This window comes from Enoplosus armatus, chromosome 2, assembly GCF_043641665.1.
Source record: "Enoplosus armatus isolate fEnoArm2 chromosome 2, fEnoArm2.hap1, whole genome shotgun sequence".
NCBI classification, from domain to species: Eukaryota; Metazoa; Chordata; class Actinopteri; order Centrarchiformes; family Enoplosidae; genus Enoplosus; species Enoplosus armatus.
The window spans coordinates 11,439,774-11,703,198 of NC_092181.1; the positions used below are offsets into that span (position 1 = coordinate 11,439,774).

General features: G+C 40.7%; 14 protein-coding genes and 1 long non-coding RNA gene across 16 annotated transcripts; 10 read left to right on the forward strand and 5 right to left on the reverse strand.

Moving 5' to 3' along the window:
* Positions 1–874: 874 nt before the first annotated feature.
* On the forward strand, positions 875–25,279 carry LOC139297515 (asialoglycoprotein receptor 1-like). Its single transcript, XM_070920224.1, has 4 exons — positions 875–944; positions 1,604–1,767; positions 1,864–1,970; positions 25,212–25,279. Exons 1-4 carry the CDS (start codon positions 878–880, stop codon positions 25,237–25,239), a joined length of 366 nt encoding a protein of 121 aa, XP_070776325.1. The 5' UTR covers positions 875–877; the 3' UTR covers positions 25,240–25,279.
* Positions 6,677–24,480, reverse strand: LOC139302376 (CD209 antigen-like). Its single transcript, XM_070926059.1, has 10 exons — positions 24,336–24,480; positions 23,473–23,574; positions 23,208–23,386; positions 13,333–13,450; positions 12,377–12,466; positions 11,858–11,926; positions 11,030–11,212; positions 9,890–10,032; positions 9,615–9,715; positions 6,677–6,830 (listed from the first exon to the last, which is right to left on the reverse strand). The coding sequence occupies exons 1-10, from the start codon at positions 24,478–24,480 to the stop codon at positions 6,677–6,679; spliced, it is 1,284 nt and encodes a 427-aa protein (XP_070782160.1).
* Positions 25,280–25,302: 23 nt separating the features above from the next.
* LOC139290206 (asialoglycoprotein receptor 1-like) lies at positions 25,303–28,656 on the forward strand. Its single transcript, XM_070911907.1, has 6 exons — positions 25,303–25,407; positions 25,843–25,927; positions 26,033–26,263; positions 26,883–27,025; positions 27,806–27,906; positions 28,385–28,656. Exons 1-6 carry the CDS (start codon positions 25,303–25,305, stop codon positions 28,434–28,436), a joined length of 717 nt encoding a protein of 238 aa, XP_070768008.1. The 3' UTR covers positions 28,437–28,656.
* Positions 28,657–31,774: 3,118 nt separating this feature from the next.
* Positions 31,775–33,791, forward strand: LOC139290399 (uncharacterized). Its single transcript, XR_011597535.1, has 4 exons — positions 31,775–31,888; positions 32,031–32,174; positions 32,814–32,914; positions 33,627–33,791. It is a non-coding gene; the product is annotated as an uncharacterized lncRNA (long non-coding RNA).
* Positions 33,792–35,309: 1,518 nt separating this feature from the next.
* Positions 35,310–43,610, forward strand: LOC139294177 (probable ATP-dependent RNA helicase DDX5). Its single transcript, XM_070916003.1, has 13 exons — positions 35,310–35,474; positions 36,946–37,132; positions 37,324–37,420; positions 37,520–37,653; positions 38,179–38,244; positions 38,665–38,806; positions 38,974–39,134; positions 39,489–39,661; positions 39,884–39,994; positions 40,112–40,173; positions 40,278–40,337; positions 41,793–42,014; positions 42,785–43,610. The coding sequence occupies exons 1-13, from the start codon at positions 35,434–35,436 to the stop codon at positions 43,240–43,242; spliced, it is 1,914 nt and encodes a 637-aa protein (XP_070772104.1). The 5' UTR covers positions 35,310–35,433; the 3' UTR covers positions 43,243–43,610.
* Positions 43,611–46,461: 2,851 nt separating this feature from the next.
* On the forward strand, positions 46,462–51,110 carry polg2 (polymerase (DNA directed), gamma 2, accessory subunit). Its single transcript, XM_070923310.1, has 8 exons — positions 46,462–46,960; positions 47,503–47,608; positions 47,939–48,044; positions 48,311–48,496; positions 49,607–49,744; positions 49,903–49,983; positions 50,170–50,261; positions 50,359–51,110. The coding sequence occupies exons 1-8, from the start codon at positions 46,462–46,464 to the stop codon at positions 50,522–50,524; spliced, it is 1,374 nt and encodes a 457-aa protein (XP_070779411.1). The 3' UTR covers positions 50,525–51,110.
* A 316-nt stretch (positions 51,111–51,426) lies between these two features.
* srp68 (signal recognition particle 68) lies at positions 51,427–62,233 on the forward strand. Its single transcript, XM_070918608.1, has 16 exons — positions 51,427–51,547; positions 52,014–52,080; positions 52,983–53,096; positions 53,480–53,675; positions 53,965–54,047; positions 54,171–54,280; positions 54,453–54,532; positions 54,784–54,924; positions 57,349–57,447; positions 57,633–57,697; positions 58,342–58,495; positions 58,813–58,907; positions 59,197–59,326; positions 59,555–59,630; positions 59,753–59,805; positions 60,252–62,233. Exons 1-16 carry the CDS (start codon positions 51,460–51,462, stop codon positions 60,477–60,479), a joined length of 1,779 nt encoding a protein of 592 aa, XP_070774709.1. The 5' UTR covers positions 51,427–51,459; the 3' UTR covers positions 60,480–62,233.
* A 3,453-nt stretch (positions 62,234–65,686) lies between these two features.
* On the forward strand, positions 65,687–81,492 carry evpla (envoplakin a). The gene is made up of 22 exons (XM_070914494.1): positions 65,687–65,842; positions 70,089–70,188; positions 70,586–70,740; positions 71,301–71,424; positions 72,078–72,209; positions 72,361–72,402; positions 72,844–73,005; positions 73,115–73,222; positions 73,367–73,462; positions 73,651–73,761; positions 74,161–74,307; positions 74,436–74,590; positions 74,685–74,782; positions 74,868–75,040; positions 75,196–75,371; positions 75,607–75,745; positions 75,868–76,061; positions 76,513–76,663; positions 76,856–76,939; positions 77,208–77,315; positions 77,417–77,509; positions 77,662–81,492. Exons 1-22 carry the CDS (start codon positions 65,793–65,795, stop codon positions 81,052–81,054), a joined length of 5,991 nt encoding a protein of 1,996 aa, XP_070770595.1. The 5' UTR covers positions 65,687–65,792; the 3' UTR covers positions 81,055–81,492.
* Positions 81,493–81,720: 228 nt separating this feature from the next.
* ten1 (TEN1 subunit of CST complex) lies at positions 81,721–83,939 on the reverse strand. The gene is made up of 3 exons (XM_070925744.1): positions 83,851–83,939; positions 82,584–82,741; positions 81,721–81,959 (listed from the first exon to the last, which is right to left on the reverse strand). The coding sequence occupies exons 1-3, from the start codon at positions 83,937–83,939 to the stop codon at positions 81,808–81,810; spliced, it is 399 nt and encodes a 132-aa protein (XP_070781845.1). The 3' UTR covers positions 81,721–81,807.
* A 208-nt stretch (positions 83,940–84,147) lies between these two features.
* acox1 (acyl-CoA oxidase 1, palmitoyl) lies at positions 84,148–97,776 on the forward strand. 2 transcript variants are annotated; one of them, XM_070915399.1, is made up of 15 exons: positions 84,148–84,291; positions 85,767–85,926; positions 88,841–88,858; positions 89,922–90,064; positions 91,289–91,396; positions 91,524–91,643; positions 91,793–91,908; positions 92,463–92,632; positions 93,168–93,330; positions 93,677–93,867; positions 94,761–94,940; positions 95,666–95,771; positions 96,315–96,458; positions 96,881–97,087; positions 97,363–97,776. In XM_070915399.1, exons 1-15 carry the CDS (start codon positions 84,183–84,185, stop codon positions 97,411–97,413), a joined length of 1,986 nt encoding a protein of 661 aa, XP_070771500.1. In that variant the 5' UTR covers positions 84,148–84,182; the 3' UTR covers positions 97,414–97,776. The 2 variants fall into 2 exon arrangements, with proteins under 2 accessions (XP_070771500.1, XP_070771499.1); XM_070915398.1 differs by lacking the exon at positions 88,841–88,858 and having other exon boundaries at positions 89,904–90,064.
* Positions 97,777–101,295: 3,519 nt separating this feature from the next.
* Positions 101,296–130,580, forward strand: LOC139294896 (inactive rhomboid protein 2-like). The gene is made up of 18 exons (XM_070916886.1): positions 101,296–101,399; positions 112,729–112,878; positions 115,429–115,580; positions 116,182–116,365; positions 117,126–117,347; positions 117,852–117,980; positions 118,624–118,733; positions 119,176–119,394; positions 119,597–119,708; positions 119,968–120,042; positions 120,734–120,895; positions 121,513–121,598; positions 121,778–121,841; positions 121,984–122,078; positions 122,248–122,323; positions 122,523–122,623; positions 123,404–123,557; positions 130,149–130,580. The coding sequence occupies exons 2-18, from the start codon at positions 112,741–112,743 to the stop codon at positions 130,578–130,580; spliced, it is 2,511 nt and encodes an 836-aa protein (XP_070772987.1). The 5' UTR covers positions 101,296–101,399; positions 112,729–112,740.
* A 3,647-nt stretch (positions 130,581–134,227) lies between these two features.
* Positions 134,228–137,112, reverse strand: aanat1 (arylalkylamine N-acetyltransferase 1). Its single transcript, XM_070917320.1, has 3 exons — positions 136,965–137,112; positions 136,327–136,481; positions 134,228–134,533 (listed from the first exon to the last, which is right to left on the reverse strand). The coding sequence occupies exons 1-3, from the start codon at positions 137,110–137,112 to the stop codon at positions 134,228–134,230; spliced, it is 609 nt and encodes a 202-aa protein (XP_070773421.1).
* A 2,688-nt stretch (positions 137,113–139,800) lies between these two features.
* ube2o (ubiquitin-conjugating enzyme E2O) lies at positions 139,801–170,353 on the forward strand. Its single transcript, XM_070923362.1, has 23 exons — positions 139,801–140,262; positions 153,329–153,388; positions 153,854–153,964; positions 154,703–154,800; positions 154,921–154,984; positions 155,477–155,620; positions 156,088–156,197; positions 156,520–156,670; positions 156,980–157,037; positions 158,571–158,736; positions 160,537–160,692; positions 161,313–161,467; positions 161,761–161,873; positions 163,693–163,821; positions 164,506–164,595; positions 164,686–165,010; positions 165,842–166,206; positions 166,349–166,529; positions 167,104–167,240; positions 168,110–168,313; positions 168,647–168,704; positions 169,117–169,939; positions 170,326–170,353. The coding sequence occupies exons 1-23, from the start codon at positions 139,801–139,803 to the stop codon at positions 170,351–170,353; spliced, it is 4,188 nt and encodes a 1,395-aa protein (XP_070779463.1).
* A 9,158-nt stretch (positions 170,354–179,511) lies between these two features.
* On the reverse strand, positions 179,512–217,481 carry LOC139298998 (sphingosine kinase 1-like). The gene is made up of 6 exons (XM_070921839.1): positions 217,349–217,481; positions 200,623–200,772; positions 189,103–189,197; positions 186,741–186,856; positions 180,090–180,370; positions 179,512–179,963 (listed from the first exon to the last, which is right to left on the reverse strand). Exons 2-6 carry the CDS (start codon positions 200,762–200,764, stop codon positions 179,512–179,514), a joined length of 1,086 nt encoding a protein of 361 aa, XP_070777940.1. The 5' UTR covers positions 200,765–200,772; positions 217,349–217,481.
* A 25,361-nt stretch (positions 217,482–242,842) lies between these two features.
* cygb2 (cytoglobin 2) lies at positions 242,843–255,193 on the reverse strand. Its single transcript, XM_070923549.1, has 3 exons — positions 254,994–255,193; positions 245,335–245,566; positions 242,843–243,007 (listed from the first exon to the last, which is right to left on the reverse strand). The coding sequence occupies exons 1-3, from the start codon at positions 255,191–255,193 to the stop codon at positions 242,843–242,845; spliced, it is 597 nt and encodes a 198-aa protein (XP_070779650.1).
* Positions 255,194–263,425: the final 8,232 nt, after the last annotated feature.

Here is a 263,425-nt window from a genome sequence, read left to right on the forward strand (position 1 = left end):
TGGGTTTGGGAGTTAACCTGAGATTACTTTGCTAAACAAAATGTTTGTCCACATCCTCAAAACCGTTTCTCATGTAAAAGTGAAACACTCAGTGCACACTCAGTTTTCTTGTGCAAAAAGTGAATCTTTCTGGATATTATCGGCGCGGCTTTTTAATTTTTTTTTTTGTTTTTTTACAAGCTATTAGCTTGTTTACAACCTGTCTGATTGTGTTGGACATCATTGTTTCAATGTCAGCAATTCATTTGGCAATTAATACTGTAACTGACGAAGGCCAAAGCTACAAAAAATAATACCCAAGTTGTAACAAAATGTAACTATCCATTAAGGTAACCATTAGCATGCTAACGGTTGCTGGTTAGTTTGGTTAACTCACTTGATAAAATTTATAAACTAAAAGTTAAAGTAAAAAGAATAGATCTAGTCTCTTTATTCATGGTACGTCAACAATCTATTACAGCCTCATGTGGCTACCACTGTGGTTACAGACTTCTATTGTTGTCTTTGTGTGTTGATTATGCTGTGTATTATACAAGCCACTCTCAATGTTTCTCTACGCCTTACTCTCAAGTTTAAGTTGGCATTGTGAAACTTAAAATCTTTTTTGCTAAGACACTTACATAGACAACACCACAATATTGCAAATACACATGCTATGAGGAGTAATTTGACAAGTCGCTGTCAGACTTTTTTCACAAAAACCTGATAAATATTTTTGAAAAATGTTTAATTTTAAAAATTATTCAAAATGTAACTTTTTGTTTCTGTACTGTCAGTGTACAAAGAATCAACCCACTCGGACTGCGACGCAGACAGGCTCAACGTCTTGACCAGAGACAAAAAACAGCTTGAAAAGCGAAACGCTGAACTCAACAACATGATAAAGGTGGTGGAGGAGGAGAGGGACAGGCTGAAAATGAAGTTGAGCGGTGAGAAAAAATCAGGTCAGTCTGACCATAACTTTAGTTCCTCCTCATTTCTTCATTCTCTCTTTCATTATGATGTCTGTAGTCTACCCACTATGAGACAAATACCTGTACATTTATTGAGCATTTTTACAATATCTTAGTAGCACGGCCATTGTGCTGGCATTTTGCTGTGATGTCTTCATTTATTTCTGTCAGTTTGGTTCTGGTGACGTCTCGCGTTTAACCCTAAAACGCACCAACTCTTGTTCAGTAACGCTTTTTTAAAATAACCTATGCTACTTGGAATGGCAAATATGAAAGCTTTCAATGTATTGGCATTAGCGACACACAGGGACAGTTATTGTGGGGACAGTGTCTTTTCTGATACTAGCGCCAGGCGTCATGACAGTCAGGGTTTTTTATCTAAGAAATTACAAGTTATGTTTATAGTTATCATTCTAGATATGAATATGTGTTTGTAATTGATGACTGTGCAGTTGTAGTTATATGTTTAGAGTATGTTATGCAGGCGCTAATAACAATTACTGTTATGGTCACTGATACACAATACAATTTATATTTATTGTCTTTAAACTAAATTAGTCAATGTTGGAGTTATATTTGTACTATAGATCCACATCTAAATGCCTCAGAGTCTAATCTGTGATGTGTCGTTTGTTTATTTCATCCTCCAGAGATGAGTGGTTGTGCGTCCTCTCAGCAGTGTCCTGCAGGTTGGAGGGAGATCAACTCCAGATGTTACTTCCTCTCCACTGAGCAGAAAACGTGGGAGGACAGCAGAAAATACTGTCAGAGAAAAGATGCTGACCTGGTGGTGATCGACAGCGAACAGGAACAGGTACAGTGCAGTAAATCTGTGTTTGTGTCCGTATGCATGTGTGTATGTCATTCTCAGTGAAGTCATAATTACATTCTCCATAATCTCAATCAACAGAGGGCTCTGTACCGTCTGGATGGGAATATTGAACTTGTGTTCTGGATTGGTCTGCATGACACAGCTGGGACCTTCAAATGGGTGGATGGATCTGCGCTGACCAGACCGTAAGAAACGCCGTTAGAATGACCCTGAATGTTTCTGCTAGACAGGTTGAGTCAAATAAGATCTCGGTATCACAGAAAGAAATGCTGCGTACGCACTGCTAATTTCTAGAGATCTTCACAGGTCCAAAATTTTGGACTGGATTTGAAACCAGTTAAAAACCAACCTAAACCTAATGTGCATAAATACAGTTTTTTAAGACCTGATTCAAATGCTTTTCCCTAACTAAAACGGATCAAACAAAGAAATAGTGAAAAGTGTTGTCTTGCTCTCAACTCTTACCGGGAATTCTGACAAAGAAATCCATCTTCTTGGCAAAACTTTTACATGGAGGTTGTGTGTCTAATTCAAAAAAGAAAAATCCCCTTTCTTGCACCTTTTTACAAAAACTACTGACAGTGCTTTGCATTTAGCTTCGCAGGTATATGCTGCTTTGTGAAATGCACCTCTTCACTTTGTTTTCTGTGGTGTGATTTTATTTTAATGTGGCAAGGGAAATTCATGTCAGAATGAAAAACAATTCATTTAGTTATTAAAGACAAAAAGCTAAATAATTGTTCTTTTAACCCAGTAAATACAAACATAAACATATATACATATGTGTAACTATGTGTATTGTATTTCACTTTATTTCTTTGTTTGATTTGCTTTAATTTAGGCAGTTCAAATCTTCCATGACAGGGATCTGAATACAGTCAGCCCCATTGCACATTATCTTTTTGTCAGTGTTTTAGAAAAAGTGATAGAGACACAAGACCTGTGGCAATACAGCGGGACCTTACCCAGCCCAATCAGACTGAAGACAATTTGGACCCAGCCAGACTTGTGTCCAGGGACCGATCTTGGTTATTAAGAACTGAGTGGATCCATAAGGACTTCTGCTCGGCTCACACGAAATTATTAGGCTGCAGGTTTTATCCTTTGATTAGCAAAACACCTATTTCAGTTTTGGAAGGAGAAATATACACTATATTGCCAAAAGTATTCACTCACCCATCCAAATAATTGAAATCAGGTGTTCCAATCACTTCCATGGCCACAGGCGTATAAAATCATGCACCAAGGCATGCAGACTGTTTCTACAAACATTTGTGAAAGAATGGGTCGCTCTCAGGAGCTCAGTTAATTCCAGCGTGGTACTGTGATAGGATGCCACCTGTGCAACAAGTCCAGTCGTGAAATTTCCTTGCTCCTAAATATTCCACAGTCAACTGTCAGTGGTATTATAACAAAGTGGAAGCGATGGGGAATGACAGCAACTCAGCCACGAAGTGGTAGGCCACGTAAAATGACGGAGCGAGGTCAGCGGATGCTGAGGCGCATAGTGCGGAGAGGTCGCTAACTTTCTGCAGAGTCAATCGCTACAGACCTCCAAACTTAATGTGGCCTTCAGATTAGCTCAAGAACAGTGCGTAGAGAGCTTCATGGAATGGGTTTCCATGGCCGAGCAGCTGCATCCAAGCCATACATCACCAAGTGCAATGCAAAGCGTCGGATGCAGTGGTGTAAAGCACGCCACCACTGGACTCTAGAGCAGTGGAGACACGTTCTCTGGAGTGACGAATCGCGCTTCACCGTCTGGCGATCTGATGAACGAGTCTGAGTTTGGCGGTTGCCAGGAGAACGGTACTTGTCTGACTGCATTGTGCCAAGTGTAAAGTTTGGTGGAGGGGGGATTATGGTGTGGGGTTGTTTTCCAGGAGCTGGGCTTGGCCCCTTAGTTCCAGTGAAAAGAACTCTGAATGCTTCAGCATACCAAGAGATTTTGGACAATTCCATGCTCCCAACTTTGTGGGAACAGTTTGGGGATAGCTCCTTCCTGTTCCAACATGACTGTGCACCAGTGCACAAAGCAGGGTCCATAAAGACACGGATGAGAGAGTTTGGTGTGGATGAACTTGACTGGCCTGCACAGAGTCCTAACCTCAACCCGATAAAACACCTTTGGGATGAATTAGAGCGGAGACTGAGAGCCAGGCCTTCTCGTCCAACATCAGTGTGTCACCTCACAAATGCGCTTCTGGAAGAATGATCAAAAATTCCCATAAACACACTCCTAAACCTTGTGGAAAGCCTTCCCAGAAGAGTTGAAGCTGTTATAGCTGCAAAGGGTGGACCGACGTCATATTAAACCCTATGGATTAAGAATGGGATGTCACTTAAATTCATATGCGAGTCAAGGCAGTTGCCAATACTTTTGGCAATATAGTGTATGTGTATATTAAACTGCGTCCCTCTGGTCTCCATCACTGTACTGTACCTTAGATTTTGGCAGTCTGACCAGCCGGATCGTGGTGGTCCCAACAACATAGACAATTCATTTGATGTAATATGATCACGTTTTCAGCTACTTTGTGCAAGTATATGATACACATTTTGGCATACTTTGTGTTTTTGTTCAACTCAATTGTTGGAATTCCTAATGTTGTGGCCTTTATGTGTCAAAATGTAGTCTTAACAGCTAAGTGTATATTTCTAAATAGAATTTTGTTTTAGCAGTAAACATTTTCCCAGAGGCCCTCAACAGGTTAATCTGACCATGACTGCATGTGCTTTATGCAGATCTTATGAAGAAGACGAGGTCTATCTGTAAACTGTATATCTTAGAGAATGAAGTGGACATTCAGCCCAAGTCTTTACTTGTATTAAATACTTTTCAGTCAAGTCAAGGAAGGTCACTTTCCCTTCATCAATTACAGTCCCTATTTGGAGAAGCTGTACTCCAGCAGCAGTCCTCCATAACCTGAGCAAAACATGTCAGGGAGTTGAATAAAGAAAGTAAGTGGAGTAAAAAGTGGAGATGATCATGGATCTCCGTGAGAGAAGATGGATTATTTTAGTGGAAGAACCCTTTAATGATTTTTATATCTGCAGACCTGATGGCTCATTGTAAAGTGAGAGACTCAGGACTTTCTAATGAGCCAAAGGCCTTTTTCACAGCAGACATTTTGACTTGTTATAGTAGGAAAAAGCAGAGGTGTTACTCATAACATGAACGATGTCTCTGTTGTATTTCAGTGTCTCAGTAAGTCATGACAGTGTGACAGTGAGCCATCATTCATTTTAGTATTTACGCATTAACAGATGTTGTTCGTTATGCTCTGCAGCTCTTTTTCAGCATGTAAGTGGTTGAACTGTAGGGATCTGGGACAAAGTCTAGCATGAAGGAAATTGATAATGAAGTGATTGGATATGGAACAATTGTGTATTTGATCATATGCAATACTTTCTTGAGCAGAGTAATGGAAAGAATAGCATTTATTTAGCACTGAATTACGATATGAATAGCTGATGTACAAAAAAATCAACAGAAGAGAGTCCACATGCTCATATGTTTCCAATAGAACATAAAAATCAAAACATCTCTATGAAACAAAACTATGGTTATCTGTTAGCATAATGGAAATAAAAGGGACTGGAAGCAGTTAATCAATCAATCAAAAATATTTAACAAAATGTACATTTAAAATCTAAGTTTAGGAAACAATGTAACTCCAACTGGATGCACTTTAAATTAATTGATATACAGAAATAATCAAAATAGTAAACACTGCAATTCTGCAAACAGCAGTATATTCATTCTATCCTACTTTACATATAAATGTAACAAAAAAGCATTACGCAGTTGTTTCCTCAGCAGTTTTCAGTAGAACATGTATACATGAACTCATACGATATGTCCTATGAGCCAAATGTCTTTGAAAAGATGTTACTTCATCTCTTAGTACATCACTGGACTCACTCTTATCGCCAAATATGGACAAGTTTCTCTTTCTTAAACAATATTTATGGCTGCTTCATATTCATTTGCTTGTGGACAACATATTCCTTATAAATATTATGCCGTTCATACTGAGTTCAGACATCAGCTCTCCAGTCTATAGCAGACTTGTACATAGTAGAGGGACTTCTCACCTTCATTCTCACCTTTTAATGCAACATGTTATTGTTTCTTTTTGCTAGACTTTGGAGAAAGAAGTGCCTATTGCCTCCTCTGCCCACAACCTGCTAAACATTGTGCTGAAACACCTAGATTAAGTTCAGTTTTTAATGTTCAATGCCAATATGTTTTAAACTTGTTTATTTCTACAATATCCTCACATGGCAACTGCAGTATAGTTCAGTGCAGGTCAAAGTTAGGGAAAGAGGGTGGTTATAGCAAATAAGATGCACAGAGTTAATATTAGGAAACGAGGTTGGTGATACAGTTTGAAGTGAACATTGATTGAGGGCCTGTGATGGGACGTGACTCTGGTCACTGGCATGCCGGCCACACCCTCACTTTACACCTTGCTACATATATGGCCCGCTACTTTCTCCATTGGCACTAGATATTGCCATTGGATGTCAATTGTGAACTGCAGAATGGTCCAATATGAATGTAACCTCAGGGATGATGGACTGTGCATCCAAATATTCCTTTAATGCAGACGCAGCATGAGGTCTGTATGGTGCTTTGTAGGGCAGCTCATAGACTTGTGATGCAAAGGTTGTAGTGATGGTGAGGTCACAGGGTCAAATTTAGGTGAGTCTAAGGAAGTCCACAACTATGATGCATATCAATCTAAACATTCAAAGCAGTGATATGTATGTTAATGAGCCACTTCCCTTATACAGTAGCTTGCTTAGCATTATGTTAGTGCTTTCCTTGCAATTTTAGCTGAAACTGTGAAATGCAACATACAGTATCTCCTTGCCTTTTAAAGAGTCAGGATTTGGATGCTGATGTCTTCTCACAGATCCAGAATTTTTGGACGTAACACAATTCATCATTCCAGCTGTTTTTCAAATTAAAGGCCTTTATTTCTGCACAGTCTTCATCTCTTCTTGGAGCACCATTTGGCTCAGAAGGAGCCCAGTACCTGAAACCCCAAAACAAAAAAATAACTTTCTTTTTTGAACAACAGACACCAAGAAGCATTTTATAAACAGCAACACTCAGGCCATGGCCAAATTAAATTTCAACCCAACATCAACTCCTTAGAACAAGTGTTTTATTAAGTTACACCAGTTGATTTATTAATCTACATTGAAAATCTAAGGTCTAATCAGGTGTATTATCTGACTGAAAGCTAAAGTGAAACTAGTGAAACTATATAATCAAATGTTATTATAGCAGGATTAACCCCTTGAGCTGTATCATCCCATTTTCAATGTTCAGAGAGGTTGGTGGGTTAATAATACACAAACATTTAACTATTTTTATTAAAACACCATAATTATGGAATTATGGAAGGATAAATCACCACTAATTCCATCATAATGACATATGTAAATGCAAGAAATATGAAATAAACATTTCCCTTAAGAGAATTATTGTTGTGATTAAAAGAAAAAAAAAAATAATTTTCAAGGTTTAAAACATCAAGATATCATGTTGTAGCAAGATTGCTGAGCAGTACAGTTTTGCTGTATTAAGCTGGAAATGAGCCGTGGACATAACATGCACACATGGGCCGTTGACCTGCACTGTGTCTTGCGAGTCCTCCACATGTATGGAAGTGCAATACTAAATCACTAAAGAGTCAGAACTAAAAGTAAATTTTTTTCCCAACCTATTTGAACTCCTGGTGTAAAATTGAATGAAATGTCTTGGTGGTCCAGTACTGTGCTGAACTGGCTTTCATCTGTGCTTCACAAATATGCATAAATAGCATTAAAATCCCTGCAATAGTGACAACAGGACTGACTGTATCAGCACTAATGATTAGAACTATATGGTAAATATTCCCTGTCTGTGTATCTCATACATGTGTTTGTAGGATTGTGAACTATCACAGTCAATCACATCTGTCCAGTCAATAAAAACTTTAGGTTTCTTGCATAACCCTGGTTCTCAGAGTAGCATGAGTGAGGTGTCGCACTATGGGATGCGCCTCCCTGCGTATTCCTCAGAAGCATTTATCACATTTTGCCGATCATGAGTGGCTGGTGATCATGATGTCTGCGTCAGGTAGATACACCTACCCTTAAATAGCTTGCACTACAACGCAGCCCCATTCAAAATAAGCACTTCTTCTCGTTTCGCCCAAGCAAGAAGGGCTGTCTGGTGAGACATCTCACTCATGCTACTCTGAGACCAGGGTTATGCTAGTAACCTAAAGTTCTCATTCATAGCATTCATTTTGATGTTTCCCTATGGGATATGGAGACTCCCGTATAGCCAGACAAGCTTATCTCGAGCAACCACCAGCACTCAATCAGTGGCACTCTGTCCTAGCGGGGGTTAGCGGGATTTGTATAAACTAGAGCAATCGGCCCCACAATGCAGTGGGAGAGCCGTTGCTTTGTAATAGACTTGCCCATATGGGGATTAGCCCAGGATACAAAAAACTGGTCACTTTTCCGGAACACCTCATCCATATAGACGCACGGGGCGTGAAGTGGACACAGCATGTGCAACCACTGTTCTTCAGAGGAAGAACAAGGCGGTGAAGAGAATGCCATAAGGTCAATGGGAGAGCAACAGCCAACCACCTTGGGCACAAAGGTGGGATTAGGCCTCAGTGATGCAAACTGAGTGCATGAAGGATGCACAGAGAGCATGTGAATGTCACTGACTCATTTAGCAGGTGCCAAAGCCAGCAACAACACTGTCTTCAGAGACAGATGTTTCAAAAAGTTGACTTCCTCCAGTGGCTCAAATGGAGGACCAGAGAGCCCATCCAAAACTATTGCCAAGTCCCATGGGGGTGCCAGGAAACCGCGAGGAGCATGCGTGCCCCTTTCATAAAACGGCAGATCAAAGGATGTTGGCCAGCTGCTTTACCTTCAAACCCCACATGACATGCAGCAATAGCATTGGAGAAGGCTTTTTGTTTGTCAATCAAGTCCTGCAGGAATGACAAAATCACACCTACCGGACATTGAAAAGAGACGAGTCCCTCTTTGTGACACCACTCTTCAAACACCCTCCATTTACAGTCATAAAGGGACCAGGTGGACGATGCTCTAGTGCTCTGAATAGTGTTCAGTATACACATACCTACATACATCAGTATATACCACTATACATATTGCTCTCTTTTCTATCAGTGAGGGAATTTCTTCTTGTAGAACGTGAGCTGTATCGGGCTTTTGCTGCTGAAGGGCTTGGCAGCCTGAGTGGAGGGGATGAACATTTTGTCCTAATCCTCGTCTTCCTCTGACATGGAAGAGTTCCGAGGTGTCTTCATCGTCATTCTCCTCAAAACTCCAGTACATCTTCCATAAGCGGGGCCACCGCTGCTAGGTCCAGCTGTGAGCCCCAGCTAGCGCTAGCACATGGCCTGGCATCCGCATTAGCCCCCACCTGTCTCTGATGTTTCCGGCAGACAAGTAAGGGTCCTTTCCCCGACAAGCTAGCTTAGTATGCTAGCCGACTCTTCATGGTGAAGCAGGCACAGTGCCTGCATGAACCAGGGGCTTCAACCAGCCGGGCATGCTCCAGCCCGAGGCGAGGAAACTCTTTGTACTGTACTTTACCTCCCACTGAAGCAATTGACATGACAATTAAATATAATTGTCTAAATTGATGAGGTCGAGAGATCCTGACTCTTCATAAATGCTGGATCATAATACTCCCGTAATGCAGCTGATTAGAGTGAGTGACCAGAATTGTTAAGTGGCTATAGCATGACAATAGAAAAGTTAAGTAATGTGTGAACCTCGTGGTCAGCGGAGTCCCATCCACCCATTTCCATGTCCCCTCTGTCTCTCTGTCAGTCAGTCCGATCCACACGAGCCTCTGGAAACGTTTTGTGAATTCCTTGTTGACAGAGAAACAGTCGTCAACATCACTACAATATAAACATCTTCATGCGGTCCTCCACTTCTGTGACATTGTGTTCATTCACTTTTTCACTCTGTCTCTCACTACATTTCTCACACATAGATTCACATTCATACACACACACACACACACACAAATTCAGACACATACCTGTTCTTCTTCGCTGTCAATAATAATCAGGTCTGCACCCCTTTGCAGACAGTCATCTCTACTTTCTTGCCAGGATTTCATGATAGAAGAAATATAATAGGAACTACTGCTGAAATACACCCATTCCTGTTGGTCATTCTGATCTGTGTCAAATTGAAAAAACAAACAAAACCTTAATATCTCAGTAATTAAAAGTGAAGTTTGGACAAAACCTTGAAAAAATAATTGCTTTTGGTTGGTTTAGATTGAAACTCTGAACATTAGTGAATGTGAACTTAATGAATTACCAAATTAATTTCCATTAGGAGAACAAAGGGCAGAGATAATATAGAGGGCACCCGACAGGGTTTAAGTGTGTTATGGCAGAATCTACAATAGAGTTGCCCTGGAGCCGCTGGTTCCAGACTGTGGCATAATTAAATGAAGAACATATTTCAAAAGGACAACTATTTAGCTTTCTGTCTTTAATGGGTAACTCCACTAATTTCACACAACAAAGTCTGTTTACAGGTCTTTATGAAAATGTGAAAAAAGTTGTAGAAAGCATTTTGTGTTAAATTAAAAGGTGATGTGACTTGAGTCAGTGTTGGTTGAGGCTGTTAAATTAAAAGGTTAAATTGTTGCTTGTTTTTATTGTTAGGGTTGTTTTTGTATGGACCCCAGGAAGACTAGTGACCACTTTGTGGAAGCTAATGTTGATCCAAATAAATAATATAGAATAAAATGGCTTAAAGCCCCACTACTAACTGTTACACTATGTCTTTTTAAAGTATTTCATTACATCAGTCCTTTTGGCACTGACAAGGTTGGGAGCGTTCAGTGATATACTGTATATAGCATTCATAATTGTTCAACATTGCACTTGCGTCCTTCAGATCCAAGGAATTTTGCAATGAAGCCGAATTCAGACAGTCTCTAATCACAGAAACAGATTAGGTATCGCACAAAACCTCAAAGATTGAGGTGAGAAGACGGACTGAACCTTACATTTTAAATGAACATAGTTCCCCCCACCCAAAATTTAAATGGAGGAGCATTCGCTGTATGTTTCACCGAGATGTACAAAATTGGTGGAGCCCATGTAACATCCCAAGACCTAAAAAAATATAACTAAGCCAGGATTAAGAAACAAATAATTACCCCGAAGCTTTCTCTGAAGATCACTTCTCTCTTTTGTCAAGTTTTTAACTCTTCTTCTAAGCTGGTTTTTCTCTGTGGCCAGTTCATTGTAACAGGTCTGATACTGGTCTTTCTGTCTTGTCAGGTTGTTCTCCAACTGGTGTCTCTCACTGATGATATTGTTGTAACTGGTCTGTAACTGGTCTAGTAAACAAACAAATGCTGTTAACCAGTATCACATTACAGAACTGGGAGAGGCTGCTAATAGAAGAATGAAAAAAGGTAGGAAATATTTGTTTCCATATTTAAAATGCACTGACAAGATTTGCATGTATTCAACACTCAAATTTGCCCAATATTGCACTTATGGATCATTGATTATTGGAAGGAATAGTTTCATCCTCGTACAAAACAAAAGGCCAAGGAGGCATATGAAGTCTACGTAAATCATGTGACAACTCTGTCTCTACATGGCTCTACATGGTGGTAGCCCACTCTGGCAATAATTATTGCTGGTTGACGTAAAATGCATCACTACTGGTGCACCAGCGAGGTAATGTCGCCACAGACACAAGATTTAAAAACACTGTATACTGTGAAATATAGAGAGATTTACTTGTCGGTGATAGGTTTAATCAGCATTGTGTGTGTAGTCTTTTGGTAACGGCTTTAATGTAACAGACCTTTATATATATTTATATGTAAAAATCCTTTATGTACTTTATTATTGATTTCATCATCATACTTACCATAACATCATTTTTATTATAAAAAAAACCCATCCAAGCTGGAAAACCAATCTAGCACACATTGTCTACAATACTAAACAATCATCACCATCATACTTACCAAAGTTATTCAGCTTCCTCTTCAAGTCATCTCTCTCCTCAGTCAGGTTTTTGCAGCTGGCTTCAGTATCTGCAACAGAACACTTATAACATAATTATTCACTTAAAAAACAAACAAACATCCAAGCTGACTTTCTGGAAAATCAATCTAGTACACATTATCTGCAATACTAAACAGGAAAGAGTATCATAAACCGCTTTGTAAGGATATTACTGCTTCTGAAATAAACTAGAGGCTGAGAATGTAAATACAGAATTTCAATCCAGCATAGTTATGTTAACCACAAAAAGTGACCCACTCGGTAGGGCTGGGCAGTAAATTCAACATTGAGCAAAACTGACATTATGAATCTCTCACAACACAATTTAAGTCACATATTGAATATGTGGGGTCGAGCGATAGACTATCCACCCAGAGAACCTGGTTTACACATGTAACCTTCTGTTACCACTTGTACATTCCAGTGTTACAGAAATTAGGTCCTAATTAGTAACAGGGACACAAATTAAGATGACTCACCAAGAGCAAGACGCAGGGAAATGTTGAGAGTAGCCTGTAAGATACATAGGAGTCCAAAGCTCACAACAACCAGTCTGTACAGTTTTATTCCTGTGTGGAACCCACAGAAACACACACGCACACAATCAGATCAAACTTGTCAAGTCAAGTTACGTTGACTTACATTAATTCCCTGGAGATGTGCCATAACCATAACCTTACTCTAAGAATCACCCATTTACTTCTAGATCAATGCAGACCACGTTACTAATGTTGCTGCTATATTAGTATTACTTCAAGTCTCTAAACATCTGATTAACATAGCATGCATTAATGTGTGAAATTATGAGCAAACTGACACACACACATATATTGGGAAATGTATTTTGTTTTCCTCTACCACAGAAAGAAAAATTAAAACCATTAAAATGTACAAAGTTTTGCACAGGTCTGGTGATACATACTTGGATATGAAGAAACCTGACCAAAAAGTGGCACCGAAGAAGGGTTTTTTAAAGACTTAAAAAAAACGTAGTGGTTTGAACTGCAAGTCTAAAAGTTGCTGAGGATGTAGGCAAGCCATAGGTACATGTATACTATTGAAAATGAGCCACCTTTGTTGACTTTAACAAGGGGTTGGAAGTAAACAGCACACTCATATGACAATAAAGTAAAACAAATAAAACAAGAAGGGAGCACAAGATGCAAGAATGCTTGACTGGTCAATGCAAAAGACAAGATTTTTGAATAAAATGACATAAAAAATATTTGTACACCTGCACTTAACATTAAGAAGTTGATTTTTTGCTTTGCTTTCTTTGAATTTCATTCTCATGTTCAAATGTATACTTGGCATGGCCTTAAAGTTTACAATTTAATTAATTTAATATGAAATTAATCTTATCTTAATATTGTTATCCATGTTATTTTCTAAAACCAAACCTCAAAATTGTTCAATTGTTGGATTTCTGTCTCACCAGGCACTGCCGCAGTCAGTTTACTGTCTTCACCAGAGCAGCTCTGTAATGCAACATTCCTGGCATGGAAGTTTTCATATGCCATTGAGACCTCAGAGTCCTCCTCATGGAAAACCATCTCCATATTTTAGCCACTGGAGAGTGACAAAGGTGTTGGTCAATGTGTTTTCTTGAAATGGCACTGTTCTATGATCTTATTCTTCTTTTATGCTTTTCTCTGCATACACAGTAACTCTCTCCCTCTCTCTCTCTATCTTCTTCCTCATTCTATCGTTGAATAATCTTGTACAGTTTTGTGTCACGACGGCTGCCTCAGTTATTTTTATTTTGCCCATTCTGCCTCTCTGTCTCTCCCTTCAGCCACATTCCCACTTTTGCCATTCTCCATCCATCCACCAGCTACCCTCAGACTATCCTGCCTGTCCCAGTCACTCCAATCATTCAGCATTCTGTATATCAACCAATAATTGGCCTTTTCTTAAAATCTTCATTCAAATACAGTACTACAGTATAATGTCATGTTGTGTTACTTATTTGTGCATCAAAATTAACAAATGTGGGTGTGGTATTTATGCTGTACCATGTCGCCACTTCCTTCAGCAGTGTGTAATCTGATTTCTAAAGATAAGTGTCAAGAGCTTCCTCTAATCCTCTTCCTCTTTATCAAATTGTAATGCTTGGTTTCAAACCTTGGCACCTCCCCGACTTTCTCGGTCGACTATAACAGCCTGTGGACTGATTTCTATGTAAAGGACTCGGGACGGTTTTCCAAAGGAGGTGACGTTATGCGCGCTCCCATGTGCTTAGCCTCTCTTCAGCTCCATGTTCAGCTCAGTCCGCTACCGTCATCAAACTACCGGCACCCACCAAAACACAGAGCCCAACACAAAGTTCACCTAACTTGCTTGCTAAGGGGGACAAGTTGCTAGCTAGCTAATGTAGCAAAATGCTGTCTTGAGTGGATAGCAGCTAATTCATCCAGACTCCCAGGGCTAATCTGGTTTATAACTTGGCTCGATTGCCGTTTGCAAATCACTTCATCAGTAGTATCATTGGCAGCTACTGGATGGATTGCCATGACATTTTGCAGACATTCATGGTCCCCAGAGGATGAATTATAATAATTTTGGTGATCTCCTGAATTTTCATCTAGTGCCATCATGAGGTCAAAGTTTCAGTTTGTCTAAGACTTACGTATGTGTTCTGTACACACGACAGCTATTGCAAGTCTGTCCGTCCTTGAGTAAAATTTGTGATTTGTTATATTGGGCTATATGAATAAAATTGACTTGATTTGACATCAACATGCTGAAGCACTTTGAGATGCTTTCTCCTATTCCATGTTAGTCATTTAGAAAACAAGATTCATATAAAAATAAAATGGCTAAAAGTGTAAAACCCCAAGTGTTAGACACCATGAACAACATACTAATGATGTTGTTTTTAAGGTGTTTTTAATTATTGTGGCTAATTAGGACTCTGCTGAGGCAGATGTTGATCTGAGTTGAGCTTTCTGGGAATTACGTGATGTCACCAAACTCTATGTACTAATAAGAATGATAAAGAAAATGTTTTCTTGAAAACTTGTCAAAAAAGACTAATACCAGACAGGTCCATTCACCATATTCTCACATCATTTCCACCATTGTCGATTGAATTCTATAATTCTTGTTTGTATAATTATTCCCTGTCTTGTTTTGTATATTTGCCTTGTTCTAAATTTAAAATGTATATTCACATCATGTTGTACTGCTGTGCTCCAGGTTGAAAGTCATATAATTCTAGGGAATCATTAGCATTTCACTGCTTTCCCACTGATCAGCAACTGAAAAGAAAACGGATAGTGAAACTTCGGAGGGACATTGGGCCATATTTCAAGGTAAAACAACATATTTGATAACCCATTAGCTACTATTTGACAACATCCAAAGTTAGCATTCAACCACTTCCTAGCTAACGTTAACATTACCATTTGATTCCCTGCATTTACACGATATACATACACATATATTTTTTGGCCTGATGGTGGTGCTAAAGGGGAAGTTGGGAGGAAGTGTTTTCACCAGCAACATTATGATTTGTCCTCTGGGGACCACGAGTAGTACATTTGATAAATATATGTTCCAAACTACTTGGTAATGCACCAAATAGTTGGTCACGCTGAAGTTTGGACCTGATGATGGTGCTAGATGGAAGACCAAAGGGTCATCAAAATCTTAGATCAAAATAAAGAATTATTCTCTGAGCACCATGAATATGAAACGTCATGGCAGTCTGGTTGTTGAGAAACGTTTCCCATATACAACTGTGATATCAGCTGGGCTTACACAGTGCTTAAGTGTTTAATTAACATCAGGGGTGAACATTTAAATCCTAGTCAACTCAAGATTTGAAGCTTTCTCTGAAAATCATTTCTCTCTTTGGGTATGTCTTCATCCAGGTTGTTATAACTGGTCTGTAAATGGTCTAGTTCTTTTGTCTGCTTGTTGTAACTGTTGTTACAACAAGAAGATCCAAGATGGCGCCGCGGATGGCTGCCTCGGTCTGTTGGAGCGCATTGTTTTGCCTTGTTTTAGTGTTTTTTGTTTTGGTTCACGGAGCTCTTTCACCAGAGAAGAGCTCATGAACATCAGGGGAACATCTCCAGTGGATTTGTTTCCCGAATTTCTGGCACCTTTAACTGTTTTATGGGACATTCTGGTCAAAGGTGCTCTCACCTTTGCAGCTCAACGCCGACGTAGAGGGAAACGTGCCGGTGCGCTCGTGCGTCTTCGCCGGCGAGGACAACGCACACCGCTGCCCGGAATATTTCTCTCTAACGTGCGCTCACTGGGGAATAAGATGGACGAACTCCAGCTGCTGATGAGGAGAAACAAGGACTTTTATTCATCTGCTGTTTTGTGCTTCACGGAGACATGGCTGGGGGAAAGAACTCCCGACGCGGCGCTGCAGCTGGACGGATTCCAGCTACTCCGAGCGGACCGCGACGCGCACCTCTCCGGCAAAACAAAGGGTGGAGGTATTTGTTTCTACATCAACAGCAGCTGGTGTAACGACGTGACAGTGATCCGACGGCATTGCTCTCCTTCCCTGGAAACCTTTTTCATAAACTGTAAACCTTACTACTCCCCCCGTGAGTTCGCTTCATTCATTCTGGTCGGTGTTTACATTCCACCGGAGGCCAACGTGCAGGACGCACAGCGCGCACTCGCCGACCAGATACTGGAAACGGAGCAGACCAACCCGGACTCCTTAGTTATTGTCCTCGGTGACTTTAACAAAGGTAATCTCAGACACGAACTCCCAAAATACAAACAGTTTATTAAATGCCCCACCAGGGAGGGGAACACTCTGGATCACTGTTACACCACAGTCAGTAACGCTTTTCACGCCGTCACCCGCGCTGCACTGGGACACTCTGACCACGACATGGTCCACCTGATTCCCACATACAGGCAGAAATTAAAACTTTCTAAGCCTGTTGTGAGAACTTCGAAGAAGTGGACTAGTGAAGCTGCAGAGGACCTGAAGGCGTGTTTGGACTGTACTGACTGGGATGTTTTCAGGACTGCTACCAACAGTCTGGATGAGTACACAGAGGCTGTGACTTCATATATCAGCTTCTGTGAGGACTGCTGCGTACCAACTCGGACCAGGGTGAGTTATAACAACGACAAACCCTGGTTCACAGCAAGACTGCGACAGCTGAGGTTGGAAAAGGAAGAGGCGTTTAAGAGTGGCAACAGAGCGGAGTTTAAGGAAGCCAAGTACAAGTTTAGCAAGGCGGTGAGGGAAGCTAAACGACTGTACTCAGAGAGACTACAAAACCAGTTCTCCTCCAACGACTCTGCTTCTGTGTGGAGGGGGCTCAGGCAGATCACCAACTACAAGCCAAGAGCCCCCAACTCTGCTAACGACCGACGCCTCGCCAACAGCCTCAACGACTTCTACTGTCGCTTTGAAAGACAATGGGACAGTCCTAACACCATCCCCCACACCATCACCCACCAGCTCCAGCCCAACAGCCCCAACCCCCTCATCACACCTGGGGCTGAACTCTCACACCTCCTACCACCACAGCTGCCCCCCACAGCGCCCCCCACTCCTCCAGCATCAACACCTCTGTTTGTCCTTGAAAGAGATGTGAACAGGCTCTTCAAGAGACAAAACCCGCGTAAAGCTGCTGGACCAGACTCCATCTCCCCATCCTGCCTGAAGCGCTGCGCCGATCAGCTGTCTCCGGTGTTCACGGACATCTTCAACACCTCACTGGAGACATGCCACGTGCCAGCCTGCTTCAAGGCCTCCACCATCATCCCCGTCCCCAAAAAACCAGGGCCCACTGGATTAAATGACTACAGACCCGTCGCCCTGACCTCTGTGGTCATGAAATCATTTGAACGCCTGGTTTTGTCCCACCTCAAATCCATCACAGACTCTCTGCTGGACCCCCTGCAGTTCGCCTACAGAGCCAACAGGTCTGTAGACGACGCCGTCAACCTGGCTCTACACTACATCCTCCAGCACCTGGACTCCGCAGGATCCTATGCCAGGATCCTGTTTGTGGACTTCAGCTCTGCCTTCAACACGATCGTCCCGGCTCTTCTTCAGGACAAGCTCTCCCAGCTCAACGTGCCTGACCCCACCTGCAGGTGGATCACAGATTTCCTGTCTGACAGGAAGCAGCACGTGAAGCTGGGGAAACACGTCTCTGACTCGCGGACGATCAGCACCGGCTCCCCTCAAGGCTGCGTTCTTTCTCCTCTACTCTTCTCCCTCTACACCAACAGCTGCACCTCCAGTCACCAGTCTGTCAAGCTCCTGAAGTTCGCGGACGACACCACCCTCATCGGACTCATCTCTGGAGAGGATGAGTCTGCCTACAGGTGGGAGATTGACCATCTGGTGACCTGGTGCAACAGCAACAACCTGGAGCTTAACGCTTCAAAGACAGTGGAGATGGTTGTTGACTTCAGGAAGAGCGCAGCCCCACCCGCCCCCATCACCCTGTGTGACTCTGCAGTGGACACTGTGGAGTCCTTCCGTTTCCTGGGCTCCATCATCAGCCAGGACCTCCGGTGGGAGCTGAACATCAGCTCCGTCATCAAGAAAGCCCAACAGAGGATGTACTTCCTGAGGCAGCTGAGGAAGTTTAACCTGCCACAAACAATGCTGGTTCACTTCTACACTGCCATCATAGAGTCCATCCTCACCTCCTCCATCACCGTCTGGTACGCTGCTGCCTCCACCAAGGACAGACGCAGACTGCAGCGTATCATCCGCTCTGCAGAGAGGGTGATCGGCTGCAACCTTCCATCTCTTCAGGACCTGTACTCCTCCAGGACCCTGAGGAGAGCAGGGAAGATCGCTGCCGACCCCTCCCACCCCGGACACCATCTGTTCGACCCCCTCCCCTCTGGCAGGAGGCTGCGGTCCATCAGGACCAAAACCTCCCGCCACAAAAACAGTTTCTTCCCCTCTGCAGTCAACCTGACAAACTCTCACTGACCCCCCCCCAGAACACAAACACAAGCTATACGTTATATTAACGTACATCACCCCTGTCCCCACTGCGTTACATTAACGCACCCACCCCCTACTGGACACTTTATCTGGACACTTTACTTTATTCTGGTCACTGCACTGTTGTTATTTATCTTATCTTATTTTTTTTTTATTTTTATTTTTATTCTTATTCTTATTTTAGCTTTTATATTCTACTTATTTGTTATCAAAACAATAGCACCTTCAGACCACAGCAAATTCCTTGTAATGTATGTTACTTGGCAATAAACAGTTTCTGATTCTGATTCTGATTCTGTGTAACAGGACTATCTCCGTTTTCCACTCAAAGTTTCCTTTGGTGATATGCCTGTACATTGAAAGAGCTGCACAGAGTAAAAACTATTACTTGTCTTGCCATTTGTAAAGGAGGCAACAACATCTAGACCCAATTTAATGACCAGGTGTGTGACTGTGGTTGTGAGTTGACTGAAATCAACTGAGCACAGTTCATTAAAGAACTTGACACATACTGTAACTAACATGTAATGGCTGTGCTGACATTTATTCAGGCAATGTGGGTTTCTTCTGGTTTCTTAAGATAAACCATCAATGACAGGAAACCAGACTCTAACCCCACTTGTTTCTTCCTCTTTCTTGTGTTTGTGTGTGCCTGTGTGTAAAGAATATTCACATATTTGCCTGCAGTCCTATTACAGTTTTGTGTACACCTTTTTGCATGTGTTCATTACCTGAGAGTGCAGGTCCAGTTGTTTTTGATTTGGTTGATTGTGGATCTCGTGTTTATTTGCATAAATATTTACAAAAACTTTAAACCATGCTTTTCCTCTTGCTGTGATCACATTCCTCTTTATTGGAATAGATATCAGACAGTTGATCCATTACGTTTATCAGTAGTTCAGTCAGGTCTTGTGATGCCCAATGTCTTCAGAGTGTGTTCCTTAAAATGATTAATTATTGTTCTGAACTGAGCTCAAACTAAGTAACAAACATAGTCAAACAGATGGCAGCACACTATGGTGGAAACTGAGGGCTGGTGGGATGAATGATTTTAGGTGACCACTGTTTGGTCTAAACTGCAGCTGCATGTTGGTGCACTTAAACCATAATTTCTCAGAATGAGTAAACAAGAACAGATATACCGATGGTGGTAAGATAGATAGAAATCAGTAAAAAGTTTAAAACAAAGCTTATATTATTATGAAACAGCTTGTGTTTTCAGTTATGGATTGGGAAACATGCAAAATTTACATTGACATTTCTTCTAATTCAACCCCCAGTACAGTATGAATGTTAATATACAGTATCCCAAATGTATGTGGTCCAAAAAAGTATGGATTGAGCCTTTAAACATGATATTGTGGCCAAATAGTCAAGAGTGGTTCACAGTGTCTTTCGCAAAGCTGATCCTCATGAACTGAACACTTTGTATAAAGAGAATAATAAACACACCCACAAATGTCTGAGTCACATACAGCCACATACAGTACAGTACAAGCAATCAATGCCAAGGAGGTTATGTATTTGGTTCTGTTTGTTTGTCTGTTGTTTACCAGGATATCTGGAAAAACTACTAAACAGACTTCAATGACATTTAGTGGAAAGTAGTTTTTATACATACAAGTACTATATATGTGTGTGGACCCTTTTTTTTATGACCTACTTACACTTTGTTATAAGCCAAAGGCCTTTTTGCAGGTGTTACTAATAACGATAATGAACGATAATGAAATATGCTCTTGCAGGTGACGTGTGTCCCAGAATATCATAGGCAGCACAAGAGCACAGAAAACCCCTTCACAGATATTAGCATTAACATAATGAAATCCCTGCTGTTTGCCGGCAAACAACGCCCAAACGGGTTTTCTGCCATTTTAAATGTGTAAAATTATGTGAATATGTGATCTTTGAAATCATTCTAATGGCATAAGTTTTTGTTGGTCAACATTGTTGCACTCTGTGTTGCTTTAAGCCTAGTCCATGTTAGTTGACCAACGGCAGGCTGAATTTGGGAAACTAAGTGTAACTATCACAAAAAATTAATTTATATTCTTAAAATATAGCTTTAAAATCTAATAAAAATTTGGAAAACTAATAATACATATCAGTCTAAACATTCAAAGCAGTGACCCAAGCTGGATATTTACATCTACGTATGTTGATGAGACACTTTCCTTATACAGCAGCTTGCTTAGCATTATGTTAGTGCTGTCTTGGCAATTTTAGCTGAAACTGCGAAATGCAACATACAGTATCTCCTTATCTTTTAAATCACTGTCCTGTGGGTTTGGATGCTGAATTATAAAGCTTCTGTCTTCTCACAGATCCAGAATCTTTGAAGGTAACACGATTCATCATTCCAGCTGTTTCCCAAATTATGGGTCTTTATTTCTGCAGTCTTCATCTCTTTTTGGAACACCATTTGGCTCAAAAGGGGCCCAGAAGCTGAAACCCCAAAACAAACAATTAACACACACCAAGAAGCATTTCATAGACAGCAACACAAATTATGTTTCAACCCAACATCAATTCAAAGTGATTCAAACTATCACAGTCAGTAACAACTGTCCAGTCAATAAAAACACAGAAGCTGCAGGACAGAGAAAACTCCTTGTACTCTTTGCACTGTACTCATGCTTTGCCTCCCACTGAGGCTCCACACAGCGTCCACCAAATGTTGCTGAGTGAGGAAGCAATTGGCTTGACAATTAAATATTTATTTTTTAAATATTTCAGTTGTCTAAATTGATGAGGCCGAGGTATCCTGACTCCTAGTCTCTACTATAGGTCAAGCTTCATAAGATCATAATTCTCCCATAATGCATCACAGTTGGAAAGTGGCTGGTCATAGTGCACCATGGTGAGAGAAAAGTTAAGTAATGTGTGAACCTTGTGGTCAGCGGAGTCCCGTCCACCCATTTCCATGTTCCCTCTGTCTCTCTGTCAGTCAGTCCGATCCACACGAGCCTCTGGAAACGGTTTGTGAATTCCTTGTTGACAGAGAAACAGTTGTCAACATCACTACAATATAAACATTGTGTTCATTCACTTTTTCACTGCTTCTCTCACTTCATCTCTCACACATAGATTTACATGCAGGCGGCATGGTGGCACAGTGGTTAGCACTGTCGCACGGGAGGTGAAGCTGGTTAGAGCGGGCTGGGGGTTCAATCCCCGGCTGCCCCCGCCATGTCGAAGTGTCCTTGAGCAAGACACTGAACCCTAAGTTGCTCCCGATGGAGACCAGCACCTTGCACCTTGCTCAGTCGCCATTGGTGTGTGAATGTGTGAATGTGTGAGTGAATGGGTGAATGAGACTTAGTTGTAAAGCACTTTGGGAACCGTGAAGGTTGAAAGGCGCTATATAAGTGAGATCATTTACCATTTACATGCATGCATACACACACACACATATAGACACATACCTGTTCTTCTTTGCTGTTAATAATCACCAGGTCTGCACCTCTTTGCAGACAGTCGTCTCTACTTTCTTGCCAGGACTTCTCCCGTGAAGAAATGTAATAGAAACTACCACTGAAATACACCCATACTCGTTGGTCATTCTGATCTGTGCCAAATGTGAAATTGTAAAATAGATTAAAATAATCTTAACATTTCAGTAATTAAGTTTGGTTGGTTTGAATTTATACTCTAGTCTACTACCAGTAATCTACCACCAGCCACAGCCACCACTGCCATGGAGCAAATTCAAAATGCTTCATTATTGAATTTGTGAACACTGTAATCTTTAGCTTTTTAATTTAATCCTAAACTCAATGATTGGATGTTTCTTGCTGAAATACACCTTGTTTTTGTGTGGACCGCACAAGACCAGGGACCACTTTGTGGAAGCTAATGGAGAGCTTAAAGCCCCACCTCTAACTGTTATGTTACGTCTTTTTTTAAAGTATATCACTACATCAGTCCTTTTGGCACTGACATGGTCAGTCAGTTCATGTGATATACTGTATATAGCATTCATAATTGTCCAACATTGCACTTCGGATCCAAGGAATTTTGTAATGAAGCCGAATTCACACTGTCGTCAAGCACAGAAACACTCAAAGGTTAGGGACCGTACGAAAGTTATTGGGATGAGAAGACGAACTAAACCTAACAGCGAGGCCCTCCCCAGAGTTGTTAATATTCTCTTCAGACCCACACCTTGAATGAGAAAACAACTTAAACACCCTCTTCCTAATACAGTATCTCATAATTGTAGTGCTGAGTGTGAAGTGTTGAATTTAAATATAACTTTGAATGATTACGTTTGGCCAGCCAGAATTAAGAAATACATAATTACCTTGAAGCTTTCTCTGCAGATCATTTCTCTCTTTGGTCATGTCCTAAACTCCTTTTTTGAACTGGTCTCGTTCTTCAGCCAGATTGTTGGAACTGGTCTGCAAATGGTCTCTTTCTTTACTCAGGCTGTTGTAACTGGTCTGTAAATGGTCTAATTCTTTGGTCAGGTTGTTGTAACTGTTGTGGAACAGGATCTTCTCCATTTTCCACTCAGAGTAGCGTTTGGTGTCTGTTTGGCACATAAACAAACAAACAAATACTGTTAACCAGCATCACCTGCTTAGTGCTCTGTGAGCATGCTAACAAAGTACTCACACAGAAAAACCAGAGTTATGAGTCCAGTCAGAAGGAGGAGACACAGCAGACCCAGAAACACTGCTGCAGCTCTGCAGGAACTCTTGTTTACATCTCCAGCACCTGAAGGTAGAAGTCAGTGTTTGTCATGTGTTTGTTCCTCAATGTGAAATCAAGTCAGATCTTCACTCATTTTTTATTAATGTTTTAGCCACACTAGAGGCTTTAGGGACAGTAGCATTGGTCTTTCCCCCAGATGATTCCAACAATAGCTCAACAATAACGGCTGTTTGATGGATTGCCATAACATTTACTACATTTTACATTTATTACAGACAGTCAATCCTAATTACTTTTTTGATTCACTGACCAGTGCCACCATCAGGTCAAGCCAAGTTTGTCTGGTACTTTTGGTTGATGAACAAACCTGCAAAATGAATGACATCCCCGTCAGCCTCAGCTGTACTTTGTGTTTAATGCTAATTAGGACGGGAATAGTTTACTGGGACACTTAATGGAATTGAGCCATTGTTAATGTTATTAGTTCCACCTGTGCTTTTCCAGCTCTGACAAGTCAAAATGTCTGCTGTGAAAAAGGTATATAGTGACTATATTTTGTTCTTCATGGTGGTTTTTGTTGATGTGTAATCCCTCAAGTTTAACAAGCGTTATTTAATGGGGTAAATGGAGGGGTAGATTAACAAGTTAACATCTTGTTTATCAGTACCAAGCAGTCTTCCCCTTTACTCTCTACATTATTGTTCTTGATATAAGTCTTTGTTTTAGAAAATAAAGTCTTTCCTGTGTTTGTGTGGGCCTGTGTTTAAATAATGTAGTCAAGATTGTATCACAGTTATGTGTACCTGTTTGCATGTGTTCATTACCTGAGAGTGCAGGTCCAGTGCTGTTTGGCTCCAGAGTGTCGATCTTGTCATAAATACTTTCTGTACTTTTTATCTCTCTTGTCCACTTGCTGTGATTACCAGGTGGCCCCTCTACATTGACATAGATATCCATCAGTTGATCCATGATGTTCAGCCGTATACTGCCCGTACAGTTTGGTCACAATGTGTTCAGAGTGAAATGACAAATTATCGTCCTGAACTGAGCTCCAATGAAGTAGCAAACATAGTCAAACAGGTGGCAGCACACACATGTAACTCTCTATTCGACAGGAAACTGAGGGCTGGTGGGATGAATTATTTTAGGTGACCACTTTTACCTGTTTGACCTAAACGTTGCAGCTGCATGAAGGTGCTTTCCATTTTGTTAAGAGCTGTGTGGTAAAATCTCACACGTAAACCATCACTGCTCAGAATGAGTAAAGCAGTACACAAATACCTGTGGTGATGGTGGTAGAATAACAAGGCTAGATAGATAGATAGATAGATAGACACATTTAATTTGAGGAAGTCGAGTATTGTCTTCTAAAAGAGTATGACCGCATATCTGTTTCTGTTGTACCAGTACTGCACAGATTATTTTTAGATGTATTTCAGATGTACTGAAAGACAAGAGAAAAGTATGGATGGTTGTATTACTCATGGACAGATGGTGACTTTAAAAATCCACTACCACAAGTTTAAGTGTTTGGATTTAGAGTAAATAAGAGGATAAATCTGGTGAATCTGGTGGATTTTAGTTAATAGATGAAAGAAAGAGATTGATGATGGGGCGTTATGGTGGCTCAGTGCTTTGCATTGTCATCTCTTCCAGGTTTACTGCAGTTGGTGACCTATAATTACTTCCCTATTTCTTAGGGCTGCAGTATGGGGATATAAATGCTAACATAGCATGGGACCGGTCCAAGCAGAACAGAGAACAGCGGAGTTGAATTAAGTTGAAAACAGTATGGCTGAGGATCTCCCTGCAAAGCCAGACCTCACGAAGAAAGTTAGATTTCAGACAGGTGAGAAGGAGGATGTAAACCCAGACGTCTGTGAGAACATCAACAATGTGATGATTTATGACAACTACTGGGCAGAGCGGAGTACGCCGCCAAAATCACAGGACAACACTGCGGACCATCTATCTGTCTATCTGTCTGTCTGTCACATACATGGGTTGCTGTATTTAAGATTATTTATTGATTTGTAATATTTGGGGAAACATTACATTATTTTATTTCATGTTATTTTGTTTTTCAGTAATGAGTTACTAAAAAAATTGTCATTGCCATATTTGTTACAAAAAATCTGTGAATGTACAATCACAGACTGCTTGAAATCAACATAAAAAGTACTCAAAGGATTTACTTTTAATAATGCCGAACTTAGCTAACATAGCTGTTAATTTGCAAAAGAAAAAAGTCAGTTAACTGATTACTTTACATCAACTCTCATCAGCAGTGCTTATTTGTGCCCTCAGCCACTTCAGTCCTTGTCTTGACAGAGGAGTCTTCTCAGAGCTGCTGCAGTGTTTCTGAGGCTGCTGTGTCTTCTCCTTCTGGCTGCAGTCATTGCCCTGGTGGTCCTGTGTAAGTTTTCCAAATTCATTCAAACCAATGGTGATGATACATTACCCCTATATATGATGTAAATGATCTTTGAGCCTTCCACATGTTGGACCCTTGCTGTGCCAGTGATTCAAGATGAAAGCAACAGGAACATGGAGAGAAATCAAAATCAACTGCGGATGGACTATGCCAACCTGACCAGCAAGAGAGACAAACTACAGAGAAGTTACTGTGAAATGGAAAGCCTCAATCACCACCTGACCCGAAAGGCAAGGCAGTTAGAGAACGAGAAAGACCTTTTGAAGGCCGTTAACAACAACCTTACCGAAGAGAGAGACGCATTACAAGCACAAATTGGTGAGTGAAAAGATGAAAAATGATTTTGATTAAAGGAATAGACATTTTGGAAAGTACTCTTGCCAAGAATTAGGTGAGAGGATTGATACCACTCTCACGTATGTACGGTAGAGTCAGCAGCCAGTTAGCTTAGCACAAAGACAGGAAACGGGGACATCTGCCCACCAGTAAAACTAAAGCTCACTAATTAAAATGCTACATCGCATTTGTTTGATCTGTACAAAAATCTAAGCGTAAAATCGAGGTGTTATGTAGGTAACAGACTATTTCTTGACTGAGAGCAATTGCCAGGCAACCAGCAGAGACCTGGCCAAGAAATAACCATAACTTAACATAATTGTCAGCAGTAATGAGATTGGTATCAATCCTCTCACCTAACGCTCAGAATTAAAGTGAATTGGCGTATTTCCCAAATTGTCAAACTATTGCTTCAGCAAGGTTTTCATTTTAAGCCACTGTTTCGACAATGAGACAGAAGGGCAGATGGGCAACATACATAAAAGCTGTGTTAGTGGTGTTTCTGCTTGATGCTCTGTGTTGTGTTTTGTCTTTTATCTTGTCATGGGGTTTCATGCAGTATTGTGACTGAAGACATATCATTTTGTGTTGTGTCAAACAGAGACATGCTGCCCTGACAACTGGATAAAGTTTGGCAATAGTTGTTATTTAATTTACACTTCAAAGAAAAACTGGAATGACGGCAGAAAGGTCTGTGAAAGTCATGATGCACAGCTGGTGATCATATCTAGCATTGAGGAACAGGTGAGTGGACTAAAAAAATGTTCTGTCTCTTGAACCTATTGTTGTTGACTGAGTAATCTTATTTTATTAATAGCAAACTATATACTCCTGCTTTTAAAGGGTTGTAAATTCTCTCAAAATACAAGACCTGCTTCCATTCTCAAATTCATCATTTTGACATTAGCACTTAAAGTTGCCAGTGTTATTAATGTTGTAATGCTGTTAAAGGTTTGCATCAGAAAGATTTGTAAACACAGAAGTCAAACAAACTTAAAAAACTGACTTTGAATGTGGTGGAAGAAAAATAGACATTTGGCCTTTTAAAAGATGGAACAGTGTGGCAAAGCAGGTTCGGTCCTCCTGGAATGTATGAAAAACAGAAGAGAAGTCCATAACGACTTCTGCAGAAGTGAATACACAATATGAATTTGTGAATGTTGTGATAGAGGAAGCTCATTCTGTTTTATACTCATGTTCTGTTTTATATTGCATGTTGACTTGCCATAGTAGGAAACACAGGTGTTATTAATAAGACAACAATGGCTCTATTGTATTCAAGTATCTCAGTAAGCCATGGCAGTGTGACAGTGAGGAGCACGCACAATGTCAGGACCTGAAACTGAAGCAGCTGAATGGAATCCAGCCATCATTGATTTTATTATTTACACCTGTGCTTTTCCTACTGTGACACAGGTGGGCTCTTTGGTAGGTATACCTAATCTCTTTGGAAGGACAGTAAAGAAAAGATGAGAAATAACTGACTATAACTGATAGCCACCCGAATGTGTCTTTGAAATGTAGGAATTTATCAGCTCATTTGAACTGCCAATCTGGATTGGTCTAACTGATGAAGAGACCGAAACAGTCTGGAAATGGGTAAATGGAACAGAAGTCACTACAACGTAAGACATTTAGACATTTTTGTTTATTGACTGTCACTGTGCTACATTCAAAATGTATGTCAGAACAGGGAGACAAACACTGCCTTCTTATTTCATTGATCAATTTGCAAGCCCAGGGCTCTCAGCTGTCTTAACGTGGCTCTGGAGACAATGTCTAAAGGTCTTGAATTAAGAGATTAAAGAACACATATGATGAAGAGATTAGCTCTGCTGTGCTACATATAATGACATTAAAGAACTGGTGTGCATTCAAGTTCTGCCTACAGTGAAATTGTGTGATACTGAGCATCCAGGATCTGACTCCCAAATGAAACACCTGAACTTTCTGTGACTGTTTATATTCAATGTTCTGTTAAAATCATGTGATGTGGCGCCTCATAATAACATGCTCTGGAAGTACGATTCACAGGTGTTAAAAGTTTTGATTTCTAATATTTTAGTAATGGTTTAAAAAAATGCAGTTTTTGTTCATCCCTAGGTACTGGAGAAAAGGACAGCCGGATAATGAAGGAAATCTAATACTTCTATAAAATCATATTATTATGGTATATTCTTGGGCTGATTCCACGTCTGTTTTGCTCTCACACATGTAAAATAACAATAACAACTGCACCTTCCCCTCCTCTGAAAGCAACGGAGTGCATCTATGTATTTTTTACGTATAAATAAACTTCTGAGCTCAAATATTTCAGTAATGTTATATTCATTAATTATGTGTTGTGATTGTGAAACCACTAAATAAATACATTTATCTCTGATGACCTTATTAATTGTATGACTGAGTGATTATGCACATATCATAACATATTATCGCTATCAAGATTGACCAAATGATACGAGAGTAACAGGACTTGAAGCATATCATTTATAATTTGAAAACATGGATTCATCCAGATAAGTTACATTTTTAGTCAAAGAATATGAATCAATATGATATTCATTTCAGTTTTGCAATAGTTCATATCAGCAGTTGAGTTTATGTAACCGAGGGACATTAGTTTGCTTATTTCCAATCACAAAAGTGGTTGCAATTAACAAATCAGACTCTTGGGTACACATTTTGTTTCATGAACTAAAATCTGTAACAATTTAGACCAGACAAGTTGAATGTCTGGGTGTTAACATTTTAGTCAAAATACACGATCTTGATTTGGGTCAGACGACTGTAAAAAAAGGAAATATCCATTTGTTGGTGAGCAATAAAACAAGTTATTTTCTTTTCACCTGGCAAAGTAAGCGGAGCATTAGGATGTTTATGGACCTTTATGGTGTAAACATTTTGTAAATACCAATGAAACACTTAACTCTTTTAAAGTCATAGCTGTAAAACATAGCCTGATATTTTGTTGATGTTAATATTTTGATAGTAATGATAATGAATAATACTCCATATAAAGGAACATTATAATGTAATTTCCCAGAGTAAATTTTATTTGTAAGTTAATCATTATTAGTTGAATTTCCATTTCTCCACCGTTGTATGTAAAGCATTTAAAGAGGGTTGAGGAGATGATTATTTCAGCTGGATGTCGCTATGCATCTTTTTAATTGCTAATTTAGCTGTACATCAATACCAAAGTCATGGGGGCAGTTGCTCTGTCATTAGCTTAGCTGCAGTCTCAGGTTTAGGAACGGTGTAAACCTGTCAATGTGACACATTGCTGTGTCCTCAGAAGCTGCTGTTTGAACTGCACCTGTGGTTCAGTCTGAACCAGGCTGCTGTGTCCGGTAGAAATCACATAAACTCCTGTAGAGGTCACTGTTTCTGAGGTTGAACTTAAACCTGGTGCAGACCTGGCTTATCTGAGGTTTACGGTCATACAGTTCATTATAAGGACAGATTTATACAGTTCATATACAGCACATAACAACCAGCTGTTAATTAATGCAAGTCCAGCGCCTGCAGGGGGGACATGTGGTCAGTTTGCCAGTAATGTAGAACTCACAGACACAAATAATCACAAGTATTGTCAGACCCACCAGAGTTTTAGTTTAAGATAGTACTTCATATTTGACACATCATTGATACCGCAGTAGATAGAGAGGAGACACAGGAGCAAATGGTCTACAATATGATGTACATTATATAGAAATATTTAGAACATTATAACTTAGTGGTAGTCAGTTATTCCAATACCAATAGTATGCTAGTAGACTATAATGAATAATAAAACATATTCTGTAAAGATAAGGTTCTCAGAGAGGGTCAAATAGACAGTTTCTCACTTATTGTGATGCATTGGTGGAACCACAGTTGTTATCAGTGTTACATCGAATCATCAGGTTGGTGTCAAGGGTTAGAATCTCAACAATTGTGCTCACAACATCACTCAAAGTGTAAATACGTTCACTTGTAATGACTAATTGTAAAATAATGTGGGAACATCAGAACGCAATGCAGATCACGATAACACCTGAGCAAGTGACTGAGCAACAGCCCCATGTAGTTTAACCCACAGATATTAAAGGCTTCGCTCACCCACACAGGTGTTTTCAATTACTTTGGCTGATTAGTCCTCTGGTCAGGTGTGTGGGAATTACATAATGTCACCAAACTCTCTGTGCTAATAAGGACACAGGGGAGAGGTCTAGTTAGCAACACAAGTGAAAACACCTGTGCAGGGGCTTTAATGCTGGAGGAGTGTATGGTCCTGTTCCGACCTGGTATCAACATGTGTCCTGGGTATCCGATCACACGTGGACAGCTCTTATACCAGGTGTGAATGCACCCAAGACGCATTGAGATCCGACCCCTCAGACCACATTCGGAGGTGGTCTGGGCCGCTTGTGTCCACATTCTTTTAGCAGTGTATCCTGGGCCACATTGAAGGACCGCCTACGCAAATGACATCCTTTGTGTAAGCGGACTTACACACTCACTCGCTCATTAAAGTGAGAAACAACAATAACAACAACAACAACAATGAGGGGGAATGTACTGCAATACATGTCAACAAAGTCACCACATATGACTTTGGAAGAGAAACCTTCAGACATATTTTTCAGTGTGAAAAGGTAGAGGTTTATAAAGGACTGTTCATTTCCTTTAATGTAAACTGTGGACCTGCATCAAATTTTAAATCTATATTCAACATGTCCTTTGTTTCAGTTTCCCTACAATCACAGAGGGCCCACAGAAGGTTTCTTGTCTCTGTTTTGGTTCATTTACTGTATGTTGGCTTTTCAGTTAACAATAAGTGGTCACTGAATCTTGGTCATTATGTGGTTATTGACCACAAATCAAACGTCTGATGATCAGGTGAATTTTGAAGGAACAAGCAGATGCCCGAACAGTAAGTACTCATAATTTCCTGTTTTTCTGCTCTTCCCCTTTTTATATGCTGTCATCAGTGTGGATGTCCAGCCTCTTCCAGAAAACAGACACAGCAGGGTATGACAGTGAAAGCAATTGTTAAGTTTGGTTCACTGATGTATGATAAGAAAAGTAATGTCGGAGGACCTGTATGCTGAGCCTGGCACCGTCAAGAGGGAGTGCGACAAGGAGAGTATAGTGGACATCTATGTGAGTGCAGAAAGCCTGAGAGTGTATGACAACCCCTGGGTGGAGGGAATGTCACCAAATATACCAGGACATGCAGGGGCTCAGCACCCAGGTATGGACATGACAAGCATGAGGGTTCCTTTATTCTCTATGTTTAAATTTCAATGTATGTTTAGATTTGTATGTGGTTTGGTTTGGTAGTGTGGTGCAGAATTGAGATTTTGTTGCCTCTGAACAGGAGTTTAAATTAGATTTTCTTGTATTTTATGAATTGCAGCTTACAGCACAATAGAGCTTAAAGATGGCAGTATCCTATAAGTTTTGAGGCGATGTTGATTTATATATGTATTTGTTAAGTGTCTGTGGTCAGTGAAAACTCAGGGAGGAAGAAACATGTCAGAAATTCTCCAGTCTGTCTGGGTACCGTGTGTCTTCTCCTCCTGGCTGCCATCATGGCCCTCATTTGTCTTGGGGTCCAAAGTGAGTTTTTCCTTAAATCGGTTTGGTGTTAGTCATAAAGAAATTAGCTCTTCATATGTTGTTGATTAAATAATGACTGCAACACTCTGATAACGTATGGGGATATTCAGTCGCTGTTTTGTTGTTTGCCTCACTACAATAGTGAAAAAAGACAAAGCCAACTGGAGAAAAGAGAGAAACCAGTTATCGGTAGAAAACGCCAATCTCAGGAAAATAAGAGACCAGTTAACAGCCAAACATGCTGAAGTCACCAAAGAAAGAGATCACTTGTGGAGGGAGCTTTGTGGTAAGTAAAATATTACCACTTATGTTGTGTCATCTTTGTTCACTGGTATGTGGTAGATTTTTGTTTATTGTATGTGAAAATGCAGCAAACTAAAAAATCAACACTGTAGATAAAATAGTTATGCTGTGTCAACAATCTGTTAATATACAAGATCCTCCATGTTTCTGTCATACTTGGAGTTTTTTTTTTACATGTCATTTACATTAATCCAATACAAGACAGCACACTCTGATGAGCTGAGGTAGTGTGACAGCTGTGATTTTAAATGCCACATTGTGACATGTGGTGGCCCTGAGATGGAAAGCACAACAACGTTTAGGATCACAGAATGAACAAAACAGAAAACACAACATTTCAGACACAGCACTATTTAAACTCTTTGTATCATTCTTAATCGTAAATGGATCATGTCTGATATTACTAGTCAAAGTAGGAAGTAGGAAGTAGGCCGAGGTGCCATTGCTCCTCTGTGTCAGTTAGGCTCTTTGCATTAAGAGTTAAGAGTTTGGGACATTGAAACTCTCTTGTGAAAAGTGAACCAAAGCAATCATAAAATATTGTAATGATTAGAGAGAATTAACAGAGTAAATACTGCTTTCTATTAGGGCTGATTCAAATGTCTCTCCCTTTGAAACACAGCACAGAAGCCAAAGAAATGTAAGAGCCGGGACTGGCCTGAATATCCCTGATAAAGAAAGGAACTGGGAATGGGTGGATGGGACACCGCTGACCACAGAGCAGTATGTGTTGGAAGTGTCATTCGAGGACATTTTATAATGAATTATTTTACTGGATTGTATTACGTCAGAGCAGGCATCCTGGATGAAGCAGTTTCCATGACATTTGACTGTAAACCAGCATGTGCTGCCTGACGCCTGCAGATCACAGCGACACAAGTGGAAAAGTTACTTTTAAGAAACTATTTATGGAGATTGTAAACAAAAACATCAATTCCTGCATTATAAAGTACACAAAAGATCAAAATAGGCAGTTCTCAAGGGTCTTAAGTTAACTAAATGCTGCGAAAGTAACCATTAATGACTGTGAATACAATATAAATTATGAATATGAATTACTAATTAATATATAATAACCGTGATTCAACTTATTTTTACATTTCCTGTTCTAAATGCGTGGTATTGTCGGGTTTCTCTATCAGGTGCACAGGAGGTGTATTGTTATGTATTGTATTAAATTCTGCATGGCTTACTGTATAATTGTGCTCCCTCAGTGTCCTCATTTTAGTCATGGTGTTTTTGTGGTATTACACAAGAAAAGTACCATTTTCAAAATAGAGGAGGACTGGATTAATGACCTTACATCTCCTTTTGTAAAATAAATGGATTTTGTCTTTAAGTGAAATATGATTATATTATTTCATTTAATCTTTTTAATCTTTTTTTTATCATTGTAATTGAGTGAAATGAAATGAGCTTTTTTCTGTCTCTGCAGATACTTCTCATCTTTTACATCAACCAAACGAAGACTGTGTTGTGACAGAAAAGCCACAAGATGAAGATGGAGATCTTGATATGTTAAAACATTCTGTGCCGGAAGAATTGACTGAACACAACCAGTTTTCACCCTCTGCTACTGTTCTAATTAATTGTGTTACATTAGCGCATTTCTCTTTCAAATAAATGTTCACAGATTATTGTTATACTGGAGAGTTTGTCTGACTGCTCACCCAACTGGATTGTTGTAGTGATGTTGCTTTGTTCCCTCATCTCAGCAATTGTGAGTAATCACAGCGCAACTCTATCCCCTACAAAATATGTTTTTAACTGCAGATTGGCTTTGTCAAACATCAAGTTAACTGAGGTTTAAGATTAAGTTAACTGGCAATGTTGTCAGTGGATGGTTAGACATACAAAGCATAGAGACCACAGACTATATGACTGGGGTTTGCCTCCTGCATCCCACATGTTGTTAGGTTTAGGCTATTATGCAGCTACTGTATATTCAGGATGAATATGATGCTTTATGATAACCAAGCAAATGCCCCTGGTTATATAAATGCACCTGCAAAGACAAACTGTAGTGTAGTACTTTAATAAACGTCCTCTTTCTCTCAAAACACCACAGGATGAATCATCATCATATTCCAGTATTTTAGGGCCAATCCTGTCCCTCAATTATCACTGCATTATCTTGATATCAATAATGTTATGATGGTTTTCAGAGTCAGACAATTAAAAAGTTAATCCCACTCAGCGTCAGTGCAACAGCAATAAGTGTGTTCAGGAAGACAGTGTTAAAAGGAACATTGAGTGGAGGAAAAACTACAAAAAGTAATACGTAAGTATACGATTTCACTGTTAATCTGAGAATGTAATTGTTTAAGCCCGGGTTTTTTAAAGTGGTCAACTGAATTTGTGCAAAGGCTTAGTGAGTTGTAGCCCCCAGGTTTTGGCATGGTATAGCAGTGACTACATAAACAAAAATCCACATTCAGTAGATGCTCCTTCCCCCACTAATTTTTAGAAAGGACTTTTTAAACATATTTGGTACGTGTACAAGGATGAATTCTACAAAGTTTAGACACTCATGGCCACTGAGTTATGACCATCTAAATTGACTATGTTCCCACATATAGACAGCGTATCATAACTTTTTGCAAGATTTCACAGTGGTGATCTTAATGTGATTGTCTAGGGGAATTTTGCAACTAATTACAGGAACACAGTATGGGATATCAAATACTAAACCTCACAGAAAACTGTTCTGTAGTTGTAGAGAAATTGTGGTACCTGACAGAAAAACAAGTGAACAGACAGAAAAATGGGAGCAAACTATAAAAGAGATGACTTGAAGAGCATCCATTTCTATAAGTGCTGACAATACCAATACCACAGAAAAAAAGACTTTCTCTATCACATATTACTCTCAGGATTTAATACAAAAGCCTAATTTCCAGTTTTTTTTGTTTTTTTTTTATCTTCCTCTTGACCTGTTCATAATGTGGTATTCATTATTCTCTTTATATAACTTAAACAGTCGTTTAACTGGCTGTCAACATCACTTTCTCCTACTAAATACCGTGTGCGGAAATAAAATAGTACCACGGGGCTGCGCATTGATACAATGTTATCCGCCTCGTCTAACCTCACATCCGTCTCTCCAAACAGACTTTTGTCTGCCGGCATTTTCTTTTTGTTTTCACTGTACCGACTTTAGCCCTTGGACTAATCTTCAGTTTTGTTGACCGGCTGAGGGTATTTAGACGAAGTCCGGTTGTACCACAGTAGTCTGCTGCACAATGCCTGGGTTTTCAGACAGAGATCGTGGCAGAGATAGAGGGTAAGTCAAGTGTCAGCTCTGGGTTTCTTAACGTTAGCCAAGATGAACAGTTTAGCATACAGTTGCTAGCGGCAGAGCTGTCATGGTTGTATTCACCAAAACAATACAGCTGTACCTCATGTCGCCACCAGTTATTCAGCTACATTTACATACATACATTACATTGTGAAAAGCAGGTTTTATACTCTCAAGCGTCCCTGCATTGACGTATGTGTAATTTTCTCCGTTTCCCTGCCTATTAGAGGTAAAATGGCAGCTAGCGACGGCTCTGTGTTGGTGGCGGCTGACCAGTTTGCACTACAGCCTACTATTTGGTCACGTGACGCAGTGGTGTCTACTCTTGCGGACGCACATCCGAGACGAAGATCTTTGTCGCAGTGGCCCAATTTATCTGTAAAGAGTCGTTTTCCATTAGTAGTATCACCTAGAATGTGTCTTTTCTCGTGCATATGCAGATCACGTCAATCTCAACTCAGTAATCTGACAGTTTAATGTTGCTTTGTAACCTTACAGACTATCTGTGTATGAATACATAATATCCAAGTGCTAGAAATTTAAATTTGGCACTGTCTAAGCAGTGTTGGATTTGGCTACATTAAAAATTTCTAGCAAACTATTGACAGTGAGAGTTTTTATGGAGAAACGCCAGAGATGCCTAATGTTTGTATAGCAAATAGTTAAAGTCCACAAAGCTCGATTCACTTCCAAGTTTTGCCTTTTAGGTAATGAACTTTCTCTGTTTGGAAGATTGTGTCCTCCCTCACAAATGTTGATTAAACCGTTTTGTCTTTTAAAGCTGTTTAAGAAATGTGAAGCCCCTTTCCTTGTTGTGTAATGTATTTATATGGTGTTAGTAAAACACAGAAGAGAGTTCATTTAGTCCAGAAAAGTAGTTTGCAAGGCAGTGTTAAAGGGACACTCAAGGTATCAAGGTTCATTTATTTGTTATTTTACAACACAGGGTTGCAGAGTGAAATGTAAGTTGTAGCCCCTTCATGCTACACTCACATAGAACATGTAAACAAATATTTAAATTAGAATAAAGTAAAGCAATATATAGTTACTTATATACATAGAGTTAAATACATATATACCTTTACACATATACACCCAGAAAGTATGTACAGGGTGTGCAATGTGGGTGTACAGTTCCATGTCATTTAATGATGGATGACCAGTGATTTATTATTGCATGTCCATAAAGTTGGGGGACTGACAAGAGACAGACAATATGACCCTACACTTGCCATTATGCAAGCAATAGGATCTTTCATCTTTCAAAACACACCAAGGCCAACCAAGGACGACCCTGATGACATCACTGTGCGTCATCAGGGGTATTTTTTGACTTGAACTTGAGAGCAGTTTTCACATGCTGAATAATACTAACCACGACTAGTTCATTGATCTTTTATGTGAGAAACATAATCTGGTCGTGCTTTATGTTATGTGTGCCTCTCTTTTACATAAGGTATGGTGGAGGACCCCCTCGTTTTGGTGGTGGTGGTGGTGGAGGAGGCAATAGAGGCGGACCTCCTCCAGGAAAGTTTGGCAACCCTGGTGAGAGGTTGCGAAAGAAGCACTGGAACCTCGACGAGCTTCCAAAGTTTCAGAAGAACTTCTACCAGGAACATCCAGATGCCACTCGCAGACCACTTGTAAGAGCTGCTTCTGTTTCTCTTTTTTAAAATGGATTTAACTTTTTTCTTTTTCTCTAATCCTCCATTAAGTAAAACAAAACAAAATGTTGAATTCCTAAAACAAACATTCCAACTCACACAATCAATGGTTTTGAGCTTGTGTGTCTTGACAGTGGTCATTTTTAAAAAATGTTCTCTTCCAATTACAGCAAGAGATTGAACAGTACCGAAGAAGCAAAGAAGTTACTGTCAAAGGCAGAGATTGCCCCAAACCAATTGTAAAGTTCCATGAAGCCGCATTTCCAAGTGAGTAGAAATTCATGCTCCACCACATACATAAGTTAGATATTTGTTAGATATTTGAGCATTCTGTGTCAATTTAACGTGCATATCTTACTTCCTCAGGCTACGTCATGGATGTTATTAGCAAACAGAACTGGACTGAACCAACTCCGATTCAGTCTCAGGGGTGGCCTGTTGCCCTGAGTGGCAAAGACATGGTTGGCATTGCTCAAACTGGGTCTGGGAAAACCCTTGCAGTAAGTGATTTTTCAGACCCTTTCTACCCAGCACCCATATGAGATAAATATGTTATCACCCTTGCTTTAAGAGTTTTCAGCACGTTTTACAGTAACTACCTAATGGAGAAAAGGAACCTGCTAGATACTGTAGATGGCAATTCTGGCAATGTGCTGTACTCTCAGGTGTGTTTAGCCAATTTATTTATTCTATATTGTTTATCCAGTTATTTGTTGTACCAATTTAGTTTCAGGATCCTGCCAGAAGTAATCGTCTGAACCTCTCTGTTGGCAGACTACGTTCATTACACTGTTGCCCAGAGTGATTGGCTCTAGATTGAACAGAATAATGTGAAAATATAAATAGCCATTTAAGATGAGCAACTTGAAACAGACTTGACAGCTGAGAGAAGAAATCCTGCTGAGGTTGTGGAAGTTAATGATTACCAAGCAGCTGGTGCGGATTGGAAAACTGATGTAGTCTGTGCACTGTGAGTTAAAATGTATATTTAGAGCTCAGTCCTTTTTTCATTTTTCTGTTTTTAGTACCTTTTGCCTGCAATTGTGCACATCCAACATCAGCCATTCTTGGAGCATGGAGATGGACCTATCGTAAGTACTCTATATATTAATATATTATTGTACTGTGTGATTCTGTTGTCTTTATTAGCAGTGAGGCTGTTATCTTTTGTGTGTTCAAATTTGTGTTTGTCTTGTGTTTCACTGGTGGCAAGAAGAATTTTCTCTTTGGTAACAAAGTTGTCCAAACAATAACACAATATTATGGTGTCAGCAGGGTTACAGCTACATGCTATACTGACCCAATTTAAGTGGGGTAGTAGTGGGGGTAGTGGGGTCCTGGTCTACAGGGATCATGTCTCTGTCTAAAGATTGTCCTACATGAATAGATAAACACAGAAGTTGTTCTAAATGACTAATATGTATGTGTGTGGTACATATTTGATCTATTTATTTGATGTGACGGATGCAGTACACAAATGATTTTTAAAAACTGTATCCATCTTTCTTTAGTGCTTGGTGCTGGCGCCAACCCGTGAGCTGGCTCAGCAGGTGCAACAAGTGGCTGCTGAATACGGCAGGGCCTCCCGTCTCAAGAGCACCTGCATCTACGGTGGTGCACCTAAAGGACCCCAAATCAGGGACCTTGAGAGGGGTATGCTTACTTGTCTACTCTCACTATGTAAATATTACTCACTTAATTCGACTCTTTTCGCTGTTAGGCATTTGTTTTATGATTAAGGTTTGATTGGTTTTAAGTTTAAATATGTTATGTTGTGTTTTTCCTGTTATTTTTTTTTATTTATTTATTTATTTTTAAAGGTGTTGAGATTTGCATCGCTACCCCAGGTCGTCTCATTGACTTCCTGGAGTGTGGTAAGACTAATTTGCGTCGTTGCACCTACCTGGTTCTGGATGAAGCTGACCGCATGCTGGACATGGGATTTGAACCTCAGATCCGCAAGATAGTGGAACAAATTCGGGTAAGTTGTGTTGTTTTCTCTCACTTGGCAGACAATTCATATTATTATTGAAACAATGTCAGAGTAAAGTATATTGTCACACCATAAACATGATTAATACTAGGCTGCTTTGTTGATGAGAAATCTGTTGCCCTACATCCAAATGAAATAAAGACCTACGAAGATTCAAACATGTTGACCATACAAACGTCACCCAATACTCATCCTTCAGAACTCACCCAGATTAGCTGCTACTGATACTAGATATCCGGCTGGTGCGTTCTTTAATTAATAAATAAACAGTCAAATGTGAGTGTTAAATTTACGTTGAAGCTGCGAAATAGTATTGAAGTCCTCCTTTTTTGTCTTTACCAGCCAGACCGTCAGACCCTGATGTGGAGTGCTACCTGGCCTAAGGAAGTTCGCCAGCTGGCTGAGGATTTCCTGAAGGACTACGTCCAGATCAATATTGGAGCTCTGCAGCTCAGTGCCAACCACAACATCCTGCAGATAGTTGATGTTTGCAATGACATGGAGAAGGAGGACAAGTGAGTAGATGATTCCTACCTCTTTATTAGCATCAATCAGTCAAAAACAATGTATCAGTCCTTGGCCACAGGGCTCCAGTTATCCCTCCTCTCAGAAACTTGTTTAAATAGCCAAAGAGCAAATTGTTTATTAAATCTTAAATTAGTCTATAACTGTACTTAAATGAGTAGAAAACATGTCTGTTGTAGTGACGGACTACATTTTTTTGTTTCTTCTGTCAGACTGATCCGTTTGCTAGAGGAGATAATGAGCGAAAAGGAGAACAAGACCATTATTTTTGTGGAGACCAAAAGGCGTTGTGATGAGCTCACCAGGAGGATGAGAAGAGATGGGTATGGATCTCCTCCTATTTTAATTCTTCTGATCTTTTGGAAAGTTGACATTTAGGCTGTGCTAAATGATAACTACTCGTTGCATTAGTGTTTTGATTTTCAATATGTCCGTCACAGGTGGCCAGCAATGGGAATTCATGGGGACAAGAGCCAGCAGGAGAGGGACTGGGTCCTTAATGGTGAGATTTACTAAATGACATTGCAAGTTGCACTTAAATGTATGTGAGAATCATTGTCACAGCCTACTCTGTAACTGAACTAAATACTGCCCCTTTCCCTTCAGAGTTCAGATATGGCAAAGCTCCAATCCTCATCGCCACAGATGTGGCCTCCCGTGGCTTGGGTCAGTATGCTATTGAGTAGCATCACTTTCTTATCAGTGTTACACTTACTTTAAAGAAAGTGGTTTTGCTTTCTTTAACTTTTTCTATGCATTTTCTGAGTTTTTCTCACCTTAAGGTGGAGTCTTTGTGGCAGGCGCTAGGCATGACAGTCCCAGGCCTCGAGAGGGAGAAGGATGACATATTGGAAGTGCTCAACTGGCTTGCCACCCAGTGGGCCTAGAGAGGTGAAAGCTCTTGTGTGCCAGTGATCTTCAAAAGGCTGTGTGGCTAAGCCTTTGTCTCTGATATGTTGTTGAAATACACACACATCTGTTCTCTGTCCATGGATTTCACCCGACAAATGCCATCCAGCTGTTTCCAACTCAAACGTAAAAAAAAAAAGATATGCTTGATGTTGTGCCTTGCATGCTGTTGTGTAAGAGAGCGCTGTATTGCAAGTCACTTGTTTGAGATTTGGAACAATTGTTACCTTTCGGAGCTTGTACCACATAGCATGGGTGCTTGTGAGCCTGTCGATGCTTTCAGTTGTTTTCTTTTTTCCGTCAAAGTGCTGGATTTCCTGAAATGGAGAGAGCAATTTGAAATCTTTTATTTGTCTCTGAAAATTGATGAGACCTGGCACATGTGTTTAGGGGGTAGTGGGAACATCTAGTGAGAGGAGAAAGAGAGTGAGACAGCTCAAACCAAAGTTCCTCCCTCGCCTGCGTTTTATAGTCATGTCGAGACCTGCCAACGAGAGACATTTTCTCAAGTGAACACTGGCTTCTTGGAAGATCTTGCCTTGATGAGACTGATGAAGGGAGTGGGGGGGGGAATTGTTCTGTGCTCGGTGAGGGGTCCCACAGGGTTCAATGCTTGGGCCTTTTTCATTTTTTTCGAGGGGGCCCCTGTTCAAATTAGTACTTGGTCTATTTTGTCTTGGCAAGACATGCAGTGTGGCCCATTAATATCAAGCTTCTTTTGAGAGTGTACTGGGAAAAATGGACCTGCAAAAATGTACCCCTGAATGGTCCTATATTGGCACATGAGGAGGCCCCAGTGCATATCGTGGCCCAACTGCGTAGAAGCTCCTGGATGTCACTTGACAATTTGTGGGGGATTTCGCTGCATTGGGAAAGGACTAGTGAATGCATACTCCTTTATGGTAAGACTTAAATCCATTTCCTTTTCTCCCTTGGTTAACAAAAGGGAGAGTGAATGCCTTTCGGATCTTTTTGATTATGGTAAGCAATTGGAGTGTGCATCGTTTCTCTCTTCCCACAGTAGTATTCCCATGGAGTAGATATGTACACAATCTTATGATGTTTTTAACACGTTCCCTCCACAGCCCTAATGACCATTTTCTTCCCCAGCCGGCACAGTTGCTAACTTTTCCCTTTGATCTGGCTGTTGTGGTGTGCAAAATCCTGTGTGGCCCCCATGTTTTGTTTTGCCACACTGCAACACTTTCACAGATGTGGAGGATGTGAAATTTGTCATCAATTATGACTACCCTAACTCCTCCGAGGATTATATCCACCGCATTGGACGCACAGCCCGAAGTCAAAAAACGGGCACGGCCTACACCTTCTTCACCCCCAACAACATGAAACAAGCCAGTGACCTGATCTCTGTGCTCCGCGAGGCCAACCAGGCCATTAACCCCAAGCTGATCCAGATGGCAGAGGACAGAGGAGGTAAAATCTGATTCTTGTTTACATTAATAATTGTTTTCAAGGAAGATGCAATGTGTCTTTTTATGAGAATTCATTCTTGGGCTCAAGTCAAGTCCCCTGTAGATTTTTAGACATACATACTGTATGTTTTATTGTTTGGATGAAATGATACAATCTGTTGACTTGTCATTGTCTCAAAAGCCCCTTTCAGACATGCACCTTGTTACGTAAATGTGTTGGCGATTTAACATGTTGGTCTCATGTCTCAATAAATTGAAAAGCTCTAAGTCTGAATAGAATGCTTTCAGATTAACATCAAGGCTACAGCAGCATAATGACACTGATAAAGCTATCACTCAATTATCTCTTGTACACATAGATAAGTTAATAAACCAGGACGCACTGTGAGTGAGACAAGTTTAAACTGTCAAGGAGATTCTTCTCATGTCGAGTCTATTAAAAAAATAGTGTGTTAAATGTTTTTTTTTGTTCCCTCGCAGTGCTTGGCAAAAGAGGTAAAACAAAACGAGCTTTCCTAGTCATTAATTAAGGCTTCAGACCCAATATAAGTATGAATAAAGCATAATTAACTTTTATGTCACAGACACCAAATGCCATCACTTTAACATATAGAGGAAGCCAACAATGTTCCATGTCTGAAAAGGGCTTTATTCATCTCACCAGTATCTTTTAGTATCGCTGCCATGTTGTTGTAGGTTCAGTGTATTAATAGTCTGAACCCAACTCTACTCTCTCCTCTTTTGTCCCTCCTCTGTCTTCATCTGATCCAGGTCGTGGAAGGGGGGGAAGAGGTGGCTACAAGGATGACCGTCGGGATAGGTATTCCGGGGGTGGGAGGAGCAACTTTGGCGGTAGTAGCTATAGGGACAGGGACAGTGATAGGGGGTTTGGCAATGGGCCAAAGAGTGCCTTTGGTGGCAATAAGGCCCAGAATGGTGGCAGCTATGGAGGCAACAGTGGTAACTCTAGTGGTAGCTATGGTAACAACAATTATAACAACAGCAATGGACAGGGTAATTTTGGTGCTCCAGCAAACCAGGTGGGTGCCTTTGGTAACCAAAGCTTCCAGGGCCCCCCTCAGTTTGGGGCCATGCAGAGGGCCGCTCAGAATGGCATGAACCACCCGCCATTCCCATTCAACTCGCAGCCACCACCACCACAGGCCCAACAGCCACCACCCCCACCACCGATGGTGCCCTACCCCATGCCACCACCCTTCCCACAGTAGATATGATATACGCACAATATATGGAACCAACATGATTTTGGTTTAGTCTTGAAATCTTACAGTATGATTATTATTATTATTATTATTATTATTATTATTATTATTATCCTTTGTACTGTTTAACTTTTTTGCTTACAGCAGGGTTGGAATTATTCAGTAAACCCAGAGCATTAAATGGAGTCATAGTCTCCTATAGTGCAACTATGATCGCTGCACTTTTCCTTGACTGTTTTTTGTTACATTCCTCAGTAATTTATTTTTACTAGGTAATGCAGTGTTTTCAGTTTGTGGTATGTTTAAAGTGATGTTATGAAGATCATATAAAAAGGGTGCGTGTGGCCCTTTTAAATAAAAATAAGAAAATGGGACTTTGGTGTTGCGTTGTCTGTGTGGGAAGTTTGGGTCGGAATAATTATTAAAACTTTTTGGATGTGGATTACATGTGTGAACCTTACAGTATCAGGAATGCCTGATTTATAAGCCGGCCGGGCCTGGACACATTTTTGACGCTATCTCAGAGGTTACAATGTGAGTAGGTTGGAAGGCAGATGGAAAGAAAGAAGGAAGCCGCACTTTGCATTGACATACCAATATTGAGCAGACTTGTAAGAAAGAGAGCGGCACAGAATATAAAACAATGCACATATTATTTGGCCATACCATGGCTGTTTGCTTTGCAACCCCTGGATGTTTGAGCCACTCAGCCCAACTGAACTTTCTAGTGCATGTTGAGTTATCCTTTTGTTCAGGGCTGCAGTTACCACTGAGGTCAATGAAGTCATGTCCCCTGTGTTTTCTCTGGGAATTCTGGGCTTTTATTAACTCGTAAAGGAGTTTACATTCTACAATTGGAAAAACTACCCCATGGTGAATATTTTATAGGCTGATTGCTGTATTGTTTTTAGACTTGATATATTCCTCACCAGCATTTTACTCCTGATGATGACGACAAGGCTTTAAAAGAGCACTTCAGTTTTCATGTTGGTGACACTTCTAACACCATTGTATAAAAAAGATGTTAAATACAATGTTTCAGTATATTGTTTACCGCAGTGGGACTATTTTTTGGTGTTTGTATCAAAATTATGAAAAGCAACACAACAAGAGTTCAAAAAATATATACGAAAAAATATAAGAAAATAAGAAATTGAAAGTTAACGTACGATAACTTACGGAGCCCTCGGAAGGACACGGTGGGATTTTCTTTTGAGTTCCCTCGCATTACGTTTTGTTTTCCCTCGTATTTTCCTTCTGACCCACAGAGAAAAGCTAAGCTGTACTATGATATATCATTAGTATGCAGTAGACCTCCAATAGTTGTGACCACAGCTCACCTTCAGCTGTGGCTGCAAAGGTGCAAGTCTGTACTGCTGCAGCTGGATAGATAACTAGCAGATTTAGTGAACCAGCTCTCTCACTGACTTCTGCCCAGGCTGGGTAACATAGCTTTGGCTGATTGTGGCCACAGCTGCTTTGGTTGTTATGATTATGGCTGTGACACATTAGTTTATAATGGGTGTAACTAACTAACACTGTACTGGTACCACATCTGGCATATCTGATAGAGTTCAAATTCCGTTTGGCAGTAAGAAGCTTTTTTGGCTAATGGTAATGGCAGTAAAGACTAATCACAGTATAGCCACCATAGCCATATCCAGATCATCACAGATATAATGAAAAACGTAATGCGACGTAAAGAAAAACGCTGTGACCCTTAGAGGGCTCCGTAGTGGGGCTCCGCGTGAACTAGGGGTGGGCGATACTGGGAATTTTGGTATCGATCAGATACCAAGTAAATACAGGGCTAGTATCGCCGATACCGATACTTTTTACTTGAAATGTCATGATCATTGAATAATTTTGTGATTTTGCCTTGAGTTAGTTGATTATGATTATGATTATGGTAAAACACAGCACAAAGATTTTAGGCAATAAAAATGTTTTTTTATTAACTAACTACAACAATAGGAAAAAATGTAACAGTATAAAAATAATAAAATAATTCTTCTACTACCACAATTGTTTCAGAAAAAAGTCACTAGTGCAAAATAACAATAAAAGCAGCAATGTAACAAAAATATAAATATAACAATGTCAACATCACAACAAAAAATACCTTCCATTGCACGATATTGTGAAAAATAAAGTCAATAGTGCAACCTCCTTCCTCAACCTGACTTGCAGCTCGGAGCTCTCTCGAGGGTGAGCTGCTTTTATGTGTTTGTGTAAGTTTGTTGTGTTACCACAGTGGCGGATCACTTTATTGCACACATTACATTTGGCAGTGTCCTTTTCCGCTGTAGTAAAAAAAGTCCACACCGCGCTCCGCTTTCTCTCTGCCACTGCGTCCGGCTGCTCTCTGACTCTCCGCTCTCTGGCAGAGCAGCCAAGGAGGGGGAGGGGCTAAGTGTGCCTGAGTGAGCACTGAGCAGCAGAGAGAGAGAGGGGTGCGCTGTTTGCACAGAGAAGCGGCGCTCTGAGGAAATTCGAGTAAATTGCTGGACGACAGAAGAGAAGCTGCAGTATCGATCTCATCACGCTAGTATCGATCCGATACCAATACTCACCTTGGTATCGATATTTAGATCGATACGCCCACCCCTAGCGTGAACTGAACAAATAAAAAATAAAACTACCTTAATAAAGAAGACAGTGATTGTTTTTGGTCAAAATTCTACTGAATATTAAGTAAGTTAAAATGTATTTAAGTCTGGTTATATCAGAAAGACTGAACGCACCATCTAGCGTAAAGTTCGTAACCCGGAAATAAAGCTGTCAGTTCCGGATCAAACATCACACGCAACTCCTGTGAATCTCAAACTTTGTCCAGCGGTTATCATTCAACATTAGTTGTGTCACAACAACGTTAGTGTCATTATAACTTAGTTAATATTCAGAATGCATTTGCGGTATGTATAGTTATATGCTGTTAGCTAGCTAAAGCATGCTATCAGTCAACGCTCATCAGACTGAGGATGTAGTCACCTCTCACTAAGCCTGTATTTTTGTGTTCAACAGAAACAATTAACTCTCATTTTTTTGTTTTGAGAAATGTTTCTAGATTAAAGCCTGGCTAATATCTTAACTTAAATTATTTTTTTACATTAGCGTGTAAGGTTTAGTTGGACTGTTAACCCACGAGGATTCGTCGCTTCAATAGACAATTTTTGGATTTGCCGACATTTGAACGAGTCTGTCACTTCTCTCACGCCTCTCGTCATGTTATCTTACTGTGTCAGAAACGTCCTATCATGGCGTTTATCCATATTAAAAACCTCACCGTGCAGATCGACCCTGGCTCTGCAACACACCAGAGGACGCCATAGTGCATCATCGAATGAGGGTTTGGATCAGGTCAGGACTTTGCTGCAGCTCTGTGTGGACAGATACTATATTTCACCCGGTCAGACTAACAGAGAGCTGTTTCAGCGGGGGATGAGCTGCAGTTATGGACCTCTGGGCATGGAGCTGAGGAGAAACCTGCTTGAGCAGTGGTGGCACTCTGTGACCAGGTCCAGGGCTCAGGTGTTTGGGATAAACACTATGAGCAGCAACAGCAGGGACACAGCAACAGATGGACGGGGGCAACTGAGGATTGTTGAGTCTGAAAGTTTAAAACAAATACTTGAACAGCAAGAACTGAGCAAGGAGCAGCTCATCCAGAAGGTACAGACGCTCCTTCAGAGGTCCCCATCTGTGAGAAGAACCTTTCTTCAAGGTAGAGTGCCAACATTGGTATGGTATTGGTATGATTTGACAAGTAATAGTTGCACTACAACATTCTGTATAATGATTTTGATAGTATGTAGCTTGGTCTGTATAGCACAGTGATGGAAAGATAGACCACCCTTGGCCCAGGAAACTGTCGCAGTGCTGCTGTAAAATTATCTTGAGGCAGTAAGTGCTTCTCAGCTCTGCAGAATGCTGAAGTAATAACTGGTAGCTTTAAGGGACTTTTTTTGCCTTGGTTTAGTCTAACCCAGTCCTTGCTCCACCAATACATAAATATATATTTATACACCACAAAATATTATGTTTAGGCATAGGATCATGGTGGTTAAGGTTAGGAATTTAACGGTTTGCAAAGAAGCGGGGATTTGTACCCGTCCACAGAGGAAGTTCTACATGAAAGCCTCAACTCAGGGTAAGAAAGTCCTCCCCATCCAGTGCCTGCCACCCTAACCATCTTCTGTGTTTGAGTACAAAACCTGAATTAATTGAAAACAGAAACAACAGCAATTAAGTCTGAGTTGTTCTCAGGTGCCTTGGAGCAGTTTGTCCCCTCGTTGGAGCTGGTGAACAGTCAGCTGCCCTTTGGCCTGGCTGAGACGGGTCTGTGTTTCCAGCCCTCAGATGGCTCTGATTGGTGAGGCTTCATCTCCTGTCTGTCCGTCTGTACATACATACTTCCTCATTCTTACATCACAGATTCTCCAGATGAGATTTTGGAACGAGAGCAAATAAATGTTCCTCCTTCATACGCAATATTGTTTGATGAGTTTATATTAATACCACCAATGTCTTCATTAGGTCTTTAATAAGTCATTTAACCTTTTCCATCAACTGGCCCAGGTTTTCTCAGAAAAAAAGAGGATTGCTGTATTTCACAACAGAATAGTACTATTTGAATACACTTAACAGCTAAAATATGCATTGTACTGCTGTAATTATTATGTAATGGTTCTTTTTCTGCCAGCCCAGCTGAGGTGACCCAGACGTCTCTGGTGTGGTTCTGCTCTCCTCGTACGTCCTCCCAGTGGCTGGATCATTGGACGCGACAGAGACTGAGGTGGTGGAGGAAAGTGAGTGTTTGAGGCAGTGTCTCCAACAAAACATGTTTTTGTATCTTACCTGATCTTCCTCCAAGGCCCCTCAAACACAACATTTCCTCCCAGAAAGCTGCTGATGTTTGAAATTTTAAGTTGAGTTGAGTTTCAAAAATCAGCAATCGAGATAGGAGGAGATGTGGGGATGCAATGACAAAGTCAAGGAGTGTATCTTCAAACTATTACTACATCAAGATAACATCAGTTATATGAAATCAAGTCAACCAGTCATGTCTTTCCAGTTCGCCCTGTCTCCATCTGACTTCAGCAGTAATGACGTCCCAGAGGAGGAACTGGAGAAGGCGGCATCTCGTGGTGTCAGGATCATCTACAGCTTCCCATGGGGACCAGAGCCCCTGGAGACACTGTGGAGCAGAGGAGACACCGAGCTGCTGCAGACACACAAAGGAATCCAATCAAAACTACAGGTCAGCCTGCTTCTTTTATTTAGTGTCTTATTCTAAACACTAGTGTGCTTTCGGTGTCTGCATTCAGTTTCTTCTTTGTCAAGCTGCCGTTGCTGAAAAGTCACAGCGAGGGTAAAGCAGCTTTGCAGTTGCAATAACTATCTAGGAATCACGCTTGACGGGATCATGGAGATTAGTATAGAGACAGTATATATACTATACAAGTCAAAAGTACAATGTAAAAAGTTTGTTTAGGCTACATTTTTAATTCTTTGTGTACTGTTTTGTTTTAACTAAATTGTGAACCATGCCAAAGTCACATTTCTTATCACCTTGTGATGGACAATAAGGGTTTTGAGATTCTTTTAACCCAATGAAATCTGAAATTTGCCTGATAGACCTTTTCACAGCAGACTTTTTGATACATCACAGTGGGAAAAGCACAGGTGTAAATAAAATTACTGATTGCTGAATTCCATTTGGCTGCGTCAGTTTCAGGGCCGTAGTCTTGTTCATGCTGGCTCACTGTCACGTCTTACTGGGACACTTGAATAGAACAGAGCCACCATTAATGTTATTAGTAACACCTGTTCTATTCCTGCTGTGATAAAGGCCTATCACGCTACATCTAAACTTTAAGGCGTGTTTCAAAAATCTACTTAAGACATAAGAATACAAAACCTGTTTTTAATCGCAGTGAAAATGGCATGACATTACCAGCTAATAATAAATAAATCTGAGTGAAGAGCAGTTCATTCACTTTGATATAACAAAATTGTATCTCTTTAGAGTCAAATACACATTTACTTCCACAGTTTAACCCTAAAGATTTGCATCTGGACAAAATACAAACACCTTTATGATACAATAGAGCAGCCCTGCAGTAATTCCAGTTGATTGAATTTATTATTTTTGTTTTATTTTGAGACTCTCAGACATTTTGATTCAACTCTGGTCATTTTTGAGGTTGCAGTTTGGACTGTTGAGTAAACATAGTGTTAAATGTCTTCCATTATGATAAAACTCCTGAAAGTCTTATGATAAGAAACACAAGCAGCTATTCACTACTATTGTTTCCTTTCTTCAGTGTAATCACATGCAGTGTCACTTGTCTTTCTAAACACGCTTCAGTGTCCAGATGGTCATAAGTCAGTTCCTCACGTTGTCTCTGTGACTGGGAACATGGACCGTGGCATGATGGCCTTCCTGTCCAACTCACTCCAACAGCTCAAGAAGGGAAACAGCAAGCAGAAGCTGCAGCAGAGAAAGGTGATGGCCCACAGCTGACCCACTTGTAAAGAAAAAACTGTTAGCAGGAGTGTTTTGACTTGATTTTTCTTTCTTTTTTCAACTTCTCACTGGACACTTTCCCTCTTTTTTGTGATGTGATTCTTTTCAGTGGTCTTGCTGTACTCTGTTGATTTCAGGTTCTGAAGTTGCATCCAGTGTTGGCTCCAGTCAAAGTGGCTTTAGACATTGGCACAGGAGCCACTATGGAGATGAGGCAGGTAGGTAAAGCACGTATTAACAATAGACAATGATCAATGATTAATTGATTTCTTTTTGTCTTGATTAGATCTAAAAAGGGAGTTTCATGTGACTGTGATAGAATCAGCACTAAGCTATTAAATTTTACTAGCTCATTGTATAGGCATTAGTCAAAGTAGATTAATGAGTATTTCATTGTTTTGTAGGTCTGTGAAGGGCTGCTGCAGGAGTTTATGGAGGCTAAGATCTCTGCTTGGCCTGGATATCTCATAACTGTGCCAACCCCAGTGAATGCAAAGTAAAGTACAATTCAGTGTTGCAATAGAAGCAAAAGCAGTTATCTTAGCAGTGTGTCTCTTGCTATGGACTGATGTGTGTCTCTGTGTCTATTTTAGCTATGATGAGATGGGAGTGCTTTTCACTGTGGTGATCAGTGAGAACACGCTGGAGAGCGGCCTCCTTCAAGTCCGCAACAGAGACACCACCATCGAAGAGACCATGCACGTCTCTGAGATCAAGAACTTTCTGTCCAGATACATTTCTGCTGCTGACAACATCTGAATGGGCTTTTTGTTTGCTTCTAGGTACAAAACTATTGTACATCTATTGTACATAAGTAAGGGACTTCCTTGTGAGGAATATTTCTGCTAAACCGAGCATTTCATGGAAATCTATATTTTTTTAAACTTTTGGCTCAATATGACTCAGTGAGGAATTTGTGGATGTTTTATATGTCGTCTTAAAGACTGCGCTGAGTTTGTTTTTTTAAACTGACTACCTATATTCAAATGAATGGGAGGACTGGCATTTTCGCTGCAGCGCCTGATTTGGTCTGAATGCAGCCTTACCATTTTTGTGACTGGTCAATATTTGTGAAGGAGATGTGCGCAAAGTTTATGTGCAAGTACCCCAAGATTATGTAGGTCTTAAGGACTCTCACTCGTCCTACAGCCTCCTCTTAGTACTTCCAAGGCAAAGAGGTGGATCACTTGTAGTCATGTTTTTACTGCATGTGATCAGGTCTGTGTCGTTGGCTGCAGTCAACGGGCTGATATTTATATTGGAGCAGGATTTGGATAAATGTTTGGTGTGATTATTTCTGTCTCACTTTCTGCTAAAATAAACAATGTCTCTTTTAATACTTTAATTTTTGTTTTTGTCGTGGTCCTTGTGCTCCATGTTAGTGGTTAGTTGATTACTAATTATGACACTTGTGAATTAATATTTTAAAGATTATTCTTGCCCCTTGAAAAAAACATATTGTACGTATATCTCTAAACTGTATGCAATGGGGATTTTGAATTGGGAGGAAATTGGGTAAACTATAGTCACACCAGAACCAGGCAGCAGCCCGCACAGTTGAGGGCATACGAAGACCTACTAGCTGAATCTCGCGAGATTTGGGTATAGCTTTGCCCCTCCCTGTGCAATCATTGGTCCTTGGCTCTACTTCTGACTGAGCATGTGTGTGTGCCGCTAGCTGTTAGCATTTAGAGATGGCCGCAGACAAGCAAAACGAAGCTAAAGTTTCCCTCATGGATGAAAATAAAGAAAATTCACCGGATGGAGGACTTGGACTGGAGAGTATCCTTCACGACATTAGATGTGTGGCGGTGGGTTTGTCTTTGCTCCAGCGAATCTGTGTCAGGCTCAGAAGCTAACGTTAGCTCGCTAGCTAGCTCTGTTAGAGGATAACGTTAGCTAGCGTTGTTAGGCTACGTGTCATAGTGAAGCAGGCTGTCAGTGGCAGGCGTGAAAAGCAGATTTATTTGTCTTGTCACAAACTTTTTTTTAAATAAGTCTCAGTACGTAAAGTCAACTAATAATGTTAGTTAATGTGTAATGCTGTAGACACGTTGATTTGTTCACTTTTAACTGTTGTAACTGAGTTTCAGTAGCAGCTACGTTGACGTTTCTGCAACATATCACTGTACATTCTGTGTTAACATGACTTGACATATTCATACTTGATTATGAATGACAAATATTTCCCTGGAGTACCATGTATGTGATGATGTAGATAAGGTTGTCCCTTAACACTGAGTCACAGTTTTGCAAATAATCAAGGAGTCCCAGCAGCAGCATGGCCTCAGGCACGGAGACTACCAGAGATACAGGTGAGCTGTGTACCAAGTCATACATGACCTATTACACTGCAGTAACTGGACCATAGCTGCAGAGATGTCTGCGGGGAACTGTTCGGTATTGTATAGCTGTTCAGAGGTGCACAGTGTTTCCATGATCACAAGGCATTCATGGGGATATCTGTTAATCTTTTGTGTAAATTGACATTAAACGTATCGGTGACATTTTTTCCAAGTCCCTGTATAAACAGTATTTATTTTGGACACCAAATTATTGTTTTATACATTGAGAAGACGTGGAAACTTCTGCCATATGGTTCACATGAGACTGCTAGTGTATAAATCTTGAGCTCTTTTAACCTTGTAGGGTAAAATACTTTATTAGGCACACTTGCACAATCTAATGCAATACAATACAACAGCTTTGCCATACATTTTTCTTCCTCAAGAGGTTTACAATGTTCAGTTTTGTCCACCCCATTTACATACACAAGGGAGACAGAATATTAGAAACACCTCAATATAGTGCAGTCGAGTACAACACCACCTCTAACTACTGTCCCAATAGTAAACATATAATTTAATTTACACCTCTCAGACAGTCAACAAAAGCTGCATATTATAAGCGTTGTAAAGGTAGAATGCATAACTTGTGTATAATTGACATTTAGTACAGGTGTACCAAAAAAACAAGAACACTAAGTGTATTTTACACACATCATTGTCACTACTTCAGCGGTCTCAAAGTGGTTCAAATATCAAACCTATAAGGAGAATAACAGATGAGACAATTTAGGATAATAGTTTTTCAAAGAAAACAGTGGAATTATATTGGTGAAAATGACTTGACTGTGTGTTTGTCAGAGAGAAACAAAGATGAAAGTGTACATGTAAGCCGTAATAATTTACTGTAACGTTTGTGTAACTGTGTCCAGGGGCTACTGCTCCCGCAGACTGCGTCGCCTGCGCAAGACTCTTGGCTTCAGGATGGGCAACCGACACAAGTTCGTTGGGAAGAAAATAACAGTCGAAATGCTTTCTGACAGCAGGTGAGGAATGGATCGTCTGAGCTGGACATTAATGTGCGGTTAACTGGCTGATGTTATGGAAGAGCTTCACGTACAGCAAATACCAGCTTGATGTACAAACCCTGTGTTTGATGCAGAATAACACACATCAGAGGAGTTTGACATGTGTCCTACCAAAATGTAGTGGCTTGTTGTTATCTACATAAGACAAGAGTCTGCAACTGGTTTGGTACACATCACTGCTGGACCACAGAATCAAAAACCAGATCTTGTAATTCATACGTTTGCTGATGATAATAGCTGATTCTGTTGACTTCAAATAGGAATTCAGTTATTGAATGTGGTCACTAAAATGCTGAAAATATGCAACCAAACAACTGATGAAATGACCTCCCCCTCTACAGGTATCTGTTGCTGGTTTTGATGGAGGCAGAGCGTGCATGGAGTTACGCCATGCAGCTGAAGCAGGAGGCCAATACAGAGCCCCGTAAGCGCTTCCACCTGCTGGCACGACTACGCAAGGCTGCGAAGCACAGCGAGAAGCTGGAGAAGCTCTGTGAGAGCCCCCGAGTCGACGCCAAGACCAAACTTGAGGCACAGGTACACAGAGTCACATTCATGCTGCTTTTAGAGACGCCATGCTGGGGTATAGAATAGGGGGTATACGTTTATGTTGAGATTGCAGCCTCAAATGTCCAAAAGTGTCCTCAACCTTTTGTCACATTGTCTTTCCACTCTACACCATTGTTTGATTGTTGCTTGTTACCATGTCTGAAACAAAATTACAAACATTGTTGGTACATAGAATTTATTTTTAAATTGTTACGGGGAGCAAAAATCTGATTCTTCTTGTTCTTACAACAGCCACTAATAATGTATTTTATTTTAGGCCTACACTGCATACCTGACTGGTATGGTGGAGTTTGAACTGCAGGAGTGGAAACTTGCCATGGAGGCTTTCAACAAGTGCAAGTGAGTTTTATCACCACTACAGTTTCTTAATACATTGGCAGAATAAGTGGATGCGTGTGTGTCATCTATGAATTTTTATGACCTTTTGGGAAATATAAAATAACCCCATTTTTGTCTTCTCAGGACCATTTATGAGAAGCTGGCCAGTGCGTTCATCGAGGAGCTGGCAGTTCTGTATCGCCAGCGTGTGGACGAGATATCGCCCAACATCCGCTACTGTGCTTACAACATTGGTGAGTAACACACTCATACATATAGGTGAGGGAAAACGGATCCCCCTCAACATAATTGACAGCCATGTTAGACTCGTGTAGGCATCCTGACACATTGTTCACAAACTGCACTTGTCTCAAAGCTCACATCCCCCCGCACTGTGTAACAGGATTTTTTTTTGTCTAATTGCAGGCGACCAGAATGCCATCAATGACTTGATGCAGATGAGACTGACTGGTGGAGGAGGAGGCATGATGGCTGAGAAACTAGAGGTGAACATACAGGAGTTGGACATTAGGTTATACTTGTATCATCAATCTTCTTTATTTATATATATATTAGTGATGCTTAATATCATGTTAAGGGAGAGCTCAGCAGCACATTTGTGTGCAAATATTTGAATAGAATTTTAAGCAAGATTGAATAATAATTGATGAATCCAAAGACATTTTTGGTCTTGTGGCTCAGAAAATTCACATTTTATAAAAACTGTTTCATATATTCTTTTTTTTTTTGTGCTCAGGCCCTGATTACTCAAGCAAGAACCAAGCAGGCCGCCACCATGAGTGAGGTGGAGTGGCGAGGGCGGACGGTGCCCGTCAAGATCGACAAGGCCCGCATCTTCCTGTTGGGTCTGGCAGACAATGAGGCAGCTATCGCTCAGGTCAGTATTTTGTCAGATTCTACTTTGTCAGTTTTAAAAACAAATGTGAAGTCTTTGTTGTTAGCTGCTCTTAATATCATCACATCCCAACGCTTAAAAATGTGTCGCTGTGGTCTTTCTGCTCATGTCCACATGCTGCCCAAAATGTGTGACTGCGCACATACACAGGCAAACGTTTGTGAACAAGTCCGCCTATACAGACACCCAGTGTAGTATTTGTTGTGCTGAATCAGAAGATCATCCCTGTGCTCAAATGTCCCATTTGAACTGGATGTTTGTAAATACAATCCCCTATTAAAGCTCTGCTTTGTTTTGATTTTAAAGTGGTTCAGACCCTTGTTCATCACAGCCACATGTGCTACCTCATGTCTTTAACTACTCTTCCAGTGTGCATACCCTTCTGCCGTTAAGTCAGTTACACTCTGCGAGTGATGTGGCTTCAAATAGAAAATCTCAAAATGGGTGTAGGGCCTAATTTTGAGCAGAGCACCTCTTCCTTACAGTCCATGCAGTTCCTTAAACTTTCAGTAGGGGGCACTCTCCTCTTTCCAGTCTCACATGTCGCCTCACAGCCACCACAGCTCATTTTTCGTGCTTTCTTATGCCCTAAGGCTCAGCACACCCTGCAGACACACCTGTCACACCCACAGCCACTCAGGTCTCTGGCATGCAGCCTCTATCATCACACGACTGCATTCTGTGCATTTCAGCCCACCCCTGAACACGGCACTACACCCAGCAGGTCTCTGTGGACAGATTAGTATTGTCATCTCTAAACACCTTTCAGTTTCAAGTGGGCCCTTTTTGGCACTCGACTGTAGCGTTATAGTCCATTGTTAAGCTAATAGTGGCTGTGACTGAATGTGTGGGAAGCGGCCTAATAAACAAAATATAATCACCTCCTCATCGACTATGTTTGTGAGTGGTAGAATGAAGGTTATAGAATGAGCAAGCTTAGGTGCCACTTCCGCGATTACTCAATAGAGAGTCAGGAGTATGTCGCATCAACACCTTAAAGCCTGTTCCCCAGCTCTTGGCCTCTGGGGACAGGAAACGCCGTATTGGGCCATCCATCAGTCCTGGTAGAAGAGCTCCGCCGACTCCTCCCTCCTCTAATCAGTTTATCGGTCCAGCCCTCCCTCTGAACAACAGAGAGATGCTCGACGGGTTGAGCCGGTCTTGCTAGGCGTTGCCCGGGTGTTGGCACGAGTGTGTGGCACTGAATACCATCAGCCTTCTGGGTTTATGAGCGCAGCCTCATGACCTGTCTATTATCAATTATCACTGCAAGGAATTTTCTCGTAACATTCCTCCACTGTGTTGCTTTCTAAGGGTTTTTTGCCCCTTTGAATGTGAAGATGTGACAAATATCGCCCACAAAGGCATTAAAAGACTTTCGTGAGTTTAAAACAAAAACAATACTGTATCAACATTTCCTCTGCCATTAATCGCTTACATTTTCCCATTTACAGTAATCCAACATGGCCTCTTTCTTTAGATATGAACATATTATGTCCTGTAGACCTCTGGGAATATTGCAGTAACACAGTAAGTCACACAGGCCTATTGTATGAGTGTGTCGATGAAAGAAAGGTGAGGTGAAGAAGAATCCTGTCATTCTCAAAGATTCGAACCCTGCAACTCCAGAGTGTCTGACTGCTGATGAGTTGTGTGCAGGAATGTATCAGCAGCCTGCCGGGCCACATACCTGCGTCTCTCCCCCAGTTTTGGCCACGGTCACGTCTCTGTTTAAACTGTTGCTCTTTGTATCAAAACTACTGCGACCTCTAAACGGTTGAAATATTTGTGTTTACATAATTGACTTTTATTAGTGCAAGTGTAGTTTCAATCAGGTGGAAAGCGGTTGTGAGCATCTCTCTGAGTTCAGATATTGAGGCCGTGTCTACATTGTCTTCTTGTTATGTTTTTATTCTTCATTTTTAAGATATTTTTGTTGTAACCACACAGCATAGGGGACAATATTGCACCCTGTCATTTTCTACAGGCTACAGTTCAGGTTCACGTTTGCTGTCTATAAGATTAAAAATGTTTCTTCTTGCCAAGTTTACAAAGAGCACTTGAAGTCTTCCCCTCCCAAATTCCTCTCGATGTGAAACCCTTTGACATAGTTTCATGATTTCCTTTTCTTCCTTAAAGCTTTCTCCACATTTCATCATTTTATATGTGTAATATGTTTGCACCTAGGCTACATAGGCATTTTATTAGACCGTATGTGGATTTGTATCGGTGCTTATGCAGACGTAGTCTTAGTTTGGTTGCAGTAGTGATCTAATGCTGATGCATAAACCTCCGGGACTGCTGACAGTACGCCATCACTTCCTGCATGGGCTTCAAAATAAATGGATTTTAATGTATGTTTACTATGTTTCACTATTTATCTTAATTGGAGTTTCTGTTGTGCAGGCATCTAACGAGGAGACCAAAGAGCATCTGTATGAGACCCTGCTGGCTGAGTGCAGAGACACCATCCAGGCTGTGAGGGAGGAACTCAAGAGTGAGGTGGTAAGATGCGCCATGTTGAAAAGTCGACATATTTCTATGACATAGTTATGTCCTAGATGTTTGGTAATAGGCTACAGTCATCCGTTTGATTTACAGCTTGCTAACAGTTAAGACATGTGACACTAAAACAGAAATGTTTTAGAAATGAAACATTTTTTCTTTTAAATATTGTTTGTCTTTTGTAGAAGCAAAGAGATAGGAGCTCTGATGGCGACACTGGCAAGGTGTCCAACACGCAGTTCCTGCACAGGTAAAAGAAACACTTGTCCTTGAAACACAGACAGTCAAGACATTTACTCGTGCTTGTAAATGCCAGTGAGACTGTGTCAGATAAGGCGATCATAGTCTACATCTGCAGTGAAACATGCCCATTGTTATTTCTAATATGGCCTCTTCAGATTCCTTGTTTTGTTCGAACAGTCCAAAACCCAAAGATATTCACTTTATCATATATTGCAAAGAAAAGCAGCAAATCCTCACGTCTGAGAAGCTGAGATCAGAGAATGTTTGGCATTTTACTTTGAATCATTACTGAAATTATTATATTTCCTGTCGATCAAGTAATCTGTCAGGTCGGGACATTTGACTGATCTCAACCCAAGATGACTTTCAAAGAAAGCATGAAGCATGTCATTATTTTTGACAGATCTTTGCAGTGTAAAAAACATGGATATGTCTGGATTTGATGATTTATAGCCAGCTTGTTACATCATAAAGAGTAGGCCCTTACGTGAGTCGATAGCATTTTCATATATCTATATATATATATATATATATATATAGTGATCAAGCCTGTGATACAGTAACACGTATATCCATGTCCTAAATGAATCTTTCCACCCTCTGATATTTCTCCTTAATAAGTGAATAATAAACATGCTGTTCCTCTCCAAGTTACCTGACCTACATCAAGCTGTGCACGCTGGTGAAGAGGAATGAGAGCATGGCCCACACTCTGCAGGCTAAACTGAAGGAACCCGAAGCCGACGAGAACAAGAGAGGACCCCGTCCACAGGACCTCATCCGCCTCTACGACATCATCCTGCAGGTAAATGTCTGGACATGAAATATTTGGTGATCTTTTTTTTATCAGACGGTTCTGTATGTATGGAAATGTGTGTTTCTAAGCTCAGAATGTTTCAAAACGAAGGTCACTGCTTTATTCTCCCATAAATAATTGTCCATAATAGCAGCGTGTATTTCAGTTTGTGTTATTAGTTAAAACTGGCACCTGGTACTCAATGTAGCTGTGTGAGTAGTTTGATCTGTGTTGGCAACAGCGAAGGGAGGTGCACTTTGCCTTGTCTGACAGTCTCTGTCACTTTCACCTCCCTCCCTCCTCCTTCTGTACGTCTGTCTCTTCAGAGTCTGGCCGAGCTCTCCACCCTGCAGGGTCTGGAGGATGACCACACCTTCCAGAAGGAGGTGTCCCTCAAGACGCTGGTCTACAAGGCCTACAGGTCAGATATCTTTGGCTTCAATGCTTTACCTGCATCTCCCAATCAAAAAACACAACCAAGATTAAAATAAAGTGTTCTGGATGAATATGCTACTTTTTAAGTGTTTGTGAGGTGGTTAATGTTCAACATTGCCACCAGACAAGCATCTTCTCTTTGTCCTTTTGGGGTTTTTTCATGTTTTTTTTCTGATAATAAAACTCTCTGTAGACTGTTTCATACATACATTTTCTGTACATAAATCCACACACTCATGTATAGTTAATATGGCCGTCCCTTTTACCCCCCACAGGTGTTTCTTCATAGCCCAGTCTTATGTGCTGGTGAAGAAGTGGAGTGAGGCGCTGGTGTTGTATGAGAGGGTGCTGAAATATGCCAAGGAGGTGCAGTCTAAGGCCAAGAGCCTCAACAACAGTCTCAAGGTTGGCATGCACATGCATTAGAGCTGGAAATCTCTCAGTACCACACAACTTAATTTACAAGGTCTCCTTACACACGTTGACATAAACACAGCAAACAAAAAGGAGAAACACTCCACGGTGATTTCTCTGGTTTTGAAACTGGCCCTGAAAGATTTTGTAGTTTGTGACAGTTTACCAACATCTGTACTCAACCAGGAAACATCACTGTTGTATCTCTGGTTTCTGCAGGATCTCCCTGACGTTCAGGAACTTATTGCCGAGGTCAATGCTGAAAAGTACTCCCTCCAAGCTGCTGCCATTTTAGGTGAGAGGACCTTTTGAACTCACAGTTTTCTAGCCAGCTCATGTATTTTTACCCATTTAGTTCCATTCCCTTCTGTTCTGCCTCGTTCTGTGTACAACCCTTAAGAAATGTTTGTGTTTCAGACACTGACGAGACCACTGAAGTTCCCTCTCAGCAGCAGGTGAAAGACAACACGGTAAGAGGACAAAATCAAGAGACGTGTCTCACCAATATGATAAAAAAAAGAAATCTAAGGTATGCTGTTGTGCTCACTGAAGGCAGTTTCCATCGTTTGGAAAAACAGGCATGAGAGTTTGGTTGGCGGGATTAAGAATGTGGACGTTATGTTCCTCCATAGCTAGCGAGATGACAAAAGATATCCACAATACAGAAACCATGAATGAGAAGAGCAACTGGTCAACTGTGACAGCTGAAAATGCATCATTCATTACTTTCGGGGTCTGCCCCTCAGGCCAGCTCATATTTAGTAAGACCCGCCCTCTTGAGATTGACAACCAAAATGACAACATGTGACATGACAGAACCATTTGGTCAGTCGGTGAGTTTTGATTGGCTGGATGGCTGAGTTATTAATAGAAACTTACAATACAAACTTTTTTAACTTCTTCCTCCTTCATGCAGCCCCTCTGCAACCGCCTGGAGACCTTCCGCCTCGACCCCGCCCTCGTGGGAAAGCAGCCCAATCTGGTCCAGTTCCCTCCTGACTTCCAGCCAATCCCCTGCAAGCCCTTGTTCTTTGACCTTGCTCTCAACCACGTGACCTTCCCACCTCTGGATGACAAGGTGGAGCAGAAGGGCAAGGGCGGTCTCACCGGCTACATCAAGGGCATCTTTGGCTTTGGCAGCTAAATCAGTCCGCAGGCTTTTGGTCTCCACAGGGTAGCCACAAGGCCCAGAGTTTACCACAAACAACCAGACTTGGGTCAGTTGTTAATTAAAATAATTTCAGTTACTTTTATGTTTTGATTTTTAGTGCCTAAGTGCAAGATGGGTAGAGTTTACAGTTCTGAGGAAGGCAGAGGGAGTCTACTCTTCCAAGAAAGAGTGTAGAAAAGTAATTGAATCAATTTCAAGTAGCAATATGAGCCAAGTCGACGTGCCACCTTTAGTAATAACATCAGGCTGCGTGGGTTTGAGCTATGGAGGGGTCTCTTTCAAGTTTTACAGGTTGCCATGGTCTCGATAAGTACAGCCAAGTTGTCAATCTCACAATCCTGTCAGAGTAAACTAAGCCACCTGGGCACCATTAGGAGTTAGTCATTTTTATTTCAGTGTTATGTAAACGCCTTCGTCTCATTATGTCTCTGTTTCTTTATGTGACAGATGTTTTCAGAATTGTTTCTTAAACATAAAATGTACAAAGTGCAGTTTTGTTATACCTACTTTTGACTTTAAAAACAAAGTGATGCTCATCAGATACCATAAATATCCGGTCACCTGTAGTTTGACAAACGGAAGCTGTTTATCAATCATCATAGTTTCAAAAAAGTTTCTTGCCGACACCTTCTGGTCTCCCCTCCTCTCGGCTGTTCATTAAGACACCAATTTGTGATTCAGAACTTCACTTCATATACTCACAAGTCAGCCCTGCACCCATAACGCCTTGCTGACAGTTCAAGGGAGAAAAGAGAAGGCTGGTAATGCCGCAGTGAACTGGATAAGATTCGCTGTTAAGAAGCACAAGAAGAAAGATATCTCGACACCTGGCTTCTGGTGTGAGCAGGGATGTTACTACTGGAGGAAGACCGATAACAGGATGATGAAAGACAAAACCGTGAATCAAAGTGAGAAATGTTTTTATTAAAACAAAATGCAGGATGCTTCAGTGTTTTAACTACAACCTACACAGGCCACACTGTATATGTTGCCCTGTACGACATTTGGCACTAAACTTCGCATCATGTTAGAGAAGGGTCCAACTGCATCAGCTCGTCTAGATGGAAGCGCAAGCCTCATTTTTAACACTCCTCAATGTCTCGATGGTCTGCTGGCTGATGACCATGTTGGACTGAGGTGGGAAATAATTGCAAGTGCAGCTCATCAGACTGTGATTAGTTCCTGTAATGTTTTTATTTTGACGTTTTTTTACATTTCAGCAGTACATCACACCACCACGCCTGTTTGTCCATCATGAGTAGGACTGAAATGGTTTCATCACAGTTGACGTGTCTATGGATAAACTGTAATGCTAGAAAAATCTTTTGTTATCGGTTATTTGCTTGTCACTTGTCATAATGTCCACACCAAAGCCACTCGCCTCCCCTGATCCTTAAGGGACCTGGTTTGCCTGTGATACCTGGTTAAACACTAGCTAGAGGACTGTTTCAGTGTCACTCACCCTCTCATATATTTAACTGTTTTTGCTTAATAATTTTTATCAATGTCTTTGGTTTTAATTTTTTTTTCTCCCCTGCTGTGTTTAATGTTAAAGAATTAAAATGGACGTGCTGGAATACTTCCAGCACTTTACCGCGGTTAGCCTGGAAAACAGTTGGTCCTGATCAATAATTGTTGGAAACATAAGTGGACAGAGAAATTAAATGATGAGAATGTATGATTTGATTTAATTTCCAGGCCTATGATTAAAATATATTTGCACCAAACACTGCTGTCTTGATGGTCTTCTTTCACTTATTCTATGGAAAATAATCCAGTGATTTAAACTGTAGTCCTCATGATTCAAAGACGCCCTGAAGGACAGTGACAGAGGAAAAAACAATGTTTCTATTGTGGCATCTGTGATTTTTATTGGAATTGCTATAAAATCAAACCAAGTTCTGAAGGAAGTTAAGAGGTGACTGATGTGGGTGTGTCAGTAGGAGTGCGTAGGATGCCTTCGCAGGGTGTGAATGTGTTTAGATTTACTTTGTTGTATATACATTTTCATAAGCATGAATAATTACATAGGTGTGTTTGAATAACCAGCCATGTAAATAACTTTTCCCCCCTACATTTTAACATCAAAGTCCGAAGTATATTTAATTAAATGAATTAACACACACACATACAGCATCTCTGCCTGTCATCACTGCTGTCTACACACATTCCTTTGTCACTCCAGGAACACACAGACGTGCTCCACCTGGATGGACTGTAGATATTTGTGCCTTGATGAGGTGGAGATAAATAACCAGAGATAAGACACCGTACCACTGTGTTTTTACATTTCTGAATCAGTTCATTCACTCCATGTCCTTTTATTTTGCTGTTGTGAGATGAAGAGATGAAAGACGTGGAAGTAAATCTTTTCACAGATTTCACAGTACAGACGAGAAGGGGAAAAAGTTCGAGGCACAATACAAGCATCAAAGCTTTGTAAGAGACCAGACAAGCATGCTGTGTGTAGTTCAGTGAAAGAGACGGACACACCCTCACTGTGTGTCCACCTTTTGTTGTTTCCTCTCAGTTCAACTGTCAGGGAGGCATGCAGATAATCCCCAGCCACGTTTGTGTTGTCCTGCAAACTTTCAAAATGAACTTGAGGATGTTACTGATCCCTTTTTCAAACTCAGCTGGGTTTGACCTCCTGTGACATCTCTGACCTTTCGCACCCTGAAGGACCAGAGTGCAGCCTCACATCTAGATTTACGGCCATTAATGGTCCTCACTTGTCATGTTCTCTCTTCCTTCTCAATTTTGGAACAATTCATTAGATCTGTCATTTTTAGGTTGACATTTTTGTGATTTAGCAGAATGTGTCTGACGACTATGGGATGGATTGCTATGAATTTGGTTCAGACATTCATTCCCCTGCAGGATGAATTGTAATAACTTTGATCCCCTGACTCTAGTGTCATCATCAGGTTAAAATCTGCCCAATACTTTGGTTTATTACCAAATACTTAAACTATTGACATTCCCATCAGCCTCAGCAGTGTTTAGTGTCAATTAGCAAATGTTAAACTAACACGGTGAACATGGTAAAACATTATACCTGCTCAACACCAGCCTATTAACTTTGTTATTGTAATTTATTAAAGAAAAAAACATTCAGATCTCAACTTTTAAGCCAATATAGACAAGAAGTCCTTAAAGTGCTCAGAAAAAATGGAAATTTCGACATCTACATTTCCCTGATGACTGGGCAAACTCCATCTGCTGATGGAAGATTGTGTGTTTCAAGCAAAAGCTCCAGAGCAGCCACTAAATGGACCTTGCGGTGAGATGTTGTTTTTTGATGTTAATAAAACAGGATCCATTTTCAGGAGCTTCTCCCAGGTCTTGCCCAAAATATTTTATCATGAAAAGGAAATTGACTTTATTCCACGCATCATTACAGCATTTGTTTGACAAAAATGTTCACAGTGGCGTTGATACATTTAGAAATGTCAGGTTAAAGTGTTACAACAGGCCGTTTGTTTTTGTATTGAGGAGCTGAGAATGGAGCCACATGTATCTCTGAGCAACAGAAAGAGTATCTGTTTTTCCAAACAGGTGGACGCACCCAGAGAGAGAGACTGTATGACTGGACAAATCAAAAATGTGTGCTCTCTGTGCTGTTCCTCTTTCTGCTGCTAAGAAAGCTACCCAGCTACATTCCTCGCCATGATTTCCTTTTGTTGATATGATGCAGAGAGACGCCCAGATCCTGAATGACTCGCCTCTGTAGGTGCTACACATGGGACTTTGCAACTTATGGAGCTTTAATCATTAACACTGTGAAATGTGCCTTTAATATGAAGGCATTATGTCATAACCTTCCTTTGTGGTCGACAGGTTGTCAGACATCTTTCCATTGTTGACTGTAGACACTGTGTGTCTGCGACTGTAGCACAGTGCGGTGTCAGGGTGAAGATGGGCGTGAACAGAACAAGTCAAAATAAAAGGCTTAAACTCTGAAAATGTAAAGTTGTAAATGATAATAACACTAAAATACCTCAACAATCCGATTAGCCCTAAACCCAATTAGATTCCTCTCACGTACGTTAATAAAAGTTAAATTACTTTGTGAGCCTGTAGAAACCCATTTAGGAGGTTCTGAATCCAGTCACTGTTTCTCAGGTCCATCTTTGTGGATAATAGTCAACAAGTACCACAGCAGTTTTATGAGAATATATGAAGATTAACATAAAAACAAAGTCGGGTGTTCCTTAAAGCTACTTATTTCCCCAAACTGGGAGAAAACTGAAAACCCTGAAAGTAGTGTCAAATATGGCGTATTGTGTGGGACTGGAAAAATAATAACATACACTTGATGGAAGGCGATATGGTGACGTGAACTGTGTGGTCATGCTTGAAAATAAATACAATGTACGTCTACGGAAACAAAACCACCTTTTCCCTGTCTTTTTCTGTAATTTAGTTGCACACGTAAAAGGTGATGAAAGTGGGTGAAAATGGGAAAGTAATTATTTGCCATAATCTTCTGCTTTCGTGCAGTTCAAAGGAGGAAGGCATGTGTGTTTTTTTGATAATACATCAGCCATTTACCTGAAGTCTGTCTGTGCATAAAACATCTTATGAATTCTTCAATTAATTTTAGAGATACGGTATATAAGTAAACACTGGTCTTGACAGTGAAATGATAATGCACCTAAAATCGGTGATTCAAATTGCATAAACATCACTTTTTGAGGGCATATTATGTCTTTATTAGTGACAGTAGAATGACAGAGACACATGTGGACATGCAACAAAGCAGGTTTGTAATCACTCATTGCTTTTCAACTTGATTTCTCCCGCCTGTATTCTGTGGTGTTCACCAGTGAATGCCATTTGTAGGAATAAAAAGTGTTTTGCTCACAACTCCCTGCAGGAATTCAGAGTCCCTCCAGCTCCATGAATTATGCATCCACAGCAATTAAAGGGCCCCTTGCTCCCTGGTAGAGATCTGAGAGTGTGTCAGGGCCCCGATGAAAAGGAAGGGCGTGGCCGAAGGTGGGAGGAAAGGAGAGTGCGGGGAACAGGTCGGTCCGGTCCTCCTCTACAAGGTGGATGTCTGGGCGGTGACACACCTGTTAACCTGTCTGGGAGGAGCTGCCGACATTAAACACTGTGCTGACGTGAGTGAGTGTGTGTCGAGTGTGTTTGAGAGGAGCCAAAGGGAGAGGAGACACCGAGTGGGAGCCACAGGGTGAGGAAGACAGAGACAAAGAAGGACTAAAAGAGAGAGTGAGAGAGATTTTTGTGAGGTCTCTGCTTGACCCTCACACGACCTCCAGGATGTTTAAGAAAAAGGAGAGTACGGTCAAGGTCCCGGGCAAGATCAGCAAGTGAGTTTTTTTTTGTCCCCCCCCGAAGACTTTATGAATGTAATGCATGTATGAATGTATGTGTGTGGTGACACTGTAACTCGGCCATGTTCCCCCACCTCCTGTTCTTCCCGAGCAGGGAACTGTGTCATGTTTCCTTTCTCTCTGAGTGTTGTGGTTCTCCTCCTGTTACAGGGTTTTAAAGACATTTTTAAAAGCAAGTTTGCTCGGGATGTTTCTCCACTGATTTCAAGTGCTGAGTTATGTCAAAGTTAATCCTCTGGGATGGTGAAATCTTATCGAGATGTTTGCCAGCCTGTTAACAGGGGAGGCATGGGGTGGAGACAGTGTGCTTTAAGACAACAGGTGTAACTAGTGACAATGTGTTTATGACTAGAAGTGAAAGTTCTTTTTAACCTGCTTCTCAGGCACCCAAACCCTCAAAATTTGACTTTTTGTGCCAGTTTCCCCCAAATCTGAACCGAGGAACCGACTTTAGACGGCCAGTAAAACATTGTTGTTGGTGAACATATTTCAATGAGGAGGAAAATATATCCTTTAAGGACTGTGAGTGATGATTTGAGTGTCAGAAGATAATCAGATAGCTGGTATTTATCCAGACTGTCAGGCGTGGCTGCTGTTTAAAATGTGGAAATATGTGTCACTAATATAAACAGCACATGTTTCAAAATAGTACTTCAGTTTGGCAGGTGGAGGTAGGAGGCTGCTTGCAACTTGATTGAGAAGACCAAAAAGGTCTTTAAAAAGCTACATTTTATAAGATAAAGAGGTGATGATGATGATGATTTCACTCTGTCCTGTGCTTATCTAAGTAATGAGGAGTGATGAGGACAGGTTGTATTTGTGGTCACCTTTATGACATGACATGACATGGTATGTGACAGGACCGCCAATGTGTCAGCTAACAGGAGAGACGTTCAGCTGCCAAACTGATGAATAGTTTCCCCTTTTTTGTTGGGCGTCACAACACTGGCGTGGTTTCAGAGGCTGGTGGGGACCAGTCTGTGGTTTCACCTTGCCCCTGCCCTGGATGTGTTGTCTGCCTGCTGAGGTGTGATGAGGGCTGGGCAGTCTGTACTGCTCAGCTGGTTTCTTTCTCTCATGTGGGCGTTGGTTCCCAACTGTACTTTATGACACAGGACATGTTGCTCAGTTCATTTGGCTGTTAAGAAACTTCCATCACCACTTAAATCAATTAAGTAGGGCTGCAACTAATGATTACCTTCATTACTGGTCAATCTTTAGATTATTTTTTCAAATAATTGATCATTTAGTTTATGAAGTGTCAAAATCTGGATCACAATTGCAGTTTCAAGTTTTTTGTTTTGTCTGACCAACAGTCAAAAACCGATAAATATTCTATATTATTAAATTAATTAAATATTATGTGAATTGAAATGATAGAAAACAGAGAAAAGCAGCAAATCCTCACATTTCAGACATTGAAGCCAGCAAATATTTAACATGTTCACTTGATAAATGACCTAAATATTGAATTGGTGATCAATTGTTGTTGATTAATGTTCTATCCATCAACAAATAGATGAAACAACTTATTGTCTCAGCACTAATGTAAACCGGCTGATGAATTACTGCTCAGTTCTGTTGGTTTCATATCAGTTATAGTGTCAAACTTTGAAGGTCCAACTAGTGTCACCACATGTAAAGAAACTTAAAAAACATAACTTATAGTCAGGGGCACCTTAAACATCATATTGACATTAAATGAAATTCTTCTTTGTGACGTGAAAGGAGTCACTTGTAGTGCTGAACCTGCAGCTTCACGCAGCTTTGAGCTGCTTTCAACCTCTTTTTGCCCCCAAAATTCAACACAATTACATTTTATAATCTAAACTGTGAGCTGGGAGGACGTTTGAGAGCTATGTCCAAATCAGGGAGTGTTTGTGATCTTAACTAACTAAAAAAATGCAGGCCAGCCCTTCTAAATTATGCGGGTTATCCAGTTATCCTGCTTTCAAGTCAAATCAGCCACAGCCAGCTGTCTCGCTGTCCTGCTGTAAATGAAACAAAATCAAGTAATTTGACTCGTTATGTCGTTATTTATGATCCTTTTAAACAGAGTGCATTATTTGCCATTGAAAGTTGCCATTTGGCTCACTAAACACAAAAAGAAATGACCAAAAAAAGACTCAGTTCTTTCTGTTGACAGAAATATTTACTTTTAGCAAACCCAGACAAGCAGCAGTCATTCTTTAAGGGTTTAAGTAAACAAGGCTCCACTGTAGTCAAAGAAAGAGTGCAGTACACAACAGCTGACAGGAGTGCTGTTTGTGAGGAGCTCAAACTAACTGCAGGTGCAACATCTCGGATCACCTCACAAATGTCTCATACACTCCTGCACCCCAGATCAGAGGAAACATACACTGAAGCTTGATGCAGATACACACAGTATGTGTCCACACATGACAGTGACCTGTCACTCAGATCCTCGACCGTTATTAATGAGGAAATGAAGGAGGCAGACAAACGTCTATCACTTATTCCACTCATGACCTCAACAACCTCCTTTTTTTCCAGATAGCAAATAAGGTAAAAAGTATTAAAGACACTGTTAAAAAAACACAGTCAGTGAAACGCATCCAGTCTTCAGCCAAAGTATTTGAAAAAGTTCATTCCTGTGTATGTGTGTGTGTGTGTGTGTGTGTGTGTGTGTGTGTGTGTGTGTGTGTGTGTGTGCAGCACATACCTGACTCTCCTGCTGAGTGAGCAGGAATAGGGAGGCCATTGTCAGAGCGGCTGCAGAACCAGATCAGCTTGCAGCTCAGTGAGTCAGTTCAGGAGGAGCGACGAGGTCCCTGCATTCCTCTGTCGCTCCATCATTAAAGAGCTGTGTGAAGCTGCATTCAGGTCATCAACGTAAATCTATCTTATGTGACATTTGCTTGTTCTCTTTCCAAGGAGACATGACTTTGTAGCTCTGAGGTAGCTCCGGTATGTTCGTCAATTAACCAGCGAGGTCCTTGATGGTTTGCCGACATTCTTTGGTTCATGAATGAAGTCTTAACTCTCAGCGAGAAGAGCAAGACTTGATGAATGATTTATAACATGTCAGAGGAAGCGCTTTTGTGGAGTTTTGTTGTTTCTATGTAAAAAGAAAAACCCAAAAAGGAAAGACTTTTTCTCCTTTTATGCAGCTGTGACTTCACTTAACTTCCCAACTGATGTGAAACTGATTTTACAGTATAAATGCTGCACATTGTGAGGACATTTCTCACAAATGGAGGCTATTACAAAAGAAAATATGAGTTAATTTGCCACCCCTGGTGTTAAAGAGCAACTTGCAGGTGAATGAATGTGTGTAAAAACTGGATTTCTACATACACACTGCAAAAACATCTGGATTCGTTTTTGTGAGGCAGTGTTTAATGTCCACCTCAAATGGAGACATTGGACACGCAAAGTATAATTACATCAAGAAAGTTTCTCTTTAAATGGTTCTCAGAAAACTTAATGAGAAGACAGTTTTAGTTTCCAATTTACCACAAAGTTTGCAAAGTTCCTTCATTGTTCTCCCTTGTTTAAACACACTGGATTTCTCACCTGTGTGCAGATGATTTGATTTTATCTGCATCCACTATAATTGATGACTAACTCGCCATTTAGTCAAACTCAGATTTAGATTTAGTTTGCACGAAGCCTCTCACACAAAAAAACTGTTGTTATTAGATTGCATGATCATCCTGCGTTATCTTTTGTTAGATCTTAAGCTCCAAAATCTTTGTGTTTGATATTGATAAACAGGCATCAGGCAGATAATACTCAAGAGTCTGGGCTCTTTAGTTCATGTAAAAAAAGCTGTGGATGTGAAGTTTGTTCAAAAATATGCAATTTTACATTCTTCTGTTTTTTAAAATGTATCATTCATAGTGTGGGAAAAATAAATACATAGAATCAGAACCAATAATTAGGTTTCATTGGGTTTTTAAGTGTTTCTGAGTTTACACTTGCGTCGAGTTTATCAAGAAAATGTTCCCTTGCCTCATCACATTCTTTCAGCTGTGTGTCTACCTGAAGTCCATTTCAATTTTGGAAGCTATTTTAGAACATGATCAATGAGATGATTGTCTGTCACTAAGAATGAAACAAACCTACATATAAAGAAATCCACCTCTACTGCCGAGTGTCAGTCCTCAGATGCAGAGGATTTGGGACTGAGAGAGGGAGACTGAACTGATTCTGATCTGTGCTTGTGGCTTAACCTGTGACCTTTCTCCTCACCCTGCAGGAATGCGGCTAGCAACCTGGCCCTGCTGGTCGCCCAGATGCAAAAGAATGCCGACCAGGTGGAGAAAGACATCCTCCGGTCTGAGGAGCTGCTGGCTGTGGTGAGAACACACAAGCATGCACTGAAAGACAAACACAAACTAATGACATGTCATTTTGACTGGCAGCCCTCCATAAAAGAAACAATCACCCCAACTGGCGGCATGGTGGCGCAGTGGTTAGCACTGTCGCACGGGAGGTAAAGCTGGTTAGAGCGGGTTGGGGGTTCGATCCCCGGCTGCCCCCGTCATGTCAAAGTGTCCTTGAGCAAGACACTGAACCCTAAGTTGCTCCCGATGGAGACCAGCACCTTGCATGGCAGCTCGGTCGCCATTGGTGTGTGAATGGGTGAATGAGACTTAGCTGTAAAGCGCTTTGGGAACCGTGAAGGTTGAAAGGCGCTATATAAGTGAGATCATTTACCATTACCATTTACCAACTGTTGTCTCCTTTCACCAGGATGCTGAAAATGACAAGAAAGAGCAACCCTTCCAGCATCAAACTGAGATATCAGACAAGCTGGGCGAGGCTGAGGGCCTCCTGAAGGTCCTTTTCCTCGACGTCGACAAAGCCAAGAAGCTCAAACACGTAGAGGCCAGAGAGATCGAGAACGAGTGAGTTATTACAGAATGAATACGACACAGAGGAATAAAAGTATGGCTGCCAAATGGAGAGGCATAAGGTTTAAGAGACTATGAAAGTTTCCTTTCATGATACTTTGAATATAAAACTCACACACACGTTCACAGCTCCAGTTGTTTGCCGGTGATTGCCAATACATCATCGGGTCTCCACCCAAAAGCCAATGGCCCAAAGCGTTCAATATAAAACAAATAAATAAGAATTTTCTTTGGTTCACAATGCCATTTTCCCTATTTCATAATGACACTTTTCTTTGTCTGTCAATCAAGACAAATATGATTATATATAAGATTTTGGAAAAAGGAGATTTTGAAATGAAAACTGCTGGAATTAAATAAACATGCAATAAACTGTTATTGTGAAAAGAAGCAGGAAGAAACTCTTTAAAAAGTGATCAGAGTTTAAAATGTATTAAATATTATCATATATTATATCGTCGTATGATTATTTCAGAGTGTATTGCACACTTTGGGTCTCCATAAATACTCCATAAATAGTTGTTTGCATCTCCTCTGCCCTCTGCTGACTCCAGTGTCATGCACCTCCATGATCGCTGGTTGAAGGACTGCGCCTTCTACCGAGACATCTACGAGCAGATTGATGACGTGTCGCTGATGCCCAGAATCGACTGGGGGCCTGTTTTCAACCAGAAGCAAGTCAGTACAATAATACTGTCTGAACATTTGATGTCATTGTTTCAGCTTAAAGGATAACATTGGCAATATTTAAAATGTTTCTTATTGTCATCAAACCAATGATGATCGTACTAACATGTATTGCCTGTGTAACCAAAGCCTGATATATCTTATTCCTCTGTGCCATAGAGCTCCATTGTTGTCCATAAACGATTAAAAACACATGAGTTAGAAACACCATGCGCTGGGTGACATATTCTTTCATTTCCAGCATAAACCGTAGTTTATTTTGACTCAATCCCGCATACTCCGTCCTGCAACTGAGAATTCTCATTCGAATACCAAATGTGTATTAATCCACTGATGAAAATAGTTCCCAACAAATGCACTATTCACTCCTGTTTTAGTAATGTTTGCAAAAAAACTACAGTGCCCAGCTGTTTTAGAAATGCTAAACATGCAGTACATACCTGCTGCTCTCCTACAAACATGCAGTGCGTGTTTTCAGTGAATAAATGCTTTACAGACTCTCACTACCCTGCAATAAACAAATTCACTAGAGTTTTAAAAAAAATGCTAATGCTAACTAGTTAAAGAGTGCTGCAGCCTGTCAGGTTATTTTGTCTCTTCATACCATACCATTAACTATATTCTTCTGGTGCCTTCGCTCTCAGAAACAGGTGAACGCAGAGGAGTACGGCCCCACCATGGCAGAGTTGGAGAAGCAGGTTGCTGCTCACAACATCCTGCACAAAGAGGTCGAGGCCTACAACTCGCAGCTCTGCATCAGCTCTGCAGGCAGCAAGGTGAACTAACGTGTTCACATAAAAACACAGTCACAGGATACTCTTTACTTAAACAAAACACTTTGAGCACTCTGCAGCTGATCAAACCTGTTAACATCCTGTTTGTTGTCTTTAATCTTAATGAAAAACATGTTGCTGTCTTGTCTTTTAGGAGAAATATACAGCCCTGAAGAAACAGTACAACAATCTACTGGTGAGTTGAATTGTTCATGTTCCAGCATAGAGTTTTATGATGAAAAGACTTTAAAGACAATGAGTGAACATTTATTGAGTGATCTTTGAGAAATGTCTCATCACTTTCTCCTTAAAGTCACAAGAGAATTATATTACTCTAGTAAATGTGATAGTATGCACCTAATTATTTTACATTAAAAGTCAAGGACACAAGGTTTATGTTTTTCTGTTCATGTCATGATGTTTTAGCATCTTAGCAAATAACAGTTCCAAATAAGAAAAACATTTTTGAGCTATTCCCCCTCTTCTCCTTAACTGGTATGCCCTGGTTTGGTAGTCCTTTTTCAACAAGATATACATCAAATTAAGGAAGCCAAAAGATCTCAAAATACTCTTCATTTGACATAAAATGTTTTAGAGCTTGTCAGGTTTTAATCAGTTTTATTTAATTTCTCCTCAGGACAACTCCAAGTGGCGTCGCCATTACCTGAACAGCCTGTACGAATACATGCAGGGCTGCAACAAGGAGCTGGGCTTCCTGGGAGAGGAACAAGATAAGATCAAACAGCAGGACTGGAGTGACCGCATGGTGGACCCACCCGACGTCCGCAGGCAGTATGAGGTCAGGACTGACGACCTAACCTAAACAGTAAAAGATACCATTCTTGTCAACGTATGTATAAATAATGAGATGGCGTTAACGACGTAAACTTTAATTTGATCTCAATCAGAACTTCAAGAACAACAGCCTGCTGTCCCACGAGAGTGAGGTGAACAAGCTCCAGGATGAAGGAGACAAACTTATTGAACTGAAACACCCTGCTAGTGCCACAATACAGGTACCTGTCATTACCCAGAAAACAGTGCTTTCAACAGCAAAGGCTTTAACCTTAAAAACATCATTAGTTTCAAATGTTTAAACTCATTTGAATGCCATTTAAATCCATGTTAAGCTAACTCGTAACATTACGTTACATTTCCAGGCTCAGAAAGATGCCGTACGAAACGAGTGGCAGAAATTCCTCAATCTCTGCATTTGTCAAGAGACTCACCTGGACAATGTGGAGGAATTCAAAAGGGTAAATATGGGACAGTATGCAGCACAATTTGTCATTATCACAATCTGCATTTGAGTCAAGTATGTGTGAGAAGTTACGCACATTTTGTCTCTTTAATGCCTCATGTCATGCCCTGAATACATCTCCCCGCAGGGTGACACATTTGGGTTTTATACCGAAATTAAAAAATGTTGTGTGTTATTTTCCAGTACCAAATGGAGACTGAACAACTGTCCGAGACACTGACCAAACTCAACAACAGCCTGGACCCCAAGTCCATCAGCAAGAAGAGCAACTCAGAGACGCTGATGCAGCTCGAGGTACAGGGGGAACTTTAATTACAGTCATCATTACAGAGACAGAATCAACTACTGCAAGTCGATGCACATAAGAACAGCTGACACCTCCCTCTGGAGTGGGAGAGAAACCTGGTCATAAAATAATAAATAATGCCACATTCTTTCTTTTACTCATTTCCTTATTTATTTTCTTTTTCCAAGGTTTGCATGTTATTTGCTTTTACTTGGCTGTGATTGTCACTTCTTCCCCTCAGTTTAAAAGAGGTTCATTTTTTAAAAGAAATCATCTTATGACAGATAAATGTTTGAAGTCCTCTGATCCTTTATTCTAGGACAATGTATAAGATGAGGATTTGTTGCTACCTACCATGACATGAGTATTTCAAAGGAATTTTTTCCTCTGTGTCTGTCTCCCACCAGGCGGAGGAGAAGGCTGTACAGGACAGTGAACAGCTGCTGGCAGACCTGAGGAGACGCAGCACCACCATCGCTCCTCTGAAGCTACGACGCAACGCCCCCAACAGACCCATCACAGTGGAGTCGCTGTGTGACTGGGAGACAGATAAGGTGGAGCTTCTTTGCCCTACGTTATTGTCAGGTGTTCATAGAAACAAAGAAAAGGTCATTCTTATTCCACTGCTCACTGATGCTTCTTGACCTAACTTTCATGTGTTTTGTCTATTATCATCATCTAGGCTTCTCTGTCAAGAGGGGACAAGTTCACCCTGAAATCTAACTCAGACATCGAGAATTGGGACGTTATTTCCACTGATGGGGCAACAAAAACTTTCCCAGGAGTTTGCTTCCAGATCCCACCCCCTGATCCAGAGGCCATTGACAAAGTGGACCTGTAAGTAATGCAAGGCTTTATTAATGTGCAGCCACAACAAGCAATGCAAGAATATGTCTGTGATACTGTTCCTGCCTCTCTCTTGATTCATTAGGTTGGGTGGTGAACTGGCAGACATCAAGAAGAGAAGAGCCGCTCTGGCGGCCTCCCTGAAGAATCACAAGTCAGACGTCTCCAGGCCCCAACAATCAGGTCATTGTCTATCAAATAAATCCTTAAATATCCCAATCATCAATCAATCAGGTCAGTCAATAAACCTCCCTGTTTCCTCATTCAGCCCCAGTGTCTTCTGCCACAATGGATCCCAAAGCAGCAGCCCTGGCTCAGCAGCTGGACAAGCTGGACAATGAACTGGCCAGCACTGAGGAGAGCATGATGAACCGCCTGCGAACCCCTCTGAGCCGCAGCGACCCGGCCGAAGATCTGGCCAAAAGGCTGAAGGAACAGGAGGTGAGATCGACACTGGCAACTGTGCTATTCATGTAATCTTTATTCATTGGAGCTAAGTTTGCAACAGTTTAAACTCTAGATGATTTGATATTTGATGAAACACCACAGTATATTAGTGCAAGTATCTAAAGTATCAGTACATTTGTCCCTTACAGCAAGCTGCCAAGGCTCTGAAGGCTCTGGAGCAGCAGAAGCTGGCAGCTCAGGCTGACCTGCAGCCCCTGCTGTCCAAAGATCCCAGCGGTACTTCTTCTGCACTGCCACTCAAACTGAGCGCTGCCAACAACAAGCACGACAGCATCGCAGCGCTTGCTGACCTCTACAATAAGAAGTAAGTGTAGGTTTTGTTTGGGAAGTGGTGGAGGGTTTTGTCTCCAAATAGAATATGGTTAAAACAGCAAATTAAAACTTTTCCTAAAAGAACGCAATAAATTATCAAAAAATTGGACAAAACAACATTAACAGTCATATTTTTAGATGTGTACATCTGTCTGTCTTTGTCAAGCTCTGCTACTGAACTAAATAATCTCAGTACACATCATTACATTTATTTATTTATTTTTCAGAGCGAATGCATCTCTCAACCTGGAGAGTCAGATCAAGAAAGTGGATGGCCTCGTCTCTGGGTTTGAGAAGAATCTGAGTGAAGATAGTCCGATCCCTGATTTGCCAAATGCAATCAAAGCCCGAGGCGAGGACATTCAGGTGAGGAAATCTACATTCCCACATACATTCCACTGTAAAATCTTACCTCTATTCTCTTTCTCATATACTCAACTTAGATTTGACAGGTTTTAAATAGCTCATCTCCTTTTTTCTGTATTCAGTACCAGCGAAAGTCTGTGGCAGCGGCTCAGGACGACATGAAGAAGCTGAGTCAGGATCTGGAGACCACAGAGCAGCTGTGCAGCTCTCTGCAGCAGGGCTACCAGGAGTACTGCCCTGACATCCAGCGCCAGAGAACAGAGGTCAAGCAGCTGCAGAGCCGCTACTCAAACGTGGCCAACCAGCTGAAGGAGAGGTGAGAATCAGACTGCGGTCAAATCAGTTCAGTCACTTCAGTTTAATTAGAAAGCCAGATTACAGTTAGTTTTGCTTACACAGATATTTATTAATCAAATCAATTAGTTCAATCAGGATCCACTATAAGACTAGTTTCCAACCTGGGCACACTAGTGTATATGACTATGCCTGGACTCAAATGCATTATACATCATTTTTAGATGGTTTGTTTGTCTTTTTGCTTTATCTAAAAAGGCAATTAATGATGCAAATAAAAGGATTATGTTGATTTTTATTTTGCAGAAGTGGGCATTTTTGATTACATTTAAATTACATACATACAGTACAGTAGCAACGTGGTCAGGCAAAGGTTTAAGCTAATTATACCTCAGATATAACTATGTTTTAGAATTTGAAAGTACCATAATGCAATTGTTAATTGTTGTTGTCATTTTGATGAATTCTCTCAGAGAAAACATCTTACAAGAAGCTGCAACCAAGAACCAGGAGTTCCAGAGCACACACAAATCCCTGAGCTCCTTCCTGGAGAACCTGCCGACAAACCAGATTAACTACAATGATGATCCGTCTCAGATCGCTGCTAAGCAGAGCTCCCAAGAGGTGAGTCTGTCTCCTAACCAAACAGAAATGTCATGTGGAGAATATTGGAGGGTCTTTTTTCTTTGAACAACCGGAGCATCCACTCCTCTCTTAATCTCTTTGTCCGTCAGTGATGTATTTATACATGTAAATCTTTAAATATTATTAAATGATAGATGATATTAATAACATCTGTTTAACTTTTCACCATAGAGGGTGATGGACGACCTGAAGAGGAAGGGAGATGACATGGACAGAGTGTCTGACCTGTCTCAAGACCTGCAGAATCTAATGAATGTAAGACTCAAAAGGATTATAAAACAATGCTATAAAAACATTAGTAAGATAATGTGGTGGTGATTCCAGGCATTAAACAAAAAGAAAAGAAAAAAATCCCCAATGTTGAGGACATCATTTTAATACATTTCTAATACACAGTTTTTCAATTCAAACATTTTTTTTTGCAAATAGTCCACAAATGGTAATACAAGCATATTTGATTAACTGAATAAATGACTTTGTGCTCAAACCAGTAAGTATAGCCTAACTCTTCACATCTGTGCAGGAATACGAGGTCAACGTTGACAAATACAACAGTACACTTGAGGATGCAGGAGCCACCGTTGCAAAGAAACCTCGTGTGCAGACACTGGCTGATGCTGTTCAGAAAGAGGTAACATTTAAACTCCTATATTTTTAACGTAATATAAATTAGTTACATTCATTAAAAAATCAAGGTGGCTGATGGTTTTTTATGTCTCTTGTTTATCACAGGAAAAAGATCTGGTCAACCGTTATGCTGAAGCAACAGCTGAAAACACCCAACGCCAAAAACAGATGGGCTTGGCTAAGAATCTCATTTTACAAGTAAGAAAACAGGTCATGAATATACTCATCTATACTTTATATGAACTCTTCACTATAAAATATGCTCTCCATAAAACCAACTAAAGCTAAGTCACAAAACAAGACACTTGACAACTTATTGCCATTCAATTAATTTGCTTTTCCTGCTGTAGAATGAAGAGAAAGTCCACATGGTGGCACAGCAACGAGTGCAGCTTGAAAACCAGCAAAGGAGCACTTTTGAGCTAAACAGTCTGTTGAAAGAACTGGACGAAGAGAGGGAGAGGGCAACTCACACCGAGACAGACCTGAGAACCTTTAAAGACAGGATGATGTCGTTGAAGAGTCGCAGAGGAGTGGAGCGCCTCGAGGAGAAAGAAGTACTGCAGTACTACCGTGACCCAAAACTGGAAAGTGATTTGGCTGATCTGCAAAAGACACTGCATGAAGAGGGCCTGAGACGTAGCACCACCCACACTGAGGTTGAGGTGTGTAACAAGAAAATCACCATCCTGGAGGAAACCCTCAAAAGCACTCCACCAAAACTGTTGACCAGAGAGGTGACTGAGTTTGAGAGAGATCCTCAGCTGGACGTAGAGGCCACAAAAATAAGAGACGAAATAGCAAGGATGAGAGATGAAATTCGAACGAGAGATGGGGAGCATATTCAGATGAAGACAGAAGTCACGATACTCCAGCAGAAGAGACAACCCATCAAAGAGAGGGTGGTTAAGAAGGAAGTGGTGAAAGTGGAACAGAACCCAGAGATGCTGAGAGCAGTGAGAACATTTGAGACAGAAATTTCTGATGAGAACAACAAGAGCAAGTTTATCAACGACGAAATCTTCCAGACAAGAAGCCAGATTAATGCACTTGAGAGACTGATTCCTAACATTCAGCCTAAGATCATCACTAAGGAAGTGAAAAAAATTGAACAAGACCCTGACCTCATCACTGAATCTAAGAGGATCCGAACAAGCATAGAGGATGAGAGGATTGAAAACAACACCTTGTCCAAATCGCTGATGGAGCTCCACAGCCGCTACAGAGAAGTTCAAGACTGGAGACCAAAAGTCGAGGTCAAGGAAATCGTTAATGAGATCTACCGGATAGACCCGAACACAGAAGTGGAGATAATGCGTCTCAGGAAAGACATACAAGAATCCAGCAAGCAGCACTCTGATCTGGAGAGAGAGATCACCCAGGTCACGTCTAATCTGAACATCCTTCGTTCTGAGAAGCCCAAGGTGCAGATGAAGGAAGTTCTCCAAGAGGTGGTTAAGGAAGAACGAAGCCCTGAAAATGAGAGAGAGATTCAGAGGCTAAATGATCAGGTGAACCATTTACACACTACTTACAACTCCATCCAGGACCAGGTGAGACTACTCAGGAAAGAGAGAGATGAATGGAAGGCTGAAAAGTCCAAGGTAGAGACCAAACTTGTCACCAGAGAAGTCATCAAGTATGAATCTGATCCTCTGTTGGAGAAAGAAGCTGACCGTTTGAGAAGAGATGTGCGGGAGGAGGCACAGCTGCGGCGCAGCATTGAAGAGATGGTGTTTGATCTGCAAAACAAATACATCCTGTTGGAGAGGCAGAAGCCTGAGGAGAAAGTGGTCGTGCAGGAGGTTCTGCGTTTACAGAAGGACCCAAGGCAAATTGTTGAGCATGAGCGGCTCAGCAGGAACCTGGACGAAGAAGTGATGTCCCGGCGTCAACTTGACCTAGAGTTGCAGCAGCTGAGATCAAAGGTGGAAGATAAAGAAAGGATCCTCAGAGAGAGTAATGACCGCCAAAAGAGGATTCAAACCGAGTCTGAACTCAGAGAGATCCGACTGCGCATCACACAGCTGGAAAATGCCCCCCCTCCTGTTGAGGAAAGCATTGTTGTCGAGGAGGTACTGAAGGTTGAAAGAGACCCAAAGCTGGAGAGGATGACAAACGGTCTTCGGTCAGACATGGACAAGGAAACCAGCAATATCCTGCGTCTCCAGAGAGACATCCGTAGCATCACTCTAAAGCTTGAGATCCTGCAGAGGGAGAAGTCTGGTGAGAAGACGGTGTACAAAGAGGTTGTCCGTGTTGAGAAAGACCAGGCTGTCGAAGCAGAGAGGGATCGCCTGAGGGAACAGGTGTCTCAGAATAAATTTGCCAGACAGGACCTGGAAGATGAAATCAGACGTCTCAATGATAAAATCAATCTTCTGATGAGCAGCAAATCTGGCACTTCAAGAGAGGAGACGACCCTCATTTTGAACAGAGATGCCTTACAGAGGGAGAAGGACAACATGACTCGGGAGCTCAGGACACTGGAGGCCAAGAGGCATGACACAAGCCTGTCTTTCCAGCAGCAGAGCAAGCTAGTGAGTGAGAGAACGCAGATGAACAGGCACAGGAGTCTTAAGATGGAGTCTGACACCCAGCGTCTGGAAAGGGAGATCCTTGATGAAAAAGACAAGATCCATCTGCGAGACAGCACCATCCGGGATCTTCATCTGAGCCTGCAGAAAGAGGAGCATGCAGAGACAAGGACCAAAGAGACCAATGTTTCTACCAAAATCACCATTCTGGATCCAGAAACAGGCAAAGACATGTCTCCTTATGATGCCTTCATGCAGGGCCTGATTGATCGTCAACAGTACATTCATCTGCAGGAGCTGGAGTGTGACTGGGAGGAGATTACTTCCTTGGGACCTGATGGGGAGACATCTGTACTGCAGGATCGTAAGAGTGGAAAGCAGTACTCCATCAAAGATGCCCTGAAGGAAGGCAGGCTGACAGAGTATCAGCAACAACAGTACAAACAAGGCAAGATTCCCATATCAGAGTTTGCCTTGCTGGTTGCGGGTGACAATAAGAAGCAACCCCTGTTTAACTCAATCATCCCAAAGTCCACCACAAAAGTGAAATCAGCCCCCACAGACCTCTCCACTCCTACAGAAATCTACCCAGTTGCTGGAATAATGGATACAAGCACTGACACCTGCTTTACAATACGCAGTGCCACCATGCGTAAACTGATCGACCCAACCACCGCCCAAAAACTTCTGGAGGCTCAAGCATCAACAGGCGGCATCATTGACATCAACAACAAAGAGAGACACACAGTTCACAAGGCAACATCCAGAGGTCTCATTGAGGACAGTCAAATCCAGAGGCTACTCAATGCACAGAAGGCCTTCACTGGTGTTGAAGACCCCATGACCAGAGAGTGTCTGTCTGTGGGAGAGGCTGTTCAGAAAGGCTGGATGCCGAAGGAAACTGCCATTCGCCACATGGAGGCACAGCACCTGACCGGAGGGCTGGTCAATCCCAACACTGGCCGTAGAGTAAGCATCTTGGATGCCATTGGGTCCAAAATGATCGACAGCACAATGATGCGGGAGCTGCAGGCTGAGTCAACCTACATCAAGGATATTATAGACCCAATCACAAAGGAGAAGATCAGCTACAAACAAGCTCTGGATCGCTGCAAGACAGACCCACAGACAGGCTTACCAATGCTGCCTGCCTCCTCCAAAGAGTCTGGTTACACTCCAGTGAACAACAAATATGCAAGATTCTAAATGTGTTTACAACATACTTGGAGTTATCTGTCTGAATGTCTGTGGAGTGATGTGCTAAAAAATGTACTATTTGATTATGAGAAATCCATATGAAATTCATACGTTAATTACAATGTACATTTCGACTCAGGAAAAGTCTTCTACTGCAAAGCTGTCTGTCTAGCCAAAATGATTGCTGCTGAGATGCCTTTGTTTACCAAACATGTCTAATGCAGATGTTTTTTTGATTTAATTTAAAAACAGAAAATATAAATGCAGTTTATCTTTGATATTATTGTGTTATTAGGGATACTGGGGCATGGTGCAATGCTATTTACCAAGATTGATTTGATTCTGTACTACTCATGGGCTATCCTTGACACTGCTCATTTTAAGCTCAATCTCGTTTGATACTTTTGAAGATACAAATATCAATAAATTTAAATTATAATGGTTGAAGAGCATGGACTCCCTTACTTTTTAAATAAAACACGTTTTCAACATTTACTTTCAAGAAAGTCATACCAGGTTAGAACTTACTTTAATAACCCAAAATCTTCCCAAATGATAAAGTGCTGAAAACTGTTCTACCTTGTCAGAGGTAGACAAGACAGTCATATAAACTATGTCTTTTACACTTTTACACAAACCAAACAGTCTTAACGTTCATTTGAGCTCACACAACAACACTCCTCAGCAAATGGCTTAAGGGGCAGCGCTGTAGTCCCGATACTCAACGAGCACCCTGGGAAACTTGATGAATGAAGACCCTGGTCAGGTTGCATGAGCAGGTTGTGCAGCATCACCCTGTGTGCGCTCCCTCTCCCTGAAGAAGCTCCTTTGCTCATTGATGGCTTTCTGTAGAAGGGCAATGTTTACACCATCAACACAGTTCAGCACACGGGCACGGACCATCACACCGACCCCTGTAAGATGGGAAGATGCTGATAAAGGCAGGTAATAGAGGCAAAGAGTCCTGGATGTATTTAAATTACCCCAGTGATCAATATCTAATTAAATTAATACTTGTGAAATTTAAATAGAGGCAAACAAAAGGTAAGAGTCAAGACTTCCAAGTTCTATTTAAACTTGATCCTTGAATCTGATGCAAGAAGTATGGAGGAAACGAACAACAAGCATTTAATGACTAATATCAGGTCCATCACAAATGAATAACCAGATAGCTGCTTAATACAATGTTTAATATCTTTGCACTGAATCCTGTAAGGGTGAATTAGCCTCTGTGAATCTAGTGTCCAACAACATTTAAATTTACGTGCATTCACAAATATCTAGTCGAAAAATAAAGTCGGAAAAAAAAGATTATTGCTGCAAACATGACAGTTTTCCAAAATCAATTCATATACTAATATACTATACTATACTATATAATATTCATATAACATATATCATATACTGTTTCACATCTGGTGATACTACTTTCAGAAAGCCAGTCAATTTCTTGTTTGACTGATAAGTGCATCCAAGAAAAACAGGAAACTGCTGTTCAACATTCCCCAGTCATAACAGATCAGAAAGTCTTTCCTTACCCTCAGCATTTTCAATCTCACCCAGAACTATGTACTGGGCCCCAATTATTGGGTTAAAGGGCTCCACAAACAGGGTGTGGACGACCACATGGTGCTCTTTAGAAGCATGCTGAGCTGACAGCGTAGCCCTGGACTCCTCAGGCTGATAGCAGACAAGTCTGGAAAATTGAACAGGTAGATTTAAAGTACGCCTGGATGACACAATTTAATCTTTTCTTTTTTAAGGTGTATTCTTACATGTTGTGTTTTATATTCTTATACTTGGAGGAGTCATACTGGCAGTGTTGTTCTTATGTGATGTCTGCATATGAACAGTCAGGTGGGCCAAAGACAAATTTTCACCTACAATAGGTGGACAATAAGGTTGTTGTGAAAAACTTTTACTTTACTTTCTATATTTCTATATTTCCATCTCACTCCTTTATACTTCTTCTCCACTACAATTACCTGACAGCTATACTTACTAGTTACTTTGCAGATTAAGACTTAACATAACAATATGAGTACAATATGATGCACGGTTACAGATTAAACTACCCAACAGTATGTGGAGTAGAAACAATTAGCTCCAGTTTGACCGGCTACAACCTGTAACATTAAAATACCACTATAATGTTAATGCAATATTAATAATATTTCAATAATGTAATATATAATAACGAAATACTGACAGGGGCCATACTGTTGTATAAACAGTAATTTTACTTTTATTGTACTTGCATACGTTTACTTAAGTAGCTTTTCTTTCTGCTTTTTCTCCATTCAGACCACATAAGGCCAGGTGTAGTTAAAAGTACCTAAATTTGTCAACTTGTCTAAAGACTGTTTAATACCCAGCCTCAGATCTGTGACACCTTTATTATATTTGTGAAAACAGAAAAGAATTGTGATTGCACTGCTTTTGTCTTCATTTCACCACATCAGACCAGGCCTAAATAAAAAAAAAAAACATGTGTTAAGCCTTCTCAAATGTGGACTAGATTAACAAGTAGAAGCTACAGTATGTTGTAAACATGTTTCAGATTTGTGAAAACTTTTTTTCTATTTGTAATAACAGCGAAAAAGATGATTGCACTGCTCTTTCTCCATCCCGACCAGATGTAAATAAAGAATATTGTACTTTGACTTGTCAAACCTGGATCACCAATGTTTGTTTAGGATCTCATAATGCAGAAAATTGTTTTGTATCAAGCAAATCCGTTGCAAAATAGAAATGCTGTTTTGCAGTGAAAGCATCAAAGCTATCAGTCACAAATAAAAAACCCACCTGCCAAACACTCTCACTGATTCTCCTTCCTGCATTGCTCCAGAGTTTACTTCCCAGGGGAAACGAAAAACTGCAGCTGCGGGAAGCATCGTAGTGAAATAAAGGCCTTTTGGACAAAAATCTGACAGTCTGAAATAGTTGAATGATATGAGCTGTGCACTACCGGGGTATAAGTCACGTGACTTGGTCTCCGCTTCTCTCGACCTCTCTGCGGCTGCGTCAGGAGGAGGCCATCAGGAGGACCAGTCAGGTTTAGAGTACCCGAGGTTATGCGATACAATTCTCTTTATACTTTTTCACTATAAATATTGTTTTCACTCGGATACAGAGCCATGAATCCCGATATTATGAAAGAGCGGCAAAACGCCACTTTTGACGTCGAGAAACTGACCAACATTTTGGACGGGGGCCCAGAAAAGACCAAAAGAAGGCGAGAAATTGGTGAGTTTGAAATGTCTTCTTTGACCGATGCTCGTTACTGCCGATACTTGATCAAACTTATTATTGTTAGTAATGATATTTGCTAAGAAATTATTATTGCGCAGAAAAAGGAGCTAACTCAACAGTGCTTTCATCGGCTGATCGCTGTAGCTACAACTGTTAGCACTTCGACGGCCGTTAGGTAACGTTGTAGTTGTCCTGAATTGTACCAAACCTTTACGTTATTTGGAAACATATCTCACCTAAGTTCTGTTTAAGGTGGTATTTCTAAAGTCAGGTGTTTTAGGGTGATTTGGTATGTCCCAAATGTGCATTCGGCGCCCGTGTCATTTAGCATACATAACTACAGTAGTTGATCAAAGTTGTTAAGTGTCTAATGATGTAACGTTTACAGTTGGCGTTGCGTTTCAATACCTGTGCAAGTTCATTTCACGCTGAGAGGCTGTGCTACTTTATCCCTGTCCTCTACAGGCAAAACACAGCGTTTTAGGTAGCCGAGAGCAACATACTGTATATTTCATTCAATGTGGATGGACTTTTAAAGCACTACATACATATTTTTGAGAGGTTTTTGAATGTGTACCCAAGAGTGCAAATGCATTCCGAAATGTGTCAGTGTGTATAAGTGAATTTAACTATATGTATGTGTTATAAGAAGCTTATTTCATGTATCTAATTCGTGCATCTGTCAGAGATTCTGAGGGCTCTGCTGAACCTGAACTTCATGATACAGTGCCTTTTTCCATTGTTATCTCTGGCTGGGGAGTATAGTTAATATACCTTGCAACCCTCCTTCATTTACATCCTGCTGTGTCTTTTTCATTGGTCTAGTTCAAGTGATATATTTACTAGTTACTAGTAACTGATGAAAATGTGAATGCAAATACACCAAAATTACTGATTACAGGATGCTAAGGGAAGCAAAGGATACACAGGTTGTGTCTGACAAAAGAAGACTTCCATTCTCGACACAGGCCTTGCAGACACATATGACGCATTAAGTTTAGGAATTTGGACTTTGTAGGATCCATCCCCTCCATTGCGACACAGCTATTGAAGTAGTGCTACCTTGATAATGCATGTATGTACGGTATACGTGCCTGTAATCTTGTGCTTGGAGACTTCAGTTCCGTCAAGCTCACCAAAGTCTGGAGTTTAAGCACCAAACTCAAATAGAAAAGGGAGCAATTCATTTCATTTTGCTTATCACTATTCAAAGTGCTCATAGCTTTTACGGTCAAAAGGGCTGTGATTGTTGTCCGGGGAATGTTGGCTAACAGGATTTATTCTGACAACCTATGTACTTATTTTCTTACTTAATACACATTTCACACGTGGGTACACATTCACTAATTTTAATAGACTTTTGCAAATGTCCAGTTAAACATAAAATATATATATAGGTCTTGACTTTACTTCCAGTTGTATAGACTAAAAGACGCATTGCTGATTTCATTTCCACTGTCCATTTGTAGAGTCAATGGTTCTCAACGACCCGGACTTCAAGGAGGAGGACCCAAACTTCCTGTCCCGCAGTGAGCGCTATGACCAGGCTGTTAGAAAAAGTGCCCAAATGATCCTCAAGCTCAGAGAGTATGGCATTGCAGACCCAGAGGAGATCTACTGCTATAAGAAGTATGTGGTAAAGGACATGGTGACATGTGAGGACAACAGTCAACTGGCTTACATATTGTAGATTCAGATAGTTCTATGATTGCAAGGCTGAGGGAGAGCAGCTCACACACAGTCAGATCCGCTGTTAGGAGAAATAAACACGGAGGTGTTTAAGTGACTCAGGCAGACAAGGAACATTGCAGACTTAGAAATATCAAAAGGGTAAGAAATGATATGTGTAATGGTAGTCATTTACAATTATACAATTATTAGAACAACTCACCTGTTGTTCAAATTTAATAGAGAGAAGTAATGAAACAATGAAGTGCTGTTTTTCACACTTACAGTATGTTTAGCCAAAAGTTTAAGTTGACAAACACAGTATGTACTCATTTTGATACTTTTAAGTTGACAAACACAGTATGTACTCATTTTAATACTTTTATACTTCTTGACTACTTCCTGATGTTTTTAATATAAAGCAAACTATTACAACCTCTGTCAGATATAGCACTGTCAGGATCAAGGGTGTGCAATTTACAAATTACACAGAATGTATGTGGTTGACATTTGTCGTGGAAATGTTCCGTAATAGAGAGAGAATTGCTTTCCAAGAGTTTACTGCAATATTCAGTCAATCATTTGCAAATGGATCTCTGAGCTGAGAGATACTGTATGAAGTGCAATGATCATATCTGTACATACATCAATATGCGTCGCACAACATCCCATATTTGTCTTTTAATTGATACACAGCATTCCTCTGTCCATTCATATCTAGCTTGGCATGTAGCATAGCATAGCATAGCATATTCATCTATCTTTCTTCCTCTGCCTCGATCTGCTGAGAATTAAAAGTTAAAGGCCGAATCCTATAGCTTTGTATCATGAGACAGTATAACTATTGTAGCTGAACCAACAATCTGTGTTGCCTTGTGTTGCGTTGGAGTGAACCAATTCAGTTGGAGCAAAGTTCATCATAAGATTAAAACTGTGTCAGAGGGTGTGCAAGCTCCCAGCTTTCACTTGTTGTACGGTGTAATGTAATAGATCATCCTCTCAAGAAATGCTCTATGTTTTATGAACCATGTAAATGTGTATATTTTTTTGACAGTATCAGACAGATGTTAGTGAAGCTCTATGATAGAGTGCAACATTGCATTGACTCCATATGTTCCTAAAATGCTTTCACTATTTAGACATGTATAATGACTAAACCGACACTTTAAGATTCACACAAACTGTTTTTATGTTGCAAGACTTTTTGAGATTTTGGATTCCTGCACTCCCAAGCTTTCCATGAGCGTATTTGATGTGTATGCAGTGTTTTTTTTTCACAGTCATCATATTAATTGCGGTTGCTTGTAAAAAGGATAGATGTGGATCCCATCAATACCTCTTGTGCTTTGCTTGCCCCCTTGGCAAGTAAATGATTGTGGTCAATGGAAAACCTGCTCCATGTCATTGCCCTGAAAGGCAATGTAAAAAAGAAAAATCGGCTGCCAGTAATGATGAAATACCTCAGCCGGAGACTTTTTTATTTGATCTAAAAGTCTTATTTACTTTTTCAAACACTGAATTTGACTGAACACGGAATACCTTTTCAGACAACCATGTCCAAACAAGAAACTAAATTATAGGCGTTAGATAAACTTGGACCCCTGCCATAAAAATCACATTGCGTTTCAGTGCTTACATAACACAGTGAGTCAGCAAAATACATCAGTTACACAATGTTTGAGTAACAGCAAGTCTGATCTTCAGATGTGTATCCTATACCTTCCTTTCACCCAGAATGGTTCAAGGCAACCAGAATGAGGCCATGGGGCTACACTTTGCCATGTTCCTCCCAACCCTGTACACCCAGTGCGACCCTCAGCAGTCCAGGAAATGGTTACCTCTGGCAGAGTCCCTCCAGGTCATTGGCACATATGCCCAAACTGAGCTGGGTCACGGTTAGTCCTAGACATAGCCCTCAAATTATTTACCTTCTTTTTGTTTAAGGCCCTCAGACACAACTTCATTGTGCTGTTATAAAATGGCATAAATTAGCATTTGTGTTTTTGAATGCCAAAATGACATTTGGTACAGTAAAAGAGGCCCGTTTGGAAAACTCTTTAGTACCAGGAGTAGTTCTGGTGATTTCTTGTACATGTTTGACAGATCCAAATCATGTAGAAAATTCAAAAGTAGTTGGATGTGTGTCCTGACAATTGTGTTCATATATTACATGTTGTTCTAACAAGGAATGGTCATATGTGACTAGTTAACTACATGTAGATGTAGCTGTGTTATTAACATCGCTCCACTAGTGGTTGCCCCTTACACCTTCGGGACGTGTAGTATCTTTAAAATAAAATTTCTCGTCTGTTCCAAAACATATTCCCATCAACATTAGGTAGTTCAACTGCTTTCCTACTCACAACTCTCTCATTCCCCCTTTATGTAATGATAATGCACTGATGATGAAGCTTGTGTGCATTTTGATTGCTGTGTCTTGATTGATTTTCATCTTTTTGCAAATGATGAAGTCATTTTCCAATGAATTCTTATCAGTAATTTAGTCTTAATGATCTAGTCTGTCTTTGGTTTGGCTGTTGACATCTTGAGTGACCAGAAATGGTGAAAAAGAGGGTGTGAAGTAGTAGGTAGCGTGGACTAGAAACTGCATGAAAAGGACAAAAACATGTTCTGACCAAACTTGCATGAAAAGCAAGAGAAGCTGCATTATGTGCAGCAGAATGATGTGGTCTGTGAGCCCATAATGAGGCTGAGTTGTAGCTTCTGAATGTCTCTTTGTAATCTGAGAGGCTGACAAATCTATGGTGAGAGAGAATTTAGGCCAAGCCATCTATTGTTTGTCGCCTTGCTGTAACAAAGCCAACTGGATGTTATTATGAATTTCTATTTCATCTGTGCAAAGCCACACTGAAAGATTAGAGCTGATGTCCGTGTCTTTAATGAACATTTTGTTCACCTGTGTTTTGGCTATTTTGGGCCAAAGTCCTAGGGTATCATTTATGTTGTGATCTAATGTGCCCTTGACCACTTTTCTAGGGCTGCAACTAACTTTCATTTATTTACTTTTTGTTTATTTTCTTGAATAATTGGTTAATCGTTATGCCCATCATAATATCCTAGTACAAGATGATGTCATTAAATGTATTGCTTTGTTCATCAAAAACTTCCAAATCTTCAATTTACTATAAGTCTGAGAAAAGCAGTGAATTCTCACATTTGAGAACCAGGAATGATAAAATATTTGGCAGTTTGCTTGAAAAATAACTTAACAATTAATCACTTATGTAAATAGTTGCCTAAAAATGTTTTTTTTAAATGTATCTTAAGTTAACTTAATTATCTGCCACAAATCCATAATATCTTTATCATGTCAGTCCTCTTTTCAGTTCTGTCTTGTATGTAGTCACTCGCCCTGAGACTTAAACATTTTGTTGGCTTTCAAACTGTATGTTGCCAGACTAGTTGAACATCCAGGTAGTGACGAACAAGAAGTTACATGTGACCACTTGGTGTAAAGAAATGTAAAATGCAGCTAAATCAGGAGTTTGATCAGCTTATGGTCAGAAATAGTGAACAGCAGAGCCTAACCTGACAACTGGCTAAGGCTGAAGTGCTGTACATAACTGAGGTATTGGCCGGAAATGGCTGCTCTACTAAAGACAGATTTAAATGGAATTTAAAAGAGTGGAGTTTCAAGACAAATTATGGCCATATGATCAAACCAGCTCCAATATCCATGATATGCTCAAGCTGTTTTAATTTGTCTTTGTCACTTCCGGCTTTACTGCTTGCCTGCACAACCTCTGTCTTTGTCTTCCCTCACTTCCCCCCTTTCCTTATTCCTCTGAACTTACTCGGCTTTAAACTTTCCATGAAATCACATCTATCAATAATCCCCTCATGCATCTCCCTCCTTTCCCTTTCCTCATTACCACCTGCTTTTCTTTTCCATTTGCCGCTGTCCTCTGTGGCCCTAGCTGTGTGCACCCCAATAGACCAGAGCCCTTGGATCTCCATCTGGGGATGTTCCTGCCCACACTGCTCAACCAGGCCACCCCAGAGCAAATGGACCGTTTCTTCATGCCCGCTTGGAACCTAGAGATCATCGGCACCTACGCTCAGACTGAGATGGGCCACGGTAAAATGAACAGAGCAGTATATCAGGCCTATTTAGGCCTGTCAATGAACAGGGATTATTTGGTTGCTTTATCGTTGCCATTGCCAGTAGACCCCAAAATTGTGTATTAATGATAATGTTTACATAGATCACACTTCAATGCAAAAACTGTTGCTTTGCTTTTTAACTTTAGTTCAAACGGACATAATTAGCACTGGTTTAGTTTTCTAATATGTATTCATACTGAACTCCTATTAATAAATATCTGAGAAAAGTGTATTGTTTGTCTGACATGCAAGTCTGTTTAAGATCCCAGCTGTTGTTAATTTGCCAGCATTTGTGTTCGACACAAGTAAATTCAGTCGAGGAAGGAAAGTTACGCGAGTGGGCAGATGGGTTGTAAACAAATCCCAAGTTTAACTGCTTCAAGTTAACATGATGGTGAATGCTACCAAAATATCTATATTATAAAAATCCATTGCTTTGAAAAAAACGGACAGAAGGTCAAATATTTGCTGTAGTTAAACTTATTTACAACCCGTCCGACCATTTGTGTCAGTTGACCGACTGTGTAAAGTCATCCAAAGAGTCTGTCACTCTAAGACAAACTACCCCTCTTGTTGTCTTACCGACCCTTTTTATGTGTTTTTGACAGAAAGGTTTCCTTTACTAACAATTTAAGATAGTTTTTATATTTGTTTTAGCAATGGTTGAGATCTGTCGTTGGCTGCAGACCAAAGGCAGATCTTGATATCCTGCTTGAATATGCCGTTCGGACTGAAAACAGATTAGGAATCCCACTATACACACCCCCTGTAGATCTGTTTAGTTTATTATTAGATGTAAATTCCTTGTCCATTAAGCAAATGGCATGCCATAGACACAGTATGAATTTAATTATCTTAATATGTATGTGTAATATATGAGTGTTACATATGTTTTTGGGTCTGTCAAACACCTACAAAGTGCACTGCTTTGCTCCTTTATGTTGGCTTCATCCATTTTATTTTATTTTTGTTTTTATATTTATATATATATATATATATATATATATATATATCACTTTGGATCACTTTGATCCATTATCCTGTTGATGTTTTGAGTTATCTTCTGTTTCTTGTTTTCTTCAGATTAATGTCTCACTGTTGTTGCTGACTGATCATTCTGCTTTTCAACTGTGTATTCTGTATGTTTGTGTGTGTTGTGTGTATGTGTTTGGTGGGCTTTGATTTGTTGTGTCTCTAGGCACACACCTCAGAGGGCTGGAGACCACAGCCACATATGACCCAGCCACACAGGAGTTTGTCTTGAACAGTCCCACAATCAGCTCCATCAAATGGTGGCCTGGAGGACGTAAGTGCATTCACACTGTCATGTTTCTGCAGTGTTAGGACCAAACAAAGGTTGGAATTTGCACATATCACAATTCCTGGTATTCAGAACAAACATCTTTGAACCCTCTCACTCTCTCCCCTTCTAGTTGGAAAGACCTCAAACCATGCCATCGTTCTAGCCCAGCTTTACACTCAGGGAAACTGCCATGGTCTGCATGCTTTCATCGTACCCATCCGCGACATGAGCACACATGAACCCCTGCCAGGTAACCACCGTCTGTGATGTCTCTCTGGATGCGGTTATTTGTGGTAAAGTCAGTCCTCATTTACCTTCCTGTCTCTGCGTCCCTTTTTCTGTCGATGTCATTCCTTCTCACACTTCTGCTTACTCTCTCTTTTTCTCTGTCTCTCTTAGGTATTGTGGTTGGAGATATCGGCCCCAAGTTTGGCTTTAATGAAGTTGACAACGGCTTCCTGAAACTAGAGAACGTACGAATCCCACGGGAGAACATGCTGATGAAATACGCCAAGGTGATGTAACATTATTTGAGCTGATAGTTTCCCTGAGGTCAAATGGGTGAACGTTTTTTTTAAGATGATTAAATAGTTTTTGTTTTCTGAGGTTTGTTCTTCTTTTGTGAAAGGACAGTGTAATTGCACCTGCAAATTGGTGGTTTTCACCACCGCCTTTCTGTGTGTATGGAAAGCCGATGAGGTCGTTATTCGTCTCGTTTTCCCTGCCATTCAATAGCTGGTGTTTATATATGCAGTTGTGCTGTTGAACTGTAACACAGAGAGCTGTTTCTGTTATTTAGCCTTCTCTCATTGATATAAATGGGCTTGAAAAAATAGAAACATCTGACAGAATAACGCCACTACATCCCCAAAATGACCACAAAGTTGAATCAACATCTCTAAAATAGTTTAGACAATAACTGAACGTTATAACCTTCATGAGGTTATGATTTATTCTGATTGTTGTATTGGACAGCATTCCTTTTAGCAAGGTTTTCCTAATAAACTGGTGTAATGGGACTTTTGATCTTGAAGCATCTGCTGTTTGAATGACTCTTTCTCTCCACTAGGTGGAGCCAGATGGAAACTATGTGAAGCCACCAAGTGCCAAGCTGACCTACGGCACCATGGTGTTCATCCGCTCCCTTATCGTAGGCGAGTCAGCTAGGGCCCTCGCCAAGTCCTGCACCATCGCCATCCGCTACAGTTCTGTTCGTCACCAGTCTGAAATCCGGCCGGGGTCAGTCAATACAAATGAATGCATGAAGGCACCAACATTGCACAACTCAAAGAATCTGCAAGCTAAAATAAACACATACATAAGGTCATGCATGCACACCCAAGTGACGGGGTTTAAAATGAGATTTTATGTTATAGCACTGGTGGTTTTGTAAAACTAATGTATGTGAGGGAAAGTCTCTAATGTCAGAATGACAAATTGTGAATAAATTGTTTTTAACTGAATGGTAGACTTGAGCCTAAATTTCTTGATCAAGAAAACCAAATCTGTTTATCTTAATTTCAATCTCAATTTAGTTATGTTTGTTCCATGAGATGGATGGTTATTACAGTAAATATACGGACCAGATGATGTGGTATGAAGTCGATTACAGAAGAGGGCCAATATGTCAAAATAAAATTATAATATTTATGATAATGTCTTGACAGGAAATCTAGAACAGAACACTCAGCACATGAATTTCAAGATAGTTTCGTTGGTCAGTGGCCTTTAATGAGATACTGAAGAGTCAATCCTGTGTGTTTCTGTCCCACAGAGAGCCAGAGCCCCAGATCCTTGACTACCAGACACAGCAGTACAAGCTGTTCCCTCTGCTGGCTATGGCCTATGCCTTCACTTTTGTCGGCCAGTATATGAAGCAGACCTACCACCGCATCAGTGGTGACATCAACGAGGGTGACTTCAGCGAACTGCCTGAGGTACTGACTGGACATACACATGTAGGATGTGATCTAGGCTTGATGATGGCTGACTGACTTGTAGATTGGCCTCAGTCTTTCCTACTCTTTTGAGGAGATTTGTGGTGTGTGTGCGGCTAAACCCAGTTTAATCATTTCCAACTGCAGATAGGTGCCAGCTTGGTCAGTCAGCGTAATTAGCCATTCATGTATAATTCTAATACATAGATTGATTAAAGCTGTTGTTTAAATCATTCTATATTTTCAGACCTCTGGGCCATATTGATTTATTCGTTTGATGATTTGTTTACCCAGTGTTTATGCTCGCATGAAGCTATTTTCACCCTCTGTGCCCTCTAATCTACAGCTCCATGCCTTGTCTGCGGGTCTGAAGGCCTTCACCACGTGGGCAACCAACTCTGCCATAGAGGTGTGCCGCATGTCATGTGGTGGCCACGGCTACTCTCGCAGCAGCGCCTTGCCAGACATTTACGTCGAGTTCACACCTACATGCACCTACGAGGGAGAGAACACAGTCATGATGCTGCAGACTGCGAGGTAACTCGTCACACAGTATGACCAGAAATGTGACTCCTCACAAGTATCAAGTTGCCAACTTGGCACCAATTCTTCTGCAAACACACACTAGAAATGCCGTTGTTGTTGTATTTGTTCCTATGTTGTTAGAGTGCTCATACAGTTAACAGGGATGTTTGTGGATCATTCCACTTTGCTTGTGCTGTAAGTTTATCTCTTAAACTTATAGTAACATCTGCTTAATTCCTAAATTGCACAGTTGTTATTACAGATACTCAAACAGCAGTGCTCACATTGAAGTACACACACAGAAGATTTATCTTTTCCATCCATCATCTTTGTCACATTTTAACAGAATGAAGGCGAGACAGAGACAAATACACACACACACACACACACACACACACACACACACACACACACACATAAACATGTGCCCACTCAGGAGCCCTACCATACCACAAATGCAGGGGACACACCCGCACCCCTCCCCACCGCAAAAACACGGGTCACATTTTATGTCTCTAAAAGATAGCTGTTATGGTTGTGTTTCACCAGTACTATGTATGTCAGCTGCTCAGTTTGAAAAATCTGTTATGTGATGTTTTGTCTTTTTTGAAGGGATATTGTTTCCCTGGGATGTGCCAACAGTTGTTCAATTAATCAGTGAGCTCGTACCTGAACATATAGTACGCACACAAAGGCCAAAGGTGTGAATAGGAATAAATGAATTGGTTGACATATGAAACCAGACTTTGATTGGCGATTACAACAGGCTACCACAAGTAATACTGCATTTGGGTACGGTTGATTTCCATGATTGTAAACACAAATGGTTCACTAACTAGCTCATGCACCCATGTTTAATTGTTTAGCCCTCATCTGTGTGCCTTCCTCAAATTTTCTCTATGCAGATACCTCGTGAAGAGCTACCGGCAGGCTAAGGCAGGCCAGCAGCTGAGCGGCATCGTGTCGTACCTGAATGAAGCAGAGAACCGGCGAGTCCAGCCCCAGCCCGTCGCTGCCAGACCAACTGTGGTCGACATAAACGACCTGGCTAGCCTGGTGGAGGTCTACAAACTACGAGCTGCCATGTAAGAGACACTGAATGCCTGAAATGTTAGTTCAAGTATTTGAATATTTGAAGAGGAGGGATAGATGTTGACACACGGTCTGCTGTTACGTTTCAGTTTTTTAATCTCAGTGTTGGTGTTGGCCAGAGCTTCAGTTGTTAACATGAATCGCCCTGAGAGTCTAATCAGGGTCTCCCCAAATCTGCTGTTGTCTGCTTTCGACCATATTTCTGCCTTTTCACTGTCTGTCGTGATATGCTGCCCTGATCACATCCCTGCATACTGTCAGCCTTAGTCACATCTAAATTCTTTTGGCAGTCAGTATCAGCTGTGTGGTGAGCACAAACAGTGGCTAAGCCAGTCTGGTGGAGGGCGACAAAATGTGCCCTCCACCAGAGGGAGGGCCTGCCAGTTCAGACACTGGAGGGATGAAAGCATGTCAGCAATCATTTCTTCTGTGTTTCTGAAGAGGATCTCTTCAACGAATTCCTTCTTTTAAAAGAATATCAATTTGATTGATGATGGTCATTTTTTTGAAAGGATAATCTTATTCCATTAGTGCAGTTCCAGATTTCAGGGGAAACTAATAGGCACAACCTCTGTTGTACTTAAAACCACAAAGATACATATGTGTTGGCATGTTGTTAAAGGTGGGGAGGTGTAAAGTGTCTTAATGTCTTAATGTCTTAATATATTTTTATTAATGACATCTTTGGTTAATGCAGATGATGTGTGTGTGTTTGTAGTCTAGTGGAGCTGGCAGCTAAGAGCATCCAGCAGGAGTTGCAGCAAAGGAAGAGCCAGGAGGATGCTTGGAACAACAGTGCTATCGACCTGGTCAGAGCCTCAGATGTAAGTTCAGTTTGTGTGTCAGCTGTGTGTGTGTGTCTGTGTGTGTGTGTGTGTGTGCATGTTTATACAATTTTAACATTTTGAATATTGTCCTAAAGCCAGAGCTCTCATTTCTTTTATCTTCCTCCATTCTGCAGGAGCATTATTGACATTTCCTTGATTTTATGTGGTTATTATTTAAATTATATTGAATAGCAAAATCTTTGCATTACTTGTCCTATGAAAATTAGATTTATCATCTCTTAATATCAAATCAAATTAGATTAAGTCAATGTATCCTTGGTTTTGATATCAAGACATAATCATTACATAATTTAATGATTATGTAATTAGCTTGTAATTCACAGGTTTGGTTTGGATTTATTGTTAAGTGCAGAGAGAGAGAGAGATGCTGAGCTCACAAACCCAATATGTTGTTCTGATGCTGCTCAAATCCTGCTGATGTTCACCTCCTTATTTCTTCTTTTTCAGTCCCTTTCTTCCTTATTTGTTGCGCTGAGTCTCTTTCATTCATTTACATGTCCTCCTGTTTTTGGTCTCCAGGCCCACTGTCACTATGTTGTAGTGAAGCTCTTTACTGACAGGCTGGGGGAGATCGGTGACACAGCAATACACTCAGTGCTGTCAACCCTGGCTCTGCTCTACGCCCTGCATGGCATCACAAAGAACTCTGGAGACTTCCTACAGGTCAGAAAAATCACAACATATAGAAACAATGTGGTCCACAGCCAGTGGTTAATCTTATGGCAGGTGTTACACACATATTATGCAAAGCTGCTCCAGTTATTTGCATACTCCCTGTACTGTTGGTCTGTCAGTTTCACTGTCTGCTTTCATATGAAAAAACAGCCTCAATTGCCTCTTTGTCTCTGAGCTAACAAAATGGGGTCTTTGTGTGTTGGGTGTGTATGCCTGGGTGGCTGGTGTTTTTTTTTTTTTGCTGTTTTAAATAAAACAAATTAGATGAAAAAAATATAATAAGACTTGCTGAGTTTGGTTTAGTTTAACAGGGACAACCCGCTGTCTCTGTGTGTTTCCTCACTGTTTGGGCAGCTGAGTGAGGTCCAGCAGCATGTGTTGATCCACATCTCCATCTGTTTTTATTTCAGGCTGGGCTGCTGAGTGTGCCCCAGATGCTGCAGATTTCTGTTCGTATCAAGGAGCTGCTGTCTCAGCTGAGGCCCAACGCTGTGGTACTGGTAGATGCATTTGATACCCACGACAAGAAGCTGAATTCAGTCCTGGGACGATATGATGGGAACGTCTATGAGCACATGTTCGAGTGGGCTCGTCACTCACCCCTAAACTCCACAGAGGTCAGTTAGGGTCAGGTAGTACGGAGAAAATGTTTTGTTGTAGGTATAATTACCGCTAAGCCTTGTGGCCGTACAAGCTACTTACAGGTCACAACACATGCTAAATGCTAGCCACAACAAAAGGATGCAGGCCTTACCTGAACCCCAGCGAGCTCAATCTGCTTCCTGCATTCGCTCCACTGGTTCCCCCACAGCTATGCACGGATGTGGTCAAGAAGTGTGTGTGTGATTGTATTTTTCAACAACAAATGCTCCATACCTCCTTTCTTCCCCAGGTCCATGAATCCTTCCACAAGTACCTGAAGCCCCTGCGGTCCAAACTGTGAGCTGATCCTTGCACCTTGATTCCTGGCTGTGGCGCTTCAACTCTGCGTAAATAGGCACAACTTTAACGGTATTAACCCATCCAAACAGCGGGTGGACAACTTAAAACAAGGTGAAGACAATGTTATTATAGAGGGGAATGGAAACAAAACCAGGAATTACATCATGTATAGAAAATTATATCTACAAATCTCTAATGAAGTCATGATTTTGAGGCCAGAAAATAGCTTTAAGAATACAGAAAAAAATCAAGCATTTGCAGTTTTAGATTACCATGTTTTCTGTAGAGAGATTTCTTTGTAAGGTTTCGTAGTATTTCATTTTTCTTCACTTTCTTCTGCGTGCCTAAAGGCTCCTCTGTTTGAGCCAGCCAAGATGGAAATGTCATCTCTTTTGTTTTTTCCCAACAAGAACAGAATGTTATTATGAACGTTACATAATGTTGGAGCATTTCATGTTAGGAACAGACTAACAGCAAAATCAATTTTGGTTGTTTCCCCTGGCTACAAGGACCAACATGCTATTTTAAAAAGACACTGTGCTGTTAGTTATAGTTATAGAATTTATAGAATAGGTATTCATTTATCTGTGACCTTTATCAATTGCTGTAGACATCAAGAAGGAATTGCACAATGTTAAAGTCTGTTGCAACCCCCTTTCATTCCATACCCATGAATTATGGCGTAATATGACTTAAACAACAGTCAATGTAGTTTGCCTTAGATAAGCAGTCTAACAAATTAGAGCAGAGGTCCAACAGAAACATCAAGTGAAGATATAAAAATATTTTCCTGTAAAATATTGTGACAACACTGTTCTGAAACTGTCAGTGGAAAGTGTAGTGGGAAAATACCTTTGCATGTACACCAAGTTCAACTGTGCTTCAGAGCAGTAAAAGTTGTAATTACTATGCCTTAAAAGTCACTGTCCTAAATAGTATCAAACTGTTCCTCAAAGCCTTAAGTTGATACTTTACCCAAAATGAATGCTTTTAGTATCAAATACTCTCCTTCTGTAGGCTAGAAAAGTTTCCTCCTTCGTAGATAACAGTCGCTGGTCCCCTCCTTGAATTCATGTCAGTCTCCAATGCTAACAAGTTTTTACAAGATGGAAAAACACTTGCAATCTTCCAGTTGCTGTATTTCAATCACAAGTGAAGGTCTTTGTAGTGGGAAAATACAACACATCCCTTTCACACACTAAAAAGTTTATTTTAGGTCACAGGTATTTGCTGTGGTGCCGTTTTGACTCTAGCAAGGAACCACGACAGTCTTCATCCCCAGTCCCACCACCTGTCACATCTTTTGCTGTATAATGACATTGTCATACCTGAATGATCCACTTCACAGATAGCAGTGTGTAGGTCGTATGGTTAACTGTACCCCATTGATAGAAGCTGCGCTCAATGGGGAGCAGAGAGGCCCATCTAGAGACAATGTATGTGAGACAGTGGAATGATTTGGGGACTTTCAAAGACTTCCTGGAGATTAAATTAACCGCTTTGGGGCGATTTGTTTGAAATTCCTGAGAAAATTAACTTCATCATATATGGCGGCTGTCTGTTCGATCATTAGAATGAGTCATTACACTATTGCACTAGCTGCGCCCACATGCTTTTGAATGTGTTTGTGGGACAGAAAGCTTTCTGCAGATAATGGTGGAGTATGTCAAGTGTGTAAAAAGCACCTGTGAGGACAGGTAGTATGAATTTCTGACAGTTATTGAGTGTTTAATGAGGCCACATATGCACTGTATATGTAAATTAGTAATGTCCCTCCCTGCTGTGTGGGGTTGATATATCATTATAAAGAAGGGTCAAAACCCCAGCCAACATCTGGATGGATTCTTCTTTATGTTTTTAATCAAGCACGTTTCTACAACTACAAACTTTCAATAAATCCATTGTCAATATGTTGTGACGTTCAAATCCTACTGACCGAATTATTCTGATTACAATATGATTGAAATATGTGCAAACTGGATCTTTTCTTTTCGGAGATTAATGCTTCACTGTTTTTGTTATTACAGGGTCAGAAAAACTTCAGAATATTTCATAGAATTGGTCGATTTGAGCTCTTGATTTTATCTCAACCTTCAGTAGTTTCTTTTTCTCATGGAGCAGTCTAAATGGTAGATACTGAGGCTGGCGAATAAAAGTAGCAACAGAACTACTCAAATAAAGAGATTTGTGTGACTGTAATGACACTGATGAAAATGAGAGCTTTATCTAAAGCCTCACTGTGAACTGAAAAGATGATTTGTGGGATAATAATGTGCCAGAGGAAGTCATAGCATTTCATTTTCTGTATTTGTGAGACTCAGTTGATTTCTGCTGTGAGGGCATGATTATCAGTATGTAATGACTGAGCTATTTGTTAAGAATATTGGTGTGATCATTTGTTGACATGTATTGTTGAATAATAATGATTTAAACAACATGATTTTAATGGTTGGTAAATAATTTGACCTGTAAGTTATATTAATAAAAAATTTAATAATCAACGTGTATTGTGTTCATCTGTCTTGATCCTGTGGTTAACCAGCTGATTTTCAAGCCCACTAAAGAAGTCCACTTTGGAAAACACTTTTTTAGGCCCAGTACTAATAACATGCATTACCGATTTCATGAGAAATGTGCTGGAGGAACTTTACATACTTTACATAAATCAAAAACTTAGCAGCGACATGGATTACTGTAAAAGCACTTGAATTAGGATTACCTCCTTTCAACCTAAGATGACACTGGGATCCTGCTGCAGAAGTGTACAGTCATAGGATACAGCAAATAGGAATACATAAAAATGACTTATTTCAGTGCTACATTATCCAGGGCTCTGAGGGAGTTTTTTAAAGTGTGTGAAAATATTCCTGATGATGGAAGGGTTATGTTGGACTGGGCTTGAGACTTTTACAGAAAGCCTGTGTTTCCAGCTAGGGGTCTGGAGTTTGAAAGATGTGGACATGTACCAGGTAGGGAGGTTCTGATTAAAGATGCGAACTGTAGGATCCAACTTACAACAAGTTTTTGGACTTGACCCATACTAGGTTCAGGATATCTCAGCCTCTGCTGCATCGATTTTGACCATTCTCTTTTTTTATCTGTCTGTTGCAAGTCTTCCACCTTTGTGGAAATGCACCACTACATTACCGGAGTACCCCTTTAAATTGATATTCCAAAGTACCTGCAGCAATACCTTGTGAGACAAAAATAAAAGTCTAGCTATTTTATTTAAGACACAAAGAAAGGATTTGAATCTTATAGGCAACTGAATACCTAATTGTTATATGTAACTACAATGACATATTTTACTTTGTACCTGTGTATTCACAAATGCAGATAGAAATTTCAAGTGTCAAACGTATTCCGAAAACTATATTCTGGTTGCTCAAATTCAGTGGTCATTTTCAGATCTAAAAATTAAAGCCATGTCAGATTATTAAGTTGCTCCAATTGGAAATCCAGACACAAAACTTGATAAAGCTTGAAGTGGTTACATTTCACAATACAAGTGCAGATACTGACTAAGGTCATTTCTTTCCACATAATTGTTTTAAAGTTGCCCAGTAATAAAAACAAATGTAGGCTATCAATGATTGAGACAAATTGTTTGGTCAGTATGATCGTTGGCTGATGTCGTTCTCCCGGTAAACTATTGATGCATGACGTACACATAAATGTGCAGCGAATATGCTGCATGTGTGAGCAGGAGTTACTCACTAGCTGTTAGGTAAAGTATTAGGACCGGGGGCTCCATACACGCGGCCGGGTGTTGGTGGGGTTGGACCGGGCCCAACTCGTCTCCTCAGTGGATACGATAAGTCGTAACTCCGCCCCCTGCTCCTCTGTGGCGCTGCAGTCAGTCTAGGATGTTGGAAGAGAGAAAGAGGGAAGTAGTGACACACTGGTGGACAGAACCCTACAGTATCGTAACATTTCGGACATATACCTTCTTCTAATGAATAATAACCCAGTTATTTCTTCTTGGAGGTGAGTGGAACAAGACTCTTCAGACCTTACATTTGTCTTTGTAACGTTAAAGCCGTTAAAAGTTAACGTTAACTTACAGTGTTTGGGTCAACGGCCATTATCGAGTTTTTAAAATGAAAACATTGAATATCTCTAAATCACCGTGTATAAGTAGGGAGTTGTAATATTTGATGTGAACCGAGCTGTCGTTCAGTCAAAGTTGTTTTTTTAAAAGAAAGGACACATAGCAGCGCTAATGACAGTTACAATGTTAGCTTACAACGGTCGTTTTCATCTAAGTTAACGTTGCAGCCTCTGAAAGCATGCCTCGGCAAGCCCTTTGTTGCTCTACCCGCCGGGACAAATACAAACGAATTATTCATCTCAAATTTCCTTCTGTTATCCCTCAAGAGCTAATTATAGTCACCATGTGCCGACAAATTCATATGTTGTTACACCCCTCCCATTTGTTTTTCAAAGAATGTAGGAGGGAGTGTTCAATTTCAAGTCGATTCAATTCAGTTCAAAATCCTTTATTGCCGTGAAAGTTGCCAAAGCATCAAAATACAATTTGTCTAAATATCTAGACAGTAACGTTACACAGTAACAATAATATCAACATTAACGCAACATTAAGATTGATATACTGTATTTGATTATATATATATCTATTTACATTACATCCTATGCATGTATTTGTGTGTGTGTGTGTGCTGATTAATGGTGTATGAAGTAGTTTAACTGAAACTGACATTTTAATCGGAATTGTGACAGAAATACACTACATTTTGTAAATGCTAACGTTACCCAATAGAAGGAAGTGAAATATTCTGGTGTAGCTAATCTTAAAAACACATCTCTCTTTAGGTTTACACAGTGGTGACTAAAATAGAGACAGTCCAGTCAGTCATTAAATTGCTGCATAAAAGCTACTACAGATACACAATGTAGGATTAACTGTTGTGTTCATGTGTGTCACAGTCCTTACAGTTACCTGTCCACCTGCTGTGTGGACTAGTACGCCTTTTTAGAAACCCATCAGATTAATGGAGTTGTCTGTTCATTTCTAAACAGTGTAAACTAGGTGAAAATGTAGGTCAGTGTTACTCAGCAACACAGTTGACCTCTCATCACCATTGCAGATGTGCTGAATGATGGGTTGTAGTTGATTAGAAAAAGTGGTGTACTGTACAGTAAGTTTAGGTCAGGTTACGTTTTTTTTCTTTTCCAATGGAAATTTAGTGTACTTACGTTTTCACCCACCTCTGAAGTGTAGGTACTTCCATCAACATATGATTAATACAGCTATTATGCACGAAGAACTGTGGACCCTCATAGAGGTGGGCGCGGTGGATGAAATTATCATTGCAGTAATTATCACAGCATTATTTACTGCAGTGTTTGTCTTATGATAGTATTACTTTAATAACACTTTAATATTTATACTTATAAGTCTATGTTGTCAACTGTTTATAGTTTTATACTTTATATTAGTTTTATCTCATACAGTATTTCAGAAGCCCTGTTGGCACTCTTTGCTGTTATACTTGCACTATACTGTAGTATTACACACAATATTGTTGTATTATATTGCTAATTTAACTCGCAACAAAATATCAGACTAAATATTTAGCTTGAAGCAGCGGTAGTCTTCATGTTAACTTTACTTGTAGGGCCTGTAAACGTATTTCAGTGTCATCATAGATTAATTCACAACTTTATTACCTCATCCTACATGCAGAGCCCAGTTAAAATGATCTATATATATATGATCTACTGTGCGCACATGCATCTGTGTACAAGAGGAAGTTGTGAATAATGGAGCATTACTGCATGGTGTTTTCTATTGCACTCTATATTACAACATCATACTTTCTGCAGCTGTGAAATCAATGTAGAAAAAGGAAACGCATTGTATAAGTGTAGAAGTCAGAGTGTATGTTGTAAAACAAGCAGCTGTGCAACAGTATGTACATCTGTACATCTGCATGGTTGAACTGGCATGTTGTTTGCAGCACCTGCGCATGTGTCAGTGAGTTAACAGACTGTGTCATGGAAAACTGTGAACCGGTGCAAATCAGAAAGTTAACACTCTGTGACTATAATGAAACATGAGTTCAGCCAAAAGGTCACGCACTTCATCAGAATCAGCAAGCATGCTCTGTTCTGATTTTAAACATGTATCTGCTCAGAACAATGTATGGCTAATTTTACTGCCCTCATAATTTGGAGTTTGGAAACCCATAGACGTGTCCACTTGCATACAGTGTCTTCCAGTCTGTCTCAGCGTCACAATCAAATCCTCTCATCACTTCTCTCCCAGGGCTTTCCTTCCATGATCTTAACTTATGTTTTCAGCTGCTACGCCATAACACACCCAGAAAGCATTGTGCCTTTTTCCTTTTTATAATAACAACCCATGTTAGAAACAGGAGTATGAAGCTGCTGGCCAGGCCATTGGAATTTTTTTCCTGCACTCCCATGCCAACCTTCGTTCCACAGTACGTGACATGTTATCTCAAAATATTGGGACACTCCGGAAATGCTTTGAAACCCAAAGACCCATAAACCTTAAAAAGATTTCTGTGGATACTTATAAATAAAACTCTCAGTGTTGCATTTACATTCATTGTGGCACAGAAACAGCTCTTATTCTTCTATGTTTCTTGCTACAACCAGGACAAAATGTCTTTACTCATGTTCTGTAATTTGTGTCAGTGAGTGAGAGTACTTTGTCTTTCTCAGTTTTAACAGCCAGGCTGGGCCAGTTGACAATAGTGTTAGCTGTTTTGGGTGACACATTACAACATACACACATATGCACAATGACAGAAAACTAGAACAGGGTAGCAATACCGTGTTTTATGTGTGTGCACACACTGTATGAACATTAGTTATTTAGGTCACGTCTTGAGGATTGTGAGGAACTCTTTGACTGGGAACAAGGCTGAGGTATTTCATAGTAGCTCACTGTTATGCGAGTTTGGACATGCAGACTGGAAAATGGTGCAATGTTTTACACTATCTCTGGAATGGTTAGGTTGGCGCAAGTTCCTTTTCAAACAACGTGCCTCAATAGTGAACTTGAATTACTGCCTTTAAATAACTTAGAAATGGAATTATTGATTTGTTTGAGGCACCAAAGTGCTATCATCAGCCAAAGATGGGTAATGGGATATGTAAAGAACCAAGGTTTTGTTTGGAGAATCGTCATCCAGAGATATTGTGGTTGGAAGTGAAGAATGAGGAGGCAGTTTCGATTGTTGCTCTGACTGTTTAGAAGCACACAAACACACAGACACCACTGAATGTCACACACTCTCCTACGCCTTCAGTAGCATTCAAGCTCCTGCTGCTATAATGACTGTGTGCTCAGTCATGATCAGTCTGTACCCTACACACATAGCAACAGTGCAGACAGACCAAACCAAACATGTTGTCCACCTTTTGAAAACTTAAGGATGTCATTTCATTGCTGCCGTTGAAGATTTGTTTGTCTTACAAAGGTCTTGTTAAAGCAGAGCACTCCTCCTTACTCGAGGCATCCTGCCAGCTGGCTGCTGGCCCATGTACTGTAAAGCTCTTTCACACTCACTCCTCTGGTCTTCCATTTACAGCAGATCAGTTTGTTGAGTCGGAGAGGCTTCATTAGGAAAACTCAGTTTGTCAAACATGGAAATGAAGCAACATGTAGCCTACTTTTGTATGAGTCCTGCAATCACTTTGGATTACTGTTAATTTGGATTAACATTTGAAAACAAGAAAGGTTTTTGACTTTTCCGAAATGAGAGATTACAATTTATCCCATTTAGCTGATTGGTTACTGCAGTCATGCACTGCTCACATAGAAGGATACAGTTTTACATACTAGGACCACTTTATATTATAACACTTTGGGTTAAATCTCAAGCAATATAGTTGCAATTTGAAATTAAAAAATATGAGAAATTAACAGGTATTTTTGAATTGAACTGAATTGAGAAAGTTATGTGGCTATTGGAATTGTTGATGATCTAATTGTAAATGTATGAGATGTTATGTTCAGCAGCTATAGCGGCACTGGGACTCTGCTACAGTTCTTCCCATAACTCTTGAGTCGCCCTCAGTCTGAGGTGGCCTTCCAAAAAGAGAAATACAGGGGGGAATGCTAAAATGACTACACTATGGCTTGTACACACCTAAAAAAGCTGACATTAGAATGGAACCTCAAACTGAAAATGAAAATTAGGAAGTAGACATTTTGGACTTGAGATGGTGCCAGAATAAGGGTGAGTGAGTCAACAAGATATTATAATTCATCCTCTGTTGTCTGAAGTGTTGCTCAACATAACAAGTTTGACCTGGCGGTGGCGGACTGGCCAAAGGGCAGTCATCAAAATCATCTTAAATCGTCCTCTGGAGATGAATAGATGAATATTCATACCATATTTCATGGCAGCCTGTCTGATTGCACAATATCTTTGGATTTTCTTTTTGAAGAAACTTGCAATTGTCTGAGTTTGGTTTGCTTTAGGGAAACAGTCCTTTTTGACAGGCAGAGTAAATACACAATATCTCCCCATGTTACTGTTGGATCTCACACTGTTAGTGTGGGCATGTCCCACATACAAATTAGCACTTGACGTAGTTGTCCACACACTTACTGATTGTGTGAGACATAGAGTCTGTGTGAGGATGTGAACATTTTCTGAACATCATCACTGTTTTCAACACTTGATGCTGTCTGTTCTCAGTCTTAATAATGAAATAATTACTATTTCGACTATTGCTCATCCCTCACTCGTCTTTGCACTGATGCTTTGTAATTTTAATCACACTTGTTCTGTTAGCCTCTGAGCAATTGCATGTGTGAAGTTATTATGTCCGTGCATAAATGTGCTCTTTTGGTGTTTTTAACATATTACAGAGTTTGAGGGACATTTATTGGTAAACCTTAACAGCACTCATTTCATTTTAAAGGTCCCATATTATGCTCATTTCATATATTTTTATTCTGTGATTCCACTGGAGTAGCATTGCATGATTCAAAGTTCAAAAAAGTCCACATTTATCTTATACTGGCCCTTTATACAGCCCCTCAGTTCACCTTTAAATTGTTTGAATAAGCACTCATGGTAAACTAACACATGCTTTTGTATATGTCCTTGTCAGGATCTACAAGGGAAGACGCATGTAAAACTTGGTGGATGTTAAGAAGAAGAAGTGATGAGTCAGTTATCTGAAGGTCAGTTCCTCATTCAGCCTCCAAGAGTTTCAGAATAAGTCCAACAACAGCACTGGCTACAACAGCTATGTCTGTTGTGGGCATGCACTGTAAGATGATAGACTTTTTCATAATGCTGATCTCAGAGTGACTCATTCGGTGTTGAATTGTATCAGTGTATAGAGCACAATTAAGTTGAGGTAAATATTCATGATTACTTCTGTTGAAGGAAGTGTGAATAAGCAAAGTCTCAAGTCTCTGTGACAAAAGGAAGCATGTCGTTGTGCAATATTGTCTGAAGTCCAGGTCTGACACCAGTGTCAGAAGCACCACCATGTGACATGTGAAATAACCTCTACCTGACTCAAGGTTATCATTGCTTTTATAATGTTTGATGATGAAAGCCCACCAGATCTAAAAAAGCTGCTTGTTGAATTTTGTCATGTTCATGTAAACTTTTGTCAAACTTTGACAGACTTATCAACTGCAAACTACTAATCAACCGATAAATAATGAGGCTAAAGGCTTGATGGGATATAGTGTGGTGAAATGATAAATTAGTGTTACAGTCTACCTACTGTACAGGTCCCATTGGCCGTTTCTCTGTATTCAGTCTTATTATGGGGAAAACACAATCTTCGTCCTGAGCACTTACTCACAGCACTTCTCAAATGTTTAAGCGTTCTCTGCTTAGTGACAGAGCACTGTGGTAACACTTGCAGTTGTTAATGCAAGTGTTGCCACACCACTGAAGTAGATGTGAATCTTTCTGGACTACTACAAGTTGCTCTGACAAGTTTCGATTAAAATAGAAAAGTAGAAAAAAGGCTGAGCTTGGCGCTCACAACACTTTCTTTTCTCCACACAGTAAGCGGCAACAACGAGCTATTTATTGCTGTGGAGGCACATAGTGTAGTTTCTCAATAATACCCTTGGCTCAGATGTGAGAAGACTGCCAAAAGTATACAGCGAGTGAAAGAGTTTGGCTACTTTCAAAGCATAGTTGATGTCTCAATTTCCCCCCTTGTTTTTATATGATAAACAGAAAGTATGAGGCGGTGGCTCCCAATCATCCCAAAGCTCCCATGATAATAATAGCTAAAATCCAGTATAAAAGATCTAATCATGGTGTTTTATAGTCAGCATGTGATTTTACACTATCATGACTTTCAGATTGTGTTCATTGTCAAACAATGCAACTCATTCTAATACACTTCTGCAGCCTAGCCTGGCAAAAGCACCCTTGTTTTGCATGTTTGTCAAGTGCAGCATGCACTTAACATAAGCCACAGTAAGTGTACTTCGCCCAAGTGGAGTCACTCAACTGGTGTGTAGAGTGAGTCAGAAGATGAAACATGATCTCCTCCCCACACCCCTACATGTGGGTTATGTATGGGGTTTGTAAGATAGGGACAATTTGTCCGGACTGCATTTACAGCCTGTTACATTTATCCCAAACTGCTCTGAGTGAATGAGCACAGTCCAGCCTGTCTCCAGGTGTACAGGGGATAACACTGCCTTCAGCATCAGACAAATGGGAATACACACAAACAAACACACTGATACATTCTTAGGGCAGGCCTCTCCCAGGGGAAGAGACTGAACCATGGTGACACACTCTCAGAGGAGCACATATTATCACCCAACACAAAGGAGGTTGAGGTGGATAACATACACAAAACGGTACAGTCCCACTGATTAATGGTCAAGCTGTTTAGATGAAGCACTCAATAAATAGACCCCAAAGAGGCACAGACATGAAGGGACACTTGTTGGAAAAGGTACTTTCCATGTCATGTGGTGACATTAGCTACGGATGATGTCATAGTGGACATGCCTTTTCCTGACACATGACTGCAACGAGTGAGCTGACAGGTTTACCCCCCACATCTGATAAAGGGGAATCTGTCATTGAATTGCCTTCACCAAGGTTTTTTTTTTACTTTGCATGCTTTTTTTGTAGCTTTTCCTCGTCTTCTTAGCAGCTTGGACTTGACTTTCATTTCTTGTCATATCATCCATGGTTATAGAAACACAAATGGAACATGACATACTGTATGTAATTTGCCCAAAACCCATTCCTCACATTAGCTAGATGTGGTTGGTACACGAGAGAGAGAGTGCACAGATGGTTAATGATTAAAAAGAAATGATCCATGTTTGTTTAGCAAACATGCCCCTATGGTGCTGCTACTTGCTGTCATACTACCATATCCAGACACAGCTGGGGAAAATCATGCTCATGGATTCAATAAAAATAACTCCACTCATTCTTAAGATATTTTTCTTGTTGGTGGTATCAACAATCTGTCAGAACAGGCTTCCTGCTAAACACCAGTAGAAATGTCTCATTCATTTCTGATTGTGTTTTGGAGGCTTTTAATCATTTTTGTCTCATTTGTCAACACATCTCATTTGTGGTCATTGAGCAAGTCAGAATATTAAGAATATTAAATTAGCTCAACAAGAGCTAGCCTACTGTAAAATGATCTTGCCTAGAGTGGCGCCAGACATTGAATTCATCTCGATGCTCTATATCATTGGTCTCAAACTCAATTTCCTGGAGGCCACTGTACAGGTTGTTCTCTCCTAGAGCGACCGCTTGAACATGCGGGAGAAAAAAAAAGACAAACATTTCTGCTAAATATATACTCCAAGGCTTTCCCTCTCTTCTCCCTCATACCTAGCTCTGCATGTTTAGTAGAGTAATGCCACTGGAGATTGTATTCCTACAGAATGGCAGCTTTCTCCTTGCAGATAAGACAGGATGCAGGCACATTAGACTCGACGAATAAATAAATAATTGTGCACATGTCCTAAAGCGGCCTGTTCTCCCTGTCAACCTTCACAGTAAATCAGAGTGCAATTGAACTGTTTATTTTGAGAAGTTGCACAATTAGGCGCTGCTTGTTAAATGTGCAATAAAAAGCCACATTTTATGCTAAATTAATAATTAAAGACGGGGAAAATGAAAGTTGTGGGCCAGATTTAACTGTGCTTTCTAAACATGGTGGGGCCTAGTTAGTGCCTCATATTCTGAAGATTTCTATCTCTCTATGTTTCTGTTATCATCCCTCTGGAGAATACACTTTGCAATCCATCCCCATTAATTTTCCTATGTGGATCCTAACAACTGCCTGTCTACATTGATAGACTATGGTCAGCAGCAGTCTCTCCGCCACTTGAGCACTCTGTCCATTAGCCAAATTCCTAGCTATTTCATTATCTAAGTGGGTGGGTTCCAGCCCCGACCCATAACTCTAATAAACCACAGGCTAGATTGCCAGTAGCCTCCTCTCTGTCTCAAGAGGACCGAAACAGCCCAAGCATGAAATATTTATCACACATAATTGAAAACACTGTTGGCAGAATTGAAATGTACACCCCTATTAGCATAAAGATATTATAGAAATGCTGTTTTTGGGGGGTAGGGGGCACGAATAATGTTAAGCCCTGTCTAACTGTGTCTTGGCTCTGTAGTGGAAACTCCGCTATTGACTGAGCTGGTATCAGATTTCCCTGCTGCTGCCATTCCTGCCGCAGACACCCAGGGTCTCGCATTGATTTTATAAACCACAACTCCAGGACGACTTCAAGGCTTTCAAGACTGTAATGACATAATGGATGCGTTGGCCAAGGCTCATGACATTATAGGTTTATGTCTGCAATGCCTTTGATTTTCGTGGAAATATTCAGTGTAATGCTACGAGACATTCTGAGCTCCAGGAATAGACTGGCTGGTTGTTCTGCTGTTGACTGTGATTGGTCAAGACTGGAAGACGGAGATAAGTAAGTTTGACTAAATTATTCTGTCCCTGAGGAGACAGAGAGACCGGTAAGGAGTCTCATTACATCAACGCAACCGACAAGACTGTGGGTGTGATTTACGTGTTATTTGTGGAGTCCAAAGTGTGCAGCGTGTGCACACATGTGATGTAGTTCAGTAAATATGGTGTGTTGTTTGTAAACACTGACTGTAAGACACAGCGATCCTGATAGGAGTCATAACACTCGTATTTGATGAATTCTTTAAATAGTTTGGGTGTAAAATGTGTTTCAGACAAAAGCTGATGATGAATGTAGAAGTCGAAGAAGCTTCATCTACTAGATTACCTTGATTATATGCAATCAATAAAAAGAAGTGCCAGGCTCTTTTCAGTTCAAGCTGAGGAAAAGGATATGGATTACTAACCTCCTGGAGGATGCATGATGATTTGAGAGCACTATTGATCGCTGTCATCTGATGTCATCGGGTGTCACTGCCAACAGCTGGTGTATCAGTTGCTTTTTCATTAGTGGCCCAAGTACATACGTGAGGTGCTGCAGAATTGATTTCTGATTTATTTAGTTGGATAACCAGTTCCTTTGAATTTGTTTTAAATTTGAAATTGAGTTTTGTAAAAATCTCTGGTTGGCCTCGGCAGTACTGCATGATGCTATCATGAAATTATCGAAATTTGTCAGCTGGTAGAGAGATTTTTCTGTACAGTTAAAGTAGCTATCCCTTTTTATATCTCTCATTAGGCACTTCTGCAAATCAATGAGCAGGACTGCTTTTGGCACTATAATTATATAATTTTTGCATCAATGTGATGAAGTTTGCTGATTTGTCAGGATTTAATTCACTGGATTAGCTGTCCATCTGGTTATTTTGTGACTAAATGGTTTCCTGAATGAATTTCCAGAAAATGTACCATGTCGTGATAAACGTATCCCTATTACAATGTAAAGCTAAAAATATCATACACATATCTATATCGCCCACTCCAGGTCCCTGGGTTGTTTTCACAGGCAAATAAATCATTACATGGAAAAAAATGCAATTAATTAAATCTAAAAGATAAATTACATGTAAATACATTTAAATAAGTTAAACTGAATCTTTAACCATGTCTGCACAGTTGTTACCTCTTACACTTCACTGATAGAAGTTTGATATTGTTAAATGATTTGTGAACTTTTTGTTTGTACATATTCACAGTCAAACACTTTCCTCCCACCTCCTCCCTTATAATTACATTGACTTAAATCAATGACCTAAGCACTGTGTAGCAAGACAAGGTTGCTATCCTTAATATAATACCGTTTCTCATCTGCTATAAGTGAACGCAGAGCCTTTTAAGGATCACTTAAGAAATTGCCTTTGAAGGTAATCAAAAATCAAGGGAAGTTGGCAATGATTCTTTTAGCAGATTGAACTGGAGGAGAGCCTGCAGCTGCTAAAGAGACTGTTTGTTTGAATAGACTTTAATAGTTTCCTTTTTGAGTTATTGCTGGGGCTATAAAGGAAAATGCGTGGCTCCTGTAATGCACAAATTTGCCACAAGAAAAACTTGATGCACAAATATGTGTAACAAGTGTCTAAAGCTGAACATTTTGTGCTTTTTTTTAAATGTAGTTTATTATTTGTTAAATTAGAATTGAGCTTGGTTGAATATTTCCCCCATCCCCAGTGATCCAGTTCGGCTATAGGCACAGCATTAGTTACACAATATCAACATGCCTTCAATAGTAAAGATGGGCTACATGTTACAGCAGTGCAAGTGAGTTCATATTTCTTTGCATAAATATTTAATCATCCACTATCATCATCATCATTATAGACATTAGTCACAGTTTATGTTTACTAACATCAATTTTATCTAAAAGATTTTTTGTTTATTACTATATTTTCAAAAATGAATCATATTTTCAACAAAATGAACAGTAATCCTGATAAGAAGTCCAAGGTTATAGGAGATTACATGTAATCTCTTTACAGAATATTGAATTTATACCTTATTATTGCATAACCTCCACATATTGTCCACTAATTTTTATCTTGCAGCTCCACTACTATGGACTGAGCTATTAAATACGATTTATTTTGGCTATGATGTTCCAAAAGTGTGTGTTTTGTGGTAGAAGAGAAACCTGTAACGGCCGTGACATCTGTAGTTCTGATGGAGCACACGGTGTTGTGATAATTGGTGTAAATGCTTAAAAGTAGCTAGAATTTGAAAGGCAAAATCTGTTTAGTTTTAATTTGTTCTTTGTTACAGCAGTACTGTACTAAGTATGATACATGTAGTGTAGACCAATCTTATGTGATACAAATGTTTCAATTATGTTTTTAATTTACATCCATTATGATTTTCTCATCTCCAGTACTCTGACAGGATGGCATCACAGGGGGGGGAGGAGCCTCCTCCAAATGGAGGTCAAGCAGATAGCCGTCTAAAGAGCAAGAAGCCGCCCAGCCTTGTAATAGCCATCCCTCCACCTGAGGACATGATGTCCCACGACCCTACAAAACAGGTAGGCTGACCATTTTGTCCTGACCCTGTCTTTAACTGCCTGGCCCCTTGGGGCAGATTGTAACTGTGTGACATGTGTTATCACAATGTCAAACCACTTCCTGCTATAGTGCTGGTGTTAAGCACTTTCCCATGAGGTTTTAACGATATTTATTGTCAGAAATCTTTATTTAACAACAAAAATGGTTTAGAATTTACATTGATTTCCCTAAAGAGCAGGCAAATAGCTTGATGCTGACCATGAATGCAGTAAAGTTAAATGTTTTTCTGTTGAAATGACTATCTTTACCTCTTAAACTGGTTGACATTTAACCTAACCAAAACATCAGCCTTTTGTTCAAACTGTAATTGTTGGAAAGAATGAAGGAAACATCATTTAAGAAAGTAATTATCAACAAATTATCTGCATACTTTTCTTTCACCTCTGCAACACTGTTTAAATGGCTATGATTTAGTGGTTAGTGTAGTGCTATTCTTCAACAAGTAGTTCTAAATGTATCGGGAGAAAAAAGCCAATTGATCAATTAGTTAGTCCATTTTTTATTTTATTTTATTTTTAATTTTTTCAAAAGCAAAAATACCCTCATACTTTCCTATATACAAAGCAATCCACAGCAGAGGGTAGGTTTGTATATGATTCCCTCCTTTATAGATCAAACCAAGTTCCTCATATACAGAAGGTTGACTTTTGATAAAAACATGCTCAGCAGTGGTGACAGGAACTTCAGTGTTATTGGGGAAAAAAGCTTTTGATATTCTGACATCCTTACAGCATTAATGTAAGTCATTTAGTTCACTTGGGTTGATGGACTCTTTGGAAGGAGATGCCGTACCTGTTATTCATTTGATCAGAGTTAGCATATACGGGGGAAGAAAAAGACTCACGGCATTACTTGTTTTTCAAGTTCAAACGGGATTAAAACAGGTTAATGGGGGTAGCATGCTCTCCCTCTGTTCCTCTGAATTTGCCATTTGCTCAGGCAGGGAGGCATTTTGGACAGCTGTCCTGCAGTATTTGGGCACAAGGCCATACATTTTCCCCCCTGTGGTCCCCATGCTTAAAACACAAACAATGGCATTTCAGCTACACAAAGTCAGAGGTAGTCACAGTTTAATTGAGCATACTAAAGTTAAACTGTTCCTAAAGATCAATTAGTGTAATAAACATCCAAAAATAGTGTGGACTCAGGTATTTACTCTAGCTCTGTTGTTACAAGAAGGAAAAGAAGAAGCAGAAAGAGCCACCACACTTAGGCTGTTAACTGTGGTATTTCCATTACTAAGACAAATTTAAATAATACTACATTTGGAAATGCTTTGCTACATCAAGTTCTGTAGTTAACACTGAAACAACTACATGTATATTTTAAAACTTCTTGACATAACACATTCAATTAAGATTTGTATTTTCTGTAAAACTCACCAAAGAGTAAGGATAATTTACTTGATCTTATTCTATGTGTGCTGTTATTATCCGTGGCCACATTTAGAGGAGCTGCTATGTATAGTTGTGTTGTATGCATACATGCATACATGCATGTGTCCAACAACTATCATCATGTAAACAGTCATTATTTGTCGTTTTTATAGTGTTACCTCTGTTGATGTCCATCATTATTAGATTACTCTTTACAAACCCTAGAGTCAGTGCTTCCACTAAATAAGACTATCTATCTACACACCTTTTACCTGTGATGTACTCATGATTAGATTGTTAATCTAGGCTCTTTTCTGTCAAGCCTACAGAGAGACTTAAGTGCACAAATCCTGGATAAAGTGTCATAGAATGTGCCACTGCTGTTTTTCTCTGATAACGGCTCTATGGTGGCAGAAACAGAGACCGTGTTTCCCCCTATCTCGACAAGCTGAGCCACAACCTGAACATGTGCCTCACTTACAGCTCGCTTCAAGCCCCATTAACTCTCAGAATGATAGGACCGTTAGCCTCACCAACTTTAGAGTCACTGCCGGTTAATATAATGGACTCTCTGAGGAATCACTGAAACCCACATAACAGAAGAACACAATAAACACAATAAAGTGTCCTTATGGCCCCCTTTAGCAATACCCGACTATACAAAATATTGACTGAACACACAATTGTGTCAACATTAAGTGTGCACTTTATACAAATCTCTCAATACTGGGATTTAGTCTCTGATCATGAGTATTGTAGTCGTTACAATAATTACCTAATTACTTTCAGTAACAGTCTTATAATTTAATAGTAATTTAATCTGGGGTGTTCTCTTCATTCCTGAGGGTCCTGCAATAATTAACTGTGTTTGTGCCAATTAGCCAGTAAAGTACTGTAGACCTTCATAATTATTCAGGTCTGTATAGGTCTGTTTTTATTCCTTTATCCTTTCAGTGTTGTTTATATGGATTTTCTCCTTTCTCCCTTTTTTCTCTTTCTCCTTTTTATATGAGTCATTTGATTTGATGACCAGATTGTGACAATGTTTTATGTATCTGAAAAAAATCTATAAAATACTAATTGTGAAAAAACAATTACTGTACTATAACATTATTTCTCCCTTCCTCTGGTCAGCCACTACGTCCGTCCCTGAAAAAAAGTGCGAGTGGTCAAGCCCCCGGTTCTGTGTCAGAGAGCATCAGTGGAGTCAGAGATGGGCACTTCTCAGTCAGAGACAGAAGGGCAAAGTTTGGCAGACAGACGTCGCTCTCACAAAGCATCCGCAGGTAACATAATGAGTTTGTTGTTTGAGTCATTTTTATTATTTTGGTTAGGTTGCTCAACATTTAGGTTGCTGAATAGTCAGCAAGGTCATGAAGCCATGAAAAGTGCTGTTCCCCACAGCCAAAACACAGGCTATGTATTGTAGAATTCCTTCTGTCGAACTTTGAAGCAGCTTTTAAAGAGCACAATGAAATTCAGTCAAGCTGGTTGAGTGTTGATTAAGTCGTAATTTTTGTTTCAAAATCTAACAGAATTTGTTCTAGCTCCGATAAAGTAAAACATTCTCAGTCAATTTTGTTTTGTTTGTCGTTTATGTGTTTGTGTTTGGTGGTGCTCATGAACAACTGCTCTTTAAAGGTTTGGCATCTCCTTTTGTGGATATGTTGGGCCAGTTTGACATCTCATACCTGAACTGCAATTCACCACTGTTGGATTCAGCTCTACCATAGCACCATTTCTCACATAGTTAAGAAGTTGCCAGAAGAACTGCTGCACACATTATTTAAATGTGCTCTTTCTGTGTTACCTTAACATCACTTGCCCTTGCTGTTTGACTCTGTATTATGTGATGCTGACGCCACCCTCTTCTGTCTGTATCTGTAGGAACACAGCCCAGTGGTTTGGGGTGGGGGAAGGCTGTGAGACCAAGCAGCAGGTATGGCACAGGAAGAGCTTGCGCCACTGCAGCCAGCGCTATGGCAAGCTTAAGGCCCAGTATAGAGAGCCTGAGACGGCTACCAGCATCGACCAGGGCCTGGACTCACCAGTCGCTCACAAGATGCCCAAGGTATTCTTCTGTCATAAAGACATATACTCTAATCCAGCCATCACTTCACATCCCAATTAGGGTTTTATTCAACATCATTTGTTCTTAATATCCCTATCCTATTGAATAGACCAAAATATGCTGCCATGGAAATACATTACACAGACAGCAAAAACAAACACCTCATGACATGGGGACACAGCAGGCTCCATGTCGCGAGGTCTTTCCACTGAGAATTCTCATTTCCACTCAGTTTCACAACGAGCAAGTAATAACTCTTTTTCCACCGGTTTGTTTTAACATTATGACACTGAGAGACTGAGGGACGGGAGCAAAAATAAATAGTGAGAGATTTTGAGGAGAGAGGGAAAAATGTGTCTGGCTTTAATAAAGTAAAGTGCTGTGTGGTGACAGACGTGGACCATCTGTGCCCCCAGATGAATCACCCCCTTCATTCTGTGTTAGACAGCTCTGTTCGTCTACTCATCATTCAGTATTTGTTTTTTCCTTTGTTCTCTATCTTGTGCCTACCCTTACCCATTTTTTTTATTCTGCGTCTGTTCGCTCTTGTAATCTGGAAGGCCAGTGATAAAAATGTCCAGCAGCAGATGTTTTTTTTGCCTCTCACTTACATGTACAAACAGACACACGCAAACACACCAGAGAAACACACCTTTCTCCAAGTGTCATCCCTGTAAACTCAGTGGTGAGCTATCGTTTCACAAGTTTATATTAATGTCATGGTTTATGTATGTCAGACCCTAATCTCTGTTTTTTGTAGATTGTGGATCCCCTGGCACGGGGGCGAGCCTTCCGTTGCCCTGATGAGATGGACAGTCGTTCCCCCAGGACACCTCTCGCCACTCAGGGGGGTCCCATTACCCCGGGTATCACCTCACTCAGCTCCTTCACCAGCCAGCGCTCCGGGTACAGCCGATTCCCCAAGCGCAAGAGGGAGTCTGTCGCTCGCATGAGCATCCGAGCTGCATCCAACCTGCTGAGGGTGGGTGGGGTAGCAGAAAAGTGTGTGTGTGTGTGTATGTGTGTGTTTGTTATGATGTATTTCAGACAGGGAAGGGAGGGTTGTTGTACTTATTGTTTGCATTATGTGGGTGTTTTCAGTCTTTTTCCTCCACAGCAACCACAACTTTCATTACTAGACACAATTGTGTTCTTTCTGCTATTTTATCCTGTAAAGAACCTGAGGGGTATCCAGACTTGATAACCAGCTTGTTCACACCTTTACTCAGTTTAGACCCAAACTCAACTAACATTCATATAATATAATATAATAACACTAGCTATTATATAATAAAATCTATATCTAAAAGTGTTGGAAGCTTTCGAGTGTTGTTATGGAAAATGTCATGGAATCAGGCAGTTTCTATGAGTGCATAACATATCTTTAATGTTTTTATTATTGTTACCTTATTTCTAAGTAGAGCAGTGCTGATATAAGAGACATTATGCATGTGAAAAATACTAATAACTAAATGTGTGTGTTCAGGGTCATAGTGGCTTGTCAGGCTCCCAGACAGGTCGAAGTTTCCCCAAGAGGAGCTTTGCCAGGCCCAGCTGGATGGACGAGGACACCGTGGACTCCGCGGACACATCAGAATCGCTCTTCTTCAGCAAGGTCAGCAGCCACTCTCTCAGTCCCCCTCTCAGTGCCTTGGCAGCAAAATTTGTCTTTGCTTCGACTGTCTTCGGCTCGCTTACTTCCTGTCCCTCCCTGCGTATGTCAGCAGTCACACTTCTCCACCTCTGTATTCCACTTTCACTCTTTCCCTTATCAGTCTCCTTTCTTCAGTATCCACCATCTTCTTCTTTCTTTATTCTTCTTTCCTTCCTTGTTCTTGCCACCTCCCATCGTCATGTCAGTCAGCAATGGCTCTCTGCATTTCTTACCTCTTGTCGCAACTTTCTTTCTCTTTTGTAGATTTAAGTTTCTTTCTAGCCTTTCTCTCCTCTCTTTGTTCTCATCTCTCCTGCTTGGTCTGACCATTACCTCATAGTTAGTTGCTGCTAATAAGTAAGTCTAATAATAATATATATTTGTCAAACCGTCTATAACCTTCAATATGTCAAACCTGTTGAAATATATGAATATTTGACAGATACAACTCAGAAACTGCTCATCATCTCAGGTGTCCTATATTTCTGGGAACAGGACCTGTTGTCTAAACACATATGAGGCTTGGTGGCTAATTAATTGCTAATTAATTTTTTTCTTCCTTATGTCCTCTTCCTCCGTGACCTCCATTACCTCTCCTGAGTAGGTTGATGCCCATGATGAGTTGTACTCTATGGCTGATGACGTATTTGAATCGCCTCCCATTTCGGCATGTTGTGCTCCCAGCGAGCAGCCTGACCAGAAGTTCCCAAGCCTGTGAGAGAATACACAACCAAAAACACTTTTAGACAGTTACTGACGCTCCTATAATTCTCAGTGCTTGTGTCAGAATGTTCAACAATCTTTGTCACACACAAAAGCCATTTTCCAGCTATTAATCATCAAAACTCATAAAAGTGCTTTAAAATGTAATGGCTGTTTAGTTTAAGGTCTGTCAGACAGTTATGGCTGTAGCAAGTCAATAAAACCTCTGTATGTGAGCTGTGACAAAAGCAAAATTGACAAGTTATACTTTTAAATTCGTTCTCTCCATTTTCTTGTGATATTTATTGCATTTCATGTACAAGCATTAAATGTTTTCTTCTTCTGCTTTATCTGTCTAAACCCCACTCTTTCCTCGCCCTCTTTCTCTCCCCTTTTCCATTTCTTTAACCCTTTTTCTCTCCCTTCTACCTACCTGCATTGCTCCCAACCCCAGTAAGGACATATCTCGAACGCCGAGGACACCGATAGTAGTGCCAGACAAGAGCCATCCTCGTCGGGGTGGTCGCATCGCCTCCCAAGTTAAGCACTTTGCATTTGACAAGCAGAAGCGTCAGTACGGCATGGGCGTCGTGGGGAAGTGGCTGAACCGACACTACCGACGCAGCCTCAGCAGCAACGTCCAGAAGCAGCTTGACGACTTCCACAGCCACAGGTTGGGAATAAATAGATGCTAGTGGATTATTCAGAAACTTGAAATAATTCCCTTGTAGACCCCAGTCAGTGATAGAAAACTAACCAATGAAATCAGCTACGTCATTGTTGGGGGTTTTTTTGGGGTGGGGGGGTGGGGGGGGGGGCAGTTATAAGTAGTAAACAAGTAATCATTTACACTGGTTCTCTGCTGTGTTTTTTAGGCCATACTTTACCTACTGGATCACGTTTGTCCATATAGTGATCACTTTGCTGGCTTGCTGTACATACGGTTTTGCCCCTGTGGGGTTTGCACAACATTCTACATCTGAACTGGTGAGTGAAGCTCAAACCCTCCAGGTTTACTGTGAAATACTGACTTAAAAATTTCTTCACATGATTGGTTGCTTTTCAGCATATTTACTACCATATTCACCCAAGAATGTATTTAAAAGACAAAATATATTTATTTTTTAATTATCCGTCACTCTGAAATCATAAATGAACGTGGGACAATGAGCGTAAAGTGTACTTCTGGCATGTCATACATTTAGCAGATCCATTGCCAACTGTGTCACTCTGTCCCCCTCTGTAGGTGCTGAAGAACAAAGGCATTTATGAGAGTGTCAAGTATATCCAACAGGAGAACTTCTGGATTGGTCCTAGCTCTGTGAGTCTCTTGCTGGTCTCAGTTTAGCTTCTGTGTTATACTTTATGTTTTTCACTATCTACCCAGATGGACACGCAGATGTTAGATGTTTGTCTTGATGTATGAAACTGAAGTGAATTGTTCCCTAAAATGAACAGAGCCACATTGTAAAATACTATCATAGATAAATAAGGGATATTCCCTTTCTTCTACAATTTCACAGTCTGGTGTGTCATTGGGTAATACCAGACACTTTTTGCCTTGTTTGGTGCAAGGTTACATCCTCATTAGTGTCTTTCTCACTTTCTCACTTACTGCATTTCCTGTCACATACTGTAACTCTCACCAAGCTCGAACCTTCCTGTTGTCCCACACTGTTTGGAGACTCTTTGCTAAGTCTAGTAAATTACTTCCCAAAAAATTATTATTTTTGTTCCTCGTTCAACATTTAAGGTTTCACTTGACAAAGTGTCCAGTAGTCAGTACTGGAAGTTGAACCCAGAGGTTTCTGTATTGGAAAGAACAGCCATGTCTGGCTGCATGAACACACTTGAACAACCTGTTAGAAGACAGAGAAACTTAATCTACATCTATATTGATATAATGCATGTAAGGAATGGATTTTGAGTTTTTCTGTCTTGTAGATGACTTTACTGTGTGTGTGGGTTGCCATGTTTGTGTATCTTTACATTCATTTCCTCCATTTTTTCAGGAGGACTTGATCCACCTGGGGGCCAAGTTCTCACCATGCATCCGTCAGGACAGACAGATAGTCAGTCTAATCCAGAAGGCCAAAGACCTGGAGAGAGAGTCTGGCTGCTGCGTTCAGAATGACAACTCTGGATGTGTGCAGACCCGCAGCTCCGACTGCTCTGTAAGTGGTTTATCCTGCACCTTCATACTTGGCTTATTAGCTTGTCGGTGTAGGAAACCTTGCTGAGGTTTGAGAGAGAGAGAGAAAAGTCAAGCAAAGACACATTCACTGAATATGCACAAGACATTGGAATGGAAAATCTCAAAAAGGAATTCAGTATGCTTACGTTACACACGCTAGAAACAGTATACACTCCTACACGTGAGCTTATAACCTGTAAGCATACAATCATCATTCTTTACGTACTTCCCCACAGTTTTTGCCATTAATTACATTTGTCAACACATTGCTTTCTCTGTGCTTTAAAGCTTCTCCTCATAGATACACACACCTGAATCACTGAAATGCACACTAAGAGTAAAAGTAAATGCAACAAGACTTAAATGTAACAAATCACTTTTCTCAAGATGCTTGTGGGAAAATTCAAGGATATCTTGTTGGGTAGATGAACATTTCTTCAGATTTAAGTTGTTAACTGATTTCTATGCTTGTTGTGAGGGCTCGAGATGCCATAACATGGATACACACAATAATTACTATTCTGTTTATTATTTAATTCCCTTGTGATTCTATGAAATAAATACTAAACTTGAATATTAATATGACTGTATATGCAGGAGACACTGGCCACCTTTATTAAATGGAACAATGAGCAGGCGGACATCAACAGGTTCTCTGGTTCTGTCTGTCACCAGGATCCCAGGTGAGAACGTGTATGTGATTATTGTGCAACATGACACGTAGAGCACTGAGAAACAATACAAATCAAGTAAGCTCTCGTTGTGGATTTGTAAGCGAATCAATTGTCAACATTTGCTCGTCATTTTGGATGAAATCTTGTCAAATGCTCTTTTGTCCTCCTGTGTTGCATGTTGTGACCAGAGTGTGTGAAGAACCTGCCTCTGCAGAGCCTCATACATGGCCAGATGACATCACCCAGTGGCCGGTGAGGGAGACATCGCACTGCACTCTCCATTTCTTCATTTAAACAAAATATAATTTTCTCTGCCACACTAAGAAATAAAGATAAAGGCATTAGATTATTATACAGTATTTCTGTGTAATGGCTCATCACTTGCCTTCTCCAGGTGTGTACGTATCCCAGGAAGTGGAACCACACAGGCTACAGACACATGGACTGTAACATCAAGGGACGGCCTTGCTGCATAGGAACTAAGGGCAGGTGAGACACATACTTTCTGCTGTGTGTTGTTTGCTGGCTTCAAAGCCTGCAGATATCACCGTGATCTACTTTCCCACTTTTTAATCAGGTGCTTGCTAATCTGCCATTTCAGAGCTAGGTCATTCATCTGGAGAAGATTTTAATTGCATTTTGCTTGTCCCTCCTGTAGATGTGAGATCACGACCAGAGAGTATTGCTCTTTCATGCATGGTTACTTCCATGAGGATGCCACACTCTGCTCACAGGTAGTGTGTGTGTGTGTGTGTGTGTGTGTGTGTGTGTGTGTGTGTGTGTGTGTGTGTGTGTGCGCATGTGTTGTGTGTGTGTGTGTGTGTGTGTGTGCGCATGTGTTGTGTGTGTGTGTGTGTGCATGTGTTGTGTGTGTGTGTGTGTGTCTGTTGCTGTGTTAGTATATTTCTGAACACATGCACTACTCTTGCGCAGGTCCACTGTCTGGATGATGTGTGCGGCTTGCTGCCCTTCCTCAACCCTGATGTTCCTGATCAGTTCTACCGTCTCTGGCTGTCTCTCTTCCTCCATGCTGGGTACAAAGATTTAATTTCTCTTCAAGTCAACTTTGAGCAAATTTAGATGGGGTTCTTATTTTTATTATTTATTTATTAACTTTTGCTTGTTTTCTGGCACAGTTGAAACATCTCGCTATAAATGAGCTGTTGCTGCTGAGTCAGCCATTCAAGTGTAGATGTAGCCACAGCAGAAGTAACACTTCATATCAACTACTAAACACTGAGAGAATGTTTAATATGCTGTGGCAAAGTGTTAAGACTATTATGCTGACTCATTGAGCTGTTTCAATCGTTTGCTATGAATGATTACTTAGCGTGGTTTCATTATGTCAGCATCCTTCAGGATTCAAACCTAATGAAATATTTCTAAATAAGGCCCCAATGCTCGTGAGCTGCTCACTCACATGAATACTGATACTTAGTGCTAATACTAGGCACATGGGAAATCCCCCAGCTCTACTTTTAAAACAGGCAAACAAACAGGCCAAGGAAGCTTAATGTGTGTGTGGGACTGACATTGTGGGGACTCGCCTTCGTTTTGTGGATAAAACACAAGTGCCCTTAACATAAATCATTCAATTTTAGGGTGAAGACTTGTTTTAATATTAGGGTAAGGTTAGGTTTAGGTTAAAGGTAAATCTCCAGGAAATTAATCCATAAGTCAATGTAATGTCTTCTGAAGTGATAGAAACATTGCTGTGTGTGTGTGTGTGTGTGTGTGTGTGTGTGTGTGTGTGTGTGTGTGTGTGTGTGTGTGTGTGTGTGTGTGTGTGTGTGTGTGTGTGTGTGTGTGTGTAGGCTATTCCACTGCTTGGTGTCGGTGGTGTTCCAGATGACCATACTGAGAGACCTGGAGAAGCTGGCCGGTTGGGTCCGCATCTCTATCATATATATCCTCAGTGGTATCACTGGAAACCTCGCCTCTGCCCTGTTCCTGCCCTACAGAGCTGAGGTGAGTTCTTCACATGAATACATGCATGCATGGACATACACACAAACAAAGGAAGTGCACATATATAGACTCTAAAAAGCCTGCAAGCACTAATATGGGGCGCTTGCACACTTAATATCTTGGCAGGTTCATTGGGAATACAGATTGGAGCAGGATGAATACATTGTTAGTAAGGCAACATCAGCAGAGGGAGCTGGGGTGGACTTCACTTGGCTGTTAGTGAATAACAGTAGATAATAATTATAATAACAGTAGACCATTTCCTTTTTTTCTAAACGTTTCTTTTTTGCATTTGTGTGTGTTTACAAAAGTAAACCAGAAACTTACATTTAGTTATGTAGACATGTTTGGGAGTGTTTACAAGTGTACAGTAAGGCCCTAATAGTAAATACTAAAGGAAAAGTCTGTTTACAGATTCGCATAATATGACTTTTTACACAAAAAAGAAAAGTATTATTTTGAGTATAGAAATATTTTTAGAAAATTTGATCAAAGAAAAAATAAAGTCCACTTAGAGCCATTGCATGAGCACAGGTAATAAGCTTTGCATATGCACAGCTACAAACACACAAACCGGCCATGCACTGTACGCACAGTTTGCATAGAAGAGTCTCTTGTAATTGAGCATAGACGCATTTACAAACAAACATCTATATATTCTTGCACATATTCTGTGCTGTCTAATGTTTTATTTTACATGTATGTTAGGCAAATAAATATGATTGACCTTCCCAGGGGCTCAAAGAGAACCTTAAAAAAGACTTTTCTTGCCAAGACAAGCTAATTTATTTCTATTACTTAAGAACTCACACATGGCACATACACATATACACACATGTCATACTGATCTCTGAGCTGGTCAAATGTCTGAGGTGTTTAACTGTGAGACAGGTGTGAGATATGGACCTGTGCCCCTAATCTCCAAAATCCTTGGACATTCCTTGAATTAATTAAAGACCCAAAACTTTCTCAGACTGTTGTTCTTGGTGCATTGTTCTCTTCCCTTCTTCTGGGCCACCACTATATTTAGAACTGCTAACTCTGGTCTGAATGTGCCACATGAACCAAGACAGCCTTTACCGCTAATGCTGGAGTTTTTGATGATGTTACAAAATGTTGATTGCAAGGTAAAAAAAAAAAAATGCAAACCATTTACACTACAGTTTGTTTGCCTGCTGTTCCCACTCAGTGGCTTAGCTCAGCTTATCTTAGCTCAGTTACTGGAGGTGAGTTTCTCATACTGGGGATTATTAGAGCAGACCTGTCTGCCCCCCTCTAGAGAGGTCTAGAGGGGGGCAGGAAACACCTCATGGTGTTAACTGTGCAAGTGCCTGTCGACAACACATTATTAGACCACTTTGCTGTATGACTGCTGCTGCACTGCTCATCGTGTGTTGTTGGTTTCACTAATCTCTAAAAAAATTAAATAAATAAAATAAAATTCTGTTGGTAGCAACTTATTGAATTGAATAAATATAAGAACCAAATAGTTAACAGGAACATGGACCATTGAACAGACAAAGAAAGAAAAGTGGCTGGGGGAGCTAGGGGAACTTGCAGAATATAAAGCTAAAAGATGAAAAACTGAGAAAGGCTAAATTGGTTTAGTCAGTGTTCACTTTGGATTGTTAGAGACAGATGACTTATACTGACATACACTGGCTTCACACCTGCAGGGTGCAAGCGTGTGTGTGGGTGTGTACAAAGAGAGAGTGAGGTTCCTGAGTTAAATGCAGCTAAATACTATTTTAGGTGATGTCTGTACATGCTTTTTAAACACTCTGACCAGGCAATGCTGTTCTCATTTACGTCTGTTTGAAACAAATTCCTCTTCTTCTCTTTGTTTTACATACAAGTATGAACCAGGAGGTCCACTGATATTTAATACATCTAAAAATGCATTAACCGTCATTTTCTGAAAGCACTGCAAGCCTGTAACATTGCTTCTGTCCGTCTTCGGAGTAACTCTACTCTTATTGAAGTTTAATCTTTTGTAATTCAAAGGGTAACTTTTGCAAGAAACAACAACATGTTGAGCTGTGCAAATTACTCAGCATGTGAAAAGAACACAGTCTGGATTACCTACTTTTTACTGGCACGTCTGTTCTCTTCAGCGTGTCTCTGTAAAGCCCACTTTCCCCTTTAAGAGATTAGCCTAATGCCATTGTGTGGGTTAGCAAAGGCCACTGCTACGGTACTTAGTGAATGGGATTACATTTATTCTTTTAAACAAAGACAATTGTTGCAAAGACTAGACTTGTCTGGTGATGCCTCTGGTCTATACCTGGTCTATAAACACAAAAGGTTCATCCTGGCACACCCATGAAAGAGTTCCTCTGTCACATCAGACAGTTGTAGTGGATGTCTAAAGACAGCACTTCATTCTTAAACAATGGCAGAGCAAATCATTTCTGTATTTACATGGATTTTCTTGTGCTTCTTGGCCTTTGTATTTATGTCATTGAGACGTCTGTTATCTTCCTCACAAGCCGACCCTGATTGCTCACATCTGATATTAGTGTGACATGAGGTGGCTCTAAGTATGACGTACCTTGACGTGAGAGCCAGAAATCCCACCATCCATCTCTCCTTAGCACCGACCAGCTCACAGGTCTTCACACACCAGGAATAAACTAGAGGAAGCACATGCAAGGCACAACACAGGGCGGTCAAGCTACTTAAGGAGGCAGTTTAAGTGGATTATCCTTTAACTGTTGAGTTAAGGAGACCCTATGGCTTGAGCATAAATGACTCAAACAACAGCTGTGACTGGAATAATGATTCTCACAAGTAAAGCAGATGTAAGAAATTGTGAAAGTACAGACACTTGAGTTTCTACTCTTACAACTAACATTAGTTTCATTGGCTCTTTGAGAAAAAAAAGATAAAAAATCATAAATCTCAGTATTTGAGTGTAATGTTATTTGATCAAATGAATTAAAAGTCTCTACTAGACACAGATATGAGGTAAGTTTAACTAAAAAGCTTGGTAAAGCTAACATTTTTAATGTTTTTTAAGTTAATGTCATATATTGATATAAACCAAACCAAAATACTCTGCTATCAGTTTACATTTTGCATCTGCTTAATCGACTGTGCTGTCTATATATTATTAAGTTCATGTTTTCATGGTCTCGTTACCTGGTTGGTTTACTTTGTTGTTTTAAGTGCTCCGTCATCTTTGATTCTTCACTATATGGAAAGTTATGGATTGCAGCTTTAACCTGTGAAACTCTATGAAGAGAGAAGTTTTTATCTGCCTCTAATTAGATTGTTTGTGACAGTCAGAGACTTTGTTACGCTTTTTGATGCCAGAATGCATTAATTAATAAAGGATACAATGGAGAAAATAATGCACATACTTGAATAAGTACACGGTCTTGTAACTGTCAGTGTTGGTCAGATCTTTCAGATCACCCTTGGGTCTACATAAATACAACACTGACACAAACATCGACCAACTCCGGTCAGTCCAGCCCAAAATTATAGATCTTTAAACCTGTACTTTTATGAACTGTAGAAATGGTCACCTGCAAGTGTAAGTGGAGATTGTGTCACTTGCCAGGAGGAATTAGGATGAGGAGGACAGTCAGCCTGTCTGGGAATACGCTGGTTGGGAACATGTGAGCTGGCAAGAAGCTATACTGGTGTTAGCTGATGTAAACCTGGTGACTTTTGTCCCCTCCGTGTAGGGAATAAATACTCGAGTTTATGTTTACATGTTTTCAACCATCAGTGATAACAGTATCTATGTTGCTTCATGCAGTGCTTAACATTAATAACTATGTACAAACATAGGGCGCAGCAGCCTAATAATAAAAAGAATGTCATGGCATGTTTGCTCTGTACAAAGAAAAGAAAGTGGAGCGTCAACCCTGTTTCCTTTCAGTGGCTGCAGTTACAGCACAAAGGCCAGGTTTCTTTTCCTTCAAGATATTATCAGTCTGATGACTCACACAATATTTACATTGTTTCGAAAAACCAAATGAGACTGATAGTCATATTTACATGCTCCATAGTAAATGCTCAGAAAGAAACACTCTAACATGCGCAACACAGAGCTTCCCACATCAAGCCAAATTTTGATGGACCTGTGTCAAATGCTTTGCTCTATTACTGACCTGATGCGGTGCTTTTGTACCGAACATATTTATCAGGATTCACTCATACTGGAGCAAACAGGTTTTTTTTATCTAGTTAGTGAATGCCACCTGATGCATCACTTGAAAAATTGATAGTGAGTCCACAGAAACAACCAAATGTTGCATCTTTCCAGAAAAACATCTTGATTAAACTCAAGTGGGTGAGCATGCGCAGAAATATAGAACGTAATGGGTAATAGCATTAAATATCAACATTACACATTTCTGTCCATTGATTTGGTTATGGAAGTCCAGCACCTTCAGTTTGAGTACAATGAGCCGGTTTATTCTGATCAGAAGCGCTTTTACTCTGATTATTAGTGGAGTAAAGAGCTCCATGTAATGACAGTTGAGGAGTGAACAGTAGCAGAATTGATTTGGAAACCACAATGGTATGATTTTGTAGTTTTTAGTCGAATGAAACTCCCCTCCCTTGACACCTACAGACAATTTAATCCAAAGCATATTTAAGGCTTCCATTCCCACTGATTAATGGGCAAGGTTAGCAGAGTCCCAGTCACTGCCCCATCCTTCAACACTCAGCCAATGGTGAGTGACCATGGCGCGTGTTAGGAACGTGTCAGCCTGAGTGTCTGGGGCGTGTGGGTGGAGTGCTGTGCCATGCTCTTTTTCTGTTTGTGGGAGTTTGTCTTCACAGATTAGCCATCTGCCTCTGACCAGGCCAAAGCCTCCAAACTCAGCCCTTACGTCACTTTAATCTGCTCACCTTTACTGCCTGACCGACGGCTCGTACTGTACTTCCACAGAACTAGATCTAAAACTAAGAGAGACTGCCTGCAGCTAAACCTGCATTTGTACAGTAAGCATGAACAGCATCCTCATCGGGTTTCATAATCACCACAGATATTGTGACCAGAGTGACATGTTGGTGAGTTATTATCCCACGTTCATTAATTAACAGTTACAGTTTCCCCGGGTCAGGATTAGGACTCCTGGCGATGGCCACGATGAGGCAGTTTAAATAATTGTTACCTAAAATACTGTCTTGGTAACTTGTTGCCAGCATTTAGTAATCAGGTTAAAATCCAACTGAGATTACACTGCATTTTATTGTCTTCTACACCACATATCTGCTTTGTAAATTCTCCCATAGTTTTGCACTAATTCCACTGAATACCGCTCTGTTATCTGTCTACGTATATGGAGACCTTATTGCAATACAGCCAATCAAATCAAATGTTGCATAAAACAGTGACGTCAGCGTTCTATAGGAAGAGCAGACGTCGCACTGAGCCAGACAGCAGCTACACAACACAAGAGCCACATTAGCTAACACACGTCTCTTCCTGCACCTTAGCTTGTTGAACGACTGACCAACCACCGGGGATGGTCAGTCACCGTGGAAAGTTACTCAGCTAACATCAGTTTGCAGGCTAGATAGGTAATTAGCTCCTCAGCTGCAGCACATTAAACAGCATGTAAACATACCTGTAAATGTCACTTGGGTTAGATGCTGGTGTGGTTCTGACTCCTCCAACCACCAACAGCACGCTGTCTGCCCATGGCATGTAGGCTACAGCACACGTTTGTTTACTTCACTACAGTGTAACACCGGCACTATGGAAGCCTGCTAGCTGCTGTCAAATCAAACACAGACACCGACACGCCCCTCCTGCCAGCACTTCTGATATTTCCTCAAATACCTTTTTTCTTCCTTTTCCTAAAAAGCAAATAACATTTAAAAAAGTGTTTACATTATTTTTGAGTACAAAAAGGGATGACTAAAAGTGTTTTTTCGTTGGACTTTAAATCTCTGCTGCGCTGGTCCAATACAACCTGTGTGTGTGTGTGTGTGTGTGTGTGTGTGTGTGTGTGTGTGTGTGTGTGTGTGTGTGTGTGTGTGTGTGTGTGTGTGTGTGTGTGTGTGTGTGTGTGTGTGTGTGTGTGTACAATACAATACAATACAATACACCTGTCAACCTGATAAAAACCATGTCTTTCTTCCAAAAACCTTACAAATCCTTATACGATGACTATTTCCTCTGCAGCAGTGTGCAGACAACATAAGCAGAAACAACAGTTTGATCTTTCTGCAGGGAAATTAACTCAAGGAACAAAATCCCACGTCACACATTTGAACTCAAATCTATACAACCCACTTGTTTGACCCTGTATTATCTACCAAATAAGTGGAGCAGGTGCTCACTGTTCAGAATATAAATGAACAACAATGCTGATAACTAACGTAAAGGTCACCAGTAAGCAGGATGTATGCGTTTTATCTCCAGTACACATCAGAGATGATGTGTGTCATGCGTGTGAATCTTTAGTAAACCCAACGTGGGGGGTGTTTTCTATGTAAGTGGGAATATAGAAGAACTCTTTTAGCTTTTTGCGGGGTTAAAACTAATGACCCGTCCTTTGTTCATGTGGTTTTAAATTGAATTATGGGATTGATGTAGCTTGTTCTCCTGTCCTCTCCCTCCAGGTGGGTCCAGCAGGGTCTCAGTTTGGACTCCTTGCTTGCCTGTTTGTTGAGCTGTTTCAAGGTTGGCAGATGCTGGAGAAGCCATGGAAGGCCTTTCTCAAACTGGTGTGCATCGTCCTCTTCCTCTTCCTGTGCGGCCTCCTGCCGTGGATCGACAACATCGCCCACATCTTTGGTTTCCTCAGCGGCATGCTGCTCTCCTTTGCCTTCCTGCCCTACGTCACCTTCGGGACTTTTGACAAGTACCGGAAACGTATCCTCATTGCTGTCTCAATGTTGGCCTACATCGGGCTGTTCTCTTCCCTCATCGTTTGGTTTTATATTTACCCGATTAACTGGCACTGGCTGGAGCATCTCACCTGCCTGCCCTTCACAAGCAAGTTTTGTGAAAAGTATGACATAGACCATGACATTGACGATGTGGTGCACTAGTCTCTAGGCTACTGATGACGTCTAAGATGACCACAGCGTCTGTGCTGCTGATCCACTACCTTTTAGCCAGTGACCAGGTCAGCTGTTTCCAGGTCAGGCCTTCTAAGAACGTGGCAATCATTTTTTTTTTATTATTATTTGCTCATCAAAGGACCTGATCAAATTCCTTTTGAATGGAACTGGATCAATCTCCTCTCCCCAGCTTGCTGCCTTGCTTACTACCGTAAAACGTTTTGTCAACCTTTTTAATCCTCAATCAAGCCTGGCACTACCAGCTTGTTAATTTGCTAATGGGCTAGCAGATCCTCAGAATCAGAGGACAGGAAAAGATACTCAGGACGTCAAAACTGCATAGAGCTGCAGAGCGAGAGAGTGTCTGCTTCTTTCAAACAAAGTCACATCAAATGATAGAAGAAGACACAAGCATCTCTGGCTTACAATCACTTTTCCGTTTAACTCTTTGGACGACACACAGCTGAGATGAAAAGGAAGACTAATGCCATAGTGAGTCATTATGTATCTTGTGGCCCAGTGAGATACATCAGATGCCTCCTACGACTAATTCTTGTTTTCATTAACACTGGGTTTAACACTACAAAAGCTGTCATTCACTGCTGCTGCTTCTCAATGTCTGGTGAAATGCTGTCCAGGTTAAAAACAGTTTTTTTTATCTTCGCTCTTTTGTATATATGCAACGGGCTTGTCGATATTCTTTGGAGCAGTGAATGTTATGCTAAAGGTAACAATGTGTGTTGACTGTGCAGCTGGAATAGTTAAAGTCAGATATCAGTGGTAGATTTCTATCTAAAACCACTAGTTGCCTTAAACAGACTATGCCATTTTACAACCATGCCTCATTTCAGTTTTGCATACTGCTCGTGAGCAACTTGCTGAATGCTGATGAACACATTTCTGACCTACCAAAGCAACTTCACATGCTGCTTTAGATATATACATATATATATATATATATATATGCATGTTGTTTTTCCCACAATCACTTTTTTTTTGTCACTGCCACAAACACAAGCTCTACTTACAGTGTCTCATATGCGGTCATGTTTGTCACAGTGGTGCCTAAACCATTTTGTAGATTAAAAAAAGAAAATCATGAAAATAATATTTCTTGTAGGTAATTATCTAAATAGCCATTTTTGTTAGATCAAAGCAAGTTTTCTACAGTATTTTCTGACTCCGTGAAAGCAAACAGTCATAGAATCACAAGATGTCATTTATGTTTCGCCTGAGCCTTAATGTGTTTGTGAAATGTTCTGTAAAAGGCTTTGTTTTTACCATTTACACTTGTGAATACTCTCCTTGACAGCAACAATGCAAGAAAGAAAATTGAACTGTTTTAAACTTTGGTAAAGGTGCAGCAGACATAGGATTTTTCCCCAAACTAGACAGAATCTTGTCCCCATATACACTTTTTATCTGTGCTTTTGTCTGGACCCCAGCAGCTGATTGTTGTTGACCCACAGTAGATTGTTGCTGCTCTGGTGGGTCCCTGTTAATGTGATCAGTGTAACAGTATGATTTCACAAGTCCTAACACCTGAGGTGAAACCTTTCTCTCACGGGCTGCCGGCTTTTGTCTTGAATCTGGTTTGTTGTTGTTCGTGATTCTGGCATGTGTCGACCCCAGCTGTAAGGAAAGCCCCGGTAATGACTGTTGTGTGGAGGATTATGTGAGTTACTAAGTGAGTTATGAGATTATGTGAGTTTGTCTGTGTGGGGCTCACTCACCGATCATCTGGTGTTGTTGAAAGTTGTGAAAAAAAAACAATTGTTGGACAATTTAAATATTTTAATCAGTTTTAACACCACTTATTTAGATCATAAAGCTCATCTGTTTCAAGACATAGGACTCTGCCCTCATGCAGTAAGTGGGAACAATGACACCCCCTCTTTTTAGGAAACCTCTTTACTGTGCCTTCTTGACATGAGAGCGTGTGAGTGTTTGATCTGAACCACATCAACCCACATCTTCAGTCTGCTGCGTTTGCATTGGGACCAAATAATTTCTCCCTTTTCTATTTATGGGAATAAAAAGGGAAAGTTTTCAAATTAATTTCAGGCTACGGTCAATGCGGTACTGTTGTGTTTTTCTTCAGTTTTATATGTGAACATCTGTGTGTTTATAGCAGTCATGTCAAAATAAATGCTACTCTCGAAATAATGAGGTTATGTGTGAGAGTGAGAGTTTTCTTTACTGTTAGTGCCACACCAGCGAGAGCTTTGGATTTTTACATTAAAGTGAGAATAACTGCGAATTATGTTTTCCTGGATCTAATTTAATGTTGTGAATTTAACAATAAGCTCAAATCTTTAATTGGTGTCACTAACAGAACTGTTCAAATCGTGCAATATGATGGAAAGCTATTAAATGGCCCTTGAGATTGTTTTCTTTCATCTTTAAACAGCTTTTAAGCGAACATGGAAAAAACGTGCAATTCTATGACAGCCGTGTAAACTGCATCTGCTGATGATCATGTGATATGATGGAAAGCTCCAGAGCAGCTACTAAATGGACCTTGCGGTGAGATAGTTCTCTCAACAACTATTAAATTGGCTAAAACTCTAATAGATTGTAAATGAAAAGACCTAAAGGCAGACATGCTAGAAAATAAAACCTTTATTATTTTAAGAACAAAACATTATTAAAAAAAACAACAACAACATATTTGTCTTGATTCAAGACTTTGGGAGGCAGAGGTGGTGATTGTCTTCAAGGGAGAAGGCGTGAGGAGACTATCAAGGAGAGATTTCAAAAGCACATATTCTCAGTTGTGTTCTAAGAAAGGTTATATTTAAAATGCATCACATACCGTACAGACTGTCAGAACATGTTCACAATGCTGCCACAGGCTTTTGTTACAGCCACTGATGGAGACAGACAAGACCACTCAAATGTTAATATAAAACATTGACTTATTATCTGATGTTTGATTGCTGATATCCCTCCCTTTGTAATTGTATTCCAGAGTCCTTGAAGGTTTACTGTTTACTTTGGCATATTACTTTATAGTTGTACCATTATCATAATCATACAAATTGTAACAAACAGTAATAAGGCGTACTGTTTATACAAAATTATACAGGACAGAGTGCTTCAATAATGGGAAGATAATGGTTTTATTGACCAAACAGTCCTTTTTGGCTTCATAGAGTGCTGAAAACCACGTTCAATATAAAGAAAAGAGGGCAAAGAAAGAAACAAGGCATCTGCATTCTATTGAATATGATGACACATTTATCAAAATAAAAATAAAATCGTTTTGTACCAAAAAAAAACAAAAAACAAAATTGAAATTTGCTTATATTCTTTCAGGACTTTGCTCTAATGATTTGGTTTTCATGCTTTACTCACACTAAACTACAGATCTGTATATTTGCAGTCCACTCTTCCAAACAGCTGTTGTTGGCAGCTGGATGGCAGCTCTTTGTTTTCAGCTCTCTGCAGACTGAACGCACACCTCACCACCTGCTGAGCAAGTCTCACTTGCAGCGATGATCACAAACACTGCGCTGGGCGCTGGTGTACAACAAAGCTGCTCAGACGTCCCCTTATCCTGTTTCCAAAGAGAGGGGAGGGGGGTCCCACCACCACTGATAGCCAGGGAGAATCCTCATGAAGTCCCTCTCTCCTCAACAACCACTGTTACGACGCATGAAGGCGTGGCCCCTGACCGGGTAGACCATCTCGATGAAGGTGAGGGGCCCCACCGTGATCTCACTGGGGCCCTGCGCCTTGAAGCCCGACTTCTGGTAGAAGGGAACCAGGAAGTCTTCACACATGAGCATGGCGCGGCGGACGTAGGGCAGGCAGCGGAGGTACTGCAGGTAGCGCCACATCAGGATGGAGCCTTTGCCCTGCTGGCGGAAGGTGCGGTGGACGGCCAGGACGTGGATGTGGACAGTGGTCCCGTGAGGCTTATGGAGAGTCAGGGCATCCTGAAAACACAGAGGGAGGGGAGAGATGTAAGAAAAGGTGCTGTATTGGGCTTCACTGACAAAGGGACAAACAGTTTGAAAAAGTCAGTTTAGAGTCCAGTTCTCTCACCGCTGTTTGGGAGACAGATGGGACTTCTGTCTTAAAGTAGGACAGTGTAACTTTGGAAATAAGAAATAACTTATTCTTCCTCTTACAAAAGAAAAACTGAAGTCATAAGCAATAAAACGCAACTTTGCTCAATTCAACACACTCTGGGGTTTTGCTGTTAGAGCCTTACTTGGTCTGGTATAACCAGTAGCTTACGGTGGCTAATGTTAGCTAACAAACTTTTGCTGATATTGCTTTATAACTAACATCATTGAGAAAGTTTGCTGACTTTATGATTCTTCTCTACTGTTATTCTACGTGTGAGCATTTTCTATCATCGTGTAATTACCACATGTGGCTACAGTGGCCGCTGTTCAGCAAAGCTACATGTGATCACTTTAAGCTCTCATTGGTTGCTTCTCGAGGGCAGTCGAGTGTTTGTGTTTGCCGAAAATAAGGCAAATCGAATGTGTCTCAGTCAGTGGGGATAATGCTATATATAGTGTGTGTATATATATATATATATATATACACACACACATCTGACCTCGACCTTGTTTAGCACATTGACCTCTATGAATCCTTTGCACTGCCCTGCACATTTCTGTAGTATAATTTATTGTACTGCATGCTTTACAACGATGACCGTTAGATTTTTTATGAAAAATGTCACAGCCTTTCTATTTCTATTTGTGATTCCTACTTTTTAACACTTTTTCTAATTATTGTTCTTTATTGCACATACAGCCTCAATAGTATGCCGCTCTGCCTTCGGTGCACATTTAAAATTCAACCTTTTGAATCTTGTAGACCATTTCAGTTTTGCTGCAGCACACGGATGCTCAGAAATGTTAATCAGTAGCGGAAGAAGTACCTTTTATTTAAGTAAAAGTAGCAATACCACAGTACAGAAGTACTCTTACAAGTTAAAGTACTGCCTTCAAACTTTAACTTAAGTAAAAGTACAAAAGTATTAGCATCAACATATACAGATATAATATAATTATTGATGCGTTCATTCAATTTTAAGTACATAATATACTGCTATATTTTTTTAAAGCCTTATCTTAACCAATAATACATCTTAATTTATTTCTTGGTTATATTTTTCATTATTAATCATAACTAAAGTTATGAAATAAATGTAGTGGAGTAAACAGTACAATATTTGCCTCTGAATTGTTGTGGAGTCAAAGTATAAAGTAGCAGAAAACCTGAAATGAAAAAAAATACTCAAGTAAAGCACAAGTATCTCAAAATTGTACTTACACATAGTACTTGAATGTCAGTGTTTACCACCACTGATGGTTGTAGAAGAGTAGAAAAGTATCACAATTTCAAGAAAACCCAGAGGCATAAATCTTTTTCATGATTTTCATGATTCATCTCTGGCACCATACACAACAAAACTGCTTTTTTGTTTTTGTTTTTTTCAGAACAACTCAAGTGTAACAAGTGTTATTTGAATTAGACGCCATAACGCTGAAGCTTATTCCCACAAATCTGATGAATATTTCCAGTGATATTTAGGTGGATCTGTGGCATGTGTCCTCACCCACTGGATTTCCAAACACATTAACCCTGAATATGCCCTTGAATCTTTCAAAATCTCTTCTGTTAATCTGTTTTGCACCTCGTCTTGTGTTCCCCTTGCCACTCAAGCCTGAGGTAAATCACTGTCCAGGTGTCCTCCGCTCTGTCTTACCATGGTAAGCCTCTCCTGGTCCCACAGTGAGCCGATGATGAAAGCCACCAGACGTCCCTCCTCGAACCAGCCAAGAGACAGCTCAGGACACAGGGTGAGGAAGTGACGCACCTCGTCCAGGTGTAGGGGACACTCACCGGACACTGAGATGAAGGCTTTGTGGACGAGGAGGAGGAGGAGGAGGAGGAGGAGGAGAGTCAGTGTGATCACAACCAAATATTATACATTAAGATGCCTGGATGGCATAATGTCCCCTATGTGCTGACTAGTATATACTGGATCACAGCCAGGGATGTTATGAAGGTTAAAGGCACTTGAACTCATGTCACCTCTGCATTTAGGAAAGAGTTAAATCACCATAGTGCCTTCATTTTGTGGTAGGCTACACATCAAAGTAATGTAAAGATGTGGTCGTTGGAAAAATGATTCATTTCTGTAAATGTAATTTGTGTTAATAAAGGAGTTTGTTTGGCCCACAGAGTTATTATCAGTGAGTGCAGGTTATCCCTTTCAGTCAACATGTGAATGAAAACTGATTAAAACGCTCCTGTGTGCGTAACTGTGCCGGTATTAACTGCCCTGGAGTCATTAAGACAGCCAGTAATGAGTGGTGTCATTCTAGTAAAGAGTCTGCTTACCTTCTCTCTCGATCTCGAACACACTGATGGCATCCTCCGGGCTGAGGGAGCGGAACTCGCTGGCCGGCAGCGTGTGGCGGCGGCCCTGCAGCCCCGCAGAGCGCATGTGGAGTGGCCTCATGAACGGCACTGCGCTCACCACCGACATGGTCGTATTATTATTATTATTATTATTTTACCCAAAAGACTTTCAAGTAAAGCAAATAATAGAGGTGTTACTCTCTGACTTGCTGCCGCTGCTGCTGTTTTCTCCTTTTACGTGAGTATCTCCTCGTCTGAGATCCTGATCCGTGCGTAACGGGACTGTGAGTGAAGACTGAGCCGAGAGTGGCGCGCCGTCGGTATTTATACCCTCTGTGCGCACTGCGCAGGGGTAGTTGCTTATAATCCTGAAGCGAGCTGGATGACCAACCCCTCCACCCCCGTGAGTAAATTGAACAATAAACATATTTAGCCGAGCTCAAGAGGGATATTCGTGTGTTGAGAATTATCCTCATCATGCCACCATCAGACCCGCAGCAGGTTGGGATTTTACTGATCATGTGTTTGAGTTTTCACACCAACACATTAGTGACCTATTCTCACGAGTGATTTCACGTATAACGTTGAATGAAGTGACTCGCCTGGGCCACAGAGCGGACGACAGATAGATTTAGAGAAGTACGAGCTATGTGATTGGTTAACCATGAACGTCAGTGTCAATTAATGTTGTCACACCGAGGAGAGGAGAGGAGAGGAGGTGCTCGCTGCTGCTGTTGCTTAACTGGGCGATCTTAAGAACCGGACTTGCCACTCTTCATGTGATTTCTCTGGGGGGAGACTTTCCATTGGCTGTCCATTGTCCCTTTAAGTCGAGTTCACGATCTTTCCACGCTTTATTTTTCCAGATCTGTAAGAGGATTACAGGACGTATTTGTTTGTCACCTCTTCAGCGTTAAATAAGCTATGTTAAGAATTTCAAGTAGCCATGTGGTTTTATGGACAGCTGTTGTCCTCTCTATCCAACTTTACAAACAACTTTCCCACAAGATGAGGCCCACTTTATAAAATCAGAAACTATACCAGCAGAGATCAATGCTTTACTGCCTTTTCCACGTGTGTAATTTGTGTTTAGAAGAAGACTGAGTGGTCCAGTTAACACAAACTGACACCAGGAGCAGGTGAACTCCCTGGAAAGGTCACAAGGCTGGAAATAATCTCCATCTCCAGATAAACACTGAGCTTAAATTGTACAAAGCTTTTCCTGGTACACTCTTTTATATTTTTAAATATGAGAAGGTGTCCAATATTCTTGGGATCAAGGTTTGTTTGTTTTTTCAGGACCCACAACAAGAATTGTGGGTGCTCATATATGCACTAAGTTTTGTTGGTGTTGGGGTCTATAATAGATCTTTATTCACAATAAACAGACAAAAACCTCACAAATTCCAAAAACAAAGAAAGAAAGAAAGATGCAGCATATGTCTTGTTTATCTAAAGTCCAGTGTGAGGATATGTCATAGATGTTAACACAAGTTATGGAATTAAACAAGGATGCCCAATGTCACCTTTAATTAAGTGTGTTGACACCTTTTCATATCTTTAAACATCAGAAAATATAAATGAAGTGATGTGACCTCATAATTTCTGCCATACCAGTCAAAGACAATTAAATGAATCTTGGAGTTTACAGAATGTATTCCTTCACAACATACAGTGTACTGTAGCTACTCAAGAGACATTGTTTTCTATTTATATCACCATGTGGATATTGAGACATGAGATATATGTCATTGTTAATCGCCTCACGTCATTTGAGGCAAACCCTCATTTAAGTTTCTTCAAGAATGAAACGTCCTGTTAAGAAACCTGTGTTCAGTCTCCACTCGCAGTGCTGAGTGGCAGTGTTTGTGGGTGGGAAGATGAAAGAACGCTTTAGTAAGCATGAACTTAGCTTTTTGTTTCTTTATCTATTATTAATTATTTCCTTTTATCTTTTCACTGTGTATAATTGTAGCTATGACTGTGAGTTCAATAACTTAATACATATGGAGAAAAACTTGTCATACATAAGTTGGTGGATTTTCCCTTCACAGCTCCCTCACACACACACACACACACACACACACACACACACACACACACACACACACACACACACACACACACACACACAGCTCAGTTTTTTCTTCTTCAATATCAAACACACAGACATCTTTCAGCAGCCAGATACATGGTTCAAACATAGGCTATACTGTATAAAAAATAAGAAATATAAAAAATATATTTATAACATAATACATGTAATAAAACATGACAATGAAAACAAATATAAACCTTATCTTAAAATTAAATAAATTAGAAAATAAATTTTTTTATACATAGTTCAATAAACAATTTACAATTGTTCAGGGGACTCACCTAACAACTCTTCATGATACATTAAAGTATGTATACTCTTTTTGTTTGTGGTTAGTCTGAGATTTACAATAAAACACAAAGATGTTATATTCAGATGTAGTCATAATGTCGCTCCTCACAATTACAACAGAATACCCAGATACATTGAACATAAATTCCTGTATATCTGTCACAAACCGTCCTTGAATAAAGTATTACTTTATTTCTTGAATAAAGTATTTCTGATTCTGATTCTGAACAAGTGCATAACAGGTTGTGGCTCATACTGCCGCTCAGTGGTGACAGAGGGTACTGCGTGATGACGCTCTCACACTGCGCTAGCTACGCTGCTCTCCGTAGCGACGTAAACACGTGCACTTCGCTGCTTCCAGGTTACATTTTTTTTCATTCCACCGCCATCCTCGCGCTCTAGCATCACCCCCTGACAACAGCAGCGATGGCGGAGCCCGTAGCATCGGATGCGGCTGCCACAACGGACGCAGCAACAGAGGCAGCATCTCCGACACCGGGCCTCTCTCCCGCAGGCAGCCCGGGCTCGGAGCCTCCATCTATGGCTCTGTCTCCCTCGGCGGACGGCTCCCAGCGGCTGCTCTTCTCCCACGACCTGGTCTCCGGGCGGTATCGCGGCTCAGTCCGGTTTGGCCTCGTACGGATGATCCACGGCGAGGAGGATTTTAACTCAGACTCGGACCTCGATGATGGCGGTGGGAGAGGCGGTGGTGGTGGAGGAGGAGGAGGTGGAGGTGGCGGAGGAGGAGGAGGAGCAGGAGGAGGACGAGTCCCGTGTGGTTCGGACACTGAGAGCGCTGTGGACACCCCGAGTCGGCCTCTCGTTAGGGGATTTGTCCGCGTCCAGTGGTACCCTGAAGGAGGAAAGCAGGACATCAGGGAGACAAAGGTACCACAAACCGGCTAATGTGTTAACTGTTTACACTGAGACTGGGTTATTCCCCCAACCTGACACGAGGGCTGCACTGTTTTTAACCGCCTGTTGTGGTTTTTGGAAGCGATGAGTCAACTTGCTAGCCAGTCAGGGATAAGGTTCACTTAATCCATCTGCCTAAAACGCATAACCTAGCCCGCTAACTGGCTAGCATTCAAGCACACATGCTAGCTAGCAGTTTAGCTCATAGCCTCATGTCACTCAGCTGGTGCTGGCACGCTAAACAGGGTTGTTCCACCTGACTGCGTCCATGTAGCCGCCAATACATCAAATATACACGAGTGACTGGCCAGGTAGCCGCTTTCCGTTTGTAGATGTACCTACAGGTTTTGGCAGGTGCAGGTCCCAGCAAGGAACCTTGCACCTATTGATTAGCTCATCCTTGACTCAGTGTAGCTCCTCAACTGGGTGTGACTTGGCCTTAGACCAAGCATTTATATGATAGAACAACCTTTAGTATTTACATAATGTCTCAGTTCCTCATCCCAAATGCACCTGCTTCCTATTTCAAACCGCCGTCTGACCTGACATCTTAAGACAGACCGCTAACACAGAAGCTCTCATCTGATTCAGTGATAACATGTGATATCTTGTTAGTGTGACCAGTAATGTCTACAGTTTTGCAGCTGAAATCACGGCCATCCTCACTTGAGCTGAAACAATTGTTCGATCAGCAGAAGATTAATTGGCAACTATTTTGTTGTCATCTTTCGAGTGACAAATATTTGAATCATTAGTTGCAACCCTAATCCACATAATCTCTTCACTCTGTCCCAGTTTTGCTGCAACTAATTATTAATGTTGTTATTGATTAATTTGCCTCATATTTTTGTCATCATTTTAATAATTTAGTCAATAAATTACCCATGCACAAGATGACGCCTTCAAATTTCCTGTTTTGTCCAAAAGCCAAAAACTCAAACATGTTTTAAACTACCTTTTAATATTACTGAACGTGAAAGTGCAGAAATTTACAGATACAGCCCAAAATAAATAATCAATTGTCAGTATTCTCACTGTTCTTTGTTTAATCACCCATCACACCAGATGGATGAGTTTATTAGTGACAGTGGGTGGAGACAATGAACCTGGAAATGAATAATTCACCTGACATTGTTGACCAATTGCAGGTGATGGTGGTAGTAAATTTTGGCTAAGCTGCACATGCAGCAATAGTCACAGCCTTTTCCAAGAAGGTGGTTTACCAAGTTGTCAAGGCAACTGAGTACAACCCAAAAGCCCCTCTTATCTGGACTGTTGACATGATATTAAAAGACCCTTTCAGGATTTAACTCAGCAAATGTATGGAGATATAGTCACTTATAAAACAATGGGTTTGCGACTACATCTGAGGACTGATCCAAGAAGCTGGTTATCTAAGTTTGGCCACTTTGATTTAAATCATGAAAGGCATCAATAATTCAGTAATTGCTGGTAAAAGATATCATCGTCCTGCCTTGTTCCACTTAGAGACACAGTCGGGTGTACATGTATTGTCCATGGATGTTTCAGTGAACACAACAGAGTTCTATGTATATTTTCATTCTACAACCAAATAATGGATTCGATTGTAATTGGTAAAGAAAAATGGAAATCTGCTGTCATGTGTATTCTGCAGGGCTTCTCTAGATTTCTCCTGGGCTTTGTGGAAAAAGGGGTCACAGGGTTTATTGGAGGACTGGTCTGGAAAAACAAGCTTGTTTTAGAGACACAGGAAGGGACCAGAAGAAGCCTATTTTGTTGCCTTGCTTTGTCCTTCGGGCTAAATGAGCAGTGTTCTGGTTGGAGTGTCATTCAACCTCTGTCACAACAAAGGCTCCATTATAATGACACTGATGTTTACACACCACATGGACTGTTAATGCTGTGTCATTACTAGTCAGCGTCCCCAAGGATCTAGCGTGTGCTGGTTTGTGCACATGTATGGATTTCTTCTGTTGTCTTCTTGTCCATGTTTTATGGCGGTCTGTTGTGTGTGTGTGTGTGTGTGTGTGTGTGTGTGTGTGTGTGTGTGTGTGTGACAATGTGATTTCTCGTTAGTTTATCTTCATGCGCCACATGCCCTGTCTCAGCAGGCTCCGTCTTAGTGCCATATATCCTGAGAGCATGCTGAAGATATTAATCAATGATTCATGATTACTTCCTGCAGTGTGCAAAGTTGCATATCTTCAAGATGATATTTCCACAAAACTTAGACATATATTTATTCTGCAGGCGGCCCCTCAGTTAGAAACGTTTTCTCTCAGGAGCAATCAGTGGAGGGAAAACTGATGCTTAAAATCTGCCACGCTTGTCAGTGTGTCTCCTGAGGTTAATAAAAGCAGCATTTTCACTGCAGAACTTGGATTTTGGAGTTTAGAGCACAGCAGCAAGTTTAAAATCATTTTTCCATATAAAATGTCCCTTTCTTTATGTCGTCCTGCTTAAAGAGGAGTGGTGGCACACATGTTTAACATTGCCTATGTATTTCATAACAACCTGGATTGTACACCAGTTTTTCTAGAACTGGTATGAGAATAAACAGAGTAGCCAGCTTAATGAAGATTTGTCAGCATGTAAAACTCAGACCGTAGACTGCTGGTATTATTTTGGGGCGAGCTGATTTTAGATGATGTGTGACCAACAGTGGCTGACAAGGAAGTTTATCTGCATCTTGCAGATGCCCTAAAAACATGAACGTCACTACATCACACAACTACCAAGCAGGACACAACCACTCTGGAGATGGTCTGTGTAAGGAGGGGAGACAGCAACACAAAAGGCAGTTCCAATGATGTTCCTTATTCTTTAGTGTTGCAAAATGTGCTCAGTTAGGGACACTAAATGAAAAATGTTGCTCAATGAGCAGTTAATTAATTGGAGGTAATGTCCTGTGCAAACAAATTTCTGTAATAAATTTCTAACCTATTTTTCAGTTCACCTTGTATTTTGAAAACAGTTTTGTGAAAATGGAGGCTGACGGTGGCCATTTTGAATACCCAGCATTCACATTGGCTTTGCTCTCTCCATTAGCAGTTTTGTCCAGACCATTTACATCAATGTGGGTAAAAAGATATTAGACACACCTCTCAGTATAACGCAATACAATTCAACAGCACCACAAACTACTGCCTCGAATCAACACTAAAACAGTTAAAACACGAACATTACAACCTTCATGAAGGTAGGATTTATTGCAGGACTGTTGTATGAGACTGAATTGGTTTTAGCTAGGTGTACCCAATAAACAGGCTCAGTTCAACATATTGTAGCAGCTCAACCCTTCCTGCCTTCTCTGAACTATATGACTACCCTTCATGAACATACAGTGACTATACTGTAGTTCCTGGTAAGTTTTGTGCCGTCACACAGGCACACAGCATACTTTATGTGGGTCAGTGGTGGTAGTTAGAGCAAAGTACTGTACTGTCGCTGAAATGGATGTTTCTAATAACTGCAACTAATAGTACTTTTGATTAAAGCTTGTGTAGCAGCTGCCATCTATTGTTGCTTTTGAAGGGACTCGGTCATTGACTCTCAGACGAGCTTGTATTAGCAACCTCTAAAGAGGGATACTCTGAAGTTAGCACCAGTAGCCGTGAAATGGGAACATTTCTGCTGCTCACTACGTCACTCTAACACATCACATTTATTCACTCTGTGAAATCTTAATAAGTATCTCAAGAGGAAGTGATGGAGCTTAGATCTGCATCTCCGTGCAGGTTATGAACGGAGACACCTCAGTTGTTGCAGTTTCACTGCCGGTTTGTTCGCAAGTCAGTCAGGAACATGGCTGACTTCTTTTCATTGCCTGCAAGGCTTCAAAGCGGTAGCACAGAGGGCCTGAACAAGCATACAGAGTGGTTCCTTTTTCTTTTTCTCAGCACAATGGGCATGTACAGTATCTACAGTGTGGTATACTTACAGTACATTGTATTCATGTTTGATATTGGATGATGTAGTCATCATCTCTAGTCACTGTATAAGTGTCACCTTAACTGGTCTTTTTCTGCTGCAAAGGCACACGAGACCAGATGCATCTGAACCTTCCTCTCTTTGTGCTTTGAGAGAAAGGTACAGTAATAGATATATAATCCTACAAGGATCAGAAGGACAAGGACACAGCTTGTGATTTGCCAGTAATGCAGTACTTTGATTGTGGATCAAGAAGATTATTTTCCTCACTGACCTTAAAAATATTTGCAGTGGGGGCAGGTTACAGGGAGGCCTGTTACTGTTGTCGACTCCACACTGACCTCAATTTACACCCTGAACTACATAGAAGAGAGTGAAGACATGAGTTAAATAACCTGTAATGTATCTGATTTGCTTTTCTTAGGCATTTTGCTGTGGTAGGTACACCTGGTTCCCTTTCCAGGAATCATGCAGAGGAATGCCTAAAAGTTAAGAGTAGATAAAATACATTTTGTAGGCTAACATGACATTTAACAGCTGATGGCCTGATGTGTGTTTGTGCTATATGCTTCTGTGTAGGTAGTTAGTTAACATGCAGCCTGTGTAGTGAGGGGTTTTCTGTACTTCTGTGCATCGCAGGGCTTTGGTTACCATGGCACCCGATTCGATTTTTTTTCCCCGACTGGTGATTTTGATGCTTAAGGTTCATTTCTATGTTATGAGTTTTTTTTCCACAGGAGGATGATTTTATCTTACATTTTAAAAATAAATTCTAAAACTATAGTAATAATAAGAAAAACTTTTTACTTTCTGGGAGCACATCAAAAACCGACAGAACTGTGACTTTGACAATACGCCTTGCGTCACTGCCTGCCACAGTCAGCATTACCAAACACACACAGAGCCCTGTTGCTGCAGCACAACCTTGAAATTTCCATTCAAGGACAGAAGTGCACTGCAGCAGGTAGCTAGCATCGAGAACAACAGTACAGGGCGTGTCTGAGTTGTCCCTGAATCTGTCAATCATTTGCTGACTCAAACACTCATCAATGCACTTTTGAGACCCCCCAAAAGTATTGTGACGTAACTCCTGGTATGCATGGTATGGTGATGCAGCAAGTCTTCTCTGCTGTGCTGTCTGTGCGTTAATTAAGGCTCTGAGAAGTCCGGTGTCAAGGCAGAGGGGTCGAAGTGACCACAAGCTCCTCCCTGGAAGCAGCAGCCTTTTGTGACCGTGAGGGTGGAGCAGGTGGAGCGGGAGGAGGAGGACGAGGAGGAGGCTTGTGTGGTAATGAATTATGACAGGGGAGGGTGCAGCAGGACTGACTGCTGCTGCTGACTGTACTGCAGAGAGAGACATGGGGAAGAGAGAGTAAAAGTGAGGAAGTCAGGGAAAAAACTGTATTGAATATCAATTAAAAATGTCACCTGGGTCTCAAAACCATAAGGAGAAAGTGGAATTAAATAAAATTAAACACCTTGACTGGAAAGGAGGTAATGAGACAGGCAGACAGTTTGGTACCAGATGGCTGTTATGGTAATGTGCAGGCTTTTAGTCCTTGAAATGTTAAGGTCTCACCTTCTGCTCTCTGAGCCATTTTAAATTCCAAGCCTCTTCTGTCTAGTGCGTCTCAGGGTGAAAGAACCTAGTTTTGCTGCTCTGTCCTCAAGTTAGCAGCATTAAAGTGCTGTCCTAAAGCTGCACTTCCCTAAATACCTCCACCATCAGATTGCTGTGATTTGTGTTTAATAAATTCTCCTCAGCTGCTCGCAGGTCCTTGACCCCACTGTAAAATTTGAAAAAGCATTTGGTGGCCATTTTATACTGTAATCATTCAGTTGCAAATGACACAGGACAGTTGATTTTAGTTACATAAATGTTTTACTTTTACTAGGATAGAAAAAAATATTAGATAGAACCCATTGAGCCTAATGCTTTATGAAGTGAACAGGGAGACTCCTGGGGTTTTATTGCTTTTATCTTTGCCTTTTATTGTGCTGATAGTCTTTTGTTTTTGTTTTTGAGCCACCACCTGCTCAGCTAGTCAGATCATAACAGCAGCTACAGTCAGTTAGTCATTTAGGGAAGCTCTCTACACAGCTCATTGGAACAGAAAGAAGGCCTTCATGTATATATGTACAGTATAAATGGAGAAGACATGAAATGGCTGTGGCATGTTTCTTGACAGCTGTAGTAGCAGAAGGCTTATATGCATTGTTGTTTGACCTCTGCCCTCTGTCCTGTTATAGCATGGAAAAGCATGATGTCATGCATCAGCCATCAATCACTTTGGCACTTGAACTAAAACAATTCAACATAACTGTATTGCTCTTGTAACAGTAAAAGTTGTCTTTCTGCATGGCACATTGTTGGAAAAGCATGTTTTAATTTTAAGGTTGTCTGTTGATAATGAATGGGAGACTGTAAAAATCCTTTAAAATACAAGGGGTGGGAAGAGGGAGAGCACTGCAGGTGCTGGATGCTTTGACCGCAGGGTGACTCCCATCTGTCAACCTGGCCCTGCCCCCCGCCCTCATCCATCCAGCTACACAAGTCTGGTCACACCCCCACTGACTTTACAGAAGAGAAACATCTCTGTCCTAAAAGGGTTGGCTGCTGAATTACGCTCCCATCCGTCCTTCGCTCATGATCACAGAAATGGTTTTCATTCCTCTCGAGGCCTTGACTCTCCAAAATCATTTTAGCTGCAAGATTAGCACTTGGTTCAAATTGTAGCATTATTGATTCTTTGGTCTAAAGGAAGAAGCTTTTGTCAAACAAAAAATATTGGTGGGTTTGTGTCACTGCATCGACTCTGTCTTTCGACTCCCCTCCCACATTGATAAGAACAATAAATCTAGGAATAAATGATGGGCTTTAAAGCATGTTTCAGTCAATAGCCCGTCATTAGCCTGTATCCTGTAACTCTTCATCTCTTCTCATATATTCTCACCATGAGTAGCTTATAAATAAGCAAACGCAGTTAGAGTCTTGTGTGAAGTGGCCTTCAGCGGTGTGCAATAGCTACAGCAGTTCTACTGGGCAGGTGTTTCTATTTATTTAGTCTACACGCGCTAATTAACTTAGCACCTAAGCCATTTATTCTGTTGGAATCAGCACACTTTTCTCTTTCAAATAATCATATTGATCTTTTGTATGCCTGTGTTAACCCAACCACATTGTACATGCTATTTGATTACAAAGGATGACATATTGTAAGATGCTTCTCTAAAATGCTTTTGGTGTGAAAAAGTCAGAATTTGATTCAGCCTGTCGTAGCAGCGCTGCTATGGCTTTTGAAGCTGCCAGTGGCTGACAGTCAAGAACAGTGACCTTCTGCTCCAAATTTGCCACATTAACAGCCTCAGATGAGGGTGCGATTGATGATATGTATCCTTCAGTGCCGTTTGCTCAGGAGCCGTCTGCAGGTGCTCGAGGTAGGCTGGCAGACGTTGGTGTAATCTGGGACATGAGGCTGCTGCCAAGGCCCACCCAACAGCGCTTTGGAGTGCAGAGCATTAGTTATGGTCATGAGCAGGTGCCAGGCAGGCGCAGGAACACGCACCAACAAACAAATACCCAAGCTCCATGAGAGGCTCTGGGCCTGAGGTTTTGTCATCAGCCACTGAGGTTTTTGTTTGCTTCCTCCTAAAAAACAAAAGAAAAAAACAAACAAGAAAAGCAGCTCCAGTTTTTATTTTTATCATATCTGATGGAAGCCTTCGACCTCAGAAATGTGTCAAAGTCTTGTCTGTCTAATAACAGTCTTGAGTTGCATTGGATTTTAGATATGAGCATATCTGTGGTTGAGATACTACTGTTTATTGGTCACTGGTTGTTGTGTTGGTTGTTCATGTCGGACAAATCCAAGCCTGCCAATAAATTCCCACTTATACCACTTCTAATTACCACTTGGCGGATGATGTCAGCAGCTCATATTTACAGTAACTCTGATATGACAGGGACACATGTCTGCCCCCCCCCCCCCCCATCTCCCCTCTCCTTGCCTCACTTGTCCTCCTCTCCCTGCCAGCTCCACCATTTCCTCCATCCCATCTTGTCTGTTTTCTCCTCAAACCTTCTCGTATTTCTTTCCTACCCTGCTTCCTCCTTTCTCACCCTCCCCCATGCTTTTCCTCCCCTCCTAGCCCATCCTGTTAACCTCCCCCAATGTTCACCTCCTTCCTCTCCTCCCTCAGTGTCCCAGCAGACCAGTGTGTTGGAGAATGTTGACGTAATGTGGTGCTGACTGGATGGTTGTCCAGCTCCTGCCCTGAGATAATGGATCTCATTTGATCCTCTTTCCCTGCATAGACCACACACACACACACACACACACACACACACACACACACACACACACACACACACACACACACACACACAGACAGACAGACTCTGAAGTGACTTGCCTCGCTGCATCCATCCCACCAGCCCTCTTTCCTCCCATCTCTTCTTTCTCTTTCTCCCTCCCCCCATCTTCTCATCCTCCCTTTTTCCTCCGCAGTATTGGCCCTGCCCAGTGGGGAGACTGTCTGCTCTCCCTCTCTCTCTTTCTCTCTGCCCTTCTCACACCCCCCCTTTTTTTTTCTATCTCACTATCTGCTGTGTTTGCTGTGCTATCGTCTATTTCTGGCTCTTGCTTTTCTTGTTTCCTCACTCTTTTGTCTCCCTCCCGGGATCCGTCTCGATCTCCCACTTGTTGGGCTGGCTGCTGTCTCCTCTGTGCCTCGTTCGCTGCTCATCGTCATTTTCTTCCCGTCACACCCCGTCTACCTCTCCTCGCACCCTCCTCCCCTTCGCCATCTTCTCCATTCGCTGCCCCGACTTTTTCCATCTATTTCTTCATCTCCGTGATTGACTCTCGAGTATTCTTCATCCCATCCTACTCCCTGCCTTTATCTTATATTCTTTTCCTTTTCCTCTGTCTCTTCATATTCTGCCTCCCCCCTTTTCTGTGTCTTTATTGTATTCTTGCTTTGTCCAATGGTGCTTTTTTCGTTTTATCTCTGTGCTATTAGTGCTCTTGTCATTCCCTTGTGGTCCCTGTGGGTTTCTTTTTAATAGAGCTGTGCACCCTTCCTGTGTGTCCCAATCAATACCCTCTGAGGAGACTGTATCAGAGTGTGAGGATTGATGGATGATTCAGTTGTTTATCGCCATATCAACCAAGGATGCAAGGACTTGTTATTGTTATGGTCTATATTTAGTTTATTTGCTCATCCTATTTAAGGGATGCAATGCACCTAAATCTCATATTTTTTCACGTGCAAGTGTAGCAAGAAAATAGTCAAAGATCTCCATCCTTTTCAAGCCATTGTCTAGTGTGACGACCTCACGCAGCATCAGGTTTGCCAATGAGTAAGCTGCGACAGAGCAGTTCTCCTGACCAATGGCAGAGCAGGAGGTGGGTGCTCTAACATGCGCAAACCAATGCACACATACTTATGAGGTTTGTGAATGAGTAGCACGATATTTAGACATTGTTTTGATTGTGTTTTTATGCTATGCTAAGCTAAGCTAACCGGCATATTTACAGTACAGACATGAGTGTGGTATCAATCTTCTCATCTAACTCTCAGCAAGAAAGTGAATAAGCATATTTCCCAAAATATATCAATGTATTAAAAAATGTTAAGCTCCACGCAGAATCTGCCATGCTCAACAGAGTTAAGGATGTGGATCCAGAATGCCTCTCTTCAGTTTCCCAAAACTCTAATGATGTAGCAGAGCCATGATTTGCCTGAGGCTGAAAGCTTAGATGCAGGATGTAACGCTGTATGCACCTTCATTATCACAGATCAATTTTTAGCAATATCTGTGGGTGGACCTTTACTTATAAGATGTATATGTAGAGTACAGGTAGGTGTGTGTGGAGAGAAATACTGCATGTGCACCTGTTACTACTGAAACCACTTGTGTTTGTTTGACTATTCTGGATCAGATGCCTCGTTAGTATAGAGATGAGGCTGAAAGAGGAGAAAGCCTGGTTTAGAAAACTGTCTGTCAGAGTGGAGAATAGGCGTGGCCCCGAGCTGCAGTCCTCTGCAGTGTCTCTTTCTCCCCCTCTTCCTACTCCTCGCGCAGCACCTGAATAGTGACTTGTGTTAATTAGGCCGGGAAGTCAAAGCAAATGCTGTCCTCCATCGATTCCTGTAATCAATCTGGCCCCTTCTACCATATCAGTGTGGATGGAGAGGCAGCCATGGTTGTCTTCTATCTCCGAGTCAGGTGCCACACACAAATAGACACACACACACACATATATCCATCCATGCACATGAACTGCCTTTGTCTTTTTCTTACTCTGTGTCCTCGACCACCTTCCCGCCTCTCTTCTCATCATCACCACACAGGCCATAGCAACAGTCAGCTGCTTTGTTGTAACCTAGCTGTTTAGTTTTCTGATCATTTGTGCAGTATCTGTTTGCATTCATAGAAATTCATCTCAGAAAAATACCTCCCTAGCATGAAAGAAATTGTGATGGAAAGTCAAAAATCTTTTTTTCAGCTGCATATCAATATGATCTGTGAGCACTATCCTCCCTCCTCTCTCTTTTGTCTTTTCCTGGAGAGTAATCGCTCCCACTGCAGGGACCTGCTGCTCTGTAGCAGAATGTATGACATGACACAGTTGCAAGGTATCTAACATTAAAATTTGAGTATTGCCAGTCAGCCATTCATACCAGCTGGTTGACCAGCAAATTCATATACTGGTCATCATTAGTAATAGGAGCAAAGGTTGTTGTGGTTTTCAGTAGTCTGTGGCAGAGGTGACTTAAGGGGTTGTGTTGCTGTACCTGCTGTCTCTTACAGTGGAGTTAATAGTATTCATTTAAACACAGTGTTTTTGAACTGGAGAGGAAATCAGTTACTACAGTAGCGCACTGCAGCATGATGTACTGAAAGAATATTAATGAAAAAGAGCTGTGTATGTGTGTCTGTCCAAAAAAAATGTTTTGTACTTCTGAGCTTCTCTCAGCTAAAAGGTTTAGGTGTGTGTGTGTGTGTGTGTGTGTGTGTGTGTGTGTGTGTGTGTGTGTGTGTGTGTGTGTGTGTGTGTGCACTCGCAGCAGCAGAGACATGAGGAGCAGACAGGCTGCTGTTTAATAGATTACAAGGGAACATGGCGACCCATCGATCGTATCCCCTGCACACAGACACACTTTCACTCAATGGCTCTTCCTCTCCCAGAATTCAGTGGTGTAGGGTTACAGCGAGACAAATCAGAAGCACTGCCAAGGACCCAGGAGTGTGTGTGTGAATGTGCACTCATGTGCTTGTACTTCCGTCCTCAGGAGGACATCATAATACGAACATATTGACAGGTTTCATTTTTGGATTTAATATGACTTAAAGGGGAATTCTGGTGTTTACCTTTGGTCAGACTTGGAGATGAGCATATTTATGGAAATGTTAGTTCATTTCAGAATCTATAGGAGGCTCATGCTGACTGCCTTAATATACGTTATCGTTATCGATGCAGACCTTGTTTTACCGGCGCCATGTATCCTGAATCTCTACAATGGAGATGTGCAAGTTCAAAATTACCCTGACTCATGGCCACAATTATGAGAATAAGACCCAGGTTGAAAAATACAGGAATTTGCCTATAAGTCAAGAGTAGGACTTGATATTTTGATATTTGAAAACAAAATAGTGCACTGAATTGATTGTCCTCACAGGTATAGAAAGAATCTTCCCTGTTTATGTACTGAAGAGTGTGCTCATACGTGGATGTGATGGCATATTTCTAATCTATGATAACAGCTCTCCCTCCTCCAGCTTTCACCAGTTTGGTGAAACCAACCCCAGTCATTACTGAACATGCAGCAGGCCTCAGTGTTTTTAATTTCTTCACTCTCTTTACTCCTAATTACATTCTCCCCCTCTACTTCCATCTGTCTCTGCCTGAACTCAGAGGCTCTGGCTGGCGGTTTGCTGCCACTTTGCTGTGTACTTACTGCCAACAGAGCAGCTTGAGCTGTAGCTGGTAGAGTTGAAGCCGGCCCTCCTGCAGGTAGCTTTTTATAAGCAACTTCATGTACGTGTTAGTTTTTTTTAACTATTGTTCACTTTCTGCCACACAGACCTGTAGTGGCTTCTTTCAGATTGGTGAATATAATGTAGACGCTTTCTAAATTAACTGATATGGCACAGTCAGTGAAACTGTAAAGTGAAAGTCCACAATTTTCTGTTTAAAAGTTTCTTATTAAGTTTTTGATGTTTACCTGGGGATTGTTGCGACGGGGGATAAATTGATAATTTCCCAGAGTTGTAAAATCCCGTCTCATAGTTACAAACCACTGTTCAGTGTTTGGCTTTCTGATTAGCCTTCGAACTCATGGATCTCTCACTCAAACTGGCCTCTCTGGATCATATTTAATTGTGTCACTGGTGCCTGAAGTAACGTGGCCCCACCAACACCAAAGCATTTCTTTGAGTGCAGTTTTCGGTCTGAATGCACCTTAACAGGCATAGTGACACAGCAAAATGTTGCTCACAGGAACACGGTTTCCCTCTGGGAGGTGAGCTTGTGCCAAGTTTATCCCAGCAGCTCCTGTTTTCTGCCCTCTGTCTCTCTGGGCTTGTAGCTCTTGATCAATGTTGTTTTGGCTTCATCCGTCCATCAAACTGTCGGCCCTGTAAACCGTATCGTCTCACAGATCCTATATTTATTTCAATGTGTAGATAAATAATTGATAATGAAAATATGTTTGCTGACTCCTTCAGTGCTCATCACACTGCTGGACTCTCACACTAGAGGCTCGTGCTGGCCGGCTTGGTGAAATGTGTCTCTCTCTGTTTGGATGGCAAAATCATTGTATCTGCTCTCAGGGGGCGTTGCAGCTCTGCTGACAGTGCATGTTGCAGTCTTCATGGCTGCAAGCGGGGACACGACAAGAGTGTGACAAATCACATCAGTAATGTTGTCATGGCAAAGTGTGAATGTGATTTATGTGTATTTAACTTCAAAGTTCTCCTCCGGGGTTCATCACAGGGTCGCTGATGTGAAGAGGTCTCCTGCAGTGAGAGTTATTACAAGGAAATGATGAGTCTGTAAGATGAGGTCACCCGGCTGTGTTAGCCACCATTATCTAAACTTGTTTTCTCTTTCTTTTACAGCTGAAACTTGAAGATCGATCTATTGTCATTAGAGACATCGTGCGACGAAACAATTCTAATGTAAGTGGAGTCCTCAGTATGCATCTCGTTCTTTGTCTAACTCTCTTTTTCACTTCATCTCTCTCATTCTGTCTTATTTCTAGCTCCCCCCCCCCCCCAAGTCTCTCTCTTATTGTCAGTCATGTCACTGTTCACCGCTGTGTTCCATTTGCTGCATCAGACATGACTGGAATATTATTACTGCAGGTCGACACTTACAAAGGACTAAGAGGAGACTTTTCCAGTTAAAGCAGTTCAGCAACTCCCAAATATTAGTACAGCGTTAAACTATGATTCGATTTTCTTTTGGTTTGAAATTCAAGTGTCGTCTTGTTCACATGCTGTCAAATCAGTGATGCTGGAGGATCTCAGGAAAGTTTGAAAAGCTCACAAGCAATACAAGTGTTTGGGTTGATGAAGAGGATGCTATAGCAGTAGTGATAAATGATATGATGATATGCTGAACTTGTGTGTGTTGCATTACAGGACAACCAGTGTGGTATTGTGACCAACATTGACATCGAGTGTGCAGTGAAACTAGTGGGAACAAACTGTGTTCTGTATCCAGTGAACAGCAAAGACCTGCAGCACATCTGGGTAAGAGAGTAACATTTCACTGAAGTGAAACTTAATACTACCTTCAAGTCATTTCCTGAAAAGAACTATGTAACTTGAAGAGAATTATATGTCTACTCCTACATGAGCAGACGTATTTGCACACCTGTGTGAATATACAGATGTTGAGTGATGAGTCAAAGTAACAATAATCTGTTTGCACACTCTAAAGGTAAATGTATTGAAGAGCTACGTTTCAGTACAGCAACAGCAACAAATGCCTGATAGGGGTCTCTGTACTGAGATGTAGCTATTATCATTTGTTTCTGTTGATCAATACCAAATTATTTAGTTCTTTCCATGACATTTCCCAGGAAATAATTGCGGACCCATAAAATATAGCATTAATCAAATTTTGTCTCAGATGCCACAACCAGTACTTTTAATTACTGGCATTTAGGAATTATAAATATTATCAAATGTGATTTAAAAATACAGCTTGTCTTTGCCTGTTGTTTGATACAGGCAGGGTGTGTGTTTTATTGCATTGTCATATTAAGGATAATCAAATGTTTGAGTAATGATAAATGATCAGTCTCAAGGTGTATTACTGAATGGCTTGAGAAACTAATTTAGCTCTGAAGTTGGGACCAGATGATTAACTTCAGTTGTTGTTGTTAATAGGGTTGATCCAGAGAAATGGTAGAGGACATAGAAAACCTCTGCAAGCATAAATTAATTAAATTAATAGTTTTCTTGTTGTTGTTGTTTTATTTACAGTCTTTTATGTACGGCGACTACATTGCCTACGACTTCTGGCTGGGGAAAGTGTACGACCTGACTAATCACATCATCCTCAAGCTCTCCAATGGAGCCAGGTAGAGTGTGTGTGGTGTGTGTGTGGTGTCGACCTGTCGGCATGCTGGCACACGTTCATCTGTGCCAAATCCAGTGAGTGTCAACTGGTCCCCCCTCTCTCTGTCATTGCCTCCCTCCAGGTGCTCCATGAGTGTGGAGGACGGTGCCAAGCTTTACGACGTCTGTCCACATGTCAGTGATTCGGTATGTAGCCACAAGCTCTTATCCGTCACCTCAGGTACATCCACCCTGAACAGAAGAGCTGTTAGTCAGGGGTCAGATCCCTTTTACAAAAAGTTCATGTCCAGACAGACACGGCTGGTTCACGGTCTGTATGTATGTTTATTTGATGTATTGCCTTAATGTTGCTTTGCATTTTATTTATTAATTTGATTAGAAACTGAATGAAATAGCCATCCTCTGCTTCTGAGTCATATAGTTGGACATTTACATCGTCTGTAAGTGCATCTGGAAAACAATTATTCAGAACTTTGCATTCAGACTGTAGTTTATCTTTTTTTTTATCAGACATTAGAAATAAATGAGGGGGAAAAATCCCACTGTTTAGACCTGCGGATGACTTGTACTATATATTGTATTTTAACAGCTTTTCCCCCTGAAGGTTTTAAACATTAATGTGCAGAAAATGTCACTTAATTTATTTATTGATTCCTTGTTGCTGTGTTTGCTCTTCAGGGTCTGTTCTTCGACGAGGCGTACGGTTTCTACCCAGGCCAGGTCCTGATTGGCCCGGCCAAAGTCTTCTCTAATGTACAGTGGCTGTCAGGGGTCAAACCTGTCCTCAGCAGGAAGTGCAAATTCAGGGTGGTGGTAGAAGAGGTGAGACGATGATGACAGTCCTTTTTCTTTAAACACTCTTAACACCCGTCTTCTTTTCACTGCATCTTTTATTTGAGCAAGAGGGAAATAACCCATTTAGGGGTATTTGCTCATTGTATCTGCAGCACTGCGTCGTACAGTTTAGATCATTCACTCTCTTCTGCTCTTTTTATTTTAGTAGCAGAAACAGAAGAATTGTATCACTAATGGATGAAGTGCTGAGTGAAATGCATCACTCTCATCAAAGTCCTTGATTGTTTTTGATTCGGTCGCCAACACAAACACCAGCACCTCCAGCTCTGCAGTTCGCGCTGTGCACAGAAGCGTTTTTCTCTTTTTTTAATACTGTACCTGTCATATACTTGAATAAATTGGGGTTTACGTGTAATATGGACAGAAGAACACAGAGTAATTGTGCATCTTAAATGGTCTAAATGGTCTCCGTGGTGTCATCATGCTCTCCTCAGGTGAAAGTGGTAGAACTGAAGGTGACGTGGATCACAAAGAGCTACTCTCCCAAAGGTTCTGACAGCGTCTATCCTCCAGCCTCCACCATCACACAGGAAAATCTCTGCAGGTCCGTCGAGATATTCATCCACATGTGCTCACACAGATTTACACATGCCCCCTAATAGCTGCTGTTGTTGTGAGCTTTGTTTATCATTGCTTGAAGTGTATTTAATATTGTTATTTTCTTACAGCTTTAAGAATTTAAATAAATGACTAAATTGCTATGTTATGGTATTCCACAAAACATTAATTGGTAAAATGTTTAAGGACATCTTAAGCGTCTTCTTAGATGTTAGTCAGTCAATGTGTGCAAGAAGGTCCAATATCACGCGAAATACAGAACAAATACAAACTGATAGTGTATTGTGTTACTGTGCTGGTTGGTTTAGAGTGAGGCGTCTGGGATACTACGACCACACCCAGAGGCAGCTGGGAGAGAGGGCCCTGTATGTTTTCCCTGCTAAGGGAGACGCCACGCGCATCACCTGTGAAGGACCCGAGGGTGCCCCTGTCCTGCCCGAAGACCCCGTGGCCAGAAAGGTGTCGATAACATGTTGTTTATATATGTCAGAGTATAGATTTAATTGTGCTGTTTTACAGTATCTGAAGAACCTTTTAACCTGTTGTAAAAATGTGGGTCGAGACTGCCGGTTCTCCCCTCAGGCGCATATTAACACTTATAACCAGGAGACGTCATGAACAGGAGATGATCACGGCGTATTTTAAGAAAGTTGTCCTTGAATGTTGGATACAGCTTGGTGTTACAGAGACCTTCAGTACTTGTAAACTGCGAGGCCTTTTTTCATCATCTTCAAACTCTCACTGTGTGTGTGTCTCCGTCTCCTGCAGTTGAAAAGGATGTTCAAGAAGGATTCGGGGAAGAAGACGGAGAACGCCGACGCACAAGGTGCCAAACAACACTCTGCAGAGAAAACACAGCATTCAGAGGAAAATGCAACACACACACACACTTTCCTGCTCTCTGATGTTGTCTGTGTTGCCTCTATCATGAACTCAGCAAGACTCATTATGACTAATTATGAAGAATTTCACTCACCTAAAAATAGACATGTACAAATTGGAAATCAAACGTCATTAATTTCTATTCAGTGTTTCAGTTCATCTGTTAATGTATCAGTCAGGAGTTTGTTTAAGTTGTGTAGTTTCACAAGTTTATTTTCAGTTGAAGGGCCTCACTTCATTCCTGCCTCTGTTTCATTATCATGTTTGTTAATAAATGCCACTTGCACTTTCCTACCGACAGCATCCCCTTCAAAGTTTTCCAGTGCTTAGCAACGACTTAGATACGTAGATATGTTCTGAAAAGGCGTTTTTGAGTTCAGTGTGTTGCCATAAGTAATGTTTGGAAAAAGCTTTCCTGTAGCTTGCATCACAAAAACGGAAACAAAACAGTATACATACATACATAGATTAGTTAGTCTTTGATAACAGTTTTTTTTAATTATTAAGAATGTATTTCTTCGTTATGTAGGCATGCCCACACCATACACTACTTCATTTAATGTTACTTTTATATTTGTTCTTAGTGTTTATTTTTCAACTGTAAAATATAAATATGAAATATTTTGGTCACAACTCTTTGATAATCAAATGTAAGGGATCTTACATCAAAAAAGTTTTTTCAAAAACAGGTATCTGCCAGTATATTGTTAGACCCAGATTCTTTGAGCTAAAACAATCCAGTATCAGTTGGGTAGTTAAAGCTGATTTTTGAGAAAGCTTGTAAATCTCTCTGGTCCAACTAATCCGTCCAATCTCTATGAATGCTGCTGCAGTGGAGATTGCACTTAATCATTAGTCAAAAAAGAATTGGCATTTGCTGTTTTTTACTGCCTTTAATCAGTAAGACAGAAGTAAGAGCAAGTGGAGATAAATTGGGAATTGTAAAATCAATATTAAATGTGACCATAAGCGTAAAAAAAGATGGCATAAAATATATTTTCTCACACACTCACTCATAGCACTTAATCTTTTATCATTGTCAGAAAGGTGAGCATTATTACATCCTCCCTAAAGCTGAGAACTAAGTGTCTCCATGCAGAGCAGAGCCACGCTGATTTAAAGTTCCTGTGAGACGTGAGGCGGTTCTTTCCACAAGTGCAGAGGGAACAAACTAATTGGAAATTGTGCTGAAGTGCAGCACACTTGAGCAGAGAAATATATCTGTCTGCATGATTCAGGGAAATAGAGGATGACTGTGTCTCTCTCTGTTAAGTCATAGAAAAATATAAACCTGAAGTACTTTTTTCACAAATTCACCACAGAGACTGATGAAGAAGTATAATATATATATAATGTCATTTTCACTTCTGAATGATTTTTGTATTTTAATCATAAACCATTTCTCCTGCTTTTAAAAGATCATCCATACCTTAAATTGAAATCCTAATGCGTCCTCTTCTGCTTTATCTCTCACCAGGCGAGCACAAATCAGAGCAGACGGACTCGTCTCATCCCAACAACAACAACGGGCCTGTGGTTCCCATCCAGAACCCTCCGGACACCCAGAACACCAACGACTCCTCGGCTGAACACGGGGAGCAGGACGCTGACGACGAGGCTGCCGAGGACACTGACGATACCAGGTCTGTTCGCATTTAGTTATCTGTTTTAAAATGTCATCGATGTGAATGTGTTGAAGTGTGGGAGTGTTGGCCACTCGTCCACCTGCAGGGTATGAACACAACAACATGAGCTTCTGTAAAGTATAATGTGATACGATGCAAAAACTGCAACAAAAACGTTCTCTGTGAAGACTAAATGTTCAGATTTTACAGAGTCTGTGTCTGTTCAAGAGTCAAGCCTGGTAATATTTGAGTCCATAGTAACATAACAGTTTATACAGCACAATTAGGACTGCAAAGAACTATTACTTCTGTTATTAATTAATCTGACCATTCTGTTTCTTTTCTTGATTCATCGTCGTGTCTGTGAAATGTCACAAAATGATAATAATAATTTAATTATGATTTCCCATAGCCCAAGTGATGTATTTAAATTTCTTCTTTTATCTGAACATTAGTTGAAAAACCCAAAGATATTCAGTTTAACATGTATGACAATATATGAGGAAAAGCGAATGTAAAAAATGACTGAAACTACAAATCTGTTATCAAAATAGTTGCCAATACATTTTCTGTTGATCGATCAATAGACTCATTGTTTCAGCTCTAAGTAATATCATGCAGTCCAGTAAATCACTTACTATGGCAGAGCTTCATATCACCATATGACCATTTGCCCAGGTGCCCAGGGCAACCACATCTGTTGTGTCCCTCATCCTCAGTGTGTGTTGTTGCACTGATTAACTTCTTTACATTTGGCAAAATAATAACAACAGCATTGTTTAACATGAGAGAAAAAAGTCCTCTCACCAGACGTGCAGTAGTTATAGCTAATTATTCTGCCTGTTGTAATGAACCCAGCCGGATTAGTTTGCAGATGTGCAGTTGAAGTCTAATATTGTTTTCTCATTGTTGATTTTGCCTGGTTAAGTTTGTTCTGCATTATTAATGAAGCTGAGCCACTTGTTCTTACTGAAATCCATTTCAGGAGTGTGTTTGTGTGTGATGGAGGGAAAGGGAGATATGAGACAGACGGTAACACACACACACTTTAATGAGGTTAATGTTTAATTACACTTTTTTTTTATCTGTGAAATATGGGCTAAAACAGCATCCCCTCAATTATACATTTTGTCAGTTTGGCAACCAAAGGCTGATGCTCGGCCTTCCTTTTCTAAGAGTTACCGTTGTGGCCTGTTGTGACCACAGAGCTGAATCATCATCTCTCAAACACGGCTGCAACAAAAAGCTTCATGAATGTATACTTACAGCTTTTATAGACCATTGCACTGGATTTCATTAAACTTTACAGTTCCTCCTTCATTCAGACTATTGTCCCAAAATATGTTTGCATTAACCTCAGATATTTCTACATTAAGCCCAGTTCTCTTTTGCTGTTCTGTAAATTAAAGCTTTAACAATTAGTCAATTCATTGATTGGCCGATTGACAGAAACAATTTTGATAATTGCTGAAGTAATTTTTTCATCAAAACTGCCACAAATTCTCTGGTTAGTCTCAGTTTATCAGATGTGAATATCTGCAGGTTTTCTTCCTCTTCTATGTTTTGTTTTTTTTTTTTAATTTTTAATTTTCAAACAGAACAAGTATTTTCGAGATGTCACTTCCTCTGGGAAATGTTGAAGTTTTGTTTTGTTTTCTGACTTTTGATGGACCAAGCTTTGAGAGGGAAACTCTCCTGTGTATGCCTGTGTGTACAGTTTGTGTGATTTATGTATTTACCTTTTTTTTTTTTTTTTTTTTTTTTTAAATGAGATGTTTCCTGTGAATAATAAACCTGTGACTGTAACCCTGGTTGCAGCTCTCTGACGTCATCGGCCAGCTCCACTGCCTCCTCTCAGAGCGGCGGTCTGGGAACCAACCGGAAGAAGAGCATCCCGCTCTCCATCCGCAACCTGAAGAGGAAGCATAAGAAGAAGAGGACCAAGTTTTCCCGCGAGTTCAAGCCTGGAGACCGGTGGGTTAACGGCACCAGTACATAGATCTGCAGTATTTTGTCTTTTATTCCCTTCCGCTCTCTGTTTACTGCAACACATTACTATCAAATTTACATTATCTGCTCTTTACTTCTGTAAAATCTATAAAACTGATGGTTCTGGTGACACCCCCCCCCCCCCACCTGTATCGGGAAAATGAGACCAATGACATCATCTGTTGCCAACTGTTAAAGCGACCAACAGCTGCTTACCCTGGAAAAACTGACAACACTGTGTTTGTGCATCCCTCCATCCTCTCTGTTTGTCAAAGGGCTCATGTCTTGATCTGTCTGACAGTGACACTGGAGCTCACACACACACACACACACACACACACACACACACACACACACACACACACACACACACACACACACACACACACAGTCAGACTACTGATGGTGTCATTTCCTCAACCAAACTGTCACACTCATCCTCAGCTTACAAAACAGATTTCACACTCTAGTCTGGGATTATGACAACTATTAAGTTATTATGATTCTGTGTTTCATGTTAGGTACATTTTACAAATCAATGCATGCTGCTGATCTCTCTCTCTGTGTGTGTGTGTGTGTGTGTGTGTGTGTGTGTGTGTGTGTAGGGTTGCAGTGGAAGTTGTATCCACAAAGACCACGGCTGATGTCATGTGGAAGGACGGGCGGGTGGAGAAGGGGATCCGATCAAACGACCTCATCCCCATCCAGCACCTCGACAGCCACGAGTTTTGTCCCGGGGACTTCGTAGTGGACAAACGACGTGAGGGACATTTTTTAATGATGAATTTGGTTGTTTTATTTTACTTTGTTCCATTTCACTTTTTTTACACTAGTGAAGATGCAGCGTGTCAGATTTCTGTCCCTGTGGACTGTGATGGGATTTTTTTTATATAGGCCACACTGCCACTTCGTACCTACAGTATCTAGGTCACTTACTGAAACTATGCCACGTTTGCATGTCAAATACAGGGATGTACTTTAAGGTTATGCTAAGCTGTGTACTTTGTGTGTGTGTGTGTATGTGTGTGTGTGCGTGCATGCGTGCTCTCTCAGCTCAAGCCCTCCAGGACCCAGGAGTGTACGGTGTGATCCAGTCTGGTGATCACAAGGGCAGGACATGTGTCGTCAAGTGGATCAAACTCAACTCCACCAGTGAGGACGTGGAGGTCAGTGAAAGTCGTGTTTGATGTCTGTCTGAAAAAGGGAAAATAGAACTGGTGGCATTATAGAGGGAGGAGGGGGGCCTTAATGCAGGTCGGGAAAGCTGTGTCCTGTAACCACGGCAGGTCTTATGTTGTGATACCTGCCCATTGTACAGTGGGGCAAAAAAGTATTTAGTCAGCCACCAATTGTGCAAGTTCTCCCACTTAAAAGATGAGAGGTCTCCAATTTTCATCATAGGTATACTTCAACTATGAGAGACAAAATGAGAAAAAGAAATCCAGAAAATCACATTGTCTGATTTTTAAAGAATTTATTTGCAAATTATGGTGGAAAATAAGTATTTGGTCAATAACAAAAGTTCATCTCAATACTTTGTTATATACCCTTTGTTGGCAATGACAGAGGTCAAACGTTTTCTGTAAGTCTTCAAAAGGTTTTCACACACTGTTGCTGGTATTTTGGCCCATTCCTCCATGCAGATCCCCTCTAGAGCAGTGATGTTTTGGGGCTGTCGCTGGGCCACACAGGTACTTTCAACTCCCTCCAAAGATTTTCTATGGGGTTGAGATCTGGAGACTGGCTAGGCCACTCCAGGACCTTGAAATGCTTCTTACGAAGCCACTCCTTCGTTGCCCGGGCGGTGTGTTTGGGATCATTGTCATGCTGAAAAACCCAGCCACGTTTCATCTTCAATGCCCTTGCTGATGGAAGGAGGTTTTCACTCAAAATCTCACGATACATGGCCCCATTCATTCTTTCCTTTACACGGATCAGTTGTCCTGGTCCCTTTGCAGAAAAACAGCCCCAAAGCGTGATGTTTCCACCCCCATGCTTCACAGTAGGTATGGTGTTCTTTGGATGCAACTCAGCATTCTTTCTCCTCCAAACACGACAAGTTGAGTTTTTACCAAAAAGTTCTATTTTGGTTTCATCTGACCATATGACATTCTCCCAATCCTCTTCTGGATCATCCAAATGCTCTCTAGCAAACTTCAGACGGGCCTGGACATGTACTGGCTTAAGCAGGGGGACACGTCTGGCACTGCAGGATTTGAGTCCCTGGCGGCGTAGTGTGTTACTGATGGTAGCCTTTGTTACTTTGGTCCCAGCTCTCTGCAGGTCATTCACTAGGTCCCCCCGTGTGGTTCTGGGATTTTTGCTCACCGTTCTCGTGATCATTTTGACCCCACGGGGTGAGATCTTGCGTGGAGCCCCAGATCGAGGGAGATTATCAGTGGTCTTGTATGTCTTCCATTTTCTAATAATTGCTCCCATAGTTGATTTCTTCACACCAAGCTGCTTACCTATTGCAGATTCAGTCTTCCCAGCCTGGTGCAGGTCTACAATTTTGTTTCTGGTGTCCTTTGACAGCTCTTTGGTCTTGGCCATAGTGGAGTTTGGAGTCTGACTGTTTGAGGTTGTGGACAGGTGTCTTTTATACTGGTAAAGAGTTCAAACAGGTGCCATTAATACAGGTAACGAGTGGAGGACAGAGGAGCCTCTTAAAGAAGAAGTTACAGGTCTGTGAGAGCCAGAAATCTTGCTTGTTTGTAGGTGACCAAATACTTATTTTACCGAGGAATTTACCAATTAATTCATTAAAAATCCTACAATGTGATTTCCTAGATTCTTTCCCCCCATTCTGTCTCTCATAGTTGAAGTGTACCTATGATGAAAATTACAGGCCTCTCTCATCTTTTTAAGTGGGAGAACTTGCTCAATTGGTGGCTGACTAAATACTTTTTTGCCCCACTGTATGTGGCTCTTCAGGTTCCCAGTAGAAATGAAACAGGCCTGATATTCTTCTTTGCTCTCATCCAGGTTATCGGCATGGAGGAGGATGTCAGCGTGTACGACATCGCAGATCACCCAGATTTCCACTTCCGCACCACCGACATCGTCATCAGAATATGGAACTCGGAGAATGGACAGAACGACTGCGAAAATGAGGTGAGAACAATTTTAAGAAATGTTGTTTCTTCTACATTGCACTGAAGGTGTTCCTTTATTTATTCAACCGTCACTGTCCTAGATGGGGTGGACAAAACAACAGAAACACTTTTCACTTTTACAAAAACTGAATTTTATAACTTTCATGAAGGTAGCATTTACTGCAGGACTGTTGTATTAGACTGCATTAGTTTTAGCTAGGTGCTCTGCAAATGGTTAGATTACCAAAACGCACTGCGAACACATTCATGCTACCCAAAAGAAAAACCCTTCTGTTTAGGACACTCGATGAGCTTTTCTTCTGCACCACCCTGAAGGCAAAATGTCCACTTTATCTACAAATTATTTCATAATCCAACTGCTAATGCACATTTATGCTCCCAAAGGAGATACACTGTTCTCATTTTAATGACCTCATGGCCTTTTAGAGCAACCTTTAGGGAAGTTGTTACATGTTTTTCTCCTTGCAAGTATTTAAGAAAATCAAGTGCATCAGTATATAAAGTTATAAACACTGCTGTACGTAGTGTCTGCGAGTGAAACTTTGTTCTTTTTAGTCAGTTTTATTTATATACAAATGTGCCTTAAGGGATTTAACACACAATGTCCTCATAGTCTTGTTTTCATATTGTACTACATGTTGGTTGTTGATAATGTTGTATCTCTACATCCTCCTTCCCTCAGACGTCAGTTGGCCAGGTGTCCAGGGTGGATGTGAGCAGCAAAGTGGAGGTGGTGTGGGCAGATAACTCCATGACCATCGTCCTGCCACAGGTAAGTGTTTAACCCTGATGAATTGTCATTTTTCACATTAGAAGTGAGACGTCTGTTGCCAACAGTCTCCTGATAATCACACACACACAGCACCTCTACAACGTGGAGTCTGAGATCGAGGAGACCGACTACGACTCGGTGGAGGAGACGAGCAGCGTCCTGTCCACTGAGGAGTGGGAGGACGAGAGCGACAGCTGGGAGACGGATAACGGCCTCACCACTGAGGACGACAGCCACGTGAACAATGCAGATGTCACCGACACAGCGACCCCCACCCCCACCCCCACAGGCTCCACGACGTTCATCATCCCCCCTCAAGAGGGCAGCAAAGCCGGGGTCACCAGCCCCACTAAAGGGGTACCTGGAGAGGAGGGAGAGGCGTCAGTGGCTGTGGCTAGTCCTGCTTCTGGAGGAGGTGGGGAGCCTATTTTGTTACATTGATATTATTGTTTGTTTCAAGGGAATAGTGTCAACGAACAGTTCAAAACATAAATCATTCTCCTTTTGTTGAGTGTTAAGAAATGACCTGAGAGCTCTGGCTGGAACTGATTCTGTATTGCAATTAAGTGATTCAACTGTTGGAGTCATATATTCGGCTGTGCGTGTACTTGTTTGTCTTTAACTGCTATAACAGGTCGTTCTCAACAAATCACAATGCATTGATCTTACTAAGAAGTACAGCCTGTGTATCCAAAGCCTGATATAGCCTCTTCCTCTGTGCCACAGAGCTCCATTGTTGTCAAACAACAATGAAAACACACATTAATGAGTCACACTGTTGCTCTGGGTGACAAGTTTCTTCATTACAATGAACATGGGTGTTGTGATGTATTTTGAGTCAATCCCACATACCCCGTCCTGCTGCTGTAAATTCTCATCAGAGCACCAAATGTGTATTAATCCGCAGCTAAAAATAGTCCCCAAAATATGCACTATTTTCTCCTTTTTGAGTATTGTTTGCTAAAAACGAGTCCAGCAGGACCTTTTTTTGATAATTAAGATATATATTTATGACCTTTTTTTTTTTTACAGGTTTTACTTCTTCTGTAGGAATTTAGGATCTTGAGGCAGGAAGGTCGGAAAGTACTGGGAGATGAACCATGGCGTTGTTGATTTTGGTCTTTTCATGGGATTTGGTGACAATAGCTACCTTTAGTATTTTGTTCAGTCTGTTCTACCTGTGTCCTGTTTGACGCTGTCCCTGATTATACTTCACTAAATTGTTATATAAATTCTGCCTGCATAGGAACCACTCCAGGGGCAGTCAACGGAGCAGAGAAGCCCTGTAAAGATGGTGCTTCTCGGGGCTTCAGGGAGTTGAAAGAGGCCTTGAAGATCCTGGAGAGCCTTAAAAACATGACCGTGGAGCAGCTCTGGACCGGCGGTTCTCCAACCTCCCCGACCTCTGCCGAACCCGCTTCCACAACTCACGTAGCGGCTTCGGTGATGCCCACAGCCCCTGAGAAACCGACCAAGGAGAAACGCTTCCTGGACGACATCAAGAAGCTGCAGGAGAACCTGAGGAAGACGCTGGACAACGTGGCCATCGTGGAGGAGGAGAAGATGGAGGCCGTGGTGGAGGCAGGAGGGAGCGCAGGAGCAGGGACAGAGGTATGTGTTAAATGAATCGACAACGCCAGTTGATCTATCGTGTGCGCAAATTTGCCAGTTCAATCCAAAATAGATAAGTAGTAAATAAGTGGCATTTTCTGTCATTAGATTGTGTCTCACCTGCTGGTCTGTTACTGTTCAGGCAGAGAGAGCTGGAGAGGAAAAGCCCCAGCAGGAGCCTCAGACACCGGTGGGTGGACAAGAATGGCCCAGTGAGTTTCTCAGTGACACACCAGTACTGTGCCAACAGAGTGGAGGCAAGCCTGGCGTCACCTTCACCAGTGCCAAGGGAGAAGTGTTCTCTGTGCTGGAGTGGGCACCAGGTGAGAAATGGGGCTGCAGAGTGTATAACTCCCTTCTTCCTTCTTCCCTTCTCTTCCTCTTTCTCTCTCTTCCTCTGTCCGTCTATTTCTCCTTCTTCGAACCTTCCCTTAGTCTCATTTGGTTTCATTTTCACCTTCCTGACTGTCTTTGGCAGTCTCTATTCTCAACTTCGATTGGCCCAATGAAAACACAATCAACCAAATGAGATCAGTCATCTGAGCCACACAGACCTCCAACACATCTGTGTTGTGTTGCACGAGCAGATATGAGCTGATATACTTATACTAAAGCTTCAGCACATTCCTCTAACTGAAGCTGATGTGATTACAGTGAGAATCAAGTGTAAATGATGTGGCACTAAAGTGAGCCATTGGAGTTTCAAATCTCATTGGGGACAACTTTTCTGCTTTTAAACTGATGCTTTATGGCTTAAGCATGTCTGTCAGCACGTCTTATATTGCATAGATAGTTTTCTTGAACAGTCAGACAACAAACAGAACATTTCTTCATTACTGCCATTCTAATAATCATACTCACCATGTGTCCGTCCTCTCTCTCTCCTTTTTTTTTTAGACACACACTCATTTAAGAAAATGGAGTTTCAGCCAGCGGAGGCAAAAAAGTTCTTCAGCACAGTGAGGAAGGAAATGGCTCTACTAGCAACATCGCTGCCAGACGGCATCATGGTCAAAACATTTGAGGATCGCATGGTGGGTTTGCTGTCATTAATGTCAGTTAAAAGTATAACATTCATACTTGTGTTGTGACCGTCTGGTTAGAATTCACTGCGTGATTGCTGTTACGAAGGACAAATATTGTGGTCTCAAATAAGGGTCAGTAAGATTTGGAGCTTGTGAGATGATGTCCAGAAATAATTGTACAGCCTGTGGTTGTATGTCACCCTTTGTAAACCTGTGAAATGTTAGTTTGTAAATGTGCTGAGAATATTTGCTGAAGTGATTTTGTGAACATGTGAGTGCAGATTCGAAAGCAGAAACCTGTTACACCTGCACAGCGATGCACATGCACACACATTTACAAACTGCTTTGGGTTGTAAAAGCAGGGCCAAAATATATACTTGCTACTCTAATGTGTGTGTGCACAAACTTGAATTTCTCATGCAGAGTTTTCCGCAGATAAATGTGCTGCACTACAACAGAAATAATTCCTAAATATCACTTCACAAGCTCAAAATCTTGTTGACCTTTTTCTAATTTCTTATTTTTATGTCATCAAGTGTGAGTCTTTTTCTTCAACAGCAGCACCAGGCAGGAGGACCAAAGAGAAGTACTGTAGTAGGATCCTCTCTTTTTAAGAAAGCAGCAGGGGTTTATGGGAGTATTGATATTTAAAAACGCATTAGCAACAACCTTCAGATGGAGGTTTAGGGTAGAAGCTGCCTGTCCTCATCTCATTATTTTATTTGAGCTACGATGTACGGCTTTATTCTCTTACCTGATCATATTCTCTGACAGTAACCTCACATATTGTGCTACACATCAAACAGCCTCCTTCACATTACGCTGACTGCATACCTTATAAAATGTGTCATTAAGTTCTTTGCGTTCCTCGACACAGGACCTGTTCTCAGCCCTGATCAAAGGGCCGACTCGTACGCCCTACGAGGACGGTCTGTTCCTGTTTGACATCCAGCTGCCCAACATCTATCCAGCTGTGCCGCCTCTGTTTCGCTACCTGTCGCAGTGCAGCGGCCGCCTCAACCCCAACCTGTACGACAACGGCAAGGTCTGCGTCAGTCTGCTGGGCACCTGGATTGGCAAGGTGAGCGCTGACATCATGATATGATGATGATGAAGTTTAGAGATACAATAACGACCTGCAGTTTTACAATACTCGGTGTGGACGTCATTATTTTCATTAAACCAACATTGTGTTTATGTCATACCCCTTGAGTGTGTTTCTGGGAAGCCTCACACATCATCTGCTGCTGCTGTAACATGTTCAGTTCATTAACATGTCAGCAGTGGACTCTCAAACATGAGGCAAACAGGATGGAGCAAACGGGTGGTGTATATCATTTGTCAAATTAGAGGAACTCTGGTTTCTCTCTGCTTTTCTCAAAGAATTTATTATAGTTTGTGATGTGATCCACAGGGCACTGAGAGATGGACCAGCAAGTCCAGTCTGCTGCAAGTCCTCATCTCCATACAAGGTTAGTGCGCTCACACACACACACACACACCTTCTCTTCTCGGCAGTACGAAAATGTTTTATTCACGTGTTCATTTGCTCAGAAGGGTTCAGCTAAATGTGTCTGCCTCACACACAGACATTACACCACTTGCTTAAAACACATCTGCTGTCGGCCTGCCGGACAAACTCGGTCCAGATTTTAATTCCAAATCAGGAATCTCGCTGGCTCAGAGTTAACGCTTGTAAAATGTGTCTCTAACTGTACAATACGGCATTCACTGAAGTGCATATTTGGTTAAAATGTCCTCCACCACACAGTGAAATACAAGTTAAAAATGATGCACTTCAATTACTGACATTCAGGAACTCTGCTTTGAAATGTTTGATGTATGAAGTGAACATGAACAACATGCATGTGTATCTTTCTGCAGGCCTTATCCTCGTCAATGAGCCTTACTATAACGAGGCTGGCTTCGACAGTGACCGAGGCCTACAGGAAGGATACGAGAACAGCCGCTGCTATAACGAGATGGCCCTCATCAAGATGGTCCAGTCTATGACGCAGCTCCTCCAGAATCCTGTGGAGGTCTTCAAGCAGGAGATCCAGGAGCACTTTGTTTCTAACGGCTGGCGGCTCGTCCATCGTCTGGATGTGTGGCTCGAGCTGAACGACGCTGCTGAGAGGGGTCAGGCGGCGCACATGTCGTCCAGGGCCCAGCACTCAAAAGACCGACCCTCATCTGTGGAGCCTCTGGACGAGCAGCTGCCCCTGGGATCGGGGCCCGTGGCGGTGGCCCACAGCAGCCCCAGTAAGCCTGGGGAGGAGGGGGTCACGGGAGCAGGAGTTACCAGTATTATGGAGGAGGAGCTGGAGGATTCAGGGCTGAGTCCCTCCACTACAGCGGCCTCTCAGCAGGAGCTGAGCCAGAACTCAGACTGTGACAGCACCAAGGGGAACGCCTCTCTGGGTGGCTCCACAGTCCCTGGCTCTGTGGTGCGCAGCGGGGCGTCAGAATCAGGTTCAGCCACAGTTAGCGGAGGAGGGGCGGGCTCCACGGGAAGCCAGCAGGTGGTGCGACCAAAGAAACGGAGAAAGAGCTACCGGAGTTTCCTCCCAGAGGGCAGCGGCTACCCGGACATCGGCTTTCCGCTCTTCCCGCTCTCTAAGGGGTTTGTGAAGAGCGTTCGAGGTGTGCTGCTGCAGTACCGAGCTGCGCTGGCCGCTGCTGGCATCACTGAGCACACAGAGGACAAGTAAGTGCCTCCTCACCGTTCCCCAACACACCTCTGCACTGCTCCCTGCTCTTTTCCTCCTTCTCTTCTACCTTTTCATCTGCTTCCAGCTGTTCAGGATGATCCATTACTTGTTGTCTGTGGGGGGGCAACAGTCTTCAATCTTCTGTACCCCTGTCCAGAGCTGCACTGTGCCCCCAGCACTGCCCACATTTTTGTCCTTTACCTCCATTTCTTAGTCTGTATTGCTCCTGCTGCCCCAAACTCCTCATTGTTCTGCCTTTTTTTTTTTCTTTCTATAATCCCTCTCGATCAAACCGCGACTGCAGGAGAACAGCACCTTTTCATGAGGAGAGTGAGCAGGTTCTGGTTTGGATGCCACTTCATAATGTCTTGTTCTCCCTCAGTGTCTCTGCAGATGAGTGTGATGAATAAAGAGGGGTGGACCTCACATGCCCTGTTACACAAACCTGTGGGAGCCCCCCCCCCCCCCTTGTCACATGGGAACCCTCATCTGTTCATGGACGCAGGTAAACACATGGAGTTTTTAACTGGAGGCAGTCAAAGTTTCTCCTCTGGCCTCAGCAGGACTTTGACTTTCAGTGGAGGTGGTGTGGATGCGAAAAGGACTGAGTGAGTTGAAAAATCTGTGCCATGAACCCTCTTCCACCCTCCTCATCCACCCAGCCTCCAGCAGCATCCACCATATGTGTGGGGGATTTGCTGGATAACCACTCTGCCGTCTCAATCAGCCTGAAAAATGCAAAGCAGACTCGCGATCGTCTCTGCATTTTGGATGACGTCAAAGATGGCTGGAAAAAACTGCAAGGCCCAGCTCTCCTGGCTGTTGGGTCATCTGCGGCTATCTGTAGCACTACTGATATTATCGCTGTACCATCCTGCACTACAACAAACGAATGGACAATCTGGTCTGGGAGAGGTGACACCGTATAAATACACAGACAAGGAGGATTCTTTTTAAATAGAAATCACCAGTTGTACGCTTTCTGCCAAATTCTCTCTGCCGACAAACACACAAATATTCAAGTAGAACGTACTGAATGTCAGTAAAACTGCCAACCATGTCAGCTTCACCACTTCTTCCACTACACTTGCTGGTATTAACCTTCGCCAATCACTCGCACTGAACCACGCAGCAAACGCAGAGTGACAAAGTTTACATACGAATCACCTCTGGTGGTCAGACTGCTGTAGCTGTTTGGTGTGTAGAGAAGCCAGCCAGGCACAGGACGACGACGACGAGTCAGGTGGCTGTATGTGAAGCTGTTCTAGTCGCAGCTTAACACAGCTGCCCGCCTCTACATACAAAATTTCCATTCACTTTCTGTAGAATTTAGACTTTAGAAGTTTTCCGATCACCGAAATGAGACTTGTGCTTTTGGTGTGTTGATGCATTTGAGGTTGTTTTACTCACGGAGGCTGAACTGTAGGTTTCAGAGTGGAGCTTTACCCACAGTGCTCCACTTTTTCCCTGATGGAGGTGAACCCACATCACTGCAAATGACACAATTTAAATAATAGATAGAAGAAAAAAGAAAACCATACAGCATCCATTCCGTCATCTCATGTCAACATGTTGCCTTACTTGAATTGTTCTTAATGATCTCAGACCATTGTGTACAGAGCTGCTTGTGTCATGCTTGAGACATTAACCTGCACAGACCCAGACACACTAAAAACCACTAAAAACCCCGTTCCAGTGTTTTTTCCTCTTTAATAGTGCAGATCTCTGATCAGTTTCCCACTTTATCAGTTCTTAAACATGAGTCTCTCACTGCGGCCATCTCGCTGTATTCTGATTTTTCCTCTCCAAATTCCACGTGCAGAGTTTAATAACATCAGAATACAAACTACATTAAGTGTGATGCTGAAGGTTTGTTGATATTCTAATTATTTTGCTCGATTGTTTATTATTTTCTGTTATTTTCCCCGACTCGAGCATCTTATCCCACGAAAGTGACTGCTGACCCCGCTGACGAGAGAAAACGACACAGATTGCAGCATGCAGGCGAAACTTTAGCTGATATGTCTGAGATAATCTGGTTTTATTTATCAGGTTACCACGAAACAGACTGAGCTGTAATTAACTGTGAAAGAAAGTGAAACTCACCTTTGGGTCCAATCGTGCTTCCTGGGGAAATCAGAGCAGCCTTTGTTTACATCTTTTTTTAAATAACTGCATCCCACCTCTAACATACTGCTCCTTTCTTTCTTTCAAGATGATCTTCTATAATTCTCATTGTAATAATAATAACAATAATAATAATAACAACAACAACAACGATTATCATAATTCTAATACAGGTCAGACAAACCCCCCCTTGTGCTTGCTATAACCTGTGAAATAAACAAGCGAGCGTTGGCTGTCTGGTGTTTTACTTGAACTTGAAGAACGGTGATGCTGAAGAGTTTTTATGAATGAGAGAGCACACGGTGCCATTATGAAACTGTGAGTGACGAGAGAGGATAAAAACCATGAGCCAAGAGTTGCTGCGTTTTTTTAAAAAAAGACTTAAAATAGAGGTCCTGAATGAGGGTATTTTGTTTTGCTTTGTCTTCCATTTTTTTCCTCCCACGACTCTTTAAAACTGGCATTATTGTACCAGATGTGGCAATCAGGCATCCATGACATTTTGTCCTCTTCCTGGATTTTACTTCACCTTCATTGTTTCGCTGCCTTTTAATGCTACAGAGGAAGATGTGTTGTCTTCTTCACTGGCTGCTGTAGCCGTAGCATTTAGCTTCTTCGTCTTTTCCTCCACATGATGCTGCTGTTTGTAAAATGTCACCTTCACAATTCTTGGAGGAGTGTGTTATGAGGACGTAAACAGTTAATGGGCCATGGGTACAGAGTTTTGGAAAGGTCACACACTTGACACACAAGCTTCAGAGAGTTGAGGGGTGACATTATCGCTCCGCCTTTCTCATATGTCCTTCTCATTTGTCAACAGTCGCAGAAACAGACAATGTGAAGCTATCGCGCAAAAATCTGGCAGGATATCAGGCACTTGATGCTGTGTACAACTTTCTGTGTATGTGTGTATATTATTCAGATTTAAACCATTATTATTATTATTATTATTATTATTATTATTATTACTGCGAGATGTTTGTTTTACAGCCAAAGCATGTAACATGTTGCTTTAAGCCTTTTTAAATGGGCTACACACAAGACTTGACTGTACGATGTCTACATTTCCACAGTGGCCTGTTATTGATATATTAAAAAAAAATAATAAAGTTATGATTTGTAGCCTGATTCCCTCTGTACAGATGTCATGACTATATTGAAATATATAAATACATACAGTATATATATTTAACACAAACTTGAGTTCTAATACGTCACGTGGGTGCTTGGGGCATATATGTACAAAATGCTGAGTGTGTATTGTACTTCAGATTTCATCTCTCATTTCTTAATGGTTTACTTTTGTTGCGTTAAGACGACTGTATAGTGATGTATTAAACTTTGCAAGCAGTACCAGAGTAATATTGTGGCTTTTATTTATTTCAAGCGGTTGTATCGACTGCAGCTTTTCCTCAGGATGATGTTGAAGGATAAGCCTGGTATTATTCTTTATTTTTATTAATATTAACAAATCACGTGAAAACAACAATTAATTTATTAACAAGTAGTTTAGAATATGGAGTAGTAAATTGATCTGTGCCACAGAGATCTATTAAAAACACGTCGGTACGCTAAACTGTTGCTGACATGTTCCTTCATTGCCATGAACACACACACTAGTTTATTTTGAGTCAATCTCACACACACTGTCCTGCAGGTGTAAATACTCATTAGCGCACCAAATGTGTATTCATCCACAGCTGGAGATAGTCCCCAGCAAATGCACCATTTACTCCTGTTTGAGTAACATCTGCCAAAAACTGCAGCCCAGCTGTTTTAGGAAATGACTGAGTCTTTTTAAAAAAAATGAATCTAAATATTTGTGACCTGCTGTTAAAGATTTACATCTTCAGTAGGAACCAACAGACGTGAGGCTAAATGTCACAGGCAAGGTTGAAGGAACTAACACATTGTTGGTTTTGGTCTTTTCATGGGATTTGTTAACAATAAGAAAAATACAGAGTAACGCCAGCTTTATCTTTTAACTTTAGAGTGTGGCTGTTGTCATGGTTATCAGTAATTTAGTTTAAAGATGGAGCTTAAATGTCTGATATTATGCCTATGGATGTCACAGGCCCCTGGTGATTGTCATTTAACATTACTTGTTGAGAAGGCAGAGAGCTCAATCAGACGTGTGCCCTGCAGTCTTATAATAAAGAGTCTGATCTGATCTGTTTTTCTGACATCAGTCTGAACAGTGCATATAGTACGCTATAGTAACCCCACAGTAAAGTTAGTAAGCAGGACCTGATTATGCTTGATATGTTTATTCATAAAGGTAATTCATATCATCTCTTCTATTTAAGCCAGGTGCAGGATAACACAGGGTAACAGACTCAATGAAAGAAAAACTGTATTCTGGACTAAAGCTTCAAAAGGGTTATTGCCTTTTCTCAGTCCATTGAATCTGTTGTCTTGCACCAGACCTAAACATAAGAGTTTTACTCCAAAAAATACCTTTCTGTACCTTTTTTGACTCCTGTTTTGTTAATTTCTGGACTTGAAAATGTGATGAAAATATTTTTGAGTAGCCTTGAGGCATGATGGAGGAGAATCCCCCCCCCCCCCATTGTACCTGCATCAAGTCTTAAATTCTGCTCCACTGTTTCAAGCCAGCAACAGCAAAGAAATACTTCACCTTAGTGTCCCAGAAGCAGCTGCAGCTTCATATACAAAATCAGACAGGTTGTTTATCATCATTTATTTTATTTTTTGATCAAAAACACTCCAGCAGAATGTTTGATTTGATAATAGAAAAATTACAGACATTTGTCTAATGGAAAAATAGATCTCTCTGTCAGTAAAGAACCAATCATTCAATCTTCAGTGTGCCAGAAAAAATAAAAACGACTATTCACCCCTCACCATAAACATTTAAACACACAAGACAAACCATGGTTGAGAAGCAGCAGGTAGAGACACAAACAGCAAATCAACAGTCAGACGACGTCAGTTTGTTTCATCTGTCTTCAGGCTGCTGACTGAAGAACGTATACCAGGTCCTTCATCGCCTCAAACTTTTTATTGAACTCATCTGGATTTTCAATCACACTGAGCTGCAGAGAGAAATTGGAATCAGGCTGAAGGCTGTCGCTCCAATTTCTTCTCCTTAATGAAAAGAAATGACCTCCAGAGTAGTAAGTGATGACGCGGTGGCTCCACAGCGTCAGCATTAACAGTTTCTACTAGTTTAAATGTTGAGATGCAGGTTCACAAAACAGCATTGAGCCACAGTTACACTGTGGAGAGAAGCCAGAGGACATATACTTTCTTCTGACTGAATCGTCAGTTTGTCCATTTTGTCTGTCCTTCAGGGCATTAAAGGCTTTAAAACAAAAACAAAAACAAAAAAAGGTGGCAAGAAAACAAATGACTTAAAATTCAGCCAGCAGCAGTGACTGCACCACCATGTTCAAACCACCAGGAGGCAGCACTATCAAGGCACATCAAACAGTTAGAAAGGACCACTGCATCACTCACAACAAATCTGACTTTGCATAGGGAAAAAAATGTGTGAACTTGGTCTGTGTTTCTCTCCTTAATCACTGGATCATTTTACATCTTAAGGCCCCAAAAATGTCTCAAATGAAACAATGTCAGCAGGAAAAATCTCTCTTTGGTTGAACTTACGAGACACTACTCTTATTTTAAAACTGACAAAGGTTGTGAAATACTGCGTTGGATGTACCTACAGTATGTCGTCCAGTGCCTGGCCTCAGGTTCTGGTGCTTCAGACCACATTTGTCCCATAAAAACAAGCATGTCTTCAAGTAACGTCTCCATCGTATGTGCTTGTAGCTCGTCCTGTCCTTCAGAGTCCTTCATGAGTAAACATAATTTAAACCAACTAAATGAGAAAATGGACCTTGACGTCCCACGAAGGCTGCAAAACGGAATTGGCAACAAACTTACATTGTGCAAAAACATGTATAACAGGATATCTCTTTTAGGAGAAATACATTTTGGTCTTTCACAAGTCAATTCTTTACAGTGTCAAACGTAGACATGGTGAAACATGAACATCTTGTAACCGTCTTTGTTGTTATTCATGTTTTAAAACATTGATTTCACAATTTTACAGCTCTTGTTACTCTGTGTTTGTGTGTGTGTGTGTGTGTGTGTGTGTGTGTGTGTGTGTGTGTGTGTTTTCGCCTTGAGGTGAAATAAACTGAAATGCATCCTTCAGTCAGCGTCAGGACAGTTTGCTAATGTCCCAAATGATTACTTGTGGTGAGGAGGAAGAATAAGAGCGCCCTGTCAGGAACACAACGCCGCCTACCTCATGCAGCATTTAACAAGTCGATATACCCCCCCCCATCCTCCTCCTCCTCCTCCCTCCCCTCTCTGTGTACTCCCTATGCTCACCAATATGCTCGTTTAACCTGCTTCAACCCCCCAAAAACCCTTGTTTAAGGCATGACTACATTTCACTTTGACTCAGGCGACAACACATTTAAACATCATGACTTTCCTGCCAGAAGCCTAGGTCATCATTTCCTCGTTGCTACTTAAAGCTCAATGGTAAGGACACCTAGGTGATGATCATTAATAAATCTGCCATAGGCACGGCCTGTGTGTGTGTGTGTGTGGTGTGTGTGTGTGTGTATGTGGAGCCAGAGACACACAGGCCTGCAACCGCTCTGCAGAGCACTGCAGTTACTTAAAGCAGCGGATGGATGGATGAGAGCAGAGGAGAAAGAAGAAGAAGAAGAAGAGGAGGAGGAGTGGTATGTTGGGATGGAGGATGCAGCCGCGGAGGCACTAAAACACATCAATCAGCCGTCCAGGACCAGAGCTGCAGGAGCCACTGAACACGTTTACACTGCTGCCATCAGTCTGGAATGTTCAGCACGCTACAGGAGGTATTTTTCAGGTGAGTTCTGTGTTGTAATTTAATTTTTTGGGAGCACAACTCTCCTGCCTCGTCTGCATCTACTTCAGATAGTGATTTCTTAACTCACAGCCAGTAAACTCGTAGGTGATTTAGCCAGTTATTCACATGAATGGGATAAACCAGCACCAAACAATTAACTGGACCTTATGATGATACAAGGTGCAAAGAATAGGTGGATTAAAGAGTCAGTTCACATAAATCACAAAACATTTTGCAGCAGCTTTTAATGTCTATCTCTGAGATTTCTGCCTCGACACCAAGTTTGTTTGATACTTTGTTTGTGGTGCAATAAAATAATGTATATTTAAAAAGTCCAGAAGTGACAAAATGTTCTGGTTTCTCTGGTTAATCCACAGACCTCACTGTGAACAGTTTTCACTGGAACTTTCTACAGAAGAAACAGTCCCGATATAAACGGCTGACGGTGAAGTCTGTTGACTTGAGCACCACAAACGAAACTCTGTTTACCTCCATTGATTTGTGTGGAGGCACAAATCTCAGAGACAGATATTTCAAAACCTGTTCAAATAAAACCAGTTAGTCGTAATCTTTTTAAATGGAATAACTCACACACATATTGAGACTACAAAAGGCGAAACTGGGAGAGAAATTTACATTATTAAAAGACTACAAATGAATCCACCATCAGGACTGCATGGATGATGGAAACATCAGTGTAAATGTATTTCCCAAACAAGTCTTTTGCTAGTTATTATTTAACAATGCAAATCTCTTGCAAATCAAAATTTGAGTGGCAAAAATAAAATCGATGTAAATGACTACATGCTAGAGATTAGTGAGAAAATGTTTTATGTCATTTGGGTGAACTAACCCTTTAACTGTGTCTTAAAGGGGCCCTGTGGAGTTTTCCTGTAAACAAACAAAAGTTATGTTCACATTTAGTGTTACTCACAAAATGCATTGTGTGAATCATTGAGGTCTAACAAATCCAAACATGCTGAATGCATTTTCTTGCAGTATTTTAAATCCAGCATTGTTTACATGCATGTTTACGAGCTTGAAGTCTTCTTCTCTGCCTTTGTTGGTACTTTGCTGCTTAACTTGGCGTTTTACTGCCACCTGCTGATCAGTGAAATAGTGCGTCACCTGTGTGTGCAATCATAACACACTGCTGCTCTGTTTTGGCAGCACCCTGCAGACTTAAATATGACTACTTCTCTATAAGATCTGGATCTTTAGTTCAGAATAAAATCTTATTATTAAAAATAGAAGATATAAGAACTGTTTTTACAGACATGTATCTGTTCTCAAGAGAAATTAAGGTAACATGGTTGGTTTAGGGAACCAGAATGGAGCTGGCGACTCTTCAAGGCAACCAATCGAACCCTTCTGAATCTGCGACTCCGGTGCTCAGACAAGTTAGAGGATTTTGGCCTTAATTGAGTGTTTGAGTGTCTCTGTGTTCAATAAACAATCACAAAGCCTCATGACCTCTGTTAAAACTGGGGCAATAACAGCGCCATGCTTCACGCACACACACAGTCTCCAACGTACTGCAGAGTAGACGTGAAGGCATAAATCCAACCCTTTGCTGTTGCGTAACATGCTGTAATTCAGGTTGATGTGTCGGCTTCAGCACAGAGAAGAAATCCTCTCCGCGCCGCGACAAACAAGATACTGGAAGCGAAAGACAGTGACGGATTCACTTTCCATGGAGGCTGAACACGTTTCATCATGAGGTGATGAAATGAGATGATGTGTGTTTGGTCTGTAAATTGATGCTGACATTTCAAAGCTCAGTAAGTGTTCACTATTAAATACATAGATTAATAAAATACATTTCTCATTATTATGCTCATTATTGTGAAATTTCATCCTGTTTCTTTTCACAGAAAAAACTGCAGTCTATTTTTACTTTATTTCAGCAGGTTTTTGGAATTTCAAAATTTCCTTTTTTTTTCATTTTTTATCACAAAGTACGGAGCCTCTAAAGTCCTGAAAGATGACATTGTTTATTCTGTGCACTCAAGTTGACCATAAAAAAATCTATTTTATTTCAGGACAAACAGAGTCAGTTATGTGATTGGCTGTCTGCTTAAACAGACAGCCGATCACAACAGCCAACATCTCATAACTGACTCTGTCTTGATTAACAGCTCGAGAGTTTGTGAAATAAAAACAAACATGGAAAAAGGACAGTTTAAAATTACAAATAGTGCCATACACGCTCTTATTATGAAAGCGAGGAACATTTCATAATAATAAGCTAAGTTTGAAAAATGTATTGGGTTATTTTATAATTTAATGGTTATTATTGTGTATTTTGTCTGCATTTATTAATATGAGTATTCTTTTCATAATGCCTTACTTATTTATTTAATACTGAACACTTTGGGTCTCCACACGTGGCACCTGTTCGTCGTAATATCCCGGGCTACATCTCCCTGTTTTTTCTCTATGTACCGTCGAGAGGCTAACACTGCAGATAACAGTGAAGTCTTACGTCCGTTGCTTTGCTTCTGTACCTGGACATTAAATGTGTTTATTGGGATTTTAAACAGCAGAGATGAAAGCTGGTGTTGACGTTCATCCAGTGATTAATCTCGCGAGGCCTCTGTGTGCCTCCGCCTGCAGTGGCCCATACTCCACCACTTCTCCGTCTACGGTTATTATCCCTTTGGGTGAATATGGCTCCAGCCGGAGAGCCCGCACCTTAGTGTGCACCAGATGTTGACAGTTAGTAGCCAGATGTGCGCCCTTCTCCATAGCAAGAAACAGCCTCAGCAGCGCGGCGCGAGATATTCCCGCTCTAACGTAGACAAGATGGATGACGCCGTCGTCCGAGGTGGCGTCCGGTGCCGCCAGCAGGTCCTCCGCCAGGTGGGACTGGTACATGGCCAGCATGAGGACAAAGTCTTCCTCCTGCACCACCACCCAGTCGCTGGGCAGCGGCTGGTCCAGAGGCAGCAACAGGGAGTCGGGCGGGCCGCTGAGGGCTTTAGTGGCGCTTCGAGGAGGCGTGCTCTCCGTCCTCCTCACTTTGAGGGAGTTGTTGGAGTGGCAGGAGTTGTGGAAGGTGTTCTGGCCGGCGGAGTCCCTGGACGGTCGACACAGCACAGAGGAGGCCTGGTTGTTGCAGTGCAGTGTCATGTTATTTCTCCAACCCTCCTCGGTGGCGGGCAGGTAGGCCAGCTTGCCCTTGTAGACGCGGAGAGACGCCAGCCTCACCAGCGTGCCGACGGTGAACCGGGCAGCACCGACGTGACGGTACTTCTCGCTCTCTACGTCCACGTCCGCTACGAAGCCCCAGGCCAGCGAGAGGAAGGAGAAGAGACGCGGGCTGGAGGAGAGATGGATGGAGACCAGGTCCATACGGGACACGAGTCCTTTACAGAGCAGGAAACCACAGCTGACCAGGAGCTCCTCACTGGACACCGGCGAGGCTCTGGAGGAGGGACACCGGAGGAGCAAAGGAGCAGAGATGAGTTAACCACTTCCTGGAAACATCTCTCCACAGAGAGCAACTTATGCTGCCATGATTGTCATGGTTCCCTCTTTCATGACTTTCAGGTGTTAATGTGCGTGGGAACGCCGTAAATTAACCTCTATGCTGTCATTTGCCAGGTCTCTCTTGTTTGAGAGACAATGTATTTTATGAGAGTCCTTTGTGAAATAAAGGCTAAGTATGAAGGGTATTTATATGAGTGACTGGGTAAGCTGAAGTATTGTGTAAATTCAGAGAGCAAAGAACGATCAAACAACAGCCAGTAAAAATGATGAAATAACTTAATTCATTAATAAATATAGCTGAGAATCAAGTTTTAATACTAACTAGTACTGATCACAGAGAGTTGAGTATTAAATGTCATTGGTCAGACTTGTTTATTTATTCTCCTATCACAAATCGATATCTCTCGATCTATAAAAGAAAACTTTTCTTCAGACTATATACAAGTTAGAAAAAGTTCAGCGTTTAACACCGATACACGAGCAGTGTGACATGACAGGGTTAAACAGAAAAAAAGGTTACAACATGTTTATATTCCCCAAACGGTATCCAAGAAGTGTTGAGGTTCTTGACGAAAGAAACAACAGTTCAGAAATCCATTTAGCTGTTACGTAGCTTTCGATTATGTTACATGATCTTCATCGAGTTTGCCATGCAGATGTTCAAATTTCTATTTTTTCTGAGCACAGAAGTCATTAAAGTGCAAAATTTCAACACCTACAACTGGGAAAACTCCACCTGCTGATGAAGATCATGATCAAAAGCTCAGGACAGCTACTAAATGGACTTTGTGGCAGGATTTTGAAGTAGTATTGTTTTGATATTGTTATCGAAACTTAGATATCATATCAAACATTTTAAATGATGCTCCGCCCTATTGATAGATAGACACCTACATGGATGGACACAGCAGATGGACAGACAGCAACCAAGAGTTATAAGATGCCAGATGTTTTTGTTTGTTATGTGAAGCTTGATTTCTGCAACACAACAGCAGCCACCACAGAACTGCTTCTACTTCAGGGTGCTTTTAGTCAATATTTCCGACCAAATGCACTTGAATGTGTGACAGGTTGTGTTTACAGCTTCCAGACTTAGAAGTAGGAGAGCTTGTCTTTAAGGAGGCATCAGCTCTAATTAAATGGTCAAAGGTCATGTGGGCAGAGATGCACCAGATCCAAAGTGGACACCAGTCTAGGGCTTCAACTAATGATTATTTTTATCATCTATTAATCTTTCAGTCAATGAAAATGTCTGAAAATAGTGAACAATGCAGCGCAAAATCCAAAAATATTTAATTTACAGTGAATAAAAACAGAGAAAAGCAGTAAATTCTCACAGCACGCATCTTTTCTCCTCAATAAACATCTCAGCCCTACACCAGACCTCTAGACAGAGACATGGTTAAGAATCTAGCTTCAAAAATAAGACGGGAAAAATAAAACAGGAAGGTGCACTTAATATTTTTGGAAGTGGGTCGAGGCTCGTGTGTGTTTTGGGGAGCGAGTTATAAGAGGAGCGTTATACAATACTGGGGTAACTGACCTTATTGTGTAATCGTCAAAACACGAAGGAGAGAGAGGAGGTAGATGGGGAGTGTGGAGGCCCATGGAGCTATGACGGGAGTGGGGTGAGGGCTGGGTGGGGGGAGTAGGTTCAATAAACCAGGAGGCTTCAGGGACAAATCTTGGAGGTGGGACAGAATCAGCTTATGGGCCTTCAGACATGACAGGCCAGTCAGACAACAAAGACAACCCCATCTGGGAGAATGGAGACAGGGGTTGAAGGTCATGACAACACCCCTTACACACACACACACACACACACACACACACACAGATTTGCCTGCTGTTACCACCCACAGCCAATTACAGCGACGACTGGACGTCTCAGTGGAGTTCACTGGCAGTGGCCCTGCAGATATCTCCATATTCATCACCCTGAATATATTCAGCGCTCTCTCTATCCAAATAGTCTCATCCACATTTCCACGGCTCCGTGTCTTTCTCATCACTGTCTGGTAAAAAGGTCAAGAAATAAAAAGACGTCCAACTCGTCAGCTGCTGCCCGAGAATCACTTGTGGAGAGTAACTTACAGTTCATTTGCTCAAGTACGATGTCGAGGCACATGCGCTTTACTTGAGTGTTTCCATTTTACGCTACTTTATACTTCTACTCCAGAACATTTCAGAAGGAAATGTTGTACTTTTTACTGCACTGTTTATTTGATGGCTGTAGTTACTTTTCAGATCAAGATTTACATAAACAAGACTAAGAGTCTGCAGCCATGCCAGTGGCTCTGTGAGGTTATACTTACAGTAAGACACAGCTGTGAATGCTAACATCAGCGTCAGGCTAAAAACAGACCACTGTTAAACTTTAAACCAGTGGTTCCCCAACATTTTTGGCTTGTGTTTCAGATGAGTTCCACCAAACAGTTCATTCCTTTCTTAACTTCTCAGATTATACATTAATACAAATATATGTAGCCTAACTTCTTCTTTACTACTCTATTAATCCTCTCACTACCACTACACACTGTGACCCTTTGGAGGCCCGACCCTTAGATTGGGAACCACTGGACTAAACTACCTAACTGTACATAAAGCAGTTTAATCTAGCTCCACCTCAACAAGCTACAATAGCAAAATGCTAATAATGTCACATAAAACAATATATTTATTATATAAGTGTTAATAATAGAAACACCTCAGACTACATCCTCCAAAACGATCGTACAGTTAAATCAACACCTCTCTAAAAGAAAAACTGAGCATTATAACCCTCATGAAGGTATGATTTATTGCAGGACGGTTCTATTAGACTGCATTAGTTTTAGCTAGGTGTAAACCAGAAACTGAGTTTAGACAAGCTCCTTATATTTCCAGATCCTGTCCACGTATTTCAAGCTGTTTATGCAGTATCTGTAAACCGCCAGGGGAGGGAGACTCTCACTCACATCAAAGTGTCACACCTGTCACTTCAGAAGCTGTCAGAGTTCAGCCTCGCAGATGATGTTCCAGCTCGTGCTCATTATGTTCGTGTACAGAAACACATTAAACCCTCACTCAGCGAACCTGTTCACTGCATTGCATAATACCAGATACGTTCTAGCTGTCACTCGTTTGATCCACGCAGCCTCGGTGAACCCTACATTCAGCTGGGAATAATACCAAATACACTCTGAGCCAGGGCCACTGCAGGACAGCCTGCAGCAACCAGAGAGAGAGAGAGAGAGAGAGAGGGATGTTTTCTGGATGCCCCGGGAGTGTGAGAGGAGAGTAAACAATACAGAGTCTGGTCCCTTCCTCTCATTGTTGCTGCCGCTCTGGCAGGAAGACTATTGTTTGATGAGAAGCTGATTGGCAGATGCAGTCGAAGTGATGAATGAATGTGGCCCTTTGGTGAAGACAGAACCACCAGTGCCAGGTGTTATGTTTAATTTCATTTCATTGTGACTTTAATCAATTTATCCTTTATTTAGTAAGACACCCCTGAGAAAAAAAGTCCAAAACGGCAGCACAAAGGCTTAAATAAAGGTTGCCAGACACCAAACAAACAAATACTCTGAGATACATAATGACAGATTACAAAATAAATAAAATAGTAAAAGGGCAAGATAAAGCTTAATGCGACCTACAAACAGGAGGAGCAGCTTAAAAACAAAGTGCCTCATGAGGTTTTTAAATTTCCCACGTAACACCAAGTGACTTCAGAGTAGAAAGGGCAGAGTATTTGAAACGTGAACAACAGTCAACAACAACATCTCTTCATAAACTGCCTACACTCGACTACATCACAACATTTTGTGCACCACAAACCGTGGAGCTATCAGGCTTGCCACAGCTGAAATACAGGTAAAAGGGATACGCAGGGATATTATTTAACACGTTGAGCCGTCATCTCCCATTCTTCCTCTGTTTGTTGGCTTTTCTTGCTTGTTTCCTTTGCTCTATGGATGGCAGTGTTGGTCTGTCAGTTGGTTGATCGATCGGGCGATCATGTTGGTCCAGACTGAAACGTGGAATTTTGTAGACATTCATCTACAAAATTGATGAATCCTAATTACTGTTTTGATCGCTGACATTTCCTCTAGCACCATCAGGTCAAAATTGCAGTTTGTCCAATACTTTATGACCAAATACCTGCAAAACAGCATTCCCATCAGCCTCAGCTACTTTGTGTTTAGTGCTAAATGTTAGCATGCTAACACGCTAAACTAAGATGGTCAGCATGTTAATATTGTCATTTTGAACATGTTGCAATGCTGACGCTGGCATCTAGCTCAAAGCACCGCTGTGCCAAAGCGCAGCCTCACAAAGCCACGAGCGTGGCTGTAGACTCCTACTGAGTCTTCAGACAAAACACAAAGCAAATTTTAGAGGCAGCATGAGCAAAAAAACTTGCACGTATACCTTAATGAATCTGTTTCATAAACGTACAGAGACGAGAAGAAAAGGGAGACTAGAGGGAAAAAACAGAAAGAACCAGAGTTTCTGGTGAATTCAGTTCAGAGGCTGAGCTGAACAAAAACACACAGTCTTCACTGTAGAGAATGAGATTACAGACACGGTCCAGTGGTCAAATTCATACGACGCATGGCGACGACTTAAGTCTTGTTTGCTCATGTTAGCTTGTTGCAACAGTAACAGCATTGGGTAATGAGTAATGACTAAACCCTCTTTTGTTCAAAATCACTATCCTGTTGTGGGCGTATGGTAGTGATTAAGAAAGACAAGTTGATTTTTACACATGACACAAATGTCCTGCTCAGTATGTATCTTGGTCACAATAAAAAACAAAAAAACTAATGGATCAATATCAGGACTGTTAATGTCAAAAAAGATATTGATTTTTTTAAACTCTAAAATATTGATGTCAATATCGGCTTCAGTTATAGTCATCACACGTGCAAATCTAGAGCTCTATATAAGGAGTATTGAACGTCACAGCATAAGTTTGTCCACCTCTGAATCTGATCAGTTGCTGCATTATTGTTCATTTGTTCACTGGTTCTTTCCTCCTTCCTTTCTCTCCTTCAGCTTCTCCTTTCTGAGCTTTGTTCCGGTTGAATGAACTCCAATCACTCAAATGAGCAAATCATCAATAATTAATAGATGAGATGAGTGCATGAAGAGCGCCAGAAGGCAGACTCAGTTATACAAAGGATACTATATCGATACTAAAAAAAACACTCCATCTAATTTGTTGAATCATCTTCAACCAGAAGTTGTGTCTGCAGCCGGCCACAAGCATTTAAAATCCCTGTTATTATATTTATATACAGTTGAGATACTGTGCACCATCAGTACTATAGGCTCCACTGAAAAACACCAGACTCAGGGGGATTATGTCCTTGTCTGCAAAGCTTCAACTGTACATTCTGCACATAAGAATAAAAATGGACAGAACTGCTTCTATAGACCGCTGCGTTAGTTTTCCTGTTTCTGGTCCAGTCTCTCATGAAGCACATTTTGAAGCACATCTTTGACCAATCACACTGTTTGGCTAAAACTACCCATTGCATAATCTGATTTAAACCGGATTTATCTGCATGCAGTATGCACATACTGTGAGCACGCAAATGAAACTTGCAGCACTGGGCCTGCAGTGAATCAGCATGTTACCGAACTGGTTAGACTGGTTTCTGTGCTGTCAGTTGTGAGTTAGTCATGATGCTACAATGACACTTTTATATGTTCTTATCTACAGCAAAGGGCTGCAACTAACAATTATTTTCATTATTGGTTAATCTGCTGACTGTTTTCTTCGATTAACTGATTAATCATTTGGTCTATAAAATGTTGGAAAATAGTGTAGAATTGCCCTTTTTTTCGTCTTCAAATGTCTTGTTTTACTCGACCAAAAGTCTGAAACCCAAACATATTCAGATTTACTATCATGCATGACGAAGATAGTCCTCAAATTTAGGAAGCTGGAATCGGCAAATGTTTGACATTTATCTGGAAAAATGGCAATTATTCGATGATCAAAATAGATGCAGATTAATAATCTGCCGCTCGATTAATTGTTTAATCAGTGACCCTTTACTACAGTAAATCAAGCCATAGAAGTGATGTGTGTGTGCAGCAATGAGAGAAACAATATCGTAACCACACCAACATGTTTCATACAAAATGACAGATTAATAAAACAGTAAATGAAATATTAAGCTCAATGTGACCTACAAACAATAGTAGTGTATCATTACTATACCACAGTATCATGACTGCACCCACAAAGTGTCGGCAGATCAGCACAGAGAGCTGAAGATTTGGTTTTATTTAGGATTCTGCATGTGGCTCACCCAGAGTAGTGATGGATGGATGCAGCCAAAGCGTTGCCTGATCCACCAGGAAGGATACCCAACGGGGTCTGGATGGCCTCCTCCCAGTCTGGCCTCTCCAGCAGACCATTGATCACCTGACAGACACAGACGGATATATTATTACAGATGCAGAAAAATTAGTCCATGCATTTGTCACGTCTAGGCTGGATTATTGCAATTCCTTATTATCAGGCTGTCCCAATAAGTCCCTGAGGACTCTCCAGCTGATCCAGAATGCTGCAGCACGTGTACTGACAGGAACCAGGAAAAGAAATCATATTTCTCCTGTATTAGCTTCTCTGCACTGGCTCCCTGTAAAATCTAGAATAGAGTTTAAAATCCTTCTCCTCACCTACAAAGCTCTTACTGGTCAGGCACCATCATATCTTAAAGAGTTCATAGTACCCTATTACCCCACTAGAGCACTCCGCTCCCAGAATGCAGGGCTGCTTGTGGTTCCTAGAGTCTCCAAAAACAGAACAGGAGCCAGAGCCTTCAGCTGTCAAGCTCCTCTCCTGTGGAATGGGCTCCCAGTTTGGGTCCGGGAGGCAGACACACTCTCTACTTTTAAGAGTAGGCTTAAAACTTTGCTTTTTGATAACGCTTATAGTTAAGGGCTGGCTCAGGCCTGCCTGGACCAGCCCCCTAGTTATGCTGCTATAGGCCTACACTGCTGGGGGACTTCCCATGATGCACTGAGCTTTCCTCCTCTCCCTCCTCATCTTTGCACATTCATCACAGTCCAATGCATGTTACTAACTTTATTTCTTCCCCGGAGTTTCTTTGTGCTTTGTCGACTCGTAGGTCGCTGTGGATCGTGGTCCTGGTACGCCTGGGTGCTGCTGCCGCCATGGGCCTGCCTGACTCTCATCACTACAGTTATTATGTTTAGTCGTAGTTCTGTCACTATTAAAGCTCCTATTATTAATATTACAGCTATTTCTACTGTTAGTGCTGCCATACATCTTTGCCTACCTGTCTGTCTGTCTGTCTGTCTGTCTGTCTGTCTGTCTGTGTCTCTACGTCTATCTCTCTGTCTCTGTCTCTGTCTCTCCCTCCCTCCCTCTCTTTCTCTCTCTCTCTCTCTCTCTCTCTCTCTCTCTCTCTCTCTCTCCCTCAAACCCAACCGGTCAAAGCAGATGACCGCCCACCTAGAGTCTGGTTCTGCTCGAGGTTTCTGCCTCTTAAAAGGAAGTTTTTCCTTGCCACTGTCGCCAACGTGCTTGCTCATGGTGGGAACTGTTGGGTCTCTGTAATAACATTATAAAGAGTCGGTCTAGACCTGCTCTATTTTGTAAAGTGTCATGGGATGACTTTGTTGTGATTTGGCGCTATATAAATAAAATTGAATTGAATTGAATTGAATTATTAAGTGTTTTCTAGCAGTAACTGAAGAAACAGACTCTCCAGTACAACTATCACATAGCACACAGGGCTGGGTGTCCAACCTCGATGCTTTTATGGTGGCTCTACATTGCACTAGTTTCTAATGATACACAGCCCTAATAACATTTATACAAAGGCACTCACACCAGGTAGGTGACTACCTGTGAGGTAAATATAACCTGTACATGTTAGAGGTTTCACACATTCATTGACTGAAGTCAACTACTGTAACCACTAATCTGCAGTATTCAGTGTGTCGTGGACATCACAACTTTAACCAGCGATACCACATTAACAAAAGTCTACTTAATAAATACTACATTTATATGTACGGCTGCACGTGACGATTATTTTCATTGCCAATCTGTTTTTTGATTCATCGATTAGGTCTACAAAGTGTCAGAAAATAGTGAAAAATGTCACAATTACAAAATGTCCAAAGTGACGGCTTCAAATTGCTTGTTATGTCTGACCAACAGTCTCAAAAGATATTCACTTTATGATAACGGGGGAAAGCTGCTTGAACCAGGAAACGATTTGAGATTATTCTAGAAAAAGTGCCTTCAATGATTAATCAGTTATTAAAACAGTTGGTGATTAATTTTCTCATGACTAATAATGTATTTCTTTCTTCGAGCTTTTAATAATTAGATCAATGACAACTAGTTGACAAATCAACTATTAGTAGTCATAAAATCCAAAGTAGCACATATACAGTTATATACTGCACATACTGTTTAGTATAGTAGTATTATATTTGAGAATTTGAACTAAACAGTTATCAAATGAATCACTGCTGTCAAAAACAGAAACTACAAAGAAAAAATAAGGACATTAAACTCTCATGTCAGTGATGACACAGACATTTTGGTTAATAATGATAAAAAAAGAGTGTAATGTTGATTTTTAGCGTCCTGCACTAACTAGAAGCCACACACTGTGTGTCTCTCTGTACCTCAAATAGAAGTCCATCTCCGGACATGATGACTAAAGCATCCCACTGCGACAGGTCGGCCTCCTTCACCAGCTCTCGGGCGTGGTTCTGCCGCTCTGCAAAACACACACACACACACACACACACACACACACACACATAAATGTAAAGTGTGTGTTCATGCAGGTGTGTCTTTCCTGTATGAGAAATCTAGAAAGTTTGTCCTGTCAGCTTCCTCCCTCCACACAGAGGTCAGAGGTCACGGTCAGCTCTAATGGAGGTGTGATAGACATTCGCTGTCTCGCTCAAGGACATTTCCGCAGGTGTTTGGTATCAGCATTTCAAGTTAAACATGACACTAATACGTATGTCTTATTTAAATTACGGCTAAAAGAGACCTCAGGTAACAGAAGACTCCTTCGTCCTTCGTCCTTCCTTTTTCCCTTCAGTCGCCAAATTAAAGTACCGCCGTGGGAGGGAAAGCTGATCTAGGTCTTAAATGAAGCGTCCACCACACTGCCAATTAGATCAGAACAACTAAATGACCCAGGAGCACTCCATCAAATTAATCTGGGGCTAAATAATCTAATGAAGTGGGGCCTTGGTGACAGGGCCAGCTTCCTCTTAGGAAAGCAACTTTTTGAGAGATTGCCTGTAACGCCACACTAATTAAATATGGAACAAAAGAAAAAATACAGAAAATGTGAAAAACTTGGATTTTGGCAGAACTACCTGTTAACATTTCCTCAACATTATTGTCTGGGTGTTGAGGCTTTAGACCCCAAACAGACACCACCTGACTTTTACACTCATGCTTCATTTTACGGGTCTGTGATCTCCTGAAGTTTCCTGGAAAGAACTTTGTACTTTGGTACTAATTATAGAGAAAATAGAGGCAGTCTTTAATTAGTGCACTTGCAATTATTTAATTCCAGTTAATTGCTTGCATAACTTAGAGAGTCTTCTACTCAGTGGACTGCAGAACAAGCAAAAATCTGTCTACAGGCAAGCAAATAATTCAATATATATGAGGAATAAAGGCTCGAATAATAAAGGAATAATTTATAAATATTTACTTGGGTTCTTCCAGGAACTTTCCCAGGAAATTAAAGACCTGTAAAATATCAAAGGTACTGTAGTACCGCCTACAGCATAGAGAAAGATGTCTGTTGTTTTGCAGGGAACACTGAGCTCCTCAAGGACGTCTGAGGGATCCAAGACCACACTTTGTTTTTCTATCTATTGACCGAGTTTTGGAGGCGGTGAGCTGAAACCGGATCAGACATCCAGATATTACAAGAGTTTATATTGATCTGGCTCCTGTTAAGCTGAGTTACTAAAGGCTGTTAAACAACTGATAAACCATGTAGAGTTTGGTTTCTACTAAGCGCTCTATCACCTTTCAACTGTATGTGAGGTTCAGTTGTGCTTGTGAAAACTTTGTACTGTGATATGTGTATATATGTCATTAATACAAAGTCAGATTTCTGCAAGTTTGATTGTATGACGTTGACTTGAGTGAAGTTTTCTATTTCTGGATGCTCAGTGAGCTCAAGATACCTTTAAAAGTGTAAATAAACCTGTTAGTTACTTTTACTTTTTATCTTGATTTAACACAACACAGCTTCACATCGTTTTCTCTGGAATCAGGTTTTGAATATTTTGTTATAGTCTGTTTTGTGTGTGTGTGTGTGTGTGTGTGTGTGTGTGTGTGTGTGTGTGTGTCCCTCTCAGTCTATGTCCTCAGTCTGAAGGTGAGAGGGCTGGAGGAGAGCTGTGAGGTGTGAAGCGAAGTCAGTCGAGTGCAGCCGACTGTCACAACTTTCAGCTGCTGACGCTCAGCAACATTGGAAGTTTTTTCCTTCTGTCTCTCTACTCGTTCATTTCTTCTTCATTTTCTTTTAAAAACAGCCACTTTTCTCATCTATAATAGGATATTGATATGATTCAATATTATTTTGATTCTACCTGAGATGCACTGCTGTGCTATTTTTGGTAAAACAAACAAACATGCAGAGCTAATTTCATTAAAGACAGAAACACCTACAGAGCTGCCACCACAGCCTTACAAGAATGAGAAAAATGGACCATAAAGTAATTTATTTATGATTATTGGCTGTAAAGCTGCTGCAAGTGGAACTTTTATTGTTAGTCCTCTAATAATAGCGGTTTATCTCAGCAAAGAAAACTCAGTAAGTGCTCCTTGCTGTAAGGACAGCAGAAATGCAGCAGACAGAGCTGAATTTTATTTTTGCCCAATGGTAACCCGATCACAATCTGCATCTTTATCGAGGCTTATATTTCTGCTGCTGATATTTTTGACTAGAAAGAGCTTGAACATTAGGTTTTCAGACATGGAATTTGTTTGAGCAACATATCAACACAATCTGTATCAACATTCAGGTGGTCATGCTAATTATAACGGGGGGGGGGGGGGGGGGGGGCACATTTCGGAACAGTTAATACAGCAAACCTAAACAGAAAGATCCAGTAGATGTGTCCTAAGGAAGTGTCAACTACAGTAGCTTACTAATCAATACATAGTATATTAACCACACTGGCTGAGGCAGCTACAATAGAATAATCTACATAGAGAAATACTGAGCTGCATCCTGATGTCTAATCATCCCCAAAACACAAAAACACACAAAAGCCTACTAATCAACCAGGACAGTACTGTATGTGTAATAACTTTCTCTGAAGTCAAAGCATCTTTATCAGATTCTCCTCATCTGAAAGATGCAGCAGGGTTTTTAAAGACCAAACATACAAAACACACAACAGCTGTGTATCTCACTGTATTTGCTAACCCACGCCCACTTTTAGCCATCAAATGCTGTCTGTAGGATTTGGCCCCTCATAACTAAACTCTGAAATATGTCAAATTACTGAAGCTAAAGACGCTCCAACTTCTGTTTCACTGTGACTTTAAAGGCAGCAATGTTCTTTACCAGAGTTCACTAAGTAATCATCCCTCAGTGACCATTTTCAAGCCACGAGCTGAAACGCATCATGTGTTTTGACCATGTAAGAGTTGCCTTTTCCATGTACTTTGAGCCGGGTGTAAATAGCCAAATACCTGCTGTGTGACTATTCGTACCCGGGTGCAAATAGACAGAAAAATAAATGTGATTAGTTACTTTTTTATTTATATAAATTATTTTGAAACATTCTACATTTTTAAAGGCCCACAAAACATCAAGTTTCAGACTTTTCAGGGGCCTGAAAATAAGTTGTCCTCTTCTGTGCCACTTCAGTATAACCACCTTTAACGCGGCCATTGTGTTAATGTCTTAACACAACGAGGGTTCGACAACAGCAGAGTTATCCCATCCAACACACACAGTGAGAGAGAGTCCTCTGGTGGGGATCTGATTTCTTAGCCTCTCTTCTTCCCTTCCCGTCCCTAAACTCTGCAGGATAAAGGAATCAATTCCTCCTTATCAGTCCAGTCACATCACATTTCCTTATCTATGCAGAGGCGGTGAACTAAAGAGGATTGAAGGGCCCCAATCAGCATCTAAGCTGCGGAGCAGGGACACTGCAGTGTGGTGGGAGGAGAGCTGAGAGCCGTTTTAGTATTCCTCACCAGTTACATTGATAAAACGAAGGAAAACAAATATGAGGGATGGAGGGACGGAGATAAGTCACACAGTGCTTGTACTGATTTTTATGGTTGTTGTTGCAGAGGAAAAAACAGGAGAGGAGGGGACAGTGCTGTAGTTTTGTCCAGCTGAGCTTCTCCCTGTGGGTAGAGGCAGTGGATTGTGACTAACTCATTACAGTAATGCAGATCTCTGCTTCATTACTGGCCTCTGGTCACAGCCTGGAGAGGAACTGTGCTGCACGTTTTCAAAGTGTCCTCAGAAGGATACAAAGATGAGTAAACCCCCAGGCACCTGTGAGGATAAGTAAAACTGCAGATCAATGTTAGGATTGTTCACATACCTGCCTGCGCATGAACCTGGAGGATTAAACAATGCAACCACTAGAGGGCACACCTCTCTGACCAACACTGGAACGACTTCCTCTGATTTGACACATATTTAACGACGGTAAGGATGTTACTGTATTGATAATGTTGAGTTCATGTCTGCATCTTGTATTTCTTATTTCTGAGGAACATTCTAGACCTGACTGAAAAATAAATGTACTTAAATGATATTTAATCAATTAATCAGATCGTTAGCTGCAGCCAACACTCTGAAGTTGTGTAGCATATGTTGGGTAGCCATCAATGTGTAGTTAAATGCAAATATATCCCCAGCTTTGACTTTAAATTAATGTAACTTTGGAGGATACTAACTTAATTTCACTACCTTAGACTGCTGAAGCCTCATATTAGCGTCAGCTGAGCTTTAGTTTGATTTAGTCTCTAACATTGGGGTTGCACTACAAAATGATTATTTCAGGCCAGCATGGAGAGGAGGAGCCATCACAGTGAACAATAACTCTTTTAATGTATAAATGAGCATGTGCATATTGATTAAACCTGCAATAACTGACTTTTTGGCCACTTGGAGGCAGTGGAAACAAGTTATGAACACAACATTGACATATCATCACCTTTTAAGTTGATATGGTGAACTTGTTGGCAAACAGTTGCATATTTACACGTTGAGCAGTTACAGAGCAACATTACCATTCATTTGGCGTCATGTTTCTGTCCACCTGATGAATGTAAGTCCAATATTCACTCTCTTTTTGCTGTTTTAGATTCCACAAAACCCTGAGGGGGAAATATTCAGCTCTTTAGCTGCTAAAAGTTCCACTAAATTCATCAGCTAGTTGCTAACTGCGTCTGCTGTTTACTGGAGCTTTTTTGCTAACAACAGCTGCTTGCTGTGGCTGGAAATGACACTATGAGAGTGTTGAGAGTGAACCAAAACGGTAAGCCGAAGGGAGCTAAAGATTCTGGTGATCATTTTCACATTGTCAGATTTCAAATGCCTCCAACGAGATGGTGCTAATGCACCAAGAAGCTCTGTCCTCATGCTGACCCTGTATCATCCCACTGAAGGCAGCTTCAGATGAACCTCCATCCTGCCGTCACACACATCCTGACAGCAGCTCTCTTCAAGCTGCACGGTCTAAAAGCAGCAGTGCTCCTCCACCAAAATGACAGCAGGTGATGACAGTTAAACAGCTCCGCCTTTTGAATGTGTGTGTGTGTGTGTGCTTACTCAGCTGCTGGGAGGTGCCTGAGGGCGTAGCCACACAGATAAACACACAAATTTGTACATATAACACACACACACACACACACACACACACACACACACACACACACACACACCAGTGAGCGCCTCAGGTGGTGCTTCCCAAAGCTGAAATATCTTGGAGAATGACTTGTACATCAGGTGAACATCAGATGCCATTAAATAGACTTAGCCGAAATGTTTATAGTAAAATAAAAATGTAACAGTCATACATGACTTTGATTTCAGCATTGTGCACAAGCTGGCCCATCAAACTTGTGTACAGGTTTCCACAGCCTCATCCACCACCACACAACTCATAAAAACAGCCTTAATATTACAAAAAAAAACTGTAACAGTCCCTTCCTAAATCCTCATGTCACCAAAAAGAGGTCTACTTTCACTCCATTGTCTTAACACATGTGACTAAAGTTATATATTTTTCTCAGTGTGAAGTCAGACAGACAATAATAGAAACATCATCACAGATCCAGAGAGACTCGAGTGGGTTGTGCCGATAGCTCCAGGCGCCGATAGACACTTCCTGTTCTGACACTGCCCTCAGCAAAGCCTGAACTGTGATCAGCTAACAAGAGTTCAAACATGGGAAGCCTTTCGCGGTCTGCCAGTGGGAAAAAAGTAACTAAATTGAGCGACAATCACAAAGATATAGTTCAACTTTAGAAAGTATATTTACACCAAGCAGCAATTACATGAAGTGGTAACAACCACATTAAACAAGCGAAATCCTGGAAATGATTGCTTTTGGGTCACAGAATGATGGTGGGAAAACTGAGTCCTACTTCACAAACACAGTGTCGACAGTTTAGGGAAGGCTCTCAAAATCCATCTTGTGCAAGATTTTATTGTGAAAATGAACAGAAATACTGTACATCAGTCAACATGGTTCAGACTCAATAGATTCATCTTTTCTGCCTGTTTACAGTCACAAGAAGTAACAAACAAAAACTTCTACAGCAAAGTCAAAATGTCACAGAGAGAAAGCAGAAGTGAGCAACTGACGATGTGAATTTGCCTCTTTTTCCTTTGGTATTCTCTAAAGGTTAGTTAGTATTATAAGTATTATTTAGTATTAGTATTATTAGTAGCGTTAGTATTTCACGCTCATAACATTGAGCGAGAGTGATTTGCAAAAGACAAACAAAAACAGTCAAAATTGAAGCAGCAGAGGCAGAGACATCCTAACTTGTTTTGGTCCCTCGTGTGAGCCAAGCACCAAAAACATTGGACCCTACAATTTCCATGATGCAACCAGATAGCATCTTTCCTTAGACCCTCCCTGTCTGCTAAATGCCCACATCTTTCAACTCCCTTAGCCCCAGGCTTTCATCATCATGACAACATTGTGATGAGTAAACTGATCCTCATGTGTGAAAGCGGTGGAGTGACCGAGTCAGCTGTGTTAATATCATGTGTGTTATCTTACAGTATTTCTGGCATTTTAAGATCAAATGTCTTAAAAAGATATGATGCTCTACTGTTTTGAACCATCAAAGTTACAAAGTTCTCTACAGTACTTGTAGCCCCAGTGAGATTTCCTTGGCTCTTCTTTACTTCTTTCTTGACTTATTTTCCATATTTTGTAGGATCTAGGATTTTTCCAAGATCCCTGTCCTCTCCGTGCCCTCTCTATCAGAGTTCATACAATAATAGTCTCGTCATGCTCACATGGGCCGTGGCACAGAAAGGAGCTCTGACACAGCCTGTACCTTGTTAAATGAGCCGTGATATTTTTTAAGAGAGCACATCGGATCATTGCCATGAAAGAAAGAAACCAAAGAGTGAAAGAGAAATAAGGGTAGAAAAAAGGAGCAGCATTGTAGAGAGGTTGTTGGAGGGGACATCTGTCTCTTCTGGTAAATATTTGTAATGTATATTGAGCAGATGAGTCCGAGCACGAGAGGAAGACGAGCGTGTCGCTGTCGTTTAATTAATACTGTCTGACAGACATCTTAGGATGCCTGAGCAGCGAGGGAGACGAGCCCGGGAGGGATCAGTGTGCCGCCATCTTTACTACCACATAGACACGTGCGGAAACTCACTAACAAACAAAGAACACACTAAGCCAAACGCTCTCTCTCTCTCTCTCTGCATTGGACCCCAACAGCAGCGCAGTCATCCTTCATCTGTCCTCCACCCCTGGCAGTGCCCACAGCTGCCACACAGCCATGGATCCCATAATGAGTTCGTCTACTTTTGCTAGCATCCACATACAAAAGACTTCCAGCCATATGGCTCATACAGATCCCAGCGATACACAAGAGATCTACAACAGCTAGACATGCTGTTTAGAAAGTGTTATGGCCAAACAAATAATTATAAGCTAATTTTTCCTTGGTAATGTGTTGCTCTAATTGGGTGTGTCCCAATTGTTCACTATTGTCAACTGTCAACTCATAGCTTAGCAGGGTTGTCTCTTTTTATCTCCTTTCTAAAATGAAAAACAAAAAAGTGAAAGTCTAAGGAATGGTGTGTCTGTCTGCTCTAAAGTACGCTGCTAATATTAGCATGTCTGGCTAACCAGCTCATACCATATTATTAGCTACCTTTGCTATTATGTGCTGCTACAGATTATGTTAGAAAAAGCTACATTCAGGACTCCCACATCGACCGCATAGGAGCCGGTGTACCACCAGTGTCAGATGCTAAAAAGGATAACATTAGCGCCACAAGCAGATGTATTCAAATACTGTACTCAAGAACAATGTTGAGGTATTTGTACCTTACTTGTGTATTTCCATTTCATTCTACTATATTCCTACACTATATTTCATATTGCACTTTTAACTCATTACATTTATTTTACAGCTAAAGTTACGAGTTACTTTGCACATTAGAACATCAGTTCATAAAATATGATGCATTTTTTATAGATTAAACTACCCAACAATATATGAAGTACTAAAAATTTGTTCAACCTCACCCTGCCAGAACATCAAAATGCTGCTTACATGTATCAGTAATAATAATCCAACAATATAACATACAAAAATATACAGTAACACTGAGGAGTCATGAATGCAGGACAGGACTTTTACTTGTAATGGAGTATTTTTGCCGTACTGTGTTGCTACTTTTACTTACGTAAAGGATCTTAATACTTCTTCCACCACTGTGTATTTCAGTAGTAAACATCTGAGCAGTGTTAGGTATATTTTCTTATTATACTGTACTATAACACCAAAATCTGCCAGCGGTAATGTTATTATAGCCTGCCTTTGTCTACTTATGCCTTAAATTAAGGACCTACTGTTTTGAAAATTATCACAAATTTCTGTTGGTAAATATGTTATGAATGTAAACTGCACATGTGTGATGCTAGAATGGTAATGATCAGTTTTAATCAATTAAAATTCTGCTTGATGGAGGAAAAACAGACAGAGCAACTATATTGTCTTGAAAAGCAACTAGTTTGCTGTCGGTTTGTCACTTCAGAGCAGCTCTCTGTGGACGGAGATCTCACTCGCTGCTGTTTAGGAAACACTTTGTGTTTTTCTTTGGCATGCTTCATGTGGGTGATGCAGCTTCAGGAGTCAATTTGGGTAAAGGGTCATTTCTGATGCACCATTCTGCTGCTTACTGCCATATTCACACTGTTACATTTGTAAATGCAATTAGAGCATGATTAGCAAAACCATCTCTTACCTAAAACAAAGCATATTAATGCTGACAGGTGAAGAAGCTCCTGGCAAAAAGCAATGTGTGATCACATACAAATGTAAAGGTTTCCAGCGTCTTATAACCTCATTTTGTGTTTGATCATTTAATCAGCACAGTTAGACAGCAGCTCCCATCTCTCCAGCGTGTTTCATCAGGTAAACTCTCTCGCAAGATGTTTCACTTATTCAATACTGATGAAACGTTCAATCGTATTTTAACTGTCTTTTACTAAATAATCACGTTGCTCTGGATTGAGCTGTTTTCTGTTGTGTTGAATGTTTGCTTTTCGGTACATTTATAAAGAGTTTATAGTTGTAACAAATGGTTTTATTAGTGGTTAATAAACCATTAAGTTATGCATTACAGGTCAGTTACAGGTCTTTCATAAGTATAACGTTTGGGTTGCCAAGTTGTGAAAATAAGTTTGGAATCATCCCTTCATTATAATAACCCTTGATAAACATGAATTAACCATACCAGTTTATATGTTTTTAATAAATTGATAAAATGTTCTGCAGAATTTTTCCAGCAGTGGTCAAACGGTCCATTGGATGGATCTTCCTGATGAACTAAAGAGCTAAGAAGGATAAACATCAGCCAAAGCGATTTTTCACAACACTGACGACCTAAAAGTCATTATTAATGCTTTATAACTGATGTATCACACATTGGTAAATTATTAATTTACCTGGCCATATATAAATATATTTATATATAAATAATGCCTTGTTAGAAAGAAGCACAAACCTTCCAAAGGTTAAGATGAAATGTGTAGCTTCACTTCACTTCACTTCACTTCACTTGTTGTCACTGACTGAGCTGGTAATATGATGATAATATGAGGAATTTGTCTGTTTTATCAAACGGACAGATGTGACCTGACAAACCCGACAAAACTTCTCAACAACACAGGACACAGAGCATCTCCAGACTTTGTTTGACCACACTCATACAGAGGACAAAACAAGGAAAACATGACAGATTTCAGCTTCAACACGGCACACAATTGAACTGTTGAGGAATTACTCGACTGCATGTAAAAAACAACAATCTTAATACTCTTCACGTCATTCAGGGCCGGGTCCTTTTGGCAGAGATCAGAGAGAAAGTTATATTTTAGAAGTCTATCTGTCAAAGAGATTGAATCTCACTGTGGCATCTTTCAGTAGTCATGCTCTTTCATGTGGATGTAGATTTGGGGATTAAATCTATTCTTATGTATTCTCCAGGATTATCTTGTCAAAAAGTGCATCTCGGAAACCACAAAAAGCTCTGTGTTTTCCACATTTTCCACACAGCACCAGCGTGATGCTTTCTCATGCGTCTCTGTCTGTCGTCCTCTGTGTGGTTCTCTCTCTCCGTCTGCCCTCTTTTCTCTCTGTCTGTGCAGCTCGCGCTGCGATGAAAGATGTGCTTTCTGTCTGTTATCTGACACTGAACTGATTTATGAACGAACCCAGGCAGAGGGTGAAAAACAAAAGACAAGGGAAAACTCCACTGAAACAATTGAAATGATCAAGCTGAGAGCGTCTAACAGTCCTGATACAGTATGGGACGAGTGAGTGTTTGTAATACAGCACTGTATGATCATCACCACCCAGTGTAGATTATGAGCACATCAATATCAGCCCCGCAAGATTATATCAAATCAAATCAAGGCAAAAGGGGATTTTGTGCAAAACGTGTGTGTTTATCATGGACGTGTCTTTGTCCATATGTGTGTCTGACTGAGTGTACATATATTTATTACATAACAGCTCTGCATGCATATGGGTCAGAGGCAGTTGATCAGCATAATGATGGTGACAGCATGAAAACATGAAGGGGATTTAAACTAGAGGAGGGGTACTGGGACAGAGAGAGAGAGACAAGCTGGGACATGGAGGGAGGTGTTTATGTTTGCTGAGCTGTGTGTGTGTGTGTGTGTGTGTGTGTATGTGTGTGTGTGTGTATGTGTGTATGTGTGATCATCCACCGTGCTTTACCGCCATACTAGAGGGAGATGGATTTGTGAGAGCTGATTGTGCACGAGGCTGCGTTATGTGTTTGTCAGATAAGATTTGACAATGTTTTTTGTAAACATGATGTTGAGGAAAAGAGATAAAAATGTTGAGATGAAATTAGAGATTTGAGTTATAGGAGATCTACAATGTGTGTGCTTTGTTTTGCATTTGAAAACATTTTTTTTTTTGTTGTCATTCAAGTTTATTCATTTTGTTTGCCTATCAAGCAACTCAATCAACTAAACCAGAAATACAAACTGCCCAGAAAGATATCCTTCTTTCATTTTATTTATTTATTATGGCCACTTTCTTTCGAGCCTGAGGCAGGCAGGGATTAAATGTCTCGCTCAGGGACACTTGAGTACTGTATGTACGGACTGGTGGGGAATTGAACCCGGCCTCCTTGGATGGATTGACTAACCACTAGTTTATCCTCAGAGCATCACATGCAAATTAGGTGTCTTTTGCCAAAGGCAGGTTAGAAAAAAGAATTTTAATTTACAGTTTTCAAATAAGAATGATTCTCCTTGAGTGAGAGTAAACAGAGCTTTTATACACATAAAATGTGATTGTTTTGTTTTGTTTGGACTCTATTGTGTATGTTCTCGTGCTGTACTGTTTATATATATGTGTGGTGCGTTCTTGTGCCTCCAACTCACCAGTGATAACCAGAGTGTGTGGGACTCCCGCCTCGTTGAGCATTCGTTGGATGTGGTTGTTGTAGAGAGTGAGCGCCTGTCCTTTCCCGCTCTGTGGGTTCACCAGCAGCATCATCCGGCGGGGACGGGACAACTCGCTCATCAACACCCCTACAGACGAGAGAAAAGAAAGATGATGACGGGCTGCAACAAAAAGATAAGGACAAATGGCTAAAATAACTAAATAACTAACATTTTAGAATAGGTGTTAGTCCGAACAGTTTCAGGATAGACCACGCCATCATCATCGAGCATCTGAAACTTGACCAAAGTAGATTCTTGAAACAAGTTGATTAGGATCTTGAAATCTTTTATGGAAAAGAAAGCAATTTAAGAGTCACTACAGCTTTAAAATACGTGTTAATATCTCTAAATAACAGAATACATTAGAGGAGAAACAGAAGTCAAGGGGCAGAAATGAAAATATAATGTGGCAGGTGATTATTGCACACAGTAACTAAAATCCTACATGCTGTATGTTTGCAAGTCAGTGAGGGTTTTTTCACACACACACACAGGAAACCAGGTTAACCAGGAGAACGTGTTCACATTCACTGCACTAACCTAAATACTGTGATACCCAAATTTACATGCAACTGGTCACTTCTCCATAACCCAAAACCATACTTTTAAATCAAGGCTGGCCTAGTATATGACACTGTAGCCTGTAAAGTCTTTGTTTGATTGTTTTCCACAACATCTGGACTGACAGCACAAGTCACGAGTTTTTCTCACAGTGTGACTAAAAAAAAGCATCTACGAGTAATTATTTTTCCTTTCATCTCACTACACTGCTGTGCCCTCTTTTAAAACCCTGTGAGATTCACTTACAATTTAAGTTCTTACAAGGTCAAATCTACTTCGTTTACCTGATTCTTTTTATTCCCTTTTCTCAGTTACAGAAACTAGCTTTCTCATTTACCTTGTGTTTCAGAAATCAGGTTTCTATAGGGAGACAATGATAACCAGGTTTCTCGAGTGCACTTAAGCATCACAGTGTTGGTTGGGTCAGTAACACGAGAGCCAACACGAGGAACATTTCTACAATGGAGAAGCGCAGGAAGGACACATGGAATCTGTGTACTGGGATATTTGGAGATGAACACACAAATTGAACCCTTATCTCTCTGAACAGACTTTGGCGAAAGGAGAAGGCAGAGCTGCACAAGGATAGTTGGTGCTGAAGTACTGAATATATTCTACAAAAGGAAGCAACCACCACAGTACATAATATCTACTGCAATGGAAACAATCACATACCAATATACATTACACTGTCTACCTGTACGTCCTGCACATATACACTATGTTACCTCCTGTCATTATGGGGATGAAATATTAGCTGATATTTGACACGTTTCTGTATATTTGTTCTACCACAGCTGACTGTGTGATCATTTCAACTTGTAAATATGTTCATGTTTGTATATTAAGTGTTTGATGTGTTTTAGTTCAGAGTATTCAATTATGTGTTCCCTAATAATAATAATAATATTCCCTTTTGTATTTTGCCTTTATTTGAGAGTCAGTGAAGAGAGACATGCAACAAAGTCCCTACAGAATATCATATTTACTTTTGCAATGACCCAGTTACAGTTTCATCTCATCTAATGCCTGCAGTACTGTATATATTTTGAAATTCCTTGAGAAAAAAGATCTGTGTTAGCGTGTAAAGAATTGACTGGAGATTTGTGGATACAAGCAAAAACAAAGGTCAGTGGTCAGATACACACACACACACACACACACACACTTACACAAAACTAATCCTACACAGCGCCTAAAGACGGACGAGTACAGAAGCAGCAGCCTCTTCGGTAAATGTTTAACTGAGGGGTTGATGCAAATGAAAATAATATCAAACAGATTTCAGAGGGTTACACAGATCTTACATTACACAGATCCCAAATCTCTTTAAAACACTCTGAAGAAGGCACAGCATGGGGCTGAAGACGGGAGGAACTGAAGGAAGCTGGTTCTGGCCTTCTGTCCCACAGTACATGAGACTGTACTTTGCCAAAATATGAATTATAACAGCTCAGACAAGAAGGGGGAACCAAACAGAAATATAGACATGATAGAAGTCAGAGTACGATGATAAAACTGCGCTCATGTTAAGGGGGAGCTGGTAGTTCAGAGAGTGATGAGGAAGATATGGGGATGGTATCTCAAACGTTAGAGAAAATAACACCATGGATTCCTGTAAGAAAAAGTTAAGAAAAACTCTTCACCTCCCTACAAATTTGGAGCAAACTATTCATCAATTTTCTGTCCTTTTCCCCCATCTCCCTTAAAATACGTTTTTTGTAATGTCTCAGCCGGGAAATAAAAGGACAGAGAAGAAGACATTTCACACACTGCAGCAGCTGTGGTATCATTTTACAGGTACGCACACAAAGTCCTCTCTGTTCATTCAAAAAAGACACACTCTCAACAAGCTATTTCAGTGAGGCAGCCTGATAGGCAAAAACCCCCGCTGTGAGATTCCTCTCAGAGCGAGATCTCACTTTGTGTTGCCGCCTGCTGGTTCTGTTTTAAAGATCAAAATATTGTGAGCGTGGAGGGAGGCGAACCATCCAAACAAGTCTGACAGCTGATAAATGAGTAACGTTGGGCGGGAACAACTGAAGTGCAGATGCTCCAGGGATAGGCACATCTCACTGGTTCAAAACCTAATTGGCAGGGTTTGTTTTAATGGATCCTGCACTTCTAGTGGACTCACAGGGATCCTACAGGAATGCAGCGAAACAGGTCAGAAAAATGTTCACACGTTAACGCACCTTCACCTTTTGTTGTTCACCTGTGTCAGTGGAGTTTGACCCGAGGTAAACTCTGAAAGTAACTGAAAGGCTGACATCAAATCAGCATACATTCACTTGCCAGTTTATTAGGTACACCTGGCTGAAATGAATGCAGTCTAATACAACAGTCCTGCAATAAGTGTTACCTTCAGGAACGTTATAATGCTCAGTTTTTGTTGAAACTGTTTTAGAGAGGTGTTGATTCAACTTTATGGTCATGTTGGAGGCTGCAGTTTGTGGTGCTGTTGTGCTTCTGCATTATACTGTGAGTTGTTTTTAATCTAAACCCTCATTGATATAAATGTGGTGCCTGATTTATTTATCTAGGTTTCTCTCATTTTTCCCCTCTCAAGAGTTTTTCTGAGAGTTTTAGATAGGAAAAAGTCAACTGAAGGGAAATAAGTGTGGCACAACCATCATCCATATCTGAATCACATACACATTTTCTATGTAATTCATCTTGAAGGGAATTCAGATATCAAATACATTTTCTATAACTACATTTGTAATTAATTCATTAAGGGTGATCTATCCACCCATTCTCTACAGCTGCATATTTCTGATTAGGGTGATAGGGGGTCTAGACACTATCCCAGCATGCACTGGGAGGGTTGGTGTGGCTTGACATGACACCCTTTTAACAGTTTATTTTGTCCAGTGTCCAATAAAAACACGAGCACGACCACGTGGGTCTGTGACCTGTCATTTGAGTCATTTTATAAACATTTTGGTCCTGAGGACTGAAACAATGCTAATAATGGTAGTTTGATTAGACGCAGCTGACAATAAAATGTTTAGGTGTTCAAAAACTGTGCAGTTTTATGCTGCAATAATTAAAAATGAAATTTTGTCAAAGGGAAGAAGTGCAATAAAATAATTTGTTTCCAGAAATGATAACAAATAACTGTAAGTAAATTAAAATGCAGCAAGGATAGGATTCGGATGTATGTGCTTTGTAAACTTTTTAACTGCAAACCAAAAAATTCACATTTCTTGCATCGTTAAGACGGGTTTGTAAAGTCGCAGCCTCTTTCTCTGCAGGATGAATATTTCTATGGACTCATCTCCAAACGACTAGACTCCTGAGGGAAAGCCACACAAGTGCCCTCATGAATCAGCTGGCATGACAGCTGGCACTGGAGGCCCTGACCTTGCTGTCTGTGTGCCCCAACACCCACGCAGACCTTGTTGGTTAAATCCAACCCCATGCCACTTCCTGTGTGCCACCCCTCCCCTTCTCAAAACATTCCAGAGGGCACTATCTATCTCCTCGTCTCTTTGTCCGTCCACGCTCCGGGTTTCCTCCTCTATCATTAGCTCGGCTGCAGTGACGTCCTGGCATGGAGCCAACGTATGACATACATCTAATCAGGCTCACCAAAATCCAAAGAAACGCAGAGAAAATATATTTTACAACCCTCCCAAATCTATACTGTCACGTTATCCACCATGCTGGATATTCTGCAGCGGATCTTCAATGAAACTGGAAGTTCTTATTCTTCATTGAGGATTGGTGGATAACTCTGGTCTCTGGTTTGTTTGTATAGGGATGGGTGTAGTCCTGATTGTTATGTGATGATATAAGTTGCTACTCATGAACATACGAGGTCAAACACACTTATTTTTGTCCAATCATGTCGTCACGACAGTCTGCTTCCGGTTACGTTATCTGTTTGTCAACTGAACTAAAAATTATGACAATGACGACAGAGCTCAGACTAAACAACTGCAGAAAAAAAGTCAATTACTGTCTTGGATGAAGTGATAAAGCGGATGACACTACTGAAGTCACTGAATCACCATCCTCAACAAACAGCAGACAAGATGAAAAAGAGCAAAAACAACTACAGCAACAAAAGCTCTGCTACATTTACATCCACTTGATCTGTGATTACAGACGTCTCATCCGCACCCTTCAAACCAAGAGCGTGGGAACTGTCCCAGATCTTCATGGAATAATTAGAGATTTTAATCTCAATGATTTGAGTTTTACCTGCTTAAATAAAGGATATGTATATATACTACTGGGGTATTCACCATGGGAAATGACAGCCTAAATGAAAGGGGAAAACCCAGGAGCTGGAATAAACAAATTTTCCGGCAGGGTTCCTTAGAATAGCTATCTGGGTGCATGTAGAGTCTGAGGATATACAGCTTTCTTAGCTTTGACTCTCCACTCAGCAGGATGTCAGCTTCTATTCACCAGACACACAGATGAAGGTTTCACTATAAACTTTAAATGTACATCTTCCAATTGAATTGCAATGAATGCATAAAGTGTTGTGAAAAGGCATTTGTTTCATTCTCAGCACCATAAAAAAGAGCAACATTACATATTTATTTGTTTGCATTAAAATGTTTTATTGATAGAAAATGGCATTATATTTCCTCTGCATTTCTATTTATTGATGTATATACGCAAACATTACATGTTGCGTCCTTGTTATGTAAATGAATAAACCTTTCCATGACCTTACATGGTCACTCTCTCTATCAAAAGCATAATAACTGCTTGACGATTCACGCTGACTCACGGTGATGACCTGCGCTGACGTCAGTCAGTCATACGGGTGTCTCACTCAACTTCCTTCAAATCAGCTCCCCATCAGCAGTGAAGCATGACAAAGCATTAACCGTCTGTGATTAAGGAATGAAGCAGCAATCTTGATTTAAAAAAAAAAGTGCCAGGCTTTCATCACACTTAGCTGAGCCCACACCACAAAACTCAGCCCGCATTAATTTGCAACTCAGGTGGGACCAGCCCACTCTGAGCAGATTTGGTGTCAGTGGGGATTTAAAGGGAGAGGAGAGACATCAGGACACATTTTGCATGTCAGTTGTAGAAAAAGACAATGTTCTTATTCCAGTAGTGTCAACAAACCGCTGGCAACATGGCTGCAAAGCCCCCATCGCTAGCAATCACACACAGATAAAATCCAACATTAACACTAATACAAATAATTCAACTAATTTAAAAAGTATATGATCTGTTTCCACTTGTTAAAAGGTACCCTGTGGAGTTTTGCACCACTAGTAGGATATGGTTTTTGTGAGAGGGTCCCCAATTTGTTTGTACTTGTGCATGCACATGAGGACGTGGGTGAATACATGTTCCTGCCAATGGTTTCACACTACTACACTGATCTGCAGGTGAAGGCAACATGCCAAGAAATGCTATGATGCGAAGAAGAAGACTGCAAAGCTAGTAAACATGAATGCAAACAATGCAGGATTCAAAATGAAATGTATTCAACCTGTTTACTAGACCTCAAAGATACCCACAGTATACATAAACAGTGTGAACAGAAACTGACGGGAGGTATTCCTAAAACGTGTCCTGCTTCATGTTCACGTCGACCAATAACAGTGAACACACCAGCTGAGCAGCAGGCTCACAAGTGCTTGATTAACTTTCCCTGTCTGCTCCGTTTCCTCTGTGTGCCATTCACAGATACACACAAAGAAAACACACGACAGATGGATGTTTGACTCATATCAACACAGTAGCAGAAGCTGTAAAGTATATTTTACTACTGCCTTTTGTAAACGTGTTCTGTTGCTGATTCACTAAACATGGGGAACCAGTGTGAACTACCTACGTCACTTTTTGTTTAGTAGTCAAAAACCAAAACCACAGAGTGCCACTGGCTTGAACATTGTCTGTGGCACATCCTGTGGTTTCTTCCATCAATCTGCACAGGACATGGACATTGAAAATAAAGGAAAAGAAGAAAATGTTCATATTTGACTGTTTTTTAAAAATGTTATCTCAGTATCAGTTGTAACTTTGTGATAAATGAATATTATCAGTACATTTTATATTATTCTCATACAAAAACAGACCATTGCCACCTCCCCTCCAACAGATTTGTGCTCCTGCTGAAGACTGTTTTTACATTTCAGTCCGCTGTTCTGTGGTGATGCGAGCTCTAAGCCTTGACAAACACCCATTAGGAGGGAATCCAGTTTCCACATCAAAGGAATTAATGGATTAACATGTATTTAACCTGGTACTTATACCCTCCCTGCCCCCTGTAATATGACAGATATGTCCAATCGCAATCTAGTAAATGTTAGCTGTGTCCCAAGCCAGCTGAGGGCAAAGACACTCTCTCATATATGGTACTCTGCATCTCATGTAGTCTGATGAATGTGGAAGAAATAAAACAAAAAGAAACGTATGATCACAAAAACAATACATCTAGTGTAATGAAAAATGTGTAAACATGCAAACTACAACCATAAAGTCTGTTTAAATATTGCATGACACAGCTTCAACTGTTGGAAGATGGTTTTATGTTGCATCTTTTGAGCGTCTGAATCCAGCCAGCTGAGCTGAATGTCTGAAAACATCCTTTTTGCAGATATGAGTTTGTCATCTGATAGCAAAACTGTGGTGAACTACATACCGACTGTAACCTCACGATAGCAATTTAGAGATACAGCACACAATGTCTGGGACGTCTCCATCATGATTAGAGGTTCGGTTCAGTTCAGGTTTGGATCCAAACTGCAAGTCAATGTGGACTGGACTATGTGTCACTGCGTTTTGTCCGGATATATCTTCTTGTGTTTGAGCATTGCTAGTGTGATTAAATGTGCCCACATTCCTATTAGTGCATGCACGTGAACAGCATCAGAATGTTCATTTGGTTATATAACACGTTGTTTATTTATATGGCGCTTTATATGTTTTTTTGATGGTATTTTCCAAACCTCTGGCTGTTTCTCTGCTTTATATATATTGGGTGGTGGAATGTGACCACGGTAAGTACATTTACTCAAGTATTGTACTTAAGTACAGTTTTGAGGTACTTATCATTTACTATCATCATTTAGTATTTCCATTTTATGCTACTTTGTACTTCTACTCTACTTTGTACTGCTACTTTGTTCTTCTAGATTAAAATTTTACATACAAAATGTATGAACACTATATAAATATGACTCATTGTTACATATCAAAAAAGAACATAATATAGGTATGATAATCAAATGATAACATTGTTTAGGTTTGGTACTTCTGTACTTTTACTTCAGTAAAATTTTGAATACAGAATTTTACTTGTAAAGGAGTATTTTTATACTGTTGTGTTGCTACTTTTTCTTCAGTAAAACATCTGAATATGTCTTCCACACCTATATATATATATTATATAAAGTATATATATTGTACTATATCCAGTAGAAAATAACCAGGTAATGGTCAATAAAAACTACTGTATAAATGTGCAGTTGGTGATGATCATGAGCCAACATGAGACACCATTTGACTCCTTTCTCATCCTATACGATACCATAATGATTAACGCAGTCAGAATATGAAGGTCTGCAAATTAAGAATACAATCACTAATCGTTTGTACCATTTAACTTGCAGGTTCAATTGAATATAATTGAGGATTTGGTTTAATTTTCTGTGTTTCTCATCTGATCATAATGAAATGTGGGCATTTTTTATTGCTTATTTTATTGCTGAAAATCCCACACATCAGAAAACATTAACAACTATATTAAAAATTTTATTGATTTTTGGTGGTGGGACTACCCCTTTTTGTTTGCAGCTGAATCAGAGGCTGCACCTTTAAAGAAACCTCCTCTTACCTCACTGGACCGAACTGCAGCAACATTTAGATGCAGTGAGGTGATAATGTTGTCTGTAAATCAAAGAGTGGAAGCTGCTCAAGCACACAGCAGATTTCTGCTGAGCCAGAACCACAAAGGGTGTGGAAGGAGGAGGAGAAGGAGGAGGAGGAGGTGGCCGTGGTTAGCTTGCTGTGTATCTATATTAGGAAAGGCAGAGTTTACGACATTGAGGTTTTTATTAAAATCACCCAGCTCTGTGTGTTAACCACGCATCTGTACTGTATACCATGCATTATAATAATAATAAAGTAATGAAGAGATACAAATGTTGTGAGACAGAGTGAAAGGTCGGGGCAGCAGAGAGAGGATGTAACCACCGTCTGTCTCTCTGTGGAACGACGTGCGTCCCATGCGAGTATTTTAGGCTGCAGGGTCAGATTAGGGAGGGGAGTTAGGTCGCTGCATGACAACAAATTCCAAAGCAAAACATTTTGCGAAAGTCAGTCGGTAATATTGCCGCTAATTTAAAGTTTAATTTATTAAGGAACTGGAGCTTAACTTCTTAATTAACGTCTGCTCAGTAGGCACTATGTCCGACTGTACGTTCACTTCCTGCAACTATTAGTACGCTTTAAATAAAAACATAAGACGTGAGAGCAAAACATGAGATTACTGTTAACTGTAATAAAAAATAAAAAAAACAGCTAAATGCATATAAAACGTGCTGTGTGCCAGTGCATGGAGGAAATGGACTTCCCACCATAAAAAAACCCACAACCACATGTTCTTTTACCAGGCAAAAGCAGACTTTCTCTGAGGTGAACCAGCTGCTCTGTAGGCTGAATGGTTAATTAGTGGTTCTTGTTGTTGTTGTCGGCGTATGAATGGCTTAAGAGGCCTTCTCTGAGAATAGCAAACTGGGTGAGCACCAACTGCTTTTTTTCCGCTTTGGTGGTATAATGTACAGAAAGTCATCCTCCAGACTAAGATGTAGATATTCTGCAACAACAACAAGAACAAAGTTTGATGGGGTTTAGGCGGGAGTGTGCTGTGCCAAACTTCACCGGGACACTCCATCATTTAGACTTGCTCGTGGTAAGAGAGAGAGAGAGAGAGAGAGAGAGAGAGAGAGAGAGAGAGAGGGCAGGACACTGTCATTACATTACAGACGCAGAGCTGCTGTGAAGCCCCCAGAGCCGGAGAAAGCTCCACAGAGGCAGAATCAGAGATCTCGACAGCACGTCAAGCTCTATCGCAGCGTATATCCAATGAGGAGGAGTCCTCAGGGGAGAGGACAGCTGACTACACACACACACACACACACACACACACACACACACACACACACACACACACAGCCACACACACAGCCTCTAATAGACTCACCACAGCCCAACAACAATTCCTCTCTTACTGCCTCATCACAGCTAAAAAACTACTACTTATGTCATGGAAAGAAACAATGGTTCCTACCTCTAAAATGTGGCCACGTGATCTGACAAGTACATTACATTTGGAAAAGATGACATACGTCTTAAAGGGCAGACTTCCACAATGTAATACAGGGCTGCAGCTAATGATTATTGTCATTATCGACTAATCTGCCGCTTACTTTCGTGTAGTATATAAAATGTGAAAAAAATTGTGAAAAATGCTCATCACAAGCCCAAAGCAACGCCTTTGAAATGCTTCTTTTGTCCAACCAACAGTCCAAAACCCAAAGACTCTTCATTTACTCATAAATCATAAATGACAAAGAAAAACAGTAAATTCTTACATTTAACAAACAAGCTGGAACCAACAAATGTTTGACATTTGACATTTTTGCTTGAAAAATGAAAAGATTAATCGATTATCAAATTAATTTTCTTTTGATTGACTAATTGATTAATTGTTGCAGCTCTAATATAATACGATTTGGCCACCCCTCATAACGCACCTTGCACATAGAAGTTCCTGAGTTGCAGCCTATATTAATAAACTCAGGGACCCAGGAGAGGTTTAGGAAGATAACGAAGACTTAAGGGAAAGAGAAAGGTAGGAAATAAATGCTCATAGACTGCATTGTTATTACCCTATTCTTAGATTAAGATTTATTTTCGTTCTCTTTTATTTAGTATATACAAATGTATTTTATCTTTGTCAATTCTCATTTAATTATTTATTTCCTTTATTTTGATAATGTTCATTTCTCTTTTTAATTAGCTTATTTCTGATACTGTTCCAACCTCAAAATACAATCCAAAATCTTTTATATCATCTGTTTTATATCTGTGAACGTACGTGAATATAATTTTATCATTCTTTCATATAAATGACAATGAGCGTTCTTTCTCTTTTTCTTTTTCCTTTACTACTGTAGCAGCAAGAGGAACAAACTATGAGGATGAAATATGTGGTTTCCGTTGAAAGAGAATCGGAAAGTTTCATCATTCTCGTCCGTTTAGGACTGATTAATCACAAGGGTGTGACCCTGGATGGGATCAGTCACATGGTTTATCAGCTTCATGCATTTGAAAAGAGGCTGAATGCACACTAAGCTCCTCTCTTTGTCATGACCAGCACCGTGTTTTTGGAGCACACTCACCAGACATGCTTATCACCTTCACACACCCACAAAGACATACAGCTGAAGCACTGAAGTCCCCAAAAACATACATATAGTGAGTATGTTCACATGTACATCGATACCCAAACTAAATGGGGAAATCATCTTACAGTCAGGCAGTGTTTTCATTATGTCTGTAATAGAATGTTACTCTTAAAGTCTTGACTTAAAAATCAGTAACTTTACTACAGAAGCTGAGAGCAGCTTCAGTACACTAACAGTTATATACAGTACCCATCAAAAGCCTGACCATGTGTCCATAACTGACAATTTTAGGGTTCTGTACAAAATGGGGCTTCAACTAACGATTACTTTCAGAATCGATTAATCTTTTTGCAAAATGTTGGTTTCAGATTACTTTCTTGTTGTAGTTATGGGCTGCCAAACTAACCATGAATTCAATGGAAAGGCTTTCTGAAATATGCTCTGATAACTCTATCACCTGCAAAGCCTCAGACACTGTCTTCTCAGTGAACCATAACAAGCATACAAAAGTTATGTTTTAACCGTTTCTGGATCTCACAAATGAACCAAATATTTCTGATGAGAGAGTCAAAATTTGAACGAATCAAACTTCCAATTTTGTAGCTCAGGAAAATTTGATCTTAAGATCTCTTAAATCACAGTGCAGCGCATGCATATGAAACAGGATGTAAAATATGAAAAATGAGAAAACCTAAATCACTCAGGTTTCAGCAGGCTCCCTTTTTACATTAAAAATGCATCCCATGATCACATTATTTAACATACGCCTCTTCTTCTTGCTTGCATGTATGAAATTGTGTGTAATAGAGCCACTGTCCCAGCTTCAACTCCATGTCGGCCAGAGGTAATGTATTAGTAATAGCATTGACTGGCTGAGAGAGGCCTGGATTTTGCTGCTAAAAGGAGCAACGCCGGCCCCCCTGAGAATCTCGAATAAGGTGCATCTTATCTGACTTTCCATCACTTCCGTTTCCATGGTTTCACACTTTTACTACCTTATTCAGTTATAGTGAATTAGCAGAAGTCATGATCCCTGTGATGACAGAAGTTCCCCTAATCAGTATTTCTTCCTTCGGAGTCTAATCTAATCTCACCGGCGACCTGAACATTCAGATTCATAGTTATATTAATGCTCATCATACTGCTACACAATTAACCTATTAGACAGCCTAGCATTCACTCAGCATGTCACTGTGACTACACATCAGCATGGTAACATACTTCCTCTGGTAATATCACGAGGGCCACACACTGAAAGTGTTACTGTGTTTGACCCAGATAAAGTTCCCAAAAAATAAAAAAGGTTGGACCACAGTGCCAGTGAGCCTGTATCTGTGAGGTGACAGTGTTTTGTGATTGGCCAGATATATTCTTAGTAACTCCAATTAGTTGCTAAAGTGTTCTAATTCATTGTCATTGGACAGTGACAGCAGCCGAGAGCCAGATGACGACCCAAAGTGATTGATTTTGATCAATACTAGTAACCGTCCTGCCTGCTGCCATCACCTGACTCAAAATAATGACAATGCTGTCCACAGCTGAACTGAATCCATTCATCGACAACATAGGATCAATACTATTTAGGAAGTACTTGGCAATGCATCTGAACTGTCAGTTGTAATTGTAATTGAAATTCATGGGTGACTTGAGTCAGCGGCCTGATACGCAAAGAACAAGTGCCACCAAAGACTGAAGTATCTGTCACCCCAGGTCTCCTCACATCTTCTGCTACGACAAAGAAAACAAACTAGGAAACTATATTCACACTGATCAATCAGTCAGGCTCACTTCCACACCATTTTTGATAAAGAATTGCAACAGTATTGTAAAATGTTCCCTTGCTTTGCATCGGCATCACTGGCCTGTGGTCTGTGATCTGTCAGACAGCCAACTGCCTCAAAAACCAGAAAGTGCACCGGCCTTGGATAAATGATGATTACCATGCAAACTACAGTGGAGTCAATTCCTTTGCAGTGTCACCTATTAGAGCAGAGCGGCAACACTGGGCAACTGAGCACGGGCAAACATACACCAACACCTGTTTGTATTTCAACATTATACATGCAAAATGACCAAATATCGATGGAAAAATGAAAATAAGACAGTTGGCCCTTTGAATAACAAGACATATATGGTATATTGAACACCTAAATCCAAGACTGTTACAAGTGTTTAGAACCAGACGTGGATTTGCATTACATCTTCAGCAGGCCTCTATCTGTCAGATGTAAGTGGATCTGAAGTAAATAAATGCTTTCTGAAGAATTCTTTGAGTACACCAGAAGTCAAGCCAATGACACATGCACCAATATTGATGGAGAGGTCATACAGGCAGCACTGACCTCATTTAGACTAATGCCTAGGATGCAGAGCTCCTGAGCATGATTTAGTATGGTTCACAAGGCCTCTGGCATAATGAGGAACATACTGTGGACTGCTTTTTACCAAAGACCCCTGCAGCCTGTATGAGGTTTGAAATTTATGCTGCTGACCACAAAAATGCCCAGAAATTTGACACCTCTGCAGGTAGCCCACAAAGAGGAATATATGCAGCCCATATTTTTGCTCAGCACTTCTGGTTCTGTTTGACTCTGTATCTTCCTCACAGTTTCTACAGTCACAATAAAGCCAAGAAGCTTGGTCAATGACTTCTGGACTGCCGAGTCTCCTTGGATGAAAACAAAAATCTTAAAATATTACCCAGGAGGATGACCAGGAGATAAAATTGTGTCTGCAAAAATGGCTCCAGATACAGCAGGTGTTTCACAGCAAAGAACTGGGTATTCAATTCTGGATAAGCTGGGTGGAGGTAGAGGTGCATTACAGAGAAGGTGAAGCCCTGGAGACATTGCCATGGTAGCAAACTTGTTAGGTCACTGTCTCAGGTTAAGCTCCAGGCAGTGGAATCACAATATATTTCAAAGTAAATAATACTGTCTTGAGTTGCTAAAAGTCTGTTATTTCCTCTTCTGACAATGACAAGCAGTATAGAATTGCAGCATCTTTTGTCTCGTTAAAAATACATTTGTGCAAATGGGGAAATGCTATCTGGGTCACAGAGTGCCAGTGATACCGTGGCTGTGTGGAGGAAAAAGTTTGTGTTTGTGTGCAGAAAAATTGCATTTTATTTTTTTCTTCATTGAGCCAGGACAGCTTGATGAGGAGGGCAAATAATGAGATTACTTATCTTTAGAAATTTCCAATTATAGCACATTTCCCACTGGGGTAATTATACCTCTTGGCATTACATGAACTCAATACAGTAGTAATATTGCCTCATGTTTCTTAGGTGTCTTTTATGTTAAAATGGTTTGTTTGCAGACTGCGGTTACTGAAAAGTGACTCTCCATACCACGCCAGTCCTATTGTTTTATTCATACAAGAAATAGATTAAAGGTAATGATATCCTGTGACAGATAAGAGACAACAGGCTAGTTCTATACATGAGATACCTCTTGACACAATTTGAACTCAATAGCAGTAATTTTGCCTCATGTTTTCCAGGTGGCTTTTATATAATAAAGGTTTGTTTGAATTCTTGAGTTACTGAAATGTAACTCTATACAAGACCACTCCTGCTGTTTTAAGGAATAGGTTAATGGTAGCAGAACAATAGCCTTCAGCAAATGCAGAGCTCATAAAGTGACAAGAAACCAGTTGTGTAAGCAACAGATATTATTAGCTAACTAAATAGCTGTAGGTCAAAAATGACTTCATACTGACAATACATACTTCTAACAAACTATATGATACGATAATAAATCAGAAAAGACAATCATGCCTTTATAGTTAAAGATACTGAAACAGATAAAAGACAAAGGTTGGTAATTTTCCAAGAACCCTCAGTTTCATCAATATTTGACTACAGAAACATGTGATACACAATAGATGTTATTTGTGCCCTGAGATATCACTCCTATTCCAATAGGAGCATTATAATCACATTTACAGACTAGTACCTATAGTGTAGTGTAGTATAAGACAAGTATAGGTATATGTAGGTAGTATGGCTGCAGTATTTGTACAATATCTTTCCAAAATGTAGTTAGTCGGTTATTTAATCATAAGGGAGAAGCCGTGGGAACTCTCCTCACTACAGGTCATGGAGATCATTTCCCTAAAGTGACTAATGAAACAGCATAGCTGAAACAATTAATCTATAAATCGATCATCAGATAATCCCATCCATCCCAATTATTTTGATGATTGTTTAATAATTTAAGTCATTTTTTCAAGCAAAATACCAAGTATTGGTGTGCTGCTTTCCTTTGTCATATATCATAGTAAACCATTGGGATTTGGACTATTTTCTGACATTTTATGGACTAAACATATATTTGATTCATATAAATAATAGCCAGCGGATTAATCAATAATTTACAATAGAGTTTATCAGTTTTGCTACTTAATTGTTTTTTGTTTTTTTGGTTGTAAAGTCAGACTAAACATCCCTTCAGCCTGCAGATGTATTTGTTAACACACTATGCACCCCTAAAGCACATGATAGAGGCTTTAAGACAACACCTAATCGATACCCAGGGCCGGTTTTTGCTATGGGCAATGTGGGCGACCGCCCAGGGCGCAATCTATGTGAGGGCGCACGAGCGCCCTCAAAAAACACAAAACAAAACAAAAAACTAAACTCAAAACAAAACTCGCCAGTTTTCTAGACTACCGCTCATTTCCATGTCAAGTTAGTAGAGTGGGCGCTGGGGCGCCCTTATTGTCACGTCAACTTGCTGCTGAGAGTCATACAGGTTGTGTGTGTCCGAAGAGGCAAGGGGGGGGGGGGGTCAACTTGCGACTGCAGAGGTTGGCAAGGGGGAGGGGGGCGAGGGATAGACTGATGCCAGGCCACACAACACAAACTGCTTCCAAATAAATTGTATTTCATAATTAACATAGACCCATATGCCTACACGTAATTGATTGGGTTATGTGAAAAATGTAAAAAAAAAAAAATCATCTACGTAAATTTGTTTACGTCACGTGACTCCGGACTCCGGTTGATTGACGGGTGAACGGACGGTGTTGGCAAAAGGTAATGCGAAAGGTCATGTTATGATGTCGAGTCTTAAATGAAGATCATGGATCAAAGTAAAAGACCAAAGAAGCCATCAGGTGCCCAGTTTAGAAAAAGAAGAAAAGAAGAAGAGAAGAAACGGGCAAAAGAAAAAGGTATGCAGATTTTTATGAGTGATGAGAAAGCAAAAAAAAAGGCAACTCTATGGAGTCCAAGGGATGGTTCGCCCAGGGCGCAAATCTAGCCAGGACCGCCTCTGTCGATACCTAATCTTGAGGTCCCATGTTGTAGAAGGGCCCTAAATTAAGAGTCAGTCTAGCCTTTATTATTTCAGTGTATATTGAGCTTTTATGGTGCATTTTTTAATATATAATTATATAATTAATACCACAAACTACTTACTAATCAATACAATAGAGTGGGAGCAGCTCATTGTCCACCCCCCCCCCCCCCCCAGTTAATGAGTTAATATTCATGAACAGATGTGTGGATATGTACATCATTAGGTGACCATGGATACCTCTTTTTTGCCTCAAGAAACATAGTTTTATGACCCTACAGAATTAAATGTACCTGTAGTGTGTGTGGAGTCCTGATTCTCCCATTGAACTGACTCATACCTGTCTCCGCTGAACACTGATGACAGACAGTAAACTTCTCCCTCTGGTTGCTCACGAACACTCACCGTCTCTTAGGTACTGTTGCCGGGCAGAGCGCTCTCGGACAGCGCGAGCCCACTTCTCCGCCTCCTCCAGGTTAGCGCGCGGGTCCTGGAGCGCGGCGAGACGAAAGCACTGCTCCACTCTCTGCCGCGACACCCCGGAACTCATCCAGCGCCGTTTGAGCGGGTAGAAGTAAACTGCCAAGTACGCTGCGGGGTCCGCGTTGTCATCTTCCCGGTAAGCCCGGCAGCCGACGCAGTCCTTCAGGCTGAGCACCACCTTGTTCCGCCCGACAGGTGTCGAAGTGACCCTCTGGACGATGAGGTCCCTCTCGGTCAAACTCACGGCACACCTGACTTTTCGGCTACCAGTGACCGTGAATTCCCCGTACAGGGAAACCGGGTTGATGCCGGTGTTGCGGTCTGGTTCAACTCTCCTCTGATCCATCCTGAGCGGACGGCGGAGACCGAGACGCGGGGGGTCCGGGATAAAGCAGCGGCCACACGCTCACATTGCTACCCGCCTGGATGGTGCGAGCAAAGTGGAGACTACGAGACTGAGCCTGATAGCCTGCTGCTCGGACTGGTGTCAAGAGTAACGGATTCAAACGCACCATATCCGGCTACATTTCAAAATAAGAGCCACATTTACGAGCTTCGTTCAACTCACAAGGTGTCTTGTTCCTACAGTCGGAGACACTGAGGTGATGTCCTCAGCAACCTGGAATGAGTTTATATTCTGCTATTAAAAACATACTCGTGGTCGGTGAGTCACTATATTCAAATATGACCCTTTTTTGGCTAACAAAAAAAGATTAAAGAAAAAACTAGAATATATAATTGAACACATAAATTGATATAAATATGTAAAATTCAAATAATGCAGTGCAATCTATGCAGTCTGTACATTGTAATCTTATCAATCGATAGTATGCTTGCACAAACCAGTTGATGCTCAGTAAGAGAGCTTTCAGGGCCCCTGGAGACCTGTGGCCCACTTTGCCTGGTCAGTAATCCAAGCTTTTTGGGTGTCATTGGGTGCTTGTAAAGCATGTGAGTGGACAACAGAGAAGGTTTCAGAAGTCTCTTTGAAAATTTTGAGCCATAGATTACTTCACATGTACGGTCACGTCAATAGACCAATTCACGCTTTAATTTTTAAGGTCGTAACCGCCCATCTTCTCTGAGTTGTTGCAGGTGTCTCCTGCTGACTTGACGCATCTCTGCTTGCCTGCAGTCGTCGAAAAGAGGTTGCTGCCACCTAGTGGTACAATGAAGGAAAGACCAGGTTACAAACTTGATAATCACCAGTGTCAAATGAAAATAATTTTGGACTAATTAACTCTATTTACTATATTAATAACATGAAATACTACTCACACTACTGCTATGTAACTATTATTTACATGTGAGTGAAGACACTCTCCTTCCTGAAGTGAGATGTGGGGTCTAACTGATGATATTAATGATGGCTTTGTTCTATTCAAGTGTCCCAGTAAGTCAAGACAGTGTGACAGTGAGCCTGCATGCACAATACCAGGACTCTGCAACTGAATCAAATATAATTCAGCTTTCATTAATTCATTAATCATTTACACCTGTGCTTTTCCTACTGTGTATGAAATCTATGAAAATCGATTTGCACCATCGACAAATGTACTTAATTATTGCTATTAATATAAGAATTGATATTCTTTTTTGAACACTTCTTATTTATCTGATTTTATGAGCACATTACACACATTTGAATGTTGCCAGGATCACATAATGTCAGTATGTTGCATGTTACAGGCACACACATTTCAGTTTCCCCTCAGTCAAGAACATATTGTACTGGTTCAGAAATTAAAAATAAATGTCTCATAGCTGCATTGTCTTCTGGTCAAAGAAAGTAGTTTCTCTGCCCTTCAATAATGGATTTTGCTCTGCATGATTGTTGAATATTAGAGTTAAATTTTGATCAAAAACTGCAGCAACAAATGACCTCCGACGACTAGACACAGAGTGTGTAGCTCTCTGCATTTAATTACGTTTGCCACATGCATACAAATGCACTTTAATTAGTTTTTTAATTCAAAGTGTTGATGAGCAAAACTAAAATCTTTGATTAAAAATGTGTGTTTCATTGTCTTGATGTCCTTAAATACATCAGTGAAAATCTGTTCACACGCTTCCACATAAGGATGACAACAGGTGGAGAAAATGGCATTGATTAATTTGTCAAAGGATAATTTACAGAGATTAACTCTAATTATGATTCAAATGATTTCAGCTCATTTTAGCTTCATTCATTCAGATGGGGATGATGACAACTGTGTGGTGGCCAACTGAGGACAAACAGATCAAGAAGAGTGACTGTTTCTGCAGCACAGACAGAAATATCAACTCCACAAAGCAAATGCAAATAAATCCCAAATCCACTGATTGTAACCTTTACAGTAATGGAAACAACTAAGTACATTTACTCAAGTACTACTAGTCACTTTGCAGATTAGGATTTTAAATGAAAAACATATGATGAGTTTGTGTTGTTATAGATTAAACTACCCAACATCTACATGTACATGTTGAACTGCATTTTGGATTTATTTAAGGGTGAAGATGTGATGCAGCACCATGGTGATATGTTGTATATTATATTGATTATAATGACTGGCATGATGATATGTTGTCTTTGAAAACACATCTTGTTTTCCTTAAAAAACATGTAGCATCACAACAATAAACAAGTCAAAATATGTTTTTCTTCATTTTTAAGATCATGTCTAGACAGTGTTGTTTAGTTACTCGGTTGGTGAAATCAGTTACAGCCTCTGCCCACCATCCTAACATGAGTCAGGATGTGCTTCAATAAATGCTCAGTAAATACACATTTAGTGGATTCTTCTGTGCGACATTCACCATCAACAGACTTTACTTAAAGAGCACCAAACCTGTATTTTGAGCTGATGTGTTCTTTTTTCTTTCTTTTTTTTTCAAAGATCGTTAATCATTATTTAAAAGAGCAGTTACTTTAATCAACCAACAGAGGGTGATGTTGGATAAGAAAAAGGTAGATTGACCAGTGCTCCACCAATCACTAACAATTTCTGTGGTATTTCTACAAAGTGGAGCATAATATACAATTAATAATAATACAATTAATCTCTTTAAGGCCCTTTACTTGACCCTTTATATACTTTTACTTCACCACATTGGGAAGTGGGAAAGGCTGCACATTCTACACCAACATGTGATGCCTTACACTTTGTAGCATGAGGTTTAAGTAAAAACGTGATGCATTTTTGCTTTCCATTATTATTTCTCTTCAAATATGCTTTATTGGAAAAGGGGACACACAACACCATGACATCAAAGTGACATTCATGGTTTGTTTGCAGACAATATACAAAATAAATAGACAAGAAACAAAAAAAAAAACTACACTAAACCAGCTCTGGTGAACAAACAATAATATATAATAAAATATAACTTCTCGCAGGTGGTCATTGAGGATTTTGAGAGATCTTTAACTGTAGAAGTCTATCCTTTAGCCTTTCATCAACTCATTACACCACTGTTTGGCTGTATAGACCTCAAAAGAATACTTTTTTTGTTGTTGCTGTAATTAAGCTGTTAATGTGTCTTAACATTACAATATTTTTTACTTTGGAAATACCACTTTGTAAAGGATTTGATTACTTTTCCAGTACTGGTACAACATTCACTGCAACCATACCTTCATATTTTGTCATCAGTGGCACTATATAGAATCCCTTACTGGCAACATCATCTATCTTCATCATTGCAACAGTGATGCATCCGAGGAGTATGATGCTTCATAAAGAAGTTGTCTGACTTCTCCTTGGTCAAATCAAAGTCATTCTTGCGTTCTGGTTCTGCTCCAGGCACTGGCACACAATCCACAGAGGGGAGAGAAGCGCAGTGGGAGGAGGAGGAGGAGGAGGAGGAGGAGGAGGAGGTAAGCGTATATGCAGATGGGAATTAGTGGTCCCAGTAAACACCTGGAGCCAGAGGGGAAACGAGATGATCTTATTCACATGCAAGTCTTGTGCCACAGTACACTGCTGCTAAAACGCACTGCTTTTCATCCACTTCACACCAGAAGATAGGTAGGCATCACCTTCATTTCTGCTTTGGCTGTGAATGCAGCTTTTCCGCAAAGCCATTCAGGCTTTACTTTGAACATGAACATATTATGTAATTTGCTGCAACGGGAGAAAACGCCTCTGAAAAATGTGTGTTTCTTCAGCGTGAGATCATTATACACACTATGGGCTTCACAACAAAAGAGGCCTTTCATTTCAAACTGCAGGGTAGATGCTGATTTCCTAAAAGCTATTGATTGAAAATGGCACAGCTGAGGAGCGGGAGTGGAGCCATGAATGGAGACAGTGGATTCTGACTTCCAGCGCTCTCCAGCTGTGAGCTCTATTGCTGCCTGGCCTTGAAGGGGGGGAAGAGGGCCGTCCCTGCATATGGTGTTTTTCATGGGATTTAAGACACAGTGCTGTCACTCCCATATGTGCTTGAGCGTATAGTTTTCGAGAGGTTTCATCTCAAAAGGGCGATGAAAACAACCGTGTTTTCACTGCACACATGCCCCAGTTTGCAGTAATTGCCATCACTGGTATTCCTCACCATCTGGTTTCATCTCCTGAACATAGAGACCATTGACACAAGCTTAATAACTGATAAGCCGCCATTATCTGTTGTTAGGGGCACTGCAGTGCCGATGTCAACGCAGTGCATATCAATAGGGTCAATACATTAACCTAATTATTGCTTATATAACGTACAACTCACTGAGCCTGCCTCTGCCCTGTCACCAGCCCACACCCTTCATACACACAAACACACACACACACACACACACACACACACACACACACTGACAGATAACTGAGTGGGAGGAAGGAATGTCATATACCTCAGCATTTAGTTAGCATTGGCATCCAACATGACAGATTCCCCGTCTGGGTCGCTTAGCACTGATGGCTTGCAGAAAGGCTTCGCCTGTCTGCCTGGCTCTCCTTCATTTGCCCCTTAATTCTGCTCTGTTTCTTCAGATGCCCACCCCCCTTTGTCAAGGCGCTGACATAATTATATAAGAGTTATGCAAACCTGTCTCTTGCTGGCAAACAATGAAACATTTTGAGCTCTGAAATGATACATGTAATGGTGACAAGCATGAGAAATGTACAGCCACATATTGTGAACGTCACATCATTTAAAACTAATAAAGTTATCGCTGTGGGGAATCATCATTTTGTGTAACTTGATGCAAAATCATTCATGATCTTCTGTAGATTAGCTACTGTGCTATCATTTGTTTTACAAACAGATGGTGACTGAGGAGAAGCTATGATTTTTTAAGAATTTAGCATCTTGCATCAAACCTAACCCTTTGTTTAACCTCTGACTGTCTCTGTCATCACAAGCTCATGCTGCGCAGCTAAACTTGGTTTATACTGAACTTTGTCTTAAATTCTAGTGGAGATCAACGACACCAGATACAGTATGTCAGGCTGACTTGTGGGAAAATGTGTAAAATGCTTGTTTCTCTAATGCACAAAACATCAAGAACATTTCCATCTGAAGTCTGGGGTTCGTTTGAATATTTCTCACAGTGCAAACAGCTTATAGTTTCAATATAAGAGCTGAAACAAGCTGATACAGAATATATGAGACACTGTCAGACAGTGTGGAGAGGATTTTTGCAACCTTGAAGCGACTTAAGGGGAAATAAAAGGGATGGTGAAGGATTAAAATAAATTGGATTTTATTTGGGATTTCTTCAGCATTGTTCCACTTTTCGCTCCCACTACACCCTTTTAAACACTTCTGGCTTTGTCACTTTGTCGTGTTTACAGCAGTAACTAACAATTATTTTCAGTGATGATTAATCTACCGATTATTTTCTCAATTAAAGGAATAGTTCAACATTTTAGGAAATTCACTTATTCCCTTTCTCACCAAGAAAAAATTTGCTAATTAATCAACTAATCTATTAATTGACTAATTGTTCCAGCTCTATTTATGTTACATATTAAATTAGTAATTTTATCACGTTTTTCATGTATTTATCTCTTATGTTCGGGTCATTGGTGTTATTAAGTGGGCACCTCTCTTCTCTGAAGTTTGTTTGTTTGACCTGCAACACAGCCACCAGGACATCCCAGCATCCCGAGAACACCAGGACAACAGAAGCAGCTTTGAGGGCTCACCAGGCCATCTTTGATTCAACTCTTTCTCAGCTGCCACCCAGCAGCCATGGGGCATCCAAAGGGCTGAGTCACTGGCTGAACTGAAGATATGCCAAGAAGAACAGACAGGGGGAAAGCCCAGGCCTCTCTCTCTGCAGCCGGGGGAATCACTCCTCATTATATGTGGACGTGGTTTATTGGGTCACCTCCATTCTCGCAGCCTGGTTGTTGGAGCATGGTCGTGGGGGATTGGAGCAGAGAAAGCTGGATTAGCATGATGGTATGAGCACTGATATGTGTCACAGTGGGTGATATGCAGTCTTGCAAAATGACTGAAGCAACTTGCCTGACTCAATTAGAGGGAGTCCATGTAACTCTTGAAATGCAGCGTTGTTTTAGAAACGCATTGAATATCGCGGCCAGTGGGCATCACTGACATGTCCTGGGGGTGCGTTCAGTCATGTGTGCTGTGGATGGTGTGATCTGTTGGCAGGCAGCAATCAAATCTCTGTGTGTACACTTTCAAATTTAAGTATAAGTCTGGACGTTTTTAACCTGGATCCCACATCCACGTTTATAAAGAACATCTCTGCAAAATACATAAAGTTTACAGACTGTGTGTCTGCTGAGTCTTGTCCCTTATCAAAATCTTTCATAGGGTGTTTCAGTCATGTGTGCTGCTCACTGCTGTGGGTCTCCATCATCTCATTTCCCTCATCACAATGTCAACCACAGGGTCAGCTCTCATGATGCTCATACGTGACCTATTTGAGGCAGCTCCTCCGTGTATCGCTGCTCATTTCCTGAAGAGGCACCCAGGTGGTACGAGAGAGAAGAGAACAAACATATCACGCCGGCTGAGGGGACACCTTGCTATTCTCACCTCTCCAACCCACTCAAGCCCCCTGACAAAACCACAACCTATAAAACAGTATAAATATATATATATATATATATATATATATATATAGAGGCAGAGAGAGAGAGAGAGTGTGTGTGTGGGCGTTTCCAGCAGTGTGTGTCTGAGGGTTTGGTTAAGAGTTTGGAGGACCGTTATTGTTGCTGGTGCATGCTAATTGCCTGTGAGTGGCATCTTATCAGACTTTTGCTCTCACTGCAGGAGGCTGCCGCTCGCTGCATCAACCTGCTGCTGATCATGAAGCACATTTATTTGTAGAGAGGTGTTACTTGGACAAAAATCACGATCAGTTGATGTGATTAGATAACACTTAATGGATCATCAATTAATGATTATCATTGTGCAGTTACTCCTTACATTGATATATATGCCACTAAATTAGGGGATGGATTGCCATGAAATTTTGTGCAGACATTCATAGTTCCCAGATGATGAACCCTAATGACTTTGGAGATCCTCTGACTTTTTCTCTAGCACCACCAGCAGGTCAAACTTTTCACTCATCTTTTGAAATATGTCAAGATTTACTGGATGGATCAGTGCAAAGTTTGGTACAAACATTCATGGTTCCCAGACGATGAATCCTAAGGACCTGACTTCTCCTCTCGTGCCAACCACGAGGTTGACATTTGTGGTTTGTCTGAAATATCAACAACTGTTGAATTCATTGCCATGAAATTTGGTACTATTGTAATAATTTTGGTGATCCCATGGCATTTCGTCTCGCACATTGCCATTTTGACCTGATGATGGCAGCTTTTATTGTCTGTCAATTATATAAAATACAGAAAATACATTGTTGTATTCAGTTTTTGCCAAATGAGTATTAACTTTAGCTGCTGTAACTGTGAGTATTTCCTTACTGTACTAATGGGGGAAAATGGCATCTGCCCTCGGGTTAAAAACCTAACACAATGAATTTATCCTTTGATGTATAAATAAAAGAAACAAAACATACTGAAAACATTCAGTCATCACGCCTCTCTGGCTCCACAATGACTAATGCTGGAAAACAACTGGCCTGTGGTTGAACCTAATTACTGACCCTTGCTTTATATTATAGCAACATGTACATTTACATTAAACAATGTCTGTAGGCTACTTTGATTCATGACAGATAACTTTGAAACATGTCACAATATTGACTTTATGTCTAAATGCTCTGCATCCTACTGCCAACACAACTATAATCAGCTTCTCAAGATAAGTTCACTTCTGTTCCTTTGACTCTTCGCTCAGGTTTTTTTTCTATATTGAATCTCAAAGTCTAGTGGAGAGATGATTAAGTCTGCAGTACAAGTATGCTGCCCCCATGATTGGGGAAGAAAGAGTCAGAAATCAGTCCCTACCTCCCTGCTTCTCTCTCTCTCTCTCTATCTGAGGCCATTAGGAATCATGGCTCTCTCCCACATCATTAGATTAAATCCCATGGTCTGCCAGAGTGTGCAGGAAGATCATACTCATTACCCAAGCTGCTCTATTTTGCAGAGCGCACAAAAGCCCCGCTTTCACCTTGTAATTTGAGTCAGACGGGCTCATCAGGGCAGGAGGCAACAGCGAGATATGGAAGTGCTGCCACCACTATCGGCAGATATTCGTGTCCTATACCGCCCTGATTACACAGGCGGATTTAGAGTGCACGCTTGGCAGAGGCGATGTTCCTGGGGACATATTAGGCACATTAGTTTCCCCGGCTTCTGTCTGTAGTGTACTACGGCTGGAGGGATTTGGTACACAGTTGTCACAATGGCAAACAGAGACATTTACGATAATAGAGTTCGTAATAGAGTCGATGCATAACACTCTGCCATATTCCTGTCACAGTGGTGGTTTTGGTCCCTTTTCAAAAATAACTCTGTGGCCTGTTGGTCCCAGCGGAACGTAAATTGAATGCACACCGTGTCCCCGGGACAACAAACAGGAAAACAACCTTAGTATCAACAAGGATTAAATCAGGCAGGAAATAACAAGATCTCATTTGTCCGCAAAGGAAATTGCTCATAAAAAAAGATGAAAAACAGCATTAATAGCTGAGATCCTGTACATATGTAGGGCTAAATCGTTATTGTATATGATTTGGTCATCATCGACATGCTTGAAGAGTCCACGTGCAGACAGTTAAATGTCAAATGATGCAAAAGAATAACCCTGGTGGCTCGTTTTTGTGCTGCTGACAGTGTGGGTGGGGACTTCCCTTCCAATAAAGATGCAACAGGCCGTGTACATCACAGAAAACACTTGTTTATTTCTGGTGTGACAAAAAGTTAGCAGTCATTCCAGAGAACCTCAAGTTGGAAACTACTTTTCAGTGCTTATGGGACAGTTGAGTAATGATACACTCTGGTGTGAAATTACTTTCCTCTCCTGAATGTCAAACAACAGCTTAAGAGAAGAGATCATGGCGTGAGTGATTGAAGCAGTCAGGTTTGCTCAGAAAAATGGGTTCAGACAAATATAGGTTGCAATTTTAGTGCTCATGCCACAAAATCTTGTAGGTGCCTAATCTTAAGTGACATCCCTATTTTGCTGTACGAGTAAACATTTAACAACAATCAATAGAAATGGCTTAAAGCTCCTCTGTTCCAAAAGGTCTGTTTGGGACAAAAATGTGTGATTTGTCTTGAATTCTTCTGAACATCTAAAGCCACCTCTATGGACCCGCTGGTTGACTGGAGAGAAACCTGCTGTGGTTTAAAGAAGATGGAGGACGACACTCTGGGCTGTTTCCACGTTTATAACGAGGATGTTTCTCCATAGAAGCGCTCTGGGAACAGGAGAAGGTAAGTTAGTTTGACACTTCACTGCCCAAAATAAGCTATAAATGATTCCCACATTAAAAAACACAACCTGCAGAGAGACAATTGTGATAATTGACTAATCTCTCTATCTCATAATACTACAGGCATTCTCTTTTTTAATGACAAAGACCCACCAGCTGTCTTGCCATGGACCTGAGGACTCCCTCCACATCTAAAACCCACATCTGTGTGGAAAAAGGGGGAGGGGGGGGGGGGGGGGGGGGGTAAAAGGAAAGCAAATTATTTCATCACTTTGAGAGATGTTGCAAAGTTGAAGTTAGAACAGTTTCAAGATTTCTGTGTTTTTGTCTTTGCTATTCTCACTGGTTTGAAGTGATTGTTTCTATGTTGGAAAAACTTGATGTCATGTTTTTATGTGCGTGAGAGTTTGACAACATTAGCCATACAGAAGAAAATGTTACATTATTTTGGAGACATACTACCTGGCATCGTCAACTGTATATTTCTAATCTTTTAATTTTATTGGCTGAATTACATATTTTGTAAATTTATAGGCAAAAAGCCTTGCTTTTAAAAACACCTTGGTTTTCACAAAGGAGGTCCAGCTGTGGATTGACTCAATTTGTTTTTCTATTAATCCAAAAGCTGTAAAAACTTGTCTTTATTTAAAAGCTTTATGTGAATTGCAACTCCCAATAGCTCAGAGTTGTTGATTTTTCCTCTGTAAACAATATGATGTGTCCTTTGTTTATGGTCATTGTACCAACAAGGAATTTGTAGAAACTTTCCCAACATTTATATCAAAATCAAATGACAGTCCCACACACACACAGTCCTGATGGAGCAGATTAACTTTTTTGTTTTTAGAGAAACAAACAAGTTTTTCCCTTACAGACATATGAACTATGAATATACATATATATACATATATGTAATAGCAGTAATGGCTTTGTGTTCATTTGGAAACACATGTGGTGGCCAAGTCATCTGACGAATAACATGATGGCTGTCTGTCAGGCACTTGGGTGCACAGTTATTAAGTCATTTACTTTCCAGATGAATTAAAAATTCACACACAGCTGGAGACGGGTGTGTGCCGACAGCCAGATTTGTCCTTCTGTTTGTTATATTTATTGGGAGCACAGCATGGTGTAATGGTGCTTCATAATCACTTTGATTTAATGCATCTGTGTTAATGAGTTCATTAAGTAAGCTAATTAATACATTAATTAGTGCTGATTTAGATTTTTATGTAAGTTTGACATTAACTCTAAAAGCTTGTCAGATCACCTGACTTATAGGGAGAACCGCCAGTGTCAGAGTAAAGTCTGTTAATGCATTGATGTTGAATTATTGTTCAACAGATATGCAATCATGTCCCAGTTATGTCCCACACAGGGTTGTATAATATACAATATATAAGCAAATGTATAACACTAACAAGCTCAGTGCATTTTGTGCTGCTCAAACTTTATTGATCCCTGTGAGTAAATATATTGTGGGACTCAACAGGAATGTCCAGCAGCAATTGTTTCTTTCAGTTTTGTAAAACATACAAATAGTTAATAGAGCTATTACACAAGAGATGCAGCACAGTTTAGAAATAAGTAACGGAGCGCTGACATTGATTGATCTGCTGGACAATTAGAGGCCCTGTACATAGAATAGATAATAAGCCGTCTAAATGACTTTGTATTGTTGTATTGGAAGAAAACAACGCAGAGCAGCTCTGAGTTCAGTCTGTTCACGGTTAAATGCAAGAGCTGTAAGAAAGACTACTCCCAGAAAACAAGACCACATAATGTCCAGTCCACTGAGAGAGCGAGCAGGACAGAACTGGCTCGGAGGTCAGAGGCGGTCTTACTCTGTGGTTTTGTCTCTTCTCCATGCTCCACTCTCGCACATCCCTCCAGTGCTCTGGCAAACACGCGTCAGTTGCCCAGCTGTCTCCCCTCTTAGCCATGATGAAGTCTCCCGTCCACACAGTGTGTCACCAAGCCAGTGAGCTGGGTCACTGCGCTGACCACGTCCGCCCCCTCAAGTGTCCAACACAGTTTCCTACAATGTAACTTGATTCTAGTAACTGATACTCCTCAACACTGTGGGTGGTGACGGTGTGCAGGATCGAAACCTTCGAAAGTTTGTTAGTTAGAAATGAGGCACCCAACCTAAATGTTGTGCAAGAGAAGTTTCTTTTTACTATATGAAATAAACAAAAACTCAATTAGAGGATTTATTTCAGGGCTGTTGGACTCTATCAGATTCTACAAGTGTACCTAATAGACTGTTGAATCAATGTAAAGACATTTTATTTATTACTGTATCAACTGTACAGACTAATACTTTTATTATAATGAAATGAGGGTGAAATAGAAACAACAACAGACCTACTGTCCACTTTTCTGTCACTAAGACCATGAGGGAAGACTGCTGTAATTAGCTTTATCTTCAAATAAATAGCTCGACACATTGAGATTCATTAACATGTGCCCCCAAGAACATTTATTAAAGACTCCGCCTTCTTGGAAAACAGGGGAAATCTAAACGTTAAAGGGTTAACCACATGTAGTTAAATTCATAAACAGTAATTCAGAACAGTGATTAAACTGTTGGTGTCAGACACTTTAATCCTGCTCACAAAGGCTCTGATTGGCTCTAGTCATTCACTAGATTAGAGGAACACCAGACCTTTATGAACAAGTAGACAAACTTTGAGATGTGGTTGATGAGTCACAGATCCTTTCAAGCAAAACGTAAAACTGTCAACAATCAAAATTGTTCAGAACACTGCCACTAAAGAGGAAGACCTGTGAAGAAAAAAGCTGTGGGTCGACTCTGACATCCCAGATTGTCACAAAAAAAACAAACAGTGGTGACACAAGAAAACAGTTTATTTGTTTACCTCATGTGGTCGCCTGGTAACACACCGAGCCTCACTCCTCAGTCTGCGCTGCGCTGCGCACACGGCTCTTCCTCCCCCTCCTCCTCCCCCGAATCTTTTGGATAGCTGAGAGGTGGAAGAGATGGAGGTGAGGAAGAGGTCAGAGTGGGAAGAACTGTGTGTTATAATCATAGACTAAGATTATAATAAGATGATTATTGTCAGTGAAGGAGAGAGTGATGAGAAACACTTAGTGATGATGGTGGGAAAACTATTACTATTGCAAGTCAGGGAGTTATCTGCTGGGGTAATGTGTCACACAAACAGAGGAGCGCTGGTCGGTGTGTGTTGTGTGCGTGATTTTTTTTTATTTTGGCATCTCTTCAACAAAACCTCCTAATGAGTTGAATATAAATGCAGAGTGAAAATAAACCTATTTGAGGCGGTTTATGCAGCACTTCCTGGACCAACAGTCATGTTATTACTGCAGTACGCAATGCGGTGCAGCTCGCTGGAACGATTACTCACAAAACAAAATGGATTCCCTGATGATGTCTTTTAGCACGTTTCTATAATTGTTTCTGAGCAACCACTGGTTTAAATTCATGACTTTATAGTTAACAATAGATGTGCCTTAATTATCTAATCTTATTGTTTCATAGTAATCAGAGCCTGACCTTTTTCAGTCGTTATAGGCCATATATGTCAGAAATGCCAAAGATATGTTTACGGTAGTTTAGAAATAGTGTTTCCACTACTTAGTTTGTCCACCAGAGAGAACTGACAAATTTAATTTTAGCCATATCTGAATGAATATATGAATCCCAAGGAATTTGGTGATCCTCGGCACTAAAACTTCTTTGTGTTTAGTGCTAATTAGCTAATGTTAGCATGCTAACACACTAAACTAAGATGATGAACATGGTAAGACACTAGCAGACTATCATGTATTGACATTTGTCCTGCCTTAAAAACACAGCATCTGGCTATAATCGGAATAAAGTGCTAACTAATCAAATTGTTAACAATAGAAACAGACATGACTTTTGTTATGATATGAAATGGTCTGCAAGTTCATCTTCACTTTGTAGTGAAATGAATGGAAACACATTGCTGACTATAGGGCTGGAAAAGCACAATGAAAAATCTAAAACATTAGAACATACTTCATTATGTATGATCTGTGGTCAGCAGATATTTTAATGAATGAATAAATGAACATGTTGCACATTCGCTCAGTAGAACATTTTGCAAAATGCCGGGATACATTTTACTGGTCCATACGTTGATACAGTATGGCTAAAGTATATTTAGCTGGTGCAGAATAGTTATATATGTATAAATGTAATTCTTAGGAGAGGCATTGTTAGCTGAGTATTGAAAGAATCCATTAAAAGACAGCAGATAACCACACCTCTCACATTCAAAACTCTTTTCCATTTTACCTTTGCTTTGCAGTGCAGTTTCTTTTTTATTTACAATTCAACCTTTCAGCAACTCAATTACATTAAGTAATCAATAATGATTTGTTATCTGTTCATTCAGTTGAATGTCAAAACAGAATGTTGGCCAGTACTCGATGTACAGTTTGGATCTGTGGTATTTCATGAATAAAAACAGTTTTCTTGAGACAAATAGTGTCTAAATCCATCACATACAGTTGGTTCAATCCCCAAGTTATATTAAGTAACATAGTCTTATGTTAAACTCCATCTAAAATGTCATATTAAAGGCTTGTGTCTGCAATCTAAAAAAGAAAATCTGTGTTTCTTCTGGCATTTGTGTAAAACAACCTTCACAAAGGGCATCTTAACCCAGCATCGGCTTTTTGAGTCTGTCAGTGTTACTGCGGCTTTCAATTTAATAATCTTGGCATTTGCAATCAGTATTCACCAGTTTCTAGTCAGCTCAGAATGGCATCCAGCTGCCGGAGATTCCCTTCAGTGACAAAACAGTCACTATGAGGCTGACTAACTGAGAAAGACAAAAACATTTCATAGTAATCAGCGTTCGTCTCCCAGCACACAGTCACCTTGGAATCAATTCACACCACATAATTGCTTTATTCGTCTGCAGATGTTGAACGTTGTAATGAGCCAAAGATCCAAGGACAGACCCTGCCCGGGGGTTCAGCGTCTGAAGGCAAGAAGGTTCTTGGAGAATGACTCATGTAGTGGTCGCTACTCATGCTCTGACATTAGCCATGGATATCCAACTGAGGCGCCGCACCTCATTACACATAATTATATGGAGAGATCAATATCGGACTACCTGAGGATGATGACATCTAAAGCAATTTATTCTCAAATATTATGAAGTTCCCCGCATGTCTAGAGCACCTGAATAAGGCCAACCCATTTCATTGTATTTAAAGATGAATTAAAGAGTTAAAGATAAAGCTTTCAACCTGAAGCTCCAGTTACTGAGTGGTTAAATCTGGTCCGCTCATGTCAGTGCTGGAGAGGATGGGTGTAAAGATTTTAAAGATAAGGAGTTTTTGATCCAGAAATAACGCGTTTGTTTTCTTGAAATAACAAAATAATACTGAGTTGGGCTGGTTTCCTAGAAAGGGTATACATACCAGCAGAAAGTCTTTCTGAAATTTGGATTAAAGATTCTAATTAGTCCTAATCCCTAATTAGTGAGAGCATATGCACACATCAGTGGCCTGAAGGTGCTCATTAAAGCTGGAATGGATGACAAAATGGCCAAAATGTGCATGTTTTTTGGCTCAGACGAGCTCTCCTCAATTCTTTCTCATTTAATTTTTATAAAATGAAAAGGGCTGTGGTGCAAATTTGTCCAACAAAAAGAAAGAACAAGTGTTAATACTTGCTCCTCACACACTTTTAAGTACCCTTTATTCTTACTGAGATGACCGGGAGGGCTCAGAATTTATATAAACCATCTGTCTCACTCTCTCTGAAGTGCCCAACAGACCAACAGAAGATGGGGGTAGTAATGAGGGGCATGGCTACCACTGAGGATACCGAGGCCATGACCTTGGTAATATTTCTCTGATATAAAATAATATGAAGATGAGTTTACATTCTATGATCATTTCTGACAATATTTGAGGCTAAATTTTAGGCTATTTTAAGGCAGAAAATAAAATAAATAAAAGTCTTCATCTCCACAATTACCCACCTTTCAAGCAAGCATAATGTAGGGAGATAACATTTAGAAAAAATATCATTGAACAGTAAATAAGATTAACAAATTAAATGTGAGATTTTGTGATTTATTTGTAGTTTGGTTGGCGGCTCGACAAATTTCTTAGGTGGGCGGAGTTCTGCTGGGGTTATACGACTTACAACTTCAATAATAATTATACATTTAATTAGAATAATTAAGTAAAGCTATTATTTACTGCAACTCCGGTACATATTTCCACCGTAAAAGCATGACCAGTTAAACAAATTACGTTCAGCCCTTATTGCAAAGATTTTACCGGTTCAAAACTGATTTTGAATCAGAAGAATTTTAAGTCTTAATTTAGAGTAAGTCGTGTATTCAGACAGTCAAGTCTCCAGTCTTCAGCTCTGTCATAAAGTGTTACCTTAAGAGTCCTAATTTCCAGGTTTTATTTGGAGTTTAACTACATGAAAATGAATTAACTGACATCATGGCAAAACCAAAACTCTGCCCTGCTTAGATGAAGGCTTACAAACAACAACAACTTACGTCTTGACTCGGCTGTTGAAATGCTGGCGCAGTACTAGAGCCAGAGTGGAGAGAAACATGATAGTGGTGCACATGGTCCCCAGAGACCACCGCCCTGCATCCAAAGAGACAGCAGGGTCAACATGAACCATCCATGGCGTATCCGCTCACCGCAGCCGAGGAGACCTGTTTGTCTTAGCCTCTCTCTGCCTGCCTGGTTGGATCAGGAACGCTGGGGGATTAGTCAATCCCAGATTAGAAAAGATGACACGGTGCATTATTGAGTCACAGCACTGCTGCACACCTAAGCTATGTTGTGATGTGTGCGCACTTATTGTGCATGATTCAGATATTTACTGCATAATCTCCAATGAAAAGCGCCTTCCCTCAGGCTTTTTTTTTTGACAGAGCCACCTTAGATATTTTTGCATCATATTCTGCCATTTACTATATCTTCCTGCTGGAACATTTCCTGTCATGCCATACCATGTCGAGCCCTCAGTTGTCCACAGGTTTTCCTGCTGGTCCCCAGTCACCTGCCTGTCCACCTGCATTCCCCTAATCATCCACCTCGTATTATGTATACTAGTACCCACCAGTTCTTATTTGCTGGACTGTCTGATGTGCTCCTCAGCCGTATGCCATATGTTCATGTTCATATTGTAGTTATCATAATAACCAGTCAAGTGTAAATAGCGTTGACATCAACATCCTAAGTCTAAGTATGGCTGGGAAGACTGGGGTACTGTGATTTCATTGGAAAATTCCAATATGTCTGACTTGGTGCTTAAAAACCAAACAAATGTGGACGCCTCATGTCAGCCATTGTCTGTCACACAACACTCACCAGATCTGTTCATTCATCTGTCCATTCATAACAAACCAGACTTTTCCCAATGATGACAATCATGAATGTCTCCTGTAAGACTACAGCCATGCTTTGAGCTAAATGCTGACATTGGCATGCTAACATGCTGAGACTGATGGGAGTGTCATTAGTTTTGTAGGTATTTGATCATAAACCAAAGGATTGGACATATTCAGGAGATCACCACAGTCATTCATCCTCTGGGCACATGAACTCACGTGCAGTTCAAATGCTCTCTGACAAAGTATTCTCATGTTACAAATCTGTGAATAATTGAGGATCACCTGCTGCAGCATTTTAAGCCACATTAAAAGCTGCATCCCACTCAGATACACAATGACCGTTGTTAAGTGGAATAACAACAACCTGGCAACATAATGAGGATGGCTCCAAGACAGAGACTGACTCTAAATACACACAAGATGGACACTCACACACACACACATGAAATCCTAAGCCTCCCCATTCTCTGTCTCATTAGGCTGAAGTTATATTTCTTGCAGACAGCAGCACGTGGATATTCTCAAGCCAACGATGACATTCCCCTCAACAGCATCTGTGACTCTGCTGTCACCGCTCTGTCATGAAACCTCTGGTGCATGGACGGCAGACAGATGGAAGTTCACACAAGTGGCTGTCAGGAATGTCAAGTTGCAGCGATGTGGCTGTGCATCTCATCTGCAGCTTTGAGACGAGCTCATGCCACCTAATTGGAAAATTCTTCAGGCCTCCTCTCCAGCTTTGAGTTGATGGAGAGCTGCACGGACTCACCGATGCCTAAAAATCAGGGGGTTTAAGTGTCACAGGGCTGTTATTTGTGTTGACCTGCATGTGCTGGCTGGCTTAGCTGTGCGCTGGGTTTGTCTCAGTGAAATAATTTAGAGATTTATTGGAGCAGATTTACAAGCAGTTTGAGCAGTTAGCTCCAGGGTTCCTAAATTTCAGGAATTGTATTTAAATTGTTCAACATGTGGTGTAGGCTACAATGAACCTGCTATTAAATTGTGTTTGCTGGACAGTTTTATCCTGCATGCATACATTTTTATCCATGCTAGTGGCATGGCTCTAACGATGTCTGTAGGTCAGTTGGTCCACCACTTTGGTCCAGACTGAAATATTTCAACATTATTGGATGGATTGTGGTGATATTTGGTACAGACATTCATGATCCCCAGAGGATGAATCACATGGCCTCTGGAGACCCCCTGATTTTTCCTCTAGCGCCACCATGAGGTTGACATTTGTGGTTTTGAGTGAAAAGTGTCAACAACTATTTGATTTGATTTAGTTGAGATATTCATGTTCCCTCAGAATCACTTCTAATAGCTCAAAGCATCCCTGTGCCTAAGTGCAGTGGGTTTTTCCACTACAAACAAACCCTTTCACTTCATCCATGGTTATGTGACCCATTGTTGATATAAAAATATTGATTAGTGCAGTTATAAAGAAAATTAATCACAGTGAAATGACAGTAGTGATCCTCAGCAGTGAACATACTGGTGCAACTTTTCCGACCTACCAGTGCACTTCCTGCTGCCAGTAATAAAAACCTTTGAATCAACAGATTTGATTTCTTACAAAGTTATACTCCTCTTTCAGTTTACATATTAACTGATTGATCCGAATAATCACCTGCTGACCGAGACAGGTGTGTGTGTGTGTGTGTGTGTGTGTGTGTGTGTGTGTGTGTGTGTGTGTGTGTGTGTGCGTGTGTGTGTGTGAGTGAGTGTGTCTGCATGCACACATGATTAAATGGTTAGTGTCAAAGCATCTCAAAGCCTAAGTAGCTGAAGTCTGAAGAATGTCGAGATATTTCTCCCTAATATTTTTAGCTTCTGAGTGACGGAGCCTGTCGTGCTTCTGGAAGTTAAACTATTATTAGCCTCTGTGTGTTTCCAAAGGGTAAAGTAGAGTTGTCTAGGTGTGTTTGTGCATCAGTTCCATGGGATGTGATGAGTCCATATTACCAGCGCTCTCCGGAAATCACAATATCTGGCAGTGGGAAAATGTGTCGCCATGGTGACAAGTCAGTGCCCTGTCGACCGCGGTGTGCACGACAGAAACACTCATGGGAGGATGACTCTATTTTCTGACTCTCATAATGTGGTTTACCTGCTTCACCTATTCCTATTACTCCAGCCAGGCAGCAATTTCCTGAAGACTGTGTTGATTCCTTTAGGCAATAAGTACATTTTCAACCGTTACACATTTATGTCGTGTAAAAAATGCTGAAATTGCAAATAACTGAGATTACTCTGAAATACAGCATCTATGAATTCCTTTTAGGAAATCTTTAAAAGCTTAGGACAGACAAAAATATTTAAAAGTCCAAACCACTTCCCTGCATTCAGAACACAGATATAACAAAGTCTTCTTTGATGATGAGATGTACGGTTTGAATAAATTACTGTATGGATTTGAAAAATGAGCGTCTTCCTCCCTGCATGAACCTCCCACTGGAGCCTTAGATAGACTCTCGCCTGCAGCGTCAAGCAGCGAACAGGCAACCATTAATCATTGATTAAGAACATTTACATCTCATTCCATTTAATTATCTCTTGTTCCCGAAACAGTGGGACTGCCAAGTAGAGTATATCTGCACTGACTACCTGCTGGCAGGAGATATGTGCTGCGTTGGGTTATCTGGGTCAAGTTCACCTTTAAAAAAAAAAGGATTACACTGGGAAAAATATGCTGATTTGTCCCCCAAAAGCAATATAATTTTAACAAAAAGAATACATGGAAAATAATCCATTCTCCTTAGTTTCTGCTGTTAGAGTCCTCCTTAACACAAGAAAGTGGAGCACGTCACACCAGTTCTCAGGTCTTTGCGCCGGCTTCATGCTTTTAAAATACTACTGATTTAAAAAGCACTGACTGGTTCAGGGCCAAAATACATTTCTGATCTGCTGCTACGTTATGAACCATCCAGACCTCCCGAGGAGAAGCAGCCTTCATTTTCTGAGCTCCACATATCAGCAACACTCTCCAGCTCTCCTATTCCACCAGCTATTGGCTTTTTAAACTAAATGTGATTTGGCTTGTGACTAGCTGTGTTTTTTCTAGTTTTTTTTCTTTCTTTTTTTTGCTGCTGAAGATGCAGTCCAATGGCAGCAGTATCGTCACAGTTTGTATTTCTTGAAACAAAAAGTGAAAGAATTCAAATGTCAGTTCGACTCGTTTTAATTCAGAAACACATTTTAAGCGTTAACTCATTTTAGCCGCATCTCTGTTACTTGAAATCCTATTCTTGCCCTCGCTGCAAGTCACTCTAGATAAATATGTGAGTCAAACATATAAATGCAACGTTTTCTCCAGGTGATGTAACCTGGATGTAACATTTTCTGGTGAGCATGGACTAGCAGTTGGAGCAAATTGTTTTTATGTAACTTCTGTGCTCATCATTTCACTAGTGATGTTTCTGATGTATTTAAGCCCGAACATTGATCTCTCTTGCACTTGTTGGCTGTATGTAGTGAAAACATCTGGATCATATATCAAATGTAATGTATTCTTTAAAAAAAACCTCATTGGACAAACAGAGACAAATTTACAAGTATATTTTATTGATGGTCATGATTCATTTTCACCAGATCTGCGAAGATACAAGTCTGTGGTAGGCTGTGCAAACATGCTCAAAACACTACAAAGCCACTGCACTTGCTCCCACCAACAACGCAGTATACAATGACATATTCATATACAGTATTCAAATACATAGAATCCTTCTCATAGATATATTTAGAAAAATATAAAGTCCTAACTTTTCAACTGATAGACAGAAACATATCACAACAAAAACACATAGTTCCACATATGCTGTGATGCCCTTATTTGCTGAAAGAGTATGGATGTGTGAAATGAATTAATGAGCAAAGGAACGTTTTTCTAATTTTCAGCTTAAAACGATTGAAAATATATATTGCATTATGGGCTGTTGTAGTACACTTGGCATGCGAGGACATGCCCAACTCGGCCAATTGAATGCAAGACCATATGTGTGAGTGTGAGTGAGAAAAGTGATGAAGAAAGTGAGCAGGAGTCATTGGGATGTGTCTGAACATAATTGTATGTGTGTGTGTGTGTGTGTGTTTATAGTTAGACGAGGAATGTGCTGCATATAGACGAAGAGGGACACAAAACCTGCAGCTTAGCAAGAGCAACAGTACATCTCCAGTGTGTGTGTGTGTTTGCAGACAGGTTTCACACCACACAGTGTTTATTATACAAGATGTCGGGGGAACTCTGCTTAACAAAAATATTCCAGAGCCTCGAGCTGCTTGAGGTCTGACCTCAGAGGGATGCTGACGTCAGAAGTTGGGCAAAGAATAGGCCTGGTGTGTATTTTGAAACAGATCATTTATGACTGACAACAGCTTTACTGCCTCCAGAGCAATTTGAGCCAAAGTGGAAATAGTTTACCTAGAGGCTTGTTTGACTATTGTGTGTATTTTTATCCACTTGTCTGACTGATCACTGTGTGACTCTCCAGTTCAACTTGAAAAGGAACTTGTTTAATGGGATCTATTAGTAAACGTCTCTGCAAGTTGAATGTAAATGGCAGGGTTTTTTTTTTTACAGATACTGAAGCCGACGGTGGCTGTGGTTGCAATTATTGTTTTAATGAAGCTCAGCGCAAGTTCAATCAGGAAGACTGTCTTTATGCCTCATTCATTCTCTCTCTCTAATCAGCTGATTATGGGCGTTACACTCTCTCTAATCCAGCCAGATTTTGCCATGATCTCCATCAGCCAATCATATCAGTGTACTCATCACATCCAGATCCTCAGCCTCCATCTCACGGCTTCACTAACAACCTTTTAAATTCAATGCCCACAATGGGGTCTGATTGCCAAAGACTTTTCACATTCTCTTTATTTGTAATATTTGTTCACTCATATGAGTATGTCTCTCGTTATCTCTAGATATTAACTTCGGATACCATGATTTGTTCTTGGTGGTTTGGCTGCAAAATGCCAGAACCATTTCAATAAATACTCAAGTATTATGTAAATATCATATAGGATCTAGGCATATCAAGATAAAGTTGATTTGCTAAACCAGCTCCTATTGCACCAACTTTTTTATCTCAACCATCAAGCCTAAAAACCTGGAACGATGTTTCCAGTGTTTCCACACTGGGGACGTTTTTTTTTGTTATGCACAAACATGAAAATGTGCATGACATCAGGTAAATTGAGTTTAACTTTATTTTTCATTTGCACAACATAAACTAATGAGAAACACGTTCTTGATAATGATGCTTCCATAAAATTCTACTTAGCTTCTTTTAAAAAAACAAACCAACTAGTTTCTCCAATTTTCGATTCAATCACTTAACACGTTGGGGAGCCGTGAATAGAGCATGATAGGAAAAGGTGGAGACCACTGGTCTAAGGCTAGACATAATATGTAATTAATACCTTCAGGAATTTACTTAAAAGACATTTTTAAAAAGCATTGTTGTGAATGGCTGACATGGTGTGGTGGGTTGGAGACCATCTGTCCAATCATAATTGCTTTTGCTCTCAGTGACGCGGTCCTAACTGAGGCAATGGGAAGTTACAGTAGATGAATAACCAAATGAGGAGGAGAGGAGACTCATTACTTCCTCATTAATGCCAGATGCCGATGCCAGGGGGGGTCAGATGGCAGATACAGGACGTCGCAGGAGCAGATGCAAACTGAAGATTGGATCAAATGTCCATCCTAAACAGATTTCCCGTGTATGTTTGGGAATTGACTGGAGAGAGACTCGCAAATGGAGACTGCTAGCCGGAGTGCATGCAGTCTAAACACTGTGATTACTGAAGCACCAGTGACAAGAAGATGAGGTTCAGTGAGGTAAAGAAGGAAGTTAGCTTAACAGTATGCAGCATGTTTGAGGAGGGGCAGATAACTAAATATAATGTCTGCATATGAGTTAAGAGAGAAACTGTGAGGAAGAATGAAGAGGCAAATATGAAGAAACCGTCCATTGTGCTAGAGCAAACATGCATTTCATGTATTTGTATGTATTTGTATATGATTTCTTGTGTAAGATGGGTCAGGGATCTAAAGAAACAGACTGATGGCTCTTCCAAAGCCGACATGTTTGTCGTAGACCTCCAGAGTGACTTTCTAAAGCCCTTAATGGAGCCTTTAATGCAGCACGTCTCTCTGATGGGGTTTTGAAGAGGTAAACTAACTGACAGTCCTGTAAATATTAGCACAGGGGAGGTCTTACAGCATGCCTGTGTGTGGATGCGTACATGTGTGGTATTTGATTGTAGCCACCTGCTGATATTTTCCATCTCACTTTCACAATATTGAAAGTGTTTGTGTAATGAAAGTGTTAGGCAAATACAAAACTTAAAGCATTGCTGCTAGTCCAAGACTTTTAGCAAAGAAAAAACAGCCCTCTTTAACACGTCAACAGATCAACGCATCAATGAGTTGTAAACAAAGGCAGAAGAGTATGCACACTTGCCCACTGTACACTTATACAAACAACACCTGTGTAAAGTTAAACAAGACATTAAGAGCACGCAATGCATCAATAGAGAGAGAGAGGGGCGCAGGTCCCCTAAACATGAGGATATACTGTAGTAGGACACAAAGAGAATCTATTAACAGTCAGCAGCTCCATGGTCCCATAGCTGGGGCTTCAACAACTAACAGCCCCCCTCTCAGAGCTTAAAAATCCTTTCTTATCGAAACATTTCTTTCAATCTCTCTTTCAGAATATCATGAGGTGTATTCATGTGTGCGGCTTAGCCAGAAGATGCTTCTCTCACCACTGGTTTCCACAAAAATGAACTCCGTAAAGTAATAATCCGCAACATTTTTACATAAATAAATGTCTGTTTCTGTCATCCCCAGCTGACCGTTCACCAAAACCGTCCCCTGAACAGCGATTGTCCAACATAATGTCACTTTATCTGTAACTAGGCGCAGCAGGCCTGTCGAGCTTTGGATTTCTCCACATGCTAAAGCAGTATGCATGAAGCTGTAGTGAGAGCAATATACAGTATTCAAGAGTTTGGAGGGTGTTTTTTTTTATCACCTCTCAAAAATCAAAAATACAAGACCTGTCTGCTCTAATCTGAGCTGCAAATGATAGCATGTCCAGCTAAGTAGTTTACGACATACAGTAGTAAATTAACCCATCGTTACTTCGAAGTGGAGTATATCAATAACCATTAACTACTACATTCCTTTGTGGACATCTGTTGTGTAGTATTACCCCACAGTGTTGGAGTGAATCCAAATGGATACTATGATGCTTTTTCATTTTCCTTATAATATTGTACTATAATACAGTATTTTTCTTCACATTTTTTCTTCTCATATTGTGCCATAATACTAGAACTAACAAGCCACACCGCAATATACAGGAACAATACAGCTCTTTTGTTTCCATGGCTTTTACATGCTTCATCAACTGGCGAAGGTGCTCTCTTTTTACTTAGGACCTGTAGCTTTAGCCTTTAAGCATAATATTAATTAGCTGCTGTGTAGCCTTCAAGTGCATGTTTAAGACCCGTTTACAGGGTTTTTGTTCAAACAAGTTGGGTGGAGACAGCATTTTCAAATAACTTACTTAGCTAACATTAATTAGCGATAGAGATTTTATTAGAGAAATTAGAGAAATTTGAGTGGTTACCATTATTATCGTAAACTGCATATGTGGCATGCCAGGTTGGAAAGCTTGACAGGCCTAGCAACAGCAACTAAAGGGGACAGGGCTTAGCAAAGGGTCAATTGTCAATGAATGTAACAGAACAGAAATTAAATCTACCAGTTTATTAAAGCTTTTGGATTTGCTTGTCAAAGCACTTGGTAGCTCATTAATGGGGAAGATCCCATGCCACACAGGAAGTGATGTGTTGTATGCTTTTGGCAGCAACAGCAGTTTGTTTGCAATAAACAGTAGAGGAACTGGATAGTTAGCATTAGCAGTGATAGCCTCTGTGGCTATACAAACAGACCAAAGCACCACTTACATTACCTAAAACTTAATTAGGAGAAAAGTAATGTGTTGTCTGGCTACATTGTTTGGTGTCCAAGTGATCTCTGGGAAGTGCGATGTAGAAACACCACAGCAATGAAGGCTTAGCACCAAAATAAAGTACAGAGTTATTATAACGGATTACCACGTTAATCTCATCCATGTCTGTGAAAACATCCTCACAGAACTCCTTGCAATTGAAACTCTTTTACCCCCTCTTCCTCCAAACTCTTCACACCGCTGAGCTGGAGACCTGGAGCCAGCCCACCTCTGTGTAGGCCCCTGTTACATGCCAGTACACTGCTCCCATCAGTTTGGTCCACACCATTTGCACCTCTGCCGTGAAGAATTCGGGGAAATCTTCAGACAACACCTCCAGCATCACACCGCTCAGGATCTGGGAAGAAGGAGGGTGAGAAAGAAACTTGATTAACATGGAAGAAAAAAAGAGGGAAACGGTATGAGAAAGATGAAAAATAACGGCAGATTGTAGGAAGAGAGAGTAATACAGAAAAGTAGTACTCAGTAGATAAAATATAAAGAATCCAATTCACTGTTACAGAAAAGTGGGCAAGGCAGGTGAGAATTGAAAATGATAACAGTAAAACATGAAAGCAGTGGGTGGACAGGCGATACAAAGGGAATGAAAAGTAGAAAGTAGAGAGAAAGGACAACACAGGCAGGGAGTGAAAAAGTAGGTATATATGTGACATGATATATACGTATATATGTGATTTAAATGTGGTAGACAAGCAGTGGTGTTAAAGCTACAGAAATGAAACATTATTCATTTGTAGTGCACAATCGGGGACATGTAGAACCTCAACCCTCAATTCTCACTTTTGTCTGGCAATAAATCCGTAACAAAAAGAATAAATTGCATTTTGGCAAAGACGTTCTCAACACAAGGTCCATTTAAGTGGTGTTTTTGAAGCTTTCAGCCACATCTCATGGCCTTCCTTCGTGGATGGGATTGCTCAGTTGTCATGGAGATGGTTTATCTTATCAATTTCTGTCTTGTGATAACAGGTGGTCATATATGGGGGGGTTGTTAGCGCCCCTTTATGAACACCCATTATCATGTCACCAAAATTCCATACCTAGGTCACGTGATAACAAACTAAACCATCTCCATGACAACTGAGCAACTCCATGCACTAAGGAAGGCTATGACCATGATGTGGTTGAAATGTTTTGGCAAACTAGTATTTCCAAGGAATTGATCTTAAAGCTCAATACGTTGCATGTTCAGAAGGTGGTGCACTCTTTAGGCTAAGGATGCAGCTATATTCATTATTTTCATTATTTATTAATCAGTAGACTATAAATTTCAGAATGATATAACAGAAAAAAGCAGTAAGTCTTCAACCAGCAACATTTTTTGTCATTTTGTGTGATAAACCACTTAGAAATCATGAATTAATCAGAAAACAATGTTATCGAATAATACCAATAATGGGTTCAGCACTAATAATGATATACCACCATCATGATAAGACAGAAAGTGACAAAAGTACAGGGTTCACCCGTGTACATATGGGTAAAGATTTCAGGGAATACACAGTGGGACTAATCTATTTAATGATTTATTCACAAAGTGATCAATTAAATCTCACGTCTTCTAAAGGCAATCGGAAGCCAGTCGAGGGATGCTTAAATGGCGGTAATGTGTTCTCTTCACAGCTGCATTTATGAACCAACTGCAGACGACATTCAAAAGACTTGAAGGGAGGAAGCATATGCTTCCCCTCTTCAATCAGATGAAGAGGGAATCTTGTTGGAGTTTCACATAGAAGATTATGCAACAATATGGTCTAAATTAAATGCTGGATCTTAAACATTTTTGATGATCCTTATTCTGATTCTGTCATTTCTGTCTCCACAGGTAATCAGTGCCCTGAAATGACCTTAACATTTATTAACTTTGTAACTTTAATGACAGCTTTAATTGTTTTTAATGATGAATGTCATATGTCATGTCTTGGATTCATGATCATTGCTCATTTACTATTTTGTATATTATAGTAAAGACATTTTGAACTACTTTCTTACAGTTTGTATACCTCTCTGTACAACTACAAGCTGCTACACTGTTCTCTGTAAGTCTTCTATGTGTTAGCATAGCGTAAAATACTTTACATTTGTGATCTTCTACCCCTAACATTTATGTGTGTTTTTCACACAGATTTGTAATTCATATATCTGACATTTCAGTGAGTGACTGAGTAAGTCAGTACAGTGTGATATCATTGTTGCGGGGGTTACAGCTTTTCACCCTGGCATTACTGTAAGTTACTGTTTAAAGTATATAAAGCCATTTGGCCTCAGTACCTTTAAATAGGCGGTAGAATCCCCTGTAATATTAGATTGGTAATGTAGAAATGTCTACTATTGGGTGCTTTGATCATTCAAACATGTCGACTGTGCTACTTGTCCAACAAACAGTCTACTTTGCTCCATGGGTACACCAATCAAGTGGCCAGAATGACAAATCAACACATCTCCTAGCAGTGAAACAGCACCCCTACACCTCTGTGGCATTGTACCTTAAAGGGTTGCTGAGGACAATTCTGGGAAATATAGAAAATCCCTGACCAAAGTAAAGCAGAATGTGGCAGGCTGAGAGACTTATATACTTCATCATAAGGTAACTCTTGAACATCACAGATTAATAATGTACAAAAGTCAAATAGTATCAGATAGTAGATTATTCCTTGAAGTTACCTTGAAGTACATGGGTTCCACCTTGTGTTTGATAGCATGGGCCTTTCCTACCAGGGCCAGTACTGACGACACCTTCTCCGGGTCATGGAGGTTCTCCACTACAGTATTGATGGCGTTCATCACCCTGCGGGCATGGTGCCGAAGTTGGCTGCTTCGCTCCATCTCCTCAGGATCCTCCATGTCCTGGAACTGGCTGAAGTACTGTTTGGCTGATGGGAAGTTGACGAAGAACCTAAGGAGGCGAAAACATTACAGATCACTTTAGACTAGAAAACATGAAAGAAAAATAGCTTTTTTAGCAACACTAGAAGTCACAAAACCAGTGCAATTACAAGTACCCATTTTTCCCCATTCCAACTATTTTTCCTCTCCTTGCTTGAACAGTGCCACTTTCCCAGCCATTTGTTATAAAAGTACGAAAGTTCATGGATTCATATAGTTTCAAGTCAGATAACAACAAATTCAGTATTGATTCATTCATTCATTAAGTATGAATCAGTGGCCCAACTGTCAGGGTTACATGAGGGTCTGTGATGATGGCACATAATGATGCAAAATGGCTTGCCACACACTCTCTGACGTCCCAGAAAATGACATACGTTTTTGACACAAATCACAAGTGTGAAATATTGAATGCACGGCTAGGTTCACTTAAATAAACACAAACACATATTATAGGACACATGGGTCATCTACAGCAACCTGATCATCCTTTAATGCCAATGTCTTGTGGCGAGAGCTCTGGTGCCATGCCAAGAGGATCTAGGGATGGCAGTGTCAGTCAGTCGGTCCACCACTTTGGTCCGGACTGGATAGATTGCCATGACATTTTGTACAGACTCTCATGTTCCCCAGAGGATGAATCCAAATGACTTCAATGATCTTCTGACTTTTCCTGTAGCGCCACCAACGGTTTGACACTTTCACTTTTACTGCAATATCTCAACAACCATTATATGGATTTCCATGACATTTGGTAAAAATATCCATGGTGCCCAGAGGATGAATCCTAGTAACTTTGGTGATTTTTCCGGTTGCGCTATCAGCAGATGAAAGCTTTCACTTATCCTGTAAAATGTCTCAGCATCTTCTCAGTTTGGCACAAAATTACAGATATTGATCATCCCTAGAGGATGTATCCAAATGACTTTGGTGATCCTCTGACTTTTCTCTCGCGCCACCATGAGGTTCACATTTGTTGCAGCCATTGCAGCCCATTCACGGATCTATTGGACCAATTCCAAAACTTTTGGATACCACAATTATTCATTTAGACACCAAAACTAGTAAAAATAGGGCCCAGGTTTAAAAATATCGGAATTTCCACCACAAGCACATTATACGAACAAGAAAAGACATTATTGTTACTATCTATTTGTGAATTGTTGTTTGCAAAAATACCCAACAAGACAGCTTTGACATCTATTAGGCTTAACTGGGACAAATCCCATCAGAAGACCACAATAAAGCCTGTGGAAACCTGTCATAATGAGAACCATGCATGCATTTAATCAAAGCATGTGGGGAATTGTGCTTGAAAAATAATTATCTACCCAAGAAACAAATGGGCCGAGGCTACAAAGTCACTCTCTTTCCATTTTCGTGACACTTATTATCAGAATATGACCCTCAGTCAGTTGGCAAACAAGAAGCCTTTGAATGTGCAGATGCCATGAATTCTAATCAATCTCTTGTGATTTTCTTCCTTAGTAAATAGGTTTTTGACAAAAGTCATCCAGCTCGGCACCATCAGTGTGACAGGAGGAGCCTGGCAGAATCCTTTACAGTGCAGGAGCATTGATGAAGGCCTGAAAGTTGAGATTGATCAGACCCTTTGAGTGTAATTGGATGCAGGTGTGCTGAAAAGTGGAGTATAATTTGCAAGCATGTCTGGTGCTGTTTATGCCAGAGGATCAATCTGAAAGACACCTACTGAAGGCACAGTATTAAGCAGATTAAAAAAGCTGTATAATATTTTTTCACAATGTCCTACTCATGTATAAATACTGTTACTCTATTGAAATGTACTGACAGGCACAGGATGGTCGTTTTGTCTTCTTGCACAAAATGAATCAAATCAAGCTTTAATCAGTGATCACTGTTGAAAGCAGCAGACGTCTATTTGATCTGTTTAGATATAACCATGTGACTGTACCATTTACCTTAATCTGACAGCATTCAATTCAGACTAATGCCATGTCGGTAGTGTTTGAACTGAAATGTAAAAATGAATCGGGTGTTTATTCAGTCATGAGACCAAAATGTAAATTTCCCAACATATTTACTAAACAACATCTATGTTTGAAATGGGTTTAAATGCCATGATGGTGCTCTTTGTTACTAACAATAAATTTGCCAACTTTTCTTTTGAATTCCATCAAATGTTAACAAGACTATGGCCACAATCAGACGAAGTTTAGCCTTACATATAAAAAAACGTAGCCCTCTCATTCAGGGGCCAGTCTGTTGACGCAGTGCGGGTGCTGCGGCAAGACAATACAGGGTTGTCCTGCAAAAAAGTTGAACCAGGCTCAACTTTTGATGCTTTGTAATGCGACGTCATCCAGCAACACTTCGTTAGCCAGTCACATTCAAGCAACCGCACGTTCCTGGTAGTTTACTATAATGTTATAGTAATACTATAACTATTACTATAACATTGTATGTCTACTGTTTACCTTGCAATTGTCCCAAAGAAAGATAAAACAGTTGCCGCCGTGACAATTTTCCAGAGTTATCCTGTGAGTGTTATGAACTGCTGTGCAGTGTTATGGTTTCTGATAAGCATTTAATACATTCATCTGTTCTCTCCAACAAGACTTCCTGGGTCATATTTCATTGACCATAAATATCTGGACCAAATTTAATTGCAATCCATCCAAACGTTGACGAGCCATCAGTCTGGTGGTGGATCAGCCGACCAACAGACAGACATCTGTAGAGCAATGCTCCTAATGTGGCTTAAAGCAAACCCTTGTAAGGTTTGGTTATGAGAAAGTAAGTAAAAATTAAAGTAGTATAGCCAACCTTTCCTGACATCCTCTCTGAAGAACAGTTTAAACTGTTGTCTAACAGTGAAAATAACTTGTCTTTGCCAAGCTTCAACTCAGAGCTTTTCAAAACTCATTACAGACTTGTGATGTGGTAGAAAATGACACTTATCTCAGATGTGTCTGTCTTGTCTGGATTGTGTTTGAGGGTCTGCCCATTGTGTACAATGAGAGTTATTTTAGGTGCAGATGTAGTAAATTCCATTCTTAAACCACCCTGGTAGATGTAAGAGGAGAGATAAACAAAGAAAATGTAAATTGCCTTGTGAGATTCTAGTTACGAAGATTTGTTTTGACTCAGGGGTTTGACAGTTTTCATCACAGCCGACTGTGAGCTCTCAGCGGCACAGTAAGAGAGAGGAAAGAGTGTATGCCAAAGCAATAAAAAAGTTTCCATGAGCTTAGATAAAGGGATATGTGAGGAATTTGACAATATTGTCAGTTTTAACTGACAACAATGCAAAGTATAACTGTCACACAGAGCGTTATAAATCTACAGACATACATACAAACACTGACTGAAAAACAGATGGATTTACATGTGTACACACAAACACACACTTCTGCTCTGACCCACTTTATATCTTGTCAGTGCTCCAGCTGACTACAATTGCTAGTACAGTTATTTCCCAGTTAGAGTTTGGCCCTTGGCAGCCCTGCTACACTACATCCACATCCCCCAGATCCTATGTCATGCTAGGCCTACAAAGGCTCGGCTTGCCTGTAGCACTCCTGGCTCAGCTCTACCAGCTGTCACGATACGTACACACTCTTTTCCTTGATGACAGGAATAATGCAGACTTTCTAGTAGCTCTTGTTTGAACACCAAAGTTATTAACTGCAGCGCTTTAAGAAAACAGAGTGCTGCTCTGATGATTTCTTTGAAGAGAAAATAGTTATTTCTGTGCCGGTCTTCTAGTGTTAGAATGATAAATGTTTAATCCCTTGTAGTCAAGGCGTGGTTTAAAGGCATTAAAATAATATATGCAACAGGCACATCACCTGGTACAGGAAACCTTTTTCTTGATCTGGTGTTTCAGCATCCAAAAGTCACTATCATCGTTGGATTCCATGACGCTTTAGAATTGAAGATTTGAATGGTTTACCAATATTGTAGGAAGTTAAAATAATAAAATAAGCCAGTTTGAAGGATTACACTGACTCATTCGTGGTTTGCTTCCTGGTCATGTCACCTGACCCACTGTATGACCACATGTTTTATTGCCTAACACTAAATATACCATAACCATGTTTTTTATCAATCAAAACCATCATTTATCAACTACATAATATCTGAAACCAAGATCTTAGTTGTCATTGTTGGTGGAGGACATTAACAGTACAAAACCTGTGGCCATCTTCACTAATCTTTTTATATAAACAAAATCAGTCAAGCCTAAATGAGGAGAGCAGTTGTCATTACACATTGGCACAAACATCCACTTGGACAGAAGGATGAACTGATTAGAATTTGGTGGGCAAAGGTCAAAGGTCAAGGTCACTGTGATCTCACAAAGCAGTTTTTGGCCATTATTCATCACCATAACTCAGGAACAGAAGCGTAGATTGTGACCATTTCAGTAACAGTTGGTCAGACATAATTCTAGTTGTCTAACCCTTCTGTTTTACCCTCTAACCCCCTCTATCAGGCCTGGCAGGCTCAGGTTGGTGTAAGCATAAATCACTAATTCTTTAGCTATGGACCTGCTGCAAGTTCTGCCACGTGGACAGCTCTGAGCACATTCTTGCACCTGCCTCTGCATTTAAATGAAGTCATCAAAGCCAAAGCAGCACTATTAGTGGGGCTTGTTAATCACACTTTGATTAGACTGGAAGGGTTTTTATAATTCTTTGGAGTACCACGAACAACCTTGAGCCTCACTGCCAAAACTTCAAGGACATCTGGTTCACAACTCTATGACTACATACCTACAAAACTAATGACATTCCTAGAAGATACCCCTAAGGATGTTCATATTGTCAGTGTTACCATGTTAGTATGCTGATGTAAGCATTTAGCTCAAAGTACTGCTGTGCAGTGTGCACAGATTGACGAGCATGGCTGTGGACTCTTGTCTTGTTTTCTTCCTTTTCTCTACATGTTTTGTCATGTTATACGTTCTGGATTTTATATTGTATCTAAGTTACTGTTGATCTATCTGTTACTTCAGCATCATTTGCGTGGGGTAGAGTGTTTAGGTTTTTTATGTTTTTTTGACAATTACATCATAAAGGCTGAAGTCTGAAGAGGTATGCAAACAATTACGTGTGTGTATGTTAATTTTCCAACCTGGTATCTCCATCATCTCAGATATTTTCTGCTGCCATGCTAGAGTTGTATAACACAAGGAATTCAGAGACACACAAAATCTATTTATCGCCATTTTTTACAGCAAAATTTGCTGTGCATTTGAGGTACAAGTTCAATTTGTTTGAATTCTGGGCTGCTAAACCTGGTGGAAAACTACAGAGCAGTGCGCGTTACAATGGCACGTACAGCTGTGCTATCTATTGGAAATAACAGCTTTGCTCTGTACAATGTCACGCTTGCAGTTTATGTGTGGAAGCCCCGTAAGTGTATCACTGACGATCACCTTAACAGGTGCCACAAAGAATTTACAGTAAACAATCCCATTTGTGCATCCTGCTCCAACATTCTGCTATAAATACAACATGAAATACCTCAAATGAATCAAGTGAAAGTGCCTCAAAATTCTGTTTCATTGTGACACTTAATCATCTTCTGCTGGGTGAACATGTGCTAGAATCTTCCCGTCAGTACTGTCACTACAACACCACTATTGCAGTCAAAGTATGCAGGGTTTGATTGTATTCACAAAACTGCCATATGTACTGCTCTGCTGACGCCTGGGGCGCTCTCACTCTTTGGTGCAATTGCATTTGTACGCATTGGTGAGATCAACTGAGGCTATTGTCACTGTCTATTCTCTCCATGCAGCCAGGCACATGGATTGACATGAAAATGCAAATCCGTGTTCACATGGGGGATGTTGTGCACTGATCTCAACCGTGCAAGGCTTTGACCCGGTGTCAGCCTCAGGTTGTGTTAAGTAACTGAGGAACTGTCAGCCAACTGTTGATAATCATACTCTTTGTGAATCACACAGATGTAGAGTCATGAAAATGTAGCGCAATCGGTTGAATCAGTTAGGAGATCAACAGAAAATTCAACAATTTTGATGATTGATTTAGCATTTATGCGTTTTATCTAGCAAAAATGCCAAACTCTCACTATTCATTCTCATGTATTATATGAATGTAAAGTGAATATCTTTGGATTTTAGACAAAAGCAATCTGACCTTTGACTCTGGGATATTGTGATGGGCATTATTTACTATTTTCTAGCATTCTGCAAACTAAATCATTTTTTGTTTGGGATGTAAATTCAAAATAACAACAGACAAACAGCTGAATGAGGCAATGAGGAATTTCTTAAAGGAATATTGACACTTGGCTTTCTTGCCGAGGGTTAGATGAGAAGATCGATACCACTTTCTTTGTCTGTAAATATGCAGCTACAGCCAGCAGCTGGTTAGCTTAGCTTAGCATAAAGATTGGAAACATGGGGGAAACAGGTACAAAAATCCACCTACTATCACCTCTAAAGCTACCATAACTTCCTTTCTTGTCATCACCATGAGGTTGCTAGACAACAGGAGAGAGTAAAGGAAGCTACTGTTCCAAGCCAAGAAATAGCTTAAATAGAAATAGCTAACATCAGCTTTTACACATCCATTTTTTACGGATTAAACAAACATATAACGTGTTAAGTAGTAAACTTTAGAGGTGCTGTTGGATGGATTTTGTTACCCTTGGACAGAGCCAGGTTAGCCATTTCCCCTTGTTTCCAGTCTTTAAGCTAAGCTAAGCTAACTGGCTCTAGCTTCTTATTTACTGTACAGATATGAGTGGTATCAATCTTCTCGTCTAACTCTCAGCAAGAAATGTGTAATTATTCCTGCAACAATCTGTTGGATATAATGAATTCTTGAAAATGCAGGCTGAAGCTGATGGCTGTTCCTGGTTTGGTATTTGTGAGTGGTGCTAAGTATGATTAAATCCATGATGAAACTAATCATTAGTTGAGCACATTCTGTCGTTGTCTGTCTTGAACCCTGCTGACACGTGTGTTCTATTGCTCTTTAGCTACGAGAAGCTCCAGGTTGTCAATATGCATCTACACTAGAGTCAGCAAAACAAATTCCTGGATATGTAATGTGCTTGGAAGCTTTGGCATCATTGATTTTGATGGTCATCGCAACCAACTGAGATTTGAGAGGAAGAACAATGCCATGTTTTCATCAGGGGAGGAGAAAATATGCCAAATTAGGGAAAGGGAGATATATAGGAAATTTGAAAGGACTGACAGAGGAGAAAACGGATAGCGAGGCATGGAGGGAGACAGTGAAGTGCCAAAGCTTGTTGCTGTCATCCACAGATAAGAGCACAAGACACACACACACACACACACACACACACACACACACACACACACAAAGATGCTCTGTGCCCCCTTCAGTCTCTCCCTCAGGGATTCTCGTCACCCCAAACCGAAAATCAGTTTGTCTCACTCACATCAGTCTCCTTGGCTACAACTCGCTGTCCATTTCATCAAACCCTTAAGGGCTTTCTCAGTGTAACACAGTTTAGCTGGGGACATTCAAACGAATCAAGTCTTTCTTCTTTGATATGGAAAAAAAAATTAAAAGAAGCAGGAAAAACACAGTGTGCCCTGTTACATCCAGTTGGTCTGCAACACTTTGCAGTGAAGCTTCCAGAGAATTACTGCCTGTTGAAGATTAGGCTCTTGGAAAAAAAATGTTAGATTTTATGGTTATGGATATGTTTTGACAGCTTAAGAAGACAGTAGCAATGGTTGAGCAAGAGCCGTGAATAATGTGAGAACAAGGTGCTTACAGTACATCCAAAAATGAAAATGTATGAGGCATAAACGGTCTTCTATACGTGAATTTTACCCAAGATAAATGTAAATGCACAAGGCACATATCAACATATTCACAATCTCAAAGACTTTGGGTGTCTTGTCATACTGTAGTGCGAGGAGAAGTGGACTATAGAGTATTTCTTCTTGAGACATCTTGAGATGAGGGAGGAATGCGATGTTCCCTCCCTCCCTACACTTGTCACAGCTCAGTTATGGGTGAGAAATTGAGGGAATGGGTGCAGAACATAGTGTGTGTGTGTGTGTGTGTGTGTGTGTGTGTGTGTGTGTGTGTGTGTATGTGTGTGTGTGTGGCCTATGCAAAATGCAGCCTGCATTATTGTTGTCACTGGGTTTACTACATAATGTGTCAGGATCTGTTGCTGACCCATCTTATTACTGTACACGAGAACAGAGACCATGAACTCTCTTTCGTTTTACGTTTCGTGTGTGTGTGTGTGTGTGTGTGTGTGTGTGTGTGTATTATTGCCTCAACACATGGTGGGACTTATAGATAAGATGAATAGATAATAGATATACATGATGACAATTCCAAACATTTACATAATGTGCATGTTGATACACAACAATAACATATGTGCTGAGTAGCAAATCATCACCCTGGGTTTGTGTTTGGTGCAAAGTTAATGCAGGGTTGCGGCCAGAAGTGCTGGGATTGTCCAAACTAACTGGAATAAAAATGGTAATTTTTAGGTAAAATCCTTGAGATGAATCTGTGTGAAGTTGGAAATGACTGTGTTGAGGCTGAGGTTACAGATGGCTGAGATTAGGTGAGAGTTTGGTGTGGTAAATGTGAGGACAAAATCTGGGGAGAACTTCAGTCTAATTCAAAACAGCCACTATTTTGTAGGGATCATGGGTGGATACCAGGTTCATTTGGTGCATGTGATCTCTGTATCTCTTGGACATTCACCAGCAACAAAAAAGTGAGGTCCTTAAGAAAGACCTTATAGAATGTAAATCTCCATTTACATCAGCAGAGTCAAACACTTTATTACCAATCATAAGAGCCGTTAATGTTGTAGCAGAGAGAAAAGTCAAGCAAACATGTCTCGAAATGCTTCTCAGTGTACAATAAACAATGATTTTGAAATTGTAAAAAGATGTGTTTTTACAATTACATTTCAGGAGAATTCTGTGCGACTTTGTTCTCACTGTCACATTGAAGATTTTCTTGGTTATAGTGACACCTCTGCTGTTGATGAAAAGATCTCTCTCCCTTTGTCTTCATGTGCCCTTCATTATGTGTCTGATGCAAATACAAACAAGGTATAATCCTAAAACCAAAGAAAGCCAAGGACAGAGGACAAAGAGATCCCAAAGAGAGATCCCATCACTTTACTATCCAAACACTAATTATTAAGGATGCACTGGACTGATCACAGAGAATGAATAGAAAGTACCAGGATTCACTGTGAGAATAAAGCATTTATATCCAAACAGAGCAGACATAGAAAGCACAAACAGCAGGGAAACTGAACTGATGGCGTTACAACAACACACACAGCCTTCAACTGTAAGTAATGTATTCACTGATCTCCTGTTCTGAAGTTTACACACGAGATAAATTTGTTTTTCACATTGACAAAAACATCCTCAGCTTTCACATCTCGACAAAACTCACCTTATGAGCACAGACACCCCCACGTCCTCGCAGTTCTTGTAGACGTGCCCCCACGTGTCCTGGATGATCTCCCTCTCTGCGTCCGACAGTGGCTCGGCACGCTCCGGACGATCCTCGCACTCCACCTCTCCTCTCCGCACTCCCAGCAGTTGCGGAGGTGGAGGTGGCGAGGGCGGCGGCGGAGACTCCCTGCGAGACATCCTCCTGCGGCGCAGCAGCCCGGAGGCTCCCAGCAGGGCCCGAGGGAGGTAGGGAGCGAGGGAGGGGGGGAGGGAGACGGAAAGCTGAGACCCCACGGCGGGAGCTGGGAGAGGAGAGTCGGGGTGAGAAGAGGAGCAGAGAGGAGGAGGAAGAAGAGGAGGAGGGGAGAAGGAGAAGAGAGGAGGCAGGCGGCACTCACAGCCGATAAAAGAAAAGGGAAAATGAAGCTCCCAATCCCCCCACTGCCACCCACCACGCTCTCTCACTCCAAACTCTCCCTCGCTTGTCCTCCCTCCAACTAAAAACTTATTTCTCTCACTCTTTTGCTCTCTCTCTCTCTCTCTTTTCCTTTCTCCTCACTCTTTCCACTTCTCCTCTCCCCACCTCTCTCTCTCTCTCTTTCTCCCTCTCTCCCCCAGCGAGGGAGATGCTTGTCAGTGATGCTGCTGTTGTTCCCCCGTCACTTCTACTCTCCCTCTCTCTGATCCTCTTGCTCTGGTGGAGGAGATGAGGCAGTCGGAGGCTGTGGTATGTGTGTTGTGAGGACCTGATGGAATGAGAGTGGGGTGGGGAGAAAAACAGAGAGAGAGAGAGACAGAGAGGGGTGGAGAGATCTGGAGGTAAAGAGGGAGAGAGAGAGAGAGCGAGAGCGTCAAGGGTCTCTGACAACACCCCCCCAACACACACACAACCACACACATTGTCAATTTGCACATCTGAGCGCACATATTGACACATCCAGTGAGTGAGAATGTATTTGTCTGTTTCTCTGTCTGTTTTTGAGACACATATCGAATAGATGTATAAAAGACTTATTAAAATCATTAATTATTATTATTACACGTTCACATACCCTCTGCATGTGGGTATGCACATGCCTTACGCAGACGATACTGTTATTTGCGGTGCTGATTCTGTCCAGTTAGTCACTGAGAGATCACAACTCGTTTAAAGCTACTCTAATTAATATTTCTAATAGCTATCCGATCTAAAAAAAAGCTAAGTGTAAATGCATCCAAGAAGCATTTGAGACGGATTGCTCCACCTTCGGAGGTCGCTAACTTTGTCCGTCTGCCATTTGCTGCATTTTGTTATAAAAATATTGATTATAGTCACCTTAGCTTTATTAGGTGATGTCAATTTTGTGTGTTCTGCTGCCCCAAAGTGGCCAAAAAAAATCAATGAATGCAGGTTTAACGCACAGCAAGATGCCATTATTCACCCTAAATTAGTACTTAATAACAAAATAAAGCAAATATCATGACAATGTCTTGACAAGGGTCACAGAATCTGAATATTGTGGCATCTGGCCTGTTAAGAAATATGAATTTAAATATCATGTAGAAAGCCTTGTTGATAAACTGTGACAGATGCTTGCTATTGCACAGAAACAGACGCAGCTTCCCTCTGACTAGTAAAAATAATCTTGTTGCACCAGTTTTCTTCTCAGTTCTGGATTATGGACATGCTGCTGCCTCCCTTCTGAAGCCCCTAGATTACATTTATAACTCTGCCCTCTGGTTCATCACTGACGATAATAACAACACTCACCACTGCTTTCTATATGATAAAGTTGGTTGGCCTCCCCTGTCTGAGAGATATAATAACCACTGCTACTGATACAACTTTGTTGGAAAATTGCTATCTTGTATCTCATCTTTGCTGCCGGTTTAATGCTCCAGGAGCATAATGTCACCTAAAAATACCAAACCACTCATACCTCTCTGTAACTTCAAGAACATACTCGGTCTCTACCTGCCTGACCATACATGGAGCTTCTGATATGACAGTATTTGTATAATCAGACTGGATGGACATCTTAGCAACATTATAGAATATGTTAGGATGCACAAGATACATCTTTTTTAATGTTCTTCTTTTAAATTATTAATTGACTTAATTAATTCTTAATATCACTGCTTTGTATTATAATTTCCCTTGCTTTCTTTTTCTCTATGCACTATTTCCCTTATATGCCTTGGCAACATAAATCTATTTTCATGCCATGCCAAACAAGCAAATTTTAATAGAAAAAAAAAGGAAATTACAGCTACTTGTGCTGAAGAGGTGCAGCTGCAATAGTCAGATGGCACAAGCTCAGAAATAGAAATGTGTGTGTTTCTGTATAGACAAAGTACATTATACATACAGTCAGACACAATGAGGAGGTACTGCTTCTCCACAAACTCTCTCTGGTCATTGCAGCAGACAGGTTGCCAGGTAAAGAGGAAGCTGATGGTGACCTGGAGTAGGAAAGGAAATAGATCAGAATGTCATTACTGTCAATGCTATAATCACAATATTACATTGGTTTTTTTAATCTTTAATCTATTTTCTCTAAATTGCATAGTCCAAATTCTGTATCAACATCTGAATATATTATATTCCAACATTGTAAGGAATTTAAGAGTCTATAAGCACTGGAATCAGCTCATAAAATAACCACAATGTGAGTCTCACCAAGATGCTAAAATGCCCCAAGTGGGTTCAGACTATTTCACCTGTATCAAATAGAGATTTGCTTGCTCTGAGAATTAACAATTTGCATAAGAAAAGGACAGACTAACAGATAAAATCAAGAGGAATGACATTTGATTCTGGAAAATATTTCAAGTAGGATGATTTGTTTTGGAAAAGGGTGAAATCATTTCGTCCCAACTGATGAAAATAAGATTTTTGCAAAATGACTTATTAAGATGGAGATTTTTGCAGTGAGCAAGTCCCAAGAGAGCACACCAATCTATACTCGTGCAGAAAAGACAGCGCCTAAGGAGGTCAAACATTTATCTACATCCAATCTGGCACTGTGGTATTGAAAACTCCACATTTGACATTCCTTATCTGCGCTCGCAAGAAAAAAAAGGCAAAAAAAAAAAAAAAAAAAGGATGGAGATGTTTGATAAACTGCTGTCTAGACAAAAGCAGAAGAGGGATGGTGGAGGACGATGCTGATGACAGGTCTATTATGCCACAGAGGCGACTGGAGAAGCCAACAATTGAGAGATGGAGCTGTCATAGCATTTTGCAAAACGCACCACACCAAAGGGTGTCACTCTGTCACTCGTCAAGACAAGATGAAATAACTCACTCAGACATCTTGCATCTGTCACTCAAGCTATGCCAGTGCTCACTATGTGACATGAAATGTAGAAAGACATATACTCAGTTATACTATTTTATTGATGAGTCTGTGCGGCAATCCATACCTGGTTCATGTATGAAGTGATATACATAACATAAAATAATGGAAGAGCACATGAGGACAAATAGACAGAAAATACACTTACTTGAGACCACTGTGACCTCAGTTTGATTCGTTTAAAAACTGAATTAATTATAGTTTTAGTGTATTACAGACTGACAGCTATCTAGTAACCTCAACTGCATCTCCTTCAAGCTGGAGGTCTGCAAAGTTTTACCTTTACTGCTGCTGCCCTCTACTGTCTGCTGCACTTCAAATAACATGAGGCAATGTTGTGTTGTCAAATAGTTTGAGTAATAAGGGCATATGAGGTGAAATGGTATGATGACAGCTTTTAAAAAAGGTTGGGGGCTTATACTAAGGTGTGCAATTTGCCATTTTGAATTTCCAGCTGAAAAATGACTTAGTTGCAAAGGAATTCACCAAAACCTGTGTATTAAACTAATAAATGTGTATTTAAGAAATAAAATATAGTAAAAGACAGTCACAATCACAAGGCATAATGACTTTAAAGCTGCATTAAAGGGGAACTCAAACAATTTAACACATCAAAGTCTGTTACAGTTGTTGGGGAGTACTACTGCATATATGGAAAACGTATAAAAGCCTTTTGTGGCTCCAGAGGGAACTGCACAAAATCTGATAAATTGTCTCAAGTGATGTCACTTGAGTCAGCGTCGGTTGGGTCTGAAGACTACAACTTTGAAAATCTGATGATGTGGAGTTAGAAAGAAGTGAGCTTACCAAGTTCATAAGGTGCCATCCGCCCATGAGTAGCGACTAATAAATAAAAGTAAATATAATATATTTTTGAATTGCTTTACATTTTCTCATATTGTTTATTGTTGTTGTGAGGGAAAAACAAATGTTGACTGCACTACTGAGTTGCACTTAATCTGTTTCCAGCAGAGAAAGTGAGACAGGAAAATAACTACTGTTGCATTAAACATGATAAAATGGGACAAGGATTAATAGATCATGCCGCCCCAACTGATGAAAATAAGATTTTTGCAAAATTACTTATTAAGATGGAGATTTTTGCAGTGAGCAAGTCCCAAGAGAGCACACCCATCTATGCTCGTGCAGAAAAGACAGCGCCTAAGGAGGTCAAACATTTATCTACATCCAATCTGGCACTGTGGTATTGAAAACGCCACATTTGACATTCCTTATCTGCGCTTGCAAGAAAAAAAAGGCAAAAGAAAAAAAAAATGATGGAGATGTTTGATAAACTGCTGTCTAGACAAAAAGCAGAAGAGGGATATATTATATTTTTTAATTACTTTACATTTTCTCATATTGTTTATTGTTGTTGTGAGGGAAAAACAAATGTTGACTGCACTACTGAGTTGCACTTAATTTGTTTCCAGCAGAGAAAGTGAGACAGGAAAATAACTACTGTTACAATAAACATGATAAAATGGGACACGGATTAATAGATAGAATGATAAAAATGACTGTGCATGTAATGTTAAGCTATTCTTTTATTTGAAACTTTGCACAATCTTGCCAAAGTTTTGATTTGTTGTTAATTGGCCATATTTCAGTTGTACAGAGTAACATGAGCATCTAGGAGTCGTTTCTTTCTATGTTTTTTCCAGCCATTTGTTGAATCTAAGTACAGTATTGGCTCACTTCACATTTCTAGTTCACCCTCCACTGGTTTTCTAGCTTAATGCTAACATTACATCTCTTTGGCATTTAGCCTAGCATAAAGTTAGCTAACCTAGCTTGTGTTCACTATGCTAGGAGCAGCTTCACCTGGTTTTATAACCATTACTGTTTTTAAACATAAAGAACATTGTTTAATATGAATCAAACAACCAACAAGTCCATTTGCCTCAGAACTAAATAGCTAGCTAAATTACCATTAGCACCAGTTTGTGCCTCATGTAGCATACATTCAGGTCACAGAGGTAAGCTAACCATCAGTTTCCCTAAAAGATAATTACCTGGCAATGTTTGAAAAACCCAGAAGGTCATTTTAAAACACTGACCGTGCTTCTGGAGGTCTTTTCAGAATCCGCAAAGACTCTTGTAAGCATCTGTAAGAAAAAATATTCTGCCCTGCAGTTACCCATGTTTGACTGTTTCCTGTGCAGGAATTGTGTAGCTATCTTTGTTTCATTCAGGAACAGAGGCTACTTGGGAAAGGGTTAAAAATATTGTTTTATCTTGCAGCTTGCATACTGCTGGAAACACCTTGTATCTGCAATGTATGCTAATACATGAAAGGCACTAACTAGTTTCACTTCCCACCTACAGTATGGATTTTGAATTGAATCACTTCCAACACCAAACCCCCTATGGGCTTGATCAAATAACTTCGTGATCCAAAGCGGTCTGCAGGAGGGTCCTCACCATGACAACTGCTTCACTTCAGTATCATTGAACAGTGGCTCTCTGGCTCAATCTAGTGATCAGTTAGAGTTAGTGCAATTTAGAGAGAAGAGCCACTTCAGTCCTTTTTCAAATGACTAATCCACCTGAAAACACTTAAAAATAGAAAGATGCAGATAGCTGCATTTCCTGCAGGACAAATGTGGACAATTTGTGGTCACATCAAATTATTTCTTGTGGTGCTACAATGGTATTTAAAAGAGAAATTATTTATCTAAAACATCAATAGCTATGCTTTGCTATGACCAGTCAAATGTTTGCTGTGAAAACAGTCTATGGTTTATTTACTGGATATGCCCATAGCAAACCCACCTCCTTTTGATTTTGAGTTCAAAGCCAGGTCATTCAGGTCATGCAGGTTACTGACTTTTTTTCTTTAAAACAAATGAACAAATCTACCATAGAGCTGAGATAATTTCCCTTCTACAAATGAGAATTTCCTTTCAGTTTCTTGATAGTGGTGCAGCATTAAGCCTTATTCGGCCAAGACAGTTCTGTGAATTCTGGGAAAATTCAGAAATAAGAGTAACCTCATTGGAAACAAGTGACATATTTTTTTCCTGGGTTACGAAAAATGACTGTATGTGAATCTCAGACAGAATGACTTGTTAAGACTGATGGATGTTTTTGCAGTAATAAAGTAAATGTACAATAGTTAAGGAAATACAGGGATGTGCCTCCAGCAAAAAGGTAAATTACAACAATTTTCTGAATAAAGTCTACTGTAGAATGAATGCAGGTTGATGATCGAACAGTGTAAGAGTATTCAAGGATACATATTTTATGATTTATTTTTTTCTGTGACAAACAACAAACAAAAGAATTACACATAAATCTTTACACATCCCCAGTGCTGTTTGAATTGCATTTCTCTGTGTGTGAACTCATTGGATCTAAGCCTGTGTGGAGGAGATTACCACAGCAGCCCTCAATGGAAGCTTTGAGGTGGACGCCAGGGGGTTTAGGGAGAGAGGACCATGCTTCTGTTAGATTAGCTACTACAAGACACAACAGGACCCGTGTTTCAGGAGAAATGAAAAGCAAACTGTACTGTTTCCTGTGGAAATAATGATCATGCATTGGATGTGAGGAGACTTGGAGATGTATCAGACCCTACCAAAAAGAAATATAAATTCACAATATTTGCAATGGGTGTGTTGTTGCATTTGGTATATTCAGGTTTGAAGCAAAGGATGTATGCCCAAAAGGAGGATCTGCTCCATGAGGTTTGGGAGCTGAAGGCTGAGAAGGGCACAGAATACCAGGAGGGGTATAACTCAACCACAGCGTGTTTTTTTTTGTGGTTATCAAATGTGTAAGCTGCAAATTGTCTTCATTTTGACTATAATTAGGGCTTAAGAACAGAGCTTTACGGTGATCATACTAAAAATGTTGACAGCTTGGTATTTATTATCGAAGCTCTGACTGAAGTCAAAATAACTTATAACACAACACCTAACAAATAACAATAATTTATGACTGACTTCAGTTTTGTAAAATTCTAAATTTAATCGGGCTAAATGCATGTTCAGTAACTCAAGTTTAATATGCACAAATATGTAGCAGAGAATGCAATAAACAGTGATTAAGTTTGATTTGATGGAAAGCAGAGTAAGCACAAAGATGAGTCAGGAAACAATGACAAACAAATATAATTTCACATTTAGGTTCTCCAGAAAGTATTTGAATTATACTGCCAGTAGAGTATTAAGCCTTAACCCTAACCCTCTCTGCACTCTTGTTTAGTTTAGTATCTACTGACTAAGTAACTTATTGCTCTTTTGCGGCTCCTCATTATCAATCTATTTTACATGGCGTCAGGTGCTGGGCATTAGTAATGTCTGTCTTTATGCAACAGAGGGCACTATTTCAACACACTAAAATGTGTTGCCAGTCTCAACAACAAAGCACGACCAAGCAGGAACGACGTAATTCTGTGTTTGCAGGAGATATGTTAAGATTCCTGCGACTCTGCCCATTGAGTTTAAACAGGCTACAGGTCTGTAACGTCTTGTGAGTCCCTTCTTCAAGATTCTTTTATAAGAAAGCTTTTGTAAATATTGTACTTAATATGTTTCTTGTGGTTTACCTTTCCATACTTGAATTTTATATTTTTCTCTCCTTTCAACTTTTTATCCCCTCCTGTGTCTGATGCTCTCATGGTTTGTTTTCATGATCTCATAGTTCCATTGTTTATTTTTGCATTTGATTAAATCGCTTGCTTTTTTCTTTTCCCTGTAAAAACTTTGCAACTTTACAAGTAACAAAGACAAGTGCTATACAGAAAACGTTATTTAAATATTTTTATATACAGTATAATATAATATATTTGTATTCAAAATTAGAAACATTAGATAAGATAAAAGAGACTAGACAAAGAAGATTAGATAAGATAAACAGTAATTTCTTTGATCATATGTGTCTGTATAAAATTGACAAATACAAATATGTTCCCATTCAAAAGTTGACTATAATATCAGTGACAAATATCAGACTATAATATCAGTGACAAATTGAATGTCCTACAACCATGTAAAGCCGCAGCAGCATCCACCGGTCAGCAGGTGTTGATATCTTGGGCGGCAGTCGTCAACTATCAAAGTTTAGGGATGGAAATTATTTTGGACCA

What these genes read in the sequence shown, in the direction of transcription:
- LOC139297515 (XM_070920224.1), top strand. Translation starts at nt 878, where the DNA reads ATGATAAAGGTGGTGGAGGAGGAGAGGGACAGGCTGAAAATGAAGTTG. An exon ending in GAGCGGTGAGAAAAAATCAG is followed by an intron (nt 945 to 1,603) that starts GTCAGTCTGACC and finishes TTCATCCTCCAG; the next exon opens with AGATGAGTGGTTGTGCGTCC. An exon ending in GGATCTGCGCTGACCAGACC is followed by an intron (nt 1,971 to 25,211) that starts GTAAGAAACGCC and finishes CCTATTTCTTAG; the next exon opens with GGCTGCAGTATGGGGATATA.
- LOC139302376 (XM_070926059.1), bottom strand. Translation starts at nt 24,480, where the DNA reads ATGGATCAACTGATGGATATCTATGTCAATGTAGAGGGGCCACCTGGT. An exon ending in ACTGACTGCGGCAGTGCCTG is followed by an intron (nt 12,467 to 13,332) that starts GTGAGACAGAAA and finishes GGTTCCACACAG; the next exon opens with GAATAAAACTGTACAGACTG. An exon ending in GGGACTCCGCTGACCACGAG is followed by an intron (nt 6,831 to 9,614) that starts GTTCACACATTA and finishes TTGGGGTTTCAG; the next exon opens with GTACTGGGCTCCTTCTGAGC.
- LOC139290206 (XM_070911907.1), top strand. Translation starts at nt 25,303, where the DNA reads ATGGCTGAGGATCTCCCTGCAAAGCCAGACCTCACGAAGAAAGTTAGA. An exon ending in CGCATTACAAGCACAAATTG is followed by an intron (nt 26,264 to 26,882) that starts GTGAGTGAAAAG and finishes TGTGTCAAACAG; the next exon opens with AGACATGCTGCCCTGACAAC. An exon ending in TATCTAGCATTGAGGAACAG is followed by an intron (nt 27,026 to 27,805) that starts GTGAGTGGACTA and finishes TTTGAAATGTAG; the next exon opens with GAATTTATCAGCTCATTTGA.
- LOC139294177 (XM_070916003.1), top strand. Translation starts at nt 35,434, where the DNA reads ATGCCTGGGTTTTCAGACAGAGATCGTGGCAGAGATAGAGG. An exon ending in CCATGAAGCCGCATTTCCAA is followed by an intron (nt 37,421 to 37,519) that starts GTGAGTAGAAAT and finishes TTACTTCCTCAG; the next exon opens with GCTACGTCATGGATGTTATT. An exon ending in GATGGCAGAGGACAGAGGAG is followed by an intron (nt 42,015 to 42,784) that starts GTAAAATCTGAT and finishes CATCTGATCCAG; the next exon opens with GTCGTGGAAGGGGGGGAAGA.
- polg2 (XM_070923310.1), top strand. Translation starts at nt 46,462, where the DNA reads ATGTTATCTTACTGTGTCAGAAACGTCCTATCATGGCGTTTATCCATA. An exon ending in GAGAAGAACCTTTCTTCAAG is followed by an intron (nt 46,961 to 47,502) that starts GTAGAGTGCCAA and finishes AGTTGTTCTCAG; the next exon opens with GTGCCTTGGAGCAGTTTGTC. An exon ending in GACTGAGGTGGTGGAGGAAA is followed by an intron (nt 48,045 to 48,310) that starts GTGAGTGTTTGA and finishes ATGTCTTTCCAG; the next exon opens with TTCGCCCTGTCTCCATCTGA.
- srp68 (XM_070918608.1), top strand. Translation starts at nt 51,460, where the DNA reads ATGGCCGCAGACAAGCAAAACGAAGCTAAAGTTTCCCTCATGGATGAA. An exon ending in GAGGCTTTCAACAAGTGCAA is followed by an intron (nt 54,048 to 54,170) that starts GTGAGTTTTATC and finishes TTGTCTTCTCAG; the next exon opens with GACCATTTATGAGAAGCTGG. An exon ending in CTGGTCTACAAGGCCTACAG is followed by an intron (nt 58,908 to 59,196) that starts GTCAGATATCTT and finishes TACCCCCCACAG; the next exon opens with GTGTTTCTTCATAGCCCAGT.
- evpla (XM_070914494.1), top strand. Translation starts at nt 65,793, where the DNA reads ATGTTTAAGAAAAAGGAGAGTACGGTCAAGGTCCCGGGCAAGATCAGC. An exon ending in GTGACTGGGAGACAGATAAG is followed by an intron (nt 74,308 to 74,435) that starts GTGGAGCTTCTT and finishes ATCATCATCTAG; the next exon opens with GCTTCTCTGTCAAGAGGGGA. An exon ending in AAAGGCTGAAGGAACAGGAG is followed by an intron (nt 75,041 to 75,195) that starts GTGAGATCGACA and finishes TGTCCCTTACAG; the next exon opens with CAAGCTGCCAAGGCTCTGAA.
- ten1 (XM_070925744.1), bottom strand. Translation starts at nt 83,939, where the DNA reads ATGCTTCCCGCAGCTGCAGTTTTTCGTTTCCCCTGGGAAGTAAACTCT. An exon ending in TCAGTGAGAGTGTTTGGCAG is followed by an intron (nt 82,742 to 83,850) that starts GTGGGTTTTTTA and finishes TCAATTTTCCAG; the next exon opens with ACTTGTCTGCTATCAGCCTG. An exon ending in TGAGATTGAAAATGCTGAGG is followed by an intron (nt 81,960 to 82,583) that starts GTAAGGAAAGAC and finishes CCCATCTTACAG; the next exon opens with GGGTCGGTGTGATGGTCCGT.
- acox1 (XM_070915399.1), top strand. Translation starts at nt 84,183, where the DNA reads ATGAATCCCGATATTATGAAAGAGCGGCAAAACGCCACTTTTGACGTC. An exon ending in CAAAAGAAGGCGAGAAATTG is followed by an intron (nt 84,292 to 85,766) that starts GTGAGTTTGAAA and finishes GTCCATTTGTAG; the next exon opens with AGTCAATGGTTCTCAACGAC. An exon ending in TGCTGATGAAATACGCCAAG is followed by an intron (nt 91,909 to 92,462) that starts GTGATGTAACAT and finishes TCTCTCCACTAG; the next exon opens with GTGGAGCCAGATGGAAACTA.
- LOC139294896 (XM_070916886.1), top strand. Translation starts at nt 112,741, where the DNA reads ATGGCATCACAGGGGGGGGAGGAGCCTCCTCCAAATGGAGGTCAAGCA. An exon ending in GTCTGTCACCAGGATCCCAG is followed by an intron (nt 121,599 to 121,777) that starts GTGAGAACGTGT and finishes TGTTGTGACCAG; the next exon opens with AGTGTGTGAAGAACCTGCCT. An exon ending in ATGCCACACTCTGCTCACAG is followed by an intron (nt 122,324 to 122,522) that starts GTAGTGTGTGTG and finishes ACTCTTGCGCAG; the next exon opens with GTCCACTGTCTGGATGATGT.
- aanat1 (XM_070917320.1), bottom strand. Translation starts at nt 137,112, where the DNA reads ATGTCGGTGGTGAGCGCAGTGCCGTTCATGAGGCCACTCCACATGCGC. An exon ending in GTTCGAGATCGAGAGAGAAG is followed by an intron (nt 136,482 to 136,964) that starts GTAAGCAGACTC and finishes TCGTCCACAAAG; the next exon opens with CCTTCATCTCAGTGTCCGGT. An exon ending in ACCAGGAGAGGCTTACCATG is followed by an intron (nt 134,534 to 136,326) that starts GTAAGACAGAGC and finishes CTGTGTTTTCAG; the next exon opens with GATGCCCTGACTCTCCATAA.
- ube2o (XM_070923362.1), top strand. Translation starts at nt 139,801, where the DNA reads ATGGCGGAGCCCGTAGCATCGGATGCGGCTGCCACAACGGACGCAGCA. An exon ending in AGGACATCAGGGAGACAAAG is followed by an intron (nt 140,263 to 153,328) that starts GTACCACAAACC and finishes TTTCTTTTACAG; the next exon opens with CTGAAACTTGAAGATCGATC. An exon ending in GCGCAGGAGCAGGGACAGAG is followed by an intron (nt 166,207 to 166,348) that starts GTATGTGTTAAA and finishes GTTACTGTTCAG; the next exon opens with GCAGAGAGAGCTGGAGAGGA.
- LOC139298998 (XM_070921839.1), bottom strand. Translation starts at nt 200,764, where the DNA reads ATGAGCGAGTTGTCCCGTCCCCGCCGGATGATGCTGCTGGTGAACCCA. An exon ending in GAGATGGACTTCTATTTGAG is followed by an intron (nt 186,857 to 189,102) that starts GTACAGAGAGAC and finishes TGTGTCTGTCAG; the next exon opens with GTGATCAATGGTCTGCTGGA. An exon ending in CCTGCCCGCCACCGAGGAGG is followed by an intron (nt 179,964 to 180,089) that starts GTTGGAGAAATA and finishes ACTCCCTCAAAG; the next exon opens with TGAGGAGGACGGAGAGCACG.
- cygb2 (XM_070923549.1), bottom strand. Translation starts at nt 255,193, where the DNA reads ATGTCTCGCAGGGAGTCTCCGCCGCCGCCCTCGCCACCTCCACCTCCG. An exon ending in GGGGTGTCTGTGCTCATAAG is followed by an intron (nt 245,567 to 254,993) that starts GTGAGTTTTGTC and finishes TCGCCTCCTTAG; the next exon opens with GTTCTTCGTCAACTTCCCAT. An exon ending in TGGAACCCATGTACTTCAAG is followed by an intron (nt 243,008 to 245,334) that starts GTAACTTCAAGG and finishes CCTTCTTCCCAG; the next exon opens with ATCCTGAGCGGTGTGATGCT.